Source organism: Struthio camelus, chromosome 1 (genome assembly GCF_040807025.1).
Source record: "Struthio camelus isolate bStrCam1 chromosome 1, bStrCam1.hap1, whole genome shotgun sequence".
Lineage (NCBI taxonomy): Eukaryota > Metazoa > Chordata > Aves > Struthioniformes > Struthionidae > Struthio > Struthio camelus.
Genome location: NC_090942.1, coordinates 34889694 through 35178051, shown reverse-complemented (window position 1 = coordinate 35178051; position 288358 = coordinate 34889694). Strand labels below are relative to the sequence as shown.

Below are 288358 nucleotides of genomic sequence, written 5' to 3'. Positions count from 1 at the left end.
CAGTCAGGCTGGAGGAATCATCCACTGGGAAGATCAGTGCTGTTTCCAGACTAGCTTTGAGTAGCTCTTGGAGCCTTGAAGGGCAGGAACAGGATGTTCTTCTGGCCCTGCAGGGAGCTATAGTGGGCCATAGAAACATCCCTGGAAGCACCAAGGAAGCATCAAGGCCAGTCATTAGCTGAGTGTGAGCATTACTTTCTTCTTAGATTCTAGGATTTCTTGCCTGTACAGTAGCTTGGGCTTCCTTGATGAAAGCCACCTCCAATGCTATTTGCAAAGCTTCTTCATAGCTTCCACAGTTGAGGAAAATCTTCCTTTCCTGTGAGGTCAAAGGACCAGCATCCAGGGACCATCCTTTTGACTGAATTGGTCAAAGTTTAAAGAGACTCCATACACCACGTTGTATGAAAAAAGGAAATGGTAGTTGTTGCAGGAGGCCTTCAGGGGTTTGTGCAGGCAAAATGAATCACTAATGGAAATTATCTATTAAAGCAAAAGTAGGTGGGAAGCTCAAGCCTGGAAGCATAGACCAGGAGCTCCTGTGAAGTTTGTTTGTGCATTTGTTAGCCTGATCCTTGTGGGACTAGTTAGTTCTTCAGTTAATTTCCATTTCCTAGAGCTCTTTGAAACTTTCTGTAGTTGCATTCATCCCTGAAAATCCAGGCTAGACTTAGTATTTAAAATGTGTTTATCATTTTTGAAGTACAGAATACAAGAAGAGGGTGCTGACGTCAACAGGGTACAGATAGAAAACAAAGCAAAATGATAATTTTCTAAATATATGCTTTCATTAAGAATGAATTGTCAGATGGTTTTTAGTTGTTTTAGTTATGGATAATGGTACAATGCACTCAGAAATTCAAAGGAGAACCACTACCTCTTGTGAACAGAAGAATAACAGCTTAGGAGAAGAAATATTCTCAGAATAAATACAACCACTATAAAATTAAAAAAAAGGCTCCCTATTAGCTCCTAGCAACACTAGAAAATAGGTGACTGTTTTAAAAACAATACAGAGCAGCCCTTGAAATTTGGCTGCTCCTATTTACAACTTGAAATAGGTATTGCCATATAAATGTTATTGAGTTTGAATATCTGAGCATCTCCTCATTCAACAGAGCTTTCTATCAAGCAGTCCCGACTGGGTCGGGGTCTTTGTGGCTTTTGGAAGGGGCACAAGAAGGCAGAGCAGTTCACACAGGCAAACAGTGCCTTTCTACTGCTTTGGGGAGCTCAGGACCCTTCAGCCCTGACTGTCAGCATGCGTTAACAACACACAGTCGTTTCCACTTTTTGCCACCACGTTGGCCCCCCTCAGGGATGGTTTCAGTGTTCAGTGAAGGATCCAATTCTTGAACAGAGTTGGAATTAGCTTACCTGGTATTATGTATATTTGGGTATTTAAAGGGTCTAGATGGATCACATTGCTAACATTGCTAGTCAGCGCTGTCAGTTAGCCACTTCTCCCTTTCTGCAGCCAGAACATACTTGCGCATGGCTTTTCGTGGAATCATAGGTAATTTATTATCTAATTGTCATTAAAATCTATGAAATGGTATTTGTAATAATGGCATGGAAATAATATGTGTAAAAATGTCATTTGGTATATGTAAACTGCTTCATGTTTGTAGTGTCATTCATGATAGTTTGAAGCAAGCTGTTTCCAGATAGTCTAAGCAGATGCTATTTTAATCTCAGGGGATGGAAAGCCATTATATATTTACGCTGGAGGGAAAGGCCATTATGCTCCAAGAATCCTTTCCAGTTCCAGAGAGATTTATAATTCCTCACAATTATTTAGTTGATTTTGATCTACAGATTGCAAGGCACTGACAGACTAAGTAACTCTCTCAAAATCACAGGAAAAGTGATTGACAGACCAAGGAACTGCCACAAAAAGAATCCAAACTCTTAGATCAGTAAAACAGTGGTATGCTTTATTTACAGAGTGCTTATGTGTATCTATAATATTGGATCTTTATGGAAAAAGTCAGCTGCATAGTCTGGGACTGGATATTTAGATTCTCTGTAAATCAAATAAGAGAAAAAAGAAAACTCCTCATTAGCTTTGGATAAAAACTTCTTTTTTGGCGTATAAAATTTTCCACAAATATTATTAAATGAATTATCAGAGACTGATGTGAGGACAGCATGTAATTGCAGTACCAGCACTTTTCAGCAGAGAAATTCCCAGAATCACAGAACAGTCGAGGTTGGAAGGGACCTTTAGAGATCATCTAATCCAAAGCCCCTGCTCAAGCAGGTTTGCCTAAAGCAGGTTGCCCAGGACCCTGTCCAATGGCTTTTGAATATCTCCAAGAATGGAGACTCCACAGCCTCTCTGGGCAACCTGTGCTCAACCACCCTCACAGTAAAGAAGCGTTTCTTATGTTCAGATGGAACTGCCTGTGTTTCGTGCCTGTTGCCTCTTGTCTTGTCTCTGGGCACCACTGAGAAGAGTCTAGTCCCATCTTCTTTACACTCTCCTTTCAGATATTTAAGCATATTGATAAGATCCCCCTGACCCTTCTCTCCTCCAGGCTGAAAAGTCCTAGCTCTGCTGAAATGAGAGATGCTCCAGTCCCTTAATCACCTTAGTAGTCCTTCACTGGACTCGCTCCAGTAGCTCCATGTCTCTCTTGTTCTTGGGAGCCTAGAAATGGAGCTATCACTCCAGATGTGTCCTGCCCAAGGCTGAGTAGAGGGGCAGGATCACCTCCCTTGACCTGCTGGCAACACTCTGCCTCATGCACCCCAGGAGACCATGGGCCTTCTTGGCCACAAGGGCACACTGCTGCCTCATGCTTCACTTGTTGTCCACCAGCACTCCCAGGTCCTTCTCTGCAGAGCTACTTTCCAGCAGGTCAGCCCCCAGATGATCTGCTAAATTCTTAGGGAAAGATCCTCAGCTGATATATATGGAGATAGCTCCAATGACTTCAGTTGTGTTAGGAGACTTACACCTGCTCAGTATGTGCGAATATATCTGCAATCTAGATACAAATTTAAATTGCTACTGAAAGTAACCAAAAAGCATCCTAATACAAATACAATCTTTTTTAATGAATATGGTTAATAATACCAAATTCATAATGACATATTTCTTATAATGTCAGAATGACATTATAAGAAAGACCACACAGTTATTTCATCTGGGCACTTCTTGGTTCCCTGATTCTGTTTTGAAAGAGTCACTGTTAATAGGGAATGATTACTTTTCATGGCTGTATTTAACAGTACCTGGCAGCCATGTTAGTGCAATTAAACACACATTCACTCATGTGTGCCCAGTGTAGACATTAGTAGTCACTTAACTAAGGTCACTTCTAGCTATAATTTATACGCAGCCCTAGGATAGCTCATTTGTTCTTTCTCATTGCTATTTATATGCCACTGGCTTTGTCAAAGATTTGGAAACTGTTTATAGATACCTTTGAAGCAGAAGTCAAGCCACTGCAGTGAAACACAGAGCAAACCATTCAACCTCCTGGTGGCAGCATGGCCTCATTTACCATCTCAACCAACAGCTGTAACAGAGTTCCCTTGCCGTCCTCAGCAACTAGCAGAGAAGTGGCAGCAGTTATCTAAACAGAAAAACAGCAACAACAACAACAACAATGACTCTTGTTAAACTAGTTGGTCACGTTTTGGAAATGTTATGAAACACAGCAGGTTAGGCGACCTCCCTCTAGAAAAATATATACTTAATTACTATTTTAAGGCTCTGGAGGCTTTTAAATAATGAAAAAATATTAGATATTTATTGACATTTTGATGTAAATTTTGCTATACAATGTGAGGAGGAAAACATTTTGTGTGGTTTATAACCCCATGTATGCTGTATTTGAATGTACTGATTTCTTTTCTTTGTGTGTAAGTTGCCTTAGCAAACAGAATTTAACTCATAAATTACATTGTATGAGGATGCTGTGATATTTATTCCCCTTCAGAGGATTAATGCATAAGAAAATACGCAAGTGCTGGTCAGATTTTGGCCCCCAGTTACTCATTTCAGTGCCTGGTACATAATTCTTGGAAGGAAAGAAAAGCCTTCACTTGCACAAATGAACCTGGACTACTGACAATCCAGCTAGTAGGATGTGACGTAGAACAACAGCACTGCTCACCTCGGGAGAATCTGAGGAACAGGTTTCTGGAAATCTGTGACAATAGAAGTTGTTGGTTGTAGGGAGGCCCTTCCTGATAACTGTGTACTGGAAGTCACCTTGCAACACAGGAGAAGCTGTCTTGGTGCAGTGTATTCATGGAGTTTCCAGTCATTCCTCCTGGAAGGGAACTGAGTTATGACCATAAATCCAGTGTCCCAGACAACATGCCTTTCATGTTGAGAGTGGCATTTAGAGGCTGTGTGTTCACTAATGTTTTCAGTTTAACATATTTCCCTTTGTCTCTGTCTGAAACAAGGAACTATTTGCTTGCCAGAAAATAATAATCCAAAAATGGAGGTTATCCTTATCCAGCATTCCCTTCTTTGCCAGACACTTAAGCAGTTACCTTAATTAACAGAAGATATGGGGTCCATGTGTGTGAATACATAAGCCTTGATAATAATCTCCCAAAGTTCTGTGTGCTGAAGCAGAGTAACTGGATTCAAACTGTATTTCTATATTTTACAGTCTTCCCTCCTCTACTCCTAGTCACTCAAAAAAGTGTGATATCTGTTTTCACTGTGACAAACTGGTACTTAATCTGGCTCACTAGACTGTGCAAATCCATTTGTAAATAAATGGAATTCAGACAGGATGCAACCACTACGCAAGACTAATTTAGATGTTTGATTTTGCCTAGAAGGGAAATTATGTCTCAAGGGCTACAAAAAAAGGGAAGTGGTGTCACATGTCCTAACATCACCACTCTGAATCCTAGCGAAGCTCCCCTCTAACACAATACAAAACAAAGATAATATATTGGCATGACTCTACTTGGAGTGTTGAAATAAGAGACCCTTCTATATATAACCAGATGGGAAAATATTGATTGTTATGTATTTTGCACCTTCCCACTAGGAATGGGAGATCCATTATTCTGATTATTCTGGTGAACAGTTTTGAGAATTTGCTTAGGATTGAGACTTGGAGTGTTTATTCTTAGCTTTTTATTGGTCTTGTTTTAATTCAGTCTAAACAAACAGTTGTTAGCTTACAATTACTGGAGAGACAATCTAAGTCTAGGACCCTGTGACTGTTGAACAGGCAGAGATTTCCCACAAGTTACCTCTACCTTTGGAAACTTTTGTGGGCAGAGCTCGTTACCACTGTTATATTGAAAAATGCTGTTAGCAGAGATACCAGTGTACCGTTGTAGTGAGATCACACCTTTTCCAGTAATAAAACAACCTATGACAGGAAAAGGGTGGTATTGCCAATGTCATTGTTTACACTATAATCTTCAGCAGATGGAAACCTTTCAGTTTGGGGTCACACACCTGTATCCCTCACCATTATCAGTTGAGCTAAAAGAAATCGAGTTAGCCTTACAGTAGCCATTCTTCTGCCATTGGCAGCTACAACGCCGGATTTCAGTGGCAGCTGGGTGAGAAATTGGACCACAACCCTGAATGGTTATTTGCCAACTCCCTTGTCTGTTGGCATTTGTGCGCTGCCTTGTGTGAAGGCTATTACTGGAAATGCGTTTGCTGAGCCCTGTCATTGCAAAGGAATGTAGCAGGATAATAGGCTACTGCTACATTTTTCTTCTCTCGTCTTTCTCAGGTGGAAGACTGTACTTCGTTGGCTGTCAGACTACTGTAAAATGGCATATGTTCTTAATCCAAGTAATTAACATGAGAACATATATTAGACACTACATCATTTCTGAGGAAGGCTTCCTATAAAGCTAGAATTTTGCATGCTTCTAGCTTTGGCATCCCTTTTCTGTTCTTTACATCACCAGAAGTAAGATATACCATCTTGGATAAGAGCAGTTCTGGACTCTGCGAGAATAGTTATAATAATTCTTTGACTGACTGCTGGAATAGTTTAGTTTGAATTTGAATTGATTTTGAATTGCGGGCTTCATAATTTGCCATAAAAAGCAGAGTTGTTGTTGTTTTCTCTCAAGGTTGCCACATATGTTCACCAACTGTGGTTGATATGAAGTTGCCTCAGATGATGAATTTGAAAGTTGCTTTGTTCTCCTTCTGATCTGATAGTATCTGGGCACTTTGCTCACACTGCAGTAGGAAATAACTACTTACTGTCCAGGTTCTCCGGGCATTAATCTCATAGGTGGATGAAGGAAGTTGGTTTTTTAAGTGCTGAGTCTATTTGGAAAATGGAATAGCCTCCCAGGTCAGGGAAGCAGTTTTGAAAATGTGACTTTAATTCCACTCAGTATTGATAAAATTTAACCTCCTAAGTTGTGCAGACATTCCAAAAAATTTTATTCCTTGTGTACTAGAACTGCATTTCCATTCAGCATGGTGGACTAGCAGAGGCAGTCCTTTTTGGCCATAACTTTGGTGGAATTGCTCCTAATGTAACTCGCCACGAGTGCTGGTAGTGGGAAGTACCAGGTTCATTCACCTATGGCTTCTCCACCTAAAGCTTTGCGCAATACCAGCTTAAGCTTTTACCTGGAAGTCTGGGAAACTAAACTAGATGGCATGAGTTTAGTGAGCTTTCCTCACCCACTCATGAACGCTGAGCTCAAGGTTTTAAAACACAGAGAGCCAAATTTTCTTTCAATAATACAGGAATAATGACTGATGTAAAATGAAATATTAAATCACAAACTTTCAAAAATGGAGCATGGGCACAGAATACTTCTATGAGAGCCAGCAAACAGTAAGGTCAACAATGATGCTGGCAAATGTCAGGTCAGTGATGCCAAGCATCTAAACAGGGGGAATTTTCTTTCTTTCTGCAGTCAAAAGAATATTTTATTTTTGTCAAATTAAATATTATTACTAATTTTACCAATATTTGATTTGCTTAATTTTTCCATTTCCTGTTTCAAACCCCATACGCCTGTGTGGGCCTTATTTCAAAAGGATGGTACACGCTCCTCACAGAGTAGCTTGTCCTTAAAGTATATTGTTGGAAGAGTTTTGCTCTCACAGTCAGTCATTAAAAAGGGAAAATAACCCCTGCCCAGCCAAAAATGTCCTTTTTGCCCCCTTCAGAAGGCTTATCAAACCACTACTTACACCTACATTTTAATTTTTCTAACAAGATAAAGTGGAAACAATAATAAAAGCTCCTTATCTACAAATAAAGTTAAATATAGGGCTATTTCAAACATAGTGTTAAGCTGTTCTGGCCTTACTAAAGTTTGACTATGGAAATAATTATTTAAATAAGCATTGAATTGCTGATCCTGATGTTCCTATATATTTGTATTTATCCCTTTGCTTGCATTAGCATATACTACTATATTATTTCATATTAAAATGAATGTTACAGTCAAGAAGGCATAGGTCCCACATGGGTTCATAATTTGGCATGAGTTATCATTTCACTTCATTAATCACATGCAACATTACTTTCACCAATAAGCATTTCAGGGCTAGATCAAAAATGAGAAATCTCATTCACTTTCCAACAAAATTGTTGTCATGAACTGATCTGCCACTACTGGAATCTCAGCCACAGAATGAATAAATTATTTGCTTCTCATACGCAAATATTCTCTTACTGTGATCTAATAGAGAGATTAGATTTTTGGAGGTCCAAGATTAGCAAGAAATTCAAATGAATATTATTGGCTAGATATGACATTTAACACACATTAATTTAATTAATGATTTAGGGCATGCAGGTAATTGTGGCGATTATAATACAAGGATGCATGGCAAAGTTATTTCATACATGGGAGATTTTCAAAGTCTCGCATGATGACATTGATATAGTGCTACTACTCTGTTATAATCTTTGTATATTATTTAAATGTAACAAATACTTCATTCATTGCCTGCCCTAAACTTTGCATTTGGTGACATTCTTGCTGCTGTGTTAATATCGGGTCTATTAAGCTGGACCTCATGGTCCATTACCCTTTCTTTAGGTCTGACCCCATGAAGTTTAAGGGTCTTGAGCACAGTGTGAAAAAGCAAAGGGTTTCACTCTCACCCAAGGAGCTCATTAGGACTTTATAGAAACACAAAAAATACTCACACAGTACCAACATTTGCACTGAGGGATACTCACCAGACAAACAGCCTGGTGTCAGGAGGTGCTCATTGTTCTCTTTTTCCAGGCCTGCACACCAATTTAGCAGGCTAACTAAAGGGATCGCTCATTTGTAATCCAGCATTCAGCCTTTGTAGGAGAGATTCATTTACCAGCATCTTTTAACACTGCTTCCTGAAATTCCAGTTTCACTTAGGACAGTATATTTGAAATGAATTGACATAGCTGGGTAAGAGTACACTTTCCAATTGCTATAACACGATTTAGAGGCTGTCTTTGTTTGCTGCTTCAAGGCAAGTAAACAGTCATTCACAGCACGTTTTTAAAAGGCCTTTCTGCAAATCGCTTATCGACCAAGGGCCAGGTTGTGGCTTGTTTACCTACCTTGAATAATACTGCTTTTCCCCTGGATTTCAGTTGAGTTACTAAAGGAGTAAAACACAACTAAAGCTGCCTAAGACTGTCAGAGTCTGATCCTAACAAAGAGAGGAGCAGAGAATTCCTCTTCTGCCATTAACAAAATAAGTTTGTGCATCTTGGCCATAGTCCACCTGCCTACCTGCCTCTACAAAATGTCAGCATCTTTGGTAAAGTTCCTGTGCATGCCTATTGGACAATAACACTCTTCATTCCGGGTTTGGGTTCAGCATAAAACATCTTCCTACACAAGACACTGGCTTGCGAAGGCCTTTGAAATATTCGGCCTCAGTGCATGACAATGCAGGTAGTGTCCTGACTGTTTTTCCCTCTGTGCTTTGGTATTTAAGACTCTGAGGTGAAAACTCAAAAGTATTGATTTTTAAATCATTAGGTTTTCTTTGAAAGCTTGCTCTCAGTGCCTTGGGGAATAGAAGGCAGCTTGTTGGGTAGCAGCCTTTAGTATCATTTTCAGAATTCCCTCTCTTTCTTTGCAAACCAAAGGGACCCACTTTACATCAAACTTTAAGGGCTTTTTATTTTTCAAGGGAACAAGAAAGTTGTGCAGATAAATTTGTCTGGCAAGGATGCCTTTTAATATTTCACCACAAAATATCTTTCCCTGAGGAGAACCTACACTGATAGATTCATAGTGATTTCTCGCATTTATAGAACAAGTTTTTGATCTAAGAAAGGGCAACTGACATTGAAATAACTACAGCTTTGTTTTTTGCCAGGTGTGGGAAGTTGAAGAAAGGAAATTATGGTTTGGATATAAATAAAATCTAGATGAGATATTCATCCCATTGCCTTATGTTGATGTACATTATGGTATTAAATCAATGGATGAACATATGGCACATTTTTTTTTCTGTTTTAATATATCTGCAACAGGAAAGCAGCCCTGCGTTACACCTGTATATCTTCAATGTCAGCAAAACTAGCTTCATTAGTCAAAGTGGAATTTTTCTACTTTAACGGTGCTATGACATGAGATAATCTGGCCCAGTCAGTGGATGCAAAGTAAGATAAATAAATAGAAACAAAATAGTATGCTAAGGAAATGTCATCTGCCCACATCAAAACAGATTTGGGTCACTGACACAGTTCAGGAATGTTGTACATTTGCCGAAGTTTGTAGGTATCTCTTGGTCAATGAACTCTGGCTGGCTAACCAGGTCTGATTTGTTCATGCTCATTGTATAACATAGAAAAACCTGTGCACTGTTCATTTGAGAGCCATCACAAGCCCAAAGCCTGGGATTTACGTAGCCACTCTTTGGTTGGTCTTAGTCACCCACCTTTTTTGTCTCAGCTTACATTTGCTAAGCCAAAATAGTTAATATAATTTTGCAAGGAATTACAGTGGGGAGAAAGAAGCAAGAAAAAATTCTGTGTCTTCTTCAAGGGCAATTAGAAGAGTGAAGAGAGATGCTGAGAAGGGCACCATTAGGGGAGGTGGTAAAAAAGGGAAGAAATTACTGGTCATCTGGGTCACATTCAGTGTGAAGAGGGAATTGTTCAAAAAAACCCAGCCAACTGCGCCTTCAAAGTAGCTGAGACAGGCAGGAGGGCCACAGCGACCCATTAACAGCCATTTCAACACACCCAGAACAGTGGTGCTCAGAATGGCTTGTCTGACGATTCCTACCATCTTCGTGGCAAAGTCACCCAGTATATCCTAAGCAGCTTTCCACAGCAGATGAAATTAATCTGATGTTGCTGATATTTGGATTAAGGAAGATGCAGAGCACTCACACAATCTATTTTGGCACCTCCGCTTTGGGGATGCAGAGAAAGGAGGCATGGAGGAGGGCGAAGGAGCATTTTAAACAAACCCTGTCATTTCTGCAGCACATGTCTGATTGTGGCCTGGGACTTCGGCCTTTGGCCTCCAAATATAGCTAATCTGAGATGTGACCAAAATACTGTAAACAGGAAGGACCCTCAAGCCATCACATCAATAATGTAGGATTTTCACTTTGTTCTCTCAGAAGCAGTGTAAACAAACAAATTCGGAAACTGTGCTTCCAGCTGCCGTTTCTTTTAATTACAATACAGAGAAAAAGTTAAGTCAGCAGTTAATTGAACTGAATCCGCTAAAAGTCATTTCTCTTTAACAGCAAAACTATATGGCTTGAAGGCTTGTTAGATAAAATGTAGCATAAAAATCACCAGTAGGTCATTCACTATTTTAATGCTTCCTGTATGAATTTATTGGCATTCTTAAATTGGCAGAGGTTGTGCATTATTCTTTCAACATTCTTCAGGGTAATATTTTTATATAAGACAAAATCATTACTCGGAATAAGCTACATCTTTACCCTGGCTTCTATTGTGCTCATTAGAATTTCACTGCCGTATATCCAGGGCAGACCTTGGTGAACCTGGAGAAACTATAAACAAGTGATATCTGCACATTACCATGGGTACAAATAAAGTAGTAATGTATTAAAACCTTACAAATAGGATGGGACCTCCACTGCTGTGTTTCAAGGGTCCATGCTCTACATGATAGTGCTGCTTTGGACTTAATTACTTGAAATAGAAATCAAGGTTTTTAAAGGCTATCATTATAATAGTCACAATGCACTTATGGCTAAAAAAAAAGAATGCTAATGTTTACATCTACAGGTACAGCTCCTTGCACAGTGGACCATGACCTCGCTGATCTCTAGACTTTCCAATTATATTAACACTAATAATGCTAGCAATAATAATGTAATATAATAGTATATAAGCTAGGAGCAATAATAATAGGACAACTAGAATAAGTGTAAAATAAATTGAAGCTTTCCAGGGTTACTCTAGGAAAAATAAACTATATGCATAGAAGCGAGAAAGGATCATATAAGAAATTGGACAGACTCCAGAGCAGTGCTAGAAAAACATCAAGTAACCAAAGGCATGAGATGGACACAGAAAGCATAATACTATAAGAGTAATAGGCTTTGTGAAGTGGTATCAAATGACAAGGAATCATAAAGGAAAATTTAACTAAGACCGAAGTAAAGGATCATTACATGAGATCTGAAAAGAAAGAGATTTGTTGTATCAGGTGCAAGAGGTCGGGCTGAGACTCTAATAAGGGCAGAAGGTGCTGGGATATTAAGAACATATCTTCAAGCACAGTTGTGAAAATATATCAATGCACAGGTGTGGTTTCAGTAGCTAAGAAGAAAATAAAAAGGTAACTGGACCTCAGATCATCAGAATAACATTTTTGTAAGTTAGACACAGCAGTAAGAAAAAACCCACATTGACAGCAGCTGATGAGGTATTGTCTGGAATTGTCAAAGAGAAGATCCTGTAACGGTTGGTGATCAGCAACATATTTCAAGCAGCTTGAGAAAATGGAAAATGGTGCTCCTGTTGAGGTTGACACGAGGACAGCCAGAAAACCACGTGCCCATAAACCCTGCAAGTAATCTATTCTGTGAACAGTTCTGACCTTTCAAAATTGCATTCCCAATTGGAATAATAAATTGTGTTATCATCATTTCCTACAAAGGGAAATTTCAGAAAATGTTGGCCCTGAAACATGGAAATGATTTTACTGGAGCGTTACCTTTTGATAGGATTGACTATATTATATATTTTATCATCAAAACTGAGTGCCCATACTAGCAAAACATAAGTTTTCAGTTTTGTTAATGAATTTTAAGACAAAGTGATTTTGAAATTTTCAAGTTAGTGTTTTCTAAAACATTTCATCAGAAATGTTTGACCTGCTCTAATGATTTTAACAACAGAAAGGGAACGGTTCTTATACTATGTCGTTGATATGTTGGGCATTCTTCCGCAGAACAAAAAATAAGACATCTTACATGAGTGTGTGAGGAAGAAAGAGAAGAAGTAATGGCACACAAAGGACTGGGCGCTATGCAAACACCTGAGTAGATTGCAATCTAAGACCTAATCGAGTCATTGAGCACATCCTTTTGACTTCTATTACAATGAGCTGGGAAGGAGGGTTAAAAAGGGTTTACTGAGTGCAGTAATGTGCTCATACATGGCTAATGCAGAATCAGAGTTTGTGTATTTAGGATGGACTGACAAACACTAACAGGTTAAATAACACATGACAAACATGTCAGAGGCTCATTGTCTGGTGTTTACATCTCTTGTTAACATTGAGATGTAATGCTGAATAATTTCTCTCTGCTGGCCCAATGTTTCAGTTAACTGATTTTCTCCTTAAAACGTGCTACCTCGGTATGATTTGTTATATTAAAAAACCACACACAAATGATTTCTGTGATTAATTAGAACCATAACTGGGAAACGTATGAACAGATACACGCTAGTCAGCATGGATATATAAAGGGAAAATTGTGTTTAACTAATGTGATTAACATCTTCTTGGGAAAGACAATGAAAACTGACAGGTGTGAAGTAGGAGACATCCTAAGTTGACTACAAAGAGGCTTTTTGATTTAGTATCACATAAAAGATTGATATGTACCATCATCAAATACAGTATTAATGGTGACATTTTACACTGGGGAAAAATGGCTTAAATGAAATAAGAGAGCACTAGTAAGTGGGTATAAATTGAGAGAAGTCAAAAGAATTGCAATTAGGTATAGTATTTTTTCCAGTAATATATAAATACTGCATAACATATTCGCATTTGTGCAATGCAGAAGAAAATTGTAAGGCTGGATTTTGGTTCAGTGAAAGAAAATGAATAGTTGAAAGTATTAGGAAAGAGAGCAAATATTTTTAAAGTGGTGAATCTTAGGTGACATTTATTGTCAAAATTTATTTTTCCATTTCTGTGAAAATGATTAGAAAAGGGATTTCACTGTAACAGCAGAAATTCAATTACATTGTTTGATATTTGTAAACACTTGCGAAAGGAAATAGCTTGGTTGTTTGCTATTTGTTTGCTTGGAGAGCAAAATGTAAATGAATATCTACAGCTTTGTAAGCTAATTGGGCATCACATTAAAAACAGGCAATTGAAGAAAGAGAAAGGCATGGAGAGTAGCTAATAATAACAGCGTGTATCTCACATCTGAGGAGCTTCTAATCTACAAAAACAGCAACTCATTTCCTGCCAACCTGCAAGACATGAAAAGAAGAAAACCAAGATTCCTTATATCCTGTCCTGTGTTTTTATCACAGCACAGTTTTAATCATACAGCCTTGCATGCCATGACTATATGAATCCCGTCGATCCTAAAATAGTTAAGGTATAACCTTAACCTTAAGTGAAACCTTAACAGTATTAACACCTGTTGGAAATAAAGTTGCATGTCAGGAAATGGCCGTCAGTACCCTAAGGCAACAGACACTATTCAGGTTTAAAAGAAGTATTCACAAGATAGACGATGATCCCTAATTTTGACTAATTAATTTTCTAAATCAAGGGCCAAAATTGGCTAAGATAAAATGGTAAACCAGGCAGGACTTTCATTTTTATATTTGACTTCGTCAAACCTGTGTAACTATGTGGTTAGATGAAAAACATTAATGTTCTTTCATATTGGTTATAAAATAGTTGTTCCTAAAGACATGAGCGTTCTCATGCTGACTATAATCATGCTACTATGATTAATTCCAACAGACACTCTCTTCAATTTTAACCGCATGCTTTCAACCAGATTCTCATCAGATATAACCTTTTAAGTATGGATGCAGGCACCTGTGTCCAAGGAAGCAGCCCACAAGACTTCATGTAAGCTTTTGGGCAACCACAAAACCTGCGTTTCCAGCAGTTGAGCCCCCTCCCCAGTCCGAGCCCCTCTTCGGCCCATGCTACCAGCTCCAGCTGCTGTGCCTCCATGCCAACCCTGAGCCTAAGCCTTCTCTGCAACCCACAAATAAGTTTTCTTTTCACCTACATCCCTAGAAGGATCTGTTTTGTTTAGTGGAATCTGTGCGCATCTAACAGATGGAAAAGCTTACGATTAAACACAATAGCTAGGGCTAAACACAGTTTAGTGGCAAAGATGATACCTATTTTTATGTATTAGCCAGGAATATAGCTCCACAGCCTCAGGCTGGCTGATGCAAAATCTAGCAGCAGTCCGGCAGCAGAGCATGAGGACTCATCAGCGAGGTACAGAGCAAGTTTTTTTCTAACGCCTGCTCTCCTGTACCCTAGACCTCATATTCTTGGCTGTGCTCAGCTTCAGTGCCACGGCCTGTGATATACTAAAACAAAAAGTAGGATTTTGCTCTAACAAAGGCTATCTGCAAAAATAGGAGCCTATCATCTTAACCAGAGGATACTTAAATAGAGAAAGACTTGAGGCTTTGTGGGTCCTGTCTTATCCTAGTATAAGGAGCCCTAACTCAGGGCTGCAGAGGTTTTCCAGGAAGATCTAGGAATATTCTTTCTTCAGCACATTTGCTTTTCTCCAGTTGTTAGGGACCTCTGCTGGCCTCTATGCCCTTTCAGAGATGACAGAGAGATAACAGAGAGTCATGTTTTAGATATAAGGGCACAGTTAAAAACTGTTCAGTCCTATTTGCGTTACAGAAAAAAAAATGTTTTGACAATATTAGAGAGACACCATTTTGTACAGAGACCTCAAACACAGAGGGGGAACTCTTGGCTCCCTGGAAGCCTGTGGCAAAGCTCTCTCTGTGTCTAGAGGGAAGGTAGTGGCATTTATAGCTTAGGACTTCAGATTTCATTGCTCTGAGCTGCGTCAGTAAGATGAATCTACACTTTTCAGAGAATGCAAAAGCAACTTTTATTTTTTGAAATTTACTTTTCTTCACTCTAAGCATGACTCAAAGTCTTGACATTAACGTGAAGAGTGTAATTTTTTAGTGCACATTAGATCATTTGTTTAATATGCAAATTTATGTAATTAATTAACCCCATTAATTGAGGGAAAAATCAATAATCTGCAGGGAGCTTCTACTTGCCGTGCCAAGTCAGGTGGGTTAGTACTGCTGTACTCTCTGCTCTACATCTCTCTATTTTGTACTATTGTTTAATTGCAAGACAGAGGAAATTTTCAGAAGTGAATAACTTCAAATTGAAGCAACTAGTCAATTATTCTCATTAATCTTAACAAACTATGCAGATTTTATTGCTTGGGCTAAGTGTATTTGTTTTGCCTTTCTTAAACCCAAAAGTTACTTTAATTTGAAATTGTCTTTCTACCTGACAATCAAAGAAATCCTGGGTTCCTATAGGGATTAAGTCAGGAAGCAGTTTTTAACAACAACAAATTGAAACGTTTACACAAGGAAGTGTTGCTTTTATAAGTGATGGGAAACTTCAAATTTGATTACAAGCAACCTTTGGCTTCCTATCTGTTCAACAATAGGCCATGTTGTTAAGGGCAATTTCCATGCACAGCATGTGGGTCCCATTTTTTCATCCTTAGACATGGTTGTTTACTGTTCAGAACTGTTTATGCATTTTAATCAGGCTTATTCAGCAGTCCTTAATAAATCACTACTGAGTGAATGTACCAAAACAAGAACTATTATACAGGATTTGTTCCCCTCATGCAGTATTTGCTGCCCTCAGGTTCCACTGGATATAAAAATAAAGAGTAAATGGGCAATTGAGTCAAAAGAATAATTATTAGACATATGATTTTAACGCCTTTTGCTGAACAGTTGCCTCCAGCAACTTCCGTTCGCTCCAGGAGCCTGACTTTAAATTCAGCCCAGGCAAGAATGACTTAACAATTGGAACCTGCCTTCAGCTCATGGCACTGAAAGTCTTTTTGATGGGATGAAGCTGACAGCCCAGTTCCTGCCTGGCAGACGTTCACATGAGACAAGACTGTATTCGGATAGATAAGTGCTTAAACATTCAGGTGTCTCAGGCTTTGGAAACAACTGAGAAGAACACTATTAGTAAGAAGTTGGTACACAGAAGTAAACGTGTCTTTTCTGTCATTCGTATCAGTAACAACCAGGAAAATACATTTCTTCTACAGTCTGGCAAATAAAAAATTTCCAGAGAAAGTTTAATAAATGCTAATGGTTTTCTGTGATAGCTCTAGTTCATTAAATATAAAGAATTTCCAGGAAAAAAAGATCTATTTGATTTTAAATAAACTATGAAAGAGTAATTAGTCTTGAAATATTTTTCCAATCCTGCTCTTACTAGTTTTTATTGGATCACTAGCTCTTCCTGTGAAAAACAGGGGCATTTTACAGACCTATAGATCATGTGCAGGAAAGATGTGATGCAAATGGCATAGTGCCCTATGCACGTCAAACAGCAATGGCGAAGAGAAACAAAGTAAAACACAACAACAAAAAAGGTTTGTAACACATAGAGCAGACTTTCCCAGAAAGTAACAACTTAAATGCAAAATATCAATTTGGAGATTACTTAGCAGGACCAAATTTTCCTTGCCTTAGTCTGTCAGTTAGCCCCAGTGAAGTCAGTAGGATAAATTAGGGTAAGTAGATTTGGGTGTTGTTATCTGTGTTTGCAGAAATGCTGTTTTTCTTTGGGTCATGGTACTTGGTCAGCCTGCTGGTCCCTGCGTTGCTTTTTGCAATAAAAGCTTCGTCAGCTGCTAAGCAGAAATCCCAACCTGCTCTCCTGCATACTATAACCCTCACTGCAGCTTCGCAGTCCTTCCCCTCCGCCAAATTGTTTGTGAAGCGTTTGTGCCTGTTTCCTAAGTAGTTGGGTGTATGGGAGTTTTACTTCAATCTGTTATTGGTTACCATGAAAATGAAAAGTTCCTTTGTAAGCAGAAAAATAGCAAAACAATTCTGACTGCTAAGCAGTGAGTTTTCCTTTGGAAAATTTTAAGGTCCGGTTTTCCAAAAGCCTAACTCTTCTGAATGGCCATCTTGACTTTAGTGGTGCTCAGCTGCCATGGTCAGCATGGCATGTAACCTTTCAACTAGCTGGATGGGGTGGGCTCGAACCTTTCAAGAGTACCAGACTGAAATATTGCTATTTTCTTCAGTGACATCTTGACTAGACTTGCACAAAAGATGGTCCCTGAATTGTGCAGGCAAAGTGCTCCATTACTAATATCAAACTGGCAATTGCACCAGTCTTCCTTTGAAAATGGGTTGCAGTTATTCTACTTGTAGACAGAGAAAAGATGTTGACTTTGGATAAATGAATGGCTGTGTTCAACAACTGATGCTTATTTACTTAACTACTTGTCTTTCAGCAAAATTTTGGCAAATCTCTATTTTCTTGTATGCCACATGAAAAGCACATCTAGCTCGGATCCTATTGTCCTCTTTGCTCTGAATTTCAGTATCCTTTCTTTTGGTATTGTGGTAATAGACTTCCCTCAGGGGGGAAAAAAAATCCTTGATGTTATGATGGTGTGTGGTAAAGGCAAACTGCCACAGGGAACCAGTCCAGTACTTTTTATGCAATGTTACTGGAGTGGGAGTTTTGCTTTACTAATGGACCACAGAAGTGGATTGTAAATGCTGGGTTGAGACCTTGCTTTCAAGATTTTACTCCTTTCACAACTGCAGAAACTATTTGTGTTTTTCTTTGCCTTGAAATTTCATTATACTGTCTAACACTTCAGTTAGGAAGTACTGACGTCATCCAAGCCAGCCATTTGGGACCTAACCAAATTGTGAACCTTCACCTCTGAGGGTAAAAGACTTCTGAATGCAGTAACCCACCTCCACATGCTCCCCTGAATTATGTTGCTAAATTTGAAACAAATCAATGAAGTCAGTGAGAATATATGGGCAAATGTTCTTTTTTTCATGCACACACATTTTTATTCTGTGCTGTTTTGGGGAAATACTTATTTGTAATGTTTAAGGAACTTACTTAAAAAAGTAACTGGATTGATTCTGCTTCGAAGGAGGCACATGTAGCAAAATGGCACATATTATTCTTAACAGCCTTATCATGGTAAGACAAAACATGGAGGAGCAAAGAAACATGCACCTACTTAATATGCAAGCTGTAACCACAGCATGTTTTCTCAGCAAAGTTAAAAGCTTATAGAGAACTGCCTCCCTACTACAGTCCTAGGGATTATTGGTGGAGTTCTTCATATCTCAGTTTATACTGCAGACTCCAAAGATTTCAATCATGGAAAGGAAAACTCTCAGGAAAACTCAGGCTTGGGGGGGAACTCTCAGCTTGGGGGAATTTTACCTGATAATATGAAGGTATCTGATTTCTCTTTCAGTAATATTATCTGTGTGTATGTTATTGTAGGGCTCTTTTAGTACAGTAAAAAAAAAAAAAAAGTATATTAATTAAAACATACATCGGGAATAGAAAAAACCCCATCCATCTGTCCATCTGTATTTGGAGACAGACCCACCTGCGCTGGAGTAGTTCAGCAGTGTGCTGTCCCCTTGTCCATCCTGAAGATGCTAAAGCCTTGGAAACTGTAGCAGCAGCAGAAAATAGGAAATAGGGGGAAGATGGACGATGGGAGAGAACTGGCAGAAGAAACCTCCTGGCAAGGGAGGGGGGCAGAAGGAAATGGTGATTCTCACACCTTCTTTAAACTACTTCAAGCTATAAATTGCTAGAAGGACATTTAATAACTTAGTCTTTTGGTAAAAAAAACAGCTGGACACTACGATCTGTGAGAGGATCACAGTGCTCTGACCACCTGGTACTTCTGAGCACTACATGGATTTCAACAGATTAATCCAATATCAAAACACATTCCCCGAAACAATTACACAAGTCTTTAACACCACCACTTTCCCAGGACTGCAAAGGTACACAGTACAAATTGTGTGAAATACCCTAGACACTCAGAAAGGACCTTGCTCTGTTTTTTATTTCACCAGATCCCTAAAGTAACAGCACTGCTGTGCGGACAGTAAATCATACCAAGGTACATAAGGCAATGCTATACAGACTATTGGATAAGCTCTGTATTACACATTAGCAGAGTTGGAAATAAGATTTATTCTTAGGAACATAAGTCATCTTCTAAGAGCTCATTGTATTTTTCATATGCTGCCTTCTGAATCCTTTGTATCTGAGCAGGAACAGTAGATCCTGCTACTACTTAATTAAATGTAAATTATAAGTTGCATCATATAAGCTCTCTTTCACATGTTTCACTTTATTCCTGATATGTCACATTAGTGAAAAAATCCCAACTATGAAAATGAAATTCATCAAATAAAATCCATGAGGACAGAAGTTTTCCATGTGTGGTTTCTACAGGGAGAAGCATGGTTTTAAATGTTCCAGTCACATTCATATAGCCAGATTTCAACACGTGTTAAAATCATGCTTGGAAGCCAGGGTGCACGTTGTGGTAGGAATTTCTGCACATCTGCAACATAACTGACAGGGAATCGATTTCTTTTCACACTTCCAACATTTCACTTCTGTGTATTTTTTTGCAACTTGCTGAGATCTACTGCCAAGCCAGATTTGACGGAAATGATTTTAGTCACTTGAAATTGAAAAGTTTTTTTAAGGACCTGGATTGAAAGAATGCTAATTCCATCTGTATTTGTTGAGGATGATGGTGATTCCTCAGCACAGCAGAGTTTCCTGGTGAACACTTACATTCAGCCAGGAGTGCTGTGAAATGCTTGAGTTAAACCTAAACTTCTCAAAGGCTTGACTAACCTGGCAAAGTTAATATCGCTTTCAAGATGTCAGGGCTGTATAAAAACAGTGGGAGGTAGGAAGAGAAGTAAGTGTCAGAAATTAAACAGAAGGAAAGCAGGACAGAAAAGCCTGGGCTGCATGTGGGACATCTAACGATAAAGTGGTGCGGGTAAGTGACACTCATCTAGCAAAAGTCTGTCCAGTGAAAGTTACTCCAACATTTTTTGGTGTAAACTATGCTTAAGAAGTCAGCTCACACCAGCTTAGTGCTTTACTTAGTGCTTAGTGCTTTAGTGCATCATGCAGGTGCCATGCTTTCTATTTAAACTGTGCCCTAAGCTTCATGGTAGCCAAAGCAGCAGTTTTAAGCCAGAATAGTCTGGGGATGGTACAAGAACTTAGAACTAAACTCATGACCAAAACTTAAACTCCTCCTGCAGATACCAGCTTTGCTCCTAGCTTGCTGAATACCTAGGCTGTTGCTGCTGCTGCTGTCGTTCTGGGGTGCCTCCCGCACGGAGTTCCAGGTGTGACCCTCAGCCTCCCCATATATGCTTATCACTAAAATGTCAGGTGAGGCATTTTTCAGCAGGGAGGGGAAATTTGGAGCAATACCTGGCTAAAAGCCTATAGTAGTTCTGCAGCGATGACACCCGGCCTTTGCTTGGCAAGCTTGGTATTATTTTGAAGATTGTACTTTTGCGGACTGCTACCTATCGCACTTAGGACAGACAAAACAATATGAGGCACTTCTCCAAGAAGTGCAGAAAAATGCATCTCACTCACAAAATGGCAGATGACTATGTTATTAGAAGTGCATTAAGGTGCCTAAGTCCAGGGCATTTGGTGACAGAGAACTTCAGGGTAAATCCCAGGAAGTGTGCGTACACTACGGATTCATGCATTATTCCTTTGACCGGAATATGTCACTCCAAAGCCTACAAGCAGACAAGGAGAGAGGGTATGGCATTATTTTTGCTGGAAAAGCAAAGTTGGAAGTCATCAGTAAGTGAGTTAAAATAGATGTCACTAAAATGTCATGCACAGAATCCACTGAAATTACGACTGGGTAGAGCCGCCTTTAGCACGCCTAAGCAAAGAGAGCATTAGAAAAGACCTGTATTCAATTACCTCATCTCTGTCTCCTGTGAGCGTGTGTCTGTTTCTATATTGAGGTCCCTGTTCTTGGCTATACTGAATAAAATGGCAGTAATACTGTTTGAGTATCTCAGCTGCCAAAGAACATGGTTTGGAAGTGTGGAGGCAGACGGTTCACACCATGCGAGGTCTTCACAGGTAGAAATGGCAGCTGTGCTAAAGCTTCTGTGTATCTGAATTTAATAGAATGTAAAGAGCATTGAAATGACTTAGATCTGTTTTAAAACCAGTTTTGAACATTTTACCCATGCTGATTGGAGATGCCGTTTGGAAAACTCTTATAGTCAGAAACAGCAGGTGTGAATTTGCCCTGGACTAGGTAGGACTTTTACAAGCTTCTTTTGAAGTACAAGGCTTTTTAACTTGCTGCTAGCACAAGGTCCTGGACAATGTATCTTCCCCCAAGATACTTCTGCTGCCAGCTTCCAATATAGCCTATGCAGTAAAATAAAAGAGCGCCCCCCATTACCCTGTGGATACCTTGGAGCAATTTACCAGAGCGTAGACCTAACCCTTAAGCAGCTTTCTTCACCAGAGTGGCTCTGGTTGTTAAAATGGGTGGCAGGAAAATTAAATGTATATTAATTTGGCAAATAACGTAGATGTTGATTGAATCTGGTAGAGTGAGAAATAAGGAAATGATTAAAGAATAAAGAATTAGTTCTGTTGTTTGGGTTTTGTTGTTGACCGCTGCAGCTTAATGACTAGCCATATATTGGAAGTTTTAAAAAAGTAAGTCAAATACGTCAACAAGTAAGTGAGAGGTTATTGGAAAGAAAGTCAGAAGGAGCGTCTGACAGCTAACATGCATGCCTCCTGTTAAGCAATGGAAAGCTTTGTAAGAAAAAGCGTGAACTAGAGGCAGGATTCAGCTTAATATGAATTACTACAAGGAAGGAGCTGCAAGAGAGAAACCCCACAATTCAAGGAAGGAAAAGCAATTGAGAAAGAGCAGAGCTGATGTAGAAAGGGGAGACTTTGATTTGACTACGCTTGACATGTTAAATAAACCGTCTTTCTTGGCAGTAAGACTGCACCCTGGACTCCCCATGAGGAGGCATAACAGGGAGTGCTGGGCATTTCATGAATGTTCATATAACCCTTTTCAAACACTGAAATCTGAGAAATATGCGTGTTAATATCCTCTGTTCCCCCAAAACAAGCCAGATATCCATCTAGTTAAGGAAAACTTTTGTTCCGGTTAAGGTGAAAGTAAATTAGTAAATTGGCAATATCCAAATATGAACTAAATACTTTCAAAGTCTGCAGAATCAGATGAAAACAAATGAGATATTCATCATGTGAATATCGTCTCTGCTCACTCTATATATCCAGCTAACATACATGCAGTGACTTTCCAGGTCCCTGGCTAAGGATCCATTTGTCACACATTTCCAGGTGGCATTCATGGAAAAGGATCTGAGTTTAGGGATGCCACTTGCTTTTACACTCAGGCCAGTTCATACCCCAAATAAGGATGAGGAACCTATACTTTTCTGCTAAATCACTATTCTCTGCAGCTTTAGAAAGGTAACATTTCCCAGACCTGACTGTACCTGATTATCACATGGCCAGAGGATAAACAGAATTTGCTAACTGCTGTTTGGCATGGCTAGCGAGATGTTTTCCCCTGAAACGAAGCACTTAGAGGCTGTCCTGCTTTAATGAGTTCATTCTGCTATTCTCCAGTGCCACCCTGGCCTAAGCTCACACAACTGATTTGTGTGATGGGAATTCCTTGAAAAATAACCTTTGTTGATTGTCTTAATTAAAACTCGGATTAAGTTTGCTGATCCTGTTTGCAGTGTTTTGATGGTACAGCTAAGGAAGTGGAGCCAGAGTATGAGTGAGAGGTCATTGATGGATTAAAAGAGGAGAGAGGTAGTAAACTCCTGAAACAGTCATCATCATGAATGAGTTGTACCTGGGAACTGCAGACTAAACCTGACATGAATTGTTAACCCATTGTGTCATAGATGGCACTCATCAACGGAACAGAGCAGTTGTCAAGTGCTGCACCTGGAAGCCTTGTGTTTCACAGAAACTTGCTCATCATACTTTATTGAACTACGCAGCTGAGACTAACAGATATAGCACATTTATGACAGTCACCACACAATAGCAGACACTTTGGGATGAGAAACAGCTTTGAAGGAAACCAAACTCCAAGCCTCTCTTTGAAAGCTGCTGTCTTTGACAACTATCTTTTGCATGGTGAATACCTTTTATTCACACAGCACAGCTGGATGGACCAACTGCACTTTCCCAAGCATTGAATTATGGTTTTCAGTGTCTCAGGCCCTTGGGAACTCTGTGAGAATCTGACCAGTGAAAGAAAAGACAGAATAAATCCTTAAGTGTGAATAAATTTATGAGGGGTAATTAGAAAGGCAGCGACTTGCAATGAAAAAGCAGGTGCTCTCCTGGGGAGACCTGTGTCTTTCTTCTAGAAACGTAATATATATTTCTTCTTCTTCATATTACAGTGATACCTACTACCTTCAAATACACTCCATGCTGCAGTGAGCTAAATTTTATGCCTCCCTATCACACAGGAGTCTCAAAATGCTTATAGGTAAAATACTTATGTTAGTATCTTGAGTTTACAGAGATGAAGGCCTTCAGATCTTGAGTGCAGGAAATCCCTTGAGCTGAGATGAGCTGGAGAATGGGAGTATATCGGGGGAAAGTATCGGATAGGTTTGTCCTCTTCTTATTCTTCTGTATACGTACAGCCACTGCTGAGGACTGGAGAGTGGACTACCCGGGCCCCTAGGGCAAAAGCAAGAGCTGCCAGTCTTGTCTTCCCAGGGAAGCACCGACCTCAGATAACCATGTAAGTGCCCACATGGTGGTGCCACCCTAGGACATGAAGGAAAGCCTGGGACATCTGAGTGATTAAATCACTTCTCCTGAACTATTACCTAGTAGCTCAGCAGTAAAAACATCGTTCCCACCTGGAGTTTGAAAACACTTCCACTTCTCCAGTTGGCTGCAGTTAGCGACTGCCCTGCGATAGCATCCCAGGCCACAATTTGGGATCATGCCCCTACTGCTATGCACCAGTAGCGGACACGCCTGGTCCAGAGGATTTTGCAGAAGAGCCTGGTTAGCAGCTGCTTGAAGTCAGAGGATTTGTGTGCAAATTAACTTCACTGTTCCCAAAGACACTTTCATGTGTTTGGGAACGGCATTCAACTTAACTTTCCGCGTGTGTGTTTTAACAGGCAAATTACGATAGGTCTCTGCCACGTTAGGCGGTTTGTAAGGAAACAAGCAAGTGACCTGCACACAAACAAGTAGAAACAGGCAGCACCACTCCTGCCAAAAGATGTTTAAGCCGAAAGCGCCGTCCGCACATCTCGGGGAAAACATGATTAAGAGCACGGTGCTGATCTCAGCGAGATTTATGGGGACGAATGTTAAAAATCCAGGGGAAGAGAAGAGCGGATAGAAATGCCCAGAGGGAGTGAGCTCATGCCGATCTTCTTATTACCTCATGAGATCACGGGGTCGAAATGATGCCGCCGCCGCCGCGGCCCGGAGCCCCCCGCCGCCTCCCCGCGCGCAGGTGCGACCCCGCGGGCCCGCTGCGCTGCGCGGGGCCCCGCGGGCGGGCGGGGGACGGAGGGAGGGACGAGGGGAGGGAGAGAGGGGGCGGCCACCCCGCCGGGGGCTGCCGGGCCCGGCGGCTTTGTTGGCCGCGTCCGTCACCGCGCGGCCCGGCTGACATAATAATGAATGAGCTCGGACACACCTTCCGGCCCGCCAGAGCCGCCCGCCCGCCCGCCCGCCGCGCCGCTCCGCGCCCGGCCGCGCCGCTCCGCGCCGCGCCGCCCGCCCGCCCGGCAGCCAGGCGCCCCGCAGCCCGCCGCCCCGTCCCAGCGCGCTGAGGGGCCGCGGCGGCCGGGCCGGGCCGGGCCGGGCCGGGCCGGGCGGGCCGGGCCGCCCTCGCTATGCTGCCCAGCGCGCTGTATTGGGACCTGGTGGGTTCCTCGGCTCTGCTCAACCTGCCGGCGGCGCCGGGTTTCGGCAGCCTGGGCAAAAGTTTCCTCATCGAGAACTTGCTGCGGGTCGGGGCGCCGCAGAGCCCTGCCCAGCTCCGTCCCCTCCCCGCCAGCCCCGTCCCCCTCAAGCTGTGCCCCGCGGCGGAACAAATCAGCCCGTCGGGCGGTCCCTTCCCGACCAGATGGGCCTTTCAAGTGCTCAACCCCTCGGCGGCGGACGGCGGCCGCCTGCCAGCGCGGGCTCCGGCGGCGGACAGAGGCGGCGTCTTCCCGCCGGCGGCCACAGGTGAGCGTGTCCCCCGCCTGCCGCTCCGCGCCCGGCCCCCGCGGGGAGCGCCCCCTTCGCGCCCCGGCTCCTTGGAGGAGCCCCGGCCCCGGCCTGGCGGGGAGGCGGCGGCGGCGGCGGCGGCGGCGGCGGGCGGAGCTGAGGAGCGGGCTGGGGAAACGGTGCCCGCGAGGGCGGCGGGGGCGCGGCTCAGCCCGCTGCCGCGGAGGGCGGCCGTTAGCGCCGCGCGCACCTGTGGAGCGCGTCAGCGACCGGTGCTTTTAACGGCTCTGAACGGCCGCGCCTTCCCGGTGCCGCGGCGGAAGAGGGCCGGCAGGGACAGGCGCAGGGCGAGGGTCTGAAGTCGGCAGGTTTCGGGGTCCTCCGGCCCTCGGCGGGGGGGGGGGTGACGGCCGCCGCCGAGGTGGCCTGCGCCCCGGGGATGGCCGCGGGCGGCAGAGCGGGCTCTTCCCGCCGCCGCCGGGAACGTCCGTTGGGGCGAAGCGGCCGATGTGCTGGCAGTTTGGACAAAACCAGGAGGGACGATATTCGCCACAAAAAAAAAAAAAACAAACCAAATCCCCCCCCCCCCCCCAACTTCACAACTGTGTAAAAGATCCCTAATCAGCGATCCGATTCGGTGTGAAAAGCAAAGCCCGTGCTTTACCGGGGTGATGAATCTCCATGAGACTTTTGCCGCGGGTACCGGGTTAACGCAATGCGCCGGCAACCCGAGCTGCCCACGGTTTCGGGGCATCACGCGGTGGCTATGGCTTTATCTAGCGGGCCCACACTTAGCTGAGTATTACTGATTTCGACATATGCGTTTTTACAAAAAAAAAAGAAAAAAGAAAAAAGAAATTTCTGTAGTGTGCTAATTTTCATGTAAATGTATTTGGTCTGAACAAAAATAATTTAAATCCAGTTGTAGGAGTGTGTATTTCTGTCCGTGGTGGAAGCTTTGAATTCAATTTAAAATTTAATTCATAAAATTCAGTGTTAGACTCACCATCTGTATTGTATATTGCCGTTTCGTTATGATATATCGATTTATTTCAGCCTCCTGTGGTATTTTCAGCGCTTAAATGAAAATAAGACAAGCAGAAGCATGTTTATTGAATGAGGATGTTAAGGCATAACCCCCAAAGTCTCATTTTAGACCCAGAATTAGTAACAGTCATTTTCTTTTCAAATATAATTTATTTTACTCTGATTAAACCCTACAAACTGTTCTGCAAAATCCAAAACATTTTGTGTTCCTTTTGCCTGACATACTGTTAGGGTAAGCAGGACTGAGTCAAAGAAATGTACTTTAACTTTTCCGAATATTCCAGATCTCAGTTATTTAAGCATATCTTTCTGTGTATAAGTTGACAGTGTAGACTAGCTCAGGAAACAGGGTAAGTACACCTTTACAGAAATAGGTACACACATTCTTTTTCTCAAAAACTTCTAAAGATAATGCTGTGTTTCTCTTTACAAAGCACCGGGGGAGACAGGAGATTTCCTGCCGCTCATGATTATAGGTAAACTTCTTCTAGGTATTACAGACACTACTGAATGTCCAGTTTTCCGAACGCTTACTTCCAGGATTAGTTCCTTTGTCCAGTGGGACAAAAGTGGCAGTTGTGAATTTAGCAATGCATTGCAAGGTCAGATCTTCTTAGTGGCTTACAGTCTGATCGCACAACTCCCAGGGATTTCAGAGGGAGTTTTCATCTGAAGAACCAGGACCTCACGTTTGAGCGGAGAGAAAAATCTAGGTTTCCTCATGCATTATGCACTCAGAAAAAAGTCTCTCACTAACGTATGAGACATGCAACAAATACACATAGAACCTGAGCTGACTTACGTGGCCTAAAGTGATGAGTACTGTAAGATTATGAACTTTCATAAATATAAATTGGGTCAGAAATGCCTTCTCGAGCCAGCTTTTGTGGTTTCAAAGGAGTTTCTTCTCTCTAGAGCAGGCACACTCTGGTGGAACTGTTCACACACTGGACACTTAAACTTGTGAGTAAGGCTTGCGTAATTAAGCAATGTGTCTGTCATGTTTCTTGTTTATGTAGTAACGGGGCAAAAGAGTGTTTTGTTAGAATAAGAATTTTTAGGCTTTAGGGAGTAATGAAACATATTTTAACTAAGGAATTAAGACTAGGTAAGGTTTTCGATTCACTTTTTTTTTTTTTTTTTGAGTTATAAGAGGAACAAACATTCTGCTGTTTGGACCCCCCAAACCACATGACACTTTGGAATATTTTGTCCTGAGTCCTTAGGAAGACTACTGACCATGATAAAGTAAATTGTTTTTTTTTATCTTTCTGAACTAGCAAGTGCCTTATATGTCATGCAGGGACTAAAAATGCTCTAACAAAATATCTTGGCAATATCCAGGATATTTAAAAGAAAAAAAATACAGCTGCTGTAGAAAGTAGAACTGAAAAAATCAAAATTATTCAGTTCAGTAATCTGTATTGCTGATACAGCCCAAAATACCAGTGAGGCCACCAAAAGTTTTCAGAAAGCAAAGAATATAAAATCACACTGGGGACTGAACTGAATAAGCTAAACCTTTTTGCAGTGCCAAAAATAACATGTATCTAAAGCTTCTACCAAGGAAAAACATGAACAAATCACTCCAGTTTAAGATACCTTTTAACACTCTATAAAAGTGCTAAAGAATGAAAATCCTGTATTATTTTTTGTAAACTCTCATCCATGGCTGCAAAGAAGGCCGGGCGGGATGGCACTCTTGATCTGTGACATCTGGTCAGGGCAGCCTTTTCCTTTGTAAGTAACCTTCACAGCAGAGTTCTGTCAGCAAGTTTCCATTCCCATAATTTACAAGTTTTGAGGGATTTAGTTTGATAATTTCAGGTGTTTATCTGTATATGTATGCATGTATATGTATATTGAGCACTTCTCCAAAATTATCCTTTATTATTATAAAGGAAAAAACTGAACTGAACAAGATATCACACCATAAGATACCTCATATAATGAGCGCTCTTGAAAGAAATATCTTTATGCTGTCTGTAAAAGATTAAAATCATGACTTTCCATTGCTACATTGATTTTTAAAAATTAAATACAATGAAAGTATAGTCTTTTAAAATTAATTGAAATTATTCTGACTTCGGAGCATGAACAAGCAGCATGTTACAGGAAAGTTAAGAAGGAAAAGCAGAAGGAGTATTGCCAGGTGATAAACTCACTTGCCTTCTGCAGTGGTATGACAGTTTATGTCAATTTAGGATTCCTGCGTTAGGATTTCTTGCCTCGTGCTCTGAAGCACCATTACTAACCAGTGCTGGCGACAGAATGGTGAACTATGGTCCCACCAGCCGCCTCGGATATGTCAAGCTCTATGTTTCTGTCTCACTGAGCTGGATTTCTTCTAACCTTTATGCCATGGGTCTGATTCTTCTCTTTCAAAACCTTTTACATGGATAAATAGATGTAAAATCCTGCCTTCTGCTTTGTTAGAATTTTGCATACAGTGTGTATTGGCAGACATGACTGAGTAAAGCTGTGCAGAAACTGGTTCTGCCTTTAGACACTGGACCCCTGGAGTGTGTTCTCAATGTGCAGAAACATTTAAAAATTACACTGTTGTGAAGCAGTATTTCCCAGTGAAACATATTATAGCTATATAGTTCATACTTCCTGTTCAAGGGTGAGGAAAGCTTATGACAAAACTTCTGACCAAACTAACAAACCTGACTTTAAGTGGGGAGGAGGTCCTCAGTTTCTGCTCACTAATCTGGGATTTGATCCCTCTCCTTGTACTCCACTGGCTAGATATCATTACCTTCTGGATAAATTATAAGACTTGGCAGTTTTCCTCGGCATAGCGAAATCATCCAGAGGATGATGGGATGCAGTCTGCTGTAGCATAGGAGAGGCTTTGAAGAGGTCCATTCCACATCCTTCCTTGTGACCTGGTTTCCAGAAGTATTGGCTGACACTGGGTCAGAGTGACCTCAGTGAGAAGTACACAGTTACTCAGATACCTGAAATCACTTTCTGAGAATCTCTGCTCTTCTCAAGTAATTTGCCCTGGAGGAAAATGACAGTAAGTGCTTTATAGCCTGAACATGTTCACTGGTACATACGTGTCAGGAATCTGTCTTTCTGCTTTTATCTTGGTATTTTGATAGAGTAATAGAGAAACAAGACTGAAAAGCACAATGAAACAAATAATACAAACATAACAGATATTGTCTTGCAAAATTTGCTGAAAAATTGAGCTTACTGGATTTTTGCCTACAGCAACAGAATGAAATAGAATAGAATGCAGTATAGTACAGCACATATAACACACAAAGACAATTAGAACAAGTACAACTTAAAAATAAATTGGTCTCATAATGTTCAGCATCCATTCTACGGTATGGATGTGGCCTCTGTTTCGCTAACATTTGTGTACTTCACATTTTAATGCATTTATCATCACAATGTGCTGGGGACACTTCCTCTCTCTGTTGCACAGAGGAGGAAAAAGGGGAAAAAAAAATGAAGTGACTTGTCTAAGGTAGCAGAGAAAATGAGTAGCAATGCAGGGAAAGAAAACCAAGTTTTCCTCTGCAGGCTAACTCTCTGGACCAGCATCACTTTTTCCCTCGATGTGATAATGACATTAATTATGCCTTCCAACACTCTTATTTTAGTCAAAATACTTTATTTCTCACTTTTAGTAAAACCTCTGTGTTTCATTCCTTATAACAACCAGGACACATTTGAGTTACTGGAATTAAGTGATTTTCTTCTTCATCTGGGACCCCCCTTTAGTGAATCTTATTCCAATAAAGGCTCATTAATTATTGATTACAAACTGACTGGCAGCCAGACTGTGTCCTCAAGTGACATGTAACACTGTGACTTTCACTAAAACTATAGGCAGAAAAGAGCTGAGTGCTTTTAACTCTCAGCTCTCTTTAGATTTTCATTAGCCTCTGGAAGTTGTTTCCTTCACTCAACAAGTTGCAGACTAACAAGCCTCAAGATTCTCCTGTTTTGCAGGTGTTTTCTGGGGAAAAGAAGGTTTCTTGTGGGGTGGGGTGGGGTGGGGGGAAGAGATCTCTATTCGGCATCTTTTCTTTTGCCCTGTTTTCCAGGAGTGTTGACTTCTTCATTGTTTTAAACGTTCATCTTTGAAACAGAGGAGTTCCTATGACCATCAGAAATCACAAGAAGTTAATTTCTCCATGATGTAGGATCTTTTCCTGCTTCCAATTACCTTTATGCGCCATTTATTAGAATCAGTTTGAGGTACTCAGCATAACCGAAAAGTAGCTGCAGAATGCTTTTAAAGCTATCTTTGTCCTTGTTGTAAGGTTGCCAGAGCCAGACTGGTGCCAGTTACACTCTGCGACCTGGCCACCAGTCCGTCAATCAAGGCTCAGAGGGAATATAAGCTTTGGCCGGACGGTGCTCTTGCCTCTGGCCACACTTGCTGCAGCATCTCTGAGAAAGGAAGAGACTTCTGAGTTTGATCTTTAGTCAGGTTTAAGCACTGCTAGAAGATCTCAAGGCAGCACTAAGGCAACCAGTGGTCAGGGTTTGTAGGAACAGAAAGCAGTTCACAGAGGGGAAGCTGTGGAATTATTGATGCCCACAGTAAGGGAATTAATTTCTGTAAAATGCTTTTTATACTGCAGAATGAGCTGATCTTCTGAAATCTCAAAGCATATTTTTCATGTTTTTTAGAAAACAGATGAAAGACAATGATGAATCTTATCAGACAAGTTCTTTAGTTCTTGAATGCAGATTTCGGGTTTCATTGTGTTGTGATTTTTTAACGTTAACAAACTCCCCTAAATTTTGGAAGGCAGGTTCTGTGCCTCCACTTGCCTACCAAAAGTGGTCCACAAAAATATCATTCTTGCACAATTCAGCTTTGCAAACTAATTCTTACTCTAACTTTTCTAAGTGGTACTTTTGTGGTCGATCATAACTCTTAGCAGAATTGAGAGATAATCCTTTCAAAATGAAAACAGGTGCAAGTATGCAAAACAGTAGGAGGCATTTACAAATATCAGATATATAGACCCAGATCATTTTACAGTTAGGCACAAAAATATTTTCAGTCACCAAGGCTGTGGGTCATCAGACTGGAGAATAAGTGGCCTTTGTTTTATGCTGAAGACCTCATGAAAATTTCCCTTGAGAGGCTGCCTTTTCCTGATATTCTAGCATGCAATTCTGCTGAGTTATTTTCTTGTCTGTGGAGGACTTTACACGCTTCTCATGAATCTTGGACAATTTAGTGTTCTTTGCTAAAGTCCCAGCACCTGGAATCATGTACTATGTGAAGCATCCCAGATTTCACCTTGAAAAAATATGTTTCATCCGCTTAATGAGTATCGTTACTTACACACGTAAAAAGATTAAAACCCCTACAGGCTAAAAAAAAAAGAAAAGAAAAAAAAGAAAAGAAAAGAAAAAGACTCTACTCTGTTATTTTTTCATTTTAATGATGTTTAACCAACCTTGACACTTTGGGCTGGATGGAGCTAGCAATACTGCAGCTAGTAAATTGTGGTTGAGCTAGGAATGTTTAGCTAAGCAATGCTTAATGCTGGGATAAATGGTGCATTTTGGCCTATGGTAAGATTTTGAATTAGGGTGGCAGCAATGAGAAACCAGTAAACTGCCCTCTTGCAGTATGTGACCCTAATTTCAGCTTGTTTCAGGAAATTATTTCTAAACAAATTGTAATGTGTTGAAAATCAAAGAAAATAGTTTTAGTACCTTTATGGCTGAATTTTATCATTACTGTTTTTACAGTGTCCTTAATGGCAATACAGATTGCATTAGCTGCTTAAAAAAAGTAGGTGTCTTGTCTAATCCAGATGTCTAAATACCTTGTCTAAGCTAGAGTCAATACAGAGAGAGGCACCTCCAGAGGATGACGGAATTTATCTTCTTAGACGTCTATTTTGAGGTGATGTATCATTACATAGAGCTACTTACTTCTTCTCATTGACTGCAGGAGGCCCAGGCAAGTAGCTTAGACAACACACTGAACTTTTAGACAGAGAAGTGACAGTAATGCCCCTAAAGGTATTTAAGTGAGAGAGAGAAAGATGTTTAACAAGAACTGGTAAGCAGAAGGTGCTGTGGGCACACTAGCACATGCGCAACTCGAAGGAGGGGGATGGAGCCAGTAAGTCCCCAGCTTTCCAGATCCCCATCTTTCTTCTCAATAGCAAGGCTTTGTAGAAGGCATGGAGAGAAGATTCTGCCACAGGGTGGAAGTGGCCTTTATTGCTGACACCAGGAAACCCACGGAGTCTTTTGCAAATGGTGTGGGCTTTTAGGTGTTGCTTTTTGTTGTTGCAGAGGTGCGCGGTCTCACCAGAGCCTGCCTGTGCATTGTCACCAGTCTGAGACACCCTGTTGCCCATGTTTCTTCAGGCAAAGAAAACAAACAAGTCGTACACATACATCAAATCATGCCTTACTAATAAGGCATGAGGATGATGCCTCTGAAAACAGACAGTGATTCATGTGGCCTCAGCTAGTCCGCCACGTGACTCTATCATCTACTATACTGCTGTAGATGTGAGGAAAAGATGATCATGCCATTAACACTTTTCAAGTACTTTTTGGTGACATGTCTTTTCTGGAGTGACTAATCTGCTAATTTTCAAAAGCCCCATTGAGACTCAACATAAGAATGCAAGCCGACTTCTCTCATCCACCTTTTGTGCAGGATTTCGAAATACACTTTAGGACTTTACATAGGACTGTAAAACCCTATGAACGTTTGCCAGCCTTTTACAACTAATCTGCAACTGCCTCTCTCATCTGCCATTTTGACTTGACTTCCTTTGAGCATTCATGCCGTCATGTAATGGAAAGCGAGCAGCCAGTGACTTTGAGGCATGCGGGAAACCCCAGCTCTGAGGGATGCCATACCACAAGTTCTTGCAGAAAGTGTGGCCAAGTCCATGTGGTGGTGACTCCCTCTCGTGGGAGATGGCAATGGCCTGCACCTGTCCCCTTCTCTGCCAAGGGTTTCCCTATGGCTGTCTGAAAAGCTTTAGGGTGTGCGACTGCTGCTGAAGTCCTGCGCTTTGAACAGAGACACTGCAAGGGACGTGGCTGTGGTTCATCACCAGACCAATGGCTCGCGGTTCAGGAGCAGAAGCAAGAGTCATGAGGCTCAGCTGAACCACTAATGCCACAGCTGCTGCTGGACTATTTGCAGGGAGCTGTTCATGAGATGAAACTTTCCTGCAGCTTTGCAAAAGTCTGCTTTAGTCATTGCCAAGAGCAGAAAAATGTGGGAAATGGCAATTTTCTAGTGCTCACTTCATGAACAGAAACCATCTAAGTTTCTCAGATGAAATGTGATACTTGCAGTGATAATATTTTTAATTTGCCTATCAGGGCTGGAGCCTGGGCATCACTGTAGAGAGCTGTTCGTATGGGCTTAGCTTAAGGCCTGTTTTCACACAGCCTGAGCTCTGTCTGTGTATAAATCCATTTAAACTGAATTGTACTTAGGAACTTACTCTCAAAATGGTGGAGGGTTGGAAGGAAAGCTTCTAATCCCTCTGTTAGTATGACTTTTTACTATGGAAGGATTTTTGAATTTAGACTTAAGGCTTACAGTATATTTTAAAATGTCAGTGTCTGAACTACTCTCTGAGTTTTAGCACTGGATGAGCTTGAGTTTGACTTTCATGTTTAATATCCTTTCATTGTGAGTTTGTAAAATGTTGTGAATTCACAAAGTTGAACGTAAATGAACATTATTACTAAAACCTTGTAAGCAGCCGCAGTGTCAAGGAATTTATCTTGCGCTAAATTGTGAAAATAAATTATTGATTTCATTTTAGATATTTCATCCTCCTGTATTTATGACACAATAAATTTTATTTTAAAGCATAGAATACTTACTTTATAGTGTATATAGTATAATTTTTGGAGTGCCAAAAGGCATTTATATCATACTCCAGTATTTCATTTTCATGCATCTCTGAGGCTAAACCTGCAAAGTCTCACTCTTTTGTGAAATGCTTAGTACCACACAGTGTTTACGAAATGGGAACGCTAAGCAGAAAAAGGAGTAGGTATCTTGAATATGAATTTTTAGGGTTTGGCCCATGGTTAATGTTTAATCCGCATGGCTTGGAATAAAAGCTACTTTTTGGTTACTGTGTACTTCATTCCAGCCAATAAATACAGAACTAATATTCTGACATTTCAGAAATTTTCAGCTTTATGTGAATAGCAAACAATGTTTTCTTTAGATTGCTCGAGCAACAAATATTGGTAGAGTGGCCATGATGTATGTGACCAGAAAATTAAAACATAGCCAATGTTTTCCCTGTCTTGTCTTCAACACTCGTACGTATCATGTCATTCCTACAGATATAATCACACTGAGTATAATTCTGAAATAGATATACTTTAAATATATCATTTTTCCCCAGCAATTTTCATTCTGTTAAGGCGGTTTCGCAGAGATACTGGAAGCCAGTTAATACAATGAAAGTTCCTTACTGTCAGGGACAAAAAAATGTACTTGTGTACACTAGGGTGAAGCATTAACACTTTTCTCTACATAGGACTCCCAAGGTAGAGCTGAATATCCCTATGTGATGCCAGATTTTTTGTTGATGTAACTGTGCAACTCCTACACATCAGCTTCAGTGCAACTGCTTCAACAGATAGCACCTGGGGACATGGTTTGATATACCTAACACAGAATTCACTTGTGCATCACTGTAGTTGGAGCACATTAAAGAAGTTTATAAACTAGATATTAGGCTATAGGTTTAGGGTGACATAATGCCATTGTTTATTCCACAGGATCTAGAATAAATCAATCTTGAGAAACTGTCTCAGGAACTACCTGGTTCAGACCTTATGAGGATATCCTCTACATCTTATTTCTTCAACAAGTGTTCTCCCCTGGAGGCATATGCACCATGCAGGCAGAAAACAGCAGTTGAGGGAATTAAGCAAAAAGCCCAAGGAAGACAAAAGCAAAATTCCCATCAACTTACCAGGCCTTAGAGATCTCTGCTGTTTCATCATGGTGCTGTACTAGTGTGCTAAATCATTCCCAGCAGCATCCATGGAAATGTGTGCCCCCGTTTAGGTTTTTCTCAAGGAAAATGCATGTCTTCAGTTTTAATACTGATCCATCTTCTCGCCTTTATGCTTGCAGCTCTTGTATATAAGCTGAGAGATTTAGTGAATAGAGAAATCCTATCCTATCCTATCCTATCCTATCCTATCCTATCCTATCCTATCCTATCCTATCCTATCCTATCCTGCTTCTCTGTCTTTACATGCAGGAGTGTGCTGTCTCTCTGACACAACAGCTTATTCAATTCTTATTTATTTAGATATCTCTCTGGGCTATGTCACATACCATTATGTGCATCACATTGTCAAAAAAGAGCTGGAAACTAGAAAGAGTTAAGGAACTGTACCAGGGAGCATCAAGGACGGGTAGGCATGTATTGCAAAGATCAGATGACCTGAACAAGGTGGTAAAGCAATGATTAAGGGGAGCAGGGCATTATAGCAGTCAAGGGCTATTTGAGAGATGTGAACAAAAGGGAAACAAAGAAATTGAGGATGGTGCCTTGTGTATACTGAGCTGTAATTTTAGAAGTGGAAAATTTTACCTGCCTATTAAGGAAACTTGCTAATAGCATGAGGAATCTGGCTCCCAAGGAATGCAGGAAAAGCTCTTCACTCGGGAGCTGGTAAAGCTGGAGCAGACAAAACATTAGCAAGTGTATTGCCAAGAAAAAGCCCTCATGTTCAGGAGGACGGCTGAGATTATCTAGTAAGTCTCTTCCTTCTCTATCTCCCGTACTGCTTCAATTACAGGCTAATCCTTCTGAACTTATTTACCCTACCAGTTGCATTGAAGCCCCTTGAATACCTAAGATAGGTAAAATTTGGCTGCGAGTTCTTGATGCTTTTAAGTTCCTCGTGACACAGTTCCACATTGATGGTCTCATGTGAAACAGAAGCTTTAGAAATCTATGCCTAATATAAATGATTCCTCTTTGTAAATGTTTTGCAAGCATACAAGCTCAAATGTAGACAGTTAGTTCTCTTGAAGTATATTAATATTTAATTAGAAACAGCAAAGTGTTAATGAAAAGCTGTAGTAAAAAATGCTCATTAATTTGCAATTAGAGTAGAAGAAATTTTCACTGAAGCTGGTGTGAATTCAGATAAAAAATAGGGGTAAATATTTTTTAAATGTTCTGTATCAGGTTTCTAGAGCAGTATTTTATTGCTTTGGGAGATCAGCAGATCCGAACATCAGAAAGCTTATTAAGATGCCCAAATATGTACTTAGGAACATAATTTTGGGTGATCTTTGTTTTTAATTCCAGCTGAAAAACCTTTGCAAATGAAGAACATAGCTTAAATGCATTTATATATCTTCCTTCCCAGTTACTGATGATTTCTTAATTTTTTTAAATCTATGTATGCAGTTACATTTTTTGAAATAATCAGGTTATTTATAGAGACTTAGACAGATTACAGTACAAAGTCTAGAGCAGTTTATTTTTTGCCTAAAGTAAGACAGGAAAGTGACACAGGTGTTTTGATGCTGATCACATTTTACAAGGCCACAGTTTTAGCAAGTATGATATTTCTATTTTCAAAAGAAAAAAAATATTCCATATTTCATAGTCAATTAATACCAGCAGAAATCAAAAGGTAATTAAGATTAGCAAAAAAAAACCCATGAGGTTTATGGAAAAATCTAAGGAATTATTAGAAAATGAGCCTTTTCTAAGACTTGGAAGCACTTCTTAGAAATAACAGAGACTTCTAATTCATTGGTTCAAAAAAATCTGTGGAAATGTTACTAAGTATTACCTAATTAAATGAGATGATTTTGCAGTTTTTTCATTGTACTAAGTAGAGCCTTCTTCAGCAAGTGGTTTCTTTAAATGCATGAGAACACTTGCCCAGCAAGACAGAGTTCAATATCAGGATGGCAGAATATCAGGCCCTGCAGTTTGTGGAAAAGTTTCCATAGAGGTCAGCAATGATCATCTCATTGCATTTTATATTTTTTCCTTAAAGGTTCCTTATTTATTTAAGTCCTCATTTGTTTGAGTACTAATAACAGCAGTAGAGTACAAGCAAAAGAGGCAGGATTCACTTGTAGATTTTGGTTCTCATTTTTAATTTTAAGGGACCTTTTCCAGGATATTAGGCCTACTATAGTTGTTTAAAATAACTTTCTCAGATGCATTAAACTCGTTATTTAAACATGTCCAAACCTAATATTTAGAAAAAAACATAATTATAGCAATTACAGAGGTAAATTTTGAATCTGCAGGGTTTCATTCTCATGATAAATGTATTGTGAAAGTTTTGCATGTTAACGCTTAAGCTATACATATAAACTAACCTTGTAAAAATTTAAAGAACAATTACTTGGATTATCATTGTTTGCCTTAAAAATATCACCATCTTGAAAGAAGGAAAAAGAACTTGTGGGGCAGGACTTTACACACTGACTTTTTGGAAGGCTGTTGTTATGAATATCACCTAAGCTCAATGGATAATCAATTAGATCTATGCTTTCTTTGCAGCTCTTTCCAAACACTTTTTTCTCCGAGCCCCGCCATTCTACTCAGCATGCTGCGGTGGGTCCTGTCAGCACCCTGCATCCCCCACTGCTTTTCCAAGTAAGTTTTTATGCTTCATCAGTAATGCTTGAGTTACTCTGTAAACCGAAGCAGCAGGATTTAATGTGTTCTGGAAAACTAATTGGTGATGCAATGGCAGCAGCTAATTCCTTAGTAAAATCACAGCAATCCTATTCAGAAGGTTTCCAAAGATTTATCAAACTTAAGTACACTGAGCAATTGTGAGAGATTTCCAATGGCATTGAGACACCCAGACGGAGCTAGCCTAGGAAAGCTCCTTGTTTTCAGTTTGCTAGAAAAGATTGTTTAAAAATCAGTAACTCTTTTTAAAATCTGTGTCAATAAACATTTGCAAATAGGAGAAGAAAAGAGCTGAAAGATCATAAAATGGATGCTGCATTTTATTGTCTGCTTGGCATACATTAGGATTCAAGAAGCAGTAGCATTATTTAGATAGAACAGTCATTCTGGTCTTAGCAGTCAAACGCATGCACTTTTTTTTTAATTATAATATAGAAATTTGAAGACATAAATTGAAGAGAATTTTGGCTAGTATTATTTATTCAAGGTTAAGATCTAGAATATATTTTCATCTGATCCACATCTAGATTTAACCCTGATTGTGAAGTTTATGTGCCACAGTGTAAGAGTGTTGTTAGTGATTTGAGATGTTTATGGCTCAGAAATACAAAGAGAGGAGGCATTTCCTAGTCCTTCAAAATGGAGTAAAAAGACCAAACCAGAATGGGAGCTAATGCGTGCTCTAGCATATACTTTCTTATCGCAGTTGCATTCAAACCCTTTCTGACTATGTGCATGTGTTTTATGAATGTTTCAGAAGGGCAGTTGCTAAGTTGAATGATTCTTGACAAGTGAGGCAGCAAATGCTGGCAGTTTAATGAGCTGCAAGTTTCTGAGCACCTCTTTAGGGGGCTGACACTTTCCCACAGAGCGTTTTACATGGCCCTGGCTCTCCCACAATGGCTGACAGCACCATGACCAATCACCACTTTCACTTTACTCATCCACACGCGACCTCACCACAATTTTTCACTGTGCAGATGAACTTTAGGAACCATTTCACATTGAAAAGACCTGGGCAAGGGTCAGTTGCCCTTTTGTATGGCCATAAAGCAATACTCTATGTGCCAGTCTTTTCTCCTGTCTCACATTCCAAGAGATTTTCTGGACACCATTTAAAGCACTTGACTGAAAAATAAAGCAGTGAATGAAACTGACTTTTATAGACTCATTCTAGCTCATCTTCCCATATAACCCTGTCTACCTGAAAAGGGATTTAGTGGATGAGCTGAGTGTATACAGGGACTTGCTGAATACATAGGCCCATTATCAACTGTGGGGATTGTTTATTAACCAGGACTGATACACTACTATTTTGGAAGTGACCTATTAATTGTCCATTTAACTAGAATGTATTGAATTCAAATGAAAAAATGGAAACCATGACTAAAGCTTTTACTTGCTCCTTCAAGGTGGTCTCTGCCATGAAGGCAAATGAAGATTGTTCCACAGATTAAGAAGACATTTATCACTATATATTAGGATACGAAGGAAAGACTTTTAACAAAACAAAGCAAAACAAAAACCAAACCAGTAACATAGGAAATAGTTGGTAACAGATTCACATTTCTGTCAGCAGACCACTAAACCTTTTGTTGCATGTTCAGAGCAAACTCACTTACTTCATTTTGATAGAACTGTTGCAATGTGTGAACTACTGTCTGTCCCTGACATACTGAAAAATCCTTTAATTCACAGATTGAAACTTATTTTTTGTGTGCAGAGTCAGAACGTATTTTGGAACATGAGCTACTCTTTAAAACATCTGTGGTATTAATTTGGGAGGAATACTCATTATCCCAGACAAAAGTTTCAAAATTTTTGACCCAGTGTTGACCCAGTAGTTGGTTGCTATTGCTTGTCTGTGTTCTGCCCGTGATTAAATTTTGTTTAGTTACATTGATTGTTTTACACTGTGTAGATTCTTCACTATTACACCGGTATTACACAGGTGTTAAGCTGTAACCTACCTACTGCGTGTATAGGAATTAATTGGAGCTTCAGTGCTCCAGCAGGAGGTTGTTTCTTAGCTGATTGACTGTTAACAACCAGCCAGGCAAGACAAATTTTAAGGGGTCTCATAATCTGGCATTCTCTGTCCTTGGCTGACAACTCCATTGTGGAACTCAGCCCAGGAGTCAAGGACCAGCCCTGTTAAGCCTTTCTTCTCCCTGGTGTCAGTGGTGGGGATGAAAGGAAGTTCCAATTTGAACCTTTTTCACTCTCAGACTTTACCTTCCAAGAAACTTTAAAAAGTCCTAATGATTCATCAGGAACCACCTGGAGGCTATTTGGAAAAATGTACCTAAATTGTATGAGCTGCAGCAGGAAGGACAGAGAACATGCTTGAGGAAGAAAGGCTAGTGTTTGCCCAAGCTTCCTGGGCAGGAGCAGGGCTTTGGGGGGTGGCAGAAACTTCAGGGAAATAGGAACCCAGCTTGTCCTTCGTAGAAATGTCTAATGTGACATTTTGACTTGTATTCTGCAGATAGTTTATTTTAGCTTTGACAGAGTCTGTGTCTTGCTGTGTGATAAATACCAGGACAGTAACCAGTAGGTTATGATTTTTGTATATGTTTTCAAATATTATTTTTTAAGTTGAAATATGTCTATACAAATTTAAACTTCTTTATGTTGTAACACTTAAATTTTAAATAATTATTTATTGCCAGAGGCTGTTATGGGGGCCAAATATAAAGATGGATTCTTAAGGTTTAGGAAAATTCAAGAAAGCTGTATCTAGCAGAAGCTACTAAATGCACTGGTCTCTAAATCAGAAGTGTTGGGCGCCAGAGTGTATTTTAGGGAAAGATCATTCTGTACTTGCTCAGCTTCTAATACTCTTCCTCTGCTGACCACAGCTGGAGAGGATACATATGGGAGTAATGTTTCAAGAGCATGATATTTACTGAACAACTGTGTTCAATTTCCCCCCGCTACCACTACAGCTGACTGGAACAGATAGACTTTTTTATGAAAAAATGTGTAATCTTATAGAAAATCTGCTTTGGATAGGAATTTTGCCATTGGCTTTGATGCAGAAATGATCAGACCCTTGACAGAAATTGAACAGCAGTACACCTTTATTAGGATACGAAGGAAGTATCTTGAAGGCAGCCTTGAGGCAGGTATGTGGGAAGGTGCCATCAATAGGACAGATTGCACCTTTAGAGTCTAAACTGCACATGACACAAACCAAAACTGCCCTCTCGCAGAAGGATCCTACGTGTCTTTGGCTCTACAGCCGTGGCGTGGGTGTCTGAATGAAAGGGTAGCTCTTTCCTGGACTGCTTGTAACAACGTCCCGTGCAATTATCACATCTAATATTGGGTGTTGGGCCTATTCAGCTGGCCTCTAGTTCTGCTGCCTGGGACTGCTGGAGGCACACCAGTCCTTGCCAGGGACACCAAATCCTTCTATGAAAGGGGGAGCATGGGACTATGGCTTTAGGCTTTATTGAGTGTGAGGAAGGTGAGAGATTTATCTGGATTTGGTTTTTCCATGCTGTGTGTGAGGCTGATGAACAGACAGTGTGGATACTCTCAACTCCTCCGCTGCAGTTCTGTTCCCCAACTTTGAGATTATTTACCAGGGCAGGGGATCTCTAGGAGGTCCCTCTCCAGACATGGATCAAGGGGATATGACTGAATTCACTGCAAACTGCCCTCCCAGGGCTGGCTATAGGATCTATAGGATTAGAGACCAGGCTGACAGGAATAAGTTCAAGTACTCCCCAAATCCTGTAATAAAGAAATTGCTGCAGTTTCCAGAATAAATAAGTGAATGGCCAGTGATTTTTCTGAGAGAGCAGACAGCCTTTTCTTATAAAACTAAACTATATAGAGCCTATTTAGCTCCTTTAAATCTGTGCTACAGAACACTTTTATCTGGTACTATATTTCATACAGGGAGAAAATAAACTTCTGTGAAAACTTCCTGCAGTTTACACAGTGATAATAATGTGCAAAGGAAAGTGGAGAAGCTTTTCTCTGACCATATTTGGATTTTACAGTGGAGCGGGCCCTATGTTAACGTTGCTCTATGAACTCATCTGATTCACTTTTTATCACGTCAAGGGGAGGCTCTTGACCACTGACAACACCTCTAGATCCAAGTGAGGATTTAGTCCTTAATGAACGTGACTGAAGCATTACCACACGCTTACAACACCAAGAAATCAGAAGTGGGACACCAGCCTGCTAGCACTCTAATAGACAGCACTTAATATTTCTCTGATATGTGTTAGATATTATGTGAAACTCTAATCCATTTCCACTAGGAGAGGAAAGTGTCCTGCCTCTTCTAACCCAGGAGTCTAACTCCAAAGCCCGGAGAGGTATATTAAGAAGAGCAGTCTTTTCCGAAGATCAGAGAAAAGCTTTGGAGAAAATGTTTCAGAAACAGAAGTATATCAGTAAAACAGACAGGAAGAAACTGGCCATTAACCTGGGCCTAAAGGAATCACAGGTAAGGAGGAATGACAGAACATCCATGACTTTCTGTCTTTTTGAAGCAAAAATCTTGTAAATGGCTTTACAGAAGGAAAACTGAACAGCCTAGGGGCAGCCCTGCGCCTCAGACCTCAGTAAATCAATGGCAGTTTTAACCAAGGAATGCTTGAACAAGTGTCTGTCCCTAGTTCATTCCCTGAAGATGTACATTCAGAAGTTGATCACTCCAGTTCAACACAAAATGGGAGTAAAATGACCTTTGAATTTCATTTCCAACTCCCATTTTGCTGTCTGACACAGCCCCCCTCAGGGGCTTTGGGGAACTGAATTGTGCTCCCTTCCACTGCCACATAGGCAGCAATCCAGGCAGAAGGCAACACACAGAGCCCTCCTGCGTTCCTCTGAGCACCCTTTGCACCCACTGCTGAGCAGCTAATGACGTTGCAATCAGCCACACTCACTCTGAAGTCATTATGCCCCAAGAGAAAGGGCAGCCATCCCTACAAAAACAAACATGGCTCCACAAGGAAAAAGATCCTCAGAGTTGAGAGAAGCCCTAGAAGGAAAATTTTGCAGGGTGACCTTCCAAAAGGCTCCCACTTTCCTTACTAATTTGCATTTCATAGGATTTTTCACATGATTCTGATTTGGCCTACTGCAGAACTTCAGAATTTAGCTGAGGGTTTAATACCTCTGGCAAGTTGTTCTGACTGAAAGAATGTGTTAATGATGATGCCTAGAGGCAGTAGCCAAATCTGGAATCTCAGAGGCCTGACCAAGCTGCAAATACAGGCAAAGGAAAATTGCCTGGCTTGAAGGCCACAAATTCTAAAAACCCTGGAAAAGAAGCTTGGGAGGGTATGCAACAGCAGAAAATGAGCGTGGTCGCAACTGGCAGGTGGGATTCTGAAGGCGCTGGAGGAGATGCAGGTCTGCGGAGTATAGCTGAAACAGGGTGAGAGAGTGGCAGTACAGTCGTATTTCTATGCATGTGGCAGGATTGAAAGTGCCTAAGAAAATTAGAGCTGAAGCTATCTAGCTTCTGGTAACTTTGCCATGAGCTCTGCACTGCGTAAGAGGTTGGATCTTGTGGACTGCAGCAGTTCCTTGCAACCTGAATGCGTCTTTGACTCTGTCTCAAGCACTGCAACTATAAAGAACAAAGAATGTGGAGCTGTGGCCCTTTTCAGGATGATGAGCAGAGCTGTAATCTCTGCAGGATAAACGATTTCTTTTCAATGAAAATATGCAATTGCGCTCTCCACTGAGCTGCCTAAAAATTTCTCAGTATATAGTCAAATTCTTAATATTATGGCTATATCTTTGAGCTTTTTTTCTCTGTTCTCAATATTCAGGAGAGCCTAGGGGAATAAGAAATAATGAAGTGAGACAGAGAGAACAACTAACACTACAGGAAAATTGTTTCATGATAACGATAGACTAGATCATGCCCTCCAGAGATTTTTCTCATAAAGGGAAGAATAGTTCTCATGAGGGTCAGTTCTTAGTTTTCTGACTGGTTGTGCTTGAGGAGCAGAATCTGCCATCTCAGACTATGATTCTCAAACCTTTTGAAATTATAACCCCTCTGTCTTCCTACCAAGTATCTGAATACTAGAACTTCATGTAAATGTTTCAGGAAAAAAAAAAGTAATCCGAATAAATCTGATTGATTCATCCCCCCCAACACACTTCTTCCCTTTATGTAAAAAATACCTTGAAACCCACAAGATCAAGCTTTGCAATTCAGAGTTTTTGGAAAATGGTTTTTATCTCAAAAGCACATGGATTCTAGGCAATTCCTGAGCACCTGTATTCAGAAAGACAAAACGTCAAATGTCTTTAAATCCTCACTTCTGTCTCATAACACACATTTTGTAGCTATATGGCCAAGCTATCTTTAGCTATGCTTGTGAGTGGGACAGTCATAGTTCTCACAGCCTCTTCAAATAGAAACCTTCACATTGCCAATATTATCACTTAGTTTTGTTAATGTTACTCTGAGAATCCTTATCTGTCTACAAAAAGGATGCTACAGGAGGTTGCTCTCCCTAGCCACTGGTGCGTCCTCTTTCCAGTCTAAGCCAAATAATCACCTCTTGGAAAAGGGGAAAGTCAAGGAGAGCATTTGGCCCAGCTGACGGAAATAGTCATGGGAAAATGCTCAGCCAGTGTAAATGAGATAGCCTCACTGAATCTGCTATGACATTGGGGAGGGAACGTAAAACAGGGTATGGCAAGAAAAAAAAACTGTTAAGACAAAGTTGTTCTGAGAAAACAATGACGATAAACTCTCATTAACTTGCAAACAGGTGAAAATTTGGTTTCAGAACCGAAGGATGAAATGGCGAAACTCCAAAGAAAAAGAAGTGCTTTCAAACAGGTGCCTCCAAGAAGAGAGTCTTCAGGAGAACTACCTCTCAAGATCCACCATGAATTTTACCTCCCCATGCCCTTCTGTTTGGGAAGTGTCTCAGGAGCAGGCAAGTACAAGGTGGAGGGAGAATTCTCCAGGAACTTCTGAAAGACTGGCTAGTACACAACCACTTCCAAGAGCAAATTCATCACAGAGCCCACTGTATTTGTATCCTGATCAAGACACTGCAAATAAGGCAGTTACGTCATCAGCCTAAGGAAATAAGAGGCAGTTTGTAAATTGAGTGAAGAGCACAGGCTTCAAATGGGTGGTCTTCTAAGACTAACAATATTTGGACACTGTAAAGCTAACTAGTTTATGTCTCATCAATTTTCTAAAGTCTAACACCATTAAAATGACAAACAACTAATGATTTAAGAAATATTCTTGAATACTCAGTCTTTTCTTCTGTCTTTTCCAGTCTTGTACTGACCTTAAAAGTGAAATAGGAACTGATGGTAAGTAAAAGGAAGTGAAGAGCATGGAGCTGAAATTTTGCTCTGATTTATAAATCTGTGCTGTATATAGATGTTCATTAAAAGCACACTGATAGAGACTCACTTTTATTCTCATTGCAGTCAGCCAATTAATTTCTTTTGTGCACAAGAATAACTCTGTGTCCCCCAAGACAGTAAGCTGCTTTGGATGTTTTTTTGAAATTGATAAGATGACACAATAGGTTCATATTAGATGAACATAAAAATTTTTAGTATGTTTCTCCATCTGTCCTCACCTAACATGATTATCCAGTTAGTTCTAAATAGCGTGGCCACAAGTCAGCTGATTACCCTAGTTAAGTTGCAATATTAGAAGACAACCAACCAACCCTATTAAAATACCCTGCATTTAAATCACTTTGATTTGAATTCATACTGAGAAATGCAATTCACCAACTCCTTTCTTTTCTCCTGTGGATGAAACTTAGAGCATTCTTAACTCTGAATTTCAGTGGCTTCTGTCAGATTGTTAGTGCAATCTCTTGTATGCTGTTCTGTATTTTAAAATTGTGATGGCAATATGCAGAATTATAGCCCAAATGGAATAAGCAACAGAACTATAATTGGACACCTTGGGACCCTAGCCCTCTCAGAGAAGAACTTAAAGAGATGGCATGCTGTAGTAGTCTTATTCTTGACTTACTCCTATTTAAACTGGTGCCAATAAGTGCACATTAGTATATTTCTGTATCAAAGACAGGACAGTATTCTATGTAATACAAGTAGCCTGAAATAATATTATTTAAAATTGCTTTACTTGAAATGATTTGTTTGCTTCACCCACTCATTCCCATCTCCAAATGGGAATAGAAAGTGTTTTTTTCCCTCATACTTTTGTGAATGCATTCGTTGAGGAGAAAGACTGGAGGTATTTTATGTTACAGGCAAAACCTTTTGAAGAACATTTAGGTTTTATAAGGACTATTTCATTTCTGTCAGATTCCTGTATTTTATAGCCAGAAGAAATGATTATGATAATCTCGTCTGGCTTCTCTCATCATGCATCCCATGTTTCTAATTATTCTTGCCTTGAGCTCCATAGCTTTTTGAACTATATCATGGTCTTTCACAAAGCCATACAATTGTTACTTAAAATATTACCTTTGGAAGATGATCTACTACCTCCCAAATAATACAACGTATCAAGGGGAATAAAGTTTAGAAACATTTGCAGTACTGGACTTGAAATTGCAGTGACAGAGTTTGTATCACAACAATATGCATGATCAGGCAAGTTTTGTATCCCAGCCTGTGCATGTCCTGCCTTTAAGTGCTCAGCTGTGCAGTCCTAATCTTGCACTAATGTCATTCTTTGCATGTAAATTCTTAGGCTTGCTTTAAATCAAAAAGACATTTCAGAAAAATTAAGAAATAATCTCCTCATCAAGTTAGAAACCCCGGTTAGCACAAGCTACCTAGATACCTACCTACCCTCAGAGGGCTATTGAACACATTTAGAAAGCCATGTTTTACATGCTATTTACTCATGTGAGAAGAAATTTATTCCTATCCTGCAGTAGAAACTCCAGAACCTACCCCTATTCTGCACAGGAGCTTTTATGGAGAGATGGATGGACAGACTGCTTATCACACACAGGGACGAATTTACCTTCTAATTGACCTGTTGAAATCATAGGGACTAGTCCAACAGGGCAGGACTATCTGAAGGATTAGCAAGAGTTATTGGCCCAGATTCATCCGCAACAGCATCTGTTAGCAGCTGCCTACAATGAAAGGCATGCAGGGATTTCCAAATTATCACCAAATTACTAAGTAGAGGGATGTGGGGGCTGGGGAGGAGGGGTATTCATCAATGCTTCCTATTTTGGAGAGAATCAGTGCATGCTTGGGGCAATTTGGGGTTTTACAGTCTCACTTTCCAGGTGTAGGTGTGAAGCCCTGGAAGGGAGAGCTTTCACAGCCACTTCTATTCTTTTACTAAGCCTCCCGCGCCACAACTCAATCAAGTGGCAGTGTTAGAAACAGTGACAGATGGGATTCAGGATGCTTACTGTGAAATTCTTTCAGTTGATGATGCTGTTGCAAGCACTGAATGTGAGCTATTATAAAAACTCTGCACTGATGTGCTAAACATCACATTTGAAGAACCTCTCAGTGAGGCAAAGATCAAGCGAGGCTCATGCAGAATTGGTTTCACAGTTATAATGTTACACATGTTTTAAATTGAGCAAGTTCTAGTTTCACGGTAGCCTATTTAAAGCTACACCACTTCATGGCCCTCCAAACCTCTAACACTTCCTATTAGAATTCTTATTTCATAGCTAGAATAAAGTTTCAATATGCCAGGTTAAACCTCTCTTTACTTGAAAATGCTGATCTAGTTTTCTTCAAAACCTTAGAAATGTGTGCATTTTGAATTATACCTAAAATAGTATGATTCAATTACTCAGAATCTACTTAGGCCTGTAACACATAACGAGCCTGATTCCCCTCATTTTAAGCTTTTTAAAGGGGAAATTTCTTCTGTGCCAACATACTGTGAAATCTTGGTAAATGAGAAGCAGCACTCAGTATGCACACAGAAAATACGAGAGACTTACAGTGCCAGTCTTTTCTGAGTGTGATGGATCAAGAACTATTAGTTTTCTTCAAATATGGTATGAACACTAGTTATAAAAGAACAAAGAGAACATAAATGATACACAAAATCCCCAGCAGGTGTTTGAAGTATTTTGACATGCCCATTGCAGGGCTGTAAGGCATATAATGCACCTGGTTTGGTATTACGGAATGACATAATATATACTGATGGCATCTCACTGTTAAAACTGGGTGCATACTATTTTGACTTCAAAGATATGAATTGATGGATGATCATGCTGCATGGGTACAGGGCATCTGAGCTATTTTTTTTAATATACGGCATTTTGAGACAATATAGTTCCAGCCTGTAGAATATTATGAAGGACATTTGTTGGGATCCTGGGATTTGGCAGAATTTAGGTGCCTTATATTCAGAACTGCAACAAAAAGCTGACTGTTCAGTGTGCCATTAACAATGCAGATACTTATACTTGCTGGGCACCTCTCTGTTTAGTCTGGCAACTTATCAATGCTAATGTAATATAAAATACAACAGGGAAAGGAAGAAAGGACTGAGACTCAGTACTCCCTTTGTTATCCAAGTTGCAGACTCCTGTTCCCTTAGGCTGTCCTGCTGACACACTACAGATCTTGCTGCACAGTGGAGCAGCGTCAGGAACAGGAGGAGATTCGAGACTGCCCAGACTAGTTTGAATGTAGATTTCCAGAATCTACTTTTGGGGTTAGGGACTCCAAGTAGGTTCTCTGATACTTAACACAGAGGTGCCAAAGTCCATTTCTAGATCAGGCTCTTGGTCTTTTAAACAGAATCACAAATGAGTGGCAGATTATCAGGCACTGCCACAGTCATGTTTCATTGCACGTAAACAACTCTGAGATCATGAACATGAAAAGAGGCAAGCTAGCTTCTCCATGGACTTCATATAACATTGTTAAAAGCTGGACATAATGACTACACCTGTGTCAGCACTTAAACTTTGGTTGTACAGATTTATAGTATAAAATACTTTTCTAAAAGTTCTCTTGATTCTCTGCCAAACAGGAATTAATTGTGAGGATCTGTTTAGCAAACAGGACTGCTTTGAGGCACAAAACTGCATTACTAACTTCAATGTCAGAACAATAACACAGCAGCCAAATGTCACTCCTTAGCTGCAGTAACACATCAGATTAGTTTTATCCGCTAGTTTTTATGTGGTTTTAAATAACAGTTGCCATCACCTTAGCCACACGATTCCTCTGACGAACATAATCTGTTCCACATTCAAAAGACCGACATGAATTACATTCACTTGCTTCTGTACCTTCTATGAACAGTAACGTTGTTGATCTTCACAAGCTAGAAAAACAAACAAGTTCAAAGCAAGTTAGCTATAAATGTAGTGCCCTAAGAAAGGTCCAGAGAGAGATTAGGGCCCAGTTAACTTTAAATTTAGTTTAGGACCATAGGGAGACCAAAAGGCCACTGCAGAAGGAGGTTCACATTCTAAATAGACTGAACTGCCATTGACTGTAGAGGTCTACAACAACTGTGCTTCTAGTTACGTGCCTGACAACTGCTGCTATAGGAGAGAAACCTAGATTTATAAACCTGGATCTAAGATGCTCCCCATGTAGACTTGCTGGCCAACAACCTGGTTTCCCACTCCCTGGTTTCTTACAGAGACTGGCTGTACTTCTAAACAATGAAGCTGGGCATGATGGACAGGGACATCTCAAGGCAACATGTTGACAGTGATCCCCCAGTATTCACCCAAACATTCATGCAAACATCTAACCTTTTATAAACATTCAGTGCCTCAGGAATTCTTAAGGTTTTCCAAGTCAATTTTTCTTTGCATGTCAACATTAGAATGTGATGTCAGGTATTTAAAAATTTATGTATACCAGTCAAAGATGTCTGTTTCCATTTTTTTCTGCTTTGCTATGATATGGTTTAAGATAAGAGTTAAACTATAACACAATTCTGTCTTGTAACTTATCTTTCACTTACTCCATCATGCCAAACATCAGCACACAACAGATTCGATCTAAACCTATGATGCCTTATCAAAGCCATTACAGAAGTAATGTTCGGTAAGCAAGAGTGTCTCTCTACCATGTCCTTCATCATCCTTAAAAAATACAACTAGGAAATCTGCCTCTAACATATAAATTCTAATAACTGAAAATACGAATTGCACAATACAAAAAATATCTTTATTCTGGGGATATCCTGCAACATTTAATGTAATAAAGTTTGGAGAACAAAGGAAATATTTGTAATTTTTAAATTTGCTTGGCTGATGAGGAAAGTTAATAGGAACATTTTGTTGCAGAATCCGAAATTACGTCATGACTATGACATACATTGCTATATATTGCTGTATATGAGCTAAACAATTAATTAGAAGCAAATATATTCATTCTGATTTTCCATTATTTTGTAGACAAAGTTGTGTCTCCTAAAGTTAACATTAGCATTCTCAGATGAAAATGAGATCTTACATTTCAAAGCATTTGATTTTAGTGCACTTTTTCACATTTTCAAATATTCCTAACCAGTTTCACTGCTGCCTTGAAGAAAAATCATACAGATGATGAAGTATTCCCCTGTGTAAAAAGCAACCATCAGTGATATTTCTATTTGACGCATCAGTCACTAAGGAGAAAAACATGCCCTTTTCAACCAACTCTTCAACTGTTTTCTCAATAAAAGAGGACGTAATACGTTGCTGGCAATATAGAAAAGCCTTTGTTACCAACATGCCTCATTTCAGCCATAGGCAAATCATGGAATGTAACACTAATTTGTGACGGCAAATTAACATGAATGACTATGGATAATATTTTGGTAGACTGTTGTTCCTTCTGCAGCACCCACTTTATCATTTTCTGTATTTTCATATTTCTCTACAAGAAAATATTTCCACAGTTTTGCTCTTAAAGTACAGCAGAATTATTTTTATGATCTGCTCCATTTATAAAATGTTTTCCATCTAACAGTAAGCTACAACCACTGGAGGATCTTCCCAAGATCCTCGTAGCAGTTACTGTTCACTTTCCTGATCCACGCCAAGTCACCTTGCAGCGCATTCGGACAAGGAAGAAGCCTTATGTTGTCAAAGGCTGTGCTGGGGTGACATGGTGTCTCCTGAACCTGGGTGTCATGTCAATCACTGTCATGGCCACGCTCCACTTTAGGTCACAGTCATTCCCTTCTGAGGAAAAAAAACCCAGATGCTGTGCATCATACTGCCAGAATGTAATTCATGGCCAATACATAGCATCAAGTCATCCCCAGACACCAAAAGTTTGAATTTACTGGAGACTGTGAGCTGCAGTTACCTTCAACAGCCTAAATCTATTCTGGAAATACATTTTAAACACACATTTATACATCTCGGTGATGGCTGAAACCACTTTCGTACACAGCTTGTTAAAATACCCTTTTGTTTTAAGGGAGATGCAGGGCTCAGCCTCGGATTAAGAACAGGGACGCGACGCCAGGGCAGCAGCACTGACCGAAGGCCCCAGGGCCATCGGGCAGGCCAGGGCCAGCTGCCACCGCACTCTGCCTTCAGCCGCAGCCCCTTCTCCCACCGCCGTGCGTGGCTCCTCTGAGCCCCCCGGCACGTGGCGCCTGCCCCGGCGGCTGCAGTGGGCTCCCCTGCACTCTGACCCCAGCGGGGCTCGGATCCGCCTCGCCAGGTCTCCCCAGCGCCAGGACGCCCCGTAACGCGCTTGTCTCTCTTCCCACGTAAGGAAACGCCCTTGCAGCCTCATTCAGCATCTTAGCACCAGCACCTCTCCTGGCGCTATCTGAGCCCGAGCTGGGAGAAGCAGGAAGGGGCAGATGGTCCAGGGCCGGGTGCAGAGAGCAGTGTGGGCGCCACGGGACTCCCTCGCCTCGCACGCCTTCCCCTGTCCCTGCGCTCGGCCCTGCAGCCCCGAAGGAAACCCGGGCTCAGCTGCTCCCACTTTCCCTGAAAGCCCTTGCCCTCTCCCTTCCCTCATCCTCAACCTCACCCTCGCCTTCTCGCTCGCTCTCTGCATTGCCTCATCCTCACCCTCGCTCCCTCCATTGCCCTCTCCCTCACCTTCATCCTCACCCCATCCTTTTCCCTCACCTTCACTCCCCTATCTCGCTCTCCCCGCCCTTCGCCGCCGCCATTTCCCGCCCCCCGCCGCCATTTCCCGCCCCCCGCCGCCGCCGCCCGCCCCGGGCTGCCCCGTGGCGCCCCCCCGTGGCAGCGCGCGGCGCAGCAGGGCCGGCGGGCGCGGGGGCGCTCGGCCCGGCCCGGCTCGGCCCGGCCCGGCCCGCGGAGGGCGAGGGGGCCGCCGGCGGGGGCGGAGGCCGCTCGGGGGAGGCCGGCTGCGGCCGCACGTCTGCCCCTCTGCTGCTGGGGCCCGGCAGCGGGGCCCGGCCGGGAGCGGGCCGGGACAGTCGCGCCGCCAGAGGGAGCCCGGGGCCAGCAGCCGCCTCCACGCCGGGGCCGGTGTCCTGGGCATCGCCTCGGGCGAGAGGAAAGGTCGAGGGCCGCGGCTGGGAGTGTAGCATCCCTCTCCTCTCCTCTTCCCCTCCTCCCCCATATCCCCAACCCGCACCTGGGCCTGCCTTGGCCGGGGCGCGATTGCCTCCCTCTTGCCCGTCCCCTCCTTTCGTTTGACTCTTTGGGCTGTGTCGTTTAGTAGAAGCAGTCTTGTGACATGTCAGACAGCGCGCATACTCTCTGCAAAAGACTCAGTCGGAGCAAAGTAGCAGAAACAGTTCCTTTCCTAGCTGACACGCTGGTACCAAGCCCTTCCTCTCCGAGACCTGTTCCCCATGCTCCTCTTCCAGCGGTTTCCTTTTGCGTGAATACCCTTCCCCTATCTGTTAGCTTTTGTTTGGGATGCAGGTTGCCTGTTACCGACCTTTCCCGAGCAACACCGCCTTTGCTGGAAAGTGTAGGGACGATATCCTAGCGCTTTTTCCTGCTTAGGTAATGTGCATTTTCCCAGTTCCAGCCTTTCAGAGACAGGAATAATCCCATACCGAGACGGGATACACACGCCGGACACAGCGCATTACAGTGCCGACGTACTGTGGGATGAGATGGCGGTATAAATGGTCTGTACTTACCCGTGGATACAATATTTTTAATGACCAGTTTTCCTACCTGCCTGAGGTAAAGCAGAACATAGATGTGATACCTGTGAATTGTGTTCAGAATCAGATTATGTGGCTGACAGAAATGAATACTGTGAATAATCACTACTTATTATTAAATCATCTGTGATTGCGGACATATATAGACAGAGTAGACAACCCTCTCTGGTTCTGTCTGACCATTTGCCCAGAGGAGACCTTCCTTTATTTGAATCATTTGGATATGCGTTTAGTTTCCAGAATTTCTTCAAAATTTGCATATTAATGCTGATATTTTCTTACTTGTATGTTGTATCTTACTGTCTAAGAAATTACAGTTGGTAACCTCTTTAGGGCAGGTACCATCTAGTCCACCTCTAGTCTAGTGCATCTCTACCGTACCTGGAACAAGAGGGACCAGATATGAACTGTGAACAGTCACAGCTTCTGGCTGGAAAAATATGTCTCTTAGACAGGATGATGGAAATGGAGAAGTGAGTGAAAATGTTCCTTTGTTCTTCCTCTGTTCTCCATAAAGGTTTCTTTGAAATATTTTCCTGCTCTCTCAGTTTGTCAAGCCCAAATCCAGTGTCAATATTAAGTAATCATCAGCAATTTTACCCTCCGTTCTTGGCAGCCTGAGCTCCAGCTCAGGTCAACAACCATTAAGACGATTAGAGGAGGCCAGAAAAGAGCATTACTAGACCAAACTTGCATGTACTACCCCATCAACTACACAATGCAGAACAAGGAAAGACAAGAGGCAGATGAAGGTGAGGGTACAGGAAGTCAAATGGCTGCTGTGGGCCCTGCGAGAAGAAGAAAATTAAACCACACGGCCAGATAAACTGCACACTAGTACTGCAGCTTACTTCCTCTTATTTTAAGCACTGGTGCGCCTACATTGCCTGAACATGCCCCTCTCCTAATTTTGGAATGAACATTTAGCAAATAGCATGATTTACATTTATGCTACTGGAAATAAGAACTTTTCTACTTATCTGAAAGTTCAGGTGTGGAGAAAATGCTGGCTGAACTGTTAAGCGTTTGCAGTTCTAACTGGACAAAGTAACTGTCTATGCTATGGATGAGATTTTGGGAGCTAACACATAATTCAGAAAGTTGTTGTTCTGTTCTGAGTCATCTCTTTGAGTTTCTTAAGTTTCCCCACAGTAAATGTGTAGCTGCATTCCTAGCATGGCCTCAGACTTGCAAATGTAAATGAAAACACCATGGGGAAAATCTTGGGTAGTCTAGCACTTGCAAGACTGTCAGGGATCAAATAATCAAGAGTATTAAAAATAAATCAATGAAGTCGATTCTAAATGTTCATTTAGAATCTGGATGCAAAGATGTTGTCAGATGATACTGCACTGGGAGGAGTGGCTGATACACCAGAGGGCTGTGCTGCCATTCAGAGGGACCTTGACGGGCTGGAAAGGTGGACAGAGGGAAGTGCAAAATCATCCAACTGAGGAGGAATAACCGTATGCAGCAGTAAATGCTGGTGGCCAACCAGCTGGAGAACAGCTTTGCAGAGATGGCCCTGGAGGTCCTGGTGGGCAATTTGAATGTGGGCCAGCAATGTGTCCTCTTGGCAAAGAAGACCAATGGTATCCTGGGCTGCATTAGGAAGAGCATTGCCAGATGGTTGAGGGAGGTGATTCTTCCCCTCTCCTCAGCCCTGGTGAGGCCACCACATCTGAAGGGCTGGGTCCAGTTCTGAACTTCCCAGTACAAGACATAGCACTACTGGAGAGAGTCCAGCAGGGGGCTACTAAGGTGATTAAGGGACTGGAGCATCTCTCATATGAGGAAAGGCTGAGAGAGCTGGGCCTGTTCAGCCTGGAGAAGAGAAGGCTCAGGGGGATCTTGTCAATGTGCTTAAGTATGTGAAGGGGGGGGTGTCAAGAGGATGGGGCCAGACTCTTCTCAGCAGTGCCCAGTGACAGGACAAGAGGCAACGGGCACAAACTGAAACACAGGAAATTCCACCTGAACATAAGGAAACACTTTTTCACTGTGAGAGTGGTTGAGCGCTGGCCCAGATTGCCCAGAGAGTTTATGGACTCTCCATCCTTGGAGATATTCAGAAGCCATCTGGACACAGGCTAGGGCGAGCTATTCTAGGTGACCCTGCTTGAGCAGGGTAACCTCCAGAGGTCCCTGCCAACCCAAACTGTTCTGCAATTCTGTGTTGTTTTGTCCTGTAGTCCTAAAGACAGCAGTAAGCACCACCCGACTGTGATTGTTAAAAAAAATCCCTGACATTTCAGATTTTTTTTTGCTATGGAGTTCATGTCGTCATTACTGTAAAGCCCAAGCCCTGTGTCAGGGTGTGCTATGGGAAACAGAGACTTATTGCTGCATCAGCCATACTCAACCCTCAAACTGAAGTACTTAGACCAGAATTCTGATTTACCTTTCATAAAGAAACTTTTCCTTTTAAGAGTTTCCAGTGAAATCAGTGATGCTATTACAGGTATAAAAGAACCTCCAACACAAATAGAAGTGCTAAAATCTAGAGCTTATAGGACGCATGTGAAAGCATGTAGAAATTAATAAAAAGTGTCACATGAACATAAAGAAAGTCTACCATAAGGCCTTCAGTTACTTCAGAACTGATCAACAGCAGTACCACTTTTCAGTGTTAGGCAATATTCTGTAGGCAATAAATTGGGGGAAAAAGTAACATAAATATACTTTATTTATAATTTAGAGATGTATTTTACCAAGATTTAACAAACTGAATTTCACTTTCAACTCTGTGCATATCTAAACTGTGTGAACCAGCCATAATGTACTTTGTCGTAGTGTAATAAGCAAGGACATTCATTTATCTACTGCTAGAGTACTCTGTTTTATCTGGTGTGTTAAGCCACATGCACACATTATGCTTTATTTAATATTTCAACTGCATAGGTTAACAGTGTCAAGTAGCTGCCAAAGCATTTCACAACCACTTTCCTATTAATTTATAATTACTGTAAATGTGATAATTTATAAATTATATTTTTCCCTTTTTACAAACAACATCTAATTCTGCTCCTGAAAACTCTCTGTCAAGAGACTAAAGCTCAGCAACTATTTTCTGGCATAATTCTACATTTAAGAATTTTTAAGTAGCTTCGTACTTTATTGGAGTCTCTCCTGAAACAATGAATAAAGTCAGAGTCACTCATCAGGTTTGCTTCATTACTAATGGATAAACCAGCTGCTTCAGATGATGCCATTCCATGTAATGAATTGCTGATGATCCCCATTGACTGCATCTGTATTGAAAACAGGAGAACTGTACATGGTGTTTTATGAGGGTAAACCAGTTTGACAAATAACTATACATAGAAGAAAAAAATCTTTAAAATACTAGTGCTGAAATCAACTGATTCATCCTTATGTTAGGCTGTTCTATTCTGGACTATTCACGTACCTACTGAAGGTGTGTAAAGCTCCTTGCAGAGAGATAACATGGCATTTTCTTTGAGCAGTTGCCTACGCAATCTGAAGATTAGCCTGAAATGATCTGATATGCTAGTAATGCAAGAATATTGGCCTTATGTTCACAAATATAAAACCATTTGAATTTAAGTAGGAATTACTGTTTGATAATAGTTATTACCTTTCAAAGTATTACAGCAAATCAGTCTCTAGACTTGCAGCCATGTATTTTAATGAGTTTTGTCAAGGGAAGCTTCTAACTTGAGCATTCCCCAGTACTGTTTAACTTGGTGAAATGTGAAGACTATTTCCACCTCTCAGGCGTGCTGGTTTCAAAACAGAATCAAGCTTAGAATTAGTGCCTTACGGCAAAATACAGCTGCAAAATACGGGAATTCAAATTGCTCCCGTTTGATTTTTTTTTTTCAATTACATTCCTACTGTTTGGCATGTCCATAGTACATACAGGTCAAAATGGACATACCTGCCATACTTTGGAGAGCTTTCCTTTTTAGTAATGCCTGAAATGGTATTTGGGGCGAGGGGGGATAGACAGGATAAATATACCATAACTGTCTAGTTAGTTTAGAATTTTATGGCTGACTTGGGCTATAGAATGGAGCAAACGAAGGTCAACCTCATCCGGTGCCATCGTTGTCTTGTGTCTTGAAGAACTTATCCATAAAATTGTTACTTTAGGAAAGAGCTCTTTGCAGCAGACAGTGATACTTGAATTAGTTGGAATTGAATCAGAAAAATTGAAAACAGTATTTGTCATGGTCTACCCACATCTCCTTTACTGTCCTAGAAATTTAAGTCCATACTGGCTCATATATGAAACTGTAAATGGTCCTACTCTTGGTACTTATATATCTCTTTCATATATTTCATATCAATAAAATATTAAAATGATCTACATCTCTGTCACTCCATAAACTAAGTCACATCCTGTGGCTGAAAAAATTGGATCTATAACAGAGTCCACTATATTTTGTTAGCATGACTTTTTGCCATGGACTCCAGGAACATGAAAGAATGGAAGAATATTGTTATTTTACTAAAAAACTTTTCAAATGGATTGGAGGTGTTGAGCAATTTGAATAAGAGCTGCCAGGCTTAAGTCCATTGCTGAATCAGAGCCTCATTTCATATTCGGGTTATAGCCTAAGTGAGAGCAGACATTAGCCCCCAGAAGTCACTGATGCCACAATATCATGACTGATATGAATAGGAGCTACACTGAAAAATCTTGCCTTTTCTGTTACTTTCTCAACTCCCGTCTTCAGCTCATGTACCATATTGCTGATTTGCTTAGCTTTGCTAAGGCTGTCATCAGATAACTCTTGATGGTGCTCAAAATGCTGGTTAAAGTGAGAAAGTGGTTCCTTCCAGGCTTGCAAGAGTTTCAGTATCAAGTGTGTCAGCTCTTCTCTCTTATAAATTAAAAACAAAAAAGATTTTTCTGTTAGTGTGCAGATCATATGAATGCTGTTGGACAGTCTCACTGAAATCTGGGCAGGCTAAAGATTTGTCTGTGCAATTCAGTAGTTTTCAAATATTCAGAACTTGAGGGGCACTCCAGGTCTGGTTATTTGCCTAGATATAAGAAAGGGAAAAACCAAATGTTTTTATGTGGCTTCCTTTCAACTCTCTTAGACTCCTAGACTCTATAATACCTAAGACTGTGGAATACATTAGCGTTAGCAAAGTGGTGGCACTCCTGTTAAAGTTATTTTCTACTGAAGAAGTTATCAGTAATTCCTGGGTATCTCCTGAACCCAAGAACCCTCATCCAGACTTCGAAGTTTATTGGTATGGAAATACAGATATTTCCTCACGCCTGCAGTGGTTATAGCTACGTCAGTTAAACACTCATTGCAGACGCTTCTAAAAGTGTCTGGTGGTCAGGATAGCTTCTTCTCTAAGAGAAACTATATGGCCATAAGAGTTCTCTTGCAGGTTAAGTTCAGAAACAAGGTTGAAAGATTAAACCTTTCTAAAGCAGGTAAGGCTACGTTTTCCATTACGCTGCAAGGTGAGTTTCTAAACGCCTCGGGCAAAATTGTTTGTAGCATCACAACGGAAGAGCAAGGTGACTAAATAGTAACATTTGTCCAAGTTTGTCCCCTGCTAGAGGCAAAGGTTTCTGTCGCTGAATCCTTGGCTTTGCAATCTCCGATTTTCCTCTGTCTGTTAGATAAGTAGATAAGAAACTGTTACTGCTTTTCTCAAAGCTGATTTGGGATTTCCCCTTTGCCATGGCATGTCTAAAACAATTTGCTGTTTTTTCCCCTTACCTAATTACAGATTCAAAGAGATAATGACTGTTGTGTTTTTCTACTGATTGTTTTTTATAGCTTGCAGTGGAACTGATTCATCAAGCTTACCTGTCACATTCGCAGTTTGCTAAGTTTGTGTTTCATGCGGACTGCTACAACAAAATCAAGGGGGTGCCTGTCTGTCATTTGGATGAAATACTAGGGCAACTATCATAGTAAATTTGAACTGAGGACTTTTAACCATTTTCATCTGTTTGAACAGAACAAAATGGTGATTTCTTATGCAGCATCCCAGATCTGCAGCTGCTTGGGGGTCAATACTTACAGCTACTTCACCCCAAACCTGTTGGGAGGCACCAGAGACATAAGACCAACTGTGCCCACCTTTTCGGGCGAGCAGTTTAGGGGTCAGCCGGTGGGGGGGGAAGGGGAGGGCAGGGGCAACTTTTTCGCCTTTGCTTGGCTACGGACAGGGCGGGGGCACCCGAGACCCCGCCAGCCCTCCAAGGAGACCCCAGCCTGACCTCTCCGCCCGGCCTTACCGGGAGATTTTGGGCGAACTCCTTGCCTTTGGGGGTCGGCATCCCGGACGTGTGGCACCTCCGCGCGGGCTTCCCCAGCTGGTTTCCGCGGGGAGGAAAGGATTTTTCCTACGGGGAAAGAAAACCTAGAGAAACCCCGGGAGCAGCCCTCCCCCCCAACCCCACTGACGGCGGCGCTCGCTCCCCCCCCCCACCGGCGGCGGCGGAGAGGGGCCGTCGGGGCACTCACCAGCTCGGCGTGGATCCTGCCCGAGTGCCGGATCACCCGGTCGAAGAGGTCGGACACGCTGAGGAGGCGGCAGCCGGCGTCCCCCGGCGGGCAGGCGGCCCGCGGCGCCGCCGCCCTCGCCAGCAGCCACAGCAGCGCCAGCGCCGCGACGGCACCTGCCGGAGCGCGGGGGCGTCGAGGGGCCGCCGCGGCGCCGAGCGGAGCCCCCCCCGGCCCCCGCCCGGTCCGGTCTCCCCCCGCCCGGTCCGGTCCGGTCCGGCCCGGCCCGGCCCGTCCCGGCCACCCGCCGCCCGGTCCGGCCTCACCTGCGCGCCGCGCTGCCCGAGCGCGGGCCATGGCACCGCGGAGCGGCTGCGGGACGGAGCGGCTGGGCCAGCGCCGCGCATCCCCCGCGCCCCGGCCTATATAAACCCGCGGTGGGGACGGGAGCGGCGGGGTCCCGCCCCGATGTGCGCAGCCCGCCGCTGCCCTGGGCAAAACCGCGCGGAGCCGGCTCCGCCGGCGCGGCCGGGGGGGGGACCCGGCGGCAGTGGCCTCCCTCCCCCCCCCTCACTGACAGCTGCCCCCCAGCCTCCCCCCGCACCCACAGCCTCCAGACCTTTCCTCGCACCGACCGTCCCTAACCCGTCTCGCGCTAGCTGCCCCCCAACCTTTCCTCGAACCATCCCCAGCTTCCCCCCACACCGACCGTCCCTGACCCGCACCGTGCACCGACGGCCTCCAACCTCCCCTCCCCTCATCCTGCCTCCCCTGATATGCTCCCTGATAGCATACAATGAATGGTCCCCTGTAATTGGATGGTTAAGATCAGATCTGCTTTCCCTGCTCCCTTGCTGCTAGTCAAGAGGTAACCAGGACCACTAAAGGCCCGATAGCTTGCGACTGCATGTTTCGTAGTGTAAATGTGCCTGATGACAGGTGACAGTTCAGTCCATTGGGCTAAAAAGTAAAGGGACTAATGTGACAAAGCAGTTAGAGCAGGAACTGCAAAGCAATGCGAGTCCTGCGGTCTCAGTGGCTGTCCTTAATTTCTGTGTGAGCTACTGCGCAGCCCTGCAAGGAGGGTTGGGATGTTTGTCCTGAGGCTCACAGTTGCTGTTGAGTCAAACTAGGAGCAGCTTCAAGCTGACCAAAGGAGACATGGAGCAGAACCACTTACTGCTCTGTTTTCTGGGGTTTGGCACCTTACCCCTTCGAAATCCAGTGGGTACAGCTCAGGGTCTACGAGCGCTGAAATCAGTCACCATCTCTGTGGGTAGTCAGGCTGAGGCTGGCCACGAGACAGCCATAACTGCTGGCCCTTATGACATGGGGAAAGGGTCCACTTTGCCCTTCTTATTGAAGGTGTTTCACTGCAAAGAGAGTAGTCTGCTTAGAAATGAGGATATGTTTCATATAAAATTGTCACTGAGGACAGTTTATGTCCTCATATGACTACAACAGCCACATTAGAGTCATGTATCTGTTTTCTAGCCCCAAATCCTGATTTCTGTTATGGAAAATGGAATAACCATACCTCCACCAGAAGGATGAAGAATGTCCCTCTGCCCTACATTGTAAGGATAACATGATGATTAGGACACCCCCTTTGGAGGTGGGAGATGTGAGCTTGACTAGCTTTCAGCCAAGAAAGAATTGACCTTGGTCACTTATATTCTGTGTAGGTGCTAAACAATTGGTAGAAAATGAGTCGATCCAGCCAAATCTTAAAAGTAGTTGTCATCTGCTACTGCATTCTGCATGGAGTGCCCAAGAACTGTTTATTTTGAAGATAAGAACTTCTCCAAGGAGACAGGTATCAGTTTCTGGACTCTGGATGGGTGTATGTATGACTATTAACTGAGCTCCAAGTCCTGTCAAAGCTGACACATTTGGGGACTTGCACAGACACCAGACTTTGAGAGGTGAAGACCTTTAGTGCTGAGAACTAGAATACCAGGAGAAGTCACTGCCTGTAGGGGCCACCATTCGGCTGGTTATGCTCTCTGCCTTGGTTCTGTTTCTCAGGTTTGCATCCATTTAGGGATTTCGCTCTTTGTTATCCAGATCGATTTTCAGATTGAGTAGAAGGAGATTTAGATTTCTTTTTGCCTAAAGGAAGGTTGAAAAGATAGTGCATGAGTGCATTTCTTAACCAATGATATATCCATGTTTTAAAAAATACATATTTTTTTCCTGGCTTTTCACTGATTCCGTATGAAGTTTGTAGATGACACCAAACTGGAAGAAGTCACTTGCATTTTAGAATTCAACACGATCTTGACAAATTAGAGAAATGGTCTGGAAAAAGTAGGATACAGTTCTGTAGAGAAAAATGCAAATTACTGTACTTAGACAGGAGCAAGCAACTGCCCAAATACAGAGCTAGGCAGCAGTTGTGCAGAAGGGGATCAGCTTGTAAGATATAACATGCTGAACATAAATCAGTGATATCTTACTGTTGTTTTGCTTTGTTTATTTATCCATTTGTTTTGCAAACTGGGGTGCGTACTTCGAAATGTTGTCTGTAAGACATGTAAAATAGGTCTTCTGCCATACCTTGCACTGGTAAGGCCTCAGCTAGAATAGTGTTCAGTGTTGGGCATCACATTTCAAGAAAGATGTAAGCCGGTGGAAAGAGCCCTAAGGAGAACAACAAGAATGATCAAAGGTTAAAAAAAAACCAAACATGAGCTACAAGGAAAGGCTGAAGGAAGTAGGGTTGTTTACTCTCTATCAGGGAAAGATGGGGCGAGATACAGTTTTCAAACATGCAGAAGGTAGCAGCAAAGAGGAAGGGAATCAATTATTCACCACATTCATTACAGATACAAGTTGTAACAGGATTAAACTGCAATAAGGGAGATTTAAATTAGACATTAGAAGAAAGTTCTTAGTGGTTAGGAGAGCTAAGGACTGGAACAGATTGCTCAGGGACACTGTGAAATCTCCATCATTATCTAACCTTTCTTTAAAAACTTTCAGACAGTTTTCAGACTGCCAGCAATAGGGGTCATCCTGCTGCGGGCCGGAGGGCGAGCAGGAACATCTGACCTCCCCTCTTCCAGCCTCCTGCGGTTCTCTAATGCAAAGCCAGCTGGAGTTCATTATACATTTAAAATCCTTCCTAAAGTTACAGCACGAAGGAGTAAAAGGTGAAATGAAAAGATTTGTATCAACCAAATACTGTCTGCTATTGCTTTGCCCTTTTCCTGTAACATAGCAACATGCACATTTTACAGCTGAGGAAGGGGCAAGTCATACTCTTTTGCTCTGAGAGTTTATAATACAAGTTCTTGAATAAAATAATATGGAAATTATGAAGCCTGGATCTGAGAAGTGACATGAAAAAAGAGCTGTCTACCCACTGGAAGGAGCCAGCCATTTTCTGAAGGCTGGAATGCAGGTCTGTGTTTATTCCTACTTCTTCTCCTAGCCTTTTCCTAATGAAGAAAGAGACACTTCTGCTACGTGTATAAATAGAGTCATAGGAATGGTTTCTAAACACATCTGCTTAAACCTTAGACTTTCCAGAAAATCTGCAGTTTGCCTGGGTAGGTTACTAAAAACTTATTCCTCTGTTGGGCTGGGTGTTCTGCCAAGGTCTTTTGCCTGGGAATCACGCTCAGCTGGCTGAGCACACAAGTGCACATACGCCTGCATACTGTTTACAAGCTGGATGAGGCCAGCTGCTTTCCTCAAAGTCCTTAAATACTTTGCTTAAAGAAAGTCCATAAAGATTTTCGTATATATTCTGCTACAGCTCTCTTCAAACTATTCTGGAATAGAAAAACAGAAACATGAAATCAATGCCATTGCTTTTGTGATTAGTGTCTGAAGGTCAAACGATCTTACTGCAAAAATGAATAGTTTGTTGTGATACTGATATTTGTCTTTTGCAGAACACAGTCAACTTGATAGTCAGTTTTCCTCATACTATATGTTTTAACCGATATCTGTTTAATGTAGCAATATCTGTTTTTTTTTTCTTCTCACTCAGAACTCTGCTCTTCTTTCTGTCCTGTCTTGAATAGAGCTGTGTCCACTTCAGTATCAATTACTAAACTCACCAGTTTTGTCTTTGGAATCCTTTTTTTTCTTTTCCTCTTAGCCCTTGGCACTCATCCTCAGTGATTTCACCACTGAGGTGACCAATCTGCCTTTTGTTTTGGCAATATTGTTGCAGCCTTGAAAATCCAAAGTCATAGGCAATACAAGGTAGGTGAGAACAGGTGATAGCTTTCACTGGATCAATTGATATCACTGGGAAAATAACGGAAACAAGCTTTCAGGCAAATGTGACCTTTTTCGGTGTGGATCTGAAAACTTTGGTTTTGGTCCCTCCCATCTTAAAAAAGTAATCCTTGACTCCATTTGTCTCTCTAGGCAAAATCCTTCTTCCTTCTCCATCTCTTTTAATAACTCTTCACTCACTGAACAGTTTACATTCATCACCTGGAATCCTCTCCTTTTTATATCCTTTTCAGTCATGTTTCTCTATCTTGATCTTCACTGAATCTGCTTTTGCTAAAATCTGTAACAACTGCTTCATGATCAAAACTCAGAATCAGCTCTCCGTTGTCATCTCCCTTAAGCTGTCAGCCTCCTGTAGAAAGATTGGTAATGCCTTTCTTGTTCTCCCCTCATTTTTGTAACTATATCCTCTACTGCTTCTCTTGCTACTTCTCTAATTTCTTATTTAGAGAATCCTCATCTCTTCTCCAGTTTTATGCTGAGGTTTTAAAGGACCCTGTCTTGCATCTTACAATCTCATCAGCAAAAAAACAAAAAACAAAAACAATTCAGCTACTGCTCATTACTGCCACTTGGAGGCATGCTTTTCTGTTGCATGTTGATCTCCGTATGTCCAAGCGGAAACACCAGCTTGTCTCCCCAGCATGTCCTTTTGGGTGTTTAACTCCCAGCTCAAATGTAAAAGAGCTAAAAGGAACAACAAAATTTTTTTTAATATATAAAGCATTTCATTTTGATTCCCTGAGCGCCTCGGAGACCTTGAACTGGAGATGTGTGTGTGTTTTGTGTTAATAACAGTTATCTTTAGCAGGCAGGAAAGAATCCTCCATACCATTTTCTGCAGTGATGATAGCACACAGGTGAGGAGAAATGTGCTATTATCTTCTCTGTTCCAGCTCTTTGGAGAGGGCTAATTCCTTAACTGATCAGCAGATCAAAATGAAATGCTTTATATATTAAAAAAAATTGCCCATCAGGATGAACTGCTCTGCTACTTTATGGGAAGAACTATGTGCACATAAAGATTAAGTGAAACTGAAGATAAAAAGCCAGTTACAAATTACGGTTCTTGGAGCTCTGGAACCTTTCACTGCACTTCCTGCTAGGGGCATGGAGTCAACTGTGCAAGAAGGGGTTTGGGAGTATGTGGAATGTCTGAGCAAAAAATTGCCGTGCTAAAGAGATATCACTCTAAATCAATGATTTCCATCATAACAAACATCACACAAGCCAAGTGGGATAATCAGAGTCTCAATATTCCACTTCTGAAGTGATGCTTCCTTTGGATTTTATTTTAATTTGCTTTTTTTTGCTGTTCTCATCTCTGTCGACTTCAGTGGGATTGCATGTGAAACGTGAACATCATTCTACCTAATTGTCATTTTACGTAATGATTTGGAGGGACTGATCCAATCATAGGGAAAGGTGGGTTCTATGAGAACTGTGACCTTCACTACAATTTGAAGGAGTAGTATGCGGTAGGAGGCCCTGACCTTGCAATTGAACTTTGGCTCTTATTCTACACAGTTTTGGGGGGTGAAATTTAATTATTTCAATTTTATTTTTGTATATTCTATATATTTTTTAGAATGTCTGTATTTCAACTTTGCAATTTTGTTTAGCCTGGACAAGAGAAGACGGAGTGGGGATTTTTCTGATATGTTTAAATGTCTGAAGCGAGGGTGAAAAGAAGACAGAGCCAGACTCTTTTCAGTGATGCCCAGTGACAGAACGAGAGGCAACAGGCACAAACTGAAACACAGGAAGTTCTGTCTGAATCCAAGGAAAATCTTCTTTACTGTGAGGGTGACAGAGAACTGGCATAGGTTGCCCAGAATTGTAGAGCCTCTGTCCTTGGAGATATTCAAAAGTTGTCCGGACAGGGTCCTGGGCAACCTGCTCTGGGTGACTGTTCTTGAGCAGGGGGGTTGGACTAGACGATCTCCAGAGGTCCCTTCCAACCATGGCCGTTCTGTGATTCTGTAATATTTGAATGTGGTCTAGATAACCTAAATTGACCTTTTGCTGAACACAAAAGGTAGAACCTATAATTAAAGTATAAAATATTATTTGGACAATGAAGTCATTAGGATTTGCTCTGCACTCTGAGGTGTACAATCTCATTGAAGAACTCACTTACAGATATAAAATATTTCCCAAATATAAAAATAAAAAGCTATAAAAATAGATGTAAAAGGGAGAAAGCCCTAAAAAAGAGTGTGAGATTAGATGTCATATTTTACCAGCTACAGATATTGTGAAATGCTGCAATGGAACTTCCTTTTCCTCTAAGCAAAAGAAGCTAGGCTTAACAAAAGTTGCATCCTAACGATAAAACGGCATCACAGCACTTTCTGGTCCTTACAATGCCCATATAGAACAGTCCGTATAGTACCTCTGATGTGCTCTAATAGCATTAAGCATGTCCAGCTCAGCCATATATCTCCTCATATCAAAAGTTTCACTGCTCTTTCAGAACTGGCTGTGTCATACTAAAGGGATATGTTAAATTTTAAAGGAGATAGATAGGTTTGTACTTGAAACAACCTTTTTTGAATATAAAGGTAAAATGATACACTTAATGTGTGGAAGTGCATGAAGCAAAAACGCTTTCTTTAGCTTGTTACCACAAATTATTTAGAGATAAATTGCCGGCAAAGTAGTTACTCAGGTCTGAGAATTCTAAGGAAATAAAGATAACTCCGTCATGCGTTGCAGGGAATCTCCAGGGGATGCCTTAGTGCTCACTGAAATCTATAGCAGGCTTTGGTTGACATTAGTAATTTTGGGTTAAATCATTATATTGGTATAGTTCCACTAACTTTGATGAATTTACTGCTGCTTCTTACTGGTGCATGACCGGATTCAGGCGCTGAGTCTGTATTAATAGGCACGCACAATTCAAAACTGCCAGGGTTAGTTCTGTAATGGCCATTGGAAGATATATGCTATATCCTCTGTTTAAGAAATTAAATTATTTAGAGAGCTTCTTGAAGTAGGGAGGAAGACCACTGAATTATTCTATGCACAATTTTTATGTTTTTTTTTTCCTTCCAAGCCTGTCCACTGATTTGAACTGATGCTTCATTTAAATTGTGACTTCCCATCTGCCACCACATTGGAATCATCATTGTAGAAGAGAAGTACGTCCGGGTACCAAAGCTCCAAGCTTTTAATAACTGTAATATGGACATACGTTAACAGCAGTTCATTTAACATCTGGCTAGTGACAGATGTTGCCAGGCTGTGTCTTTCCCACTGGCATAATAATATTTTACAGCATAAAGTACTTGGTGAGAGCTCAGGCTGTGCAAGGCTCGTGAGGAAAATAACGTAAATGCACGTGTTCTGAATTTTGTCAAATTCTTTGTAATTTCTGCTACATTCTTTTCACAGCCTCATATATTATAAAGAAATTTGTTACTATAAAATGTTCCTTGCTTCACTTGAAAATAGTAAGTATGTGATGGAATCTTCCTTTGTATTCCTTGTGCATGCATGTGTAATAGCCTTTAATTACATGACCGAATGTATTTTTTCGACTGGGTTTCTGCTTGGTTCAGTATACTGTATTCAGCTGAATAAGCAGCTATTCAGTTTTGTTTTTCTCTTGTGGTTCCCCGTGTGCTCCCATGCCTTATTTACTGCACGCTATTCGATCCATTCTGAACACATTATCATTTTCCTCCTGGATTCTCTCTATTGCTCTTGAATACCTGGCTATTCACAAGCATTAATGAATGGATTATCACATCATATTCCTGAGGTGAGGGGATGCTATCACACCCATGTTACAGGTAAATAAAGAGGCACAGTGAAATTATTAATCTATTTGGATGGTCAGTTTGACATACAAAGGACATGATGTGTACTTGAGGAACTGAGGAATGGAAAACGTTATATTCCAGTAATACCCTTAATGATTCAGATATAAAAATCTTTTGTTCAGGTCCCTGCTCTGCTGATACGCATTTCTCCTAGCATGAGGAAAATTATCTAGCTGGAATCAGCTATCTGCTTGGAACCCTGAGATCTATTTTCAGACCTTTGCCTTTCAAGCAAAGAAATTGATAGCAGTGGTAAGTCATCACCCCTTTGTAGGGAAAGGGTACAGATATTTGCTGACAGCAATGGCTTCGTGCGACCTGGGAACGTTTTGTTCTGTCTCAAGTTGTAAAGGGAGCTGTGCTGTAGTCGAATTTAACTGATCTCCTTTTCAGTCTTGCCTCTGAAACAAGGAAACACAGAAGGTACTCTCCTCACCAAATATGCCTAATATCTAGATATTTCTGGATATTTCCCTCAGCTCTCCCTTGCCTTCTTGTTTTGATTACCTTGTTCAGCCAATTGCATCCTTTCTTCCTACCTTTTCTAGTAGTCTTTCTCCTCAGACTTAGCTTCCAGTTGTCCTCTCTGCCTCTATAACCTAACACGAAGAAGGTTATATTGCATGTTTGCCTTCTCCAAACTGTTTGCCTTTTTCCAAAGGGTTACACCTTGGCCACATGAGGGTAGATTTACAGACGGATAAAAGGTTCGTATCCCAGATATGAAATCATCTGCTGATGCCATTTGTCAAATAGCTACCTCAAAAGAGGAAAGTGACTGGAGAGTACTGGAATTTCTAGTGAAAGTTTATTGTTTTTTGAACAACTTTTATTTCCCCCACATTTTAGGGAACCATTTAGGCTGGTTTTCAGAAAAACAATAAACCTTCACTAGATCCCAAACACTGACAATTTCAACCTAAAATGTAAGGCTTGAGAAACTATAAGGAACTGGGAACCAGGAAAGTAGTGAGAAGCCTTTATGATAAGCATTGTTATCTGCCTAGATTACAATAAAACAATCACAGAAAAAGATGACGAGTCATTTTTAATATGCGCTTCCCTAATCATCTTTGAAGGCTGCGTATCCAAGATGCTCTTCAATCATGATACTTTCCCTGCTTTTCCTTTGTTGAAGGGGAAGCAGCTGAGGAGTTTTTGACTTCCTTCCATGAGAACTATTTTCTCGTTTATTCCCCCCATGATGCCAGCACGCTGGCCAGTGAGCACGGGAGGAGTGGGAACAAGGGGCAGAAACAATATCCTCTCCCCAGCTTTCCAGTTCTTTCATTCAAAGGGGAAATGCAAGCAAGCTGTTGGGACACCTGGCCCCATTATACCTGCAAAACTGAAATCTAGTAGAAAATTGCGCTGAAATTCTGTGCTCTCTCTCTCTCTTTTTTTCCCTATTTCTTTCCTTTTTTTTCCTTAACCTTTCCTAACTTGGGTAGACTACCCAGGATTTGATACCTGCCATGTTCCAGGCTGCTTATGTGACAGGGACACTTCCTTATTTTCCCTGAAATATGTCTTTCCTGGACTAGCAATACACCTAGTATTCCCTGTCCTGAAGCTTACAGGAAACCTGCATAGGGCAGCTTGTAGCTGTCCTGTACAATCTCTCTGCTGGAGAAATTCTGCTCCTATAGCTCAAAGGCTTTTCTAGTCCCTGCTCATCGCATCAGCAGCATTCAGGGGCCCAGGTGAGGCCTGTTTCAGATCTGTTTCTAATAGGAAGTAATAACAGAATGCAATAACCCACTTAGGTTAGGAGGTGTTTTTCAATCATTTACAGATGGAAGAAAAACTGAGTGGAAAAGTGACTTATCCAAGGTGGTACAAGGATTTTTCCTGGCTAGGAATAAAATCCCTGCCTTTTGCTTCCTGTGCTCTAACCTCAGGAATCCTTCTCCTGAACAGACTGGGTACTCCTTGCTGAAGCAGGACTGTTGCATGTACTTTTGACATTTATGTTCTGTGGTTTATATATAGTTCCAAATTATACTCCTGTAGCTTTTAAATATATATCATAGAAAGAGGCAAATTACTCTTATTCAGAATAAAAAAAAAAAAGTCACTCCCTCTTGTTTTTTTAATGCTGTTTTCCTAGAGTTTTTTTTTCTTTTCCAAATCACTGATGTGTATTTCCATTTATAGTCACATGCTTATGGGCTTTATCCTTCCATCATTCCCTGACTGCAGCCATGTGACAGCATAACGATAGTGAGAAAGCCTGCAGGTTTTCTTACCAAACTGCTGCAAACCATTTAATAGATTGGAATAAGTGGCTAACTTTCCACTTTCTTATGTAAGATGATGAACATAGATTATTTATAGAGGCTGCTCTCTCTAAATTTGTTTACTGTCACATGGAATATGTGTCTCTCTTTCACGTGTCTCTGTGAAAACTCCTTGGAAAAAATCAACCTACCACCAAATGCTGAGAATTCGCTGGTCCTGTTGTGTGTTTTATTTCACAAGGATGAAAAATGATATATTTAAAATAAAACAAATTGGAATGAGTAATTGCATTTACATATGTATATATATAAATATTATCATGCTCATATGTTTACATTTAACTCATGGCAAAGGAAAATCATTAAATACCAAATTAATGTAATGTAAGTTAAAGCTTCAGTTCAGTGTTTCCTGGTAACCCTTTGCATTCCCAGAACAGGAATTACTTAAAATAGGTAGTCGGAATATCCTTCCAAAATGAGGAAGCAGTCATACAAGGTAAAACTTGTTTTGCACTGTGTATCTGATGTAGCTAACAGCGATGCGGTACTCTCCTTGCTCCATCAGAACTATGGCCCGGTGCCTATGAGTGTACTTGGTCCAGACTTGGACTTCTAGGCAAGTCAAGAGCCTGTACTATTTGAATAGATGTCAATGTTTAAATCATATTCTAAAGAAGGCTGTGATTGATGGGAAAAGTTCTTCCCTAGGAAATGCTCTTCCCTGGAAAATACCTACTGCTGCTCCTGATTTATATAGCACACACCCTATCTTAATCCATATCTACTGCCAAGGAGGAGTTGCTCCAGCTGCAAGTAGATACCATGAGGATTGTCAGAAGAACAGGGAATCAGAGCTCCCAGGGGTCCACCGCCAAATGCAATAGGAGCCCAGCGGAGACTCTTCCCCTCTTGACTTCTGTTTCTGTTCAGGCTGATATCCCTGACTCCAAAACAAAATAGGAGGAGAAACAAAGTGAATAGAGACAATATGACTAAGGAAAAGCCTACTTCTGATTAATTCCATGTTGTTACAAGACTCCAAGCCTAACCAGTTATGTGTCATTTTGTATCATGGGGTCTGACCATCCCATTCGGTCACATCCCTTTTGGAGGGATTCAGAAGCCTGTAAAGGCCCAGCTTGGCTGTTCTGCAGCGTCCAGGCATAGCTGAGCAACACCCAACTCTTCTACTATTGAGTATCCCATATGGTAAAGAATATGGTGATGAAAGCAGGAAATGAGTTAAAAAATGGTCTAGAATGACTGGAATAAATTGGCTTGGGCCAATTAAAATGTGAAAATGTGAGGAAAAAACAAGTAAAGAGCTAGTGTTACAAAAGCCCTAAGTTAAGCCCAACTGGAATGAGCTAATAGACTTTCCTGCAAAAACGGCTTGAATTGCTTTTCCTCGCCATCACAAAGAAAAATGGGAAGCCTGAAAGGAATGGGACAAATAGGAAGGAAAACTGAGGGGCTGGCTACCCTGCTGAAAGGAGGAGGATCCCAAGGGGCAAAAATTCTCAGCATTTCAAGCTCACCATGCAGACTGGTCTGTCACTCACCATGTGGGAAGAGTGAGCAAAGTTTTCCTGAGCTCTGAGGTGGACTGGAGGAAGCTTTGTGTTCCCAACCCTTATGATTTACATTTCCCATTTACTTGACAAGCAGACTATAAAGATTGTTGATTATTTTTTTTAATGTAATCTGAAAATATTTTTATAGGAGGAAAAAAGAGAAGATTTTTTTTTTTCTCAGAGCTGTCCAATGGATATGTTGTTGGAGTTGTTTAGTCGTTCTTAGGTGTGCAGGTATTTTGGTTCGTGTGCAAAAACGAATACTCCATCACATGATCACATGGAAAACTATACGTGGCATTATAGAAATAAGCAATAATTGTGTTTCACCAGCTATCAATGGTCTTTAAGAACTGACAATTTCTATCAGCAAAAAATTGTCCAAGATTTTGTAGTGGAACATGTGAACCCTGAAGGAACCATTAGAGGCAGACTCATTAGCAAATGCTCATTTCTTTAAACTACAGACTGAATATGTTGACAGTGAAACTTAATTGCCAAGAATGTATTTAGTTTAGAATTACTGAACCAAATACAGGGAGACTTCTACAGGGAGTCACATCATCTTTCTTATTTAAGTGGGGCCATTAATCATCATGCTACAAATCCAAAGCTTAGCAAGAACTGTTCTGATATTTTGACTGTACATATATATTGAACTATAGCTATTTCATTATTCTTCGCTCCTTATGTGATGTTAATATTTTCCTCTCTTGTCGCCCACTGTTAGGTCTATCCTGTAAGTAAGTATTATCAATGTACAAGGCAATAAATGTGAGATTAAAGAGCTGGACTGAGTTGTAGTAACTATTTGCTTAAGTAGCAGTAAAGGTATGCCTGAAATAAGGTAACTAAAATGACATGGTTGCCTATTTTTTTGCAGATGTATGAGTGCAGAGTACGTCTTCAGAGGGAAAAAGATGTCAAAGAAAATGAATATAAGGACATCAGCTCTGCAGAATATGAAAGCAAATGTATGCTAGTTGCACTGATCAGTCTGACATCTGTGGGATTACTTGAAGTTACACTTGAATACCATTTTGAATTGAAGCCTGAAATCTTAAGGGTAGACCCCATTAAGACCTCTGCAGCTGTGGAGAACTGAACACGGTTGTGTGAAGGAACAAGAACCATCTCTGATATTTTAGGAAGCAGCAGATAAAATTAAATACTTACAGTTGAGATTTTCCTTTGTACTTGAGATTCTTGTTCACATGCAGGACTGATAGAGAACTAATAACTCCTGGCCAGAGTTTTAAAAAGAGCTCTTCATTTCAGGTTATGACTGCTTATAATACCAGAGAAGTAACACAGAGTATCAACTGGAGTGAGTACTGGTAAAGTTGACACTGTCAGTGAATATGTTGATTTGCCGTTTTCTCCCTGCTGTGCGTTGCATACCCTTTAATGGGAGAGGTCTGTGTTTTGGGTTCACATTGTTCAGCACAAGCAATCTACCATTTATGGAATGATTTTTCAAAGGCACAGAACAGAAAAGAGATAGGAAAGTCAGTAGGAGCTGGTGTCAGGGACTCTTGTCTTTTGAAATATTTCTTCTTGTTGTTTTTTTGGCAATGGATAAATACTGTTCGAGAAGTTCAGCCTATTGTTTAACAAGTTAATATCTTCTCTTTGCCCGTTAGCAAATATTTGACTCATGCAGCTCAAATCATTAAAAGCGTGCTTCAAGCATGAACATGTGTGGAACTAATTTTTGACTAGTGTCCTTACCATGTGAAAGGTTTTAATGATTAGGAGGCGTAGCATGAGTCACTTCATAATGCAAGGTTAAATAAGGATGACCTTTACTAGGGTTTGTGTTCTCTTGGAGAGAAGGAGGTCATAACATGGGGTTTTCTCTGCTGCTCTGTAAGCTGACCTTAATTTTGACCCGCAGCAGTAGCCTCTGGTTAGGCAATAGGGAATTTCAGCTTTACACTTAATTAATTTCTAGTCATCCTTTGACCAGGGTGCTGGCCTTACTACTTTTGTAGTAATTTGCGATAGTCAGTTGCATGACAAAGTGAAGTTAATTTGACTTAAAGGCTACCAGAAGCCACTAAGCTCATGTCAATTATAAACAATAAATCTGTGAATAGTACAGAATTTGTGGTTTATCTTGCAGTAACTAAAAAGTTAACTATAAAGGTTTCTAAAATCAAATGTGCTTTCCATTGCATATCATATGTGCTGCCTTTACTGTTAGTTCAGCTTTTTAATTATAGTTATTTGATACACTGTGTTCTGTATAACATGCTGGTTCTCCATTAAGAAATGACTGTTAGCAAAAGCAGAGAGAGTGGTTGCATTCAGTAGTTTCAAATGTGATTCTGAGCAATATCATTGTTCTGAGTGCAAAATAATTCTCTGATGAAAATTCTGCTTTCAACACTACTGTCCCTAGGTAGAATGTGCCTCATATGCTCACAAAGCAACCGTGTCAGCACAAGTCTGAAAAGATGTATTTTTTTTTTCCCTTCAAAGCTGGTACAGGCTGCAGCTGGAACTGGTTGCAACTAGCGTTGCTGACTTCTGTAGGGCTGTATTTGCTTATATCAGCTGATCTCCCAACTCAGACAGGAGAGTTTCATCCTTTTACCTTGCAGATCAGAGTTCTTTTCTCTCTTCTGCAGATAACTGCTTCATAACACCTCTGGAAGGAGAAAACAAAGAAGGAGATCAGTGAATTGAGTGGAGGTAGGTGTTGGACAGAGAGATCAGTTAAGGCGCAGTCTCCTCTCATCCACGCTCCAGTCAGGTCTTGTCTCGGAAGTCAGAAAACTGTGGCACGGCATTTTGCACTCAATTTAAAGAGCTTTAGGAGGATTAAGGCCCATGATGGCAAGGCTGAGAGTGATGGCAACGTGTTACTCTTGAATCTGGCCCTAGCACTGAGCGTCTTAATGGGAACGGGTGACGCTAAAGCTGATTAAAGGCAGTATCAGGGAGAACGGTAACAATAAGATGCAGGGAATTATGGTGGCAAATGAGAAGAAAGGCCAACAAAATCTGGTCTCTAGCACCGTTTATTCTTGATGGACGGAGACTTCAGGCTGAAGAGGGCTGCCATGGCAGGGGTCAGCCACCCTCCTCCGTGGACCCTCCGGAAATCGGAAGGAGGGGACCTGACTCACTGGAAACCCAAGGTGGGAAGAGGGAATCTTCCAACAGCTTGTAACAACATTTGTGGGCCAGGTTGGAGAGAGAAGCGCTATCAAAAGACAGCAAAGGGTGAAGAAAGTGCAGGGCTCCCTCGTGAGCAGAGTGGGCCACTGAAAGTGGCGAAGCTGCAAGGGGCTTGCAGGAGTTGGGAGGCCACCTGCTTTGATGAAAGCTGTATGAGAGATTAATGCAAGGGTAAAGCCAACTGAAATTACATGGAATTCAGCAGCTGAAAACAAAATAGCATTTTTTTCCTTCTTCTGGGAAGAAGAAATGAAATGCAAATAAATGTGGCAGTTTCCTGATACAAAGGAAAGACTAAATCAGAATGATTTCTAAACAGGAAACCTAAAGATTAATCTGGCCAAATTAAAAAGCTATTCAAACACTGGGCCCTTAACTGAATATAAACATGACAAACCTTCATTCTGGCTACGAAAAAGAGGTTGTAGTTTAATGTGTGCATATGTTCTCTTTTTTCCATAGAAATTTAAAAGGTACATAGGTGAAGAGTTACGTCAAAATAAAACTTATTGTCAGAAGAGTTTAGCATTTGTTTAATTTGGAAAAATATTTAAATTATATTTCCATTCATAAAGCAATTACTGAGGAAAATATCAGTCAAAAAGTTCTATACATTCCTGCCATATCCCTTCAATAATTGGGTTTTTCACTGTAGAATGGCAGGTTTTGGGAACTATCAGATAGCAATCTGTGTATTAGGGAAAGTAACCTGAAATACGTTATGATATTTGCAGAGAGTTTGTATTCTTTTAAGCTATAAATTGTGTGAAATGTTTTTAGAGGAAAAAAGTATTAGATAGTTCAGTGCTTATAATTCACTTCAGCGAAATGGCAAAAATAACAGTATTTTGATATCTCACTGCTTTGTGGTCACAGACAACGCTTGGGTTTGCAATCAAGTTGCTGAATGTCAGCACTGTGCTTTTTCATTCAGATAAGAAGACAGAGGTCCTGTTGAGAGCTCTTTGGAAATATGACCTACATGCCTAGAATGTTAGTGATAATGCATTTTTAAAGACAGAAAGGTAAAGGAGAAATTGAGATTCAAACTGAGCTACCACAGTTAAAACAAAACGGCAGCTGGGAGAAGGGTCATGGTTTAATGAGTTTCCTTGCTGCAAATTTATTTCTCCAGCTTGTAAATACATAGGTAGATAGTTAATGGAGAATTGGTAAAAATACAATGTATCCCAGAGTTAAAAAAAAACAAAGCAAACCAAAACAAAAACAAAAAATCCCACCCAAATCTTCAATTCTGAGGATTTTTTCTTTGCAGAGGTAAACACTGAAAAATGCTGGATTTCATTCCTGTTTTATTTATCTTTCCTAATTCTTCTTAAAAAAAAAAAAAAAAAAAAAGGAGAGAGATGAGCCGGGGTATTTTTTCATGTGGAAAAAAATTCAGAAAATTTAAACCAGAACTTTTTTCCCTAAAAACCATATTTCAGTTAAGACAATTAGTTATATTACTTTGGCCTGATAGTTGTCTATGTGAATTATGCAGAGCATTAGGGATGTATGTAAGTATTTGAAGGGCTGGAACTTTACTCATTGTCTTTGATTTCTTTGGGAGCAACTGGATATCAGAGCATTAGTCTTTAGGCCGCTGAATGTTTTTATGAGCAAATTTATACACAATGATAACCCAAAGAAAGCTTTCCTCAGAGTCTTTCAACTTTGTTATTACCTTGTTCATCCACCTGTTCTTTCCCCAAACTTCAGTTCTATTCTTTTTTTTTTTCTAGCCTTGTTTTATCATTAGTAGGCTTTCTGCGATGCTGATCTTCTAGTTCTGACCTGCTAAAGCCCACCACATTTCTACCTATCTTTTCTTTCTTTTCTTTTTCCCTTTATCCCTTTCATTACTTGGTTCTGCAATTATCTCTGCCTCTAGCACATATTTAACCATCACCATCACACAGGTTGTGCTCTCTTGCTAAGTACCTGTGAAAGGAATTAAAATTGCTCTAAACAGCTAACATTGTGTGATGCATTTTATCTGCTTGTGAGCATGCTGGCATTAGATCTTGTGGCAATTAAGTGTTCTCAAATTACTGCGTGTATCAGTTGCACCTAGTCAGCTTCACATGCTTTGTCTCTGCCTTTAGAAATTGTTACAGATTGTGATTGCCTGGGCAGTTCTCAAAGCAGGGGTCCAGGCTCAAGCTACCTGAATGTTTACAGAAAATTTATGATCCTTTAAAATAAAGATTTCAACAATTTGCTTGAATGATTTTTCTGCTTTATGCCACAGAACTAATAGTGTAGCAGAACTTAGTCTGCTAGACTAGTCCAGACCACCGGACTGCTAATTAGTCTTAGCAGAACTAACAGTGAGCACAAATGGTTGAGTTTTATCATCCCTTTCTCTAGTAAGGACTTACCCTTGTTGGGAATATCTCCAGTATCATGACTGATGTGGCACACCAGTATGTATGAGATTTTCTAGCCCACAGCGATTAGGCATGGGAACACCTGCTAGAGGAGCTCAGCAGGGCTTTCCAGAGATCTGTCTGGCAGTCTGAATCTCTTTGTGAGAGAGGTGGGAGGGCCTCTAAGCGGGGCAGTTGCACAGAAAAGTCTCCAGAGTTCTTCCTGATGCCAGGTGTCTCGTGTGACTTATAGCCTCGACTGGGAATTGCCCTACCGCAGTAGTAGCTGCTCTGGCAGAATCTCTTAAATGGAAGAAAAGCTTACTCAAACAAAACAAAAAAACCCTTACTACGAGGAAAACTCTCAATACAACTACAATATAATAGTCCAATTTTTGTCACATCTCGCATGACATTCTGCGCAAGCAAGTGTGTGAGATCTACCTGGTTAGAAATTTGCAAGTGGAAATTAAGCATGTCATCAACATACCCTACCCAAAGTAGTGCACGCGTCTGCGTCTGTGCGGGAAGAAGAGGCAGGGAGATGCCGCAGGCAAGGAGGGAAGACAGCTAGTGACAGGGTCAGTGTGCAGAAGAGGAAGCTGAGGAGCATCTGGGCTACATCAGTGGCAGCTTGTGCCTGGCAGGCACCCGAGTGCTTGCTTGTGGCACTGAGAGAGCAGCCAAGCTTTTGGTGGGTACCTCTTCTTAGAAAGCCTCCACTGTAGGACAGTTATTCCTCAAGTCAGCTCATATGTTTAATTTTTAAGAGATTCTATTTTTATTTCATTGTCTTAATAGCCACAAATGATAGCCTACTGGCAATTTTAAATGGCTTTTCTTCCACAAGATGGCACTACTATCCTTTCAATAATCACAAGGGACAGTGGAGAACATCTCGTTTTCTTTTTCTTGATACAAACTTTCACAGCACCTGCACAAAACAGCTCTTTGAAGAGATTGTTTCCAATAGCTTTTAGAGTCTAACAAAAAAAGGCATGATAGGTGCTTTAACTGCTATTATTGGCTGTTATAGTCAAAATAATTACCCCTACACCTGAACATGACCAATTGTATTTAATCACTGAGCACATAAAACCAATTCAGTTAAACAGATTCACAGAGTAAATGAGGGATTTTGTGGTGATACACTTTGTACGCAGCACAGAATGTTGCAATATACAGAAGGCCTAATACAGTGAATGCCTCTTGCATGTGCCTAACTGCAGTTTCCCACTGCCCAGAAGAGGGTTGGGTTTTTGAATGAGCCTACATGCTTTGCTGAAGCAAGATCTTAGACCACTCTAGCTTAAAGTCTGGGACTTTTAGCTTCTCCAGCAGCCCCTGCTGTAAAATTAACTTTGAAAGTGATGTTAGGTTTTGTTGTTTTTTTCCCTCAGTGGCCCGGAAATTTCCATATAGTTGCCAACAGGGATAAATTCTGTGAAGAAATGAAGAATCCCAGGTCAGAGAAAGATTCAAAGATGGCAAGGTAAGAAAATAAGATGTGCCAAGGACCATAGTTCACTCCTCAAAGTGCTTCCTTTGCAACTTTGTGGTAAACTCTGTAAATTGGAAAGTTCCACAGAGAATTTCTTTTTACACATACATTCAAAGGCACTCACAGATTGTTTGAAAAGGTTAACTTAAAAACGCTTTATTGTTACAAATTTCAGATACAATGTCTGCCATTAGTATATAATCAGCATGCAATAAAGGCTATTAAGATACAATTTTCTTTAATTAAGAAGAAAAAGATATGTCAAAATCTCTCTCTCTCTCTCTTTTTTTTTTTTTTAGCATTGACTTCCAACAGCTGCTTCAGGTATGAGAAGGTTAAGGCCTGTGCTTGGCACTCGAAAGGAGCTGAGGGCAGTTCTGCTCAGTCTGTGCTTATGCGTGGCCTTGGCATCGAGGAGATGCAGAGCAGAACAAGAAGAGTAGTTTCTCCCTTAGTGTCTCAATCCTCATCTCTGAAAGCAGAATCACAATTCATCCCCACTTTTTCATCTAGATATCCCACCTATCTTGAACATGAGTGCTTTAGATGAGGGACTGCTTCTGATTCTGCACATTTACAGCATTTACTCCACTAAGTCTCATCTTCCAGCTACTACTGTAATACTGTTAACACCTTAATTAAATGGTGTAAGAAATTAACTGGGCTATGAGTTCCTTGTCGGTCTTGTGTTAGATAAGAGACTGTCTCACATATTTGTTGTATTAGTTCAGTGTTACATGCTGTTCTTGTCTAGGTGCTCTCTAATTTGGGGAAAGTCTTTTCTCCTCAGAATACTTCATCTTACCATTTTACTATAACAACAGCAACACATTTCTTCAGCAATTGAAAGTGTTATAAACAGATTTCTTATTTAGTCGAATTGCTGTCAACAGTAAGAATAGGAATAAATGAGGTTAATAGGAGCTACTCTGACACGTACGTCAGTGATTACAGTCAACTACGTGCTCTGTAATAGATTAAAAAAAAGTTCAATGTTTAGGTAATTGCTTTCATGAAGTTTATCTTTGGTCATTAAAATCACGCACTGTTAATGCGTATAAGCCACAATACTTTCTAGCGTAAACCTTTCCAGGCAAGCAGGCCATGAAGCTTCCTCTAGTGGCACTTGTGGGCAAGGGGCCACTGTGGTGTGCCTACATCTCCATGATGTGCCATCCAGCCACTCTGGGCGCCATTCGCTATTTCGAGATTCACCACGTGTATGTGCAGGTAACAGTAACAGTAGCTAAAACAGTAACTAACAGTAACTAACTGCAACAGTAGCTAAAAATTCTCAGGCTTATAAGTAACAAATGACCTTTTTTACCACTCCTCTTGTCTCCCTGTTTTGCACTGGATGAGGAAGAGGCTGACATACATTAGACCCAGCGGGAAAGAGCTGAGGTAGTATCAAAACACCTACTTGTTAATGAAGCATGAAATAAAACTGAATGTTGTAGCAAGCGAAAATTAGTATTTGACCATGAAACTTTCTGTTGTATAAAATGGAGTAAGTTAAGTTATAGTGTATCCAGTACAGTGCACTGCTTTCAGTAGATTTCATTGCTTCAGTAATCTTAGAGAACTGAATTTTCTGTGTATCTGATATCATAGACAGGGCCTATGGCACTGTGCCTATACATACCACTAAGCCTTCCTGATTATAAAAGGCCATTTTCACTGATTTTTATGACCTAGCTAAAGCCTGTATTGTTTGAAATTCTCCATAATAGCCTCTCAGTGAAAGTATTTTAACGGTTTCATCTAAAGCAGTTCAACCACTCATTGAGAAAGAATGCCCTATAGTCTAGGGAAGAAAGCCAGAAACTGGGGAGGAAGCTGGAAATCACTGGGCAAGGACGTCGTGAAAATCTTAGATGGCTCTAAAGTGAAGATTGAGACTTGATACTACTTGGCAGGAAGAGACAAGACTGAGGACAAATTGAAGGGAAGAAAAGACTTTTCCGGAAAGAGAATTACAACTGAGATAAGAAACTTGAGATGTGGATATAGGGACTTTCTATAAAAGAAAATATGATTGCACTGAATAGAGAGGAAAGAGACTAACAAAGAATCCTGAGAGCAGATTAGAAAGAGCTATGGAAATAGTAAAAACACTTGCGCTTGTTAGTGAAGGACTGGGGAAGAAACAGGATGAAGAAAGTGATAGGAAGGCAACAGCTCAGAAGGCAGGTTTGGAGGAAATGGTCAGTGAAGGTCCCACATCCTTTCTCATTAATTTCTCTCTTTACGTTAATTTCATATTAATTTCTTTTTAAAAAAAAAAAAAACATAAAAATCAGATTCCAAAGGAGAGGTGCCTCAGGTTAGGGAAGGAATCCTTAGTCAGGGAGGGAGAAATACACACAGATGAGGTCTAAGGCCTGATTATCTGCACACTCTAGACCTTTCTTAGGCAAATATTAATTTCCTCTATAGCTTTTATTATTATACCAGAATATTCCATACCTGTTGGCTGATCAGAAAATTCCAGTAAGATGTGTGTAATATGATCTTCATTTTACAGATGAAGATATTAAGCATAAAAGATTAAAGACAAAAGTATTCTCTCTTTCTGAGCTATTTAGGAACTACTTTTCAGAGGACCAGCTCTTTCAGTCACACTCTGCTTGGCTAGTCTTCACTCCATAATCTGCCCTATATTTTGTTTGGGACATCACAAAGTCCCTCATGGCCTCCTTTTTCAGCCAGCTCCCCTACTAGAAATGGATACCTTGCTTTTTAGTAAGCCCACATGTCCTCATATCTGATAGAAAAGGGAAAATTTGTATCCAAGCTCTAGGAGTCTGACTCAAAGATACAAGGTTGCTCATGTGCTTTCCTTCCATCAGGTTCATAGCTATCTCTGCTGTTTCCTAATGCTCTGCAAATTCGCCATCTGCTCTGCTTCTGAAGTTATTGGCTACCCAGCACTTCAAGGCAGTGTTACCTGTGCTTTCTGAGACTCATCCTCCCCTTCCAAACACTTCCTTCTGCAGGATTTGTGGGAGCATAGAGTGGAGCACGCTTGGTAGGAACAGCTTACATGTGCTTGGCAGGACCTCATGCTCCCCTTCCAACCCCAGGTTCCTTGTCAGGCATTTAAGAAGATATGCAGGCCCCATAAAACACACCTCTCCTTAGATTACTCAGTGATTTTTTCCCCCAAATCCTCTGTGCATATACATTATATGCAGAGGATTGAGTCTAAGCAGGGATAATGACCCATCATATTCAGAAAATGCATTGAGCTTTGGAAATGTTTAATGTGCATGAAGAGAAAATACCCACATAGAAGAACATTGGATTTAAATAACATGCATTTGTTTTACTAATGACTTTTTTCCCCCTTATGCTCCTAATAAATATCTACCAAGCAATAATGACAAGTTCACCAGGGCTCAGACCATTCCCGTGCATGTAAAATCATTAGGTTTATTAATCATTAGACTTTTGTATTCTCCTCTTTCACCAGACCAAGCTGCAGGCTGTTATGTCACCCATCAAACCTTGTCCTCTTTAAACATGGCTCTGTGTCACCAGAGCCACACAGATTAAGAGTGCCTGAAAAGCCCTTGTTCCATTTTATTTCTTGTCAATCTCTACTTTAAAAATGATAGCTTCTACAGCCCTAATCCTACATTAAACAAAGTTGTTATGACTGGAGGCTGAAAATTCACACTCGGTGACCTGAGTCAGGTTGTTATTGCTTCTCTCATTTGTGAAGGCCTTCTATGCTAGCAGAAGAACCTTTTACCAGAAGCTCCTGAGGTTCTGGTACTACAATATATATGCAGAGACAGTGGGTAAATGTTTCTAAAATTACAGAGCCTTTTATTGTGTGTCCAATCATAAAACAGCTTCAGGAATTAATGGCTGTGTTTGCATCACTTAGATAGATTTTGCAGGAAATGGATAATTATTGCTTTAATTTTTCTTTGCATTGTTTTGATTAGGTCCAGGAAGGTCATTAATTCAGCTTAGCCAATTAAGTTCTGAGGAACTGCATCTTTTCTCCTTGAACCAGGGTACTTGCATTGCTGCACCACCGGTTGTGCAGGTTGTCACCTGCCAATAGAAATCTGGAAAATACAGTCACAAAATACTTGTTGAACATAAAATACTTGGGAATCCAGCAATCTATACACACAGCCTTCTTAAAGAAGGGGGAGTTGTAAGGAGGAAGGCATTCATCAGCATGAAGTTAATGTAAAAGCACATATTGGTGCTTGCTTTGCTTTTCCTGCTCTATTAAAAAAAATCTACAAACCTTCCCCCTGCATCAAGGCAGCAGGAACAAAACTAGGCTCAGGGTTAACCGTCAGAATGAGTTACAGCCAAAGTGGAAAGCCTGAGGAAACACATCTGAGCACTTCACTTTTTCTTTTCTGACCACTTCATTTTTTCTTTTCTTCAACTATTCTCTTCCCCTTATCTTCATTTGGGATAAACTGGGTAATCTACAAAAAATAAAATATAGAAAAAAAAGGCAGCTGCACTCATCCGTGACAAGCTGCAAGAATACAAACTAGTCAATGAAACCATACCAGAAGGAAAAGAATTAAAAGAGTATATTAGAAATTATGACATTAATTCAGCTGAAAATGTGACTATCATTTGGGATATTCACCCACAGTGGCTGAGAGTCCTTCACTGAATGAATTATAAGTGTTTGGAGTTTTTTATAGTACAGTATCTGTTAACATTTCTATGGGATCTGTGAATGGGCATAATTCACAGCTGGTATTTTCAGTGGAATCAAAAATAGCCAGTGTGGGGGAAGGGAGCATCGAGGGTGGCAGAACAGGGTTCCTTTAGCTCACCTTGAAAGTTTTGGAGCTTTCATGGTAAGAAAGATGGAGAGAATGGTTTTACAAAGACAACTGAGCTGCAGAAGTGACTGTCCGGATCATAGGGAGCTTGTTTTGTATTCAAAACTGAAGAGAAATAAGCTCTCACACAGGAGCTTTGTGAACTATCACTTGGTACCAAAACTCCACAGAGAGAAGAGAAGTTGATACTAGGAAATGAAGCTCAGCACTATATTGTTTTCTGATCTCAGTGTAAGGAAATAATGGTTCTTGAAATAATTCTGTTGCATGATAAAGGCTCCAGTCAAACCCTTGAAGACGACTACATTTTTGAGAACAGTGCCATACATCTCTGGCAAATACAGATGACTCATTGCATAAGGCAAAGCTGCTGGTGGATCTTGGATCAATTTTCTAACTTATTTTACACTAGAAATAAACTAGCTCTTCCTTATGATCCACTGAAGAGAGGTAAGCATCTACATCCGAGCTGGTCATCTAGACTTTCTTTATAGAGAGAAACAGGGTCTTCTTGGATGTTATTAATCTCACCCTCAAGCTTTCTCAAGAGGAATTGCATCTCTACTTTATGTCTAATTCTATACTCTATTGGACTGCGTTTCCTGGGCTCTGTCTTTGAGATCATTGGTTGGCAAAGCAATAAGAACTCAATTCTCTAGAATGTTCAAATCTCAGATTTTCTTGAATTATTTTCTGTAAGAAACACAAAACAGCTTATTTTGAACAATACCTTTTTGTTGACTTGTTAGTGATGGTCCATACTAACGAAAATCTATTCAGATGATCAATTCTTTTCTGGTGAGAGAAGAACTGAAAATAATTACATGCTTTCGTCTACAGGAAGATAAAGCTAAAATGCAATCAAGTGCAGGCAGTGGAGTTGTGTTATCTCACAAGATCTTATGCCCTGGGACCAAGGACTTGGGTGCTATAGTAAGTCATGCTCATAGCAAAGGAGGGTGGTTACAGCCCCTCTGAACTTTCCCCTCTATCCATCCACTAAATCCACACCTGCCTTAATCTTATCAATGGAAAGTCAAGCTATGTGAGAACTGAAACAAAAAAATATTATGTTATTCAGCAGTTGCAGTGGGGGAAAAATTCCTTCCTTCTGGGAAGGAATTTTGTATGTCACCCACTCGTCTTGCTATGCAACCTGTTCATCCCATACTCACACAAACAAAGTGCCAGTATATCTGAGTTCCATGATGTGCCACTGTGGCACCCTGTACATATCAGCCCACTCCAAACAATGATTGTAATCTCATATGAAACATTATAAACTTACACATTATAAGCTTACACAAGAATATCGACATGACTCCTAGATTTTTAATCAGTTCTGCCTTACTTTCTAAGGCACAGAAATATTTACTTTCTTTTCTCACATGCAACATTTATAGGACTTAGAAATCTAAGCAGGTAGAAAACAGACAGTGGATAACTGTATAGACACTTAGCTGTCAGATAGAAGATCTAAGATGCAAAAATCTGGACATCCAGGAGATGCTGTGATGTAGTTTTCTTAATATTTTTTAGAAACAAGTGTACAGCATGTAGAATATATACTAGAAGATGAAAGAAAGCTTCTCCTTCCTGAAGAAAATAGAAGTTGCACAGAATGTTAACTGAATTTTTCTTGTTTTCTTTTTTTCTCTTGTGCGAAGGAAAAAGCATTTTTTTTCCGGCTCTGCTAAAAATAAAAGATTGATGAAAATGATGCATGACATGCACATCAGGAAAATGCACCCTGACATTTTTGCACAGAATATGCGTTGCATGCTGACAGATATTTGCTATAAAACTGACAGTTTTGGTGCAAGCTGTTCCTGCCACGACTATAGGGAATAGATAGCAAAAGGGAAAAGTATAGTTTACACTATGCACACTTGAAATGAACCTGACAGGCTACAAGGTGGCTCAGTTGTTCCATGTGAAGGTACCATAAGGTATCTAAAACTAGCTCCCTTTGCCCTTTATGGCACAACATTATACTTGTAATGTGGTGAATTGGTTACAACAAAAACACAGTCTCATTTACTGATCTTCACATGTATTTTGTTAAGGCGTGGGTCAGTGAATGGAATAGTCTCTCTGTGATTCCATGTCTTCCTTCAAAAATTTGTAGTGCAAGATCACATCTCCTTAAAAAACCTACATGAAACAAGACTGCTTATTTATGAAAGGATTAATAAAGGTGACCATGCTGTGTCTGCTTAGTTCTGGCGACTTTCTACAGGAAATAAAAATGGTAGTAGTTCTTGTAGCAAATTAAACATTTGGCTGCACAGAATGTATATCTATTAATTTTAAATGAGAGTACATCCAAAAAAATCTTTCTTGTTGTATAAAGGTTATCATCAAAGCTGTAATGTATTCAAATTCAATACAAAATGTCATTTTACTAATAAATTCCTTATGCTTTGAAATTTCAAAGAAGTGGAAAGATCTTTAAAAAGCAATGATTAAATATGCAAATGCAATCCTTACAGCCTTTTTTTTAGAAAAATGTACCTTATAGAAACCTATCTGCAGAGAAATCTTACTTTTTTTCTCATCCTATTTTTCTTCTCCACCTCTTCTATTTTTAATGATGGATTGCTGTACAGTAGGCTGAACATTACGCAGCTTCAGTCTTCCCTATTTAGATTAATCTAGGGAGAACATTAGATTTCTAATCTTGGGCAGTCTCACTTCCATTCTCCCATTGCTTGAGGGCTTACCTCCTGTCACCTCAAGCTAAATCCTTCTCGTTTATTCACATGAACCATCGACTTTCATGAGACTGCCAAAATAAATAAGATCAGCAGGATATGGCCCCATATTTATTTCAGTAACACCTTTTTCATTGTGTTACGCAGAATGACACTAGGGTTCTGCTCTTCACACTCACTAGTTTCTAGGGGAACAACTTGATTTTTGTTTTCTTATTGCTTCAGATACTTAGTAAAATTGCAAGAAATGGGTAAATGAAAAAATATCCTCCAAACCCAATTCAGTTCTGAGGTATCTTTGTTTTCCTTGGCATTATGTTCTGCCCCCATTCTGCTCAGTAATCCCTGAGGTCACTTTCTTTTTTCGACTTTCACATGTCAGGTTTGGCTATTCTCTGGAGGTCTCTCAGAGGGCCATATTTGGAAAGACACACATCTGATGGAGGTAAGTAGAGCTAGTCTGATGAGGTAATGGGGGTCAAGGCTAAAATTTTGAAGCCCACCCTGAAGCTGAATGAATGTGATTCTTCGGGTGAGAAGCAGACACTGGTAAGCATCAGATGTCTGTAAAAGGGCTGGAGCTCAGCTGCATCCTTTGCTGCTCATCCCTCCTGAGTACAGGGAATGAGTCCTGCAATTACATAGCAGAAAGTTGGGATTAGTGTCATAAAACAAATTAAATGTTCATGGAACAACTTGTGATCCTGAAGACCTCACCTTTTGAGGTCTCTTTATTTGAAATTAACATTTCTCTGGACTCTGAACTATGCATGTACCCTATTAACCCAGGAGTCCTCCTGCACTTAGATGGGCCAGAAGCTACTGCGGTCCAGATGTGCTACTTACTGGAGCCTGCAGCACAGATAGATGTGAGGAGGCTGGCATTACGTCTGACCATCTTTCTCTTTCCATCTTTAAAAATCCTAAGTCCAAATAGTAAAGGCAGCTACTGCCCAGGGCATGAGGGGAGGCAGAAATGGGTTGGGAAGATATTCCAGGCCAAAGACTAGCCTGAAGTCCTGATGTCTGACCAGGTTGCTTTGTTTATTACTACAGCAGTGGTTCCCCGGCTTCTTTAAACAGTCCATATGGCGTCTGCCACCTTCTGCGTGGTAAAAGGGACTCGGGGCACAATTAGTCTTATCACACTCTCTCCCTCCCCTTCTCCCCTTACTGGAGCTGCAGTGCTAAGTGTCCTAGCACTGACGCTGCCTCTCTGCGCCTCCCTTGCAACGAGGAGCAGAGTGCTGGGACCAGGGCTGGGAGGCAGTGTCGCAGAGCTGAGGAGAGATAGCACAGCTGGGAGAGACAGCACAGCTGGTCCACAGTGTGCATGGAGACACTTAGAGCATAATGCACCCCTGACTTTTGCCTTTTCCTTATGCAGCTGGTCAACTTGTAGTGCTGTGTCTTGTTAAAGAGGCAGAAGCCGTGCTGGAAAAGGGCAGTGGTGCTGCTGCCGCCTACCTCCATCTCTAAACTCTGTGTCAGGATGTCTCCCTGGAAGGAAGCCCCTCTGCTAAGGAGGCTGCTGCTAGCTTCATGCAAGCAACAGCAGTGAGAATGCAAATCCTCTCCCGGTCTACCCCGCTCCCACAGGAGATGACACAATTTGGGGGCAGCTGAATCTTCAGATCTGCCATCTGCTTCCCACGGAGCTGTGAGAAACATATGAAAGAGACTACTGCTGGTCAAAAACACAGATGACAGATGAGTACAAGGAAGAAAATCTGCTGAGCAACCCAAGAGAAGACAAGTTTCTCTCCTAACAACAGAATGCAATAATGATCCTGAAGAAATTGAGGCCATGTAGTAAGACGTTCAAGAATGCTATTCCGAATGATATTGAATTATGGGATAATTCTGAGTCTGAGAGCTAGAAGATGCACATAGAAGATCATTCTGCACTTTTCTGAGCTCTTTCACTACAGCGGTTTCATCTTGGTTACGTTCTCCAAGAGGATTAGAGACCCTGCCTGGTTGCTTTCCCTCCCCCACCCAGACAGCAGAGTATTCCTGTCTTATGGGCTAATACCCAAGAACATCTTTAACATGCTACTGATTTGTTGCAGAGCAATCTATCACGAATATGAGCCAGGAGGAGGTAGGAAGAAGTGGGAGCGGAGGGGAAAGGAAGGAGTGACGCTTGTTGTTATGGCAACATTTCCCCACCGTATTGCTGGCCGGCACGTTATAGATGCGGCTTTCAAAGCAGCGGGACAGACCCAAAGCATCCATCAGCAGTGTTACGTGTGCCTCAGTGGACGCTGGACAGGGTATTTGCAGCTTAGCTACCTTTGCAAAGCGACTTGTGCATTGCAATCAATAAACTACTTCAGTGAAGTACTTCAAGCCAGCTGCAGTAACCTGGAAACTACGTTACTGATGAAGACAAATGTAGGGTATCTGCAGACAGCAAAATCTGTTATGGGGCTGTTCTGCATTCTAATGCTTGATTCCAAGTAATGTATTTTCTGACCTTGAGCTCTGCATTTATTTTTGAAGCCTGAGAATCAGTTTCAAATTATTAGAGGGATAGTTGTAATCTCCATTTTCTTCCAAGTGCATTGCATTCAATTCCCATCTGTCCTCTCAGACACCTCCTCTATTAAATGGTCACAGAAGATGAATAACAGTCGTGCAAATTCTTCAGAATTGCATTACATGTTATTCTGCTCCTTATTAATGTTCTATGTTGTTTTATTTACGATAACCTTGTGAACAGTAAGATGAAATGGCATCCACATGGTCTCTACAGCTAGCTGAAAAACTACATAAGTGTATTATTAACATCCAAGGAAGGGGAAAAAAGGAACAAAGGAGAGAAAGTACTTTTTGAAAATTAGGTTAGAAACTAAAGGAAGAATGTTATTGCTATATATTTGGATAAGCTCTTTCTTAGTTGCCAACGTTTTAAAGATCTCTGTAATTCATTTAATTGTCAGAAGCTCACATTTCTCTCTTACAACACCTACTGTATGCTAATATGTCTTTTTCTAACAGCTTTTATTCAGACTTATTTAATATACAGAAAAATGAACCCTGTAAATTTTGTTGCACCTTTATCATCTCCAAATACAGTGTACCACAGAGAGCTTTGAGATCAAAGACAGGTTTTTCTTCTACTATATATTCGCTTTGTAAGTTGGACTATTGTAGCATTTTCACTTTTAAGATGGCATGTTCCATATACTGTATTCTGAGTACCTTAACATTATAGTAAACATTACCTACATACATAGGAGCATATAGTAGGTGATCAAACAATTTTTATTTTAATAATGTATTCTTAAAAGTCTGCTATAGGTGAAACTATGTTCTGTACCACTCTTCCAAGTACTTGAGAAGAAGACATTCAGACTGTGAAACCTGTGATCCCATAGTTCCTGGTGGCAATGATAGAAGGATATTTGCAATTTTAATACAGGAATTGTGATTCTGCAAGTCTCATGCGTGTATGGGCTCCTCCTTTCCTTTTCTACAGTGCACACTGACATCAAGCTGGGTCAAGGTACAGTTCTCTCTCCCTCCATTTATCACAAAGTTGCTACATAGCCCAATGCTCAGAAACCATGGCTCAGACTCCAAAAATCTTGAGATTGCTTACACCTGAATTTTTAATAAATGAACTTCAGGTATCTTCTCATTTTCTTTTTAGCTTCAGAGTGTTTAGGTGCATCTGAGTCATATTTTCATGCTTTTATCTACAAATATGAGTGATGAACACCTTTTTTTTTTCTTTAATGAAAGCTGATAGTCTCCTGCTGCTACTAGCTGCTAACTGAGGCCTCCAGAAAAATAGCACACATCTCAAGAAATCAAAGTAAAATGTGTGAAAAAAAAGTGCTGCTGAGATGACCATCAAATTTCTTTGCTCTTTAGGCTTTTTGTAAGGGAGCTGCATAATCATGAAGGGTAAGAAAACGCATTGGTAAGTTGACCAGAGATTTATGGTGGGAATAAGAGGTACAGGAACAGAAGCTTTCTGATGAACAGAAGGCACAAAGTAGAAAATATGTTTGTATCAGAGCCATCTGCCGTGGATCTCCCCAGGCCCAGTTGTGCATATAGGTGGAGATCTCTGTAAGATGATGGAAGAAATACGTATTGGTGGGAGATTATGGGAGTTTTTAACTTGCACATAGAGATTAGAAAGTTATCTACCAGTAAGTTTAAGGTCCAAGTATTCTTGGATGTAAAGGTCTGCATATGCTTCTGCTATAGAGTTGCTATACCAACAAGAGATGACACTGCTTCAAATCCTTACAGAGGAGCTGGCGCTAGAAAATAATCTTTGATCCAGTAATTATAAGTCAATTACAATAGGTCTGAAACTAAGGTTTTGGATTCAGAAGGACAATTTTTTATGTATGAAATAAGGCTCAATGGAGTGAGGAGCTCAAGAATTTTAATGTGAAGGAGGCAGGTAGTTAATTTAAGTCAGAAGTGCTTATTATTTAATAGCTTGACTACGTATTCCAAGAGCAAGGGGAAAATAGTAGGAACGGAATACTGATTGGCCTGGCAAGCAAAAACCCCACAGAAAGTGTTTAGGAGTAAGGAGAACTATTAATGGAAAAGGAACTGACAGTAAAGAAAGCTATGTCTCAAAGGTTATAAAACGCAGAGATAAATTAAGAATGTTCAAAAGCCCAGCCACTGAGCCTGGGCCTGGTGAAGAAAATTAAAATAAATAGCAGGAGATACTAGAGCCACTGAAAGAAAAAGAGAACTAGAAGAGAAGAAGTGGGGGAACTGCTTACTGACGGATGGAAATGAAAGGTTAATCTAGGTATGGCCAAACACTAAATGAATCCTGCTCCTAGGATCTGGGAAGTGGATAGCGCAAGGATATGACTGAGAACGGCAGTGTGATGGAAGTCATCCCTTCCTGAGGCAAAAGCAAAACAGAGGGCATGTTTGCGCAGCATTATTGCAGTCAGGCATGAAGAAGCTCTGCCACTGCAGTGACCCGACCAGGTGCGAGCGAGCTGTGAAGCAGGCACTACAGAGCTGCATTCGCACAAGGCTGGCACTGAGCTAATGTGCCCTGCTGAGAAGGCTTATGACTGCAGAAGGGCAAACATAGCTCTTAAACAACCCTTCCACTAAGCACTGTCCGGCAGCCCAAAAGGCCTCATCCAGTTTCTAGTGGTCTTTAATAACATCCTGAAGTAACACTGTCTTCCTTGTCCACTCAGTAACCCGAGAAACTCAGTTCCAGTCTGGGCAACCAGTGAGTGACACTTCCCCACCACCAAACTGTGCATTAGGCAATAACCCCGACCACATCTTCTTCATAGCTGTGTGGGGCAAGGTGAGCACTGTCCATCCAGCACTCAGCATGAACAGCTCGGGGTCCAGGCTTGGAGACCTGCCCCGGCCACAAGCCTGACACTTAAAATGGGATAGTGAGGTTCCCAGAGAGCTGATGCTTCCCTGCTTTATAGAAGCCAAGACAGCTGTACATATATATACATGTATATATACATATATACACACACACATATATATATAGTAGTAACCTCCACAAATCCTGGGCTGTCGGAGCACTGCATGTGTGCAACAGGGTTGTGCGTGCGCATGAAAGGCAACCTGGCAGACTCCTGCGTCTGTCTGACAAGCTGGTGGCAGCACCAGGCCAGGCAGCTGGACACAGCTGGGAGCAGTGCACGTGTTGGGTGCACATGAGCAGAGCTGTTGTTGACCCTGTCTACCCTAATAGCAGGGCTCATCGTTCCTACTGCTGTCTCCATGTGCACTGATGCTGTCCTACGCACTGTTTTCACTGCCAATGGGTGCAAGAGATGGTGGCTGTGAGCTGGTCCTGCTAACTCTTTTGGTTGATGATATCTGTTCTCAGCACTCGTTACTCTTGCCCTATCTGCTCTCTAAGTCCATCTTCCGGCTGCAGTTTTGCCCTGCTTCTGGCACAGCCTGGCCTTCAGTCCTACCTTTCTCAAGAACCTTCCTCTCCACTCCCTTGCATTTGTTTATTTTGGAAAAGCTGCAAGGACATCCAGGAGCTATATGGAGTCCTTGCCAGTATTGTGAGATTTTCTGAACGCTCTTTCCCTTCACTAAAAGTCCCTCAGGGCTCTTTGACAGAAATGTCCCCCAATATCATTGAACAGGCATACTTGTTAAACCTATTTTAATGAAATTAAATTTTAATGAAAAAAGAAGTAAGACTGGGACCAATAGTGATGCCCTGAACATTACTTCTCTCTAGCCTGACACCACACAAGTTCATTGACTCCTTTTCTCCCCAGCAGACAGTGAGACAACATTTGTCCCCTGCTGGCATCTCTCTTCCTGTCATCCCCAGGGAGAAACGTGCTGCTTCAGGGAACAAGCAAATGAAAAAATAAAAAAGTAGAGATGAAAGCTGTAGATAATTACAGATCCCATGATCTGTATTTTGCATTGTCTAAGACCCCAAAAAAGATTTTAGGGAGGAAATAAAGATGTGAAAGCAAATAAAAAGTGGGATTGAATCTATCTAGACTTAAGGAAAGTGTCGAGACAGGACATGCCTCACAGGAACTAATATTTGAGTTAAAGATGATAGGAGATTCATTTTTAAATTGTCAAAGGAGCTTGTGGGATGACAGGAGTACAGAGTAATAATTATGTTCCGTGGGAGGGCAGTCTTGGGCCCAGGCCAGTTTGATGTTTTCCTTAGTGACCTTGGTCCAGGAATGAGATGCGTGCTTACAAAATCTGCAAATGATACAAAGCTGATACATATTGCTAATTCAGACCGGAGGAAGACTTGATTATCATGCAGGAAAAATTAGATGACCTTGTGGAATAGCAGAATAGATCAGCATGAAATTTAATAATCCAAAGTGCAAAATCATGCCTTTGAAGACTAATCACCAGAACTTTTGCTATAGGAAAGGGGTTCATGAACCAGAGGAAGGAGGGATAAATTAACTGGCTGACCGCAGGATGGCCATGACCCCCCTGTGCAAAACGGCTGTGGGAACAGCTACTGACGTTCCAGAATGGCTACGGCAAAGAATTCTCTGTGGAGACAGGAAGGAATTAGTAGCAGGGGAAAAAGTACGGGGTTCAGAATATCGTATACATCTTTGCTCACCTGTGTTCGAAAGATACTTTAAACCATAGCAAATGCAGAGCAGGGCACGTATGTGTAAGCGGGAAACGTCGGACTGGGTAGCAGTGATTAGCATTTCTGTGCCATGTGCCCTTTATTTCCTCCCCCTCAGGCTTTCATGCACTTAACAATATTTGCTGCTCTGTGTTTATAGTGTCCTGATTGAGTTAATCCCATCCCCAGGAGATATCCTAGTCACCTGAAGAGGTGAAGAAGTGAATTCCCCTTTCCACTGGTGCATAACTAGGCTATGGGGGAAGGGAGGTTTCCCTTCCTCTGCTTCACCAGAGGTTGTACGAGCATCAAGAGGGTACTGGGGCAGGCACACAGGGTCTCCCTGTAATCCTGAGAAACCAGCCTGCCCCTGTCAGCTGTATCTTTCCAAACTGGCCCCTCAAGGGGGGCTGACCCATGGGGCTGAGCAGGTAGGACGGATGCCAGCAGCACCCGCGCTGTGGGGCTGGGTACTTGCAACACCAGCAAGGGACTGAGGTGCTGGCCCAGCCGCAGGCCGCCGTCTCACACCCTGGCGGCTGGGGTGTCTGAGCTATTCCACATTTACATCAGTGTGTGGAAAGAAACACTGCGCACACTGTAAGATTTTCAGTTCACCTCAGGGACACTTACGCACCAGGCCTGCTTCAGAGACTTCCCTCCTCTTCCTCCCTCATTTCATGCCTTCTGGTCCCATCTGGGGTCAGAGGAAGGAGAGAAAACGCTTCAGGGGGTTGGCCAACGTGAACTTTCAATGAAAACTCTCCTGTCAGGACTGTAATCTGTGAAAAATATCTTGCAATAAAGGCAGGCTGTTCATTTTCCTCTGCGCACAGTAAGCAGAGGCTATCTTTAACGTGTCATCAGTCTTTTTTATGAAGAAATATAAAAGCTCCCACAGCAGGAGTCCTCTGGCTCTGAGGCTGGGTGAAGGAAGGCGGCTCTGACAGACTGCTTAGCAGGCCGCACTGCTCAGAGCCAACCGCTTGCCAAGATTTTGCTCAGATAATAAGAAAGAGGCAGACACTGTCCTTTGCAGCGGTGCTACATCACCATGTGAACTGAGCACTACTAAGAGATTCGGAAATATTCTGACAAAATGAGACTCAAACATTTGAAATAGATAAACAGAAGACACTTTCTACTATTTGCTGTTTTAAAATTATTCACTTAGTTGTAAGTAAGCAACAAAATGTAGCGATTCTCCTCTCATAAATGCAAACTAGCCAGGTTCTCCCGTAACTGGTTCAGGACCCATTAATGAGCATTTGCAGCTTTTTTTAGAGCTGTATCTTTGCAGTCGCTCACGCCGAACACCATATCCTGTCCTGTTGCTAGTTTTGCAACAAGTCCCAAGAGTTATTTACAAATCTCTTAGTTTTATCTAATTTAACAGCTTTGTGTTGTCAGCAGTTTTGCCACCTCATTGTACTTCCTCTCCTCCTGGTCATTAATAAATAGATGGGGATGGAGAAAGAGTGAAATTAATCCTAGCAGTGATCCTCCAGTATGGTCCCTCTGGCATCACACTACTACCATCTTTCCATCCCAATGCTCTACCATTTATCCCCATCCTTTTCTCTCCCTTTCCTTTAATCCATAACAAAAACTTTATCTCCTACCCGAGGGTTACTGAGTTTCCTTAAAAGCCTCACGTGAATGATATTATCAAACATCTCTGCAAATGCGTATCCACTTCTTCTCTTTCATTCAATACTTTGCTAACTCTTTTTATAACATTTGAACAAGCTAGGAAAGCACAGTTTATCCTCATCGATAGAGATATCAATTTATCTGTGCTGACTTGCAATTTATTCTTCCTGATTTTTTTCTCTCTCTCCTACACAGGTGTTTTATAACCATCTTAAATGATTTTCTCAACTATTTTCCCCATTACTGAAGTAAGGTTTTCCAGTTTTTAGTTCTCAGAGTGAGCCATAAGAGCTTTTTTATAGATTACCACAATGTTGGCCATTTTCCAGTTATCCAGTGGAGTGGCTGTTTTAATGATAAATTACATATCTTTAATGATAAATTATAGGCTGGAATTGTGTTTCATTCTTAGGATTCCTTCAGAATCTCCAGTGAATTTCATTTGGTCCCATGAATTATTGGAACTTTTATTTCTTGAGTTGTTACACCACCATTTTAATACCTTTTATCCAACAGGGCTTCAATATCATTACATGTAACTTCAGACTAAAGATTCACCTCCACCCCCTCTTTTACGACTCCCAAATAAATCATTTAGCTTCACTGCAATTTTTTCTCATTCTGTGCTTTCTTCCTTTACACTCAGCAGTCTAGCAGGCCTATGTGTAATAATCAACTTCCCACATGTGATTACTTGCATCACTTCTTGTTATTTGTCATCATGTGTTTGACTGTTTTTGTGTACCTTCTGAGCTTCTGCTTACTGTATCAGTTATACCTTGCCTGCCAAATATTCCATTTCACTAACATTGCTTTAACTGGGTATCCATTTCTGAAAGATGCTTTAGGGACCAAAATTAATTCTTGAACTTTACCATTTAATTATCCCATGCTCTCCTTTCTTTCTTCATTCTGAAATGAGGAGATCTCCTTAAGCACAGGTCATAAATAACTCCCATTTACAGTTATACATCATGATTTTTAACTTTACTTTTCTTTCAATAGTTATTTCACCGGAATAAACATCTTGCTGTGAATCCTGATATTTTACGTATTGCTCGATTTACGAAGCCAGAATGTGATTCCATTTACCCACACTTGTCATTCTATCAGCTTGAAGGGATATATTCATGTAAATAAGTTTATCATAATTAGTCTTATCCTAATTATCGTGTTTGGGACCATACTTTCTGAACCAACTCTTGTTGTTACTAAGCTAATGAAATCCGTTACACATGCTCCTTTTTCATGCTTAATTTTGATCCATGGGTCTGTGGAGTGTTTACAGTACTGGATTTATTTTTCCAGGATCTAGAATTTGTGTACTAACAGGGTTGTTCTACTTAGTTCCTACTAAACACACTAATACACCTGAGTTCCTGTCAACGGTTTAGGTGGTGCACTGTAACTCCTACCTTTAACCTTCTGTAGAAAAAATTGTTACCACAGAACATCTCTTGAGGTTTCCTTCTAAGAAGGGTTACTTATTCACAGTACCTTCATTTCTTGCCAACATGGTAGTGCTTTCTCAATCATCAGTAGACCTGTACTCCTGTATCTCTGCGCCTTTCTGCTGCTTACACATCGGTAATTTAGCAGCCTGGCTCCCCTTCCTCATCAAAGAATAAAATACTGATGTTATTTTAGGTGTTTAATTTATTTCTTAAAGTTATATTGCTGTTAGTACTCAAAATCAATAATGTAAAGAATTCCCAGCTTCTAATTTTGTTCTCCTCTCTGTGGTTAGACGCTGAAGTTACTGACAGTCATCTATCCCCATTAACAGTTTAACTCCTGTAGTTAATCAGGTACATTAAAACAGGAGATTTCTGTCTTCACATGTGTTTGAGTAATGAATAAAACTACAAGTGATGTTCATGAGAAATGTCTAGGGCTCAGACTTTTGAAAAACAGATCACTTAGATTAGGACTAATCAAGCATTTTATAGTGAAATAATCTTCTGCTAGAAACACATCAAGAGTTGAGTACTCACTAGCAATAGAGATAGCCCAGAATGAAGCATCTGCTGTAATCAGATGAACCCAGCCCTCCTGACCCTAAATGCATTTTTGCCATTAGGGGGATGAGGAGTGGTATCTAAAATACGTGTTAGAATTTTTCTATAGATGCTATATTTTAAGAAAATATGGGTTCAAATCTTTCTCTTCCTTTGTTTGTTCAAAAGAGGGAATAATGGGATGTTTACTGTCATGTCTAGTAATGAATTAGCTCTAATAGTTAATGGAGACTTTTTTAATTTTGCGGCCATAAAAGCCATGTTAAAATCATACAATTTTTAAAATGCGTAATGTACATTAACACTCTGGAACTGCTGATCAAAGTTTTGAACTGTAGACTGTTGAGATCTAGCTACTTGGAATTGAATATTTTCTATTACATCTGCAAGACTTACCCAGTGAAGCCTGGTCCAAGGCGGAGTGTGCATTTCTTTTTTATGATGATCCGAATAAAGAGATTTCCCTTCAGCTGAAGGAAGATTTGGTGAGGCTGGCACTGGGCATGATTATACTGTATGCTGAAGCAAGGTTCAGAAATCCTCAGACTTTGCCATGCTGGTGTACAGCGGCTGTTCAGACTTTCTTTCCTGGATCCAGAAGCCATCCCGCATGTCCTAACAACATGGCACCTTTGTTAACAAGACTTTATTACAAAGCTCTCAGCAGTGGAGGCAGATACAGCTTTGGTGTCCACCCCAGAGTCTAGACAGGCCCTTTAGCACTTGCGTTGTTCCCTTTCTTCTACATTTTTCACTCCAGGCAATAGAAACCCAAGGTCATTTAAGAATTAGAGTTTGATGATATAGTAATGCTACAAAACGCGGTGCTACTTGAAGTACTTCTTAATTACCTGATGGACTGATAGACTCATTGAAGCTATTCCAGTTTGCCCAATAAATATGCCTTTGAGTCTGAAAACTGCACAGATCACATTTGAATAGCCTATTATTTGTCAGGCAGTGTAAGAGATACTGTGATACTTTCTCTTCCAATACTGCAGAAGTAATTAGACTACACTAGAGACTGTTAAATTTGTACTTTTGAGGTCAGAAGCACACTTTAAACCTTTTTTCTCTCTATGTACAATGCAAAACCCAAAATCTGGATTTGTTCAACTGAAAACTAAATGGTTGGATGACAGGTATTAAGGTTTTGTTCCACTGCAGTCCCACTCACGACACACTGGACAGATTATTTTTGTTTGAAATTGTCTATGTTGGATTTGGGGAACTTGTGGCAATAGTAGTTTGTACATAGGAATAAAAAAGCAGACCCTTTTACCACGAAGTGTCCGCCACTCTTTCCGTGCAAGCAGGGCCTGGGAATGGGCTCTGGAAGGGCGCCTCGATCCAAAGTTGCTGGAAATCTTTCCACAGACTGCAGCGGCTTTTACCAGTCATCCTTCGAGGCACTCTGACTGCCACAGCAAGCTGCAAACCTCATCCCTTAATGTCTATGTCAAAAGTGTAAGCATATCATGTTCCCTAAAATGGTGTCTGCTTTTGATGAAAACAAAGGGTGGAAAAATCATCAATTAATGACAAATTCGTGGTCATTAACTAGTTGTGACATCAAGTATGGATTTCTTTATGTTTTATTCTCAGTTACTGGATTTTCTCTTGCCTTTATCTTCCACAGTAGAGAGTCTTCTACTACTAGAAGTCATCTCTCCACTTTGTGGATGGAATCACCTTATTATGTTAGATTGCAAAAGAAGAAAAAAGTTGCACCCACTCTCTTTTACTGACTTTTACTCCAGCCAGTGTCTGGCTCCAATGAGGACTGTGCAGATTTTTTTCTTTATTATAGAAGTAAAACATACCGAAGTAAAGTCTTCCCATGCCAACTTTGTTATCGTAAATATTTATGATGGATATGCTGATCCCTTTTTAATAGGGGGTAATATTTCAGACAGCAAAATGATCAAATCGCAGAGCGCGCTTGAGTCAAGATAATTTAACTATAATCTTGTACACTTGTCATTGTGGCCTGGTTTGACAGAACTGAAATAATTAAATCCTGATCGTGAACCATCCTTTCCTTACTCCGTATGGTTCCACACATCAAATACAAGGCCAAAACTTCTAGCAGACATTTTCTATGAAAAGACATTTTAAGGCATTATAATGTGTGAAGGCTGTCAGCAGGGCAGTCTATCGCTCCTACCTTACATCAAAGGGATGTGCACCCTGTTGGAGGAAGAAAACAAAGCTAGTATAAAAAACAAGACTCTAGCAAGGAAGGTTAATATGGGCACCTTGTAACTCTGAAGATCAAGGTTCAAATTTGGGAAAAGCAGAGTGAAGCCTGCACCTCCATCCTTTCTTCCTTGCCCCTACATCAAACAAGAATCTTGGGGAAAACTTCTGAAAAATGCCTTCATCTCTACCTCTCATTAATGTAACTGCTTCCATTTCTCTTTCTGCTCTCAGAAGAACGCACCTGTAATTCTAACCTTGTAATTCCCATCACTCTTCCTATGTGCTGCTTTTCCACTTCTGGCTGCACCACTCAACTTACCAAAGCTGAGATGTAAGCCGTAAGTTGTGAAGTATCCCCAAGTGAAGATGGTATAAAATGAGGAAGACATGAAACTTAGAGAGACATAAAGTGTTTCCCTTTGATAGCTATATCGTTTGTTTCACAACTCTATTTTTACGATGGTAAGTAATTTTTGAAATTACAAGTGTGGCAATAGCAGATTTGTATGAAACATTTCATAACTTTGTAACTGAAATCAGTGATGTGTCTTCAACGGATGTGTGTTAGACAGGAACGCCTTTGATGCTGCGGCTCTTTAACTGGGCTGGTATTGTCATGGTAGGTGTGCGTCTTAGTCAGTTTGACAGTCTCTGCTGGGCCTTAGCCAAGTGCTAAATTTAAATCTTAAGGTCTCTGAGGCTTTCCTGGTGAGAGACACATAGTGTACATTTTGGAGACGGGAAACCTGCAACATGCGGGGTTTTAATACAGATACCAGTTCTGACCCAGCAGAAATTGCAAGACTCACAAATTGCAAAGAGGAGATTAGCAAAGGAGTGTGTGTGCACACACACTTGTGTGTGGGAGAGGGAGAGGGAGAGGGAGAGGGAGAGGGAGAGGGAGAGGGAGCTGCTGAAGGTCAGAAAGTGCTTGGAGAGTCAGGAAGAAAAGACTATATAAGAGGGGGAACTATAAAGAGGCTAATGAAGTTGCAAAAGTAAATCAGCTGATTTATATAAATAAATTGATGTAAGTGTTGGAGGGAGAGAGTGCCACAGGTCAACTTCACGTAGCTGGTCAGGAAGCTGGTAAGCAAAAAAATCTAATAAACCCCTGAGGTTTATTCAAGAACAGGAGAGCACCTGAGATTTTTCTCTTTCTGTTGAAACTCTCCTTTAGAAAATGTGAAAATGAGTTTTGTGATCTCACCTTAGTCCCATATGGCATTCTATACATCACACAATGACTGCATGGGTTTTACACAGGGTACTTTTCATATAAGGAAAATCTGAATTGCAATGATGAAATAGTGCAGATAGGAGTCCACAATGAAGGGTGTTAACAGAAACTTCTGCAGCACAGTTTGCCTGCATTTTCCCTGACTGTAACTAGTAAGAGCCCTCATCCTCAGCGGTACCAAATTTACTCACATTAAAAAGCTGCTTTTTAATAACAGACTATTCTCCTTATTCCACTTCAAAAAGTATTAATTATGGAACATCATGTTTTACAAATGCTTTTCTGTACAAATGCTGCATTAAAGCACTATAATGTTGAGTAAACATCTACCTGTCTTTTGCAATATAAGGAAGATTGTTTTCTATACTCTTAAGAAAAAAGTTGCATCAGTGTTTTATAAGTAGGTCAGTGACAATTCTTCATGTATTTCTTAAATTCACATGGACTCTCCAGGTTCTGGGGTAGAAATACATGGCTAAAGCTACTGTGAATAAAATATTTATGTTTTTCTTTAAAAATAAATAGACTCAGTTAAGCTGCAGTAGAAGAGGTAATGCTTTCCCAGTGCAGGACTGTCATCTGCATGTTTTAAGAGCTTTACTCAGTTCAGTTTATTAGCATATAATTAATATGAGCATAATTAATATGAGAGTCCCCTTGCACCAAAACCATTCGTGAATTTGGAGCTTGTAAGACATTCCTTAACTTTTCATTTGTCATGACAATTGTTGTGAATATTACTCATTATTTGGAAGACCTAATTATTTCTTAGAATCTAGTAGGGGGGTCTTGGGGTCAATATCATGACATTTATTTCGTCCAAAAATCTTATTGAAATAGAAACATTTACCACCTGAAGACTGTTCATAAGTCAGTTGTACTACAGCACATCAATCTGATTTGCTCCTGTTTGTCTGCCTATTAGTCCTGCAGGCTCACCTGCCTGGCGGGCAGGAGCAGCTGGGGCAGGAACATCATCACCAGGGCCCTGAGCACGTTTTGCTGCCTGAGTCCAGGGTCAGTGCCTTGGAAAGCCTTTTCACTTATATCTGTGTAGCACTGTTGACACGTTCATTGCTGTGGAATTACAGGATGTCATGTCGTCCTAGATGTTTGTAAAGAGGATTGTTTTCATTTCACTCCAAGCGTGGAAATATCTCTGACCAGCTGTTATTCAGAAGAGTCCCACGAAAAGTCAGTGCAAAAGATTAGCCTTGTTAGCTGCAGCTCTTTCTTTGAGTAACGCTTGCTCTAGTGTTTCTACGGACCAGAACTAGCTTAATTCACACAAAAAAAGAAGATACCTCTAAGATATCTAGGCTCTGGAGAGCCTTGAAACCTGCCGAGAGCCTTACAAGTTAATATCTCAAATGGGCTACTTTAAGCAGGGACCTTGTTTAATAAAGAAAGCACTGGAAAATTGTGCTTTCATCAATTTGTGGTTCTTACCGGATATGGATATGCTGTACTGCTTTCTTCGGGCTGCCACCCTTTGCTAAGCGTAGAGAAGATCACAGTGAGCCTTGATGTGATGCACGTAAAACTGGCTAAAATACATTGTTTCCATTAAAGGGAAGAGCATCCTGGCCAACTGAAGATGTAAAGAGTATTTAGTACTTAGTGCAAAGAGTATCTTTTTAGTATTTCCCTAATAATCAGACTTAGAAAGTGATATGTCCAACAAGACTGTGAAACTGTGTTTCCAGGGAGATCAGAAAGCAATTGCCCCAGGTAGAAATACGTATTAGTTTTAAGCAAATCTTTGAAAGGTTCCTCTCTATTCGCCAACAATATATTCCTACTACTGGTATAAATGCTCATCTGGCTGTTCACTTGCCTCTTAGTTAGCTGAATTATGTCACTATGCACACCTCACATAATGGAAATGAAGCTCTATGTAATGGATATAATGTGGCTCCATAATGCTAACAGGGAATAAAGTAGGCTGGATGGAGCTGGGTGAGTGACTTCTCGTGTACATGACATGAAGATGAGTGGCTGCTCCCCGGAGATCTACTGCTAGAGAAAGGGGAGATGGCAGAGGAGGGCTCCAGCTACTTCCCAAGCTTACTCCACCCAGGCAGCAGCCACTGACGGAAATTGCCCGTGGCTGCTGGCAGAGTCAAAGAACTAAATGCAGATGCTTGCCTATTTTTTTCTGTTCATTTGCATGCTCGGCTCAACTGGTGGTGGGGTTCATTATGCACTGTTATCACTCTGAATTATGAACCTATTTCTTCCCAAATTAATTGCTTCTGGTTCAGTTATGTGTAACCAATGTGATTGAAAGAGCATGAAAGAAGCCACCAATGTGTGGCTTTTGTCCATTAACTCCCACAACGAAACACATCTTCCATCAGCCTGCTCTGACAGCTGGTGGATTTCCTGAGTTTGGAAGCGCAGCTCCACTTCCCTAGTGGGCTAGAGACAAAGTTTTCACGCAGAAGAGGGGCTGGTCTGTTTCGGATGGGGCTGTAATGTCACTATCTCCTATGCCTGTTTAGGATAGAAACCCAGGTATATTGTGGGACTAGGTACATGCAGCTGGTACCGGCAGTGTTCCCGCTTTGGTTTTTGGGTCAGCTGGAACAGGAAGTGGTTTTCGAAGCATCTCTCATGTGACTGTACTGACCCCACTACCTAGAAGAGACATCTGCATCTCTTCTAAGATTACGTGGGCTGTCGGAGCTGCATGCGGAACCTGTGACGTGTATTTGGGTTGACAGATGGATTTCCTGTTCCCACTCTCATTTTTAGACACTCTTCCCTCCCCTTTCCTCATAGAGAAGAAGGTGACTTTCATATTCGCAGCTGATAGCTCTTTATGCTGCTTAGGATCTGGGTCGGTTGACCTAGCCCAGAAAGGACATTTGCTGCTGACCCCCATGGTCTACTTCAAGGGAAAGAAAAGAGAAAAAACCCTTCTTCCTTTCAGTCTTCAACATGGTTTTACTATTTGTAAAGATCATAGAGAATAAATTAAGGGTGGTCAATAAACACTACAGGAAATCACAGCCTGACATCAAGGCGTTACTGCCATGCACGGGAAATTGGCAAAAACTTGAAAAAAACCCAATTTCTCCACAGAATCTGACAAACTGGCAAACAAGGCGCTTCTGCCTTGCGCGCCAGAGCCCTTACAACAGAGAAGGTAAGAATAAGGCTATTCTTAGCCCCCTTTATAAGCACAAAAAGTAAGCCACGGCAACGTCACTTGCGGGGGAACCGCCGGGGGGCCGGGAACCGCACTGCTGCGCGACTGCCAGAGCGCCCTGCGCCGCGGGGCCGGGGCGGGGGGGGGCCGCCGCCCCGCGCCCTCCCACCTCCCTCCATCACCGGCACCGTTCCGTGCCCTCCCGCCCCAAAACTGCGCTTATTTCCCCGCAGAGATCAGGCCGAGAAAATGTTATCTCGGGACGGGAATTAACGCCGTTCCTTCAACATGCGCAGGCGGCAACAAGGCGGAGGGAGGCCGCCTACCTGCCGCCGCCGAGCAGCGGGCCCTCCCAGCGCCTAACGGCCGCCCAGCCGTTGAGCGGAGCTGCCTAACGGTCTCCTTCAAACTTCGAGGCACCTGCCCGCCCCCGCCGCGCGCCTCAGGCGAGGGCGCCCCCCGCCGCCCCGGCGGCCGCGCCGCCCCCCGCCCGGCTCCTTCCCCCCACATGAGGGCGGTGGCCGCCCGCCCTCAGCGCCTCGCCTGAGGGCCCGGAGCGGCGGCGCCGCCTCCTCCCACCTTCCCGGCCCGACCCAGCCCAGCCCAGCCCGGCCCGGCCCGGCCCGGCGGAGGCGGTGGGCGTCTCCCGCGGGCCGCGGCATAAACCGGCGCCCCCTCCCGCCGCCCCCGGGTGTCCCCGCCGGACGGCGGGAGGAGACTGGCGCTCCCGCGGGAGCCGGCGGCAGGTTGCAGCTGCTTCGCGGCGAAGGGGCCGCGCCCGGTGGCGAGGCGGGGAGCGGCTGCGCTCGGCTCGGCTCGGCTCGGCGGCCGCCCCCTTTGTCTGCCCGCGGGCGGAGGGCAGCGCCGCCCGCCCGCCCGCCGCGGCCCCGCGCTTTGTGTGCTCCGGCCCGGCGGTGGCGGCCGCCGTGATGCGCGCTGCGGGGCGGCGGGGGGTCCGCTCCTCCCGGTGAGAGACGGGGCGGGACCCAGCCGCTGCCCGGAGGTTTTCCGCGCCCTCAACAGCTGGAGAAGGAGGACTATGGAGTGAGCGCCGCGCTGTGCCATGGAGTCGGGCATCGGCGTGAGCACGCTCTGCTTCCTCCTCTGCCTCCCAGCAGGTAGGCGGCCGCCGGGGCGGGGGGCAGCGGGGCGGCGGCGCTGCCGCCGCCGCCCTCGCCCCGCGGGTTGGCCCCGGCGGAAAGTTGCGAGGGGGTAACGCGGAGTTTGTGGGTCAGTTGCAGGTTTCGGCGTGGACCCCTCGCTGCAGATCGACGTGCTGTCCGAGCTGCAGCTGGGCGGCGCCGCGGCCGGCGTGCGCCAGGTGCCGGGGCTGCACAACGGGAGCAAAGCCTTCCTCTTCCCAGGTACGGCCGGCCCGCCGGCCGCGGCTCCTTCCCTCCCGCCCGCCTGCATGCCTGCCTGCCTTCCCTCCCTTTCTTCCCTCCCTGCCCTTTTCTTTCCTTTTTTTCTTTATTTGACTGATAGACACTTAATTAAAGTACAGCGGGAACGGGGATGGCAGATGGCTTGTTTTGTGAGTCGTGGGGCGCAGCGATGATTAATAGCACCACCCACTCCCCTGGCTGGCTGGGGCAGCGCTGAGCGGGCTCCGGCTCCGGCCGCGGCTCCGGCTCCGGCCGCGGCTCCGCTGGCTGGAAGTTCCGTGAGAGCCGAGCGAGCCGCTGAGATGAAGCGCTCCCGAGGAGCCAGGCAGACGGCTGGGAACGAGTACTGCCCCTTGCCGAGGGAGAGTGACCCTTGGTGAACCGCAATGTCGTAGTCGCTGTGAGAGGCGAGGAATGAATTTTAGCCTGCCTTTAGTACTTTTTTTTTTTTTTAAATATATGCTAGGAAAGAAAAGAACGTAGCGGTCTTGTTCCACCTCTCAAAAATGTATTTAGGAGGATTATTCCAAAATAAGAAAACATTCCTGATAGCGGAAACTGATATGGGTCAGTAAAATAACTGTCAATTGATAGTTGAACTTGTTGGGATAGGCTGCTCATTCTATTTGCTCATTTCGGTGTATTTTTTAAAACTGAACTGTAACGCTGTATTCACATCTTACAGGAAGCTGGAGTCAGGAATATGTTTTCAGGAAAAATCTCTGTCCTCACTTAAAAAAAAAAAAAAAAAGCCTAAAAATAACCTTTAACAGCAGGTCTCTTATCTGAAAGATAATGAAGTGATTTTCAGAAACTTGATTGAATAAGACTAAGAAACGTGGCTCAACATCTGGTGGAGTGAGAACAAATTTCTGCATCAGTTTATAGCTTTAAAAGAAGGGCACAATGATTATTGGTTTCTTGTGTCATGCTAGGACTTTCGACTCTGATCTGGAAGAATTTCTGGTGCAACAGGCAAGAGGCTGTGTTTCCCATACAGAGGAGTTATAATTTCAGGGAGATAAGAGCTGGAGAGAGAATTTCTTTCATGTTTGCGTTAATGAGATAATTTATCAGAAGCTAATAGTTGCCAAAGGCTTTTTTTTTTTTAAGGTGATCTTTGTAGTGGTGTTCTTCCCTGGAACAGCCAGGGTGTGTCAGTGCGGACGCTGATGTGGAGATGTGTGGGCATATGTGTTCAGAAACGCTCACACATGCTGTTCTTAACTGGACTTGCTGCTTCAGAACAGAGACCTCTGTGAAGAGGACAACCGCTTAGAGCGGCAGCACAGTTGTATGGCTGTGCGGTTCATATTGTAAAATAGCTATAGTGTATAAGGTATGGCATTCTAATGTGAGGCCCCTATTGTGTTTAAATAGGAAAAGGAAAATACCAAAACTCTGTCTGACTTGAGTAGTAATAGAGGTTGGCAATAATAAGTCTTTTTATTGTGTATTTTCCCAGCGCTGGGACAAAAAGATTCCTAGGTTACTAAAGATTTTTTCTTTTTTTTCTTTTTATTTCTTGTTGTCTCTCTTGCTTTGTAAAAACAAGTGTATAGTTCTTAAATGGTTCACCAATTGAGTCATAACAAAAGAAGATAAGACTTTAAATTTTCACACAAATCTTTTCTTTTGTTCAGAGGAATTGTATGTGTGTGTGAGGGGGAATAACAAGGACAAAAGCATTTTGGTCTAAAATGGTGGTTGAAGTTGCTGGGTATCCCTTGGGAAGCACCCTCCAGGATTGGATACACTTTTCCTGTTACTGCATAATTGGACAGCTGACTTCTGTAGAGTAAATTGAGTCCTCACTGAGCAGACAGATTTTCATTTTCTAACTTGTATTTAGGAATATAAAAATTTCTGTAGTCATTCAGACCACCGGTCCACTTAGTTATTTTTCTTCCACTCTTAGAGCTAACACCTTGGGAACAGTGCTGCAGTGTATGCTTTTTAGTGTATGTACTTGCAATGTGTAAATTTGAAATGTATGAACTGCTGACTTCCAACTTATTTTTACTTTTTTTTTAACCTAAGTCAAAGCCTTACTTGTTAGATGCAAATTGCTTGTCCAAAAAGACACAAATGGCTTAAATTGGTCCATGAACTTACTCTCAAAGCTTTAACTAGTGTTCCTTTTTTTTTTATTTTCTTCAGCAATTGGAATATTTTCTTGTACGACATACATTTTTGTGTCACTTTATTTTGCCCTTAGACCTTTTTCGTAGACCATGTTCTCAGCTGGTGTAATCCTTCATTTGTAAATCCCCCTTCGGGTGATTTGTTGTTGTTGTGCTTGCTACTGGACAGAAGTTCATCCTGGTACTGTCAGCCTGAGAAAGGTTGAAACTCAGATTCCTGATACATAAAGGAAGATTTTTGTGAAGAGCAATGTATACTTAACATACAAAAGGACTAAATGGAGGTCTTTATTTTAGAAAGTAATCATAAGAGTGGCAGGTTGAGCTGTCAACAGTTATCAGACAATTAAAAATGTACCTACAGTTAAAGCAGAATAGTCTCCTTCAGTTTCTAGGTGAAAACGCAGTTTTGACTGGGTAGAAATTACTTAATTGGATGCAGGATCAATTTTCTGTATGAGAAATTGTTAGTGTCTAACTGGCTACTCTTGATACTTTTTTTTCAATAATTGATTTTCAAAGGAACTTCCGTTTCTAGACCGTAAACGCTTCCTCAGTGAAGATATTTTTGTTCTATTATTGTCCATTCAAGAATCCTTAGGGTGCTCCTTACAGTTTCTGATTTAGAACTAAATCTAGCTATTTGAAATCTGCAGTCAAATTTGCATACAAAGTATAAGACTTGTGAAACAAGTCTTTGCCTTTGACTTCCGCAGGATTAGATGCTGTGGTCTTGAATTTAAATCTCTTTAGATTCCTGATGTTCCTCGATTGTAGTGGATGATAGCACCTGAATGCCACTGTAATCTGGCCCTATTTAGCTACAGGGATTTCTTTTGCTGTAGAATTGTGATTTGCAGAGTAATTGTAAAATGTTCCAGTGTAGCTTGTGGGAAGATCTAATTATGAATAAAAAATAGGAGGAAGTCTTCCAAAATGTTAGTGTTGCTGTATATGAGCATCTGCCAGCGCTTCTTAGCCAACAGATTATTATGTTAAAATATGTTGAGAAGAAAATTATTCCTCTTCTGGCCAGAGTATCAGAACAGAAGTCGGAAGATCTATGGCATAAACTCATCTTTGCTGGTGACTCTTCTCAGAAGTTATTGAAATTTTCAATGCCTTGATATTTTTTTTCCCTTTGCAAAATAGGAATAATATTTAAAGTAATGCCTAAATCAGATGAGTGGATTGAAGTATAATTAATGTGTTTGAGGAAGGCTTTGAATTACTGTTGACGATATGCCGATTATTGCCATTCTTATACTTTCTTTGTAAATAACCACAATAATACAATTTGAGCAGGTAAGTAGAGATGAAAGTAAATGTAGGCATTTTCCTATGAAAATATAAAAATCTGATTGCTGCAAGAGCACTTATTGCACATGTAACTGTCTTGAATTGTCATAAACACAAACAATGGGCTGGAGAGTGTTAGGGTTTTAGATTTAAATCTGAGCATGTACTTATTAAGCATATGCAAACTCCCACAGAAGCCAGGTGTTTCAACTTGTAATAGGAAACTGCTCTGAAATATGTGAATCTAAGTAAGGGCTGTAATAATAACTTTGTCTCTTTCTGACTGTCCTCTAGGCAGTAACTTTTTCTCACCCTTCTTCCAGACTTCAGACTCATTTCACTTTTTTTTTTTTTTCCTTTTTTTAACATAGTGTTTCTGGGTTCCACTTGGAATCACCCTATTGCTCTTGCAAATGAATGCCATGAATCAAACTAGCCTTGCCCAAAGAACTTGAGCAATAATGGACACATCTTTCAACCACCTCCAGCAGCTGTGGAGAGTGGAAGGTTCCCTCTAAATCAAGTGAAGAGAGGCACAAAAAGTAAACATGAAAGCAAGGCGATGTGTAAGGAAAATGTATATTCCTCAAAGGAGAGAGCATAAAGGGAGGATAGAGTAATACAGTCAGACACTTACAAATGCAGGAACCTTTTATTTAAGGCAAATGTGAAGAGGGCCTGACAATCATGAAAATGAGGGAGCTTGTTTATCTTTAGAATGAGTTCCAAATATTGTATTCAGATGAGTTTTTTTGCCAGTTAGGCAAAATGTAAATTTTAACAGGGTTATAAACAATGCTTACGTAATCTTGATGAGGAGGGGCAGCACTGGAGGCAGTGTATGGTAGATTATGATAGGGAGCAAGAAGTGCTATAAAACACAAAAGAGCTGAAGTAGTCTGTCAGTATGATGCATGAAAGGGCTTAACAGTACTGTTTTTTTTTTTTTTTTTTTTTGAATTGGGTCTCACTGGTACGAACTACTGGCCGAAAATAAAACTGAAGTAGGCCACTTCATATAAATGGTTTGTTACATGTTGCTGCATGACTGGGTGATTAGCCTAGTACTTAATATTGTCTTGCTTGCTTTTTCTTTTTTTTTTTCCTCGCCTGCTAATATATCCAGTATCCCTTAGAAGGATCGCTGCTTTCTGACCCATGGTACTATCTCTTAGTATTGCTAAAGGAGCTAGAAGAGAAGCTTTAGAACTAGATGCGAGTAAACCCTGTTATTACAGAAATAGTATTTAGGTTGGCTATGCATTTCACGTGCTTTTTTCCTTGCCACCTGTCACTAAAACTATGCACAGATGCTCTATTCTGGTTCCAGCTGAGCCTGCTGAAAATGTTACTTTTCCCAGCTGCTCGTCGCTGCCCAGTAGCTAGAGGTTACTGTCCCCACAACTCTTCTAAAGCAAGAGATCATATGAGCACTGCCTAACCCACTGATGGCAAAGCCAGCCAGCTTCTGGAGCTAACCTGGCTGCCTGCCTGCAGCGATGCACATTAGCGAGTCCCAGAAGATCCCCTTTCTCCAGCTGTACTAGACACTGGAGTTCTCTCCCAGAGGGAGCCATAACAGACAGCTGGGGGAGAGGATGCTCCTGCTACCAACTGGCATAGCTGACTGTAGAGTGAATGTCTGTCTGCAGCTTTTTTGTTTTGCAAGCAGTCTGATTTCTCTCTCAGAATCAATGAATCCTCAAAATGTGGGACCTCCAGCATAGAGGCCACCTGTTGATATTGAATATTTCCAGAACCCTTTGAAGGGACAAAGGAAAACTCCTGTCCCATAATTTTGGGAAAGACTTAAATAACTCTAGTACTTACTAAAATGAAACTTTTTTTCAGTGCTAGAGGTGCCTGGTGTAACCAGTTACTCTATAACAATTCAGTAGCCAGAGAGATCCAGATTTCGAAATACCTGGAGCATCAGCTTATGCATCCCACTGCTGCCCTCCTTGCCCTTCCACCTTTTGCACCTTCTAAAGGAGATGCCTGCGCTTCTGTGTTTGCTGCCAATAGTAGCTATTGGGATAGAGCCCAACTTGGGTTGAGATTACTGCTGGGGTGGATGCTAGAGGGGAGAATGCTGTAGAGCTGGGCAACTCCTGCTTCTGCTGGAGTCTGCAAAGTGGGGATGGCTGCTGCGAGACAGCCTCTCACTACACAAGTAAGAGCTGAATGCTCTGCATCCGCCTTTTCTTGGTGGCGGTAGCAGTAGCAGGAGGAGGTGTTTGGGCTGCATTTGCTGCTTTGAACAGTCTGCCCAACATGTAGGCAGTGATATGTGAGAATCCTGTGAGCAGTTCCCATCCTGAGCCATGCTGAATTGACATGCACAAAGAGCTGTCGTGTATAGTTATGCTGTAGATAAGTACACATTCTCTACTGCTGAATAAAGATAAATATACCTAATATTGGAGATTATATTGTGCTGCATGCTAAATACTGCCATGCTGGCTTTTTTATAAATGATGAGAAAGCTATTGAAAGAAGAACAATATTGTTGACTTGTGAATAAGAAGGAAAGAGTGTAGGGCAGAACTGAGAAGTAGAGTGTAAATATGGACCTAATATATTGCAGATGCCAAAGAAACAGATCGCTAGAGAAGAGAAGCTTGTAATCCCTATATGTAGTCATTAATACCTTGTTAATGCAGAATAGTGTTAAGGAATGACAGAAAAGTTGGCCTGTAGCATTTAGAGATTGTAACTGTCTAATGCTGAAAGTTGCAAGTAATGTTTCTGAGAATGTGCATTAGTCATATAAAGCATTGTGAAGGCTTAAGTGTAGAGCAATAATATTGTTTTAAGGATGGCTCTAAAAATGGTGTCACTGTTCACTGCAAGAGAAGAGATTTTTACATAAAATTTTTTGTTTTGCTCTATATTTATTTTTCTATAGCGGGCTTCTGGGGCAGGTGGAGAGAAGAAATAAACAAAAGCTAAATATTCCCTCTGAAATCCTTGGGTTTTTTAGCAGGTATTCTCATTTCTTGCCGTGTGTCTCACTATGGGTACTTGGCACCTTCTGGTGTATTCAACAGCACAGACTCCACAGGAAGACCAAGCATGGGGAGAGAAGATACATGCTTGCTGATACAGTCACCATAACTTACCTGCCACGATTTGGGGGGGGGGGGGAGGGGGAATAATGCCAAACAACATGCTTTCCACAGCTTTGGCTCAGCTTAAAGGGCCAGCTGAAACCTCCTGCCTCTGCCACTTTGCCCTCCCCAATAAATTCATACCTGCATTTATTAATCAGCTAGGGTTTGAGCCTTCTTGTTAGGCGCAATGTCATATTTTGCAAGTAGTCGCATTGACTTTAATAGTTCTGTTGACCTGGTGTTCCTCGTAGCCAGGTTGCTTCAAATATCTGCAACAAATAGAAGTCCCTGGGGCGCTCTTTTATTGGGACAACATGGTTTGTCTAAAATGTTTTTCCTATGACAGTTTTTTTGTTTTGGTTGACTCAAATGGCCATGCCCATGTATACGCTCAGTATTGCCAAAAACAATTCATACTGATTAACAACAGCCAGAATTGCAGTTTCTTGGAACTAGATTTGAAATCAGGCCTCTTCTAAAATATCTTAAATACAAAACCCAAACTAGGATACTATTTTCCCAGGGCTCAACTTGGCACATTTATTTGGAAGCTGAAGACAGGCCTGAGGTACAGCCCCAGGGCATATGTAGAAGGAAAATATAGCAGCACACTGACAAGAGTTTTCCTGTGGGGGAGAGCCCATGCTTGTGCCTGGAGAAGGGGAGCCAACCTCTCCTGCTGGTGTAGCAGAGTGCAGTGGTCTCAGCTGAGGTTAAATGTTACACTGGCAGTGAGACCACGTCTGTTTTGGGTACTGGAGAGAACCTGGCACCTTGCTGCAAGTGTGTCACGAGAGGGAGGGGACAGTGACTGTTCTGGGCAGCTGGGTAGCTGTCAAGCATGTCTTTCCATATTGCAGGGGGAGGATTTAATTAGCAAAGGGTAGTGATGTGGGAAGGCGAGGTCTTGCTACCCTTATATAACTGTTTTATTATGACATAGTTCTGTGGTTGTGTAGAGTGGATGAGACTGGCTGGGCAAGGGTTTCTATTGTATTTATTTATTTATTTTTATTGCATCAATGTTTGCTCTCCAGTGACGTTTCAGAGAGGACAGCAGCATTTCCGATATGTTCCTTCATTTTTTAGATTAGCCTTAATGTCTGTTTCCTCCCTTCATCTTCACACAACGCTAACGTTTGCTTGTAAGCCCTGGCAAATAGGTTTCCTACGCTCCCCTTACCGCTTGAATTCTTCTAGTCTGTATTCACCAGGGCACAGGGATGCTAGCTTGGAAAAGTAAGAATGGTTAATTTTGCTGCTTCTGCTGCGTCTTAAGGGAGGTACAAAACTGAGCTCATAAGATATTTAAAACCAGTGGATAAGAGCTGGGGATTACATATAGCTGTCACGGGAAACTCTGCTTTCATGCAGCTACTCTTCAGTTCCCTATATGTTGTCATGTTTGGTTGTATGCCAAGGTACAAATTCACCAAGCAGTAATATTTTCTTACCTTAATTTTTAAGGTAGAGCTGGGTATGGGGTGAAGCATTAGAAAAAACTTGAGGAAAAAGTAAGTGGAAAAATTACTTTTCACTGAATATTTCTGTCCATCTGTTTTTTTCTAAATCTCTCAATATTTTTGTCTCAAAGTTTAAAACATACTGGTTTGTCCATCTCAGTGTTATTCAACAACTTTTCACTGGAAAATCTGAGAAGAAATATGATAAGGGTGCTTAATTTTTTGCCTGGTCATTTATTGTTTTCCATGATGAGTAGCCATTATGAATGCTCATTTGGATATTTCAGGTAGCTGTCACTGGACTTTAAAAATTTAAGACAAATTTGTTGTGAAGATGTTATTTAAGTCATGATCCCGTTCAGTGAGTAAACTATTTTTTTTCTTTTGCCATTAAAAATGGCTACAGCAATTTTTTTCAAAGTATTTTGAAGTGCAAGAGTTTTGCAGCAGAAGTTCAATATTCTAAAGATAGTGTTCAGAAAGGTTTTAGCAGATTAACATACTTGCAGCAGTAACAACATTGTTATGATGGACCGTGATGTTTCCAAAGAAGCTGTTATGATCAATATTGCTAGTCATCCATAACTGAGAACTCTTTTAGTGCAATTTGAGTGGCAATTTCCCCTGTAAAAACGGAGACCTCCGGTTTTAGAGTTGTTCTCTGTTAGACTGGGTGATGTTTGTACTGTTTTCCCAATATAAATGCTTCTATAAGTATAACTTGACAATGGTAATGTCCTTACTGTTTATCTGATTGAAAAAAGTCACTGTAAAGAAGGCACGTGCCAGCCTTGACTCCATGGTTGGAATCTGAGTCTCTAAATACAACTGCGTAATGAACTGGAAAGGTTCCAGAGGAACTGCTGTGGTTTTGAGGTCAATAATCTGTGTTTTAATAACTCCCTAAACATGTATTTGTGTAATGGGCCGTGGCTGTTCCAAAGGCGCTCTAAGATTTCCTGTAACACTAACTAGTATCTCTAGAACTTGAAACAGTCCCCAAGTTTGCTCAGCACCCGTTCAGGGAGTAGGATAAACCTGAGGAAAATTGTGTACTCTGCTCAGTAATGCTCTTAAGAATCTCCACATACAACGCTAGCATTTGAAGTATAAGGAAAGCATGTTGTAGTAAGAGATCTGGAATTTTTTTTTAATAATTGTCTGTGTTATTGCATTCACTTCTGGGTTTCTCCACTTCAGAAAAATATCGAAAAGAAAAATGACAAGCCTGATACAGTAAAAAGGCTTAGCTTACTAAGACAGATTATGAAAGAACTAAATATGTACAGCTTGTCCAAGCAAAGACAGAAGTGTCACATAAGTGTCTCAAGTTAGAGTCTCAGAGGTTTAGAATGAAGGAATTATTTAGTATTCAAAGAGCTAGAACTAAAAGTAACATAATGATATTATAAGTGGAGAGGGTTTAAGATAAAAGGATACTTTTATAGTGAGCTAGTTTATATTGTGGAATAACTACTGAAAGGAAGTGGTGGAAATATCCATAGTTTTGATTTAGTACAAGAAAGCATGAAAAAAAAACTTAAGAAGCATTAGCTGTGTTGCCATTGTGAGACATTCAGTTAATAAGCTGAAGATATAGTAGATGACCCTGTAAGTCTTACTATGCTCTGGAAATCTGGATTGTCCCAATATCGAGAGAGATTTTCAGAAGCATGGAGTATCAAATACATAATACTCATTAAAATCAAATTAGTGCCTTTGAATACTAAAATACTAAAACTGTTCTTAGGTGCTCTTGAGTTTATTTTAATGGTTCTCGGGTAAAAACAAGCCTACAAGAGCAAGGAAATTGAGGGTTGGACACGTTTCTAATTTTAACTTATCCAAGTTTATAAATTGTGCATATGTTTAAAACCCGTGACTAATTCACTGGGGCTAGCAGGCACATTCATATAAAGCATGCATTCTATTAATTTCTGATTTAAAAAGAAATTTCTTGCAGGAGATTCTGAACTCAGCTTCCCTGGAACATCTAGGAATTATAGCTTGCGTCCCGGTGTGTATCACAAAGCATGGAATCCCTTCACTTTGATGTTCCCGATCCAAAATTTTTCTAATCTTTTTCTTTTCCTGGCATCCAAACAACTACCAGATTAGCATGGATTTTTCCGAGAGTCCTAGTAAGATATTTTGGTGGCCTGGGTGCTGTTTCCCTCCCTCTAGTCATGACCAGTGTGCCCACTGGCACTGTTCCCCGTCATTTCTTCCAGTACCTGATTTCTCTTTATGGTTCCATCTCCTACCTTCTCTTTCCATCTGCTTCTGTTTGCTCAGCCCACTGCCAGAGACCTGTGGCTAGCAACAGAATTGTTGGATGTATCTGGCATGGTTCAGACATAATCTTTTTTCCAATGGTGGCCTTGCTGTGCTGTTTCTGTTGTTGGGATGGAGGTTTGGATTTTCGTAGGTTTTTTTTTTTTTTTTGAGTTGGTAACTGACCCTTTTCTTCAGTCAGAACTTAACATTTCAAACAGATTGCATCATTCTGGTTATCTGGGAAATAAAGATCTATTTCATATTAATGCTTTTTTTAAGCTTACTGTTGTATACATAGACTGAAAATAATTCAATTTTAACACTTAGTTTGAGCCAAAGGCTTTTGCATCCCTGATGTGGGTACAAAAAATTATCTAGCAAAAGCTAGAATGAGAACGTCCAACAATAATCCCATAGCAGTGGGAGAGACCATTAGGTTCCTAATAGGAGGGAAAAAGCTAAACCCTCCAGGGCATCCGCAAATGCAGGCCTCAGGTGGTAGCTCCTCTGGACTAGCCTTACAGGTCCCAGGAAGAGGAACTATTGAGAGAAAATAACTGATCAGAGGTCTCTGAGAGTCTTACTTGGACAGTGAGAACCAAGTGAGAGAGATGTGGCGCGTTCCTTGGAGGATATAGGAGTGTCTGCAACCCAGCAGCAACCTCATCCAGAGGTGCCCTGCTGGTTGCTAGTCTCCTATCATCGGTCATCCTATGACCCAGTGTGCCATCCTGGCTGTGACCAAAATCAAACCAACCAACAAGTGTTGGAACATGATATACTTGAGGAGCCTGAATTGTGCAGTATCTCCTGGGAGGAGGGTAGTTCATGTAATCCAGCTTGATCTACATCCAGCATAATCTGCTTCTGTGGTTTGTTATTTCTTCTAGTGTGCACTTTATTTGTTTTTAATTGATTCCACTTTTACCTTTGATAGCCGTTTCCAAATGAAAAAGCAGGCTAACAGCATTGCTTTGTCCTGCAGCCTTCTCCCAATGGTGTGACTTGCATAACTTCTTAAATCCTGGTCGTGCTGTATGACTAGGGACTGGAAATAAATTACGTCTCTTAGTTCTGGTGTGTCATGCCTATAATGCAGCAGCAGTAGGGATGGAAGACAATATGCTATTTTTCTTGTGCTCTTCAGTCTGTGTCTCAGTGTTTAACAGCGTTGCTCGGTGTGATATTTTTGTTTGTTGGGTCAGTTTGACACAATGTGCTCATATGGCAGTATGCAGTCAAGCATAACTAGGTGCATATACCACAGATGGCAACAGCGAGGAAAACAAGACAGGCTTGATTTTTCTCTGCAGGTTTCAAGGTATTCTCAAAGCAGCATCTAGAAAACTGTTTTGTTCCTAAAGGGATGCATGTGAATGTGTGTATATACATGTATATTCATAAAGCTATATTAGCTCCAGCCTTTTAAATGTAACTGGAAGCTAATTTAAAATGAAGAGGCAAACAAACTCGCTCTTCACTAGTTCTGTACAATTGTTCAAACATAATTGGTTTTATATTGGTGTTGGCCCCAAACAACTTCATTGCAAGTAGCAGCACTTGGTATTACCTACTGGGGAGCGAATAAAAGGTCTTCAGAATTTGAAGAGGGATTGATAATAGTGTTGGAATACGGACTGGGGAGAACTAGTAATCAAAATGCTATTGCATCTTGTAATTGATAACCCAGAAACTATAAATCACCAGAAAACATTACAATAATAAATATCTGATGCAGAGCTTTACAGCACACTTTAATTTTCGAAGAGTTGAATTTCTATAGCAAGAACAGAAGTTGTCTTTTATCTTTGTCACTTTGTTATCATGTAATATGTCCCCATTGAATAGTACCCTCTCTCCTGGTGATAGTATCTTGCATGATGACATATTTACAGTGAAAGAATATTTCTTGTAGGCAGGGAACAATGGTTTTCTGTTTCACATACACACGTAGAAGTGCCTGATAGTACTTCCGTAGGGCGCTTCTGCTGCATTGGTGCACGCATTACTTTTCCTTTCAGAAATAAATGCTCAGTAGTGCTGGTAGGTTGTTACTGATTCACTGCTTGTAGATTTCAGTGTGAATAAACCTAGTGTTCATTTTCTTTGACAGTTTGGGAGTTAGTTGTTTAGTAACAGACTAGAGCAGTAGGATCTATACTGTTAAGCAAATCAGCTGTTTCAGCCTCCAGTGCTAAGAATACAGACTTCTAATCTGGAGCTTGAGAAATGTAAAGTTCAGGCTCTCTCAAAATGAGATTTGTCATCCTTTTATTTGCAAAAGCTTGAAAAACTACCTATAGAAATATGCTATTTTAGGTATTGCAGTTAGAACTTTTACTGCTGAGTCCAAAAGTCATGAACCCTCAGATTGTGTGTCCTTCATATTTCTGAATGAGTGCTCATGACTTGTTGCTGTGCAGCCAGGCTGCTTCTAGCCCTGGTGGTAATTCCTTCCTTGCCGAAGGGACTGCAGCCTGATGCTCAAATGTGTTTTTTGTTTTTTTTTTTTTTTTATAGTGATGTAGACCTAGCCACTTGATCTCTCTGAATTTATTTCCCTGTATTGTAAGTCTCTACTTACCAAGCAGAGGTACTCTAGCTGTTTGTACCATGCTGAAGACAAACTGAGGCTCACTGTTACTGAAATAGTGTTTCCCTGATCTGTAATCTGGAAAGGGAATCGCCCTTAGCAGCAGTATTAATTTGAGAACTTCACAGGAACAGCTGGATTCTGCTTGTGCAGTAGGTGATTAGGGGGTGGAAGAAAGGTTCCACCTTCCCCATTCCCCATAATATAATCTAGGTAAATGCTTATGCCACAAATAATTGTTTCATACTGCAAGTCCCAAGATTATCTCAGGGATTTGGTGATGTTTGAAAGAGCGTGATTATGTTTTAGTGGGTGATACCTGACCAATTGTTTTGTAGATGCACAAGGATGAAAAGGAGGCCCTTTTAGTAGGGGAAATCAGTAGTCAGACTGTGGGAAGGTAGGCTTAGCATTACAAAAACATTCAGCTTGATATGACTTTCTCTAATTTCCATAAGTGACCAGTGCATAAACTCAGAGGGCTGATCTAGCCACTAGTATAACAACCCTTAAACCAGCATTGAATCATCTTTTTTGCAGAATGCTCCTAGACAGAAACAGATTTTCAGTGTAGTTGTTGTTTTACAGTGACTGCATAATATATTACAGCTGTAGTTTGCCCTGGACAGTCTTGAGTTTGCAAATTCTGTCCTAAAGTCATCCAGGTCAGTGCCAGGAGCTGGCAGAAGCGATTGAGCGCTTGTTGCCAGTCAGTAATCCGATTCTACTATATCGGGTAGAGGGTTTCCCCTTGCCCTCTATTAACTATCTTCTGTTTTTGTTTAATTTTATGTAGTTGGCAATTTTGAATATCCCTGTAGCTTTTTTAAAAAGAAAAAAAAAACAACTAAAAACCCTTAACAAACCAGGCAAAAATTGCCTGGGGACTTTGACTATGGAGAACAAGATATTACTAACGAAGTACTTTGAATAAAATCATGATTACTTAAGCGAATAACACAAGTTACTCCAGATCAGACAAATGAGTTAAATGCTTAGTAATGGTTTAGTTATTTCAGATTAGAAATGTTGCAGTTGTATTCAAGCATGTGTGTCCAGGCACAAAGTACCTTTTTTCCCTTTTATCCCACTCTGGATTTGTCTTCTCAAGCTAAGCCAAAATGACTTTAATATTTATTTTACACTATATTTAACATACAAGTATATAGCTTGTAGGTAAGCCAGAATTTTGGCTGGAAGAAATATGATTAATATTTTTGAGGATATCTGTATGAACAGCCAATATAATTGAGGGAAAAAGCACAAGTTGTCAGAGATGGATCCTTCTATAGTCTCCTATGTCAGTATGGTGTGACTCTGTAACATGCTCTTTTGAGGCTTTACAGGTATAGCCCAGGTCTACCTGTTTTAAGCTGAATGATAGCCCTTGCTGGATGACACATCCACTGTGTAATTGATGTTCAGAATAAAGAAAACTATGGGGGGGGGGGGAAAGGTGATTGGAACCTCCTGCAAGAACAAACTGACACTTTTTGCCATTGCTTTTATTTGATGCAATGATTTGACTTCAAGTCAGTTTTGTTTTGATTGCTTAGTTTACTTTAAGTGCATTTTGCCCTCCTCCTTCCTTCCCTTGTGTCCATTGCAGCTCTTTCTGCCTGCATCTTTGTTTAGCCACTTCTACAATGGGGAGAAGGCTGGAGGTGCACAGAAGTGGTGCAGGCAGTGTCCTGCAAGGGCAGGTGCAGCCTGTGGGGTATCCCAAGGCCCTGGTCACTCAAACTGGGAGACTTACTGGAGTCCTTCCCTGCATTCACAGGCTCTTGTTCTGTGGAAACTAGGTTGTAGCCAGTTCAAGGAGCACCCAGGTGCAAATAGGTCTAGGAATACAGCAGCTAGATGCAGGCATACGATTAGATCACAGTGGTCACCCGGACTTGAACTGGGCGGTACTCCTGGGCCCTTCAGGTTGCACACAGCCTTTTGCAAGGGAGTGAAACTCTGGGCCCAGTGGGACCCTTATAGGGCCAGTGTTTACTCTGTACGTTTTAGTCTTTTACGGTAGAACTGCAAAATGCCTCTTCCCAAACTCCTACCGTTTGATCTCCTAGCGCTTTAGAGAAAATAAATCAGGTTAGTTTTGAAAAATTATAGCTGCTCCTGTTTTGCTCTTCACACTGAAATGTTTGGGAACATATTGGGAAGGAATGAACAAACGTGTAGGACAAATAGCTCAAAATGTATTATCAACTAATGTCTATCAGTTCAAATAGTCAGGTATATAAAGGAGCTAAACAAATGAGCTGTCCCACTGAGGTATCTAACGCATATCATAATATTGCAGGGTTTTAGTCTAATAAAGGTTTTTTTACTACTTTTCTATTTTCAGCTTTCATTAGTCATTATTACAGGAGTGCAGCTCAGGAGTTTGGATGCTCTGTGCTCTACTCAAAAACTGGTTGTACCTTTTCAACCTTGTAAAGAGTCCACGCTTGGATTGGCTTCCCATTCTGCCTCTTGAGCTAGGAGAAGCCATGCTTGCTTCAGCTACTTAGATAAAAGCACAATGTAAACAGTCTCAGATATTGCTACCCTTTGTAGGCTGTGTGAAATTCCTAGTTAAAACATTAGCCAAAAATTTTAATAAGAAGTGACACTGTGAATTGTGTATGACACTGATTCTAAATAGTGTAGGAAAATGAAACAAAACTGAGCTAGCCTTTTTATGTTCTTGAGACTGTGTTTACCCTGCAGTCCTTCTCCTTTGCTCACAAACCACTAGAATTAAATTTGGGCAGTGCAGCAAACTTAGTCAAATACAGAACTGGTTTATAGATGTTGCTATTAAAAGCTGATTGTGTGCACAGGAAACTGGAAATGTGGAGCCCAGTTAATTAGAATACCCCCTTCAGAAGTTCTTCTGCAGAAGTTTGAAGTTTTTATAGTTCCGTTCATACTATATGCTTAGCTTTAGACGCGCTTAAGAGCATACCCTTTCTTAGTACCCATTCCATTTAATAACTGCTTGTTTTTATTATGAACTGGAAAACATCTATAATGAATGACTTGTCCTTAAGCACTTTTGCATGTTGTCTTTTCATTTTGTAATTTAACATGCTTGTGGTGCCCCATTCCTGCTTGCCTCCAGGAATATGTTCCTGGTTACTTCCAAGTGCTTTTGGACACAAAAAGGATTAGTTACAGCTGGCCCAGTTCCCTGCTATGGTTTCTCCTATGTTTGCATGAGTTCTTGTGCTATGATAAGTAAGAGGAGAAGGAATGAAAGGTTGATGGAAGAGGAAGAAGGGTAGGACTGCCTCTTTCTGCAGCACGAGCTGCAACTGCCTTTGGACCTCTGGAGTGAGTCCTACTCAGAGAGACTTAACTACTGCATTATAGCCAGGACAGTATCTCATAAGCCTGACTGAAATGGCTGTGTCTACAGCTTAGGTGTATAACACCTCCAGGAAACACTTAGATGGCTCTGGTGTTTGCTGCAAAGCTGAGTGCAGGTTGTCTCAGAGATGAATTGTATACTGGGTGCTAAGTCCAAGAGCATCCTACTATTTAGGCCTGCAGTTGCAGCGCAGAGCAGCCACTAAGCACACCCTCTGAAGGGCCAAGAATCTCTAAGTCTTATGGTAACTAGTGTGTGTGTGTGTGTTTTTGTTTTTTTTTTTTTTTCCTCCCCTCCACTGAGTGTTCAGGCTGCTCTCGAATGTTTTATCTTAACCAGCTTGGCTTTCTGTATCTGCAGCTGGCTGATCGTCTCGTAACTGGCTGTGGCAGCTTAAGATTGACCACCTTGCACTGTTTATCAGCATCCTTTCTGGAATTGTATCATGTAGACTCTCCTCAATTACTGTGTGCAAACTTACCTGAATTAGTTAGCAGAGGATAATTAGAATTACGGCAGCTGGCTTGGACTGCAACAAAGAAATAATCAGATGATCACTTTTGCTGAACTTGAAATGGGGGAGTTATTCTAGAAGAAAGGCAGAAACAAACAGCTGGGGAAAGAGATGAGGAGAGATGAGGCATCACAAACTGCCCCTTCTAGGGGGATATGACTGCAGCCTAGTGTTTAATTTCAACTTCATACTAAATGCTCTGACACTTGGTAAATACCTATCATTAATGACCGCTTAACCATTATTCTCATGGTATGAGACTGTTGCATATTAATTCTGCCTGCCCGTAGCCCCCCTACTCCCAGTCTATTGCATTGTTTTAAGTACTTCTGCTAACTTGCATGTCTCAGACCTAACTGTATGTCTTACTCCTTGAGTATTATAATTCCTTCTAGAGAGTATTTGCATTCTATAATCTTTAAATTGAACAAGGAGCAGAGGTATTATAGCTTCAAACTGGGTTTTTGTTTCTTTCATTGTCACTTTATACTTCATTCTTGTGTAAATTGAAAACTGGGTGTTAACACTAATGGTTTGTGGGTTTTTGTGGTAGGTTAGAAGTCAGGCATATGTAACGTTCTAGGAAAGTAAATTCATTATGGAGGTATCATGGCTAGAGATGAATTTATCATTCATACTGCTAGAACTTTCCATACTTTCATACATAAACACCAACAGATTTAGGCCTTCAATTTTGTGTATCATCTTCACAGTAACCGTTTGTTTTCATGCAACTATTGAGCAATCATAAATTTTTATCATATATACCAGTTTGGTGTGTGTTCCCTCCACAGCTGTTATGGAAGTGGTCCAATTCCTGCAAGGTATTTTCCTTCAGTTTTAAAATGATTGCTGGAAGTCAGATGTCAAAAACAAGCTTGCCTCAGTATTTATTGAGCATAGTTGGTGATCTATCAGGCAGCTACATTAGTGTTCAGTGGCAATTGGAATGAGGAATTTGCGCGGTTGTGCTAGTGTAAAAACATTGGATCTAGTGGATCAAGGACCTTTCAGTGATCTCTTTTAGAAATCCACCTGGTACTGGCTCTGAGCAAAGGGTGCTGTGCTTCATCAATCTAGCAGTAACTTCAAAGGGCTTTGTAGGTTGTTTGGTACAGTAAGTATGAACTGACTGATTTGCCATAGCAACTCTGTGTTTTGGCAGTTTAACATTCTGACAGGTAGTGTGACAACACCCTAGTGTCTTCCAAGAAGCACAGCTGTGCAGAGATGGTCTTCTAGGTTCTTAGTGATCCTTGGAAAACGTTCCACAGTTCTGATCTTCCCTCTTACTGCCACTGCACTGTGGTGAGGGAAACCTGAAAGGAACCAGTCAGACTCGGACAATGGAAGCAGAACAAGAACAATTAGAGAATTTTCTGCAGTTCTGCTATTTCCTGACGTTCTGATGCAACTTTCTCTTCTCTCTTTGGCTTTTTTCTCCTCCTCCAACTTTCTTCCTTTCCCTTCTTCTCATCTCCTATTTTCCTATTAAGTTCACATTTGATCTTTCCCTCCTATCATCTTCTGTTGCCATATTAAACACTAAACATTTTTTGTCCAACTCAGTGTACATCTATAGACAGCAATAGTGTGTATTCAGTACCTTCAGTGATTCAATAGATTCCTGCATGCTCACTCTCTAACTTAGAGTAAGACTTATGGGACCAAACACAGAAGCTGTTAAATGAAGGACTTGTGCAGCTTTTCTGCTATCACATTAGTGTAGATATGTGCTTTATCAGCTCCGTATAAGTGGTAGGGGGAGAGAGATGATATGGAAGTCAACTAACAATTGTCATAGCCCTTCTCCACCCTTCAGCAAGGGAGTGAAACAGTTCAGGGTGTTCATGGTGTATACTTCATTGCTTTGGTTTCTACTTCTATTGAAGTCAAAGCAAAATATTTCTATCAAGATAATACAAAAGAAACTCTTGTTTTGTTCTGACATCTTCATTTAGTTTGATTTGCACTACTCATCCTGACTGAGACTTCTGAGATTGCAAGCCCTTCAGGGAGAGGAGCTCCGCTCATCAGGGCGGAGACTGTTTTGACTATGCATGCAAACGTAAACAAAGTTTGATTACACCTCATCAGATCTTCAGTCATCAATCAAAATGAGATTGTTTTAGTTTCGGTGGAAACATGTAATGGGATTGTGGGCCCCAAACCGGAATGTGTTAAGGACTCTAATGATGATGAACCTACAATAGAAAAGGATGTTGGCCAGCCTTTCTAAGCTGAGAAGTCAACCTGCAGACAGGGTTGGAGGATATGCTTTGCGTTTAAAAATTGGTCTCTCTGTGCTTTTAAGTGAGTTTTGTATTTGCATTTTCCTCTGTTCTTTGCCTTGATAAGGAAGCTGCTGCTAAGAGCTTGAGTGCCTAAGAACCTGTGTTAGTGCTTGGAGAATGTTCCATGTGTGTCCTTCCACTGTCTGGTGGGAATGGACTGTTTATATTGCTGAAATTGTTAATGCAGTTAAACTATCTTCCAGCATGCAAACCGATGTCATTCCACTCTGTTAGTGTCCCTTGGCTAAAAATGAGCGCTTTGATGTAATTGTACTTGAGTTGCCTTATAATTTATTTAAAAATTCCATTAAAATACTATGGATGTCTGCTACAGTGAGGGAGTTGCGCAATCCACAGTAGAAAAGACTTGAAGCTTCACAAAAACACTTTAAAGCATGTGGGTTTTTTGTTGTTTTGCCCGTTTTGTTTTGTTTTTCCCTTCACTTTTGGATTTCCTTAAGGAAAATGGATCCAAGTCAGCCTCATGTGACACTATAGGGGCTTGGTGAGGGCTTCTGGAGCGTAGAAATTATTGCCTTTCTTAAACATGTAATACAAAATATTCATGTTCAGTAAACCACAGTAAACTGCTAGCTGTTAATACAGAGTAGTATTATAGATATGGCTTAAAGTACAAATGTGTTTTCAGAACAGTGTTGTAAGCTTACTGAGAGCTCAGCTCCAGTGCTGCCAACAGAAAATCAATGCTTCTATTGCAGGTAGCTCTCTGCTTGTTCCTGTCCCCAAATGAGCGTCTCTGAGTTAGAGCCGGATGGTCAAATTGCAGTGATAAGAAGCTTATGAGTTGATTTAGTTTCTACACAGTTGATTACACATTCTAATGAATTGATTTTTATGCATTAAAAACTTTTTTCTAGTATAATGTGTTGTGGAAAACTTGGAAATTTATTTTTCCAGCACTTGACATCTTATTTAGTAAATTACCTCTCCAGAGGGCTTAAGGTTGGGCCTTTTGCATTCTTATCTTCTATGTGAATTCGGCAGAAGCATTGTTTCAGTCTTGGTTGTGTGTGGGCTCCTAAAAGCGAAATCTTTTGTGTGTGCAATTACTCTGACAAATGTCCATGCTATCCTGTGCAAGCAGCAGCAGCATTATTGCACAACCGGAGTATATAATGATTAATTTTTGACAATATATTTTGAGAGATGGTGAATTTCAAAGTTCATTTATAACTTTTACTTAAAGCTGAGGTAAGTTGTTCCTCAAGAGCAGCTGCTTTTTGTTTTTTAAAATTAATTCTGTATAGATATTAAGCATAGCATTTTTGTAGATGTTTCAAAATAGTTGCTGAGGTCCCTTTTCACAGTGTAGGTTCATATCCAGTTTTGTCACTGCAATAAAGTGCAAAGGAGCTATACTACTCGTCCATCTGTATTTTGGATGAGATGTTAAAGGTACCACATGGTCATCCGTGGAGATAGGGTCATAACTATTTTACTATCTTAAAAAAAATAAGTCTTAGAAAATATATATTTTTTTAATTGTAATTGCTCTCATTTGATGTAAGATGTGGTATTTAAAATACTTTGGTCCCTGCTTTTGCCTGTCTGTGCATTGTGCTAATGAGATGTAGCTCTTTATTTTCTTGGCTCTTTCAGTTGAGGGTGTAAAGTAAAATAAGATTTTATTCTGAGTGTCTTTTCTGTATGTATTTTTTTTTAGATACTTCAAGAAGTGTAAAGGCATCTCCAGAAACAGCTGAAATCTTTTTTCAGAAGTTAAGAAATAAATATGAATTCACAGTCTTGGTGACCTTAAAGCAAGCCCACTTAAATTCAGGGGTTATTCTTTCTATTCATCATTTAGATCACAGGTAAGTACTATGTGCTGCTAAATGAAAGTATATGTGCTTGTACAGTCAAAAGCTGAACATAAATTAAGGGGAAAAACTGTTGTGTAGCAAATCACTTGCAAATACTTAGTGTGTGTGTAAGTATATTATACAGATTCATAAAAATTCACAAATCCAAATCTGCCAAGTGAAAGTGGAACAGCTGTCACTCTTTAAATGTCTCTTGCCCCTAAGGGCATGAAAAGCGAGCTCCCTTCAATTATAACTGTAAGGACCACGTTCTGAGCTGGTGTAAAACTGTCACATCAGTATAGCTACACTGATTTGCAAAGCCTGTGGCCCTGGCCCTTAAAAACTAACTGGAAGAGAAGTGTACTTAAACACTGCAGATCACTGGTGGTGGGGGGGAGGCAGGAAGGGTCTTTTCTAATTCTGCCAGGTTGTGGGCGTATACCTACATTGAATGGCAGAATACTTAACTGGAAATGCTGTCTGGCTTTAAAAGGTGAAAGCAAGTGACACTGAGCATTTGAGGATTAATCCTTTAACGATAGGATAACAACTGCTAGAGATATGAGTTATCATTTATATTTCCATCTGAGTAATGGCTGTTAAAGATAACCACTCCGTGATTCTGCGACAGAGTAAAAAGGCGTTTAAAAATGTGTACTTTATAAGCAGTTACTGGCACAAGCAGCAGATGATCTCTGCTTTTGGTTCATGGTCCTATTATATTTCTCTGTACAGTCCTATGATACTTTTTCTTGACACTCTTACTGCAAAATAAAAGAAAAAATAAGGCAAAGACAGATGTCTGAGCAAAGCAAAATAGCTGCTGCTCTTATGAGTGTACAAGTTCTCATTAACAGGCATGGCCTCAGTTTTGTGCTGGAAGATGGTACGCTAGTAGCTTTGTACTGTTTCCCAGAGGCTCAGTCTTCTGCAAAACCGTTTAAAAAATGTTCCCAAGGATCATTATGCCAAGTGTATAAAAGCATCTTTAAACAGTGCAGGGAGGTGCTTAAATGCCTCCTAGATGATGTTTATTGATCTTCTTATACCTTAGAAAAGTCAAGTTGCTCCTCTGTTAATTGTTACCCGCTCCTCATCTCCAAGAGCGAGCAGTGTGTAATGGACAGAATTGGGCAGCTGTGACTGAGTTTCTAATTCAGGCTGCACTGCCATGTGCAGAAATGTCCCAGATGAAGAAGTCAGACTGTCACTTGTGACAGAATAATCTGCAGGGCCACCTGTGCCCTATAAGAGCTTGTTTTTACATTTGTGAGAAGAACATGGCTTGGTGAGAGTTGGTTGTGCTACAGATGTGACTGACACAACTGTATACTGAAATTTGAAAATGCAAGATGAAGTCTTTGTGTGCCCAAATAGCTGCAGAGGTGGGGAAAGAGGTCACCAATGTGAAACTGAATTTGGAGAAGAGAGTAAACATAGTCTTTTTGAGGAGCACATGACTTTTAGCTGTGGCTAAAAGTCACAACCAAAGTTCTCACCATTTTTAGTAAGTTCTGAACTCAGATTGTCACCCAGAAGGTATGTGCTGTCATAAGGAAGGTTCTTGCCAGGTATTTTTTCCTCTTTTATGAACTGAAACAGGTAATTGGTGGCTCTTTGAACAGGGACAGTAGAGAATTCACATGTTCAGCTGCACATGCAGACATGTTCAGCTTTCCTTGTGTTATGTCGACAAAAGGGGCCTTTTCTGTCATCCTTCTTCCATCTCTATCACATTAACATGTCAGGTTTGCCAAAGTAGCTGTGGAAGTGGTGAAAGAGATCATGACTATGAAACTCTGAAAGAATGTAGAAAAGAGTAACCATAGCCTTTCTAAAAGGAGGCAAGGCTTGCTATAATACCTTCATGCCGATCCTGAGGCCAGGAAAGAAGGAGACATGCCAGAGTAGAGCAAAAAATGTGTAGTGTAGTGAGCAAAACTTGGCAAACATGAGCTTGGACAGTGACCAACTGGAAGGAAAAAGTGCTAGTCAGTAGAAAAGAGTGATAGTAAAGTACAAAAAATGTGTTCAATGAAATTTCATTAAAAATTTACGGAAGAATTTGGGGTATCCCTTGGGAAAACAACCAGTCCTTGCAGTAAGACTAGACAAATAGACCTGCCATTGGCCTTATGGGATCAAGAATATACTAGATTGGTTTTGTCAGCTGTGATAGAGAAAAGGAGAGGTTAAAGCGGTTTTGGTTTCCAGGTCATGTGGCCCTACAAACATAGTACTTAGTTGAACCACATTCCAGTCACTGTATCATCTGCTTATTAAACATGGTTGTGAAAAAAGATGATGAATAGGACTCTGAAAATCTAATTAATGTATATTTGCATATTCTTAGGAATGGGTGATTAGGCTTATCACAATATAGGAACAGCATCCTTTATACTTTTTCAAGAAAACTCAGTCAAGACTTAAATACTTTCAGGTTTTGCAGAAGTTTTCATCTCTTCCTCCTGTTTATCTGCATCTGTGAATTTCTAGTATCTGACTGCAATGGAAAGCTAGAAGCCTACATTTTTTCCAAGATTCCTAACTGAAAGCAGCAGGTTTGCATTATCTAAGTAGATATTTTAACTATGGATGAATAACTTAATGGCATCACTGAGTATTTTTGAGGTCTCTTTGCTCTTAAACGTGGAAACTTTGTACCCTGATTCTAAGTTAAAATGTATGAAAACTGAAGATAATGCCTAGTTTAGGCCTTGTTGGAGGAAAAACTCCTAGCACTATTTTAGCCAGCACAGCCTCTTTATCTTGTTATATACTATTAAGTGATGTCTAGTATTTGTTTGCAATTTTTCTTTAGAGATGTGCCCTTTATTGTTAGGGCTCCTTACAAGCCTTTGGATGATCAAACAAAAAAGGAAGAAAAGGGCCTGCTAGATTATTTATGCCTATAAGGATTCATTCATCAGGGCAGATTTGGATGGAGTAATTAAAGAACAATCTATTTTTGAATATTTCCTTGCTTTCTCTAGGAGAATATTATGTAATCTGGAAAAGATACTTGGAACTGATTTTAAAAATGATAGGCCTAATCTGATTTTATATCTACTAAATATAACAGAGGTCATCTATCTGTAATGGGGTCAATCTCAACAAGAATATGGCTAGACAGAATTTGTGACTATAAAATTAGATGTCCTTTAAGCTTTTAACAAACAGTTTCTGCTCTGCAACACTAGGATGTACAGAATATTGTCTGTGTGCCATAATGGTATTTGTCTAATTTATTGTGCTAAACTGAGGGCTGACTTAGTTCAGTGCTGGTGATACTGTAATTAGGCTAGCATTTATAACTCGTTTAACGTCTTTTATTGCTTCCATTTTCCTTTATGAATGACAATAAAGGTATCTGTATTTAGGAGTTAAAAGGAAACATAAGGGTTACATTAAGTAACTGCTGCTTCAGAATCAGATTTCCATCTCTTCTTCATCCATTTCCATCTCTCTTTGAGCTTGCCCCTTTCTGTCCAGGGGCTTGTGTGTAGCAGGCCTTAGTTCTTAAACAATTTCCCGGGAGCTCTCTCTGTCGTAAGTCCTCGCAGTTGGAAGGAGAAGCAGCGATGCAAGACCTGATTCTCTACTCTATTGCACCAGCTTTAGCCTGGTACAACTCCTTTGGAGTTAAAAAAAAAAAAAAAAAAGTTGCGATAGTATTGAACTGTTATGTTGTGGGATAGAATCAGTCCTGGCTGTGTTCTTGGTTTACAAAGCTCAGTAGTAGCTCTTGCTTTTCTGCAATGAGAAAATAGGATGGTGGCAAGGAAGTCTGGAGTTAGTGATAATTAAAGGATATAATCAATGATTACACAAGTAGCTTTTCCTTCATTTTACTTAACAGTGGTTTCATAACACCTAAAAGGTCTAATACCTAAGGTAAAAGAAAATCAAAATATTTGTCTGAAAACTGGAAAAAGGTATGTTCATTGATCCAGTGTCTTGGAAGATACTTTATGCTTTCTGGAAAATGAATTGAAGTTAAAAACTCATCCTCTGTTTGCATAGCCCTAGGGACTTCTGTGGAAATATGCTAATTTACTGCAACTGAGCACATCTCCTAAATTAGTTACCTCCTAATTTTGTAATTTTCCTTAAAATGATATATTTGAGATTGAGAGTAGCCTGTGTTGTATAGTCCTCGGGGCTTTTTTGTTCCTCTCTGCTGATTTTTCTTTCAAAGATAACCAAAAACAAATGCTTCCACTGGGATAGTCATGCAGCAACTTAAGACTTTGAATCTTAAGAACTTGCCAGGATCACTCTTAGAATATTTTCCCCTCTCTCTTCATGTGGTGAATGCTGTCCCTGGGGTATCAGATGCAGAAATTGTCCGTGCAGATCTGAGACTTAAGTGTTTGGTGAGACCGGACTGTTACTATCACCATGAAAAGTAGTTTTATAAAGGATTTACTGGGGATGTAGTCATCTTATGCTATTCCACTAAATGCTCTTATTTTTATTTTACTAATTGAGTATCAAAGCTGTCCGTCTTCCTTCTCCTTTTATGATCGTTATGCTTTTCTTTAACATTTTCAAGTCTTTTCAAACTGATTTTAAAGTGGGAGAATCTGAAATTGTTTGTAATGATTCCTTTCTACTTTGCCTGTATTCTTCAACGGAGACTGTTTTCCCCCACTGACTAGAGCACCCAGAGTTTTCAGGTGGTCGTAGTCTTGGGTACAGCTTGGAAGAGGTACTTCCAAGAAAATACTGCACAGCAGTAACTGTTCAGATGGGTTTCAGGCAGCTAAATACTTAAATGCCATACACAAATGTACCTGGAAATATCTGAAACCAGGAAGTTATGAATGTTTACTTGACTTGAGAGGATCACCTTGATGACATAAAGCGCAGTGTCTAAAATCCATTGTACTTTACAATAACGGTAAATATTTTGAACGATGTTAATGGTGATGCCTTCAGTCTGAGTACAGACACTGTTAAACACTTATTGCTGTTTGCTTGCTCTCAGCGTTCAGTTTAAGTTGCATTTTCTTCGCTTTGTTTCTCAATTCATTTCAGCTTCTTCTTGATGAAAGAATCAATGGAGAGATAACTTTAATCTATGAAAAGTTTTTAATATGTTAGGCCTTGCTGTTCCATCATACGTTTTCATTTAAGTGGCAACAGTGGAGTGAGGTAATAAAGCTTTTTCCTCCCTCCATGATTAGATGGTTTTATGCACCTAATCTCTTGGAGATGCTGCCTTTTAGGGACCTTAAAGGGTGAAATCATCGGATTGTAATTCAATCATTCTTTCAGGATAAAAAAAAACATTAGCTAAAGGAAACAAAGCACTAAAATCAGAATATTGTGGAGAGGCATTCCCTAGACTTAATTGTGTATGTTTGCTAACTTATTCAATTACTGCCTTACACAGCATTTGTTTTCACAGCACCTTGTGATTATCTGTTGTCAAATGTGCAGTACTATACAGTGGTTTGAGACCTCTTTCAATGTATAGGAGGAAATTATCTGAAACTATTATTTCTTATGGATACAAGGAGATAAATTGCCAGAGGTGACCTCTTGTGATGCATAAATTTCATTGTATCATTTGAAAATTGTATTAAAATAGTCCTGGAACTGTATGTTCCCTCCTTTTGATATGTGAGTGTCTGTATTTCTGGATTGCCGTATTAAGTCTCTCTTTATCCACAAATTTGCTGTGGATACATTACACTGAGTAAAAAAGCTAAGGAATTAACTCTACAGTCATGGTGTAATTGTTATGTTGGTTTTGTCTGGGGGGTACTCCCCCCCCCCCAGTAACTTGCAGAGTTTACATCAGGTGGGAATAACATTCAGAAATTAATCCCATGCTAAGCTGTATGTGGCTATTTTCCATGCTAAAAAAAAAAAAAAAGTATTAGCCTATTTCAGCTTTCTAAACCACTATATATGGATGTATTTGTGTTTCTTGAGAGAGTGGAGGGTTGTAGTGCTCTGTGCTCTTTTTGTAGTAAGTCTTACTGCAGTAGTAAGAAACAGTAACTAATACTTAAAAACCTTCTAAAATGTCTTTAAAATGTAATCAATTGCTTTTGAATTGACTTGCTGTAGCATTCTAGAATGCTCCTGGGGTCAACCGTGTTTCCTTCTGATAAAGTTTTCATGTGTCATCACAGGTATCCAGAAAAAAGTGTTTTCTTTTCATTCATTCTGATGCTTTTTTTTTTTTTTGTTTTAGTGCTAAAGATTGTGTGAGACAAAAGATTCTTTATGTAGCCACTGATGGTTTGATTGGGCTCTTTCCCTTACCCGCAAAGCTTCCTTGTTTCTATTTGGGAGAGTATCTTGTATCCTTGAGTATGTGGTTGAATGGAAATGTTTGTGAGGCAGTTGAAAGGTTTTGTGTTATATTCAGTTTAACCTCTTTAACATTGGGAATGACTTATTTCTTAAAGTGTTGTTTATAAATGAGGTTATTAAATTGATTGATGCTCTGTCACTCTAGCCTGTTTTCTTTGCTTCTGTTAAGTTTATGCTTCCTGCCAATATGAAAATAAGATGTAAATTGTTCGAAGTAGTGAACGCACCCCTGTTAGAAGTACCTTACTGTAAATTTCACTAAGTCAAGTTAGGTCAGCCTGTCTGCTGATGTAAATCATTCCAGTACCAACTAATCCAGTGTAATTTGGTTGAGAGTTTGTCCCAAAATGCTTCTGTGAGACCAGACCCTGTCGTTTGAATTCAGTCTTTAAGACTAGTGACAGATTTACTTGAATAAGGGATGAAAGATTTGTCCCTGCCTATGACACTAGAAAGTACAGATGAAATAGATAGTTGGAATGTGAGTCTTGACAGCTCTCATTATTCTTCTACTGTTGTTTGAAAGGGTTTCTCTTAACAAATAAATAACAAACAAATCTTTATTGTGTCAGGGCAAGAAAGAGGAAGAGTTGAGGTGAAATTGTTTTTTTGCTTCTACTACTGTGCATTGGACAGCTATTCACTGGATTTGCAGTCATTTTGCTCTCCGTGGAGAAACTCTGTCAAGAAATGGAGTCACAGAGGGCAGAATATTTTCTCCTGTTTCTTACTGTACTTGATCTGAGAAACTCTCTTCGCTCCTTGATTTTGGTAGAAAAGGAAGCCTTGAAGGTGAGATTAACGTTAATATGACTGTGATAGAACAGAAGGAGAAGAAACTTTGATAAATGGGGTCAGTGAGATAGATGGGAGGTATGAGAACAATTGCTGAAAGGCAAGGATTCTGTTTCAGACAGTATTTCCTGGTTTTGGAATTTGATTTGATTTCATATTTGCAGCTCAAACTGGGACAGTGTGGACAATGCACCATAACACCAGATTTGAATTCCTGCAACCCCGAAGCAGCACTTTTCAGGAGACTGGCTCCACTTGACCTGCTGCGGGGAGCTCAGCAGGACCTCGGCTCCTGCTTCTAGCTCCTGCTGCATTCCTGCAAGTGCTGGGAGAAGGCTGGCTTGTTGTCAGCTGGGAGATTAGAGGGTCTGTGATATCTTGCTTCTGTGACAGCCGGGGGCTTTTGGATTATAGCACTAAGCTCAGCAGAAGCTGTGAAACTCTGCAGGTGGGAAAGGCAGGATTTTTGCCTCCCTGATTTAGGTGCATAGCTGAATTGAGAGTTTAGGAGATGGGTAGAAAGATCCCCCAAATGAAGGAAGCAAGTTATAGCCTTCAAAGCTAGCCAAGGCTTCTGGATCACAGCAGCCCCACTGAAACCAGGTAGCAGGCTACAAGATCTTGATAGAAACAAGATCTTATCACACATTTTTCTCCTGGGTGCTTTATTAGCTTGAATCAGGTACAGATGTTGAGGAAGAGAAGACCAAAGACTTGAGCAACCTGGAGTGTGATTGTTTCCCAGATTCCTGTGCAGCATGGATTGCAACTCTTGCTCCCCCAGCCGCTGCCTTGTGCGGGGGATTCTTTCTGACCAGAGAGAAAGCGCAGTGCTGTGTGATAGCCAGGAGGATTTGCGCAGGTGAATATGTACGAATCTCTTACGTGAACAACCAGATGTGGACAATGTTCCCAGATGCATGCCCCAGCATCAGGCTCGGTCTCGTTCACATCAGGAACGCACCTTCCTGCTCTCCAGCTGTATGTCCTTCGTAGCCATCCAGTGTGAGAAAAAGGATGTTCAAAAACTGAAATGATGGCTTTGCTGCTCACCGTGCACTTAGCATTAAGTGCTACAAAGTTATCCAGGAAAGTGAAGACCAGTGCTTTATTTATCACTCTGGCTAAACTGTCAGTCATCACTTGACTAGGTAGAGCTGTAGGGTAGTCAGGGAAAAGGGCAAAGCCAATAAAGCCAGACAGTGTAGTGAGAGATGAGGACTAGGTTTTTACAGCTATAATGCAGGTACTGCTTGACATTTAGAATTCATCTGAGGATAATTTGATGCCGTATTGTTTCAAGGGATGCAACGTTGAGTAAAAACTCATGCTTAATATTTAAGAACATTAAAAATTCTAACTCCCAATTAGGAAAAAAAAGGCTTAGTCTCCCAAATGCCTGGTTATCACACCATGGAATATAAGAGTGCATTACTGAACATGATGGCCATGCAATGTGGATTGCTTTGACAGCTTCATCCATGTCCAATTGAGCAGAATTTGCTTGCTGCTGTTCTAACCATAGTTTACAATGAATAGGGTCTACTGAGCAGGATTTTTTTTGTTATATTTCATATCGTTATACCTAAGTAAAAAGCAAGAACCTTTGAATTAAAAATCTTTATGTGAGGATCTTTATAAGTAATGGAGATGAGAATTTACTTATTTTGTTCTTTAGCTATTCCTCAAATTTCTTTGGCTTTCTTTTCTTCTTAGTATAGATCAAATAGCTATGGAAAACTATTTTAACCCTGCACCTATAAACATGAGTAGTTAAAACTAAAGAGAAAAAATCATAAACAGCAGATATGGCAGTTTGCCTTTAGTTTCTGAAATATTTGCCTACATACTGAGTTGAAGTAGATTTTTATTAGCTATTCTGGAGTAACAGTGGGCAGCTAGTGTGCCTTTTCTCTCTGAGCAGGGATGTCAAACGAGTGAGTGAGGCACTGAAGACCTGAAGTTACCCAAATAGCCAGTGTTGGAGGTTAGCTGGAAGGGTTGTAGCTCCCTCTTCCCTAAGAGTCCTACTGTTGCTTCACCTCCCCAAACTAGCTTTTTGCTGTGTATCCTGACTTGAGCTCCAGAGCCGTGCTCTGTGCTGCTGTGTCCCAGCTTGGAGCGTGGGTTGTGTGGAGGTTTGTGCAATGTGGAGAGGACAGCCTGTGTGGCCCTAAATGGGACATGCAGTAGCACAGTGGCATTCCTCAGCTGTGCTCTTGGGGTCTGCATGCAGCAGTTCCCATGGATCAGTGTGGGGCAGCAGCAAAAGCATTGCTGTTGTCTGTCTCTGTTTCCTCCGTGGCAGCTGAGACAAAAACCTCCTCTGATAAGAGTAGGGCTCAGCATTACAGCATAAGGGATTGCTGTCTGGCTGGTTTCCAAGCAGATTGCCTGATCTTACTTTGTCCTTGGCAGTTGCCTTTGGAACGACTGTGTGTGAACAAAGTGATCTGCAGAGATGTTACAACCCTTTGTTCGGGTTGGCATTTTCTTCGTTGTGTGTCAAACATAGCCACCCAAAGCACGTATCATTTCCCTACAAAGTTAATTCCTTTGACCAAAGGATATGTGGTTTTCAGGGTGGAAAATGGGCAGACTGGTATTGATTAAACAGTAAGCCTACATGCCATTAGTGAAGGTAGAAGCAGATTCTCCTGTTGCACAGTGTTTATCATTGAGGTTTATTTTTACTTAAAGCTGTTTATCTTTCCCAGCATAACAGGATGTCTTGGAGCTGTTGGGAGAAGCAGTAAGGACGTTAGTATTGTGAATCTTCTGGCTGCTCTCTGAGATGAGTGGTGCAGGTTGGGGTGGCACAGATATGAAACCAGGGACTTGGTTGATGGGGTTCCCCAGCAGCTTCTCAACAGTGAGGCTTTTGGGAAAAGACTGCAGTACAATGTAGTGATGACTTCCTTTGGAAGCAAATCCCTTAGGAAACAAGGTCACCCTCTTTTCTCTCAAAGATTGATCATCCCAAGCATATAGAGAGACTTAAAACACTTTTGTCACTTTTAAAATTTGATTGAGTTCATTAAGTCACGTGAAAAGCAGTGTTATCAAGGTGGTTGCTAACATGTAATCCTGCCTGCATTTAAACGGAAGGCACATTCTCTCTAACAGTCACCAAGCCGTTAGAAGGTAGATGCATTTGTTTGCAATTTACCAAACGGAAAACCAGAAAAGGTTACCTGTAGATCTCAAAACAGTGAGTTAATCGTAGCTGGAGCAGAACACCACATGTCCTGAATTTTTGCACAGCTTCGTGTAGGAAGTTTGCCTTGGTTATTGCAGCATCATTAAATGTCAGCATCATCTCTCAACAGTTCTTGTTTAATTTCTGAAATCTTGCAGGCATGTTTTATGTTTATTTGGAGATTCATATTTCATTCTGAGATCTCATTATCTCATCTGTATGAGGGGAAGAAATGAGTGTTTGTTTTATACCTCCTATACTGACTGTATGTTTCCCGCATGCCTGCTTGCATAGCTGTTCGGATAAGTTTTGCCATAGACTTTGAAGAGAGTGGGAACTAGCCCTTGGCTGTAGCAGGAGATGATATTTAAACATATCTATGCCTTTTTTCTTCTGGATTATATCTGCAACTGCATGGAGAAAGGTTCCTGGAGGGCTCCAGTTCTGTAATGTTCCCCTTCTTGTTAGGTTGAAAGTGACTTTTTTTTTAAATCCTTGAAGCTGGAGTTATGAAGGAGGTTATTAAGTTGACTGCTGTCCTGCCACTGTTGCCCAATTCCACCCCCTCTCTTCCCCCCCCCCCCGCAAGCCAGGCCTTCAATTTGTTTACACTCCTTGCCAATGCAGAAATTGTTTTTGGAGATGAAGTGATAAATTATCAGATTGTAAAATTTATTACTGAATTTAAGTGCTTTATTAATCTTGGGGAGGAAAAAGAAATTGCCCTTTGGCAGTTTTGCAGAAAGGTGGTAGTTTTTATGCTGTTGCTAGGCATGCTGCACTGTAAAAGACCCAGAAGGAAAGACAGATGCTGTCAGCCCAACTTCCTCCTACAGATAATGACTGATTAATGAGGAGACTACATCAAAACTCTTACACAAGATAGCTCTTCATCTTCAACTGTCTCACACAAGACACTTTTGATGGGGTGTCCTCATCTTCACTCTTGAAAACTGCAATAATTGTCTTGTCTCTTCTTTAATAAAATGCATCATCCTAAAACACGTGTGCACACAAATTAACAAACCACCACCATGCTTGACTGCAGATGTAGTAGCAAAAATAGACAACTCATTTTTGTACATTTACCCAATTTTTGTGAGTTTCAGAACATACTGTGTTTTCCGAACTTTTGTAGAAGTGCAGAATGTTGTAGAATGCATATGATTAGTTGAGATTTTTCACTTCTGTGTGTGTTTATTTTTCTTATTTTAAAAACATTGGGGAGAGGGGACTTAAAAGGAGAAACTCGAGTATTTACAATTTAGAAATATTTTTGCCATCAGAGCTTGCATTCATTGTCTGCAAATCTGGTGTATATGGTGTACCCATCTTGGTATACCTACAATATGCTTTTTTAACCATGTGTAAGTACCACAAATACCATATATGTATTAAAATGGCTAAATGTGTGTGTATATCTATATGCATATATAAATTGTTCTGAAGAGTCTAGCACTTTTTGATTTTTGAATTTCTTTGGAGAAATTTGGAGAAATTTCATTATGAAAAGAGGTGATACAGTGTATCCAAAAGTAAACAAGTGTTCAGCCTCTGTTCTTGCTTGCTTCCTCAGTAATGGCTAATGATGTCCTTATCACAGTACTTAGTGTTGTCTTCTGTGTGCATTAATGCATTTTGAGTATTCATACTATACTTTCAGGATATAATGAAATTATTTATAACAGGATAACTGTATTTCTAGTGAGACCATGTTATAGAAAATACTGTTAAAGGAAAAAAAAAAAGATAATTAGTTTGGGATTTTGTGTGCTTAAATGATAGTTGGATGCTGCTGCTACATGTTATTCAGGAGGAGGATACAGTACAAACCTGCAGAGTGTCAACTTCTGTCTTTGTATCTCCTTTCCTGTTTTTATTTCCTCTTTTAATTATTTCCTATATGGTAATGGGAAGTGATGTAATGTAAAATGTTGTTGTGCTGATAAGAATGGTTCATGACATGATGCATTTTGGTGTAGGTACCTAGAGCTGGAAAGCAGTGGTCATCGAAATGAAATCAGGTTGCATTATCGTTCGGGCAGTCATCGCTCCCACACAGAAGTATTCCCATATATTTTGGCAGATGATAAGTGGCACAGACTTTCCTTAGCAATCAGTGCTTCTCACTTGATTTTACATGTGGACTGCAATAAGTAAGTAAACGGTGTTGATTCATAAGAAGTCACATTTGGATCATCATAGCTCTGAGTAAATGAAATAATAGCAACCTTTTTTTTCTTACCTTTCAACAGGATTTATGAAAGAGTTGTGGAGAAGCCCTTCATGGACTTACCTATAGGTACAACCTTTTGGCTGGGACAGAGGAATAATGCACATGGTTATTTTAAGGTATGTATTCCCTGAAAGGAAGAGAGTGAATTTGGATTAAAAAATGGCTTCAGCTTGTTCTTCCCTGAGGCAAATACCCTGTGATATAAAGGATCTGTCAACCAAGGCTGGTTTTGTGTCAGCAGTGTTGAGGTTAGTCTTATTGACACAAAGGCATGTAGATGGGATACAAGATGGTGTCTGTCATGTTACTTCTCCAGCAGGCACTTAGGTGGAGCAAAACAGTATACCTTGCACAGCAGAGATGGATAAGAGTCATGTATATGGAGGATCACCTGTTGGAAGGACTCAGCAGAAATAAAGCTGCATTGATCAGGAAGAAATTATCAACAGGATTGTCAATTTGTTAGAGTAGGTTGAAAACAAGTTATTGTTAATCATCATGCGGTTCTTGATGCCGTGGTGTGTTATATAGCATATCAGATGCAGTGAACTTCTTGTCAGTCACTCATTGAGTTGTTCCCATCAAACTGGAGTTCCCTGACTAGATAAAGCTGTATAAGGCTCAGTGTTGCCAAATGTCATGGCCAGCAACAGTTTAAGCCTGCAAAAAGTCAATGGCCAAGTGAAATAGAATCCTAGGAAATAGTCAGGTTATTGTCTGTTTCACAGCTAGATGTGTTTTCCCTCCCCCTGGCCCCCCCCCCCCCCCCCCCGCCAATATTTCATCAGGGTATGGATATGTAGTACAGTCTAGGGAACTCTGTTTCTTTATCTCTGTAGGGTTTAATTTTCTTATAACCCACCAATCACGATGGTATCACAGCATCTTCTGGGGTTAGACGTTAATGAGATGACTAGCATCAATTAAGAGAATGCTTCTTCCCCTAGAGGGAAAAAGTTTGATCATGCTTTTTGCTTACTGTTTCAGCTTTAATGTATATATAGCAGCAACCTTGTGTGTCGCAAGATTGAAGTGAATTGTGTGTTTGTACTGGAGTGTAAATTTTATGACTCCTTGGAGTCCATTAGGTAGCATTCATTGGTCACAGCCGCTATCTGTGGTTTGGCTTCAGATCTCTCTGGAGCCATTTTGACAAATGATAGCATTCCTGTGGATGCCTTGCAGTGCTGTAGTCCCATTTACCTCCCTATCGGCATCTTTTCACTTGAGCTGCAAACTGTAACTGGTGTCTGTCACAGGCCCAATCACCTTGTTAAATATGACCTCCTAATCTTTTCTGAGATAAAACACTTCGACTATGATTCTCACTGCAAATTCTGTGCTTCTGTGTTAAAAATCAGTTTTTGGATGTTGAATTCTGTGCTCTATGCTTGAATGCTAGTTTATATTCTCAATATGTATAAGGTATGGAAGCTGAGTGAGGCACTCAGATTTGAAAACTGAAGCATGAATTTGTTCTTATTTTTTCACTTTGTGTTTCCTTTTCCTGCAAAAGACTGAGAGGATGCCTGGTAAACGAGCTGCAAAAGTGTCTTTCTGGCTTAAATAAACAATTGAATGTAAGAATAAAATCAGCAAATATTACTGCATTTGGGTAAACTGATTTCAGACACTTCATTTATTCTGTGTGTAATTATTTTGGTATTATTATTTGTGTCTTCCCAATTCTTGGCTTAATTAAAATCTCTTTGCCGAATCATGGTCACTGAAGGAGCTCATTTGGTGTAGAAAAAATACTCCAGTTATGGATGGTATTTGTTTCTTTCCTTTTTTGGGAAAGAAGAAATGAACTGGAATACAATGAGAACTGTACCTCAATTGCAAATATAAGCCAATTTAACAGAGATACAGTAGGGAATTGATAGTTGTTAAAATAACATCAATATATCCAAAATACAATGTTCTAATTGATTTCTCCAGTATAACGTGGTGCAAATGGTCTGACCACATCTGAAAACATGGCACTGTTGTGAAGAAAATGCATCAGTGTAGAAGACAAAGGCTTTCAATCTATCTTACTCTTTTGGAGTGTCCGTATTTTTAGACACCCAGTATGGGACCTCTACTGATCTGGTTTTCAGAGATCCAAGTTCTCAGTTCCTTCTGAAAATTGGACTGCTTTGAGTGTATCCTAAGTGAATTGTCTGTATATTAAGGTACTCAAAAATCATTAGTCACTCTGGAAGACTCTTTATTTGGCTATATTTAATTTTTGGACCTAATCTTGCTTCACTAAAACAGTATGCCAAGATTTTGATCATATTCACACTAGGATATATTCGTATCTGTGTCATTTTAAGTGCTTAAATCTGAAAGGGCAATTCTGGCTGTCTACTTTCTGGTACTTTGTAACATCTGTAGGTACATGACAACTGGAGAGGAGCAAAGTGGCTGCTAATTATATCTTAATGACTAAGGATGCATGTAAATTCTGCCTGTAAGCATGTGATCTGTTCTTCTGGGTGAAACAGGGCATTTCCAGAGGGCAAACTTAAATTTCATGCTAAACTTCCTGTTCTCTTAAATTCTTACCAACATGCAGCTCTGCAGCTATGTAACAGATATGTAGTTTCCCAGCATTCTGCATGCTTTATGAAGAGATCCACATCAAAATCAAAGGGTTTACATGAATGTTTTTCCTGAGTCAAATTTATTTAATCTTCACCTCTATCTGACAGTTGTAGTTTAGTGAAAAATTTACATTTTATTTAAGAGCTTTTCAAAGTCACTGAAACTGGAACTGTTTTTTAAATTACTTTTAAAGGTCATTTTCAAGCTTTTATGCAGTGGCTAACTAAAAATAACAATGAATTCAAAACAACCAAACTCTAGCCACATAATTACATCTTGACATTTAATCTTAAGTCTTTAAAAATGATCCTGTATGTCTGTATGTGTACATCTATCTATTTTACTTTCTCTTTATTCTTCTATCACTGCATCGAGTCCAGACAAGAGGCTATATGTTCATAAATATTGTTTTTATCAGGCAGTTTTTCTGTGTGGGCTTTAATATTTTACATGGTGAACGGAAAACATAATTTTGACAGGTAAAAATAATGCATCCTTTCTTTTTTTTCTCTCAACTTACAGGGAATAATGCAAGATGTGCAATTACTTGTCATGCCTCAAGGATTTATTTCTCAATGCCCAGATCTTAATCGCAGTGAGTCTAATTCTTATACCATGAAATGAAAGGTGTACTTCTTGCCTAATTTCTGTCCTGCAAGCTTTCTGAAAACTTTGAATTTCAGTGTATTGATTGTCAGCAAGATTGAACTTATTGTGAATACATGTTGATGGATGTGTATTTGTAATTCTAGCATGCCCAACTTGTAATGACTTCCATGGACTCGTGCAGAAAATTATGGAGCTGCAAGACATTTTAGCCAAAACATCAGCTAAGGTAATGGTTACTAGGAGGCATGGCACAGAAGAACTGAGGACTTTAAGGCTTTAAGGCTTAATTGCTGTCTTTTTAGATTATTTGTGCGTATGTGCATGTGAGTGTGTGCAAAATATGCCTATATGTAAGTGTATGTTTATATATGCTTATATTTAACTATGCCTAGTATCCAGTTCAGAGAACTTCCTTGTATTGTAATTTCTTTTAAAATTTTTTATCATATATTTTAATAGTAAACAGAATCCAAATCTCTGAACAAGGAAAGGGCCCATAAATGTTCAAGGCCTATCTATCAGGCTAACAATTCAATAAAACTGGACTGAAACAAGTTACTATGTGTACAGTGCTTGTTGCAGCAAGGTTTATTGGTCCAAGATTTTCCTGAATTGAGCTGCCAAGGGAACTTACAGACAAAGTATGTGCAAGGCAGCCAACTGAGCAGCTGTTTTTCTTTCAGGTGATCATGCTGAAAACGTTTGTGACTACCAGTAAACATATACTAGTTTAAAGCATTTCTTAAAACGTCCCTTCTGTAGATATCTTCAGGAATGCTATTGCCTGACTAAATTGATACACAAACCAAAAGTTGGTTCAACTGGACAAATGATTGCTAGCATGTTAGTTTTAATTTTACCTCCAGTTTTGACTCCATGCTCAGATTCAGGTCTCTTGTGCATAACCTATTACCTGCAAGTAGTTTAGAGCAAGATTCTTGGTCAGTTCATATATACAAAGATGACAAATCAGGGGCCATATCCACCTTAACCTACTCTCTTTATCCCATGTTATTTCTGATGTTATTGGTGAAAGACGGAATGCATTATATCTTGCGACTTAATTTTTTTTCTCCGAATGACTGATTATTTAATCATTTCATATTTGACAATAACTTTTATTATTTTTGATTGCGTATCATAAATACATTCTCTTGTCTACATGCTTGATGATAGGGGGGACAATTCCAAATATGTTTACAATAACATGGAAACCACTTACAAATCTAAAACCTACTTTTTGTGAACTGTGTATACAGCTGTCTCAAGCTGAGCAGAGGATGAATAAACTGGATCAGTGCTACTGTGAAAGGACCTGCATAATGAAAGGCACGACTTACAGAGAATTTGAATCCTGGACAGATGGTTGTAAGAACTGCACTTGCATGGTATGGCTACAGTTTGAATGGAGACTCAGGATCCCTAGTGTTTGCTTTAATTACAGTTTTATTGAGGCCAAATAATCAGAAGACTTCCAGTGTGTACTCTAGATAGTAACAACAAAGTGCTAGAAAATCTGTTCTAAATCTAGAGTACTATTAATTGATTATATTTTCCTATTATTTCAGCAGTGCCAGCATGTGTGGCTGTCCGAGATTTTATGCCTACATAGGCAGATGCTATGCAATATATTTTTCTATCATGTTATTCCTATGTACTGAATTGCAAACAGTTTCTCTGGATAAGTAATTCCCTGGTTCTTTTATACAGCTACAAACAGCTTTGTTCTTAGCAAATGATTTAATGTATCCTTTTTGTCTGATTCCATTTAGTTTCCTTTGGTTATATCTCAGGAAGTAATAAAGAATAAAATGTTAGGGTTGTATGCATGTTCTGTTGTATCACAAATAAAAAAATACGTGAAGTGGATGGAGGGCTTCCTAAGATATCGGAACTCTAGAACACGTTGCAAGTATCCTTTCAAATCCTGAACCGTGGTATCTTGCTTAATGTTTGTTTATTTAAAACTCATTAATACCATTTGAACTCATTAAGTGCCTAATCCAGAAGACATCAGAAACTGCTGGAAAGGCTGCTGTTGCTTGTACTGCACTTTAGATTAGTTTGTTGCTATCTGTGCTTTGCTAAGCTGTTCTCCTTAAGCATAATATGATTTGGGTATGTTTCTGGAGGGATATTAGTTTTGTTTTTAGCGGTTATAGTTAGGTAGAAGATGATTTAGTGCATGGTATCAGACCTGACCGATTGCTGCCTAACAAATGCATTCAAAGCATTTTAAATGCATTATGTATTTAGTCTCAGACTTGCAGCTATGCTATTATTATCTTTTAAAAATATATTCTCTTATGTAAAAATCAGAACGTAGAGTATAGCTTACAAGACTTTTATATTTCACACTAATCTGTCAGTTTGCTGGTGACTGGCAGAAAATATTTTTTTACTTCCAAATAGATGTGCCTCTTAAACAAAAACACCAAACACTTAAATCATTGTCTCAAACACATTGTGCATATCTAAAACATTGTGAACGATATTTTAATGGTATAGTCTCTATTCTTGTAACTATTGAACAAGCCATGTTAAAATGTTTTTTTGGATATTGTAAGAGTTTACTGTATCTAAAAATAGCTTGTATGCTCACACATTTGAGGAAAATCTCTCCTCTTGCTAAATGTAACTATCAATTAAGCACTCTTTATTCTTCTAGAATGGTACTGTGCAGTGTGAAGCTTTGATTTGCCCCTTCTCTGATTGTCCACTTAATTCTGCCCTGGCATACGTGGATGGCAAGTGCTGCAAAGAATGTCAATGTAAGTTTTATTGTGGTGCCTCCTTCTAATGAATGCCTTGAATTCTGTAAAGAAAACGAACCTTTTAGTAAACATATCCCTCACAGAACTAGCCAAGGAATTTCATATTTGGGTTTGAGAAACAGTGGAATTCTGTGAAATATTTTGGAAAATTGATAACAAAAATGCTTTCATTTTTCAGGTGAGGCTATTTTACTGTAGTTCAGTTATTACTATTTCTGAAAGTGGATTTCCTATGAATGTTTAGCAAAAATGTTAGTATTTAAAATTAAAAAAAAAAAAAAAAACCTCTGCGGACGTTACCTAATTTATCTGCTAGTGAAATCTGACCTAACAGCTAGAGACTTGGGAGTTAAGAGCCTTGCGTTTGTTTTGACCAGTGTTTCTAAAACCTTTAACTCGAATGTACTTTCCATTGTACGTTAAAGCACTGGAAATAGAGATTCCGATGCATGATTTTTGTTCTATAATTAAGGGAAGAGCAAACTTTTATTAGGCCCAAGAGACCAGCAAAAACCAGTCACCTAGAAATGTTCTTTCACAAAAGGTTAAATAGAATTATACAGGAAATTGAACAGGGGTAATTTCGTATTGTCACTTAAGATAGGTGATTACCTTTCTGATTTCAAAGGATTTTGCATTTGTTGCAACTAGGGTCAGAGAAGAGGAATTTGAGGTTAATCAGTATCTAGATGGACCATATATAATATAATATTTCAGCTTGATTATGGATGAGTATTATATGCAATGGATATTTATTTTAAGCTAGGGTGGAAGCCATTCTTGAAATTCATCTTAAGAAATGCATACGCTTAATTCTGTAATTGTTGAGGCTTTTCTGTGTGGCTTCATCATCCTTCAGCTGCTATATCAAACTTATTACAGAGTATAGAGAAATACATAACTGGTTGAAATGACATGTTGTAAGATAAAATTCAGGAAGATATTTTGTACTCCATTGATCTTGCTCCCACAGGAGTTCATTAATATTTAGTTGTGTTGGAAGTTACACAAGCCACTCTGTTTTAGGAAGCCTTAAGTTACTCAAGTAGATTAATTCAAAGGAAACTAGAATTCAAGTGCCCCAGCTACAGAGATTTTTTCCATGCGTATTAGATGGCTAAGGGAACTGGTAACTCAGGGATGCAAGATACACGAGATGTAAGATGCACAGAGTTCAGGCCTCTATTTGAATCTTTGAGCATTCCAGCACAGTTTGAAGATTTGATCCTGTAAAGTATTTTTCTGTAATGTAGTGCATGTGAATTGAGTTGGAAAACCTGCATCCAGATACTAGTGGGCAAGTGCTCATGTCATAAAAGACTCCATATGATGTTATTTTCATTGGGAGTCTTGACAAAGGTCAAGTGATGAATGTGCTTATGGACACTGACCTCGTCATACAGCGCTAGTACTTTTCCTTGTGTTTAAGATACAGCTGTGCTACAGCACAGTATGATGGTTACTTTGATAGTCCCTTTTTGATGTTCTTAATATTAGCAAAAGCTTTTTAATTTCTAGTGCTATTAATCTGTTGCCAGTACATAATTCAATTTATAACTAACATGCACTCATAAAACTTTCTGGCAAACTACCAGAAAATTGACTGGATCATAAAATAAAAATTTCTTTCAAAAGAATTATCTCTAATTTCATCTGGAATATGTAAAATGTTTTGGTTTAGTATGTATTTTTCCTTATGTTTCAAGAGGCTGACTTTCTGCAACCAGAAAACAGAGTGCAAACTGACAAGATGATCACTTTCCAGTCAAAGAGTGTGAAGAGTGGAAAGTTAGAGGCATTGCAGACTGTGGGACCCTCACTTATTTTCCAGGCACATTTGGTGGAAATGCTGAGTTGTCACAAGTTCATATATGTGTGCCAGCTGTATTCTGCCTTCATGGCATCTTCAGTTCATATCCTGAGTTAGTTGCGGTCAGTGACCAGTTCTTGCTCAAGGGGTCAGATCTGAGTTCTTCCATTTGGGTAGTTTCTCAAAACAGCTTTTCTTATTCTTGTGTCTTAGAACAGGGTCAGGGAACATAGCATCTGACTGGGTCATGTATACTGAACACAGATGGCTTATAATTGAGAAAGAAGCTAATAGGGGAGTGTTGCCTAAGGAGCTGCTGTCATTAGCACTGGATATTCATAAAGGGTGAGGAAAAAATAATATGCCTAATACATGGTTCTTTTGAGTTTAATGTTTGTTGCAAGACAGAACTTATATGGTTATCTCTGCTTCCTTCCTGTTAGTTGTGTACCTTGTACTAGATGGTGGGCTGTTTCTGCCAAATTGTTGCCTGAGTAAAACTGTCTAGGCTGTGGTAGCCTTGTTCTGTTGCACCCAGGGCTAAATTCTTCACTTTCCTTTCTTCTGCTGGTGTGTTAACAGAGCCACCAAACTGAGAAGAACAGGGTCTGATTTAATGACGGGTGGCATAGGAGTAGAAATGTACTGTAGTGAAGACACAGTGACCAGCAAGCAGGATTCACAGGTGGATGTGTTGTGTGGATCATGGGTTTTGGGTGGAGGGTGTGTATGTGGTTTTTAAGCTTAAGGATAGATTCGTTTCACATAGCTTTAGCCGTGTAGAATTTAGGAGTGAAGTCTGAACTCTTCTCTCTTACTGCTAAATAAAACAGGGCAGGTACAGTCCTGTGACCTTGGGGCTACATGGTGCTTTGTGGCTCACATCTATATGGATACACTCTCTCCCATCCCCTTCCCCAGCAGAATATCTGCACCCAGATGGCCATTTGGGAGACAGTCTTTAGCTAGTGCTGTTCCCCAAACCGTGCCTAGCCTCATCTCAAAATGGGCTAGTTGATCCAAACTCTTCCATGAAGCATGCTAACACTGAAAATGTGTGGATGATCACAGACCAGGGTTTAAGCCTGTGCCTTGCTCTGTTTCATTTACAGGTATGGCTATCACCAGTTCACCTTCTAGACTTTCTCAGCAGCCCGTTGGAGATTAGCACCTCCGGAAGGCCCTTACTCAAAGGGGTGGCTGGAATAGTTGGACTGAATTGCCTTCTGTGGGTGCACGTTTCTAGTTCCAGTTACTACACAGGGAGCCCAGACAATTCAGTTGGGTACTACACTTTTAGAGAGTTAAAGTTAAGTGAAGTTAATCTTTCCATCAGTTACTGATGGATGTCAGTATACCAGGTGTGTTGCATATAGGAATGGGAAGTGCTGGATATTTAAGGTTGACTCTGACATTAAGCAGTTGTGCTAAGAGACTTGTGAGAACCTACCACACTGCCAAGCCCTGAGAAATTAATTTCAGCCTAGTATTTAAATGATTAGGCAATGCAGGTTGTCATGTTTCCCTGGGTGACATTTCCAGAGCTTTAGAGCATGAACTTTAGCACAACTAACTCTTTTAGTTTTTTTTCTGAAGTATTTACTTAACGGATAAACATTTAGTATGGCATCCTGCATAAAAAATTTCTGATACTGCATTGACTTTAATTTTTTGTGTATGCTGAAAGAGAGCAAAATCGACAACAAATGCTCACCTTCTCCCCACACTCCACACCTTTGAGGGCATTCAGAAAATTTGGTCCATTTTGTCTTCTATGAAGACAGATGCTGCTGTCAATGGGAATGACAACACATGCAAACTATCATGCTGTTTCCTGTTAGCCAGAGTAGGTTAAAAGGAGCTACAATCTTCTGACGCACATACATCGGACGAGGTATTGAATGTATGTTTCGGCTTTGGGCAAGCTATTCAACGCAAAGCTTAGTCAAGCTACCAAAACGTACGTCTTAGATCAGTGGGAGCCTCCCATAGAGATTTGTTTGGAGCCAGAAAGCAGGGAACTTTCTTTCCTATTCCCAATGTAATTTTAAGCCTAACTGAGAAGGTACATGCAGGAGACCATTAACTTTTCCTCTGCAAAGGCAAATGAATTGTATGGTGATAGGCACTGAGACAAAACAGGGAGAGATTAAGCTCATACTGACCCTATAAAATATAACTTTACACCTTGGACTTGGCTTAAAAAGTGCAAGGACAAGTTCATTTATTTTAAGTGAATTGTGAAAGGGCTGCCAATGTCTTAGTAGCTGAGACAATTGGTACTTGGTCAGCAAATCTTTTTATGGTAACTTTCTTATTAGTCAGGTTATTAACACTATGGCATCACTTAAATAGCCATGTGATGTATGTATTTTTTAAATGGAGCCAGTGCATTTTTTTACAACCCAGCTGATTTGTTTTTTAATACCAGCAGTGATCGTTGTACCAATATCTGACACAGTAATAATTCCCAGCCCCAAAGACTGATTTCCAGGAAGAAGTTGTTCTATTTTCATCGCTATCCTCCTTCCACTGACATTGCAGGCACTTGCAGATGTAATCCCCAACTATTTAAATATGTCCCAGCCAATTTCATTGGAGTCGAAAGTCTGGGCTGTCATGTCCAAATATGCAGCCTGTGATTTTACCATGCACTGTTTTTTCTTAAACAAACATTTCATGTTTTTCTGGTACATTGCAGCCTCATCTGCACTCTAACATAAGTATCTTAAGCAACTGTTAGAAGCACAGGACTGTATTGGATCAGCTCATACTTCCATTGCTAACAAGTATGGTGAGAGAGAGCATATAAAGGGTTATATGATTTGGAAAGGGTTTTGGAGTAAAATGGTTGAAAACATACATATGGACACGGTACCTCTGACATGGATTTCTGATTTGGTGATTTATCTTGCTAGCTTGCAGGAAGGTTTAATTTTGTACTTGGAAGTTAAGAGGATTTTTCCTTTCCTCTTTGTAATGCTTCAGTTTTTCCCCAAAGCTACACACACTTCTCCAGGCTCCCAGCTCTTTTAGCCTACTGACACAGAGAAGGAGCTGTAAAAGCCCATCTGCTTCTCACTTGCACAGCAGTTGACCGTCAGCAATGGTACAAAATATTTATCTAGAAACATAAGGAATATTGATGAAGCTTTGCAGCAAATCCCATTAATGTTTGTCCAGGTGGACTTAAGCATTACAGACTTAAGCTTGTACTGCTCACTAAATTTCATCTTTTCCCCAAATGGTACCTATCTTCTGGGCTGAAGAAGTGGTACCATCTTGCATCTGTGGCAGCGTAGCACGCTAGCCTCAGCCTCTCTCTTCCATGTGCCAGGGGAGCCTCTGTTGCATTTAATGTGGCACAGAGAAGAGGCTGCAGTTCAGAGAGATCCGTTTGAATGGTAGGATTAGTTTACACTGAATTACATCTGTGCCTGCTGAACAGGCTATCTTACCTATACTAGCTAAGTCAGAGGAACTATCAGCCTGGAAACCAAAGACCGGCTTCAGTAGGCATGGCAGACATGCAGTAGGCAGGGACAAGGACAGCATGTCCATGCTGGACTCTGTTCATTCAGGATGAGGGAGTTGTGGTTTGTAGTAGAGAAATAAGAGTTTTTGTGGTTTGTGGGGAAAACTGCATATGTAGGGCAGAAAACTGAGTGTAATCAATGTTGAACTGGAAGTTATGATCAAGGGAAACAGGATAGGGAGAAGGTATGGAATCAAAGACAGGAGCAAATGACAAAAGTATGTTGAAGCAGCTCATACAAAGCAGAGGATTATGAAGCTCACAACAAGAACATCAACACTAAAACTAATAATAACTAGCCAACAAGATCTGTTGGAGGAAGGGTACCATTAGCAGTACTTATACATGACAGTGGAGCTCACCTCTCTGAAAGTGGCGGAAGCAGTAGAAGCCATGTGAAGAGAACTCTTTAAAAATGATGTTGGGGTGGGACATGGTTCATGTTATGACTTGTGCATTTTTGCTCCCTGCAATTTAGTATAGAGTTAATATGGGACCTGAAATATATTATTTGAATCAGCACATGTAGGATTTGAAGATGAAAGCAGTTGCAGAGTGCTGATAACTGGACCTTGACAGACCACTTACAGTAGAAAAGCCTGTAGTGGCTGGACTAGTCTGCACTTTTGGATACCATTGGTCACAAAGCGGTGGCAGCTTTTGTACGGTATCCAAGGAGAATTGATGGTTTTAGCTGGTTGTTGTGCTTCCTAAGGTAGGTCCTAGAAAGTAAATCATAGTATATGTTCTTACTTCTCCCTATATGTGTAGCATTATGCCAGATTGCAATATCCTTCAAAGAGGATGTAAACTACTAAGGAATACTGTCAGATACTTTACTGCCAACTTATGACTGCATTTACATAGTTTTACTATTTTCTGTTCCAACTATAAATTCATACATCTAAAGTCCTAGCTCCTGACTCAACGCATTAGTCTTCTAATAACACTGCACTGTAGGTTTTTGTAGCATAATCTTGTGGGGGAGAAGTGTCAAACATCTCTAACTCTTCACATGGTCAGGATTAAGTTAAAGGAGGGCCAAAGTTTGTTGAAACTGGGGCTTCGCTACAGTAATTTTAGGCTAAGCTGTTGGACTACTTAGTAGATGAAAACTATGAAGAAGCTGCATTGAGCCCTAGCTTTTTCTTTAGCAGTGAAGTAAGCTCATTCATTTGTTAAAGCTTTTTTTTTTTTTTAAAGGACATTTTAGAATATAGAAGGCAAGCAGCATTCTGTCTAGTGCAAAGGACTGGTTGCTTTTTGATCATAAATATTACTATTTAGCTTTCTTAAAATATTGGTGCAAACAGAGCATAAATCCTTTTATTTTGAGGTAAAATTTTGAAAAATCAGATAAATTAGCCTTCTTCCAGCGAACTACTAAAACAGGTCTGGAATATAGCTGACATTGGGTTATTCCCTAGAACTGTGCCATTTATTATATCCTCTTGCATTCAGCATGCAGAATTTCTGAATGCTAGTTAGCTTTTTAGCAGAGCAGCGTCCCTTTAACCTCTGCTTTCTAGATTTTCTGTGCCAAAGTGATTCGCATCAACTCTATTCCTCAGGCCTTTGAATCACATACAATAATAGTATTACATTGTAATGACAGATGAAGAGCATTATATACAAGCTTGTACTGCAGAGATGAATGACACTGTATTTTACTGCTTGTTTACACAGGTTTATTACTTCAGCAGCTACATGTCTTCAAATGAAAGGCAGTGTTTTTATTAATCTAGGAATAGCATGAATTTTTCTGCAGATATTTTTGTAGAGAAGAAAAATCTTTGAACTCATGCAGATTTGCAAAATCAGTGGAGTAATTTTAGATTTACAAAGGCATAGTGGAAAAGCGTAACTGGTACATATATCATCTCTGTGACTCTAGCACAGCCCATGCGATCTCAGGGAGCTTACCACTGAGATACTCAAAGAATGTCTTGGGTGCCTTTTTTGTGTCAAATTCAAAGGCAGCTGGAGGCAGTAGAAAGACTCCATTTGGTTTCTGTAGGCAGGGCCAGTCACCAAAGGGAAATGAAGGTGTGAAAAGACCCTTGACCCAAACTGTTCTCTGCCACGTTTTCCCTTCTAAAGCAGCAGAAGTTGTCAAACTATTCTTATACCATATACTTAGTTTACGACTGCCATATTTCCAATGCCAGGATCAATAGGGGCTCTTTGGTGCCGAGCTTGTAGTCTCCAATGACCTTTGTTTTTTTGTAAACTGGGCAATATGCTTATGTTGGGGGGGGGGGGGGGATGGGACGGGACCCGAGTGTCTACACGTGTACGTAGTTGTAGTTCCCCCCCCAAGCCAGAAACCTGCTCCTTGAATGTCTGTTATATTATATAAATTAAAATACAGCCTACAGTAAGTGGAGTTCTCCAGAATATCTTCTATGTTTCTTTTCTTCCTTCCTCATTTCCTTTGAGTTTTATAGTTCTGAGTAAGCACAGGAGAACCGATGCAGTCAGTGCACTGTGCCTAAATTGAACTTTTCATGCATCAAAGTGTGTGGCTCCCTCCTAGGCTACTTGCCTTTTTAACTATTCTGGACTTTGTGCGTCCTGGAACTCAACTGGAAGGCTGAAGATCTAGAGGCAATGTGTCAATATATTAGAATACCAGTTAATGGTAAATAACCAAGTTTTAGTGTTATTGTGTGCCTGAGGAATGAATTATAAGATGTTTTAAAATACCCGTATTTATTAAAATATATTAGACTGTGTATAGTTTTCTGCACTAAAGAAATGAAACATAATATTGGTAATTTTATTTTATTGGTAGAGAATTAAAAATATTTCTGCACTGAAATCTTGCTGTAGGGCCTACTTCTCTTCTTTTCTCCCCCACCCCAACCTGTTTTGTCTAGGCAGTCTGGGAAAAGAACCTCTTTCCCTTTTCATCACATTCTTACCAGGGAGCTCACAAAATATTAAATCCTTGTAGCAGCATATTATTTTATTTCCAGTGCAAATACAACCTTAACATATGTTGATATGAATATTTTGGCTTTCAGACAACTGGGAATGGACAGATTGGCAGTGTTCCAGTTTTTAATGTCACTACCCCAGCTTTAGTAATGCTAATTTCATCAGAATTTACCTAGTGAGGTGGTTAGGAAATAGTTAGAAATTGAACCAGAATATTCTTATTACAAAAGTCACATAGGATATTGGGGTGTTCATGTGCCTGTATTGATTTCAAAATGTGCTCGCCAGTAATGGACTAATGTCACCCTGCACCTGTGTCATTGGAATTTTTTTTTTGTCCCCTAACAAGGAGCACATTGCCAGATAAGCAGCTTGTACTGGATGTTTGAGTTTCTGCCTGGAGGTGTTGCTTTGTGGAGTTTGCGTATTTTGGTGGTACCAATAACAATGGTCTGTAATGGGCATGTGTTCTTAAAAGGGCAGAATTTGGTGTTAGGTGAAAACACCAAAACTGCAACATTGGGAAAAGGCCACAGCACATCATTGAGCTGGATGGATCAGGCTATAAATAAGCAAAAAAGCTCATTAAGACTTCTACAGTTTTACAAAGAAGGCTTTGTGCTGCACTGACTCCTGTTAACAGCACATTTACCATATTGACAAGGGTCATCTATGTGGAAAGTTGGCCAAGAGAAGATAGTGTTAGGAGCCATGGGAGTGTAAAAGAAGCCATAGATACAGTTGTTCAACATTGCATAAGTAATGTGGGAGGAATAAATGGGAAGGATGAGGAGACTGAAACTCTTTTTTAAACAAAATACTGTAGTACAACAAAACAAAAACCCTTAAGAACCCTAAGGATTGTGATCTATATTTCCGTGAGAGTATAAGGAAAGGATGGTAAAATATATGTTAAATTAATTTCGTGGGATTAGCATAAAATGATGTATAATACTATCCTTTATTTATCATTACAAAAATAATGATTTAAACCAGTGGTTTGCAGTTTTTTTTGACTGCAAAGGTTTCCAAATGTTGCAGGGGATTTAATCACCTACTGCTTGGTTTACTTTTCTTCGCCACTGCTTGTAGGTATCTAATAGTGTACAGACCCTCAAGTCTGTTATTGATCGCTACTTCTACATCCATCGACTCATAAAATGCATTCTGCCTCAAACTATGGCAATTTTTGCACATGTGAGACATAACTTCAAAATTGAAATCTAGGCAGATATGGTGTAAACAGTCCTTTCTTTTATACTTTCCTCATCTGTTCCCTTAAAAATAGTCTTTGCAGTCCTCTTCAGGGGACTTGGAAGTCAGGGGAATTAGAAGAACTTCAGCTATTTTATTTTCTTTCTTCACTGTAGTGAGACACAGGACTGTAATTGTAATGATTCCCATAATTTAAATCACTGTTCTAAATCTCTGCCAATTTAGAGAGTGTTTTTACTTTTTTTTTTTTTTTTTTTTTTGCCTCTTTGGTACCAATTTCCATTAAAAAGAAAGCCCTGTCCACTAATTTAGGAGGGTAGTTGACCAACCTAAGGCTTTCTATATGGAATAGCTGACTAATTTTTTGTCCTACTCCTTGTTGAAATTATATAAATAACTTTTACTTTTAAATGAAAATTCTGATACTGTCCTGGTTGTTCTTGGTAAAAATGCACCTAGATCTTTTTCAAACACAATTTTGACTGGTTTCACAGGTTTCATTTTATTTTTGTTTACCTGGTAACACTTGGTTAAAAATCCCCTAAAATTATTTTACGTCAAGAGCTTGATGCACTCTAGAGAATTTAGCTATGACAAAGCAAAGTCTATGAGCATCTGGTCCAGCTACTTTTACATTTTTAAATATTTTAAATCCTGAACTGACTCGAGGCATGAAGTACTATATTGTTTGGGAATGCACAGTAGATAATAACAGCTTGTAACTTTTGGCAGCCTTGAGGAAAAAGGGGCATGGCATTAGGCATGCGTAGGTTTTCATTGAAAATTTTTTTTTTAATTCCAATTCTACTGGTAGCACCTGCTTTTTTAAATTAGTTTTTGATTAAACACTATTTGATAATGAATGTTGAGAGAGTATATATCGAATTTGGAAAGCCAATTTGCATAACTGACTTTAATCAAGATTTCCAAAATGCGTTTACCTTGCTGTCTGTTTTAAAAAGCTTTTGCTAAACTACTGCTGAGGACTTAGCTCAGGTATATTCAGTGCAGTTCTCGAGGGTGTTTGGTTATGCCCAACTAATCCTGTCACTTCAGTTCAATTGAGGAAAATGGTATATCTCAGAAGAGGGAAAGGAGGATGGGCAGGTTTCTCATATGGAAATAAAAATAGGGAGAGGAAGAGATAGTGTAAAATTCTGCTCAATTCTTCTGTAGACCTAGATGCAGAAGTACAGGTGCTTTGAAAGAGCTGTGATCTAACAGCAGCTATAGAAATGGTGCTCCATCTGTGCGCTAATTCACTCCTGGGAACTTCGCTACACTCTAAGGCTGGCCTGTGCCGTTATGCAAATAAGGCATATGTGATTGTTAGTGTAATATCCCAATAAACAAGGAGGTGCCATTTAGAGGGGAAGAGAAAACACTTAGATTTAGGTGGAAAATAAAAATAGTAAAAAGGGCAAAGGTGGAACTATATAGAACTATATGATATCATGTGACAGGATGCTCTACCTTTGGCTGAGAGGCATGTTTGTCAAAGTTGCAGTGCAGGATTCCTCTGTAAAGCATAATGGAAATTGTCCAGGGCAAAGGAGAATCTGATTGAGCATGGGAGCTGCTGTAGGGTGCCTAATAGCTGTTCGGATATGAGTGTAGTCTATGGATGCTTAAATAGCACTGGAGCAGATTTTTGGTCAAAAATAAAATGTTGGCAGTAGCTGTAAATTTTTTGGAGCAGAAGCAAGTCTCTTTGGAGCCTGTCTGGTTTGGGTGCATGGAACTGTCACTTTCAAATTCTTTTTACCCAAATTAGTCAGATTACTCTTTTTGGATAAACTGAATAGCTACACTATTTGTGTAACTTTTTTTTAGAGCTATCAAATGAACCAAAACGTAAAAATCTCTGAAGGTGCTGTCCTTCAGGGAGACTCACCCTGTATTTGCTAACATGATGGCCTGTTTCCTCAAAGGCTACAGAAAACAGCCATCTTACTGGTAACACACAATAGGTTTTTGTGTCTTAAAGTTACGCATAGTTGATGCGCTCTATTTTTTGATGGTAAATCTGGATAAAAATATAGGTAGGATCCAAATAAAATGCTTTTTTTTTTTTTTCCCCTACTTAACTGAAGAATCTGTGGAACAGGGTAAGAGTTACCCTGTATAAGGGCTGTTTCAGGAGTAGCCTCATCATGCCAATGGGTGGTCTTAACTTATGACATGACAATGGAATATGCAGCCTGCTTTTTGTATAGTAAATTAATGCTGTTGAGTGATGACTATATCTCTGTCATAGATTTAAAATAGTGATTAAAAAGTATGTAAGCTTCATTACCTTCTTAACACTCAGTCTAAATTACTTCATCAGATTTTATCTGGCTGCCTTATGGATCCCTGTCACTTGAAACTTTTCGATGGGGGTATGAGGTGTTTTTAAGATGTCTGTTTGCTGCTCTACGTTACATCATTTTCCTATAAACAAAGTTCCTCAGAAGAGCACCTTTTACAGTTAGCTTCTAGCACACCAGCTCAGAGAAGGTGGAACTGGAGTAGAAACTTTGCTGCTATTAGTAGCTGCCAGTGTTTGGCACAATATTTATTTGCACCTCTGGTAAGAAAAAATTGTCGCTGCTTTTGAGAACAGCTGACATAAGGGGCCCATCAAAAAATGTCTGATCCTGCTTTTATCAGCAGGCATGTGTGTTGGAGTTTGGCCTTATAGACTGTTGTGCTATTTATAGACCTTAATTTAACTGTTAATACAATAGTCATAAAAGAATATTAACCTTAATTGCCTTTTTTCTCTGGATACCCTCCTGTACTTTTGTCTTAGCAATTGATTTTATTGTTTGATATTTTGCTGAGAAAGTGTTTGGGTACTGGATAGCCAACATAGTTTGGCAAATGGGTGGACATGTTGACTGCGTTAGTCATGCCCAAGTTTTCAAAATCCTATGTTTAGAGTCCAAAATATCCCAGTTCTGTTTAGCAAGCAGAATATGATCCATTGCTCTAAAGCAAAAGTTGTTCATGTCTATCAGTATCAATATTTTGGTTGATGTATTTAACCAAGTTTAAGTTGCTATGTGAAGTTAACATATAATGATGTTTTTAAGAGAACTTGACACCAAATGCATTGTCCAGATGTCCTACGTATAGATACACTCTCTAAAGCATTTTTGCTTTTTCTGCAGAGGCAGACAGAATATCTAATTTTGTCTTAATTAGTTTGCCAAAATGTTAATAGCATTGAGCGTGCTGAACAGAGCAAAGAGGAAAGCAAAACTGAAGTCAGTAATATGAGGACACTGCAGTTAGCCTCTCTGAACGTGAGGCTGTGATGCGTGATTATAATGTACTTTCCGAAGTATTTTGATCCTACAACTTCATAGACTCACAAAATGGTTGAGGTTGGAAGGGACCTTCCAGCTGTCTCCCATCACATCCTCGTAGGTGAACTCAGGAAGTGTGGGTTAGATGAGTGGACAGTGAGGTGGATTGAGAACTGACTAGATACGGCAGAGTTCAGAGGGTTGTGGTCAGTGGCACAGAGTCAAGATGGAGGCCTGTAGTTAGCGGTGTCCCCCAGGGGTCAGTCCTGGGTCCCGTCTTGTTGAACTTATTCATCAATGACCTGGAGGAAGGGACAGAGTGCACCCTCAGCAAGTTTGCTGATGATACTAAACTGGGAGGAGAGTCTGACACACCAGAAGGCTGTGCTGCCATCCAGAGGGACCTGGACAGGCTGGAGAGCTGGGCGGAGAGGAACCTCCTGAAGTTCCACAAAGGCAAGCGCAAGGTCCTGCACCTAGGGAGGAATAACCCCATGCGGCAGTACAAGCTGGGGGCTGACCTGCTGGAAAGCAGCTCTGCCGAGAAGGCCCTGGGAGTGCTGGTGGGCAACAAGTGAAGCATGAGGCAGCAATGTGCTGTTGTGGCCAAGAAGGCCCATGGTCTCCTGGGGTGCATGAGGCAGAGTGTTGCCAGCAGGTGGAGGGAGGTGATCCTGCCCCTCTGCTCAGCCCTGGGGAGGCCTCAGCTGGAGTACTGTGTCCAGTTCTGGGCTCCCCAGTACAAGAGAGACATGGCGCTGCTGGAGAGAGTCCAGCGGAGGGCTACAGAGATGATGAGGGGACTGGAGCCTCTCTGCTTATGAAGAAAGGCTGCGAGAGCTGGGCCTGTTCAGCCTGGAGAAGAGAAGACTGAGAGGGGATCTGATCAACGTGTACAAGTATCTGAAGGGAGGGTGTTGAGAGGATGAGGCCAGTCTCTTCTCCGTGGTGCCTAGCGACAGGACGAGAGGCAACGGGCACAAACTGAAACACAGGCAGCTCCGTCTGAACATGAAGAAAAACTTCTTCACTGTGAGGGTGACAGAGCACTGGCACAGGTTGCCCCGAGAGGTAGTGGAGTCTCCTTCCCTGGAGATATTCAAAACCTGCCTGGATGCAATCCCGGGCAACGCGCTATAGAGGACCCTGCTTGAGCAGGGGGGTTGGACTAGATGATCTGCCGAGGTCCCTTCCAACTATGGCCATTCTGTGCTTCTGTGACCTCTGGAGATTATCTAGTCCAACTGCCCTGCTCCATCAGGGTTACCTGGAGCACACTGCCCAGGACTGTATTCAGAGGGCTTTTGAATATCTCCAGGGAAGGAGACTCCACACCCTCTCTGGGCAGCCTGTGCCAGTGCTCTGTCACCCTCACAGTAGAAAAGTGTTTTTCCTAGATTCAGGTGACATTTCCTCTGTTTCAGTTTGGGTTTGCTATCCCTGGGCACTACTGGGAGGAGTCTGGCTCCATCTTCTCTGCACCCTCCCTTCAGCTATTTATGTAGATTGATCAGATCCCTCCTCAGTCTTCTCTTTTCCAGGCTGAAAAATCCCAGCTCTCTCAGCCTTTCCTCATATGAGAGTCCCTTAATCATTTTTGGCTATTCATTGAACTCACTCCAGTAGCTCCATGTCTCTCTTGTATTGGGAAGCCCAGAACTGGACACACTACTCCAGAGGCGGCCTCACCAGAGGACCCCTAGGGCCTTTTCTGCAGGGCTACTCTCCAGGTCTTTGGCCCCCAGTGTGTCCTGGTACATGAGGCTATTCCTTGCCAGGTGCAGGACCGTGAACTTCCCTTTATTGAACTTCATGAGGTTCCTCTCTGCCTGTCAAGGTCCCTGTAAAAGGCAGCACAGCCTTCTGATGTATCAGCCACTCTGTTTTGCATTATCAGCACACTTGCTAAGAGTTCACTCTGTTCCATTATCCAGATCATTAATGAAGATGTTAAATAGGATTGGACCCAGTATTGATCCCTGGGGACACTGCTAGTTACTGGACTCCAACTAGACTTTGCGCCATTAATCTTAACCCTCCAAGTTCTACCATGCAGCCAGTTTTCCATCCACCTTAAAAGAAGCTTAATTGAAGAGTATTGCTCTTAGTAGCCAATGCATATATACTTTCAGTAGTAAGTAAATCTTCCCTACTGGTCAAAAGCCGTTCTCTGTAAAAGTAGTGTTCTTCTTTTCAAAGTATTTCTCCTACTTCATGCATATCACATGATTAGTAAAATCATATATATGTGAGGGAAAAATTAGAATCCTTTTCAATCTACCATGAATTACAACATTAAATCCCTATACAAGGAAATCTTGGATCTCTGACTTGTCTAAAAATTTTCCAACTGGGAATATAAATGTTTGCATATTTCTTATTTGCAGTTTGTTTAAAGCGGTGTCACCTTATTTCAGTAGGGGATTATCTGTTGATATAAAAAAACTGTTGACAGTCTCCAGTTTCATCTGTTGTTGATTGAATACTTGGTTATGTAGTCTGTAGTGGTTAAATATTAAAGCTAGTATATAGTACGAAATCTACAGTGGAATGTACACACTCATTGAAATGTGAACAAGTTCTATTTCTTGTTAGCTTCTTTCATGCTGTTCCAGAATGATTCCCAGAAAATTGTATCCATTGATCTTCTGATACTGGTACCTTAGGTCTGGGCTTCATTAGGGGCATCTGCATGCTCAGTGCCATGGGATGTCTGTTAGCTTTGATAAGTTGCAAACTGTTTCCCAAACCCTTTGTCCTGCAGCCTACTTTAAAAACTTTACTTCATCTGTCAGCTGCGTTTGCCTCAGCAGAACTGGCTCCAACAGAATTTCCAGTGCAGTTAGCATTTTGATGGGCTTTCTCCATGTTCAGATTGCTTTTTTTGCCTTTAACGATACCTCAAAGAATCCTCGTTATAGGGCTTAGATGAATTCTCCAGAAGACTGCCTAGCAAGAATACATGGACAGGATGAATTGTGTAATTTCTCTCTAACAGGTGATAGAAATATAAGAAACAGAGGAAGTACGTAGAAGAATTTATTATTTTAGATTGACTCCTTGCCAATAGGACTAAGCAGCCCATTAGCATTTTTAGATGTGGTTGATATTGCACATACTTTTAACTGATCATAAAAGTGCTTTAAAACAACCACTTTGTGTTTTCAAAGTAATAGAGGCATTTAGTATTTCCAGCTAGTAAGAAATAAGATGCAAATGATAATTGATTCCTAATCATTAGGAAATTTCAAACCTTTTTTTTTTTTTTAAAAACTGATGAAGCTGAAGCAGATACATGCAATTTTTCAACAGTGATTGACTGGAAAAATTAGCAATGTATTTTCCAGCTTGAAATCTGGAATCATTTTGAATTGTTGAGGGAGATGGCACGAAATGAAGCAAGTCTGAAATCTCACAAACTGCAGTAACAGAGGAGCTCGTGCTATTCAGGAAAAGAACAAAGGAAAAAAATACTGCCTGAATCCCTGGAAAGATAAATGAGAGAGGGGTGAGAGCATGCCTAATAGTGTCATGGCAGGCAAGAGAGAGAAATTCATGAAAGGTGACTCTTATCTCTACGTGAATTTCCAAGGATAAATACTCAGTTTTTGCACTATGTAAGCTTGCAAAATAGGATTAATGGGACTTGCATAATACCTACGCCTCCATTCTGAGCAATGGAGAATGTAATCAAAGGAGATTCCAAGGAGGAGGTTGAAAAATTAAAAGAACTAGACAGGTTTTTTTTTTGTACGTTAGTTTTGTTTTTTGTGAACCAGCATATGGGGCCAAAGATGCAACAACCTAGAAATAATTGCAAAATTTAAAGTATACATTCATAATTACTCACAAATTTCACAAAACTTCAAGTCATTTTTGCTATTCACTCAGCAATTATGAATACAAGAAAACAGAGCAGTTTGAGGAGTTCATCAACATCCTAAGCTTCCTGGCTTTAACTTGGTGATAAGGCTGAATCAGAATCGGCTTAGACAGCACAGGGAAACATACATGCAATCCTCATAGGAATGCATAAACAATCTAGATAGCAAAGGTGATAAATACAGAAGTGAGAAAATGTACTAGTTGACCTCCTAAAAACTCAATAAACAGAAGGGAAGAGTATGCTGCATCATGGATTTTTTATGGATCATAGACATTTTAAGAAACGCAGAAGGAAAGTGTCATTTAGAGGCCGATGGAGGAAGAAAGGGGCTGTAAAAGAGAAGAGATGATCTGACAAACTACTGATAATTCACTGAGCAAATACAACAACCAGTGGGCTCCTGAAAGATTCTTTTTGCTGGATGAATATGGAAAAATGCCATATCATTATAGCATATTAAACGATACTACAAAGAATATTTGTATTATCACTACACCTGCCTAAATTAGCAATGGAGATATAGGTGTACCTTGCTAATAGTTATTAGGACACTGTATTAATGCCTGTCATGTAATATTTGATCACTTTCTTTTTACGAATAGATCACCATTAGTCAGACTCCCTAGCAGGTTTCATAGACTTCCTGTCTCATCATCTTAGAAAACTGTGCTTTGAATAATATACTTTGTTTTAGGTACTGGGGGCATGTGGAAGTTTGAAGGCAAGAGGAAATGGTTGATGTAATTCAGCTGTAGATGAAACGCTACATAGCCAATAGCTATCAAATTCTGCAGCAACCAATCATCAGGTAATTTCTTGAGTGTGACTCAGTCTGTAGAATCAAAGGATGAAACATCACAAACTAATCACGAGGTCCTGGGAAGCACCTAGCTAAGCAGAAATTAAATCTTCACTGAACATTCCAATTACAAAAATCTAGTCCGGATGTTCCTATTGTTGAAATATCTTTATTTTTGAAGGAAAATAAAGATATGAAATACCACTCTTGTGAGATGTCTACTGGCTGTGACAGCTGCTGGCAGGAGGTAGGGAAAACATTCATTTCTACCGTACGTAGGATATAGGTCCTGCCTTTTTTTTTTAAGAGATTGTCTGATTACTCTGTATAGGCAGGCCCCTGATACTTGGAGGCTTTATAACCTTACTGACAAAGTGATGGCAAAATCCAATAGCTGGAAGTGTTTATGTAGGGCAATAAAGTTAATTAGATGTAATTTTCTAGCTGCAGTGGTGGTCAAGTGTTGTGGTGGTTCTGTATGTATGGACTTAGGTGTTTGTGTTCCACACAAACTTGTCTCTTGAAATATGTATTCTCATACAACGTTTGTGCCTTTGAAAAATGATCCTCATCTAGCGTATGAGGAGACCCGGGAGAGCGGCAAGGGCTGTATGGGCAGAGCAATCCCTCGCAGGATCCCTCTCTAGAATTTGAGAGTACCTCTGTTCATATTTTTTCAAGGGTATATGGAAAAGAGTTGATTTTCTTGCTTTTGGTATATGCTTACGATAATGCAGCACTGCATAACGATAATTTCAAATGTCAGGGCTTCAGAGGGCTATTGGTAGGATCAAGAAATAATTTCCCTCCTGATTTCACTGTAGGCTTGATGTGTTCTTTTGATGATTTTTTTTTCCGAAGTTTCTCTGAAGAATCAAAGATTTATTGGTGATGGTGAGACTGTATCCAATGGACTATGCTCTGGGGTAGTATGGATACTTTAGTTTTAGATGCCTGTGTGGTCTATTGATATGCTAAGAGTATTTTGGCTTCAGGAGAAAGTTTTATTCCAGGACAGAATGACAGTGCCCTTCGTGGCTTTTGCCTTTACTGTGAACAGCAGAGTTTGCCTGCTGGAAACATATCAAGGTGTGCTACCTTATCAGTCCCTTGTCATTGTGTTGTCCTCAGGCATTGCTATATCTTGTTTTTCCTGTTACATGCAGTAGTTCTTTGAAGCTTAATATATTTTAGTTTAGTGTCCTGGCCTGTAACATATAGGAGGTGATATATGTGACTGGATGATCAAAGGATTACAGAACGGTTGAGGTTGGAAAGTTAGAAGGGACCTCTGGAGATCATCTAGTCCAACCCCCCTGCTCAAGCAGGATCACCTAGAGATGATGTCCAGGACTGCGTCCAGGTGGCTTTTGAATATCTCCAAGAATGGAAACTCCACTATCTTTCTGGGCAACCTGTGCTAGTTCTCAGTCACCCTCACAGGAAAGAAATTTTTCCTCGTGTTCAGACGGAGCTGCCTGTGTTTCAGTTTGTGCCCGTTGCCTCTTGTCCTGTTGCTGGGCACCCCTGAAAGGAGTCTGGCTCCATCTTCTTTACACCCTCCCTTCAGATACTTATGTACAGTGATCAGACCCCCCCTCAGTCTTCTCTTTTCCAGGCTGAAAAGTCCCAGCTCTCTCAGCCTTTCCTCATATGAGAGTCCCTTAATCATCTTTGGCCATTCATTGAACTCGCTCCAGTAGCTCCATATCTCTCTTGTATTGGGAAGCCCAGAACTGGACACACTACTCTAGCTGAGGCCTCACCAGGGCTGAGTAGAGGGGGAAGATCACCTCCCTCAGCCTGCTGGCAATGCTTTTCCTAATACAGCCCAAGAGACTGTTGGCTGCCTTTGCCACCAGAGCATATTGCTGGTGCTTGGTCACCCTATTGTCTATCAGGGCCCCCAGGACCTTTTCTGCAGGGCTACTCTCCAGGTCTTTGGCCCCCAGCGTGTCCTGGTGCATGAGGTTATTCTTCCTCTGTACTTCCTTTTACTGAACGTCATGAGGTTCTCTGCCCAGCTCTCCAGCCTGCCGAGGTCCCTCGTAATGGCAGCACAGCCTTCTGGTGTATCAGCAAACTTGCTGAGGGTGCACCCTGTGCCTTCCTCCAGGTCACTGATGAATAAGTTCAACAAGACGGGACCCAGGACTGACCCCTGGGGGACACCGCTAACTACAGGCCTCCAACTAGACTCTGCGCCACTAATCATGACCCTCTGAGCTCTGCCATCCAGCCAGTTCTCAATCCACCTCTCCGTCCACTCTGACCCACACTTCCTGAGATTCCCTATGAGGATGTGATGGGAGACAGTGTCAAAAGCCTCGCTGAAGTCCAGGGAGACAACATCCACTGCTCTGCCCTCATCTACCCAACCAGTCATTCCATCGAGAAGGCTCTCAGGTTGGTCAAGCATGATTCCCCTTTGGTGAATGCATGCTGACTACTCCTGATCACCTTCTTGTCCTCCAGATGCTTAGTGAGGACCTCCAGGATGAGCTGTTCCCTCACCTTTCCAGGGATGGAGGGGAGGCTGACAGGCCTGGAGTTCCCTGGCTCCTCCTTGTGGCCCTTTTGGAAGACTGGAGTGACATTGGCTTTCTTCCAGTCCTCAGGCACCTCTCCTGATTGCCAGGACCTTTCCAAGATGATGGAGAGTGGCCTAGCAATAACATCCGCCAGCTCCCTCAGCACTCGTGGGTGCATCCCATCGAGGCCCATGGATTTGTGGGTGTCAGGTTTGCCTAAATGATCTCTAACCTGATCCTCCTCGACCAAGGGAGAGTCTTCCTTTCCCCAGACTTCCTCTCTTGTCCCCAGGGTCTGGGAGTCCTGAGGGCTGGCCTTAGCAATGAAGACTGAAGCAAAGGCAGCATTCAGCAACTCTGCCTCCTCTGTATCCTTTGTTAGCAGCGCCCTTGCCCCATTCAGCAGCGGGCCCACGTTCTCCCTAGGCTTCCTTTTGTTGCTGATGTATTTAAAAAAGCCTTTCTCATTGCCCTTGATCTCCCTTGCCAGATTAAACTCCAAATAGGCCTTAGCCATCCTAGTCCCATGGCTCCATACTCAGACAATTGCCTTGTTTTGTCCAGCTTCAGGGTCTGCTACTGCCTGATAAAGGCAGTATAGACTTTTTCCACATACTTCCTTCTGGAGAAGTTTGACGGGTGTCCTTCCTTTTTCTGGGAGAGGAAAGAGACACTGTAGTGAGCTCTTTTTACTCTTTGTGACCTGTCTTTGTGGATGTTATACAGACTTTCTCCTTTGGTTAGCCCTAGTCTTATCTCCTGGACTTGCTTCTGTGGCTCTTGAATTTCCATACTTCTTTTATCAAGTCTGACTGCAAACTCTGCCATTTATGAGATTTGTGGTGTTCTGGCTCACTGTGGTATTACTACCTGAAAGGGTTGTGCAGGTTTATATTATGCAAGATACTTTTATGCCCTTCACTTCTTTTTCAAGACCCATTCCAGGAGTTGGCTTTTCACATGTTGGCAGTGTATTAGAAAGTTGGAAAAATCAAAGAGCTGCAGGTGAAAAGAAATAAAGGAGAAATGAAGGTAACAGCAGTAATGGTAATTAATATAATTCATGCGATAAAAACTTTTAGATATTTTTAAAATGTCTACAAATTGTAGTCTGTTTAAATAGAATAGATAAATCTACTTGTGTATGAATTGTTGTGCAATTGATTTACATCTCCAAATCAATTATTAACAGTTAGGCCTATAACATGTAATCCAGAACTTTAAAATGGTACCCTGCTGCTGTTATTTCATGATTATCCTTACTTGATGAACCTTGACTGTGTCCTAAGCAACAGCGAGAGATGTCAGAATGTCCACACTAGCATTTATACTACTTAGCCGTTATACTTTGCATAATGTAATTGCAGTAAGAGACCCATTTAGAAAAAGGAAGACAGTTTGTGTAACCCTTAAATCTCAAAAGAGAACTTTAGTGAGCAACCTAGTATGAGCTTTTCAGCACACTGCTGTAAAACTTGGTACTTCCAGGTTACAGGAGTGGCACTTGGTGAGGTGGCAGTGTAACATCAGTTCCTGCACAATACAATTCAAAGGTTTTAATATATTTTAACAATAATGGTAAATAACTTGGAATTGAGATACAAATATAGAATTCTTGAATACCTGTGTGAGGTGGTGAAACCATTGACAACCATATGACAACCATTAATAAACATGTGGCTTCAGTGATTACCTTTTATCGTACAACATTGTTCATCAAGAACCTGATTATCTATTATCTATTAATCTGTCGTTTGAACTGCTCTTGCATCTCTGTTTTTCTCTTCACCTCTGAGCTTTTCATTCAAGGCTGCTTGGAGTAGCTTCCCTCCATGAAATCCCTTCTAGTCTGAGCCGTGTTTCTGTGCTTCGTCCTTAACAAGACCGGCAGTTGTATCTTGCTAGTCATAACATGAAACATATCTGTTCTGTCCTCTCAGTAGCTACCAGTGCTCCGTATTGCTGCACCATCCTTCACCTTTCATTTACATATGTTTTTGTAGTTCTTTCATCTTTTATTTCTTCTCTGAATTTTTTTCCTGTGATATCTGGACTCCTGCAGCTGGGTTTGGAATATTCTTGCAGCTGAATTGATCTTTTTATAAGTTTTATTAACAGAGTGCCAGCACTTTCTGACAAAATCATAGTGATATTCTTTATTTTCTCCTGAAGCGGTGTGCATATTTGAAGGCAGAACCTACTTTGAAGGACAAAGAGAAACTGTGTATTCAAACTCAGGGGACTGCGTTCTGTTTGAGTGCAAGGTAAGAACACTGCGACTGCAAACATTTTTTCTTGCATGTTAGAAATATCAAAGTCTCACTGAATGAAACTTGAAATGCAGGGAGGTGTGCCTTGGGGAGTGGTAGCAGAGACGGTATCTGAGGGTCCTGTGTTTGTTTTGTCTTGCTGAGTTCCACAAGTTTTGCAAATAAGTTTTATTTTCATAGTTGCAAGCCTTGATTATGCAACCTGACAATCAAGCTGCATTCTCTCCTCCTTACATATTGTGACTGTCATCGGTAATGAAAAACACCCAGGCTGCATTATGTTTCTGTTTGCACATGTGCAGTGTTGTTCACGATTATGTACTCAGTTACAAGGGATGCGCAAATGTAATGGGAGCATAGTTTGGAATAATTGTTACTGGCAGTGATATATGAAAAGGAAGGAAAAAAGCTGGCATGTCAGGTGCCTGGTTATGTTTCTAGTGTTGGAAATTGGGTGGGGTTGCTGATTTGCGAGCAGAAGACAGCTGATGCGGAGGCAGCCTTACCCTGGCGCACTAGCAGCGTTACCCTTCAGCAAACAAACACAGGTTAAGGAGGAGGCAGCGCACGGCGCAGCCGCAGGCCGGGCACGACGCAGAGCGCTGCCGCGAGCTCTGCCTCCCCTTGGCGGGCAGCGACCGTCGCTTCCCCATGGGGCTGTGTGCCTGGTGTGGAGCCGAGCAACTGCATGTTTCTAGGGCAGAGAAAGAGAGAGGGGAACGATCCCAAACCCGTTCTGTAGCTGCAGCGTCCCCGGAGGAGCGTAGCTGCCATACTCAACAGCGTACACGCTCCCCTGGGCCCAGGCTGTAGGAAATCCGGACTGGCAGGCCCAGCGTAAGTGGATTAAAATCCTCTCTGGCTATGAAGGCCAGACAGCTGTGGCAGATTTTGGCCTTGACTTCAGGGCCAGGGATCCTCTTTCAGGCCTCCTAAAAGATCTTTCTCTTCTGTAGTGTAAAGTATATTGTGCCTTTCCTGGCCGATCCTGGGGCAAAGTGGGTCAGAGCTACCTACCAGACCGTTTTTCTGGAGATTGACAAACTTTATTTATACAGTTTAGAAAAAAGGTATTTTACGAAGTAAACTGGTGACCGTTGCCTTACTGTTGTTGATATTTTTTTAAATCTTTTTGAGCTTAATTCTCTGAGTAGGTACTTTGAAATCCTTTTGGAAAAGGAAAGAAGCAGCTGCCCTGAAATAATTTTAGAAACACTGTTGATTCAGTTGTACAGTTTTCAGGCCAATGAACTTGCATTTTCAACATGACACTTGGGACATGAGTTCTGTGATTAGTGAAGAAAAAAATATATATTTATTTATATAAAATTAAGGACCATCAAAAGTTATGTGGTGTTGCCTTGTGTTTCTTACAGCTGGCAGGTATGGTGTTGTATGAACGCAAGCCTTTGACTGTGCTGGCGTGTGTTTTGCTGATTGTGCTTGTTTGCGATTGGGCTGCCTGACTGTAGCGGCTGAAATATTAAACAGCAATTTTGGCTGATTCAAATTCTACTTTTCAAGGACTTAAATACATATGGCTTCTAATGAGCAGCCTTGTGAATAATATTAGTGTCAGAGGAGAAAGTCTGTGTACTGTGAACTGTGCGGGTCAGATAGGAAACTCTTTGCGGGCACTGTGTTATTACCACCACAGTCTTCATAAAAGGATATAATTAATGACCCCTGCTCGAGAGAGACTTGATGGGAATGGCACACGTACTGATTTTAAGCTTAAAGGCTCCTGGCAATGTCAGCAAGGCAACATAACAAGTTTCTTCTTTTGCTTTCAGGTACGTGTAGTCCTAAACATTGCTTTCCTTTTTTCTTGTTTGACTGTTGCAGTTGCACCCTTCATAGGCATGCACTTATCTGTTTAAATATTAAGAAAAAGATCTGTCAAATTAGTCTGTAAAATAATTAAATGCATTCTTGAGTACACTAATTGATATAGAAGGGTTTTTTGTCTTTGACTTGAGAGGATGCTGGATTTTGTCTGTTCTGGTGCACAAACAAGCATCAGTGTAGCCATTGCTACACAGCTTTTCTGCGTGTTCAGGTTAGGATCGGTTTGGGTTCTGTTTCAAGTTTGTTTAAGATAAAGCCTGAGCAGTAATTTTGACATTGGCCATTGTGTTTATGATGCTTCATCTTTATATTTTATGCTTTAAAATAGTTTAAAATTAAATGCTAAACATGCAGTAATAATACCTGCAGTGGCATACTCATGATTTTGGGCACTTTTTATGTATGTGGAAATAACAAGGTCCTGAATTCAGTAAGCTCATGTTTCAACGAAATTGCTGATTTTAAGACATACGCCAGCTAGGAAGATATTTGCCTTGACTTCTGTCTCTGTCGTATCGTGACTAGAGCACTGCGGGACACATCACTTAGAGTCCTAGGAAACCTAAATGCCATGCATCTGTGGTAATCTGATTGCTAAGGCTGGCATTTCAGTGTGGTCTTATTGCAATGACTGTGTGTGTGACCCGCACTGAGTGCCTGAAGATACTCAGATACGATCTTGGCCGTGGCCTTTTCCAGAGTCCTGATGTAGGCTTACTGAGAAACCCTCTTTTTCTTAATGGGGAATCAGTGCCTGTTTAATCTAACTACTGCAGTTGAGATCAGAAATGTTCAGGCTTGATTTTATTTGATTTGTGTGAGGACCCTTGAGTCTAGGACTCTCTGCCTCAGTTTCTGAGAACTAATTGTTACCCTTCCGGGCATTACTTCAGGAGAAAATGTTGAGGCAAGTTGCTTGAGAATTAAGGTATGGGGAGAGTGAGAACTGTTTCTGCATTTAAAGCATTGCTTGCTTTAAAAGGTTCAAGTATGGGGAAGTTCCTGATGACTTTATTGTGCTGAGTTTTCCTTTCAAAAGGTTCTCAAAGACACCTGGATTCTGGTAGAGGCAACTTTTTGTTTGTACGTTGTAAAGCTAAAAACCAAATAAAATTAAAGCATCATTCAACTTTTTTCTTCTCCCACAATATTAATGAATTACCTCAATTTAACAGGACCACAAAATGCAGCGTATTCCTAAAGACAGTTGTCCAACTTTGAACTGCCCGGAATCGCAACAGATCCCCTTATCTCACAGTTGCTGCAAAATCTGTAAAGGTAAGATAATAGCAGGATCCATTTAAGCTCAGTGTAATTTTCAGCTCTTGCAGGTCATATAGACTTTTTTCCTGAACACTTGGAATAGGACACTCCTAAACATTATAACCACTGTAGACCTTGTAAAGTTGAATACGTGATGTCTGCATCATGACATCTGAAAATTGTTTATGAAATATGAAATAGTGTAAATTCTGTGGGACATATTCGTTGGCATTTGTATGTTTCATTCTAGCCAAAAGAGGAGTGGAAATCCAAAGAAGCCTGATACATAATGAGCGATTTTTCTACCCTTCCTCCATTCCAGTGCACAAACAAAATGAGACTGGAGAAACATTTGTGTTCCCCAGCATCTTTGATGTCTCTTTCTGAGAACGCTTTGTGCTGTGCCATTGTTCGTAGAGTGCAATAAACAGATCTTGTTTACATGTTTGCACTTCTACTTTGTATCTAGAAGCAGAAGATTTGGGGAATGTTTTTGTATGCTATGTACCTCTGTTACAGCCAGACTGATCCTTACCAAAGAGAAGAGATGCAGCAAATGCTCTGTCTTGAGCATGCTCTCCTAATCTGGACTAATACTATTACCTTCAGAGCTATGAGCAATTGCACGTTCAAGAGGCTATGTCTGTTTCTCCTGTAGTTAGATCATGATAAATTGATGCCTGGCATGAAATAAGATGTCAGGCTCTTGGGCTGGCTTTGGATATACTTCAGTGAAGAGTGGTTTCTGTGCTGCTCAGTGTAAATACAAAGATTAATGACATCAAGCAAAGAGATAAGAGAAAAACAGAAGAAAAGAACTCAACAAAATTTGATAGATCAGGTCTTGAAATCTATCACAGTCGGAAGGGATTTTTTTGGTGATAATTTTCCATAACGTCTGCAGTTACTGTAAGAAAGTAGTTCTGTGTATATTGTGCCTGGTGTAGCTTGAAAGTTTTAATATATGTCAGATTAGTGCATTCTGAACACTTTCAATGCTTTCTGAACCATGCCTGCTTTGAGTCTCATGAGCTATAGGATTTAGCTGCCTGACCAATTCTTATGTTTCAGTTAAAGAAGAAAACTTTATTTAAAGTCACTGAGAAAACAGTGAAGGAGACTGGCTTCACACGCTTCATTAGACAGATGTGGAAGTTGTGGAAGCTTCAGATCAGTTAGCGTAGCTATCTTGAATTCATCATAATGAAGGAGGAGTTGTATGTCTTCAGCAATATGGCAGCATTAGATTGCATGAGAAATGGGGAATTAAGGAATTAAAAACATCTATTGTGTTGAAAAAAATTCACTTGAAATCTTCTAGTCTGGAAAAGGAGTTCAGAATCTCAAAAATCTGTAATTAAGGTGCAATGGAAAACAGTCGTGTGTGGGTGGGAGGTGGGGAGGAAAAAAGCTGAATGCAAGAAAGAGGGCTGGCTAAAAGGTGAAGTTTTAAAAATAAATTTCTTGGAAGTGGAAAGGAAGAGGCAATCAAAGAAGAGTATTCAATCTGTGGAGTATGTATGTGTGTTAAGACTCTGAAGGGAAAAGATAAAGAGAAAAGCAAAATAAGGCAATGTTAACCAAAGACTTTCAATGAAGTGTGGAAGGAAAAAAAGGTAATCCCATTAGTAAATGAGCTACTGAGTATCTAAGCTATTCAGCTCTTTTTATAAAAAGTCCAACCAAAAAAAAAAACAAAATGGAGAAAAATGTATAATTAAGAAATATCGCGTAAAAGTACTCAACAGTGGGAAGGACACAGTAAGGGGATTTAAGCAAGCCACCTCTCTGGCTGCCATCAGATCAATGGCATAAGCTGAGATTGAATTGAAGACCTTGAGATAGTCTGTTCTTGTGGCCTTTCATCTGCTGCATGCTTGGTACAATTTATTTTTCTATATCTCATGAGCAATAGAAAGGTATTCTTTGACCTAACTGAAAAAAGATAGGACTGTCTTTGACAGGGATGTTTTATAATCCTTAGATTCATTTTAACCCTCAATCATATCTGTTTCTGTACAGGCCATGACTTTTGTACTGAAGGACGTAACTGTATGGAGCATTCTGTCTGCCGAAACCTAGACGACAGAGCTGTCTGTAGCTGCCGAGATGGTTTCAGAGCCCTTCGAGAGGACAATGCTTACTGTGAAGGTAATACCTTGTAAAGGTGGTTAGCTCCACTGTATAAATTACTGTGTGAAGAATGTATTAATTCATGAGTTGTCAAAGTGATGGGTCCATTGAATGCAGTGAATTAAATTTGCAGCATAGGAATCAGATAAAATAATTCTCTCTCCAATTAAGTTTTTTAAAAATATGATTGGTGTTGAAGTTACTAGTTAAAATGACTGAATTCTTGAATTAGAAGTACGCTTCCAGGGGAAAATCTTTGTCATGGTTTTCAGATACTCAGGCAACCTAAAAGTCACGTGTTTGAATAACATTTTAGTTTTACTTTTAGTTTGCCTTTTTGCCACTGTGACTCTTTTGGCTTCAGTGAGCACCAAGCTACTTAATTGGAAGGGATTCTTCCGTAATTCATCTTTTTAGAAGCTCACATAATCTTGTGAAACAAAAACATCCCTGCTGCAGCAAAACAAGCCAAAGCTCACAACACAAACTCTTCACTTTTGTGCCATCTCCTGCTGCCATGTTTGTGTCTTTCTCGCGGAAACCCTGATTCTACAAACAAATGGTACAACTGGTGTGCTGTTGAGCTGTTCTTACAGTAAAGCTCAAGTGTTGGCACCAGCGTGGCCTTTTACCAATAAGAAGTTCAGTTCAGATTTAGCCTGCTAAATTGAAAGCTAAGCATCTGTGACTAGAGTCTACGGTACTCTGTAGTCCCATCTAATAACTGGATTGCTCTCTGGTGATGCACAATTATATGGTATGATTAAAGGGCCTGTTAAGACAGTTCCTTTGACTGAACTCTGCAAAATGTGATGCCTGCAGCTCACTTGAATGAGTGGTTGCATTAACTTCAATGGGAGTGCTTATATGTAAGTTTACATGTGAGAATTTATGATTGTTTTCAGGAATGGAGTGTACAACTAATTCATCCTCACATGCATCTCTGTTTAATGTTTACCGTAAGCTTTTTGGTGGAAGCCTGTTGTCAGGAGTAGAACTAAAAACCATGCAAGAACAAATCCCTTGCCCTTCCTCGTGTCCAAGCAGACATGCTGGGATTTGCTGTACAGGTTATTTTGTGTTGCAGCATCAGCCACTCTTTATCATGTAGTCTTTGGAGATGAAGCAGAGGTTTAGGCCTGGATCTGAATTTCTGGGAACTCATCAGCTGTTTCCTTTTTGAAAGGGTCACTAAAGCAATGGAATTACAGTGAAATCAGGCTCTTCAAGAATGTTTTTTCCACAGCTGTATTGTTACTCTGCTGACTACAAAGGAGGCAAACAAGTCATGTTCTTAGTGATCTTCACATCACTCAAACCACTTAGAGCCTGTTGCTACGTGTGGAACTCACCAGACATGTAATAACCAAAAAATAGGGAGCTGCTTGATCATCTTGTGGTGAAATGTTTTAGATGAGGATACAGTAGAGTATCATATGTGAGATTGATGCATCTGTACTGTAAGTGGATTTACCGGTTTGTGCAATACTTGAATCGTTATGATGATTTTTTGGGAAGTTTTCCTAGCCTGAGTGCTTCTGTATAGGTATATGACATTGTTTCTTTGTGGTAGTTATTAATTTACCTAAGTACTTTCAAAAAAATTGCTAAAGAGGATAATAGGTTGGAGCATATTTACTTAAAGAAGTGATCTTTGTGATTACTTTATCTGGATGCAGAGAATTCTCTCCTAATGTGTAGGATTTAGGGCCTGATGCAAAAACACGTACTAGGATTGAAGTCAGTGAGAGTAAGTCCCACTAGGAAGTTATAGCCATGTGAGCAAAGCTCGAGAAATTGGGTCCTGCCACATGGAACCTGGAACAAATATGCATTATTTCTGGGGTGTTTAGCAATTTCAACAGGTATGAATTTTCTACGAGATTTTTAGTTGTGTGTGTTTTTTTTTTAAGGTATAGTGTTTAATAAGAACATTACATGTTTCCCAGTGTTTTCCAGGTTTAGTCTCTTTTTATAGAAACATATAAAACTGATTAACATTAAAAGTATCTGGCACATCTCCAAATGTACGTATCTTTGTCTTAAAAGTTTCCACTAAATTCTACTATTTCGTTTTTCTGTTGCTCCTCATTCATTAGTTCCTTATTCTGTATTATGTTGTCCAAGCTCATTACAGAAAGAAGTGTGAATCTTGTAGCATTCCCTCACACTTTTCAGTGTAAAAAGACAAATGCTGGAAAAGATCTGTCACTTCTAGGGTTTATAAGAGGGCCTATGAAATACGGTCTTTATTAGAGAAGTTCGTATTATTAGGAATTCTTGAGGCAAGAAGAAAGAATACAACAAAGAGCGAATATAAAGATAAATTTATTTGGTAATATTCAAGAAGCAGTAATGTTTTAGGAACATCAGCTTTTGAGTTCAGTTCTTTACTTCCATAATTTTATAAAGTTAAAACTGTTAAGATGAAGCAATACAAGGGATTTTGTTATGTTTTTGTTAATCAATGTATAGACTAGCTTTATATATTTCTGTGTGTATGTACATATATGTATATATGTATCTATGTATATGCATATATACATACATTTTCTGTGTGTATGTATGTGTATGACAGGTAAATAGTGAATGGTGGGTAAGAAGTACCCCTTCCCTTGTGAGATTGTGGTAGATCATTGCAGTGTTGGCAGTCACTGTTCTTTTGCTGAAGTTTTTTGTAATAGCCTCATTATCTCCATCCCTGGAGTTATCACATCCTCTTCAACACCTGCCCAAGTTTCTTAAAAGCCAAAAAGAAAGAAAAAGCCTACCCCTCTGCCCCAAAACCCAACCCTCCAAACCACCACCAACAAAAATCTGAAACCCAGAACTCTCCAAAAACCCAAGAAAAACACCAGAGTTTCTTGAACCCCTTCTTTCCTTCTCAAGAGCTCATGTTGTTTCTCTCCAACCTTCATAATCTCCCTTTTGCTTTTCTTCTTTGCTAAGATAAAGTTGAAGTTTCTCATGTTTCTTCAAGTTCTGTGTAATTCTGCCCTTTCATGTTTTCCTGTCATTATTTCAGACACGTTGCCTGGCCGGAGATAACAACTTTGATAGCAAATTCTCTCCTAACTTTCTCTTTTTTATTCTTTTAGTCCTATTTGTTTAAAAAAAATAATCAAAAAACCCAATGCATACACAAGAACAAAGGAGGTTGGGGGGAACTGCTGGAAATTCATTCATTTGACAGTGAATTTCATTTCACAATTCATCTGAGATGCTCTTGATGAACGCTGCTTTTTGGCAAAACTGTATACACTCCAGTGAGTAAGTCATTCACTTCCCTCATTTGATTATTGGCAAAGGGATAATTCCCATCTAGCAAGTGATCAACCTTGCTGATCCTGTGAGCCTTACGCTCTATCATCTTATGCATGAGAACCTGGAGGCATGTACTGCTTCTCCAGGGAACCAAAGCCGCTTCAGTAATTCACTGCGAGGAGCTGACAGTGAGTCTCCTCAGTTGCGTGACTGCAGGATGACCCTGGCAGCCCCAGCTTTCTCGCTCCCTCTCACCGTCAAGGACGAAGGTAGCTCTGCAGGCTGAAAAACGTAGCTTTGCTGCCAGTTGTGTGCCGTAGCCACAGTGTAGGAATCACGCTTGAGCTATGCACACTTTGTACATAGCTCAAGAACCACAGGCTGGTCATCCCTGACTGAACGTAGTGGTTGCATGCTGGGAAAATGGGAAATAAGTTCACAGATTTGAACCTGAGGATTGTTTTTTTGGAAGGGAGGAGCATGGGAACAAGGAGACGGAAATACCCGTGTCTCTTCAGGCGTGGGCTTTTAGTACTGTACCCCTTTTCCCAGCCCAAATGTCTCTTAAAAGGGGATCGAATCTTTTTGATTTCTAGAAAGTGACTCAGTATTAAACAATGTAATAGCAAAGGCTGCAGTAGTAATACTATAATGCCTCGTCCTTTTCAAAGCCTGAAATGGTTCCAGTCTCCCTCTCTCAACACATACCCTTTCTTCAGAATGCCATGATTGTAGCTTTAGTTACTAGTAATGCGAAGTGTAGAACTGTTAACACAAGGCCTTTCAGACGAGACATTTTGTAATGGCTGGGACCCGTGGGCGTGATAACTGCTTTTATGTTTGTGCTTCACAAACTAAACATATACTACAAAATTTGATGTTATTGATTCTATGTTAGAGCCAAACTTTGCCGAATACATTTCTCATTCATGCCCGAGCACTGTCAAAATTAAAAGAGTAAATACTACTAATAATGCTGCCATTGGAAGAACTTCTTAAAGTAGAAGAACAAAAAAAAATATTCAAAGCTGGTTTCAGTATACATGTGGGAGAGCTGCAGGAATTTCATCTGAATGGTAGAAGAGTTTGGCTTCTGTCCTAGAAAGAATTGATGCTTTTCCAAAGCTGTGTGATGTCTCTAGATACTGCTATGGTGGATACCTTTCTGATTTATAATAATAATATTTGTTAATATTTATGTCACGTTTAGTGTTCCCTTGGAGGACTGTTAAAAGTCGTACTTTAAGGAGCTGGGATTTCTTCATTTACATGCTTTTACAGCAGCGTTTTGCTGTAGTTAATATTGAGAATAAGTTCTGCTTAAAAGAAACCTTATTCTAAGTATTCTGAAATCAATTTTCTACCTCAGATTGATATGAAGTTACCTTATGGACAGGTTGGATATGGAGTATGCTGTGCTGTGCAGATATAGGTGCTTTTGAATACAGCATCCTTCATATATAGCCTACCTAACATCAACATTTCACAAACCCGGATCTTCTGATGGTGCGTAATTTATTTGGCCCAAATCTGTACCTGCAGTCCTTTCAAACTGACCCTGGCCCACTGGGCGTTATCTGAAATAGTGTTCATTGCCCACTTTATGATGGTGGAGTTATGTGGATGTTTTTAATCATAAAGTGTAGGACTTTCAGCTACAACAGGATAAACTGATGCATCTAGGAGAATGAAATATAGCTAGGTAGCAAGTCTAGGCATCTACTGAAACAGGGTGGTTAACAAATAGTCTACTGCTGGCAACTTTAGGTGTTCTCAGATTCTTGAATCGAAGCTGTTTTTGTGCACCGTGGCAGGCACCTCTGGCTGTCCTCAGATGATGTGTGTTTAGGTAGGAGGTGTTGCTTGTATCCTTTGGAAATTGGGCTTGGAGGGAGTGCTTGAAACCAGAGTTTCTAATTTAATAATAGTGCTCAGCTATCTGTGTGCAAAATCTGATTTCCCTTCAGAGCATTGCCAGTCATCACTGATTACACAGAGAGGAGGGTAGGCTCAAGTAAGACAGGAGAATGCAGTAATCTTTTGTAAGCTGGGACCGAGTGTGATCAGAGAAAAACAAATTATTTGGCTATTTATCAAGAGAATTCTGCCTGATGCCTAGGCCCTCTGACATTTGCAACTCACAAATTTACGTTCTGGTTGTGTGAACCATACATATTTTCTGATCTTTAGGAGTTTTGTTGTACTAGTTGCACAGCATGTGTGCAACCTAGCTAATTTGTGCTAACAATGTTTGGGAGTATTTCACATTACTTTTAGTATTATTACATACACTTCAGTGAAACCATATTCCATTTTTCCCTCTAATTTACTCCTTTTCCTCAGTAACTCTCCTAGTCACTCTTCTGTTACCATGGTTGTCCTAGTGTCAGACTCAGCAGCTAAAATAAGACCACAGACTGAGTGACTTTGTCTACATTTCAGAATTGCCTCAGCTTCATTGAGCAAAGATTTGTCTCGCCTAATTTAAGGTGAGATGGTGTTCAGTGTAGAGGTCTGCATTTGAACTAGCTGTCTTGATTTCAGTTATCGTCAGTTGAGGGAAGCGGGAAGTTTTTAGGGTATGATTTTTCTCTCAAAAATGAATATCCAAAGTAGGTCAGAAGAATCACTTTGCTGGGCTTCGTCAGGATTCCCTTAGTTCAGTGTTTGTGTTCTCATTCTGGCTGGAAAGATTTAACTAATGGGAGTTGCGTTTATCCATGTGTTTGGGTAAAAATACTAGTAGGCAAGCTTTGCATTTCATCATTAATGTAATATATAGAGTCTATTGTTAAGCTTACTTCTTCTGTTTTTAACTACTGGCTAATCAGATTACAAAAACGAAGTAAATTTTCAGAATGAGTCTGTTTTCTACAGAGTGCAGTGAAGAGAAGTAATCATACAGAAAATAAAAAGAAACAGAGTTGGTTACATTCTACGTTATACAATAATCAACAATATCTCTTTAGAGAAGTGTAATATTGAGAAGAGCATAAGTAAATCAGAGACATGGAGAAAATGAAGATAAAATGAAATGGAGATAAAACCCAGAATATTTAAATATATTACATTAAATCCTGCAAGTCTATATTAAAGAATACTGGGCTGCTTGGTAGCCTTGTGATTTTCCGGGTATGCGCCATACCCTTTGGATGCGAGTCCTCTCTGGGTGTGAGCTCTGCACTGTTGTCAGTTTTTTACAGCTGGGAAGGTTAGTTGAGCTTCTGTCCTCTTAAATAAATTCTGCTTTGCAAGTGGGATGTGGCAATAGTATCACATGTAACTACGAAATTAAGGTTTCCATCTCTATCAGCTGGCAGTGTTTGATTACTTTGTCGGTCTGGGTTGAAAATTAACCAAGTAGAAAGGAAAGCATTTGTTCCAGGAGGGCAGAATGCTATTTCAAAATCTCTATTAAAAAGTAATTAAACATAAAAATTATATTTATTTTTTCTGAATATAGGGAGTAGTTGCCAGCTTATTTAGATTTCTCAGTGACATAACGATGAAAATATGAGTAATTATTGGGCCAGTCTTAATGTGCCAGTGTGGATTATAAAGGGTGGGCCAAGTCCTTGTTTGTCATGACTCTCATTCAGGAAGATAATGAAGCGTTTCCCTACTTCCAGTGTACAAGTAGCATCCCTGACAGCAGTACGTAAAGCATAGTCCTGAATATTGTGCTTCCTGGCAGTAGTCTCACTATCTGTAACAGTGGAGTAGCTTGTACGCATACATATTGCAGAATGTGATTTGGTGTTACTTGATTTTAATTAGTTCTACAGGAAGAATGTTCAGCCTGATTCTACCATCCACTCATGGCCAGGACTGACAGTGATGTTAATAGGATGGAAAAAAAAATTGAAACTAATCGTATAAAGGGAACTTCTCGGAAAATCTTTTAAAATGTTATGTGCTCCTAGTGCCTTGTTAAAAAAAAAAAAAAGTTTTATTTTACTAGGGAGAATCGTTTTCCCCAAGCAATAAAAACATATGTTGCATTTTGCTTTTGAATTAGAAATTTAGGTGAAATTTCTCATGGAAATCACCTAAATCTTCACTCTTAAAGCAAAAGAAAAAAGCACCTTAATTTTGTTCTTGTTTACCTTTAATTCCAGTTTTCATTAGTAGCTGGGAGGTGACTACTGAATGAATTAGATGCTCTCGTTCTGCTGAAAATCACCCAAAGCTGGCTACTTGGTTTCCTTAGATGACTTTTAAAACCTCAGTCTTAAGTGTGCCATGCATGTCTTACCATACACAGTGGCTTGATCCCGAGAACTGCAATGAGCACACAAATGCTAGATGTTAAACCAAATTGGATTTAAAGTAAAGGTCCTTTCATAAAGTATGCAGAGCAATAGTAACCACAGTGATTATATCTATTATGATACTCACTCAAACTTAGTGTGACACCGCTTGAGAAGCTACATGAGTTGGTCCATTTATTTCTGTAGAACAGGCCTATTCTATTTGATAGCTTCCAGAAATATGCTGTATGCTTTAGACACTATCCGGTCCTCAAATACAGTCTAACCCACCCACCTTGGCCCTTACCACGGCTTAGAGATGCTATCATATTACATGGGTACCTTCTAATGATGGATTTTGAAATACATGTGTACAATACAGCCACTGTTAGATTGTCTCTTCCTGAGAAGAATCAGAGATATATTTGTAGTTTCAGTATAAAAATAGTCTCTCCTTATTCTTAGTTGCAAATTTTTCTGGGTTTTTGAAAATCATAATTGAAAAATGCTGAGAAAAGTTGTCATATTAAAAAAAGTTTGTTTTGTCAATTCAAATTTAAGCATTTATTCCTAACCCAGTGCAGTGCTGAAGCAGGGGAGAGGTCATGAACTGGAATTTCAGTAAGTTATTCTCGACTTTGGAATTCACTAATTAATCGTATACAGCATCCTTTTGATTCTTGATATGCAGCTACATCAGGCTGCGTATTTGGTGCCTAAGGAAAGCCCCCCTGGGATTTTTTCATGTCTGACAGATAACTATATATAATTACTTGTTTTATCATGTATGCAGTACTGTATGAATTAATTATAAGAAATTAAATAGTAAGAAGATGCAGTTTGCCAAGTAAAACATTACATGATGGCAGACAATATTTGTTTTCAAAGATTTCCTGTGTAATTTTTTTTTTTAACAGTGTAATGTCTGTGGGGTCCAGTGATGTTTTTATAACACTGTGATGAAGATTTCAATTTCTTTAAAGTGTCTCGCTTGAACTGGTAACTGTTGAACAATATCCCTTAGTTGCATACTTTAATAAAGACAATTTTATTTCAAGTCTGTCTACCCATCCTTTCCCAAAATTGGGTCTGTTTGAGATGAAAACAAGCCAACTTTTTTTTAAAATCATTGTTAAAAATTACATTTGTGAAATACCATAATGTAATTGTGCCCTTTAACAACTATATGGAGCTTGTGTCAAGGAATGTAGAACTTGAGTGTCTTTGCCTTTATTTTAATAGTATTTTTTGTCCTGATAGTCTGTTCTCATTCTGCATGAGATGAACAGAGAAAACATGAACATAAGCAAAAGTCAGAAATGTAATGATCTCTGAAGGGAAAAGCACCAAGATACGTGCCCGTGCATGGATGTGTATGTGTAGTGTGCGGCTTCATTATGGGCAAAAAAGGGAACACACCTTATATGAGGATCCAATAATTAAAATTTATTTTTAGTCTAATTAATGCTTTAGCCTTCTAGTGAAGCTCTAACAACCTCTTATTAGTCCAATTACATCAATGCTAATGCTTCTAATCCAGCTCACTCAGTTTCTCTTAGGGACCATTAATGATTCCGTAAAATCAATAGGCACGAGTAACTGCCCCTTGCCTCTGGTGCTAAGTTCTTCCCCTTCCTTTATGTTGTTACAGTGAGTTGTGTCCCAGTTTCTTTGCTGGGAGCAAGATGATGTTCTTTGTGGAAGGCTTTTTCTCTCCTTGGTTTTATGTACACTTAATGTTATTTTTTGGTTTTAACCTAATACAGGGGGGTACATTCTTGTAGCGGATTACCCTCTCCCCTCTTCTGTTGATCCACGAGGTTAGTTATATTGTGATTAGTTAGGTTTTAGTCCTTCTACGCGTGTGGTATGTTTTCTTTTAGGGAAGCAGAATTGCACAACTGCACAAAGACAAGACAAAAAAAAAGGCTGAAATAAATTATGTGATAACATAATTAAAACAAGCAGAGGGATAGACAACATACCCCCTGGCTATTGGGTAATTTTGCTGTTACAGCTGCGCCTGTTACTGGCTGTTGAAAACACCGAATTAGTTGAGCACAGGGCTACTTAGAGAAGGAAAATTTCAAAAGAGTCAAAGGAGGGTGCGAGCAGTGGCAACGATGGTGCAATCAGCTGGGATAAATAATGTGGGAAACTGTGAGTAAAATGTACAATTTTGATTTAAGTTGACGTTAACATCCTCTGTGGAATGTCAGGTGGAAAAATTGCTGTACTGGATTTGGTAGAGCAAAGCAAAACAGAAGTACAGTGACTCACAGGAATAAAAGTGATATTGAAACTGTAGGTTTGCCTGGTGATGAAGAGCCTAGAAAGAGTAGTGAAAGAGGGAGCGGGAAGGTCTGTGCCAGAGTCCTCAGAAATTTTGACCTCTCAAACAGGACTTTGTCCCCTTAGATGAGAAGGGCACACACCAGAAGAGACACGCAGAAACACACTGTTGTGAAACCCAAAGCACACAAGATATAGCAACAAAGTTGTAGCTGAAATTGAGGGGAGTGCAAAGAGAATAGGAGCTCTGACATATTGTTGGGGGAAGTGAGAGAGACCCTACTAAGAGCATTTTCATTGGAGCAATGAATTGGGGCGTTTTAATGCACTAGATACTTGAGGGAGTTGAAAGTATTTGAGGTTGAGTCAGTGTGTTTGGTGAAAAGAAAAAAAACTTTTTTCACAGGTGAGTGAGCTGGTAGGAGCTTACTTCAAAGCTATGGAAGAAGAGTCTATCCTTGTTCTTTTAAGGAGAGGGAGCTGGGGAGGGGGGAGACTAGGGGAAGAATGTGATGAGTAAGATCTGGAGACAGGAGTGAAGTAAGTCAGGTAGAAAGTGGAGGGGGGGAACAGCAGAGAAGGCTTAGTGTCAGAGATAGGTGGGTAAAGGACTGCTGTAGGTGAAGGAAAGGCAGAGAAAGAAAACGGACAGCTTTTTTAATTTGCAACCCTGTCCAGGGTGCAGGAGCTTGATAACTTTAAACTTTTTTCTATAAACTTGCAGTAAACACCTAGGCTTTAAATAACTACAGAGAAGATGGCAAAACAGTGCTTTGTGGAAAGAAGTAAGGCTGGTGGGATGGCGAAGAAAAGCAATCTGAAGCAAAAACTGCATGACTGTGAGGCTTTCTTTAAAGATGAGCAAGAGACGTTGTTGAGCCGCAGTGCAGTGTGCTGCTTGGTTGTGGTCCATCACAAATGGGTGGCTACATCTTGTACTGGGTTACGTATAAGAGATGAGCATCAATCTTAAGTGAAGAGCTGAGATGTAGTCCAGTCCTAAGACAGTTACAAATGAATTCAAAATAATTTTTCTGCCTGTATAGCCTTAAAAAGACTTATATTATTTTAAATGCCATGTTTACCCTTTTCCCTGGTTTTAGTTGCTATGATCAGTCACTTTTCCTTTCCCTGCTTTTATAATTGCTTAGTGGGTGAGTAGCATCTGCTGATTTTATGATGCTTTTTTTCTGGGTCAGGCTCTAGATGAGGAAGTCTCAGCTTTTCCCAGCTTGTCTGTTTCTATATGAATCAGGTCAGTAGTGATAAAAATCTGGATCTGAAAGGTCTTTGTATATGTTGAATGTTGTTACTGGCATCCGTCTTTGGGAATCTCAGGAGAGAGGCTCAAGAGAGCACAGGAAAGGTGAGCAAACAGCCCCCTTGCAATGAGCAGCAGAGCCTTCGGGTGGGGATGGAGGTGTGCCGATGGGGCTGGGTGAGAGGGCTGGCCTGCTCCGCAGGTAAACCTGCAGCTTTATGCACATTGGCTGTCAAGGGAGAACCTTTCATTAACACAAAAAAGGTGTCTTTTTAGTTGTAAGTCTAATCTATTCTGCTCTTGGGTTCAAGGTACTTTCTGGCACGCTTCCCAAAGAAATTTTTGAAAATACAGCTTTCAGTGCTTCTGTTTCTCTCCTCAAGGAGGTAATTGAAGATATCTGTTACTAAAATCCTGCAAAAGCATCTCCCTGCTCATCATGTGGCTCTCTGAGTGTGACCACTGAGATCACTTATGCTAGACACCACTGAGTTTTAGAGGAAATAGCTGGAGGCAGGGCATTATTCTGGAAGTGGCCTTCCCTTTATTCTACAGCCCGGATTTACTGATATAGTACCAGACTCATTTGTTTTGGCAGGCTTTTGTGGTGGATGAAGGCAGTGATGGATAGTGAGGCCCGGGGAGAGGCTTCGTTTGTTAACATCTGTGTTATGAGGCTTTGGTCACTAGTGATTTATAGATTACGGGTCAAGTTTTCTTCTTATTGACGGGGTTATAAAACACAAATGGGAATTTCACTCTGAGGAAGCAGATTCATTAGGCGTACAGAAGAAGGGAAACTCTTCTCGAGTTATATATTTTGTATAAAATTTGTTTAGGTGTTTGGGGGGCGTGAAGGCAGACTTTTTGTTGTTTTTGCAAGTATAAATGAACCAGTGCCAAATCCTTCTGTACCAACCAGTCTTCCAGAAATTCCTCTTACATCTGTTCCACTGGGAATAGAACAGGATGATCTCCATGACTGCATTGTGTCAGTACATCACAGCTTGTGGCTCAGTATCACATCACAAACTTAAAGCAAACAAGTTTTTATTGTTGCATGTGCAGAACCATTGGAGTGATGCATTCATCCTATTGAACTGACTGACTGCAGGATCTTATTGGCTAAACAGTAAGATGTTAATGTTCATTAATTTGTCAGCAAGGGTTTTTGGCAGGGTAAAATTAAGATAAATACTGTAGACTTTTTTAGATTTTGAAAAGCATCAGGTTCTCTATTTTATTGAGTGCATTTGTTTCTAAAGGTGGAGAAAAAGCTAAACCAGTGTTTCAACCAATAAGCAGGGTAAAAAGATTTTTGTTCTGGTAGCTTTTAAAGAGAACAAATGTTGGGTGCCTGCCCTGCCCCAGTTCAGTCCTCCTTGATTTGTAATGCCTAAACCTAATGTATAGGAAACTTGCATATGGGGTACTAAAGAGGAGCAGAATCACTGGGTTTTCGGTGTGGTCACTCACTGTGTCTAGTTGCGCAACTGCAAGTTGACATTTGACTGCTTATCCTTTCTCTCTTAATACTTTTATGTCTGGCAGCAACGTGTCATTTCATGCTAAGGTTGCAAACTCTTTGTGGATGTGGTGTAGGACAATGTTACTTTGACACCTGGTTAGAGTATAACAACATACAGGTTATAACAGGTGTAATAGCATATGATAATAATAGCCATAATAATCATTTCCTTTGCACTTCTTATAGGCATTTTAGAGAGCTATATGGGAAAGAGTTTTATTATCTGATGAGAATGTAGAAAAGCAGACAAATCTTTGCAAATTAACGGTTTAAAACAAATCACATTCATTCAAATGAAACGTTTCAATGCAAAGTTAACCTGTTCAGTTTTTTGTAGCAATTGAACAAGAAGAGTTTTGAAATAAAAGTAACTTTAAATAAAATATTCTGCAAAACCTCAAGATGGTGTATATTGACAAAAAGAAAGCTTTTTCTTTGTAAAATGTTTAACAAACATTAAAATTTTGGTTCTCCTGTGGCTTTTTACTTGCCAAAAGAATCATTAGTATAATTTTTAGAAATTCAATATTTTTGAAGCTTTGGAACTTTAAATAGAATTGTCTGAGGATGCCAAAGCCTGCTCACAGGCAGCCTGACTCCAAGAGTATAAGACTAAGTAATTATGCAAAGGCTGGTGATGTTAAATGTAAGTTTACATCACTGATTTAGCATGAAGCTGTGAACTGGAATTGGGAAAGACATGAGTTGCATCGTTTGTGGTAGTGGCTGTGGTGTATGTTATAAATGTGCAGGTCACAAAACTAGTCAGTATTTGTTTCTGCAGAACTTTGGTACTTCAGGAGGGGTTGTGCTATTTTCAACTTTCCATGCAAAACAGCTGCCTCTGTTGGCCTCTTAGGATAGCTTTATTTTTGTTACCTTTCTTCACTGGTTTTCAGAAAATGTATTTATTTCCTTAAAATGCTCATTGTAAATAAGTGTTTGATGTTTGCGTATGTATGTACATGAAAGCTGCAGCTACTTTTCTAAACCAGCACCCTCCTATTCATATGATTTTTTTCCCCCCACACATGTAGAGCGTACAAGAAAAGGAAGGGAAGAAAAATAGCTCAACTGTGTTGGCTATGAGCCTTTAGGTCTCTGAATTTGTACAATATGCTCTGGGCCCCCAACACTGAGCACTCAGTCAACACCTTTATATCTTCTAAAAAGCAAAACCTGCCCCTAGATTCTTTAGCAGAATCCATGGAACAGTGCACTGTGCAGAACTGGAGAAATTAGGGTCAGATAAACTGGGCTGGAAAATAGAAGGGTTTTGTCAAAACTGAAATCACAAATATTCAATGATGTGCTGCATTATTTCATACTGATAAGGCAAATTTTCATGTGGTTAAAGGGAAAAGCAGGCAACGAGTGCAGCTGGAAAGTGGTTGTTGCATTAAGGCAGCTGGGAAGAGGAGGAGGAGTTGGGAAATGAGCATATGACGTAAATGGGAGTAAAATACAGCACTTAACATTGTTGACATTTAGCATCACAGCGTTAAGAAATCGATCCTGATACGAGTTTATAATTCCAGTCTATTTTTTTAACTATCAGCAATCTCTGGAACACAACACTGTTCTCCATCTGGAGGTTTTCCTTTCAACTCTGAAAGCTATAAATATCATTGAAAACAGGGAGCAAATCAAAATTGATGAGCAGGAAAAAAACAAACCCAGCAAAACAAACCCAGCAAACCGAACAAACTCTTTGATTTTTAACCCATTTCTGTAGCAAGGTTCAGTGACACATTGCATGATAATACAACTAGTTGTAATGAGCCTTTCGGTGATACTCGCTTTATCATTAGTATTACAGGAGCAGCATGCTATTAATCACTTCCAAATTAGTAGAGCTCTTCTTCTCTGCAGGGTGATAATAGTGTGCAGAAGTTGCTGTGTTGTTTGTGGTGCTTTCTCTGTCTTTTCATTTAAGTATAGCCTGCTACAAGAAGTAGGCCTAATTTTCAACCAAAGTGAGTACTGAAACCAGTCAGGTTTTGAAGTCCATGCCTGCAGTCTGGAGTTTGCTCTGCAACTCTTACTACCACAGCACGTATTCCATCCCAACAAATACCTCAAGTTGCATTTTTTTCTATCAGAGCAGATCTTTATATAAATCAAATTCTTTCACATTCCTTTCAGATATGGCTATCTACATATATATGAAAGAAATTACCAATTGGTTACTTTATAGTTATAAGAGAAACTTCTAATAAGGTCCAGTGTCTTTTCAGAACTTACCATGCGCACTATAGTTCCTTCTCAAACAGCAATATATGTTAGATCAAAGGCATATGGTATGCATATAGTACTGTGTTTATGTATTGATGACTGCAATGACCATACAGCTATACTGACTGATAACATTGCAGTCCTGAGGCAGTTGGTGTGCTGTTTTGGCCCCTAGTTGCGTTCTGATCCTATTTAAATCATAAGAATAACAGCGTAGGCACGTCAAAAAGACTTAGGAAAGATCTAAGCCAGTGGAATCTTTGTAACTCCACTTACAGCTGTTCACAAAAGGCTTATGCTGCTCCTAATGTATGAACACTTCAAACAGTTGTTTTAAAGTGGAGCACCAAAAAACTTTCCAAAATGCTTGGCTGTTCAAGTAATTTCTTAGTCTAACTTAATATTGATGGAAGTAAGTAGTGCAATGTATTGAGAGACACTGAAGAGCATAACTGAGTTTGACTCATCTTCCTTTTGCTTCGCTCACAGATATTGACGAGTGTGCCGAAGGACGACACTACTGTCGTGAGAATACCATGTGTGTGAATACCCCAGGATCCTTTATGTGCATCTGCAAAACAGGATATATACGCATTGATGATTATTCGTGTACAGGTAAGAGGTGTATATTCGTGAAAGGAAATAACAGGATGGTAGTATTCGGGAGCATTGATGTAATTCGGATATGGTTAATCAGATAAAGCTAATCTTTGCTAGATTTATAACTGCATGTAGATATTTTGTGAAACAGAATAAACACTAAAATAGTTACAAGGGTACAGTGCAGAAAAGCTAATACATTTTGCAGATTATATATATATTGTAGCATTTGCCTGAAACTGTAAAGCAGCTTGGATTGTCTCATAGGTGCATGGTTTGGGGTGCTGATAGAGAAGGTGAAGGCAAGAGACTGAAAGAAAAAAGAAGAGAACAAAGACAGTGCTGTAGGGTACTCAGTTTCCATATGATATCCTAGTACATCTTCACTTGGAATATAGTGTCACCTCTGCAAACTTACGGAGTTAAATTTTTCTGTATCCTAGGTATAGTTATTTCCTTATTTTGAATTCCCCTACATCAGGGAGATCCCCTGGCTGAATTCTCCATGAGTTCAGAGGGCAGGAACTCTATCTACTTTGTACCACTGGAGTACACGGTCTGTCTTGTCTCTGTATCTTCCCTTCTGCTCTGCTGCCACTGGATGCTCTAGAGGAAGCATTGGGTTCACACGGACTTTCTGTGTTCTAGTCTTCTGTTACGGCAAAGAATTTTAGGTTTATGAAATGAAAATTGAGCATTTAAAACTCTTATATATCAGAGCCAGGATGACTGTAAGTGTTCCCTGGAGAAATGTGTTTTTTCACACTTGACAGATAAAGCAAATATGATTCAAAGATGTGGCACATTCTCCCAATGAAGAAAAAAGTATGTGAACAAAATAGTACCACTATTTTATTTGCACAGGGGAATGCATTAGCTCTTTATATAAAAGGATATGTGTATTCAGTAAAACTTTCTTGGAGTTCATGTTATCCACTAATACAGGCTAGAAATGGATGAGAATATTCAGAAGGATGGAGATATCACTGTAAAAATCATTTTTAATTTATTTAATTCTGTCTATTCTGATTTGATGTTACTGGGCATCAGTAGTATGTCTTGATATATAAACAGCTTCTGTATAAACTAGCCTAATTTCTTTGCCCAAACATGCACAACACTCAGGGGCATGGTTTTAAAAACACATATGTGTGATTTATGTGTGTGTACTTGACATTCCTCTCACACTGGTAAGCATTATTTTACTTCAGTGAGCTCTGTTTTTGAAGAAGCAAGTTATAGGCTGCTTGCAGCAGATCTCTTCCAAAGCAACCATTATGTTTCTGATCACTGTCTCATGTTTTCCACAATCTCAGTTGAGCAAAACAGTTGTTTCACTACCTGCTGAGTATGAATGTTGGGATTATTTTAGGACTGACCTTATCTAAATCATTGTGATGACTCTGTGTGACTCTGCTTTGTTTCCCTCAATTTGCCATTCTGATTGAACTCCAGAAACAGTAAACCATCATAAACAAAGGGGCGTTTGATATTTCTGTAAAAATAATAAAGGTATTTCTCAATACTCCACACACAGCAACCCCCATTTTTGCTGAAATCTGCTGTTACGAAATTCAATGAACTTTAAAAGCTCTTGACATGCTCTATCAAACCCATGTAAAACTTGCTAGAAATCCATTACAGACCTTACAATCCAAAACGAGTTTGGCTCCACACTTGTAAATAATAGCTTCCAGTGGAATCAGCCTGATAGATGACAAGATGATTTCTTTCTACCTCTTCAAACAGGGAAAAGCTAAAATAAAAGAAAGTGAAATCTTAAGACATCTTCAGGCGAGGGGAACTTCTAAGTGGGGTTATGTCTTTCCATATGTCTGAGTGATGCTGCTTGCTGTGCTTTGGAGCATATTTTCTTGGCACATTTATGCTGCTTGGAGTTTTTCTGGAGTTAAAGTATAGTGAATTTTGAATATTATGAATATTATGACATTTCCACTGAATGACAAGTGATGGAAAAATTAATTGTATTTTAATGACTGAGAGAAACACAGGATACTTAAAGTTATTTGCTTTGATCAGGAAATGGCAGTTTGCTTGTTTTGGTCTATATGACTGGCACTGAGAGCATTTAAATTATACCAGTGTATTTGAGCAGGTGGCAAGTATATATAATTGCACAAGACTGCTATAGGTTTTTTCACCTCTGGTTGAGCATGCGCTTGTCACTGGCTTTGCCATGTATTAAAGCTCCCAATTTGAGTCTTTCATGTGCACTCATTTGTCCAGATATAAATCTGAGAGGCAAGATGAACATAAACAGTGAAGGTATATTGCTGTGGCTTTAACATGGAGTTTGTAAAAGTTTCACACACTACCTAATTGCTTAACATTGTCTATCCTGAAGAAACTTGCTATGTTCTGAAAAAGAGCAACTAATCTGTGTAGTAAAAACACTGACTTGGTTTCCATTACATTCCTGAAATATGTATATTTTAATTAATTAGTGCTAAATAATAACGAGAAAGAGCTAATGATGATGATAAGAGTTCTGTGCTGTCCTCACAGAGAGTCCAATAGGTTTAGTGTAGGCAGTTACGTTTATCTATAGCAGACTTTTCATAAGTGCTGATTTCTCTTAGAGAATCACAGAATAGTTGAGGTTGGAAGGGACCTCAGCAGATCATCTAGTCCAACCCCCCTGCTCAAGCAGGGTCCTCTAGAGCGCGTTGCCCGGGATTGCATCCAGGCGGGTTTGGAATATCTCCAAGAAAGGAGACTCCACTACCTCTCCGGGCAATCTGTGCTAGTGCTCTGTCACCCTCCCAGGAAAGAAGTTTTTTCTCATGTTCAGACGGAGCTGCCTGTGTTTCAGTTTGTGCCCGTTGCCTCTTGTCCTGTCGCTGGGCACCACGGAGAAGAGTCTGGCCTCATCCTCTCAACACACCCCCTTCAGATACTTGTACACGTTGATCAGATCCCCTCTCAGTCTTCTCTTCTCCAGGCTGAACAGGCCCAGCTCTCGCAGCCTTTCCTCATAGCAGAGAGGCTCCAGTCCCCTCATCATCTCTGTAGCCCTCCGCTGGACTCTCTCCAGCAGTGCCATGTCTCTCTTGTACTGGGGAGCCCAGAACTGGACACAGTACTCCAGGTGAGGCCTCCCCAGGGCTGAGGAGAGGGGCAGGATCACCTCCCTCTACCTGCTGGCAACACTCTGCCTCATGCACCCCAGGAGACCATGGGCCTTCTTGGCCACAACGGCACATTGCTGCCTCATGCTTCACTTGTTGCCCACCAGCACTCCCAGGGCCTTCTCGGCAGAGCTGCTTTCCAGCAGGTCAGCCCCCAGCGTGTCCTGGTGCCTGGGGTTATTCCTCCCTAGGTGCAGGACCCTGAGCTTGCCTTTGTGGAACTTCAGGAGGTTCCTCTCCGCCCAGCTCTCCAGCCTGTCCAGGTCCCTCTGGATGGCAGCACAGCCTTCTGGTGTGTCAGACACTCCTCCCAGTTTCGCATCATCAGCAAACTTGCTGAGGGTGCACTCTGTGCCTTCCTCCAGGTCATTGATGAATAAGTTCAACAAGACGGGACCCAGGACTGACCCCTGGGGGACACCACTAACTACAGGCCTCCATCTTGACTCTGCACCACTGACCACAACCCTCTGAGCTCGACCATCCAGCCACTTCTCAATCCACCTCTCCGTCCACTCATCCAACCCACACTTCCTGAGTTTCCCTAGGAGGACGTGATGGGAGACAGTGTCAAAAGCCTCGCTGAAGTCCAGAGAGACAACATGCACTGCTCTGCCCTCATGTACCCAGCCAGTCATTCCATCAGAGAAGGCTCTCAGGTTGGTCAAGCATGATTTCCCTTTGGTGAATGCATGCTGACTACTCCTGATCACCTTCTTGTCGTCCAGATGCTTAGTGAGGACCTCCAGGATGAGCTGTTCCCTCACCTTTCCAGGGATGGAGGTGAGGCTGACAGGCCTGGAGTTCCCTGGCTCCTCCTTGTGGCCCTTTTGGAAGACTGGAGTGACATTGGCTTTCTTCCAGTCCTCAGGCACCTCTCCTGATTGCCATGACCTTTCCAAGGTGATGGAGAGTGGCCTAGCAATAACATCCGCCAGCTCCCTCAGCACTCGTGAGTGCATCCCATCGAGGCCCATGGATTTGTGGGTGTCAGGTTTGCCTAAATGATCTCTAACCCGATCCTCCTCGACCAAGGGAGAGTCTTCCTTTCCCCAGACTTCCTCTCTTGTCCCCAGGGTCTGGGAGTCCTGAGGGCTGGCCTTAGCAATGAAGACTGAAGCAAAGGCAGCATTCAGTAACTCTGCCTCCTCTGTATCCTTCGTTGCCAGGGCACCCACCCCATTCAGCAGCGGGCCCACGTTCTCCCTAGTCTTCCTTTTGCTATTGATGTATTTGAAGAAGCCCTTCTGGTTGTCCTTGCTATGCCTTGCCAGATTCAATTCCAACTGGGCCTTAGCCTTCCTTGTCGCATCCCTGCACGCTCTGACAACGTCCCTGTATTCCCCCCAAGCGGCCTGTCCCCTTTCCCACATTCTGTAGGCTTCCTTGTTCTGTTGGAGTTTTGACGGGAGTTCCTTGCTCATCCATGCAGGTCTCCTGCCCGCTTTGCTGGACTTCTTGCTCAGAGGACCGCACCCATCTTGAGCCTGGAGGAGGTGATGCTTGAATATTGACCAGCTTTCTTGGACCCCTCTTCCCTCGAGGGCCCTACCCCATGGGATTCCTCCAAGTAGGTCCCTGAAGAGGCCCAAGTTAGCTCTCCTGAAGTCCAGGGTTACGATCCTCCTCGTTGCCCTGCTCCCTCCTCATAGGATCCTGAACTCCACCATCTGATGGTCACTGCAGCCAAGGCTGCCCCCAACCTTCACGTCTCCAACTAGACCTTCTTTGTTTGTTAGTACAAGGTCTAGCAATGCACCTCTCCTGTCAGAGGGTCTGTCTGGGTTGAAGCTTCAGACACAGGTGATGCAGCAACTCCAGTAGCCACCGGGGAATGTGCTCTGTGATGTGCTGTGACCATACCTGGGGAAGCACACACTGCTACGAGAAATGAAGGTGCCTTCTTTGCCTTTTGGCATCCTTCTACGTGAACTGCTGTGCAAACTGCTGTGTCTGTTCACTGCCTCTGGGTGCTGCGCTCTAGGTCTGGCTCTTACTATAGGCCTCTGCCTAGCAGTCACTCACAGGGAAGCATACTGCACTATGATAAAGGAAACAGTTTATGAGAAAAATTCATTGTATTTCATTGTGGTTTTTATTTGTTTGTTTTTTAAAATTTAATTGGAGCCTTAATGGCATTCAGCCGAACAAAATGATATCTAGGACGAGAGAAAAAAAAGCATTTTCCAAACAGTTTTTGATTAGAGGACCAAGGCACTGAAGTGGGTGTTAGGGATCTTAAATCTTCAGCATCTCCTTCCCTCCCAAAAAAACAAGAAAAAAAATCTCAAATATGCCTTTGCTCCATGTAGACCCATCACTTTCATCTGTTCCTTACGATTTGTAGAGAGCAGTAACTAACAGTCTTTGCACTTTGAGGATCCAGATAACTTCCAGCTTGGCCAGCACACGTCACTGTGCATCCTGAGCTTTTGGACTGTTCACTGCCTCTGGAAATTACTTTAGTTAGCCTTCATTTTTTATCATGCTAGGGCTAGCTGTGGGGGTTAAGAGAATGAACCAAACGTTTTTATCCGGCAGAAAAAGAAGCTTTTTTGAAAGGTTCTGTGAAGAACCTGTTTAACTTGGCATATCTATGAGAGTAAGGCTGTGCACTGTCCTCAAGAAAATTTTCAGTTTTTTTTTTTTTTTAATTCTAATAGTCAGGTTTATTGTAGAAGCTGCACATGGTAGCTGGTGTATTCCATTCTGAATACAAAAACCTGATGTTTATGTTTTTAAAAAAATGAGAAGTGGGAAAGATGTCTGTAAAAGGAATGTTAATTTAAGAAACAATTCTAGCACTGATAAATGAAATATCTTTAAAATTCTGTTTTCCCCAAGATAGCTGATGCTATGAAAGCTATCAGCTACCTTGAAAGGGTATTATAAATTATAAAGGTGCCTGTTGCCAACATCTGGCAAGAACCATGGTACAAGTGTCTCAGACATCTCCCTCTTGTGTGCGGAGAGGATCCTGAGCTGTCCTAGGGGCAGCTTGGTACTAGAATTATGCTACAAAAGGGACCTCAGACCCAGGATTCAAGTTGATGTGATTGTGTAGTATGCAGTCCTGTCCCAATCTCTCAGTGCTTATGCACAGAGTCCAGTGCACTTTTGGTTTCGCCGATGTCTGCAACTAAATGTAGTTATTCAGCCTTCCTCTATCTTTTACAGAATTTAAAGTTTTTAGGCAAGTCATCGTTCACCTTACAAGCAATTTGAGTTTAACTTACTGGCTGAAATATCTATGAAACCGAAGAGCAGGCAGATTTCTAATACAGTTCAGGAACAGGGCAAATAAGCAACAGTTGGCTATGTGTGTTCCTAAATGTTAAAATTACTGAGTATATCTCGAGTCACACTGTTCCTTGTAAAGCTGTGTAATTAAATCCTGTTGTGGAACAGTAGCTGTGCATGAAATAGCAGATTTATTGTAAGCTGGACCAAAAACTTAGGTAGCTCATCCTTTGAAGTGTTACTAAGTAGGAAGAAAGCGTTTTGTAGCTCAGCATTAATATGTCATTGTTTGCACAGGGTAGCTGAAGCATGGGAAGGAGATGTTGAAAAATTATAGGCAAACCTTGGTTAGACAGGTATTATGTGAGTTATGTCCAGGCAGTTTGCTGGCAGACTAATGTAAAATGCCTTATTGTTCCATTCTAATACGTATATACATGCATATATAATTTAGTAGTCATTGATCAAAATAGAAAAGAGGCATAAAATCAGTGACATTGAGGGTCTTACATGAGGCATTTGAAAAGAAATTTGTGTTATTTCTCTCTGTTAGAGTCCTGTGCACAAAAGACTGATTTAGACCACATATAGACTATTTTGGAAGCAGCTAGGACTTTTTCTTCATGGCATGTTTATTGTGAGTGTTACAATAGATCTGAATTACGTTTTGATTTTCACAACAAAGGATGTAATGAAGACATCAATTTAAGATTTTGTTATTTGTATTCATATTGGAAGCAAGTGTCACAGTGTTAGACCGAGTTAGTCACAACCATATTTACACAGAAATCTATTATTTGTGACTGATTTCATGTTCAAAAATCAATCGTAGCTGTGGAAAGGGAGATGAGTGCTAAGCTACACTCATATGCCAAATAGGTGCACGAACTGCAAATTAAAGGCATAAAAATATGCCCTAGGCTACCATACTTTATATTCATATTGTCTTGTTCCTCTTCTGCTTTGTCTTGCAAAACCTAAAGCATTATGGTGTTGCACTGGGAGAAGGAAGGCAGAACATGACATGATTGTCTACTGGGGTAGTTTTAGAAGTTAGCACCATGCTCTGCCATCACTGATTATATCTGAGTGCCCTTGTATTTTTCTGGAATAGTAATACTTACACCCTTAACTCTGTCTAGGTTTTAAAAAATGTGCAGGCCATTTTCTTAGCTGAAGAAAAAGTTTTCCTTCTAGAAGTAAGGATTCAGCCAGTGTCACCACCAGGTCTTTCAGGTTGCTGGGTAATCCACAGCTAGCAGAACATTGCTCTCAACAGCACAGTACGTCTTCCTTCCTGCACCATTTAAAAAAATGGAAAAAGAGGAAGACAAGAAACGAGAGCTTTCTTTTCGCAGTTTGTTCTAACAGTGAGTTCTTCTCCATATCCTTAGTGGATCGTTAATCAAGTCTGCTCTGAACGTGTCTTTTGTTTCCTGCCTTGGGACCACTCCCCTATCTAAATAACCCGTCAAAAAGAGAATGGAAGAAAGAAAACCCTGTGAGATTCTTATTGTCGTTTCCTCCTTAGATCATATTCAGGTAGAGAAAGATACATGCAGTGGTGCAGAGAAAGCGTGGATCTTCCCAGGCCCAGACAATTTGTTTAAAGCTGTTTCTGTACTGTCTCATGGGCCACCTACTCTGTTTTTCACTTTCCAGCCCACTTGAAAAGGGGACCCATTCTGCCAGAAGGCGCCTTCTGAGATGATTCTCCCAAAGGCAGTTTTGTGCTTCACACTTAGTGATGCTGGAGCATGGCACCAGGGCTCCCCATTGATTTCAGGGCAGACACCCCCAATATCCTAGAACCACATCTTCAGCTGACTCTCTCTGGGCACGTGGTCTTGCTAAGATAATGAACAACCCAATGCAAAGCAGACATTCGGTATAGACTATGTTAGCATCTAAACCAGGCTCTGTAAATACCTCCCTTGGTAATTAAGGTTTGTATATGCCATAATCTCTGGTGTTTGGTAGATTCTTTTCTATACTTTTCTTTCCATCCTTCTTTCCGTCCTTTCCTCCTTCCCTCCCTCCCTGACATCAGCAAGGTTTTGAAATTGCACTGTACTTTGTACTTGTGAAGTCTTGACTGATTAATTTTTAAAATACTTCAGGCGTGTTGCAAATTGTGGCCTAGTTCTTCAAAACGTGGCCAAGCCACATGACTAACCTTACCCATCTCAGCAGTTACTCCGAACTGTACGGGACTACTTCCATGTGCAGTTAGTCACTTACATAAATGTTTTAAATGCTTGCAGACTTCGTAACTCTCTTCATAACCGTTTTGCTAAATCCATTCCACATGATTTTGTCTTTCTCTTTTGCTTTCATTTGAGCCAAGTGACGCTGAATTCTTGCTGCTACTTTCTTTTGGAAAAAAACAGCTTTGAAGTCAAAGGAAAGGGCAAAATAAGTGGAGATGCTAAGTCTGTGAGGCTGCTATTATGCATTACAGCTAAGTACTGTCATGCTTTTGCTTCTGGATATTTTTTCTAGACTTCCAAAGAAGATTGTGAAGGGTTTTTATGTACAATTTCATGACTGTGATGGGAGTAGTTACAGAGTACATTGTTCTTCAGCGAGGCATAGTTGCAGAGTCTAAACAAGCAGAAGGGATGAAGTACTTCCGCAGAAATAAAAGGAATGGATGGAGTAGATTGATAGCTTTGGTCTTTTTTTTTCTTTCCTTTCTCCCTGACTTGGCCATAGAGAAGGCCTATTGAAGACAAAGGAAAATGTATGTCAGACTCATTGGGCTTTAGCTGGTTGTATCCAGCTGGACTTCACTCTTAACATCCCCTGCCCTCAGCATATCTAAGTCATTTACATGTCTCAGAAATTATTCTAACAACCTTTTTTTTCCTGAGTGTTGTCAGTAGATTCAGTAGCATTTAATATTTTTTTGGAATGGCCTCTCATAGTAGACTGAAGTCTAATAATTATTTCCACATAAATTGCCAGGAAGCATGGCAGTAGCAAACTGAGTGACACCTGAAATGTTAATTCTTTGGAATACTGGCAACTCTGCGTATTTTTCAGATCAAATTAAATCACAAATCTGTTGCAAATTGGAAGGAATTCCAAGAACAGTGTTAAAATAATTGAGGGTCTGGGGAGATTTAATTGACATGTGGGAAAGATTTAAAGAGAAAACTACACATTTACCTACATAATGATGACAAATGTGCAAAAAGTAGGGAATATGACAAACAATAATACTGATATTTACTTGAAGGATGTCAGTAATTTATGGGAAAGTGTAGAGGAAAGGCCTACATGATTGCAGGTCTATGGGCTGTACTTTTAAATCAAAATTTATTACGTCTGACACAGTACTGCTCTTTAATGATATTGTGGATTGACTTTGAAACAAAGGAACTTGGTCACAGTAGAATGTTATGTATAGAAAAAGAATTGTCATATTTAGCCTGTTTAGTACTTGAATATATGATGCTATCTCATCTATTTTTGTGCCTTTCTTCCCATGCAGACATTACTTTGTCTTCATTCAGGTTTTCTGACGTGCCAGATCATTATGATTTATTTATATTCGCTTTGCTCACAGTAATCAAACCTGTGGCCTTCCTAAGTCTTCCTATTTAGTCCATTCTTACAGCCAGCTGTGGCTTATAAACTTACAGTATGCTTAGATTTCAGCTAATGTCAGTGGGTAGTGTTCTGAAGATCTGGGGCAGGTGGTATCTCTCCTATGGAGAGAGACAGATTATCCCCCCTAACTGGGGTCATCCCCAGAGCTGCACTGGGGCTCTGGGGATGTCCCCAATTAGGAAGATATCTGTTAGCATTGGTATCTTGCTAAGTACTGATACATGACTTTTTTTGTTTTTATGTCAAAAAGGAATAGGAATACTATCTGCATGTTAGCATTGAGTCTGGAGATGATTGGCTTATCATGTTATCTAGAGAGTGGAAGACGATGTGTTTTTTATCAGAACTACCAAACTTCCATCACTGCTTTTGAACATGAAATGTTAAAGGTGTCCTTATAGTCCTCAGCAGAAATAAGAGTTACCTTTAGAGGCTTCTCTCCTTCCTGTCTTTGGAAGTCTCAGCATTAGTTTTGAACGCGTGATATAAAATCTACTTTATGTGAGTGCCCAGTTTTCACTATCTTTCCAGCCAGGAAATAAAAGTATCAGCTTTGTAATGTGATGTATAGCTAAAAGTTGGGTCTTACCTCCTTTTCCTGCGTTTACGCTTTATCTACAATGCAAGCCTTCCAAGGACGTCCATGAGAAAACAGAGGTTGCGCCATTATGATGGTTTTGATGCCCATTGCTATTCCTCAAGCTCAGACGCCGAAGCCCTAGGAACAACCAGTCTGGTATCTGGAGAACCTTGAAATGTAAACAGGCACTGTTGGTGATATGTTTGTGATTCAGATCTCTAGACTAGAGGTTTTGCCCGCTCGCTACTTGCTACCCTGTGCTTCCTGCAAGACAAAGCCATTTTTGAGGGGACAGTATAGTCCTTGTCACATAGCTTTCCAGTTTGATTTTCATGTTTTTGTTACCTTGGTATTCCAGCACACTTTAGAGGAATGATTCCTCTCAGCATCTAGAAACCAAAGTTCATAAAAGAGCATCTGATCTTGGTCTTCCATGCAGATTTCATTAATTTATTTTTGACTTGGAAATCCATCAATTATTTGGGACACTAACAATTTGAAAAATCACCTGTTTTTCTATATTATACAACAGAAATGATGTTTAATGGCAAAGATACTCAAGAAAAAGTTTTGTTGATTTGCTTGTGAGGAATCACAGAATCACAGAATCGTTTAGGTTGGAAGGGACCTCTGGAGATCATCTAGTCCAACCTCCCTGCTCAAGCAGGGTCACCTAGAGCATATTGCCCAGGATCACATCCAGACGGGTTTGGAAAATCTCCAGGGAAGGAGACTCCACTACCTCTTGGGGCAACCTGTTCCAATGCTCTGTCACCCTCACAGTGAAGAAGTTTTTTCTCAGGTTCAGATGGAACTTCCTGTGTTTCAGTTTGTGCCCGTTGCCTCTTGTCCTGTCGCTGGGCACCACGGAGAAGAGACTGGCCTCATCCTCTTGACACTCCCCCTTCAGATACTTGTACACGTTTATGAGATCGCCTCTCAATCTTCTCTTCTCCAGGCTGAACAGGCCCAGCTCTTGCAGTCTTTCTTCATAGGAGAGGTGCTCCAGCCCTCTAATCAAAAGTAGGAAGCTGAAAGTAAAATGAACATCGTCTGTCCATAGGGCATAGGACAATTAAAATTCCAGATGTCTAAAACTTTTCTCCCAGGTATTCAGAAAAAGTGCTACTAAGAGTTCTAACATGTGACTGGAAGTGGATTTGTTCCAGTATACATTGGTAGGAAATGGATTCCAGTTAACTGTGAAGATACTGAATGCTGCTTTGTCTTCACTGCTAAGGCCAACCCTCAGGAATCACTGACCCAAGAGACCAAGGAGAAAGTCTGGGGAAAGGAATGCTTTCCCTTCGTCGAGGAGGATTTAGAGATCATTTAGGCAAACCTGACACGCACAAATCCATGGGCCTCGATGGGATGCACCCACGAGTGCTGAGGGAGCTGGCGGATGTTATTGCTAGGCCACTCTCCATCACCTTGGAAAGGTCCTGGCAATCAGGAGAGGTGCCTGAGGACTGGAAGAAAGCCAATGTCACTCCAGTCTTCCAAAAGGGCCACAAGGAGGAGCCAGGGAACTCCAGGCCTGTCAGCCTCCCCTCCATCCCTGGAAAGGTGAGGGAACAGCTCATCCTGGAGGTCCTCACTAAGCATCTGGACGACAAGAAGGTGATCAGGAGTAGTCAGCATGCATTCACCAAAGGGGAATCATGCTTGACCAACCTGAGAGCCTTCTCTGATGGGACAACTGGCTGGGTAGATGAGGGCAGAGCAGTGCATGTTGTCTCCCTGGACTTCAGCGAGGCTTTTGACACTGTCTCCCATCACGTCCTCCTAGGGAAACTCAGGAAGTGTGGGTAGGATGAGTGGACGGAGAGGTGGATTGAGAACTGGCTGGATGGCCGAGCTCAGAGGGTTGTGGTGAATGGCGCAGAGTCTAATTGGAGGCCTGTAGTTAGTGGTGTCCCCCAGGGGTCAGTCCTGGGTCCCGTCTTGTTGAACTTATTCATCAATGACCTGGAGGAAGGCACAGGGTGCACCCTCAGCAAGTTTGCTGATGATACTAAACTGGGAGGAGAGTCTGACACACCAGAAGGCTGTGCTGCCATCCAGAGGGACCTGGACAGGCTGGAGAGCTGGGCGGAGAGGAACCTCCTGAAGTTCCACAAAGGCAAGCTCAGGGTCCTGCACCTAGGGAGGAATAACCCCATGCAGCAGTACAAGCTGGGGGCTGACCTGCTGGAAAGCAGCTCTGCCGAGAAGGCCCTGGGAGTGCTGGTGGGCAACAAGTGAAGCATGAGGCAGCAATGTGCCGTTGTGGCCAAGAAGGCCCATGGTCTCCTGGGGTGCATGAGGCAGAGTGTTGCCAGCAGGTGGAGGGAGGTGATCCTGCCCCTCTGCTCAGCCCTGGGGAGGCCTCACCTGGAGTACTGTGTCCAGTTCTGGGCTCCCCAGTACAAGAGAGACATGGCGCTGCTGGAGAGAGTCCAGCGGAGGGCTACAGAGATGATGAGGGGACTGGAGCCTCTCTGCTATGAGGAAAGGCTGCGAGAGCTGGGCCTGTTCAGCCTGGAGAAGAGAAGACTGAGGGGGAATCTGATCAATGTACATAAGTATCTGAAGGGAGGGTGCAAGGAAGATGGAGCCAGACTTCTTTCAGTGGTGCCCAGCGACAGGACGAGAGGCAACGGGCACAAACTGAAACACAGGCAGCTCCGTCTGAACATGAGGAAAAACTTCTTCACTGTGAGGGTGACAGAGCACTAGCACAGATTGCCCGGAGAGGTAGTGGAGTCTCCATTCTTGGAGATATTCCAAACCCGCCTGGATGCAATCCCGGGCAACGCGCTCTAGAGGACCCCGCTTGAGCAGGGGGGTTGGACTAGATGATCTGCCGAGGTCCCTTCCAACCTTGACCATTCTGTGATTGTGTGAAGTGTGAGTATTTTAAAATATTGTAATTTATTAGTTATTTTTGCTCTATATGTATGTTTCAGTTCCTACAGATGAGTTCTGGGGAGATGAAAGGGAATGCCTCTCCTTATTTAAAATCAAGAATAAAGTTTACCTGTTAGAAATGTGGGCTATATTTTAGCATCTACATGACACTCTTAGATTGGTGTAATTGCCCAAGTTTCCATGGAGGAAAGCTTCTATAAGAGTGATGGAATCCAGAGTTGAGTGAAGTCATCCAAATTCTGTGCTTAAAGTTGCTTGCTCATCCTTATGTAATTAACAGTATAAAATTGCCTGCTTTTTCAGACATACAAGGGCATCCACAAGTCGTCATGAGGATAATAGGAATTGATAGTACTCACCAGACTGGTAAACGAGGCCACATTTGAATAAGTATCTAAATTTAGCTACGAGATGCAACTTTATTCACAACTGCTGTATACCATTCACTGCTGCAAGGAAACTTAAAAAAGAAAAACAACCATCATGACTTCAGATTACTGTCATATGATTGTAGTGTAGCAGCCTTTGTTATTTTCAAATGTAGTAATATGAAACATGGTAATAGTAAGAAAAAAGTGGCTAATTTCTTCCTGTTTTTCCTTTGATATTTTTATGAAACCAGCATTTCAAGTTATCCTCAAGTTCTGCAGCTTGTACAACAGCTGAGCTCATTTACTCTGTTTAAATAAAGACTAATAATGATTGTAGAGGATGGTGCAAGGGACAGAGCAATAAATAAGCATACTGAGAGTGGCTTGTTGTAACATCAGTGTAGTGAAATACTATGGCTTGAATATGAAAATGGTTTAGTCAGCAAATCACTAGAGAAAACAGGATCAGCAATTCCGGATTTGTAATGATGTGGGCAAGATGAACCATCTATCTTTTCCATCTCTGATATTGGTGATTTCTTCCACCCCCGCCCCACCAATGATGTTAGCAGCAGTATGAATACACATGCCTTATAAAACAGTATAAAACTCTGTGTAATCTAAAACTCACTAAGGTAATGGTTTCTGCTATACGTTCAGCATTGCCATTAGCAGTAAACACTCTAGAAGTTGGCTTGTATGCACAGAACATTTTCAACTCAAGACCCATTTGATTCTAATTTACCTCACTGGGCACAGTCTCCTTTTACTTTGCAGAATTTCAGCTCACATGAAGTACTCAAGCCTATTTCAGGAGAAATTCTGTCCTATGTTCTGCAATGTTGACTTCCTAAGCTATAGGATAATTCACAGAACTAATAGAGGGTTGATCATTCAGACAGAGCTTGTGCTATGCTACTGCATTACTAAAATAATGACGAAAATCATTATTGTATGTCTGCTATATACATTTATGCATTTGTACATTTATGCTTTATTCGGATTGAATCAGGTTGCCATTGACATCTTAGTTCAGAGTCTGTTTTAACTTGGAATCACACTTTTTTTCTTTTTAGTGCATATGTTTTAGGTTCCATTTCATTCTCAGTTACTGACCCAGTAACTGTTTCTCTGTCTATTCAATTATAGCAGAATTACTTTCTCAACTGGTTAAAACCCAACACGTTTCAAGGGTTTTTGATAGAATGTGATCTGGGTTGATAAACAGAACAGGTATTCATTTGACAAATCCATATATGAATGTATGATCTTGCATATTGGGTGTTTAATTCTTTTACAGAGATGATTCATTTATAAAATATGTAAGAGCCTGTTACTGACCAGTTCAGTGACACTGTATAATTGCATAGTAGAGCAAGATTCCCTATTGATGTTAGGAATAGTCTGTCCAGAGCATGGTAAGAGTTATTTTATCAGGTGCAGGTCTCTAACTACTTTGCATTTCTATATCTTCTGTATGCTATTCAAACTCTATATTTATGCAGAGGCAGACATCAGAATTGATTATTTTGTTTTACACAGAGTGTATTTCATGTTCATTTATAAAAGAAGCTGCAGATATCTACTTGAGAATATACTCAATTTGAAACAGTAGCTCAGAAAGGAGTGAAGTCTTTCATTCATCTAAAAATTCTGAAACTTAACATTTTCAAACATTAACATTGCTTAATATTTCTGTCATAGTGTTGCTACAGACATCCAGTGTGCATCCTATTTCTCGGTGTGCTGAACCCCTCCCCAGCTCTCAAGCATTCACTACCCCTTGACAGCTTCTACAATGCAGTTATGTGCTCTGTCAGTACAATACAATTGAAAATTAAAAATGTAGTGAAATTAGTGAAATTAACAGAGTATATTATGAAATGAGGCAATCTAACAATACAGCACTGAATGAATTATTAATTTTCATTATTGATTACATTGAATCCTCGTGTTAGAATTTTCCTGAGGTAAACTCAGGAGGTGACAATCAGTCTGGGAGTTTAAGACACCTAAATGTAGATGTTTTCATCTAAGCTCACATAATAAACAGAGATCAAAGACACGATTCAGTTGGGCACAACTCAGTTGTCCACTCACAGGTTCCTCGTGCTATTTGAGATGATGCAGGGTACCTGGGTTGTCGTCATGGGATTACTAGATCTGATGCAAGACCTACAGTGCTGGTCTTGTGCCTTTCTAGAGTGACAGCTGGATGTAACCAAAATAAGTTCAGTCTCTCAGGGGACTCGAGACTCCTGTGTGTGGGCAACTCAATCTAATCCTGCTTATGTATTTTACATTGGCTGAGTTGTTCTCTAGGCTGCAGTAACTGAAGTGGCAACTTAGATTTCTATAGCTAGATTTGGTTTCTCAGTCAGAGATCTAGTATCATTTTAGCTGCTGTGGTGTATCCTACCTGATCTCCAGCTGCTGTTACAGCCTTTCTGTAGAATCTTCTCATTCTTCCAGCCTGTGTTGATGGTGTGGATACCGTAGGGTGCCAGGTTAGGTGTTACTCATTAGATAAGAGTGTGTTTAGGTGGTGGACTCCTGCCCATAACAAACAAGCAGATATCTGTATTTAGGCATCTTAATCTGGAGCTTAATAGCACCCAGAATTTCTTGCAACCAAACAGCTGCAGCAGGTTCAGGTAAGGGTTGATTTTCTTTTAAGTCCAACAGACCAAAGAGTACATGTAGTGTATTGTCTGTACCAGACTACTTCATCTGTTCATCCCAACTACTGGGATGGTAGTTATGACTGTGGGAATTAGTATGGTGGTAGTGAGAGAGGATGGCCAGTACTAAAGGAAACTTCCTGTAGTTCCTGAACATGGTTCTTGCTTTTGTCAGTATTGTATCTATTGGTAAGGGAATGTGAGAATCTTTGAGAAAAAAAATCCAAACTGTAATTTCTGGAGTCAGTTAACTATTTGTAGCCTTTCCATTAAGTATTTTAGGGCTTTATAGTTGAAGTTTTAAATGATGAAGTAGTTACAGTTCTTTGTTTATCCAGACATTATTGCCTTGGCTTGGTGACTGGATTAGTACATTAACCTGGACCTATTCTGACTTATGCTACCTGAAAACTAATGGAATAAAGCTTTTTCTCCTTTCAACATACCCGTTCTGTCTGTTAGTCTGTTTATTTTACTGGAATTGTAACTGATCTGGGCAAAGAGGATTGGATTTGGGCTGCCAGTTGTCTCCTGTAGTACCTTTTTCCATTGAGCGTATTGGAGCCAGCAGTTAGCTAGTCTGGATAGCAAGCAATCCGAAATAGTTTTGGTTACTGTAGCGTTCAAGATCAAGAGAATATTGATTAAGAGAGTATTGATTCAGAATACCAATAGCAGTGGGCCTCAAAGAGGTACCATTGTTTAAATTACCTGTGCCACCTAAGCCATACTTTGATACCAGAGAAGTGGATGTTTGTCTTTGTAATTAGTTACCTGATAAAACTGTATCCTATTACTATCTCAATAATGCATAAAAATAAGTGATGATCAACAGTACTAACTACAAATAAATTTTTATGGAGTTCAGCTTTATAGCTTTGTAGCTAAATTATTTATAGTGAATGATACACTGAATACTGATGGAAGCAATAATAACTTGCAATTTATTAGGACTTGGCATTAGTTATCAATTTATTGCTTACTTGTCTTAGTTGTTTTTGGTTTTTTGCAGTCTTTATCCTAAGTTGCAAATGCCCAGAAATTTTTTGATCAGGGGCAGCTTTGACTAAATTCACCTCCTAACCGTGGCTGCTTCTGTTGTTATTGCCCAGGGCAAATGCCTACCAAATGTCACAAGTTTATGTGGAGGGAGGTTGTGGCAGTCAAACACAAATGCAATTCTGTCTCAGTCCATTATTTGGAAATGGTCACAGAATCACAGAGTGGTTGAAGTTGAACGGGGCCTCTGGAGATCATCTAGTCCAACCCCCCTGCTCAAGCAAGGTTACCTAGAACACATTGCACAGGACCTTAGCCAGAGGGCTGTTGAATACCTCCAAGAATGGAGACTCCACAACCTCTCTGGACAATCTATTCCAGTGCTCAGTCCCCCTCACTGCAGAGAAGTTTTTCCTCATGTTCAGACGGAACTGCCTGTGTTTCAGTTTGTGCCTGTTGCCTCTTGTCCTATTGTTGGGCACCACTGAGAAGAATTTGGCCGAATCTTCTTTGCACCCTCCCTTCAGATACTTATGTACATTGATCAGATCTCCCCCCTCAGTCTTCTCTTCTCCAGGCTGAAAACGCCCAGCTCTTGCAGCCTTTTTTCATAGGAGAGATGCTCCAGGCCCTTAATCTTCCTAATAGCTCTTGTTCATCCGTGTAGGTCTCCTGCCGCCTTTGGACATTGATGCCTGAAGAATGTAGGGCTTTGAGTTAGAATGAGTGTAGGAAAAGAGAATTCACTGATTTGCTACACCCGCAGGCTCATTTTTATGGAGCCCAACCACAACATGACATCCTATCATAGATGAACCTCTCCTCATTCATCCTTCTACGAATGATCACAGACTGCAAAAGATAGACTGCAAAGATTGAGAAACATTACAGTAGCCTTGAGGACAGTTTCTTTGAAGTTATAAGGATCTTTTTGGATCAGGAGATGGGAATCTGTTGCTGTCCTGTTGAGCCAGCCAGAAGGGAATGCAGTTTAATACAGGGAAGTTGGATAGCTCACAGCTACTCTGTCTGAGCCAGATGGTGATCCTCTCCTGCCGGCAGAGCTTAGCTTGTCCTCAAAGTGCTCCAGCCAAGGGCAGTGAGAGACTAGATCTCACTCTAGAGCTCATGAAAAGAGACAGTTTTTAAATAGGAACAGTGGCGTTATTTAAGGTTATGTGGTTATGCTGTATTCAATTCAGCAGTTTTCTGTGCATTCACAATAAAAATCAAGGTCACTATAGCTGTGGCAGAAATTAGCACAGGTTTTGAGGGTAGTAGATACAGTTGGCAGTATACGATCATCATATTTTAGTCTTTTGGCACTCTTGCTTTTGAAAAATATTTTCAATCATAAAGTAACGCAGTCCTGAGAAAAGGCTGAGGATGAGAAAGAGAACTGCCTGTCTGCCAAGACTCGTAACAGGAGACATGAAATTTTTTAGTTTTGTCCAGGGCTTCAGAGGCCTTTTCTTTTAATATTATAGCCAATGGGCTTTTCTTTTAAATTTATGTAGAATTTTCTTGTTTGGACATATAGGAATCTCTTAATCGTTTGTGTTCAGACAATTTGAGAGTATGGAAACTTTTAATTTTTTGTAATTTGATTTCCACTGCATGCAACATGGCAAGTCCGGTAAGGAGTGGCTCCTGAAACAATTTGTAACTGTCCTTTGTTTTTTGTGAAGTCTTTGGAAGAGTAACCCTGCTCTACGCTAAGTGGCAAATCAGATTGTTTCTTTGACTCTTGTTTTGTACTGGCAGTCAACACTGAAAGTCATTGTAGTTTAGTATTTGTTATCTTTTGGAAATTCTGTGTAGGCTTGTCTCTGGGACAAATCTTATAAATAATACTTGCTTTTGTTAGTCGTTTGGACTGATGATTTTTGACTTACTAAAACAAATAAACTTTACATCAAAATGTTTTTTTTTACAAACTGGAAGCTCATTGCTGCAGCTGAAAGAATTCAGAATTAGCCTTTAGGGCTACAAACCTGTCTTCCAAACAAACTTGTCCTGGAGTAGTGGCCGTACTTAGCCATGCTGTAAAACCTGTTAACCACAGCAGGAGCAGCGTACTTGCTAGTCCGTCTTTGCAAATAAATTGTGCTGAAATCTACCCTGAAATGTCTTGGCGCACAAAGTAAACATATTGGGCTTATCCACTTCACTGACTCACTCGTTGTCTGTGTTCCTACATGTAATCCCAAAGAAAGGCTTATGTTTGTTGTTCTGCGTGTTAATTCTGATTCGTCCTGAAATTTGCCGATGATCCTGCAGCCAGACTATGGCTGGTCCTGCACAAATGCGTAGCACCGATAATTTAGAGAAGGTAAATTGATGCTTTTTCTGTCTTTCTATTCCTGTCTAAAGGTAGTTCTAGCTCCAGAACTTGCCCTGTCCGAGTTTGTCAGTTCACCTACATGAACAAAGATGCCCAAGTGACAGCAGGGCTTCTCTGTGACAGTCGGGAGATGCAGGCTGACAAGGAGGCACAAATACTGCCATACTGAGAAAATGCATCAGAACCCATCCTCAGGGGGTGGTTGTTGTGAGGAAGTCTTCCTCTTCTGTGAGGAAGACTGGCCAAATCATCATCTTTAATTTGAAAAGTCAGGTCGATGTGAAAGGAAGCATCACTTTACGCCGTACAACATAACAGGTACAACTGCTCCTGTGCAACATAATCCCAAGGTTCTCGGTGACATTTCACTTTTTTTTTAGTTAAGATGCATATAGCGATGCAGTGTTTCTGAAAACATTGTATCTATGAAAGATGCTTGATTTTTTAAGGCAATTCTCAATATAGATTAGTATTCTATCTTGTATTTTTTTAGAAAACAGTAGTGGTTTTGGGGCATCTTCAGATCTGAACTAGAAAACTGAAAACAGAAATCAATTCAATTTACTATTCTGAAATCAGTCCTCTTTACGATTTACGTAGTTGGATGTGCAAAAATGGAGGCTCTCCCCACCAAATCACTCAAAACTGTGTGAAGATCTTAATATTTCTCTTGCACTGAGAGCTGTGTCAACAAGATTAGCAAAAAAAGATGAGGCTGTTCTACCTAAAGGTTTATAGAAGTTTTCCTTTTTTTCTGATAAGCTTCTAAGTCCTCTCAGAAAGATTACAGAGGTTCCTGCAGTCCCTTTATGTTGCAGTCTTTGTACATTGCCATACATATTTCATAGGAGAAATGTAGCAAGGCACTGTACCTATTTTATATTTTAAAAGTGAAATGTATTCCAGAGAAGTACTTGCAGTCAGCTAGCTTGATTAGCCTGTAACTCATGCTGCTATATTCAAAGTCACTATTGTTTTCTGTAGGTATTCTTTAAAATTGTCATGAGAAAGCATATCTTAATATATTTATCACTTAATTATTACCTTATTTACTTATTTATTTGCATTTTATTCCTTCATTTTATTTACCTGTTTCAGTAAGTGTATTTTCCGATATATTAATAAAACAAATGACCAGTTAATGTAAATGAAAAACAGATTTTTATTATAAATACTTATTTTCTAATGCAAAACAACATTCAAGCAGAGGACTATGGTGGACTGTTTAGCCATGCAATAGAAGATGAATTTTTGCTATCCTCACCATCCCAAATATCTGTCTTGGCAGATATTGGAACTAATTTTTGAATACTTACTAAGTTAATGTCAGAGTCACGTGCAAATGGAGATTTGGATTGGACTGACAAAGATAAGCAGCTCTGAATCACATAAACCAATCACCAGGGAGAATATGTTGTCAGCAACAGTAATTACAGCAGGTAATTGTGTCATTTACCCTGTTACAGACCACTAAATGTGACGAGTTTGGAACATAGCAGCTGTCACACAGTGTTAACTTTGATGTTCAGGGATTTGGAAAACTGTAGAATCTTTTAGTGACAGTGCATTACAAAAAAAAAAATAAGGAAGGTAAAGATTTCACAAGGTTCAGAATGGGCATGAATAGTCGATTCTTGATTTCTGGAAAGGTGGTTCTGTCAAGAGAATCCCTTTTAATTGTTTTCTTATGTTTTTAGTAAGTGTGGAGTGTGTACATGTATGTCTGTACAGAATTCATTACTTTCCTTCTAGTCTTTTAGAAGGGGGAGATGGATGTAGTAGAATTCAATGTAACTTATAGCTGATGTAGCTAGAACTTACATCATTTTAACATTTGGGAAGTAAAAACAGAATGCGGTCAGTTGTAGCCTGGACAGGTATTCCATTATGTTATGAACACTCTATGATTATTCACTTAGTACCCACCCTAAAGTTAGTGGGCTGCAAAGTTGTCTGCCACATCTGAACATACCCTTTCCAAAGGGCAGACATGTAAAACAGGTGGGAATACAAAGGCAAATTTATCCTGGGGTGACAATAGTATTACAAAAATGGAATATATGATTAAAGTTTGCTTTGTTTCTTAACTCTGTGGTTTAATTCTAAACTTGTAATTTGTGTTTCATACCTGAACAATACTGAGGACTTAATGTCATCCTTGTCTCTGTTTATTAGGGTAATTCATGGTGCCCTTCCATAGGACAGCAGATTTGATGGCAGAATTTTTCGAATATGTAGTTTGTTAACATGCAGTTATGCAAATATTTAGTTATCAATATAAAACACAAATATACATATTCATATATGTAAATACAGAAATCATTATTTGTCAGCTTGCTTGGCAGCAGCAGTTAAACTTTGGCAATAAAAGTACAGTGTGGGCTGCAAAATCTACCTGTGAAACAAGTGAGATAGCCTGTGTTGCGGGGTGGGGGGAGGAATGGGAAAACTAATTTCATTGCCTGTCTGTTACTATGCTGTGCTGTGTTTTGCTAAAAGCAGCACAGATGTATCCTGTGGCAGCCAAGCCCGCTTCTGCAGCGCTGCTGCCAGCTCTTGGCATTGAGGGCTGTGTCTAAACTGCAGAAGCCAGGGTGCTTGCGGCTTCCAAGGGTGGGTACGTGTGCTAGAGCTTCCCTGACACTGTGATGTGCTGAGAACTGGCTGTACCGTTATTCCTTGGGCGCTTTCATTCCCAGGAAGGACAGCTTGGGTGCAGAGGTTGTGCAGCAGCCACAGTGTGCACTTACTATGCTATTTCAGTGTGCTTTTACAGTCTACCATGGAGGATAAGCTCTAGAGAAAGTGAGAAGCATCACTAGAGACGGTATCAGGGCAGAGATGAGGACAAAATGCCAGTATCATTCTGCTTTACCTTCACTGAAGCTTTACTGAACCTTCACTGTGGACATCTCTGTCCCCATTTTCAAGTAGAGACCCCTCTCCTAAGTTAGGTGAGCAACACTTGAGGAAGACCTCTCCCCACTGAGCTCAGCCACTTACAGTTGCCCTTCTTGATAACCACTGAGTCATCTGTAGTCATCTGTATTCCTGTGGCCCGCTACCACTGGGGAGCTAAGGCAAACCGTCTCCTGTATCAATAAATTGCTCTGCTGCATAAGAAGACAGATTTTGTTCCCTAATATTTATGATTAGATAAGTTGCATCAGAATCCTGAGGACAACAAGAGCAGGATCAAAGCAACATCTACTGCAGTAGTGTCTCTCATTTTCTTCACCTGTCCTCCAGTCAAGCACTATCCTCCATCATGGCAGTGGTCCTGCCAAGTTCCTTGGCAGCCCTCTGTAATAATGAGCTGGCAAACTCTGGTCATGATGGTATCCCAAAAGAGTAGAAAAGTGGCACCAACTGTCTCCAGAGAGCTCTGAGTACTTCTATGGTTTATCAAACCAACTTTAGACAGTACTTGATTTCTGAGACATGTTTTTCTTGTCCCGTTATGTATGCATCCTTCTGTGATCTTAGTGCTGAAAAACTGCTGTTGCTCAGAGGAGCTTTTGTGGAGCCATCTGGTTATGTAGATGATCTCTAAGTTGTTAATAGTGAAATATGAGAACAGGCAGGAAGTTATGAGCCTTAGGAGCAGTCTGAGAGTTGCTTTCCTGGTTCCACTATATAAGAAAGATGTGCAAGATGGAGACCGAGTATCCAATACATATATCTCTTGCTGGTAGCAGACTTGTATAACATGGAGTCTTTTAGTAAGGAAACAGTAAATTAAAAGAGCTGGCATTAGGAGAAGTAGTAAAATAAACAGTTTTCAGCTGGCTAAGGAAATTGGAGTAGGATATTTACAGTTCTAGGCTGGCTATTTTTCTGTTAGAGAGGAAGTAGGAATCTCTAGATGCAGAATTCACGCTCATTGTCACTTTTGACAACATAATGGAAGATTTTGAAAGCATCAGTTTATCATAAATACCTGGGAGGTTTCACAGTACAGGCTGGAATTGAAAAAGATTTACCTAGGAAGAGATAATGTATCTATCTAGATAAAAAAAAAGAAAGTAAAAGGAATATATGGAGCAACACAGGCTAAATGATGAAATACCTTTTAAAGGATAGAAACATTGTTTAAAAAATGCTGGTGATAAAAGAGACAAGATATTAAGAGATCGGTTTGCATTAAGGCAAGAAAGAAGTGGGTGACAAGGTCGCAGACCTAATGTCTAGGCTGAAGTCTCTTAAGGTCGGATTTTCAAAATCATTTTGGATTTGCATTACAGTCCTGCCATTGAAATCAGTGGGAGTTAGTCTTTGCTTTAGGGGAAACAGTTAGGCCTCTGCTATGTGCCTTAGAAAACACTTCCCGTGAACCTTTCCCTTCAGGAAGGAATATAGAAAATGGTAGAAATGAAGGAAATTAAAGCTTATTTTATTTTGACTGTTATGTTAAATATTCTTCAATAGATTTTCTCTGGTTAAATGGTTGAAAAGTGTAAAAATTCATAGGATGTTATATGAAGTAGTAATGATTAATATTAAAGTAGAACCCTCCATGAGGGCAATGTGAATATTTGGTAAAATTACATCTTGCTCCCATGAAATGGGAAATCACAATTATAATGCAAATTTTGAAGAGGAGGAAACTTAAGTGGGTTTAAGTAGGTTTAAGTGATTTGCTCAAGAGCTGTGGAGGAAGGTGGAAGGGAGCAGTGGTAGACCTGACTTGAGATACGTATTTTAGACATCACCTTGTCCATTGTAGCTGAGCTGGAGAATCTTTTTTGTCTTCCCTGAGTTCCAGGAGATCTTGACACTGATTTCTTGTTGAAGAGATACCACAGGAAGGATGGAGTGCTCCCCATTCAGCTTATGCGTTGGGCTTTTCAGGTTGAGATCTGGGTAGGTGTATATATGGCAAAGCTCAGAGAGTCGTAGTCAGTGGTGCAGAGTCTAGTTGGACGCCTCTAGGTAGCGGGGTCCCCCAGGGGTCAGTCCTGGGTATTCATCAATGACCTGGAGGAAGGCACAGGGTGCACCCTCAGCAAGTTTGCTGATGATACTAAACTGGGAGGAGAGTCTGACACACCAGAAGGCTGTGCTGCCATCCAGAGGGACCTGGACAGGCCGGAGAGCTGGGCGGAGAGGAACCTCCTGAAGTTCCACAAAGGCAAGCTCAGGGTCCTGCACCTAGGGAGGAATAACCCCATGCGGCAGTACAAGCTGGGGGCTGACCTGCTGGAAAGCAGCTCTGCCGAGAAGGCCCTGGGAGTGCTGGTGGGCAACAAGTGAAGCATGAGGCAGCAATGTGCTGTTGTGGCCAGGAAGGCCCATGGTCTCCTGGGGTGCATGAGGCAGAGTGTTGCCAGCAGGTGGAGGGAGGTGATCCTGCCCCTCTGCTCAGCCCTGGGGAGGCCTCAGCTGGGGTACTGTGTCCAGTTCTGGGCTCCCCAGTACAAGAGAGACATGGCGCTGCTGGAGAGAGTCCAGCGGAGGGCTACAGAGATGATGAGGGGACTGGAGCCTCTCTGCTATGAGGAAAGGCTGCGAGAGCTGGGCCTGTTCAGCCTGGAGAAGAGAAGACTGAGGGGGAATCTGATCAATGTACATAAGTATCTGAAGGGAGGGTGCAAGGAAGATGGAGCCAGACTTCTTTCAGTGGTGCCCAGCGACAGGACAAGAGGCAACGGGCACAAACTGAAACACAGGCAGTTCCGTCTGAACATGAGGAAAAACTTCTTCACTGTGAGGGTGACAGAGCACTAGCACAGATTGCCCGGAGAGGTAGTGGAGTCTCCATTCTTGGAGATATTCCAAACCCGCCTGGATGCAATCCCGGGCAACGCGCTCTAGAGGACCCTGCTTGAGCAGGGGGGTTGGACTAGATGATCTGCCGAGGTCCCTTCCAACCTTGACCATTCTGTGATTCTGTGATACACTGCTGAGAGCCATAAAATCCATGATTAGAGTTATGTAGTTTAAAATTGCTAGTGGACAATTTAGAAAGACTTATGGGTAGCAATTATATTTTTCTTCAGTCTAGGAAGAAAATCCAGAATTCCAGTTTTGGAATAACCCAAAAAAATATATGAAAATCACTTGCATAATGTGCAAAAAAGTCTTAAAGTATAATTAAGGGTGTAGAAAAAAATGTTTGTCTCTTGCAGACTTTAGTGTGTGAAATAATACTTGTGTTTTCTTTAGATGAAAGTTTGTTGTGAAATAATTCTTAAAGATGAAAATCTTAGAACATTTTCAAAAAACTCTTCTTTGCTAAGATTAGAATATCCTATTCCTTATTTTAAAAATATGTATTTGCATATCAACATGTAGCATTTCTCTTGGTCTATGAGTCTTTCTCATATTCTCATGTTGGTAAAGAACAAGGCACAAATTAAAAGTTTTGTTTCTCCTAGTGAGAAAATAACATAGTTAGAAGGGGGAGATGTTTTAGGGGTGAATTTCACCATCTCACTCAAAGTGTAAGGATTTCTGTTTATGAAACAAAATTATATCCGTTAAGACCCATAAAGATACTACCAAATATCAAGGTAGCTAAAGTTATAATTAAACACATAGTGTTAATTATAACACGGAGTGTGCAAGACCCAAACTCGGCCTCACAGTGTAGTTTAGCTAACCCCTTATGCTGAGATAAGTCTCCAGAAGAAGTGGCTCTGCTGATGTTTGTCTGTCCAGCTGGTCTGTCCTTACCCACTTGCTCTTCAGAGCAGTTACTAAAGGCTTATGGGCAAGGGCTATGCAGACATGTGAAAGTAGATTCTTTTTGGTAAGCCAGCAAAATATCCTCATTTGTGAATACTTCTGATCTGCTCTTTTATAGGTGTCAGCCACAGAACCCCTGTCCTGGATTAAAGCCCATCAGTCAGATAATTTTGGGGGTTTTGTTGCAGCACTGCTTTGAGATAAATCCGTGTCCCACAGCTCCAGTTTAATTCACATGATGTGTCTGACTTTGCTTAATTTTAAACTGAAATAGATCAAGCTGCCCATGCGCAGCTCCCAGATTCCAGCTCGATCTTGTCTGTCTCTAGTGTCAAGTTGCAGCCATCTCAGAGCTTTCTCCAAAGCGCTTCTGACCTCAAAAGCAGACTCAAGCTTTCTCATAATGAGTATGAAAAGGGATACTGGGTTTTGGCTATACCCCCAACTGGATTTTTTCCTAAGATTTAGTTACAGTTTCTTGTTTTTCTTTTTTATCGTATTAACAGCAAGTACAGAATAAGTAAATAAGCTAATAAATAAAAGAGAGAAGTAGACATCTGGATGAGATGATGGCAGCTGTTCTCCCTGAAGAACAACAATGGTCTAAGTAATTACAGTCAGAAACAGCATTTCAGAAAGCAGGATGATCTCTAAACAGCCCTTGAGAAAAGAACATGCGTGTGCCAGAGCTATTTTTATTATCAACATAATTAAGAGAAGAAAGTAGGAAACATTCTGGACGTAAGTTCAAAAAAGAGTTGTTTATGACTGCAGTGAAGAAAGAAGTAGAAAACGAGGACCAAGAGCAGCATGGATAACGGATGTATAGTAGTGGATGAAAGTGAAAATCAATCAAGAAACAAGATTAGCAGACTGTTGTAGGGAGACCTTGCTTTTCATATCCCCAGCCTTGAACTGAGGACAGCTGTTGGTGGCTGTTGATGCTAGAGTCATGAATCATTAATTAAGTAAGGGTAAACTGTGTGATGGTAACTCTGAGTAATTAAAGGATGGGTTCCATTTTGCATTTAAATTGGGGATATCTGTAGAAAAATGTAACTTAAGTATATGGAAGAACAAACCATATATCATCAATAAATTTGTTCTCTTTGAAAATAGAGTGAATATACTGAGACTTTAAGTAACCCTGCTAATTAGAGTTTAAACAAGTTAATGTGAAGTCTTTAAAGAAATTAACCATCTGTCACTTCCCAAATGATCTTAATTGAACAAGTCTTCCGAACTGTCCATATAATTAATACAAATTTTTATCTTGTACAGGAACAATATGAGGACAAAAGCTTGTAATTTAGATAAACTATGAGTGGGTATGTAAGCGTGTAGGATAGTGACAATTAAAATAACTCTTACCTGTTTTCACTGCCGTGTCAGATTGCCAGCAGGTCACCACACTTCTATTGATTATTCTAAATCAATCAGAAGGAAACAGGAGACAAAAAGTAATTGCAATTCAGGAATTCAGAGACATCTTAAGGAGAAAAAAATATCTAAAATATTCTTTTTTAAAAAAACTTTTTAATTTAATAGTAGTCCACAGATTTCTCAGTCAAAAATGAATGTCTTTTGGATGGCATTACAAGATTACAATTGGAGGAATATGTTTTATTTATATATTTGGGTACTTTTATGCATTTCTGTGTTTTCAGTGTGGTCTTAGCTCTTAATCTCCCATATTGGTAATGAATGGTTTGGGAAAACTGTCAGCATAATATTCTTTACCATTAGAAACTGATGCAACTCGGGTATAATCCTTTTTGCTGTTGGATTGGATTCTGTTTGTTGGTTTCTTTTTTTTCCTTGGATGTTTACAAAATTTGGATGTGTGAGATAAATATCGGCAGTTGGCAAAAGCTTACAGTACACAATTAGAATAGTGCATAGCAAATACTATGCAGGTTTTCTGTTTATTTTTAATCATGAAGAACACACTACGAAGGACAGGGGGCTGAGTGCCGCGTAGCACTAGGAAAATAAATGAGAAGATAGGTGATATACCTCTTGGACAGCGTATTACTTGGTTCTGCAGGAATCTCCAGATGTAAAATTGGTGAGAGGCCCAGCTGATGGGCATTGTCATACAGCGTAGGAATTAGTGGGTCTACATCAGTTTATACCAGCAGAGTCTCTCCTTAGGATGCAGTGCTTCACTGTGAATGTCATCTTGTTAACCTTAATTGTCATGAGAATCCGCATGCTTAATTTATGTTCCAGACCTTAAAGAATGTCCTTGTCTCTTTTTTGGTATAAACTAACAACTTTTTTGTCAGACAAACCATGTGAAATATTCTGGAGGAATATTTCATAATGAATCAAAGTAAAATAAAGCACATCTGTGTGTGTATGTGTGTAGTTATATATATCTTTTTTATGTGTGTGTGTATGTGATCTGTTTGCTGCACACGCAAACACATAGGCAAGTAATTGTGTGAGCATATGCTTCTTGCATTTCTTTAAGTTGTCTGTGTCTTGAAAGCTATTTAGTGAAACATTCATATGTTCTTACTGTGGAGTAATAACAAATTATTTAGAGTTGAAAAATTTTTTGCGTCTAGCAAGACCTTATTCAACAGATAGTTTAGCGACTGTGAATACTGTGTTTAAGACTTCAGTCAATTCCTAGACCAGAGATTTTATGAATTTTAATTCTGTTGAGCATAGAGTCCTGGGTAGTGCAAAATGGATCTTGGATATATTAGATAATAAAGCTTTAGAAGTAATCGTTGAAACCCATACCTATGGTCTTTCTGGAATATGTGTTTATGCAGATTCAGGTGTGTAAATCATTAAAATCTCTCTGCGAAAGTAATTTTTATTTCTTTGACTCTGTAACATACTGTTGTACCTGGCCTGTCCCCATCATCATTATGGTGTGTAGTGAAATGAGCATAAGGCTTTTGTTAAATCTGTGTCACATTATTTCTAAAGATGCTTGAAATAAATAGCTTCAGTATTGCTTCTTGGAGCATCAGCAATATATTTGAGCAGTATTTATATTTCTAAACAATGCAAATAATGTTTCTGTACTATTTTTTTGAACTTAAAGTAGAAGACACCATATTCATGGTACTCTTTAGATAATTCTTTTATAAATTGCTTTTTTACTTCTTTGTAATATGTTCTCATACCTGCTTATGCAGTTCCTGGTTTGCTATTTAAGATTGCTGAGCTTAGTTTCTATAATGTCCTCTTTATTTAAAGTGACTCTTCAAATGTTTGATTAGAAAGGGAAACCAAAGTAATAGATATGAAGTAAAGAGTTATCAACAGACGCACCCTTTTTATCACAAATAAATCCTATCGTTAATAAAACTGGACAGACATACCTTGTAACAGAGTTATGGAAAAAGCAGTTTCTGATGGTCTCTTCAAAATTGCTGTGGCTAGTGTGGCATATACGTTTTTTAGCTGAACGTAGTAAGATGCTTTGTGTACAGGATTTTTTCGATGTAGTTTAACCATTTGTAATCTGTCCACAGCAAAGCTAGTCTTGAGAAGTAGACTCTTTGCTCTGTTAGCTGCCACTGAAACAAGGAGTAGGAAGAGGCAATACATTTAAATGTTTTTAATTGTGTTATTAATTCAAATGATGTAAAACTACTGGATGGGATGTAAAATATCATTGCTGATTCTTCTGCATTCCCATTGTTTTAAAGTGTCTATTTCTTTAAATGAATCACAAATTTTCCTTTTGCTCAGAGACATTTTCCTCCAATTTAATGACATGTAAACTTCAATCCAAGAATTGTCTTTCAGAACCGTGAATTTTTCATGAGTCACTAATACTTGATTTAAAAGAAAAATAGACCTGAAGTTTGAGCAGATAGCCACAGTTGTAGAAATGCTGGCTATTTTGATTATACTGCAGTTTTGATTTTGTGCTGGACCCCGTTGCTGAAATGTTGGCAGACATCCTCCATGAGCTGTCTTACAGGAGGATATGAGATACTGAAGTTTCTTACTGCCAGAGCAGGGAACAAGGCATATTGTCTTTGAATTCAAGCTCCATTACCTAACTGCTAAAAGGTTAATTTATTTTATCTATACCATCCACTTGAAGAAAAATTCATCTCGAAAGGCTTACTAGTTTGTCTCTGCTCAGAGACTAAATATTATGAAAGCACAACCAGGCGTAACAATCTTTTTTTTTTCCCAAAGGACAATGCAAATAATCTTTGAGGCCACAGTTCTGCAAGGTAGAGTTATGCATAGTTTTAATACCTTGTTGTATTAGAAACCCAAGAGTAAGTTTGTTGGCATAAAGGCCACACCAGTTCCCCTGCCTTTGGATGCCTTCACAGGCTTTCAGAGCTGTTCCAGACATGTGCTTAGAGTCATTCCTTTTAATATGACAGTCTATGATTAGCTGCTTTTCTCTCATACGCTCTTATCCCCAGTAAAGAGGTGTTGTGCGTGCCAGGGATGCTGCTGCATCCTCAAGGAATGCAGTGGTGGTTACACTTGCTTGTTCAGCATGATGCTTAATTTGCCAAATTCGGTGTTTTGAATTGAGTCTACTGGTGTAACATATTGCTGTATATACCCTACCTTCTGAAATACTGCCTTCACAAGATATTTTGGCATAACGTTTCTCACATTCCCTTAGTTAATTTCCTGTTGTATGTTATGTAGAACTTTTAAAAATGAGAAAATAATATATATTTATTATTTAAATAGCATGCCGTAAATAACATCATGATAAAAACACAAACTAAGAAATCCAGAGTATCATTACAGCACAGATGGCATTTGTAGCTAATTTAAGTAATCATGACTTTTTTGTTGTTTTATGGACTGATTTAACAAAAATACTGTTTCAGCCAACATAAGAGATTTCACTGTGGCAAGAGGTCAGAGTCAGATATTTTCACTGGAGTCTAAAAGGGCCAGATCATTTGGTTGACATTAACAATTTTAGTTATCCATGCTGAGAGTAAAGTAATTAAATCTCATGCTTCAGGACTGAGGTCTGCTGCGCATGCTCTGCTGCATTCAGTAAGGGACTTGCTCGGAAGGGATGAGGGCTGATAACAGCATTATTGGTAATACAAGAGACACTTAAGTTCTTGTTTGTAAGTGCGGTATCAGGTAAGTGTTATTAAAAAAAAAAAAACCCAACAAAAAAAAAATCCCTTGTGCAGTATTTGAAATTAGTTAGCTATATTTTGGTGATTTTTCTTCCTTTTAAAAAACGGGTATTTGCCATTAGCAGAGGTCAATTTAGAGGTGTTGATGGATTAGAGATGTAGGTCCCTTTTGCCAGTTTTACACTCCCATCATTTATGACCACTATTGAAATAGCAAGCTGAACATTTACATAGTGATTTGCAAATGTTAACAAATTAATTTTCACAACCACTCTGTGGGGTATGTGTAGGATTCAGCTCTTATTTGTAAAGTGGAAGTTTCAAAGCAATGTGACATACCTAAAGTCAGAGAAGAAAGAACATCCAATTCCAGATTTAAGACTTGGGTCAGATAGACAGAACAAGTATAAGCTACACTAATAAAATTTACTAAACCGTGCCAGCACGATTGCTATGGAAACCTTACTTGCAGATTAGTCTGCTGATTGAAAATGGACAACTTTTATTTTCCCCCAAATGATCAGTTTTCCTGAAATTAAAGATTGCAGAGAGTCTGGAATTATTTACAGTTAGATGAATTAAAGAAAGCACAAGGAAGATTTCTGGAAGGCCGAAACATTTCTTTTCTGATGCTTTCAGACTAACGTATTTCGTTTCGAAAATGCTGGATCACTTCATGTGACATTTTGAAATGATACTTTAGAACATCTTATTTCGAAATTTTTTCTCTTTTTTTTTTTTTAATTATAAGCTAAAAAATCAAAATGTTGAGTAACCTAAATACTTATAGAATATTTTTGTGTTTCAAATTAAGCAGTACTCTTCGAGTTAACACAAAATCTTATTGTCTTTATTGTTCATTTAATCTGAAAGTGGTATTTCCCCAGTATGTTGAAGTTTAGTCACCAGACTGAAGAGTCAAATCCATTGAGCTCTGGTGCTAGAACACCCCATGATGAAAGTCCTATACTCTGAGCAGGAGGTAGACCTTTGTTTTCAGTTTACATTGTTCATCTGAATAAAGACGAGAGCTGTGTACACAATGAAGTGAAGGAAAGCGTGGGCTACATTTTGAAGTCCTGCCTTCTGCTAATCACATTTTTTGCAGTTTGGAATGTGTGACTTGCGCTATTAGTCAGCTTTTCGAAGGAAACCCTGTGAATCCCACTTAAGATAAATCAGCATGAATAAGTTGAACGGTAGATCTAGCATATGGATTTGTAGTTTGCTATCCATTTTTTTGGCAAATGTTTATTAGTACCCTGTAGCCCATGATGGTAGCTCCCTATTAATGAAGTGGAGTTGTGCTACAACACATATATCATATACAAGTATGTGCTAAAAATGTATACCCTTGTTTATTCCATAGTTGCATGTTCACCTTGCCCTGTCTTCAGTAACTACTACTGTTCGTCTCTTTTTTACATTGAAACCTATGTAAAGCTTTTGTTTTGTTGTAAGTAAAAATTTGTCCAATATTCAAGAACATCCGATTATTATTTCACTTTTCAGAGCATGATGAATGTATCACAAACCAGCACAACTGTGATGAAAACGCACTCTGTTTCAACACTGTGGGTGGGCACAACTGCGTTTGTAAGCCAGGTTACACAGGAAATGGGACCATATGTAAAGGTAAGCTGTTGAGGACCCTGGGGTTCAGCAGTCTTTGAATTGGATGAGTTAATGTCAGTCTTTTCACAGACCTTGAAGAAGACAGTCGAAATGCTAGATATTTAGGTTCTGCACCTATAAAAAAGTCTTGATGAGCGGATAGACAAACTTTACAATGTACAGTGTTCATAGTAATTTAAGGATGATGCATATATAAGTAGTATGTTCTAAAATTTGGAGTAACTACTTTTCATTTCTGTCCCAACTTAAGTTTGTATAAATGCTACTCCATTCAAGAAAACTCAGCATTACCAACAAAGTTACAGTTATGAAAATATTATCAAATCTACATTTTCCACTATCAGTCACTTGCTATTTTGCTTGGATGAACTGAAAATTGTTTGGTATGTTGTGTCCCTCCATTGTAAATAAGAAAAGCAGTAGACATTCATGCACAAAAGTTTTGCTACCCAGGAGCTGGTGCCCTGTTTTCTAAGACTGCCATTCACTGGTGAACATTCAAAATTATACTAATAGTCTCAGACGCTTTTCTAGAGATACAATGCTACTTTTATAATTCCTGTCGTATTTCACATCAGAGGAATTAATAGTTGGAACTTGGGCCCAAATTCTCAGAAGTCCTCAGACTCCTAGGATAGGATTTAGGGGATATCTGACCATACAGGTAGTACAGCTGTAAGTGAGTTGGCTCAGACATGAGAAGTATTGCTGCAGCAATGGCATACCCAGGGTTCTCTGAAACTGCACCTCAATCCCCCAATCTGTTAGGTGTGAGAATCTAATGGACCTGAATTAACACCGATAATATTTCATAGATGCATTCTGCTGCTGTGTATTATCAAGGCTAAGCAATCCAGTACTTCTTTAATTGCTAAACATGATTAAGGTCTTCACACTAACTGTTCCTTCACCGTAGTCCCAGTATGTCTTTTCTCTGTATTCCTAATATATATGAGCTCTTTGTAAAACACAGTAGCTGTGCCTACTTCCAGTCAAACACATGGCTAGAGGCAGAGATGTCAGCCAATACCCCTATTTATGCCGTTATCCCTCTTCTGGGGTGTGAGAAAAACCACCTGAGGCTGACATACACGCAGTCACTCTGATGAGAAGAGCGCCCAGTCTGTGTACGACTGAGTCCTTTGCTGTGCTTGGAAGTATTCCCCAGTCCTTCTGTTGAAGGTGTGTTACTTCACAAGCTCAATGCCTCAAAACTGAGTTGGAAAGGTCAGCTTCGTAACACTTACGTTCTCTCTTAGATCCACCTTCAGACCTCAGCAGTGATGCTGACTTATGGAGCAGCTGCACACCAAACTTCATATCTCTTGTCACCGTTTACAAACGTAGGGGTAGCCCCAGTGCCCTGGGGCAGAATTCCACTCTTTGCGTTGGTGATAACTTTCGTCCACCTAGTTTCGCCTGCAGTTTTCCTCTGTAGTTTCTTGTGAACGCAGCATGGCTTACTCTATAGTACAGATACAATCAAAGCAATTAAACAGCTGCCATATTTTATGTCAGAGCTGGTTGCATTTCTGTGTCAGCAGAAGAGATTCTTACAGGCACACACTTATTGACAGCTGTATCTGGATAATGCTGCACTTAAATAGATTCTACTGTGAGTCAAAGAACAAATCCAAGGCTGGACTTCAAACTGTAAATGGTAAAAGTTTTAAAGCTCTTTAAAATCCCATGGGCAAAACTTACTATTTTTATTATTTTGATCTAGTTGCTGAATTTAGGAGTCAGGTAGCCAGTTAATTTAGTGCTTAATTGTGCCTATTAGGTTCGGGCCTTTATTTGGGAAGCAGTGAAGAACAGCCGTGCCCTAAGCAGGCTCTGTTGCTGTGGAAGAGGTTCCCTTTCACAGAGGTTCTCTGTTTTCCAGTGTATGGGAAGGAGCACGTAAGTGGGTTGTTTTCTTCAGATGATTTACTCCAACCTCCCTCTCCCTCTTGTCAGTCCATCTGGTTGATGAGGCAGGGCAGCTATTAACCATCTCTTAGTGACCTCTATCCTTAGGTGAAAACAGCCTTTGCGTTCAGCACTACAGGACTGTGTTTTGTGTCACTCTACTCTATAGAGGCCCATGAACACCTGCAAAGTTTTTGAGTGTAATTTTGCTAGTTCTTTCTTAACCATATATTGTGCTTTTGTTATTTCAGCATTTTGCAAAGATGGGTGTAGAAATGGAGGAGCCTGCATTGCTTCCAATGTGTGTGCCTGCCCACAAGGCTTCACTGGGCCCAGCTGCGAAGCTGGTAAGATTGTAGTTGAATTTATGATGAAGGTAATCCAGAAAAGATGCTTGAGGTAATCCAAGAATAAAGGGATGTTTTAAGTGTGTGCCCTAAAAAGGGAGCTGCCACCAAGTTACTCACTTTTCTTATATGCCTCCCAAAGGAATATATTACAACAGTTCTCATTAGAAGCATATTGACCACAGAAATTGGAACATGAGTTACGACATCTTGAGTTCTTGATATTCCATAATTAAGAAGATTGTTAGACATTAGCTTTTCATCTCAAATGGCCTTTGGTATCTCCTACAAATGGCAGGTAATCTGGCATCTAGAATTAAATCCAAATAACTGATTACTTCTGTGCTGTAAACTTGTGACTGGTTCACTAGCCCATCTTCCCTTCCATCCTTATTTAAAGACTTCTTTGATTAACTCAGCAGTCTTTACTTACTGCAAGACAGGTTTCAATGCTCCTATTATTCTTACTTTCTCTCACAGGCATTCCTTTCTCATTATCCTTGAGAGTGGCCTTGTTTTAAAGTTTTATTTTAAATCTTAGTTCTGTGCAAATTACAGTAGCAGGCACTTTGCTCAGCAGACTGTGTAGAATGTTAATATTGAGCATCTCAAGTACCTGTAAATAATTTCTCAAAGTTCAAATGAGTAGTTCCGGCACCTTTATTTATTGCCGTAGAATTTTCAAATGCGTTCTAACAGTACATGCCTTCAGGAGGTGAAGGGAGAAAAGCTCTCTTCGATTAATTGGCTTCACTATGCCTAATAAAAGGGCAGTCTGTCACCTATGATTGACTATTGTTGTCATTCTATATTGCCTTCAATAAATCTTACAAACAGAGGAAAGGAGGTCATTTCAGCAAGTATTGCTTTCATCTTACTTGTAAACATGTCCAGTTTAATGAAAAACACAAACTGATTTGAGTTCTGTATTCTCTGGTCCATTTGAGAGGTGAGAAATGTGATTGTTTTCATTCTTCTGTATTTGAATGGATATTAGTTCAGTGCACAAGAGGGGTATTATGTGAAAAGCAGCATCCTGATTGGTGATCTATTTCTAGAAGACCGTCAAAATAGCAAGTTTTCAAGTATTCCTCACTATTTCACAGACTGGAATTGATGTGGTGCAGAATACCAGGTCTTTTCACAGTAGTGTTATGTTTTTACTTGGAAAAATTTTTGTGCTAAGGTAATGCTCAGGTGTAAAAATAGCTACCTTGTTTTAGTGGTTTGTCTTCTATGCTTCTTGCAACATTCTGCTGTTATCAGCCAAACAAACTGAACACACAGTTTCAAGGCTGAGATTCATCTTCCCTAGGTTTACATGCTTGTCTGACTTGTGTGGATTAGAAACATACTTGCTTTGTTCTCGTTGCACAGTCAATAAATAGCCACTATCAGAGGTAGGTCTTACTAGCTTGTCTGAATTGCTCCCTAGAAGTCCTGTCTCTGCTCCGTTGTTTAGAAAGGAACCCATGGCCCCTCTGTTCCCAATATAGCAAGTTCAGATACAGGCCTAAAGTCAGGTTGAGTGGATTCAGGCCCAAATACCTTTCTAAAGCACTTCTCAGTGGTCTAACTGCCCTTCTCCTCTACCCTTCATGAAGTGGTATAGGAGGTATAGGAGACGGCAGAGTTCCCTGGGTCTCAATGCCTTTGAAAACTTTATACTACATTTTCTGAATATCTGATTTCAATATTTAGCATAAGGTTAACATCATAGTTTTGACTCAGAGCTATACCGTTGTGATTTGGGGCCAGTGTGACAGCCCCAAACCAATTTTGTAGGTCAATTTTGCAAGAGGGGCCCATCTGTTGTCCAGTGGACCTCCACAAAGATATAGTAGTTTTTTCTGCTGGTAAAAATAATAATGTTGGAGGTCAGTCAAAAGGATGTAGATCTGGTCAGCTGGTTTGGATATTAATGTGCAGGAGTGGGATTCTGAGTGACTTGCACGTGGCTCTGAAACACATGCTCTGAAATACCCTCGGAGTGGCAAATGGAGGAGCTATCCTGTTCATAAAAAAACAAAAGCTGATTAATTCCAAAACTGAATTTTCATAAACATGGTGCCCTATACACACACTAAGGAAATTCTAACCTTCAGACAGTGCACTCCTTGTGAATATGACAGTGTGCAGTAAGTGCTTCTCATTGGGATCAAGTGATCAAGCCATTTATATTAAAAATAAGTCACGGTGGAAGCTTCGCTTTATGAGCAGTCACTTTATCTCCAAAGAAGATATTACCCTTTCTAGGTAGACGTCTTTAGTTGTCATCACATAGAAGGAGGGAGGAGGATTGATTTAAAGACATCAAGTCTATTTTTAAATTGTATGTTACTTACTTCTGTTTATGACGCATTATATTTAAGAACTGCTTATTGAAGATGCTTGGCGTTCTTAACTTAAGATAAAATGTTTTTACTTACATTTAAATGGAATTTCCTGTATTTCAGTTTGTACCCATTAACTCTTGTCCTGTAACTGGGCACCGCTGAGCAGAGTCTGGGTCCATCTCCTTTACCCTCTCCCACAATCATGTATTTATACACATTGATAGGATCCCCCCTGAGCCTTCTCTTCTTCAGGCTAAACATGCCAGCCCTCTCAGCCTCTTCTCATAGGTCAGGTGCTCTGGTTCCTTAACTATCTTCATGGTTTTTTGCTGGACTTGCTCCAGAAGGGCCTCACTTGTACTGGAGAGCCCAGGACTGGAGCCAGCACTCCAGATGTGGTCTCACCAGTGCTGAGCAGAGGGCAAGGATCACCTCCCTTGAGCTGTTAGTAGTGGTCTTCCTGATGCAGCCCAGGAGGCTGTTGGCCTTCTTTGCAACAAGGGCTCACGGCTGGCTCATGTCCAACTTGTCCTTCAGGACCCCCAGGGCCTTTTCTGCAAAGCTGCTTTCCAGCTGGTCGGTCTCTAGCCTATCCTGGTGTATGGGGCTATTCCTTCCCAGGTGCAGGACTTTGCACTTCCTTTTGTTCAACTTCATGACGTTCCTCTCTGCCCATCTCTCCAGCCTGCCCATGTCCCTCTGAATGGCGGCACAGCTCTGTGATGTGTCAACTGCTCTTCCCAATGTGGTATCATCTCCAAAGTTGCTGAGCGTGCACTCTGCACCATAGTCCACATCATTTATGAAGATGATAAACAATATCGACCCCCATATCAGCCTCTGGGGACACCACGGGGGACTGGCCTCCAGCTGAACTTTGTGCTGCTGATCACAACTCTCAGCCTGGCAATTTAGCCAGTCCACCTTACTGTCTATTAGGTAGCCCACACTTCATCAGCGTGCCTGTGAGGATGTTATGGGAGACAATGTCAAAAGCCTTACTAAAGTCAAGGTAAGCAACATCCATTTCTCTCCCCTCGTGAATGAGCCAGCCTTCTCATCATAGAAGGCAAGTAAGCAGGTCAAGAGTGATTTCCCCTTCCTAAATCCTTGCTTACTACTCCCAGTCACCTTTTTGTCCTTGGTATGTTTGGATATGGTTTCCAGGAGAATTTACTCCATCACGTTCCCAGGGATTGAGATGAGGCTGGGTGGCCTGTAGTTCCCGGATGTTCCTTCTTGCCCTTCTTGAAGATATCAGTGACATTTGTTTTCCTCCAGTCCTCAGAAACCTCTCCCTCTCAAGAACTGGCAGATGTCATTGCAAGGACAATCCCTTAGCACTTGCAGGTGCATCCCATCAGATTCCATGAACTTGTGTCTTTCCAGTTTGTTGAAATGTTCCCTAACCTGACTTCCTACAGTCAGGGTATGTTTTCTGTGCTCCAGCTTTCCCACTGGTCTCAGGGACCTGGGACTGCTGAAGGCTGGTCTTATCAGTAAAGACTGAGGCAAAGACGACTTTGAGTATCTTGGCCTTTTGCAAGTCCTTTGTCACCAGGTCCCGTGCCCCTGTCAGCAGTGCGCCCACATTCTTCCTAGTCTTTTTGCTGCCAGAGGACCCATGGAAGCCCTTCTTGTTGCCCTTCACATCGCCCACCAGATTCAACTGCAGATGGGCTTTGGATTGCTTAGCTCTGTCCCTGCATGCTTGAACGGTGTCTCTGTATCCCTCTCTGGGCGTGGGAGGGATGATGCTGTCCCCGCTGATGCCCTGCTGGTGGGACCAGTGCCCAGGCTCCTGTTGTAGAGCCAGGCCATTGACTTAGAACAGGAAGAAACCAGAACAGGAAAAGCTGGGATTGCTGGTGTCCAGAGCACCCCCTGAAATTTTGGTGAGGCTGAGACCAGCAGAGACCTGGCCTATTTCCTTGGCACTGTGTGAGTTGGGAAGATAAGCTATTCCACCATTCATCTGTGAAAGCTGCATATGGCAGTGGCTGGTGATGATAGACCAGTCCTTTTGGCACCATTTCAGGTGAATAGTTGATAAACTGGTTACAGCTGTTGGCTTAGAAGCTAAAAGATACAGCCTGGAAATTAGATTGGGCTGGAGGTGGTCAGACTAGCAGCCCCTCTGAGCTTTCGAGTGGACTGGAGAGGAGTGGAGTTGGTGACAGATGGGGCACAGCTGAGTGGGAAGTGGGCAGCCTGCTTCTGATGGGGAGGTCTGAAATCTTACAAGAAATTGTCCTGAGATTGAACATGATTTCAGGGCACGCCTATTCAACCATGACTCAAAGCAGCTTCCTCGTTCTGGTGGATTAGCACTGGAAGTCTGTTTGTGTTTATGGGCATAGCTGTAACTCTTCACCTTACTGATATGTCAGCTGCCACAGAAAGGGTATGTCAGATTCCTAATGCGGTGCAGTTTTTTGAAGAGAAAAGAAGCCTTGTGTAACTAAGGAGTGTGATGGGCATTGCACTTTGTAAATTTTTTTGATTCCCAGTGGATGCTTCTGGAGTATCAGTAGGAACCACTACTATCTCAGTAACATACGGGTGAGAATCAGCTAGTACTGTATGTTAGTCAGATATTATTTCTGTGAGAAGAGGTATTCTCTGCGGAATGCCTTGCAGTTAATGGAGCTGTTGCAAAGCTTTAGGATTATTTATCTGTTGGAAGGATTTTAGATTAATTGTGGCCCGTGCCCTGTCGAAATGGATCAATGGAATGAGGAAGCAGATGCAAGAGTCACGTGCAGGTATTTCAGCCTCCAGCACTTTTTGTTTTTATTGGTAATAGAACATAAAAATGAGACATGGGAGAATTCCTGTTTCTTTTCCCGAAGGAGAAGGCTGAGGCAATGTTTATGCTGGAGATGCAGTCTCCAGCTTTAGGCGAGGGGGCGGAATATGTGTGAAAAGATTTTCAAGACTTACAAGTCACAGTAGGAGCTAACGTGGTAGAGCACAGTCTTCTGCTGTATAGAAAGCTGAGATTACCAAGGGAATCTGAAAATATTTGTGTCTGAGACACATTTTCAAAATACACTACTTACTACTGCCTTTGTGTTATTACCTTGAATTCTTCAATAGACATTTTAAAATGCTATCTTAAATTGTATTTGGAAAGTGTTTTATATGAGAATCCAGCATAAGATGGCTTTGTTAGAGCTGCTTGACACTGCTGTAACTCCCCTTTAATTGGATGACAGAGCTTTAACAGTGGATTTTTCTCCTACTATATATGTATATATGCTAATGCATATATGCAAGACTACTGAATTTTTCTTTTTGCCAGCTTCTTTTTGAGTTCCCACACTCATTTTTTGCTTTGAGTATTCCCTGAACCATTTTTTAATTATGATGTAAGAGCAAATAGCAAAGTCTGACTACTCATGTTTTGATCAAGTTTTTGTAACAAGTTGGATGGAAATACATATCCTTTTTGCAGATAATTGGTTGTACCTTGCATTTCCTGATAGTGAACTTTCCTTGGATATCGTAAGAATATTGTCCATTTACTACATAACAATTTGTGGCAAGCTACCGAAAATAAACTGGCACAAAAAACTACTATATTTGAAAGTAGCTGTTGAGAACCATCTTAACTTACAGACTCTACATTCATTCAGCCATAAATTACTAGTAACAGTTTGCTTAATGAAATGGACAACTGAATTTGAGATCACCCTCTTGCCAAAAATTAGCCAAATTTAAGAAAAATACATTATTTGGCTCTTCTCTATATTTTTCATTTTTTTCATGGATGGAAAGCTCAAACAAAAATAAGTAAGCTTTGTGAAAACTTCATGGAAAATGAAAAAATTTAATATAGCTAAAACAAATTTTTGTAACTTATGCTTAACATTTGTCATTCGAAATATTAAAATACAGAATATTACAATATTAAATATTAAAATACAAAATATTAGATAAGTGATTTGGCTAGCTATTTGCTACACATCAGATCTGTAATGTTTTGTGCCACTTTCTGTAGAAGCTAAATGTTTACATGTGTTACTGTTGCTCTTCTCAGCGAATTCAAATTAATTTATTCTTGTGCATTGACCATGGTAATAGCAGGCTTCAGATTATTACTGTTCCAAATGAAGCTTGTGAAAATCTTTTAATTCTGATACCCTAGTTGTTAGGAAAATAGTTTTATTGATATTAGAACAGAAGTCATTGTCAAAGCAAGCAGAAAGCTTGTTAACTTTGCTGATACTGCTAAAACTTGGTTAAGTATTTTAGTACTTTTAACATCACAAGAGAATTGCTTCTGTTTAAACCCTCGGTTGCTAGTGTTCAACAAAAACAACCACGATCAACTTGTGGCCAGGTAGTCTCTGAAAGCTAAAACTGTGAGACAAATGGTGTTTAAAGCCATTGAACCCCTTGTAAAAGAACTGGAATTACTTCTGTCAGAACTCTTAAAAATACTTGGCCCCTAATCTAATGAAAACTGTCTTTGAGTTGGGAAAATCTTATGGCAGGAACTTTCTCAGCAGCTCCGGAGCCTGCCATTTGCTCAGCTCTACTTTTTAAAATGAAGACTTAAATTGCTGATAGTGGGATTTTACTACAATATTGCTACAATACAATATTTACTACAATAGTGCTAAGAGGCTCAATTTCATGGACCCACTGTACAAGGTGCTGCACAAATAGAGTAATAGGAGTGCCCTTAAAGAACTGATAGACTAGCCAGACCAAGCAGGCTGCTTGCTGGGATAAATAAGTATAACATACTTATAAATAAGTATAGCATACAAGCTGCTTGAGCAGAAGGCATATTGAGATGAATCATTTATGAAATCCTCAAGGGGTTGCTCGGCTTTTTAATGAAGGAGGAAACAAAAGAGGGGAGCGGGAGGAAGGTGGTGAAGCGAATAGTAAGGGGTGGGCTATCCAGAGCAATAGCTGTAGGAAGAAGTGCGACGATCATGTCTTTGTCCCGCTGCCTGTTTGAATGTCCGCTGCAGCTCGCTGGTTTTCACATCTTGCCTGGCTTGCTCCCTCTGGGATTTTTTGTTTAGTTGACGGTATTTATAGTGCATGTGCTGGAGGTGGTGGTGTGTGTTTGTTTGTTTTCCAGTGCCACAGGCCTGAAGTGAGAAGAAGTGAAACTGTGGCCCTGGTGCCCTGAGAAGTCAGATTCCCAGTTTTGGGGAGGCTCCCAAGTTTGAGGCTTAGGACTTAGAGAATACTTTCATCCAGCGATGCCTTAGTGGCATTAAAAGCTTGACTTGAATTTACAGTAGTAAGAAAATATTACATTTATTTACAGATCCTGGATAAAATTTTAAAAAGCGAATAGTACTTGAGCCTCATCTTCAGTGTACAGCATTTTAATAGATACTAATGTGCAGTGAATGGGGTTCATCACATTCTGAAAATCAGACTCTTCAGAGTAACTCAAGGCTGGCATTTCGACTTACGACAAGTCACTTCCAAAGTCTGTAGGCTGCTTGAAACTTTTGCCCTTGGTTGAAGTGAAGAACAAAACAACCCCCTTCCTCCCTCCCGTAAAGAAAAACCAAACCACTCAATGACCTTGAACAAAATCCACAACCCCATGCTGTAATCAACCGTGCCCAAAATTGTGGCTTGCAGGCAGCTGAGATCTGTCTCGCTTGCTGGACTGCATCCTTGATGGGCACTACAGCAGTGCTGAGGTTATGCCATCAGGTCACTGTGTAACCCAGGTCCTCAGCTGTGTTAATGTAGAGCGACGCTGGAGCTGACATGGCCAGGTTGTCATGGGACCTAGCTGCATGCCCAGCCTAGCCCTGGGGAGCCACAGTCATTTCTCATCCAGGAATTATTCCCAGAGCACTCCTCACTTCCTTGATATGTCTTCTGGTCCCTGCCTTATGGAGATTTGGGTATGTTGCATGTTGGTTCAGGAAATTTGGCCTTTTCTGCCATAGTTCAAGTGTAGGTGCCAATCAAAGATACATAGTTCTCAGTTTCTTATTTAAGCTGGTTTAGCTAAAACTTGTAACAGTAAATATCAGATCATACTTTCTGTTCTCAGGGGCTGAATCTCTGAAATAAAAGCACTTCTAAATTACTGTGTGCACCTACATTTAATTAATATTTTCTGTAGTTTCCCTTTCAGCAAAAAGAGACAGGACCCAGCTGCTAAGAATAATGAAATGATTTTACTGAGCATGCTGAAACATCTTTTTTTATAACTTACGACTGAAGAATACATTTCCTCAGCTTTGTTACATGAAATCACTACCCAGCTGTACAGATTGGGCCGAAAAACAGGACTGTATCAGAGCCTTGGCCTTCTCAAAGTTGGTAATTTTGTATGTCAGTTACTGATTTCAGAGGCAGGAGCAGTGTTCTTCGAGCTATCCTTGGTTTATCAAGGCAGTGTATACCACAAGTCTGTTCAGTGATGTCCCCTCTTGTCTCTATTATTGTATTTAAAAGCTCTCTCACTATAGGAAAATCAGATAGTAAAAATACAGGCAAACTCATAGGAAGAATCCTATGCCATCAGCTTCTTTGTCTTTTTTAAACATAGTAGTTAATTCTACTTCAAAAGAATAATATTATGTCACTGATAATTTTTCGATACCTTGGTACAGATCCATGTTACTGAGTTTTGAAATAAATACTTTGTTTGGCCCTCCTATCACTGAGCTACAATTATGTAATAAGAAACAAACCTCTGTACATATAATTTTTGGTGGCTTGAGAAGAAGTTAGCAGGAAATGATTGTATGAGTTGTTTCCTTACAAAGCCATTCCGGCATCTTAGTTATCTGATTCATAACATTTCTACTCTTCTTGCAGTTGCAAAATTTGTAAATGCTTTCAAAGTAAATCGTGACTCTTGTGATTTGAACAAGCACTAGTAGAGTGTGGGCTAAAATCCCCATGTTAATTTGCATGGTTAACTTAATGTAGTTTTCGTGTTGCCATGAGTGAAAGCCATTAAGGTTTACCTCCTGAGCAACTGTGGGCAAGTAGTGCCTGGGAGCAATGATTCAGATCCTGAACTGTGCCCCCATGAACCATCCAGTCATCTAATCCAATATCTTGGTCATATCCTCAAGTTTTTTCAGGACTTGGAGAGAGCTTTCATTCAGTTTTTTCTTCTTTTGACTTGCCTCAAATTCAGATAAATAGTTTGAGGACAATATTCTATGAATTTGAACCTCCATGATGCTTACTTACTTGCCATGCATTGTTTGGTTGGGTTAGTATAGTTTTCTGATGTACTCATTGGGGCATAGTATATGTTAACTACTATCTTAATTGTATGTATTCCTGACTGGTGATTAATACACTAAGATTTTTTGGCATATATGTGCAGAAATGTCCTCAGTAATACCGGGCTGACTGACTGTTCCAGCCAGATGGGCCTAGTTTGTACTATGTCAAATATGAAATTCCTAGAAAGTCTTCCAAAAATCTTGTTTGACTGATATGGAGCAGTGGGTGCAAGGCAGCTTTTGGTTCCTTTTTCCTTCTGCACTTTTATGATATACTTTACATAAAATCATGAGATCTGAAGCTACAGTCCTCACAACTTCCATGCTAGTTAGAAGCTTTGTTCATATGATGCTTCTGGTGGAACAGATGAGACAAAGAAGAAAGGTACAATATGACCTTGATTTCTGTGCGTTTTCAGCTCCCTGAGACTGAGCATGGGGTCATTTTTCTGTACCTCACAGGTTGAAGCTCTATAGGTATTACTGAAAAGCTGGTACTGAGTCAAGTAGAGTTCTGCTAATGATCGGTTTGTTTTCCTTACTTGTGATCTTTAGTAGCCAAAGGTATTTTATTAAAAGCATAGAGTAATTTAGAATTAATGACTGTTTTGTCCTCATTTTTTGCTGGATTCCTCATCTGTTTTGGTTTCTTGACAAACCTCACAAAACTAATTGTTCTCCTAACCAGCCTCCCTTCTCATGTTTTCATCTCACCAAAACTAGCTCTGGTATTCTACTGATACAAATTGATAAAAGTTCTCACATGTCTGGCCTTTTATCTTTGCACATGATCCAGTTTATCTTACTTGTCTCTGTCAAGAAACAATAATAACAAGCTGTAATGAGTCATTTTAAAATGTCCATTTAGACTGATGCAGAAATGACACTTTGCAATTGATGGTTAAGATCATTCTGGTGTCTCTGACCACCTCTAAGAAAAACATGGACAGTGAAGTATGTTGTAGTGCTCGCTCTTTAATATAGTTCTATAAGTGAGACGTTGGGTGAGCTGCAGTCCTATTAAGCTAGAATCTGGCTAAAGGAACTAAAACATGCAATATGTTCTTAGCTTTGTTCCTAAGTCATTTTCCTCCCCCACAACTAATTAGTATTCTAGGTGAATAGCTGCCCGGTCCGATATGTGTAAAAATAAAACAAGTTGCTACTAATGTTCCTACCTTTACAAAGTAGGAAACGTATCAGAGTTTAATAAAAGACATGCTAGGGTTGGTTTTCAAGGGAGGCTTTACCACATGAGGATCTCAAGTCTGGTACCTTTTTCTAAGCTAATTAAAAAGTGCTCATGAAAAATATCTTGAATTTGCCTAACTCTAAAGTCACTGCAAAGCGTTTAGTATATTACATCTTAAGGAACACTGAGCACTAAAGAGGCAATTGCTGCAATCTCTGCTTTTTTAATTGGGCACCAGTTGCTCATATGAACATAGGCAGAGAGACTAGAGCGCACACTGGCAGAAGCTAAGTAGAGGCAAAGGTTTTAACTCTCTGCTGGCTGTACTTCTCTTTTAACTGACATCTCCTTTAGCGCTGAAGTCTAGCAGAGGCAGGGGACAGGACAGCTTGTGGAATGCGTGACAGAGCAGCAACCTTACCCTCAAGAGTTGTAGGTGGCAAAGGGCATGTCCCTCACACTGTCTAAAACATACATGCTTGAACAGACAAGTGAAGGTGGAAGGAAAGGTTGAAGAAGTCGTCCCAACACAAGATGAAAGCTGATGAATAATTACATTTTGCAGGAGGAACATCCCAGATTTGTTGGGGATTCTAACCAGTTGGGAAGTCAGTAAACTACAAATGCTCTGTAGAACTCGATTAGTAATCTGGCAGGAAGTAGGTTGCAAAAGCAAGTTGTCTAGACTGCCGTCGCACCCCTGTCCTGTATGACTTGTCTGAGATTTCTCCATTGATTCGTATAAAGGGTGTAAACTGGCTCTGGTTTCTTTGTGTTCTTCCCTCAGCCTAAATGAGTTCAGAAGAGCCTTTTCAGAGAGCAAAGAACAAGAGGCTCTTGGACAGAGTTTCTGCTGAGACTCTTCTCCAGGAATCTCCAGATGAGTTTTTTCTCAAGAAAAGAATAATGGGATTTGAAGGATTTCGTTCATAAGATGGCTTACAACTCTTTGGCATTTGATGGTCATAGTCTAAGAGTAACTTTAGCTTCAAAAAGAATTGTCACTTTGAAGAAAAAAAATACTGCATATTCCACAGATAAAATAGAGCCAACTGTACCTGTTGGTTGAACTGGCATTATAACTGATAATTCCCTCACACTTCAGCTAACTACCAGCTAGTAAAAGCAGAGCCTTCTTATTTGTTGGGAAATTCAAAACAAAAACAAACAAAAAAAAAAAAGAAAAGAAAGAAGAAAACATGATTGGCAATCTCAGAAATTGTAGCAGGGAAGAGTTCAGCTAACACCTGGAGAATGAGACTTTCCTGCAAGGAATACTCTATTTTAACAATTTTCCGAGTGCTAATTAAGGCTGCAGAAATAAAGATATATGCAGCCAGTAGATGCTTTAGAAGCATGGCACATACCATACAGGTATGCCACATACAAGTGAAATTATAAAATTCAGTGTGCTGGTGTAAGAAGTAGTTTCCTGCACCTCCTTCTCTCCACAAATATTTTCCCTGAACATGCATAGTAATATAAAGTTAGTTACACATGCTGGTGCTGTATTCAGTCACTATTTCAAATATACATAAAGTTAAATATCCTCAGAGACTGGTAGAATTGTACAGGGGACTTTTATATTTTTACAGGAAATAAAACTTGTGGTCTGTGTTCAGAGTTCTGCTTTAAAAAAAAGGCAAGACAAATTAGTATCAGTGAGTATCCTTGTGACTTGTACGATATGTCTGTGCTGCTGAACAAAGCAGGCAAGGGAGTAAGGGCAGGAGGTGCAGCTTTCATCTGTACAGCTAAACCCTGCTCCTCTCCCCAAAACACATCTTTGTCCTGTCCGTAGTTCCTATTCCCTGGGCTGTTGCTTTTCCCGAAAACATGCCTGAGCAATGTCATGTGTGATATGTACGAGGTTGGTACCATTCGTAAAATTTCTTCCCCTAGAGCTCTTTGTAGGCAAAACAAAACAAAAAAGGAAAAATGGCTGATATGAGCACTTTCTCCCTGTTTTACAGATATGGAAATCAAGACACACAGCCAAGTTGAGTAGATGACAAAGTTTGCATAAGAACAAGTCAGTGGCAAAAGTCCAGATAAGATATAGGTCCTCTCATTTCTGCCCCTCTTGCTCTTCTGTTCAAATAAGTCAGCATCCGAGGGAAGATATGCTCTTTTTTATATCATAGTACTCCAAAGGGAAAGCTCAGCCCATTCATGAAACGTGAGAAAATATTTTTCCTTTGACTTTTAGAAAGGACATTTGCTAAAATTGTTAACTCATTAAATTGCAGAAAAAGCTGTAAAGTTGTCTATGCTAGTAAACAGATGAGATCTGCAGCAAGCCAAGGGAAAAGCTAGGGTTCTGTGAATGAGATGCTTTTTGCCTGGCTGCAGTGTCTGGCGGGGAGTTCACGCTAATCCCAGTTGTCACTAGCATTTTTCTGAGACAGGAGAAATGAGCTCAAAATAAGCAGAGAGACAATGGCTGATGACTTCAGAAGTTTGGAAAGTTTTACTTTGCTTCACATTTTTTACTTCTGTTTATTCATAAAATTCTGACAACGATTAAGCAAAAGTGCCCATATGAATTTGGTGAACTTTCTGGATTGAGGCATGAACCTTACTTCATCATCCTTTCTGTTTTGTAACTTTTTTTTCCATTTTCCTTGCCTGACACACTTTCTTAATTGTATATTATTTCTTTTTTCCCTCAGAGTATTTGTCAGTTTAAATAACAAAAGACATTTTTTCTCTGCTGAAGAGCCAAATACTAACACTTATGTTTTTGTATCACTTTAGCTTGTTGCAACACTGCATTCCTATCTGTAACAACTTTTTAAAAAGCATTTGAGAAAACAGAAAAAAGAGAGTGCTAAAAGAGAAGTTTGAGGAGACAGGTTTTTTTGTTTTTTATTACAAAAATCAAAATACATCTTTGGAGGATTTTAATGCATCCACAACTTAGCTATTATTTTACTATGGGAAAGAATCTCCAAACTAAAATTTCAGTTAGGTTCTTAAAATACTGTGGGCTATAAATAGAACATGAATAGTGCAGCTGGCGATATTATAATAAAATTCCCTTCTGTTATAGAAGGAAAATGAGGATGACCTTCATAACTCACTATAAGTACTCCCTTTTATGAATTATGACCCATTCAACTATTAGTGGGATTAAAATCTATAACACCGCCAATCATTGCACCATATCCCTGTGGAGCCCTTTCTCTTGCTGTCAACATGAGGGAGTCTGCAATCTCTGCAGATATATGCCAATGATATGTTTATGGCCCAAGCAAAGAAATAGCGTGTTTACTCCATTTGTGTGGTTCAGTGGTTTTGTACATGATTTTACGCTTGAAGAACAGCAATGTAGATTAATGGTCACTGGCATGTGGGCTGGGAGTCACAGTAATAATTAGGTCACCAGTAAGAAAATGTAGGTAAGACTCTTTTAACAATATGAATGCGCACATACTGTGATACTCTGACCAGCAACAGAAGACCAAGCTCAAATAAAGATGTCAAATTAAATCCAAGCCAAAACCTTGTTTGAATTGTTGTGTTGGGGGGTTGGTTTGTTTGTTCAATTGTTTTCCTTCAATATTCTCTGAACTTGAGTCATTGGCAGTTTTGTTTAAATCATACCAGAACTGAACTGTACTAAGTTTTTGCAAAGTTTAACCCAGACTAAACTAAGAATATGCTAGCTGAATCCCTGGCTCAAATATATAGAAGTTGTTCTTGCAACTCCCAATTATCAGTGACTTAATTCCTCACCTGACAAAATTCAAAGTCTTCATTCAGTACACTGTCCAAGTAAAGCCTTCCTTCTCACCCTTTACAAAAGGGAGCAGCTTCCAAAACTAATTTTTCTCTTTTCAAAGAGATTAATCTAGCTATTTTCTTTAGAACTCAGCTATTGTTGTCCAGTAACTGACAACATTTTTAGTGAGTAGCACTAGTGCATTACTCTTATTTCTAATGTGAGCAAATGGAGCTACATAGCTTCCAAAAACTAGTCTGTAACTAAAATAAATTTGTCTGTGTATTTCAAGGTATGCAAGTGGTTTTGGTATCTTGAGGAAAATAATTATTTTTGGTTTTCGAGTTAGGGCTAACAAGGAAACATAAGGATGTACTGTTTTTAAGATGAGCTGCTGTACTGAGAATTATGGCCACAGTGAAAGCAAACATGCATCTTAGTCAACATCTAAAAACAGAGACCCGATACTGTCTCAATTAGTCTAACTCTCTAATGGGGATTGGCATAACCAGTTTCACAGGATCTCATGGAAATACATATTCCTAAATTTTTTTTTAACTATTCAAGCATGTACCTATTTCATCATGGCTAATTAGATGTTCTGAATTATCATCTTCATTTGTTACAAATGTCATATCCTTTGATGGTTTTGGCTGCATAATGAGAAGCTGTCATAGTTTCAGTTATCTGTAGGGTCTGTGATTGATCAATTTTTGACAACAAAGAATTGTTAACAGGGCTGCATGGTGAAGCAGTCAGTGGAAAATTCCCTTTCATAGTGTTTCTGTCTAATTTTGGAGTGCTGCCACTGCCACACATGAAATAACAACACGATTGAATTTCCTTTTGCTGGCATTTAGCAGGACCTATGGGGGTGTACAGAAATCAATGGGGGATCAGGAGTCTGGAAAATTACATACTTGAAGAATTAATGAACTATAATTCCATATTACATCCTCAATCACATTTTGCTTCCTTTTCATTAATGGAACTTAATTAGTTTTCCATGGACAGGGTACTCTAAAAAATGCAATCATTCTCTTGCCAGGATTAAAAAAAATACTTGTTTTAATGATAGGTTTATTTTTTCATGCAACATGACAGTTGTAAACTTACAGTGAAGAGCATATCTGCAGCATTGATTCAACCTGTTGAAGTAGTTTTAAAAATTACTTTTATAGCTCTTGCTCTAGGGTTCCTGCCCTTTGAGCCAGATTATGGTTTTATGCTGACTCAGCCAGAGTTTCTGCTGGAAATCGTGGAAGTGTAGAGATGAGAGCAGCACCTCCAAAGGCAAGATGCGTTTCTTCCTGCACTGGCCTCTTCCATTTTCCAGGGGAGCAGGGGAAGGAAAGGCCATGGTCTTCATTGTTCTCTGAAGGCTTTATCTGAGATAGCCAATGTTTCTCATGCAGTACTGAGAAAATCCTTTTACTCATGAAATTATGCTGCACTTGGATTAAATAACAGGTGGTTCTTCTCTTTCCGGTACCCCACAGGCCAGGTGTAGTCTGGTGCTTCGTAATTTAAACTTAGAATTGAATGAAATGTGGAATACAAATACAGTGAAACTCAAGAACATTCTGTAGTTCAGTGGGAAATTCAGTGAGAGCCCATGCAGTGAAAAGCATGTTACAGTACTCAGGATCTGTTATCATATCTTTAAAGAGTTGTTGAAAGCTGAACAAATCAGAGTGAGATTCTAAAGAAAATCAGGTTCTAGAGCTTCTATTAATCACGGAAGAAAGTTCCTTTGGGAATCAGCATCAGCAGCAGTGTTGGAAGAAAGGAGCTCATCAGTCTTTATAAAACAGATTTAAAATGCATTCTAAACAACTTTCATTTTCTGGCATAACTGATATCTCCATGGATTGTTTCAGTGGTCTCAGCTTCTGTATCCTTGTTTTTTATCCTGCTGTATGATGTCTATGTGCATGCAAGCCATAGGAATGTAGTGAGATGGAAATCCCAAAGGCTGATACTTTGTTTCAACAGCTAGATAGCTGTAGTATATTCAAGCAGTTTCAGGCTATTATGTTTCTCCAGTAGGACCTGATTTTTACAGAAGATCTCCAATCAAAGGCCTAATTGAACAGCAAGGTCTTCTCAAGTATCATCATGTTAGAAATCTGCTGTCACATGAAAACCAGCCAGAACACTTTTCTCTTTTTAAATGTAAAGAGATGGGACTCTAGAACTTCCAGCAGAAATAATCAACCCTTTTCACAGCTACTCCAGGAAATTGAGTTGTGACAGCAGATACATTATACAGTATAGTGAACTCTGATTTTGTCCTAGTGAATAAGGCTGAAGCCTTTTCCCTGTTGTGTGCATACTTACTAAAATCCTATAATGCAGGCATCCTCTTAGTCCTAGCAGGCATTCTGTTACATGAACATAAGTCTGAATAGTTGGGATGTAGTCTTTTATGCCCAAGCTGGACATAGCATCCTTGGAAGTAAATTGACATATGCAAAAACTTATTACAGTCTGAGTGTTCCAAATGTACCAATGAAAAAACATTGAAGGCTCATCTTTTTAAACAGCTTCATAGTTAGTATGTCCCCAAACCACTTACTTCTTCAGTGATCTGTTTTAAATGATACTTTTTTCAGCACATGCACTTTGTTTATACTGGGCTGGGATCTAGGGCTGGGATATGGGTGGCTCTGGAGGTTGGCCTTGGACTGGAAAGGCTGTTGCCTTTGAAATGAGATTTCAAACTTAATCTAATTCAGTAGTGACTGAAAGTTACGGAATTTGCTGGCTGCTTGTTAGTCTTTTTAAACCTCTCTGGTGATGATAACCTTCTTAGCACTGGAGCAGATTACTGCAACTGGAAGTCTCGATTACTTGGTAATCTTAGCTGACTGCTAGATACTATACTATCCCAGAAAAACTTCCAGAATGGAAATAACTAAATTCTAAATATTCACAACTTTGAATCTGTGGATGTTTTCTTCTTGAATGGAAAGGGCTTTTTGGGCTTTAGTTTGTATTGAACTGGTAAAGAGGTGTATGAAAGAAAGGATTTTAAAACTGAATTGTGCTCTCTGTAACTTTGTGCTTGATGGTGGCATACAGGCTTTTCTGAGAGCAGGATTTGGTGATTAATATTTCATTCTTGAAGTGAGAGTAATGTAAAATGGTATAACTCCCCCTCCTCTTCCCCCACACCATGGTTCTTTGTTGAGTGCAGCTTGGCCACATTAGAGAGCTTGGGCCTATCGCTGGATGAAAGAGCATAGCTATCTTTCAAATGGGCAATTTTATACCACTTTCGATCTTCAAAAACTCTTATTATACAGAAATTCTGTAATAATATTCATCAGACTGCTGGCCTTTCTTTTTTCATACTGTACCAGTGGATAATTTGCTAATGATCTTATTTGACTCTTCAGGGAGCAGAGTTTTCTCAGTCTCCCCGAGAGCAAGGGATATAATAGCTATAACTGTTACCACAGTTCAGGAAATGAGTGATTCAGAGGTGCAAAGAAGGTGATTAGGAAGAGCAAGTCTTTTTTTCATCTCAACTGGAGCAAGTTGTATACCGTCCTTACTTTCGATAAGCCAGGCATTGTGACTATTTTTTTGGAGTGGGGCTTCAAGGAACAAAACTTTGAGGGTTTTTTCCAGTTGAAAATGGGTAGCGTAATATGGAAATAACCAGTTTGGCTGATTTTACTTCAAGAAAAACATACAGGAGAAAAACTGAATATTTTAAAAGTAAACTGTATACAACATAAATGTTTAGTAATAAATTACCCTATTTTGTGGCAATAGGGTATGTATGCCTATTGCTATGAGTGCATTCACAAATTCCATAGTGTAGACGGAGTCCTCGTGTCCGGCTTGGTGGGGAAGGTTACTTCCAGGAACTGCCTCAGTATTGCTTTTTGTTCCAAAGCTGGCTACTCACACCGGTGGGGTGGGAGATTTGATATGTGCAATTGTGCTGTTTATTTACCAAGGAAAAAAAAAATGGAGAAGATGATACTTCTTCCATGATAGTCAATGGGAGTTCTGCCATAAATTTCAGTGGGACCAAGATTAAACTTATAGACCGTATGCTTTGGATCTTCACACAGATGAGACTCTATTTTACTTCCTAGATGGGATGCTTTCATTTTTTTTTCTCCTTTGCCACGGCTAGTAGAAGAGAAGAGCTTGCATATTCGGAATGAAAAGTCCCTTTTGTGTGTCTGCTTACAAATATCACCACTTGCTATTGAAAAAGGAACATCACTTCTTTACTTATACTTAGAAACTTTGTTTAATTTCTTTCAAAAGTGAAAATATAATATCTTTTCAGTAACCTCCTTCTATAGAGTAGTATTTCGTTTTTTGTGCCTTTCTAGTACAGCATCAAAAAAGACTTCATTAGTGCTGTTAATGTTCCATATAGTCCACTGATATACCATAGCCACTGGCCAAGCAAAACTTCAATCAGTTTTTCTTCTCCTGTCAGCTCACACCTCTGACTGAGCAGCTGCAGGATGATTCATCGAAGAATGTTCACCATAGGACATAGAAAAATTATTTCTGGCTGCTTTGCCCGTACTAATAAGAGCCTTTCAGTTGTAGATGCTTTCACAGCACTTCCTGAGCCATGCTATGCCCATTTGAAAATAGAAATCCTTTTATCCAAATGTCAAGAAAACTTTCCATGAAATCAGTACTTTAGCTCTGCAAAACTCGTTTCTGCTGCATTTTCTTATTTAACAGAGTTCCAACAGTTATTTTGTCCCGTTACAGCACAAGTCTCTATGAGAGTTAACAATCAACAATGTTTGGAAGAGTTAGAACAAAATTTTGTACGTAACGTTTATTTTCTGAAACCCACCAGCACGTGCTGTAAAATCTTTTGCAGACAAAGTTAGTGGTGAGAAGTTGTTTCCTGGATTTCTTGTTTGCTGCAAAATCATTTAAAGAACAGTGAACTATTCAACACCAATGCAGCAGTGGTTCCAATGGAGTGGTTTACAGGTAAACAATCTGTCAAGAATATGACATTTCTTGAAGACCAACAGTATGCTGCCATCAGCACCTTATGGTAGGCACTTACATAACTCCACTCAAGAACTTTGCCTGCAGCCATAATGAAGCTAAAGGAATGTATTTCTTTGTTTATTGGCATCGGATAAAGCATTTCATCCCAAGTAATATTTCTTGTGATATAGGTTTGTCAGGTAGTTTGCAAATAAATACAGAAGAGCTACTTTGTTTGTCACTTTACCAATACTGACATGTCATTCAAGGTTTGTTTTCCTGAATAATCAGTGAGTTCATCAGAATGCATTCAGCCTGTGCCTGGAGCACCTGATCATAATTACAAAGCTTACAGATTCACGAATAAATTGTTCTGAGGAGAGGAACACAGGCTTTCTTTAATTCATATCTGTTACTTTGACCTAAATAAGACTTTTTCCTCCACTTCATCACTAATAAATAAATTCCACTTTCCAGGAGGACAAAATATATGCTATCTAGTGTCTTAATACATGTTACTAGGTAGTGAGTATAAAGGTCTGAACCAACAGCTTTCTGCTTTTTCAGCCTCAGACTGAGCGCTTCATTGATTCTGTGGGGCTTGTAGCTTTGGCCAACCCCAGCAAGTTATCCTCTGTTGAACAGATGATCTCAAGCCTTTAGCACAGTAACTTAGATCATGCACCACCAAGCAAGCGATCTCACTGCATATTCCCTAATGTTATGCTAATACCGTTCTTCTTTTCATTTCCTTTTTTTTTTTTTTTTTAAAACAATCTATGGGTACAGAATTGAAAGCCAGCAGATAAGGCATAGACTGCAAACCATCCTTTTCTCACTGCAGCAACATTATTTTCATTGATCCCCCTCTGATCTCTCAAACAGTTCTGAAGTCCCCCTGGCTCCTGCCTGCTCACAAGAAAAAGGCCAGTGTTTATACTGAGTTAGAGACGCACACACTGAACAGCTGAAGGTTGTAAAGGTGTGGCATTTCTTTGTCCTGCAGCAGGACTTATTGTATGATTATACTGGAATTCACTGTGGAGTTGAAAATTCTGTGTTTTAAACCAATCGATACCTATTAATTAATTCCTGATACACAAAGAGGCAAAAATATATTTGCTTGGTGCAGTATTCTAAAAAGAGCACTGCTAACTTCCATCGTGATAAATGCTGATAACGTGAACCAGGAACACCTAGCCGAAGAGACTGTCAATAGAAAATTTGGCTGAGACTTAGTAATGAAAATTCCTAATGAATTTTCCTCAATTAACTACAAAGTTTTTAAAACCCAATACAGTGATGAGATGACTGGTCATTCTAAGATGGTTATACCAGCCTCATAATACAAAAGTGTAGTGTCAGAGGCCAACTGGCTTGTAAATAAAATACTTAGAAACAGATTACCTCCCACCCCCACAGGGTGTATTAGAAAAACAGAACTTGAAAACGAATGCAGATGACTGAGGAAACACCTTACAGTATATGCAGGTGTCCCCCAAATACTCAATAACTTTCTTTCCTGCAAACATGAGATGTAGCATTTTGGATGGGTGGAGAAGCCACATTTTCTTTTTTAAAAAAGTTTATTTTTGAACAAATTTCATAGGAGACTTGAGTGAGTATATCTTTATGCACTGACTGCTATGCTTTATCTACACACTAATATTCTCAGAAGAGAGAAAACGGTTCCCTTATTGTGATTCGCAATTGATTTTTGCAGCCAGTGTACACTTTCTCCTATGAAAATAACAGATGACATAAATGAGAGCTAACAGGGACTATGAGCAGAATATTGATGCGTTTATATATATAATTTTAATGGTCGTGTCACGTCTCTTTTTTGTACCTGCCTCTCCGAGGATACTAGATCAATGGCTGACGTACTTTTAACGGTTTGAGACTTGTCTCAAATTGTTATTTTAATACTTAATTCTAAAGATTCCTAGTTGAGTCCTTGCTTGGCCAGAAAAGGGTTATGAGAGCATGAAGATTCATCCCAGAAACAGGCTTGGTTTATCAGGCAGCCCGCACTCATCAAAGGGTTAACTTCTGGAAACACAATCTAACTCCTTTTTCATACTGTGGGCAGATAAGAGATAAAATACAGCTACACAGATGGCAGATTATCAGTTACACAGTTGACAGATAATCTATCATGTGTTGTGGCAAAATGAATTGCTAATATGTAAACAATAAATGGGATTAACAGAACCTCCACAATTGGCAGGGCCAACACAGTTAGCCAAGACCTTCTGTGGAAAAGATTGAAAAATTTATAACAAATAATTCTGGAAATTCAAGCGTTAGTAATTAAAATAGTTCTGTGAAACTCTGGAATGCTGCAGACATGGTTCTTCCGTCAGGTGAATGTAATACTTTCCTCTATGTGAATTTTCTTTTTTTTTTTTCCCTGCTTTTGTTCTTACTAAACAGACATTGATGAATGCTCAGATGGCTTTGTTCAGTGTGACAGCCGTGCTAACTGCATTAATCTGCCTGGTTGGTACCACTGTGAGTGCAGAGATGGCTACCATGACAATGGGATGTTTTCACCAAGCGGAGAATCCTGTGAAGGTCAGTATCTGAAAAAGGTGACACAGTGTTATGACACAGTGTTATGACTTGTGTTACAGTGATATCTACCATTTTTAACTGGTAGTGGGCATTGTATCAATGAAAGTTAAACCTTCACCTAAAGAAATGATAGTCTAAATAAGCATGATAAATAGAAGACAAAAAAAGAAAATATAAGTATTCTTAATTTATAGGTGGAGCAGTGACCCACTGAAAGATTCGGTGACTCGCTAAAGATAACACGTAAAGTCAGGAGCAGTGCTTAAAACAGAATCTCTCTGGCACTACCTCTGCTTCTGTGCATGGCCCTCGCATAAGGAGCTGGGAAAAGGAGATCGTAATCACTGACCAGTCTCCTCCCATCCTCTTTGCGCAGCTGAAGTCCTAAAATAGAAAAGCTGAGGAATTTTTTTTCCCTCTCTTTCCCTAAAAGAGGAGCAAAGGTTGTTTAATTTTCTCTGAAGGCTGGCTTTTCTCTGCTAGATGGCTGCAAAGGAAAGCCTAGATACAAGATCAAATTACAGCATGATAGGAGGTAGTCATTTGATCTTCAGTTTGTGCTGAAGGCTAAACTAATGCAGGTGACCTCCCATTTACCATGGGCTGATAGCATGCACTGTAATCTGTTACTCCACAGGAACCTGGTCATATGTCAGATTCTTTACATGTGGAAATGGACCTCAGTCCAGATCCCAGTTCCTCCACTTCATTTCTTTCGTGCTGAAATAGGCTATGTTGAACATCTTTCCCATTGCAAAGAGTGATTATGCAGCTCTCGCACCCCTACCCACACTCAGGTTATTACTGCAGTGCTTTTCCTGTGCATAGACCAACTGCTTTTAGAAAGCTGCGGTTTGAAGAGCAAGCTTACAAGCTGGGAAGCTCCATGGACTGGGGGCAGGGGTCCAGGGGATGGGAGGGTAACAAGGTGGGAGGTGGGAAGGTTTTCTTTGTTTTACAAATGACATTAGAGGGAACAGCAGCTTTGTGAGTGCACAGTTATTTTCAGATGCAGATTTTTTCTGCTTTCAAGGTTTTACACACTGCTACTCTAAAAAAAGAGAACAAGCCTATCTATTTTGTCATGGAGTACTTAGGATTAAATTAGTAGTCTTTCTTCCTTCTTTCTCTGAATACTTATATGTTCAGTGCTCACACTGAGTGAGCCTCCCCACTCTTTATCTCTTGCTTTTTAAAGTCACGTGAGTGGGCAGTATCAATCCCAAATGGAAAGCATTGCATTAATTTTAGTAAGGCAGACACACAGACTGTTCCCCACTGAGAGCAAGAATGACCTTTGCAGGATCCCCATCACCAGTGCTTTATTTCAGCACTTTTTCACCACAGCTGAAAGTCTGTATTCCCAGGAGGAACCAGCATCTTAAATCAGTGCCTGCTTTCGTAAGTCCAGCTTTCTTTGTCAAGAATGAACTAAATGTCAGTGTTAGCTGGCCAGGTGTTAGATTGGGAAGGTGCAAAGACTTCTGAAGAAGTTGTGATGGCGTGATTGTAAGGTCACCCTTCTGTCACTCTCTAGGCACAGGTAGTACTGTAGCCAGGCTTTGGTGGAAATACTTCTCAATACCTACCCCAAGATTTATCTTCGACTTCAATATCCCATTGGTCTTGTGAGTTTAAGATAGTGGTTTGGCATGTGCCACCCTCAGAGATACATGCTTCCTCACCCAAAGTGAAACTTCTAGCAGTGCGTCTGTGGCTAAGATGTGTGCAAAGAAGCAAAAATTAAGCAACAATTTCTAAGCAAATAAAAAGCCAAGGAAAAAAGATGGTTATATGTATGCAGAAGTGGCAATTAATAGTATGTCTTGGCCTTTTCCACAAGGCGCCAGCAGCTGTTTAAAAAATACACACAGAGGCTAACAAGAGATTAGAATTAGTTCATAGGTACCAGGAAATTATCTTCAAGTTGTTGCTAATTCTAGTCACTAACGATGGAACGTTTTCAGTCTGATTGATTGCAGCTCTAAATTTTGGGATATATAACAGCTTGAGATAGGAAGGAAGGTTAGATATTTTATTGGCATCTTACTATATCATTTTCTGTTGCATTGAAGCCTGAGACGTTGTGTCTCGAGCAGAAAATAAAATCTGAAAAAAGGTATGAAGAGACAGCCTAAAATCTCTTGCAGCTGAACTTTCAGTGGCAGATCACAGTGGTGCAAAAGCAATCATTTTCTCCACTGGCTGAGCTTTCCACTGTGAGAGATTCCCCTACTGAGTTTAAAGACAATTTGGCCATTTCTTAAGTCATTTCTTCGGTATCCCCTAGGTTGGGGGTGATTAGATGGAGACATTGGTGGGTGGCCTTTCAGGCAGTCACTGTAACGGGGTAGCAGCTTCGAGGCTATGCTAATCTCAAATCTCAGTTTTCCATATTCAGTTGGATGAACTCCCTCCTGCGGCCAGGACTAGTCTGTGCTGAGGCATCTCTGGCTTGTACCAGCCCTACAACTTGCAGAGTTGTGGAAGGAATAGTGCGGAACTGCACAGAAGAGAAACGGGCCCTACGTTGGTTTCTTTCTTGGTGGAACAAGGAAGTAAGGCTTCATGAAATTTTCTTAGGAAAAGGCTTAGGAAATTTTCTTCAAGGGCTTGCCCTTTTTTCTTTCTAAGACTAGTTCAGTACAGTGTTTATATTTATATATAGAGTGCATAATTAGCTTATTGCCTTTGGCTTCTCTTCTTTTATAAGCATTTGTTGCTTTGCAGAAAGTTCCCTCTTTCTCTGGAGAAACGTTTTAAAAGCCAAGGAAGTTTGGATGTTTCCTTTCTTGATTACTCTATTAAGTCTGCCTCAGATCTGGGTCTGTCAGTGTCCCTGGGACATCTGCTTGTAGTACTGCAGAGAGCACTTCTGAGATCAGTGTCCGTCAGCTCCTTGTCTCCTTCAGCAAAGCCTCCGTTTTTAAAACATGCAGATGGAAAACAGCCCTATTAAGATTACACAGGCACAGGAGCATTTCTTTAAAAACCTTCTTTTAACAGAAGACCAAAACTGTCCCTTACCCACTTTGCAGGAAATGGTCCCATTAGGACCTCTTGCTAGAAATTCCTAGCTAGAGGTGGACTGCTTGGTAGCATCAGACTTTGTCAATGCTTGACAATGAAATAAGTTGCTGAATTGCCTGCTTTGCACATATATTGACCTTGGTTACTGCTGCTTCTTTGGCACAACCGAGGATATTGAGCATTTAGACTAATGCTGAACTTGAATGTAAAAATTTGTAATCGCATTTCACTTGCGATTGATCGAAGACCTAGAGATTCCTTTGCTATTAGTTTTGCTTCACATTATACTCCTGGGCAGACCTGTAGTCTCAATAACAATGACCAGGAGAAATGAAGTGAAATGCAGCTGCAGGGCTTTAACCCCTTACCCTAGTGCTTGGTAGTTCTCCCTTGGAAATAGAATTGTGTTATGCATCATCTTATTTCCAGAAAAGATCTGCTGCTTTGTCTCTGTGAATTGTATGGGTTTTGGGAGTCTCACATTTTGTAGAGATGTAAGTATAGCATTCAGCATGGTATATTACCTTCCTCTTCAGCCCCGTATGGCTTTTCTTAACACAGTCATATTGGTGCTCTTAAGCTTGTCTCTCGCATACTATTTCATAGAAGAGAGCTAAGCTGAGATAATAGGTATTGCAGCCTCAAGCCTCATTGTATTCAAAAACTGGAACCTCTGACGGCAAAATCCTAAAATAGGAACATTCAGGCCCAGTTACCACTTACTCTTCAGGTCTGTATAAGATCCTAATTCCTTTGAATCTGTCCCCTGCAATGTCTAAAAAGCTTCTGAGATCAGGTGAAGAGAGAGGCCATATTGGTTCATACCAGAAATAGCGCAGGATGTACCTTATCCGTTGCTGGACATTTTGCACACTTCTGTGTCAGAAGAATAGCTCACCTAATTAATGAAGCCTCTTTGGACTTACCAGAATTGTCTGACAGGTACCAGCTGTTGTTGATATATAACGTAGGAGCAGAATATCTTCACTCTCAGCAGGTATCAAATTCTTTAGATGAGACAGCTGCAAATGAAAGGATTGGAAAGCATCAATCCAAAATGCCCTAGCTAATTCAAAAAGAAGAGCACTTAGATCTTTCTTGTTGCAGAGGTTTATTTGTATGTGAACTTACAGTTTACAATTTCTGTGCTGAAATGTCCTGTTATGTTCTTGGTGCATCTGCCATACTACTTCCAAAAGCAGAATCGCTCTCCTTTGTATGTGATAGAACAGGCTACCTGATCAGACAGAGGGGGAGGGCTCTCCTTGAACAATTTTTTCACAACCCACAAAGATGAGTGATGGAGGCTGATTACAGACACGGGCATGCTTCCCAACCTTATTGAATGAACAAAGTCCAAAATGGTCACTTCAGCATTCATGTCTCTGGATCTAGAAGGCAGTGGAATTACTTACCATCAGATTGTCTGAATTTATATCACAGTGCATCCAGTATGCTAACATGTTCATGAGATTTCCTTTGCCTCAGCACCACGATCAATTCGTAGCTCTACACTTAGGTCTTCCTACAGTCCATCTTCCACATCTGCTGAGCTCTGACAGGTGACTTTTATGAAGTCACAAAAAAATTATTCACAATTCACTTGCTATTTGAAGAATGATTATGTCAGTCAATAAATTGCTCTGGCATAGACAAGAACAGAAACCAAACTTTCTATCTAGAAGAACTTGGGCTCCCTAACAAATACACTCCTTACTGTTTTGCCTTAAGGAAAAAATACTCCAGGTATCCTCTTAGTTGCCACCTTGCTGAAGTAACGCTACTCCCCAGAGCTGAGATAACTGAGTTACTTCAGTAGTTTCAGGGTAAAGGAAGCATCCGCCGTCCCAGACCATCTTCCAACAGCATATTTCTCTTTGATAGAGGTGCACAGCCCTCTGACTGTTACCAAAACAATTCTGTTAGGAAACCCTGTCTGGGGGAGATGCTTTCTGGCTTTATGAGAACATCATGAGAGTAAGTGTGAATGGCTTATAAGAGGAGGGAAAGTAGAAACTTTCAGTCACTTATATCAGAATGCATCTCTTAGCTCTTTGTCACCGCCTATGAAGGTGTAAACATTTTTTTCTTATTGTGCTTTGTCTACATCCCGTGCAAATTTATTGAGAGTTTTCTCTTCTATAGTAATCAATATTGCATTTGGGTTTTGTGTCCAATAGAGTATTGAACTGCCCTTTTTTTTAGATCTATCCACAGTATAGCTCCAAGATCTCTTTCCAGAACAGATCTAAAAGATTGATTTGATTTTTGAATTAATATTGCCCAATGTGGCTTGTACTTGAATCTCATCTGCCATTTGATTGCCTGCTCAGTCAATATCACACAATATTTCTGTATCTTCACAGACAGTATTTTGTCCTTAGTACTTTATTATCAACAGCCTTTTTTTGTCTCACTGTTCATCCATTCCTTTTAAGCATATTGAACAGCACACGTTCTAACGCAGGCTTTTGTGGAACTCCGCTGGGGCAGCTTTCCATTGTGACAACTTGACCATTTATTGCTGCCTTTTATTACTTACTAATTAACCAGTTATTAATCTGTGAGCTGACCTCCTCTTTTATTCCATGGCAGATTAGTTTCTTTAAGAACATGTACTATGCAAGGGAGCTCATGAAAAGTTTCTGAAAAGAAAAGTACATTGTATCATCTGGATACCCTTTTTAAAGTATTTCTTAATTAGTGATGTGCTTTTACTCTGAATCTATGTTACAGTGTCTTTAAACAGTCTTCTTTCTCTCTGAAAACATTTTATGCTTTTGGCTGCTAGTCTAATTCATTTTTTAAAGCTTCACCATTTTAACATAATTCCCCTTTTGAAACTAAGCATTATCACAGTTAGTTTTTGCAGCCTTTCTAATATCTTAAAGAATATCGAACTTGCATACGCTGTGGTCATTACTAGTCACCAAAACAGAGTAGTTGTTCAGTAGTGACAGTTTGTATCACAGCCTGCACACTGCTCAGGGCCAAGTCAAATGGTGCTTTCTCCCTTTCAGATTCTTTGACTATCTGCTCCAAGAAACAGTCATTAAATCTGTTAAATATAGGTGTAGCACTAGTGTAGTACTAACCTCGTCTATGTGGGGCAATTGAAAATTCCATTTTTGATGGAGTTATCTGCCCTTTCAGATTCTCAGATCTTACAAATGGAGTTTAGTCATTCCAGTTACTGTCACCATTTTGTATACCTCTAGTCTTGCATTTTTCCTGTTGAGGCATGAAATTACTTGTGATGCAATTAGCTCCTACCTTTCTTTAATATATAGCGCTGCTTCTCCATCCATGGGTCTCTTTTGTCATTGCAATGACAAAATGGGATGATAATGCTAAAAGGAAAATCCTTTAAAATGTGCTAGATAAAAGCCGTTGCAATTTTTAATATGGATTAGATAAATAAGAATTGGTCCTTAGTTTAGCACTAGATAACTAGTGACATTTTGGTTGTTTTGCTGAAGCAAACCTTCAAGTCTTTTGAGACTCAATGTTCTAACGTCAAAACACTCAAGCTGCTTGATTCCTAGGCAGTGTGTTGTAAATAGCCTGAAGTGAATTGCTATGTTTTAAAAAAAGTGGTATGGGAGTGATAATAATATACCTCTGTGACTTGGTGTGCTGAAAATAGGCAACCTGTAATCCTCCACCATCCCCAGTTACATTCAGCAGCAACAGGTGCAGGCGCCACTGTACACAGTCCATGTAGGTACGGAGTTTGGAGAGCTGGTTATACCTGTAAAGAAGATGTCAGTAGCATAATTCACCATCTCGTGGAAATCCAAAGGAAAAGAGCTGAGCAAAGTTTTGCTTGGGATGGAGGACTTGCACATAAGTTCTTTGCAGATGATGACGGCAGTTTGTTGTGCATGAATGAGGCAGATGAGAACTTCATGCATGTAAGTTTGTGTTTCTCTTGCTGCATGATAAACGCATTGCTGTTTCTGATTAGATTAGATCTGAATAGCTTCTGCTCTGACTTAGGATATTTAAATCACCCTATCCAGAACATTCATTTTCATCAATCAAACAACTAAAAAACTGAGGCTGGGATTTTTCAGCAGTGCTTGAATAAGCTCACAGTCAATGATAAATCCTTGATTATTTTCAGTAACAGTGCACTCACATTACTGAATTCCTCTGAAAAACATACCCCAGAAACGTTTTCCCTGTGGACAAGATGCAAAATGTAGTTGTACATAAGCACCAAACGCAGACTTGTTTATAGGTTCACTCTTTGCTGTTTAAAGGAAACTGTTCTTATTTACATGACAGCTGAATTTTGCCCAAAGATCTCATTAAATATGGCTGCTTTGAGTTGAGTGGCTAGTTTGCTGAGAAGTGATATTACTTATTTGTAGCACTAGCTATGTGAAAGCTTTGTAAAAAAGAGTATTTTAAGCAAATAAACACAAATGTCTAAAAGCCACTTATTAAAAATGGCTTGAATAGTAAAGAGAATCCTGCTGTTAACCTTAATCATTATACTTAAATTGGGGGCGGGGGAGGAATTGTTGTTCTCTTCACTGTGTAACTTAAAACCAAATAGATAGTCAAATTGCGAAATTGTATTACTTTCAGTGTAGAGTTGGAGAAAATAGAAAAAAAAGGAGAGTAGTTCTTCCATCCCTCTGCTCTGCCCAGACCAGCATTGCTCAAACCATTCCCATTAGATGTTTGTCCAAACATCTGGAAGGCTGAAGATTCTTCAGCCCCCTCCAGCCATCTATTCCCCTAATTATTTTTCCTTACCATAAGGAAGAGTATTCCTGTCTAATGCCCATGACGTTTCAGCTGTGAACAGCCACACTAAATTAGGTTCGTGATCCCAATTGTCCTCTGCCCTCTTACAACAATGGCCAACTCCAGATGCTTCAGAGGATAATGAGGTAGGAGGTGTGGAGATATGAGAGGATCTGCCCATTTTGGATTATCTCATTGGTAAACAAGGCCACTGTAAACCCTAGCGCAAGCAGTGTCATCCTCGAAAATATGTTAGCATTACAAGTCTGGATATTCTTACTAGCTTTATACGTATTTGGATGTGTGATTTCTTTTCTTCTCTCTAAACAACATCGTGTAGTTGTGAGTGTAGTTGAGATTGTTTATGCAATGTATGAACAAATATTTCTTTGTGTCAGGCTTGAATTTGTTGTCTTTCAATTTTGTTTACTGTCTCCTTTTTTGTATGTATGTTAGGGAATATGGAGAACAAAAGCTCTCACCTGGACTTTCGTTTTGTTTTTGGTTTTTTTGGTTATATCCCTTTTGGTTGATGCCTTTTAGAGATGAACAATCAATTTCTTTGAAAATCTCAAATGAGATTTTACTAATCCTTCCCAGAAGCCCTGGTAATTTTCCAATACTTCTTTTTAAGATGGTTCCACCATTATTGTACAAAGTATTTGAAGTAAACCCACAATGCTGATTATTTATATAGGGAATTCTAATAATTTCCATGCTGTTTTTCATCCCAATTCATATTCATGTCAGCAACTTGTTTACTTTTTTTTTTTTTGACTGCAGCCACATGGAATTGAAATAATTGAGTTATTTTGCTTTAAACTTGAATTGAATTGGAGAAGGTTTCGTTTCCATTGTTGAAACCAAAACTGAATGTTATGTTTTTTTGCTGATTGTGAAAGATACATGCATGACTGTACTGCATATTTCGTCCTGTATTGATCTGTTGGACAGTTAAATATCGCAATGTTACTTTGTGATGAATTCCAATTAAAGAGCTTGGGCCAGACTATCATGAAATTGAATTTATAATTGAACTCAGTGGAGCTCTTGCTATTTACACGTGCCGCAGATCTAGCCTCTACTTACTTTTCTAGGGTTTTCCACTTTTTATTTACATCAAACATAGTTGTTTCCTCGTGCCCTTTCAAAGTTGACTTTTTTCCCAGCTAACTTTTCTCCTGACAGACACCTGGAAAAGCTAAATGAAGACTATTAAATATATGCAATGCATGCTGCTGGTTTGTCCTTGCAAAATAATTATGTGCAGACTGATAAAGTAGGCCTTTAAAGGTACTCTTGAATTGTTTGAGATATGACGGTTTCAAAATTTTTTACCTTTTTTCACTGGAGACATTGATTTTGTTTTTTATTTTCTATGCTGCAGACAAAGGCTATAGATAACACTGCAACTTGACAAGTTAAAATATTCTAGTCTGTACACCCTAATAAATGATGCAATTCTTACTTAAATGAGCTTACAGGCCAGACATCACCTTTCATGTTAACCCCTCAGCAGGTAAACTCTAATGTGCTAGAGAGAACCAGCAAAAGGTTTTGAAAACAAGTTTCTGCAGCTTTCTTGTTAAATTGAACATCTCTCATGAATGTAGGTTGCCACAAACTAATGGGCTTTGTGCGCTAAGTATTATTTTTCTCCTTATATTTCTTGTGATTTCCTCATTCTGTCTAGCTTACCCAGTAGCATTTGTGTGGACAAATATATAGGAAAACTCAAAATATAGTATTTTTCTTTTTAAAGTTGATGTGGCTTGAAAAATGTTTTTATCATCTTGGAAGCTATTTCTCCCTGTGGTGGTGAAGTGCAAATTAATTTTCAGCTGAAGTTTTTAATGGCCAAGAATCATTTATGTGGGCTACAACAAGAACATGTTTGTTAATTGAATATGGTCTAAAAGCATTACATGGCCTGTTTTTGCAGACATTGATGAATGTGGAACTGGAAGGCATAGCTGTGCCAATGACACCGTTTGCTTTAACTTGGATGGTGGGTATGATTGTCGATGTCCCCATGGGAAGAACTGCACTGGAGACTGTATCCATGAAGACAAAATCAAGCACAATGGTCAGATTTGGGTGTTGGAGAACGACAGATGCTCCGTCTGCTCGTGCCAGGTCAGTAGAGATGAAAATTAGCTGTTTCCACAAGCTGCTGGTAGGGGTGAGGGGAAGAGCATCATGATTCCAGTGAACTTTCTGTTTTAGCCGCCCTTTCTGCTGTGCCTATAGTGCTACATAAAAGAGGAATTTTAGAGGGTGTTTTGGGAAGAGCCTCCTCTCTCCAGCCTGCACAAATGCGGCTGCCTTGGAAAGTTTATTACACAGTACTGGGAGAAGGATGTAGTACTATTTTGTTAGCAGAGATGACAACCTATCTTTTCTTGGTGGGAGTAAAGACATTGTCACTCAAAGATACTGTCTGTCTAGACCCATATTGGCGCTGGTGACTGAACCATTACCTCTAGCAGATGGCTATAAATATAGATGGATTCTATATCTGAAGGGTAATTCAGTTTAGCATTTTCAAATGTCTGTTGTGGGATGCTGATCCCAAGCTAAATGCAGAGGAAGTTCATGCAGAAAGAAGGGCTATTACACGCTGCTGACAAAGTACTGAGCGTTTCAGAGACTTAGGTTTCATTAGTATGAATTTAATTTTAGACTACACATCATCTTCCTTGTGTGAATAATTACACAAGAGAGGACTGATCTAGCAGTTTAAAAGAAGACTCAACTAGCACCCCTATGAGAATAGTGTAAAGTTAATGGAATCCATTCAAATTTGACCCTTGAGAGAAGAACCCTTGTGTTTTATCACCTTAGTTGAGAGCTGTCCGAAGATTGGTTGTATGAAGGATTTACACAAGACACCGAAAATATGTAGCAATCTATTAAGTCTGCAGGTGAACTTATGGTTCTTACTCAGTGTGTACTGTGGTTTCTGCCTTTGTTTAAACTGTAATTTTGAAGAAGTTAAATAGTGGACAATTTCTTGAGCTGCCGGTGGTTTAGAATTGTGCCAACGAATCAAGTTTTTGTACAACTACTGTTGGAGTTATGCATCTATCTTGCGAAAATAGAGTGGATATGTGATGTGTCGGCGAATGGTCTGTGACTGTGAGAATCCCACCGTTGACCTATTTTGCTGCCCTGAATGTGACCCACGGCTCAGCAGTCAGTGCTTGCATCAAAGTGGGGAGCTTTCCTATAACAGCGGTGACACCTGGATACAGAACTGTCAGCAGTGTCGCTGCCTGGTAAGTCTTCTGATTACAGCAGACTAGACAGAAATTAAAAAAGGATGTGAGATATTTTGATGTGTGTATTTTGGTGCATTAGCATCCATTTAGTTCCCTCTGGAATATGTGTATAATCAAAATCTGGTTTTCATGGATATTTGTCAGTATTATCAAGTTCCAGTCAAAAATGCATTTAGACACAATAGACATAGTAGAAATTATTTAATCATGAAGATTGTTTTAGCAGAGTGAAGGTCATTTGGATATGGAGTGTACACATGAATTCAGAGACCCCTGAAGCTTCAAAAGGAAATTCTAAATATATATGAAGTTACTATCACAACTGATCATTTCTTAAGGTGTTGATAGACTAAAATTTATTCATTCAGACATGTCCAGTAACAGAAAAATTAATCAGATTTGATGCATTCTTCCAAATAGTGAAATTAGATTTGGGAAAAAGATATTTTAAAAGCTTGTGATCTTTTTCCTAGGCATATATTTCAGAATCTGGGCAAAACCTCTTCTGCATAATGTAGCTCAGGAAGTTACTGTGACAGAAACAATCCCAAGATAAAAACGAATAGTTTTTACCTCGCGTTAATCTCCAAAGGTAAAGCCTAGTCCATCTAGCAGCTTTCACTTGTCTGAACATCACGAATAACAGCCAGAAACCAATTCCTGTGGACAAACTTAGCTTTCAGTGTTACCACTGCTAAAATCTGATGAAATACATTCCCAAGTGCTTCATTAAATGTCTTCAAAACAAAACAAAAGACAACCTGCAGCTTGGGACCTCAATAGGATGTCTCTTCTTTATTCAGGATGCTACTTCTGAAACTAAAGCCTACTTTCCTTTAACTCTCACAGGGATATTTAATTTGGTAACTTTTTGTTTACTTTTTATAGTGTCCTTCAGTACAGGAAATAAATTGAAAGTTCAAGATCAGTGGCGAGTTTTAAGATTGCTTTCGTTCTTAGCATCATGTGATTCAAAAAAAGAGGAAAATTGACTCAGATGAGAATTTTATAAAAGAGCAACTTCACAATACTTTCTGCAGCAAGAAGAGTAAAGTCAGAGCTATGACAAATTCCACGGGATCTTTTTCAGCTTTTGCTCTGAAGACATTTAACTCACCATTGCTCAGAGCATCAGATACAGTTTTTGTGGATGAATTTCTTTCCTAGGTCAAATGCTACTTTTTTCTTTCCCGCCTCCTTCATAAATCCTGACTACTCATTCTGTGCTCAAATGACCTGAATACATTTTTAGATCAGAGATAGACCTGTTCCAAAACAAATGTGAATTTAAGACTTCTGTGAAATCTTTTCTTTGACCGATAGATGTGAAACTTTGGCCCTTGTTCAGAATTGAATGGAAGTTGGCCCTAACTTCCAGGAACTGAAGTGAATAATTAAACATCTTAAGATTTGTGTACAGGAGTACAGTAACTTCCCCAAAGAATATTCTGGCTCACTGCAAGTCTCTCATTTGACCTTCTCATACTCTGACTGCACTGAACCCATCATGTAAAGCGCAGAAAGTGGGATTAAGATGGGAAATCAGGTAATTTGGTCATAATTTTGAAAATGGATGGTAAGTGGGCAGAGGTCCTTTCAGTGTCATTTCCTGCTAAATTGTGTTGCTGGTAGCTTGGCATCCTTAGTAGAGCCAATGGGTTTGTAACTGTAGCAAAAAAAAAAAAAAAAAAAAGTAGCCCGCCCAGAGATGAACAGTTGAGGGCTTTTTATGGCAAATCAGCAATCTGAATAGAAGTCAGAGCTAGAGGAAACAAACATCAAAGCACTTTTGCAATGTAGTCCTGTTATGGCTTCTGCCACTCACAAAAGTAGGTCTTAACAAGAAAAGATCCATATGCTGTATTTCATGAAGTTTAGGGAGAATTTTCAGTTGCAGTTTGATGCAGGATGCATTCAAATAAGTTAAATCTAATGCACTTCCTGAATAGCATGCAGCAAAAAGTACCCAGCTTACTGTTTCCCACAGGCAATGAATATTAGTGTTCTCTGCACTGGCTTCTGAATAGGACCAGCTGGAAAAAATGGTCAACTGCGGAACGTAATACTGAGTCAGAGAAACAGGTAATGAAACAAGTAACAAATCAGAACAATAGCTAATAATCTTCTCTTGTTCTTGTAACATTTTTAAACAGCAAGGAGAAGTTGATTGTTGGCCCTTGTCATGTCCAGAGGTGGACTGTGAATTCAGTGTTCTCCCTGAGAATGAGTGTTGCCCACGCTGCGTCACTGACCCCTGCCAAGCAGACACCATTCGTAATGACATCACTAAAACCTGTCTGGATGAAACCAATGTCATTCGCTTCACTGGATCTTCTTGGATTAAGCATGGTACAGAGTGCACCCTCTGCCAGTGCAAGGTAAAGAGCATAAAAGTCAAGCTGAAATGCCTCTTTCCTAGCTGGTTCTGTGCCATATAAATATTAATGCATTGAGTCCGGTCAATGGATAGTCAGTGTCTACACTTGCTTTCAAACCAGGGGAGATTGCACTAAAAATGGTCAGTTTTGTTAACTTCACTCTTGCATGCACTGGAATGATGGCTTTAATGCACTAACAGGTCAGAAGTAGGACAACAGCTTGTGCTGCAGTGTGCTTTGAACAAGTTAACAAGGCTTGTTTTTTTCCATCAGAATAGCTCATTTCAAATTTGATTGCAGTTCTTGCTGTACAGCTCCATGCTATCTTGCAAATGTATACAGTACTAAACAGGTATGTAAGATCGGAGCCCAAAAAAAAGTGTTCTGTGTGGTACTGTAAAGTTATCAGAACTGATTGATTTCCTTCTTGAGGACTGTGATGATCAAATACTTTACATTCTATAATGGGACTAGTTACATAGGTATATAGTTTTCTTGCTTTAAAATTAATAGTAGAATCAGCATAATATTTAGAACATCTAATAGTTTTTATAGTCAAAAGAACTCATTATCTCAGGAGAAAAAATTTACGACTATAGACTTACATGAAATCGCAGCTGATTTTGGTCTTTGTGCTATGTCCTCCCCAAGGAGGAAACGTCCCAAACTCTCATACGTGCTAACATAAACTACTTTGAAAAGGTGCACATAAAAAATAGCATAAGTTTGCTACCTCTGCCTGGGAGAGAGGGGGAGTAACTGATCATGTAGCAGAAGCTGTTAAGCTGTTAACCTTCTTTCTCTGGATTGCCTGACATAATACCGTGCACAAGAGCAGTTGTCACTGCTGCTGAGAATGTAGTCCTTTTACTAGGCAAGCGGTATGTGCCAAATCAAGTGTGGGCATTTGTCTTGATGTCAGAGTGGGTCTATGGTTAGGAGAAAATGCTCTGATCTGACATGGTGGCCAGTGGTTGCACAAAGCCAGCTATTGCACAAAGGATGTTGAGACAGGCTTATGAGCACAAACCTGTATTAGTGAGGTCCATAGCTGGTGCCATACACCAATTATAACGGTGAAAGTTACTTCTGGGGGAAAAAATTAAACAAATGAAAGCTGCAGCCAAGGGATGGGGAAGGGACGATTCTCACGCTGGCCCAGTTGTTTCCCACAAGGCCCTCTGAAAACGCTGCTACTGGGATTTCTAGATGCCAGGGCATGAAAAAACAGCCCAGTAACAACGTGGGGCTCTGGGAGTCACTGCCACGGCAGCCCGGGAGGTGGGTACAGCACTGTGGGGGGAAGGCCCTAGGCACAGCACCAGATAGGGCACTTAAAGCACTATCTGGGCTTGGGCGAGTTGCTGAGGTTTCTGTGCCTTCGTTTAATAGATTACTTGTCACGGATAAGTGGGGAGGTGTGATGCACTTCACTCATTAGAGAGAAGCAGCAATATGTTTTTTGAGGTAAGATAGTGGTTTAACAGAGTACAATCGTAAATAAGACAGTGATTTAACAAGGGTCGAATGGTGAGGTTCGCCTGGGTTATTTCCTGCGTGGAGGACAGGGTCAGGCGATAGTGTCAAGGAGACCCTCCTGTTGAGTCATGAGTTTCAGAATGGACCCAATGGATCCAATCCTAGTCCCAGACCTGGTCAACAGTTTATATCTAAGGATTATATGCACAGTCAGTGAGCGAGGAGACCCTCCCATTGAGTCACAAGGTTCAGAATGGACCCTCTGGCTAGATGCAATCTTAGTCCCAGAGCTGGTCAATGGTTTGTGTCTAGTGATTATGCACACAATCAGTCAGAGAGGTAACTTAACAAAGTTACAAAGTTTTAGCATGCTACCAGTGTCACTTACCAAGGATCTGTCGCAGGTAAGGAATCTCTCGACCTTGAGGAGTAACCTTGAGAAGCGTCCCTGCTCAAGAGGAGGTTTGGCAGTGCACCGTCATGTTATTAAAATCTGTTGCTATCAGATTTTCAGTATGTAGCTGTGTTTTGCACATTATGGATTCTTGAATATCACAGTGCAAAACATACAACAGAGCAGTGATGCTTAACAGTGAAGATGTACCACTTTGTCCCTCCGCAAGCAAAATCTTACTCAGTTCTCTTTACAGAGCAGTATTCTTTTTGAAATGCAATATCTGTTCACGTTTGTGGCATTTTAATATTTTAGTTCTACATGCAAGCAGCCTGCTCCCTCCAGATCAGGTTAATGCTATGCTCAGTTTGTATAGTTCTGTCTCATTCATCCTGTGTCACCCGACTCTTTTCTTGCAGAGCATCACATGGAAGGTCAAAGCTCTGGGATAAGCCTCTCTAACCTAGGCTGTAGCAAAATAGGTTTACACCAATCCTTTAAGAATTCAGAAAGCCAGGCATCAGCTAAAGCTGACTTAGCCACAAAACCATTTCAAATCACAAGAAGGTGAACAGTAGGATTGTCTAACCTCCTGTTACAGAAAGAGTGAAAGAGAACATTTGAATGATTCAGACCTTGGTCTTTAATCAGTCCTGGCAGTTCAGTCATCTAAATATATTTGGAGTAATTTAAAAATAATGCACACTTTTTATTTGCATTGTAAGAATCAGACTGAGGAAAAGAAGTAGTGGAAATGTAGAAAACGTGTTTTCTCCAGTACTCTAATCATGTCATAGGCAGTCTGTTCCCTTAATTGCTAATATTCTCAAAAAAAAGTGTAGACTGTCAGGGAAAACCTTACGGATTAACCTTTGCCGGTATTATAGCCTGGATGTATTAACTTGAAGCACTTAGTGCTAAATAAAACTCATAGTCCCTTCTGTCTAATCTAAATAAAACGCCAAGTGCCCCGTGTTGTTCAGCAGCCTAATGTGTACTGTGGGCAAATACCTGATACCTTTACAGCAGCTGAATGACTTTCACCGATCTCAGCTTCTTTGAGTTTGATTGTTGCAGCTTTGTGGTACAACAGCAAACTGTGCAATTAGAAGAATCACATACATTCCCTGGGGTGAGGGAAGGACATGATGACAATTTCATGAATCAGATCAAAATCGGTACACTTCTCAGATTTTACAAATCTGTCTATTAAAGCCTGATGGGTGTTTGCAAATGACTGATCTTAAATTGACTGTATTTGTATAAATTTGTATTAATTACTTCAATTCTTTTTGTTGTTTCTTCCCTTAGAATGGCCACGTTTGTTGCTCAGTGGATCCACAGTGCCTTCAGGAACTGTGATGCTAACGACCATCTCTCACAAGCAGTTTCTGGTTAAAGAATTTCCTTCATAAAAAAGACCTTTAGACCAAAAATTGTACAAAATCATAACTGAAATTAGATTGGTTTTATCCATCTAAAGTGCAGGAACGTGATGAACTCATTTACCTGAATCAGAGTGAAATTTATGGGACTCAGAAAGTCTCAGATGTGTAAACCTTTGTGTGAGGTCAGGCCCAACTTCTGGCTATTTGTCTGTCTGACATCATTATGCAGAATATTAGGTTAGTATAAAATGACACATTGTAATGATGTACATAACGATGTCAAGATCAAAAATCATGTAGGAGTGCTTACGGGGTCTTCCGAAGCTTGAGAGTCCAACACTTGACGAGGTGCAGAGATTTTGACCTAATCATATTTGGATCTGCATAAATGTGTTTTAGTGCTCACTGCAGAATTTAGCAGACGTCTGAGTAAAAGGATGAGGCCTGCAGGAATAAAGAACATAGCAGCTAAGATGTGTTATGTACAGTATGTGCTCTGAAAAAAAAAGATACAAGTTATTGTAAAAAAAAACCACAAAAACCGTGATGCACAGGCATGGCTTCTTAATGTTTTCTGATGGGAAAAGTCATCAATATTTCCTTGTTTTACTGCACTTACTATTATTTCTTGATTGAATTTGTTCAGTATAAGCTTGTTATTGTGCAAATTTAAATAAATATTTCTCTTATCTTATGTTTCTTTGTGTCACCTTTCCTTTTCAGAGATGTCATTTTTGTATTGTTATTGTTCCTTCTTTGTCAACATAGCTAGACAGCTATACTTTACAGATAATGTTTATCTTCTGTCTAGCTCCTATACATGTGGGAGTTTCTGCCCGGCACACTATGCCCATCATTTCATATCTTTGCTGTTCTTCTGAGAGCACATGAGTAACTTCACACATGGGAGACATTACAGTGAATTGGAAAAAACAGTTTGTATGCCTAAAGATCAGACCCTACATGCCATCCAGATGTCACCCAGACTAGGTACACACCATTTGTGTGTGATTGCATCTGTTCTGGTTTACATGGGATGTTCTCTAGACTCCTGGTCTCTCCAGCTGCCGTAGGTTGGTTTGTCTTTCTGTAAGCTCCACAGCTTTGTTCTGGTTGTTTTTGTAAAGTCTCTCAATGCATGAGAATCACTTCCGTGTATTTATTTTTACTGATAAAGAGGCCATCATCCATTAGGAGGGATCACTTAAATGTGCAAACCCTATTTTCACAAGGGTACTGTTGTGACAATAAATAAAAGAGGCTACATAACCAAATCCATGTTATTCTGGGAAGGAAATAAAGAATAAAGCAGTAGTTGCAGAGCAAGGGATGCAAAGGCTGGATGTGTAGGGATGCATCACAAACAGTGCAGACAAAGCCTGAGAGGAGGAAACCACCCAGAATGGCAGCATCCTTTTAAATACTGTCTTTTCGAGGTGCCTCTTCTCTCTTCAGCATCTTTCTTACCAGTTTAATAGATCATCATGCAACCTGGACATGCAAAACTTCTGCTAATATCGCCTCTTGATGTTACTAGGTTGCAAGGGAAATCTGTGTATATATTTTTCACCACACAGAATATTTGCCCTCAAACAGATGCTACTTCGCAGTGTTTCATATATAGGAGAAGATCAAAGGAATGCCATGCAACCACACGAATCTGATTGATAAGTATTCTTTTGCACCCTAGTCCTACGGAATATTGGATGTTTTTGGAGCGGGAAATACAAAGCTGCCTGGTCAGTGAATGCAAATAATACAGATAACAAGAAACTAAAAATCTGAAAAAACTGAAAAAAAAAAAGGCCCAGACTGATATTCTACATTGGACCGTTAAAGCTATAAAGATTTTTCAGCCCAAATAAGCCTTTTTCCTCTTTGACACCTTGTCCATAAATAGCAGGTACTCAAGGGATTTACTGTTTTGTCTGGTTTCTGGCAAGCTGCAATCAATGTTCCTTAAGGAGAATGTGAGCTCCTTGAAAAAGAGGCCGCTTTCTGTACGGTGTTTCTCTGCCTCCTCCTAATTGTCTAGAGGTCATGCTTTGCCCTCAGACACAGAGGCTCAGCTCCAGTTGATGTCAGTGGCAGCTGCATACCTACTTCTGTGGAAAGGTTTAACAGAAGATACTACCATTTAGGTAGGAATTGCACTTCAATTTCGTTAAAGAATAGGTATAAGATAGCTATAGGTAATGCATGAAAACTAGCCCCCTTTTTTTTTGAAAGATAGATACACAAAAGGAGCAAACATTTTTCAAGGGCAAAATACTCAGTCTCTGTTAGAGACTGTAGACAGCCCTGAATGAAAGCAGTGGAGCTGGCACAGGGAAGGTCAGATATCCACAGCATAGCTGTAAGTATCTCCATTAATCCTGTTTTTATTCAAAACTAAAAAGATGGCTGGGTGGAAAAAAAGCATCGCTTTTCCTCTCCTATCCTCACATGAGTGTTGTAGAGTCTTTCTGCTATTGTGGTTTTAGCAGGGGCAGTGCAAAACACGAAGAACAGGCTAAAAAGAGTGAAGAGTTGAGACATAATAGTTAAACCTTGAATTAAATCCTTGGAGGGTTAGTCAATATTACATGTATGTAGAGGAGTTATTCTGCTGAACAAAGCTGAAATTATCTGCTGAATGAAAAACGAGAATGAGCTGAGTGAATATTATCTAATTTATCAATGTTCAAGGTTACTAATGAATTGGGAGTTCTTCTAAAGGTCAACAAACTCCAGTGAGACATCCTGCTGACCCTCACTTTCATCCTCTTCCCATATCCCTTCTGTTCAGTCAACCCAGTAATTAGTAGTTTATGTTTCTAATTTTCCTTAAAAAATAAATTTAAATATTATTTAAAATTGATGTCTGAGTTTCAGGCCTAAATTATCTATGGCAGCCAATAGCGTCCATAAAAAACAATTTACATTTCTATCTTTCTAAAATATGTACTTAGAGTGAAACAGGTATATTGTGTTCTCTTAGTAACCTTTCATTATTGATGCATTGTTTTCAGTACTGAAATTCAATAACTTCCATAAAGGAACTATCACCTCTCTGCAGAGTAATTGCCCTAAGTTAATAGACCTACAGATATAAAGGCAGAGTGTTTTCATTACGCTGAAATGAAGTCAATGATGAAACAAGTTGACAAAAACCAGCAGCATTGGAAACTGTTGAAAATTGAACTCTTCAGCTGCAAGTTTCTGGTACTCACAAATTTGCCAAATAGGACAAGAACAGGTTCTCACAGCTCAGTGTCGCAGTTCTCACAGCTGGCATGAAACGACTGAATCAAAGCACATTCATGAGTCCTCAAAGGAAACATCACTAGTTGCTCAGGAGGTTTATTTCACAGAAGCTGAATTTTGGTCACAGATATCACCAGCATGTCCATGGATGTGTGCAGAAATGCACTAGATAACTGGTGCAGAAGGACTCCACAAGTTTGCATGAGTTCAAAGGGAGACCAGACCGATTCATGTAAGTCCTGGTTTCACACATTACTAAATACGTAGGGACCGTACCCAGCTCAGGAACTACCCTGGTCTGAAAAGAGAGGTAGATTGGAGTGGTAGAGACATTATTTTCCTCTTAGGTGCTTTTTGAGGCAATCACTTAGGCCACTGTTGCCATACAGACTGGAATAGCTGGGCTGTTAGTTTAACCCACAGCAGCTGTACTAACAAACATCCACAAATTTCAGCTTGATGGGAAGATATAAAACTTAAGGGGAAGATCTAAAGCTTGAAAGATGTCAAAATTGACGTTATTCTTCATTATTGGAAAGATCTAGTTCAGAACTAGCTGGAGTGCTTTACGGTGAAGAACGTATCTTTGTCTTCCGTGAGAGCTCCACTTTATCCAGCCCAACCGCTGAAATATGGTTGTTGGGTTAGAGCTGAAGTAGTAGTCATTGTTTTTTTCTAGGATACCTAAAAGTGGGTGCTTGGCAGGAAGCACCATAGAACTGCCGTCCCTCAGTGCCAGCACAGAGCCTTTCCGTGAATGGCACTGGGTTTCTGGCAGATTCAGCCGAGGACACCTCAGAATAACTCAGCTTCATGAGCCCAGGTCTTGGCTCCCACTTTGGTATAGCAGCAACAGCTGCTGGCTCAATGCAGGATGCACATGAGGCGGCACCGACCCAGCTTTCTCCTCCTTCGTGGACACAGCAATTCTCACCGTGATGGTTTGCCTGTGTCCATGCTCTGGAAGAAAGGGTCAGCAGCAAGGTCAGGATGCACTGGGCAACCAGCATTGACAGCACTCACCTCGTGGCCTCATTAAACAGGCATAACAACAGGGACTCCCTTGATTTCACAGCTAAAATAGCCTTAAAATAGGACTCAGCTAATTTCTTTTAAAATGCTGTAATTTATTTCCAGACAAATACAGTTTTGTTTGCCCCCAAACCAGCTAATAAGTTAAAATCACCAAATAGCTTTTGCTAAATATATGATGAAAATGTTTTAGAGTAATACAAATAAGCAGAGTATCATGGTTGTGGCATTGTTGGAATGTGTGAGCAGCAGAGGAGTCTGTCCTAACAGTGCGGTGGTGAGCCTGCTGCGGCGATGTCTTCTGCCCCAGTTAGAGCAGCAGGTTTTCTTTTCCTTATTCTCCATATTCACAACTCTGGCAAGCTCTTCTGTTGCTATTTTAATTTTTAATTAAATATTTAAAACTTCTTGATACTTTAGCATGGTGGCCAAATCTTTGACCTGGAAAGGAGAAACACAGAGCACCACTGGATTTTTGAGTAAGAAGAACTGTTTTAGGAAGGGCTTGAAAAGGAAAAGACCATGTTGCAAACCCCGTTTCTGAGTTAAGCTCAGATCTCTGCACTCTGGCTGTTCATCAGCTACGTGAATGGCAGGTAGGCTGTCAGTTTCACCTTTTTGTTTTCTTCATGGTTCTGATGCAAGAAAAAAAATCAATTATTTAAAATCAATTATTCATAAAGTCCTGTACTAGAACTTATCGGGTAAGGCCATGCTGATTAGCATTTTCTTATTGCCAGAGTTTACACAGCAAAATGCCAGATAGAAATTGTTTAATGTAACTGGAGATTTGCACCCTATGTTCTACCAATATAGTTTTCATAGATCATTTCTATAATATAAAACTTCTAGAACTGTAACTTCTAGAAAGCACAATAATCTATTGATCACATTATATTTCATCCATAAAATAGCCAAACTCAATTACTATGTTTCATCTTAAAATCTATTTTTATAAGTAATATCATTTTACAGTTTTGGACTTCAGATGTAACTCCCAGGATGTCATTTCTTGGAACTGTAAAATAAAAGTCTTTAAGAACTTATTTTTAGGACTGAGTCATAGCTGAAAACCAAAATAACTAGAAGAACATCACCGCAGCTAGAGCATCGTGCTAAACAGAAGAGCAGAAACCAGGTACTGAATCAAGTGCAATCTCATGGCGGGGCAAAACAAAACAGAACAGGAAAAACAACCAACAATTCCACTGAGGCTAACATAGTCCTCTCCCTGCTTTTAATGACTGCTGATCTGAGTGAGAATAGGAATTTAAAATGCAGCCTTTTGCATGGTTACCTTATTTTTTATAAGCAGCTCTGCTGCTGATGCTGCCTCTGAATATTTCATCTGACTTAGTGGGCCACCGCCCTTTACTCTTTTTCTTAGTGACCTTGTCTGGTTAAAATATCAGAAAAGTTTAGGACCATCATAATGCAAACATTTTTTTCCCAAGATTGGGACTGGCCCAGTTTGAAGCGCGAAACTGCAAGGCAGACACTGCCTCCTGCCCTCAGCTGGCACTGGCACTGTGGGGAGCAGGTCGGGAGCAGTGTGCCAGCTCCAGGCAGCTTTGAGCACTTCTGCTATTTTTTTTGGGTACCTGCTGCTGGCTCCTCCACAAGCTGTGACCAGAATGACCCAGCTCAGACTGGCTCCTCTTGCAACCGCCCCAGGTAAAAACTCCCCTTTCTGCTCTGGGCTCCGGAAGTCAACTGGGGGATAGATTGGGAACCCGCTGCGAGCTCCAACCTCGCATCTTCAAATACATGAATAGCAAAAGGAAGACTAGGGAGAATGTGGGCCTGCTGCTAAATGGGGTGGGTGCCCTGGCAACGAAGGATACAGAGGAGGCAGAGTTGCTGAATGCTGCCTTTGCTTCAGTCTTCATTGCTAAGGCCAGCCCTCAGGACTCCCAGACCCTGGGGACAAGAGAGGAAGTCTGGGGAAAGGAAGACTCTCCCTTGGTCGAGGAGGATCGGGTTAGAGATCTGTTGTCCAAACTTGACATCCATAAATCCATGGGCCTCGATGGGATGCACTCACGAGTGCTGAGGGAGCTGGCGGATGTTATTGCTAGGCCACTCTCCATCATCTTGGAAAGGTCCTGGAGAACAGGAGAGGTGCCTGAGGACTGGAAGAAAGCCAATGTCACTCCAGTCTTCCAAAAGGGCCACAAGGAGGAGCCAGGGAACTCCAGGCCTGTCAGCCTCACCTCCATCCCTGGAAAGGTGAGGGAACAGCTCATCCTGGAGGTCCTCACTAAGCATCTGGAGGACAAGAAGGTGATCAGGAGTAGTCAGCATGCATTCACCAAAGGGGAATCACGCTTGACCAACCTGAGAGCCTTCTCTGATGGAATGACTGGCTGGGTAGATGAGGGCAGAGCAGTGCATGTTGTCTCCCTGGACTTCAGCGAGGCTTTTGACACTGTCTCCCATCACGTCCTCCTAGGGAATCTCAGGAAGTGTGGGTTGGATGAGTGGACGGAGAGGTGGATTGAGAAGTGGCTGGATGGTCGAGCTCAGAGGGTTGTGGTCAGTGGTGCAGAGTCAAGATGGAGGCCTGTAGCTAGTGGTGTCCCCCAGGGGTCAGTCCTGGGTCCCGTCTTGTTGAACTTATTCATCAATGACCTGGAGGAAGGCACAGAGTGTACCCTCAGCAAGTTTGCTGATGATGCGAAACTGGGAGGAGTGTCTGACACACCAGAAGGCTGTGCTGCCATCCAGAGGGACCTGGACAGGCTGGAGAGCTGGGCGGAGAGGAACCTCCTGAAGTTCCACAAAGGCAAGTGCAGGGTCCTGCACCTAGGGAGGAATAACCCCATGCGGCAGTACAAGCTGGGGGCTGACCTGCTGGAAAGCAGCTCTGCCGAGAAGGCCCTGGGAGTGCTGGTGGGCAACAAGTGAAGCATGAGGCAGCAATGTGCCCTTGTGGCCAAGAAGGCCCATGGTCTCCTGGGGTGCATGAGGCAGAGTGTTGCCAGCAGGACGAGGGAGGTGATCCTGTCCCTCTCCTCAGCCCTGGGGAGGCCTCACCTGGAGTACTGTGTCCAGTTCTGGGCTCCCCAGTACAAGAGAGACATGGCACTACTGGAGAGAGTCCAGCGGAGGGCTACAGAGATGATGAGGGGACTGGAGCACTTCTCCTATGAAGAGAGCTGGGCCTGTTCAGCCTGGAGAAGAGAAGATTGAGAGGGGAGCTCATCAACGTGTACAAGTATCTGAAGGGGGAGTGTCAAGAGGATGAGGCCAGTCTCTTCTCTGTGGTGCCCAGTGACAGAATAAGAGGCAACGGGCACAAACTGAACCACAGGAAGTTCCACCTAAACCTGAGAAAAAAACTTCTTTCCTGTGAGGGTGACAGAGCACTGGAACAGGTTGCCCCGAGAGGTAGTGGAGTCTCCTTCCCTGGAGATATTCAAAACCCGTCTGGATGTGATCCTGGGCAATATGCTCTAGAGGACCCCGCTTGAGCAGGGGGATTGGACTAGATGATCTGCTGAGGTCTCTTCCAATGTGAACCATTCTGTGATTCTGTGTGATTCTGTGACCCCACCATGCTGCCCAGGTGCCAGGAGATGCCTACTAACCTGGATGGGATCAGCAGAGCTCACTGTCACACGGCCACAAAGGCTTTGGGAGCAAAGGCCAGCCTCCATGTCAGGAATAAAGGGTCTCATGAACTGGAAAATATTTTCCCCCTGGGAAGAAGCAAGAAACCAGTCTCTCAGTTGTTTTTCCAAGGAAAAATCCCTTTGTTCACATCATTCACATTGACTGTGGAAAAAAATCAGGTTGTTCTGATCAAGCCTCGAAGGGCAGCCCCCCTATAGCACTGGTGCGGTCATTAGGCTCCATAGATGTTGTTCTGATGAATGAGAGCAAGGAGAGGGACCATGTCCTTGCTCACACTGTTGTTCTTCAGAGCTGAAGGGACCTAGGCCTAAGCTGCCCAAGTCTTGTGGCAAAGCTGCCTCCAAATAAAGGCAATCTCAAGAAAATAACCCTGGTCCTGAGGCCTTTGGGTGGGGCTCAGGGGCTGCCACATGCCAGGCTTTTGGTTAGAGGTTTGCGATGGAAAAGAGCAGCTTGGCTTTCTCCATTTGTCCAGCATGTGCATGCACCAGACCAAACACGAGTGGCCCTGAAAGGTAGCAGCATGGGGACGTTTTGGACTGGGATTCTCCAGGGGTGGCTGAGCTGTGGCTTTGGGAGGTGCAGGAAGATGGGGGGAAGAGGAGGGTGGCTGAGGGAGAGGTGGGACTGGAGAAGCTGTTTGGTTTCAGGAGCCCCATCTGTGCGCCTGCAGCCCCTGTGCCAGAGGTACTGCTGGGAGAGCTCACTGCTGACCCCCGCTCCCCACGGCCGGTTCGTTCACTGCACAGTCTTTAGTGGGGAGATTTCTTACATTTCTGTAAGGGGACAGTATAGACACAGCTTAAATGATGTTTTTAATTAGTCTGTTTTGCCATTCTACGTTTCCATTGGGTAATAACTGTGTTCGACGGGCCCTGATGCTCCTGCAAAAAAAACACAGCAAGCGAGGAAGAAATAATTCACTTTCTTCACTTGGGAAATTCGAGAGGCAGCTCAGCTGATGGTACCTTCAAAGGAGGGCGAGCTGCAGCCCCTGGCGCCTGCGATCCTGGCGAAGCCAGCCCAACTCAGCAGAAGCACAGGTGACGCCTGGCGCCGGCTCAGCGCTGGAGGCAGCAAGCGTCCTCGACCCTGGGAGCAGCAGGAGCTGCTTGCGACACCTCGGCACCACAGATTAACTCCTTCACCACAAAACTATTGCATTGCCTTCCCCTGGCTGGAAACACCTTGAAGAGATGGCAACGGGACTATTTTGTAACTCCTATAGAGAGCTGGCTATATTACCCCTGCTTCATAGTTTATTCAGAAAATTGTGTGTGGTTCCCTCCTATTTCTCCCTTATGAACATAAAGTTCAATACCTGGCAGATCACTTTCAGTCCCAGCCTGTCTCAACCCAGCACTGCTGTTTTCCATAACAGATCATGTTATCGTGCCAGGCCTTCAAGCATTCGTAAACTGAATTTATCACTTCTAGTGCTAGAAACCAATAGAGCTGCTACAGAGGTTTCAGTCAGTGTTAAACATCTCTTTACAAAAGCTAATATATATAGTCCCATTGTACATTTGTAAATCTTCATAAGGAGCTGTACAATTAGCATTGCCTGACGTTCACTAAATTTGGATAAGTTTGGAATTAAATTCTTACTTTAGTCCTAGTTTTCACAGTTTAGACTCATCTGTGCTTGCTATTGCTTTGGGACTTGAACGAGGCTGAGAAATTGGTTGCTGAAATCTTAATTATCTTCGTGTTTTCTCATGAATGAGGATTATAGCATATCAAGGTTCCCCCCACCTTTTTTTTAATAGAAAGAGCTTTCAAAATCTGCAGCCCAGAAGGCCAATTTGCACTGTACTCCCACAGGTCTAAATCCTTCAGTCATCTCTCACCAAAATGTAAAATGCTTCATCATTCCCAGGAAAGCTGTAGATATTCAGACTTTTATATAGGCCACTTAGGTGATCTTTTTATTTCTTATCCAGCAAGTTTTCCTCATTCATGCAGTTTTCAAATGATTTTTGCATGCTTCATGTATTTGAATTGCTTCTTATGGGTAATATCCATTTGCACATAAAGCCTCTCAGCTGTTGCACTTTTTTTTTAAGCTATTAGAATTTTAGGTTCACACATCCCACGCCCTGGCGAATGGCTGGTCAGCAATGCAAATCCTACAGAGAGCTGAATTTGGCGTGTGTGCATAAAAGCAAAGTCAAACTTTTGTTTGATTTAGTGTTTCAAATAGTTTCTGTGTTTTATTATGTTCTTCAGCTTTGTTCCAGCATTTTTGCACTAATCCAGTTTACAAATATAAACCTGGATTTCTGAGCAATCAATCAACACAAGGTCAACTGCGGCCATTTCTTGCATTGGGTGAGTCAAAACTTAGACAAGGGGACATTTGTAATACTATATAGAAGAATAGATTTCACTGTAACCAAAATGCTTTTCATGGACAAAAAGAAATACACAGAATGGTTTCAAGTGAATAAGGTAATAAATTTTTCTCTGGTTTAGTGAGAGCTTAAATGTGAATTTATAGTATATTTACTGAGTGATGTACTGCTCTAAACCAGAAAATCCTGAGACGGCACTAACCTCATAGCTCAAATATTGGTCATCTGTTAAAAAACTTTCTCAGGATGAAAAAGTGCTTGGACCAAAAGCTTCTGCTGCTGAGCTTCAACGGCTGATTGAACACACCTGAATGCATGGCATACATACGTGATGATGGGCAGCAATTTAGGGCTATAGCAGGATGCTGTCACCTCCTCTCTGCTGTGGTACAAATGAATCCTCTTTCCTCGCATTACTGTGAACAAGGAGTGTGCGCGTGACAGCTACTGAATTTTGACTGAAGTTCTTCAGAAAGTTATTGACCTGTATTATTGTCACGGCTTATGACCATCTACCCACACCCTTAGAATAGATACAGTTTAAATGCACCTAATTTTAAAGGAAAATATCTGTAACAGAAACCTCCCAGCATTAAGATGTGGCATAGCCTTCGTCTCCCTGTCACTGATGGGGCCACAACCCCTAAAATCTTCATACACTTGCTAAATGAGAGAGAGTTGATGACCTCAGTTAAGCCTGTGGTTTTTTGTAAGGCCTTTGAGCGTGCGCCCATCGCATCTGGCATGCTACAAAGGTGCTCTTCTTTCCTTTGCCTTCTGCTCAAGGATGAAGTTCAAAGACACTATAAATATATCAACCTGCAAATGATGACACTGGCTAGAAATAATGCTATTCTATTTTGATTGTCTGAGGCACAAAAACTAAAATGTCAAATCTCTTGTAAAGCTAGTTTGTTTTTTGAGAAGTAGCTTGGTGTTGGTAACATGAGGAAGGACCTGACCGTGTCCCTGTAAGTGCTGCAGATTTTCGGATCCATTCGATACAGGTCAAGATTTTCAAAGACTGCACAATTAGGGGCAGCGATGCAAAAAATTACACACACAAAGAGGGAGAATGACTTGCAGACACGCGGCTGAGACCCCACTCATTTGAAAAGAGGGGTCTAGTCTGGCTAACTGTGCGCCTTGGTGCCCCCAATTACACACGCAACCTGTTCGCATATCTTCAAAGGCTTAGCAGGAAGATTACTTTCACAGCGGCTCCCTGATAAATGTCTCCTTGCTCATTAACATACCTGACATTTCCTAACTCGGCTCTGATTTGTAGCCTGAGCTAATCCACATCCTATTTAGTTCATAGGCAAAAGTTCAAATGGAACAAATTTTGATGCTATTTGTACAACTACTACTCATCATTTCCCTCACTTCTTTTTGGTTCGGATAATAGCCTCTATCCCAGAAAAAAAAACCACACACACAAAAAAATCAGAACAGAAGCAGTGGAAAGCTCATTTATATTTATACTGAGACAAAACTGCTTTTTAACTCCAAACAGAATTTTTCCTGTTAATCGCCTTCAGTTCCACACAGTAACAGTTCTTCAGCTCTATATTTCTTTCGTACTTGGTCTATGATATAGTTTTGTCTATGTACCCCATTAAAGTAACAAACTTTTTTTTCCATACAATTGATGAAAATATATGTAGAAGATCAGTGGATAATGTGTATCATCAGAACTGAATTTTTAAGTGCGATGGTGCAATAATATGTCACTTCAGACTCTGTCTTTGAAGAATATTGTTTATCGTGGCCTGAATCTGTAAGTTATATACCAGAAAATGTTTAGCCTGAAGAAATAAATAGAACTTGAGAATTTTTTGCTGAAGCATTTCCTTCAAATTGTGAGTTTTCACAGAGAAGTAATGAATCAGGTGAGCGCTTTATTTCAAGGGCTCTTTAGGCCAAGTTAGAGTTACTCTCCTAAGTAAAACGCTATGCTCACATGCAACTCCATCCCAGCGGCACGTTTCGGTGCCCTTCTGGGCTGTGGGAGCCTTGAGTTTAGGTCCCTTCTCTGCTTCATTGGGCTTGGGACCTCTTCCTTTTGGGTTTGGGACCTGTTCCTTTTCCCCACCACAGTAATGTGAAGAACGTATAAGGCTCTCATCTTCATTTTGCTGAAATGACAGCAGCAACGACCAATGCTGGACGCACCCAGAGATGTGTGACACAACCTCCTTTGATGCTGCATAGAGCCTTGTCATGCTCCCTTTTGCTGGCTCTCGGTTTTGCCTGGGACGCTTGCATCCTCGATGCTCAGTTGCAGCCAGACATGCGGTGAAGGGAGAGCAAGCGCCCGCTGTGGGCGCACCCCCCCCAGCCCTGCACTTCAGGCCTTCACACGCCACTTAGTAAGTGCCCGTCGGAGATGGAAAGCTGAACGCTGCAGAGTGAGGGCCCAGTGCTCACAGCTTCTCAGCACTCACAGCCCACACAGATTTAGAGTTAATCAAATAACAGAGTGACAGCTGATCATGAAGCTGCCCGTTTCATTTATGCACTGCTAAATCTTTTCGAAAATATTGTCTTGCAGGAGAATAACAAGCATAAAATGAATGACTTTTAATAAAAAAACAACCCATGGGGGATATAATCTCAGTGTCATTTTTAACTTACTAGATACCTTTTATTCACTGGACTGCACAGTCTTTTGTTAACATCCATGGACTTCAAAAATGTTAAATTAGTCACTGGAGAGCTCCCATTCTATTCCCTGTCTACTCTAGAAGCAAATAGAGAATTACAAGGGAAGCATTAATAAAAAATCAACTGTAACGGCTGCAAGGATTGATACAAAGTGCATTTCGTAGCACTCATCAAGATCTAAAAGTATAAAAAATTCCATGTGATTCATGCTTAATATAGTGTGGTTTGACTTTTCAAAAAGAACAGCATATTTTACATTAGAGCTACAATTGTCTGCATAAATAATAAACCATTTGAAAGCATTGGGTCAGTGCAGAAGAGCAGAAACAATGGCATCTCATGGCATAGTAGAGTCCCTCTCAGATTTAAGTTATAACAGATGGGTAATGTACCCAGTTCTCCCGTTTTGATCACAACTGATTTGCACTAACATGGAAGAATTAAAGTCAGTGAATCCTTGTGGAAGGCATGAATTCACACAGGCAGCTTGACTGACCAAGAAGGAAGTTAATTTAAGTAAAAGAAACTTATCCCCTCACTTAAATAGTGGTGTTCAAACTGTGTATGAAGGACTTTTCTCTTTTCTTTGAGCATCACTAATGGGACAGAAGAAGAAGCCAATGGCCCAGCTTGGGCACTTTTCCTTCTCCCTTTTCCTTTCCTTTCTTTTGCTTTTCTGTATTACTGGGATTTGTCTGCAGAGGTTCCTGGCGATGTATGCACGATGATTTTATTCATCAGGCCTGCATTGCTTTCCTATTTAACTCTCTGACCACTAAAACAAAACAAGACACTGAGGAACATCCAACATCCCTGGAAGAGCCAACAGGGCTGCTAAAAAATGAACAGGCAGTTTAGAAGACCAACATCATGCCTTCATAAGCAAAAGTGGCTGGCTTCCCCATGCAGTGCCATATTGGTGAGCCTATCTTTTGTCTCCCAATTTTGTGATTGCCAAAGGTAGAGCCAGAAGGTCACAACCACTTTACTTTGCTCACATATAAATCAGCCAACCCAAACTACCACTTCAGTGCATTTGAGTTATTTATAACCCCAAATCTAGTTGAACAAATATGCTTATAGGCCTGAATCTGAAAGCTAAAAGAAGAGAAAACTAAGCATCGCAAATCAATAGAAGTGGGGAACGCCAGACTGGGGTATACAGGCTCCCTAAAGTTAACAGGGAGAAACCTCCCTGGTCTGCCTTCACTGGACTACAAGTCGTTGGGGGGAGAAGGTGTAGAACACAAGGCATTCTTCACATTATTTGAAGTGTGCAATTGAAACTATACAGTCCTGATCTTTTTTTAATATGCTGCTTAGATGTACAGCTCAGACATACAAACACATGCATGCATCCCAGACAAACAGACTGGATTTAACCTGTATGTGTAGTCTGACGACTATATGTACTAGATAGCTCAGCATCTGCTGAAAACTTGATAGGACCCAAAACTAAATATCTCATCACTTATGTCTGATCTGATCGATACAACCACAAAATGTCTTTGTCCAGCTTTTGGAAGCAAGGGCTGGAGGCAGCGCTCGCTACCATCACCTATCCAATGGCATGCTGGCAAGAATAGGAACTGGGTGAGGTTCAGGTGACTGCTGGCTTGAAGGGGTTTTCAGTGAGTTCTCACATGGTTATTGTGGGTACGTCCTGCAGGGAATCCTGGAACGACGAGCTCTCGTCAGATGCTGATTATAATAAACTACGCATCGGCAAAGAATGGAACTGAAAATCAGTCAGAAAAGTCATTCTCCTGCACCTTTCCTTGCTATAATGAATATTTAAAGCAAGGAGGAAATGCTTCAGTAGAATGAAGAGTGTTAAGCTCCCGGGAAGCTTTCCAGTTGAGAATGGACTGCTTTTTAATAGCTTTACTCTGCTGAATGACAAAGTATAATGGAAGGCATACGTGCAGATGTAGCAAGTGTTTTGGACACAGTATTTCAGGTAAAAAAATAGAGGAGCTCTATCATCATTTTCATGGGAAAGCCCTAATCCACCCTGGCTTTGACAGAAGGGCTTACCTCCGAAAAAGACAACAAAACTGTGAATTCCAGCTAAGAATAGGCATCTCAGGCCCTGAAAGACAGTAGTAAGCTGTTCCTCTTGCACTAACTAATCATTGGTTAGTTCCTACCTCCCTCCCCCTTGACACTCATTTGTATCCAGGTCAGCCTTTTCGTCTATCAGGAAGCTGTTTTGTGTGGATACCATCCTTGGGCACATAGCGTTTCCAAAGTCTTGTGCAAGGAGTATAAGCGCTTAGTGTGGCTGTGAGCTCCAGAAGGCAGCATGGCCTTAGGCACAAGTAGGCTCCCCAGCGCTGGTTGCCGTAACCCTTGCACCCTGCTTGTGAACACAGCACCAGGTGTGAACAGGTGTTGAGGATGGGTGGGATACTCACAGCGCCGGAAGGGAGTGATGAGCACAGATGTACGTGCATGGTGCATCGACCAAAACTGCAACTGCGGAGAGTGCCCAGCACAGAAGGGTGCAGGATTTGGAGGGGCAGTAGATTTTCTGAAGACACTGTAGGAGAGGGAAGGTCTTTTTATCATGTGCTCCAGAAGCATGCACAGACCCTTTTTAGACAGCGTAGATGGCAACATGAGAAAAGAAGCAGTGAATGAGAAACTTCAGAGGAAGGAAAGGCAACTTGCACAAGCTCTGTAGATTCAACTCAGTGCTAATTCATAGTTGGATCTGTCTTATAAATGTTCCTCACATTAAATACTGATATAGATGAGCAGGCTTGTTTCCTGACCCTTTACCATGAAGGTTAATTGCTGGGCTTGAATTTTCCTTGCTTTAGTTCCTCTCATTATTATTGTGGAGTCAAATTTAGTCTGTGTTTCTGCTGGCTTTTGGGGGGACTATCAAGGAATGTGGCATCAGTAACTGGCCTAGTCCTTTCCAATGAGAGAAGCCTCAACTCACAGACCTCCACTCATATTTTCGAGTGATAAGAGGCAAGACTGATCTGGAAGAGTGCTGAGTGGGTAGTTCCAGTTTCTGAATAGGCTCAATTTGAAAAAAAACCCAGAAAACCTCTTCTTGTCAGCAACAGCACCACTTTTCCTCTGTGCTGCTAAAAAATCAGTTGTCAGCCTGCAGCATTTAAGATGACCAAGCTATAGGGCTTTGGGTGTGCTGCTCCACCTGGGCTTATGTCATCCACTGTGGCCATCCAGCTGGTGTTTTGTCCATCTCACTGGCAACAAAGTTCTGAAATCAAAACAGGCCTATTTATCCACTTCCTGATTTAAATGCAGACAAACTGAGCAGCTATTTAAAGCAATGGCAGTCAGCAGAACAGATGCTTACGGCACAAGCGCTGGGCCATCATTAAAAGACCTCCTACGGAATAATCCAGACATCTGGGACTCTTTGGCTTATTAGGAAAGTTTCAAACTAGTATGTCTCTTTAGCAGTGATAAAATAACAGAAACTTGCTAATGATGTTAAATATTGTGTTTTAGCTACTGTAGACAAGTGCTTCCAATTTTGTGGAGTGATTCTGACACAGCTTATTCCTGACAAATGAATTTTTTTTAGTGAATAGGTTATCTATAACACGGGAAACTGCAGCACATAAGCCAGTTCCTAGCTCTATCAGCAGCAAATCTAGCAGGGTGTGTTCTATAGTTCCTTGGTTAATACTGTGACTTAAATTGCATTTGCTAAATAGAAAGATGTGTGTTTTAGCAAAAGTTTTCTAACATCTCACTTAGAATGTAATAAATTGTGTTGCTTGCTAGCTTTGTGGCTCCTCTAAGTTTCTGATCATATGCCGTAGGAAAAATCGATATCTCATTTCTTACATCAGCCAGATGGATAGGCCAGGCAAGGGCTTCAGCCGATGCTTTGTGCCGTTCTGACAGGGAGAAAACATGTTTTCCCTATTTCAAGCTCTACTGTTTACAAGCAGCTATTGACAGCTTTGCAGTACTTTCTCCAGGTAATATCTATCATGGCAAAGCTTTAAAGTCTTGCTGGCTCTGCTGTATTTCTTTACCCCCCTCAATCCCCAAGTATAGTTATAAATTTTTAAATTGGTTCTTACCTTTGAATGAGCTCCCTAAATGCTGAGGTTAGCCAAGGAATAAAAGAGGTGGTCTGAATTTACAGTCAGTCTGATTTGTGCTGATCCCCACAAAAAAGTTGTCATCAGAGTACGGCTAACAAAATCTGGCAATTACACTTTCATACCTCTTGATGAAATTGTTTTCATTGTATGGCTATATGGTGGGTGCAGCTCTTTAAATCTGTTGCAAAACGTGTTGGTGGAAAATCAACTGGCAACAGTAAAAACAGCGTTTTCCAGATCTGTGGATATCATGGAACATGTTAAAATAATATATAATTTTTAATATCAGGGTTAGGTAGAATATTAATATTCATATAAATAAAATATCTTAAAAGTTTGAAGAGAATTGGAGAAAGTTTCTTTTTGCCATGCTCTTGCTGATAAAATTAAAAACATTATTAGTGAAGTCGTTGATTGTCTACTTCTACGCACAATATATCATAATCACATGCAAAAAAGAGTATTAAAAGATAATTGAACCTTGTGATTGCCAAGTGAATCACTCATTGCATGGGAATGCCAAAGAAGAATTATCCCCTTAGCTCAGGTTGGCCATTTCACTCACAGTGCTTATCACACACTATTTTCCCACAGAAAATGGATGCTTGGCAAAGAGAATCTGAATTCCTTTGCCCAATTCATAATCTGCAGTAAAACCTTTCTATTAGCAAGCTGAGCTTAGGAAGAGTCCTCCACGACTCTGTTTCTTCATAGCTATGTCACTGGCTATAAGATGGTTGTAAACTTAGCTTCAAGAAAGCCAGTGCTAGCATTTAGTATATAAAGCACTTTGCTATCGGTAGGGCCTAATTCCCCAGTAATAAAAGAAATTTAAAATTCAGATGCAGGTACTCCATTTTCCCCCTGTCACCACTAGGAGAGCTACAGAGGCAGCTCAAGTCACTCAAATCACAAAGGGAATTTGTGTGCAAATGCAAGCCCTTCATATTCCGGTGGAAAGCAGCGGAATACAAATGAGATCCGTGGGACAGTTTGACATTCAATCCTCCTAAAGTGCAAAGCAGTCCAATCACCAACCCAAAAGCTCAGGCTGGGTCTTGCCTCTGCTTTGCCATAGTCGGCTCCTGCAGACCCGGAGGTCTACGGGAACTGTGCAGACCCCGAGGACCAATGGGCCCTTCTGGACTGAGCTCTGTCGTCCTGGACCCTCGCTGACACAATCTTGCACTGACATATGTTTTATCAAAGTGCAACGCTGCAAGCTCAAGGGCTTGGCCTTTCATTTCCCTTTGAGTTTTCAGGTTCAAAATTTTAAATATAAACCAAGCAGGAAGCTTAAATCTAAGGCAACGTTCACGTGAGTCTCAGAGAACTGAAACCATTGAATGTCACAGCAAACAATGACACAATCCCTCTTGATGCCTGGACAAACCTATGAAACATGATGAGACTGCATAAAACTTCTTAAATAAATGAGAAGGGTTTTGTTTTGCAAAATTAAATATTTCAAGGCATAGATCCGTGATCCTTTTATTTGTAACTTCTGAGGCACAGCAGATTCAGATGAAGGTTTCTTCTACTTTGGCCGATTTCGATTGAAAGCACAAAATCAATGTTACTACATATCAGCATAGGCAAAGATAGAATAAGATGCTCTTTACTGTATCTTTTAAAGTTTACTTTTGTTAAAAGTATACTATATGGTTCTTGTGGAAAGGGAATGTAAAGATCATCTTGTCAGGGAGGTTGCAAAGGAACAACATCTGCACAACTCATTTTAGCTAGTCTAACTTCAAGACAGCAATTGAAGTTAAGAGAAGAGAACAAACTGTGACTTAAAAGCAATGCTTCCTTCTTTCCCAACTGATTGCAGGCTCAAATTGCAGTTAAAATTCTCAGGAGAGGTACAGATTGAGATGAAATATTGGTTTGGTATACTGGTAGCACGGAGATCATAGCTATAAGCTATTTTTGTAAAGCATAAATCAGTGCCTGAATACCAAACCATGGGAGTTCAGTATTCAATTCATATATAATCAGTGATTATAATTTTTTACTTGACGATATATCATTACTCATGCAAGTAGCTATAAGCTATTTTTTCCACCCATAACCACGCAACTTGTGTGCAAGGCAGACTCCTGAAAACTGTCAAGTGTAAATAAGAAAAAGGATATTTTTTGTTATTGGTTATTCTGGGGCCAGTTGAGAAGCTGTTCCTGTTCCCTAAAAGCCAGGGTGCTGTACAGTTCCTTTCCCAGAGAGCTTATTTTTTAATAAAGTAAGACAAGCATAGGCTCACAGAAAGAAATGCAGCAGCCAAGAAGCGAGACTGAGTGACAGTTTGCAGTCAGCATGTTAATTCAATTCTCTTTTTTGCTTAAAAAAACCCAACATTGTAAGCAGGGATAAGGTACAGAGGCAGTGAAGTAGCATCCTGACAGAGCTGAGCAAGTGACTAATTAGTATGGAGGAGGAAGCGTCTGAAGTTCAAGGTGGTGTGACTTGTTTCCTAAACTGTTGGCCGTCTGGTTCAGTTAATTTTCAGCATTTCTCACCATGTGCCCACATCCTCCAGCTTGCAGCTGAGAACATTGTATCTTTAATCAGGTTCTGTGGAGCAGGTGCCAAGCTTTTACTCTGGGCTCTCAGCTCGTCAGTGGCTCACAGATGTCCGCTGGCATCAGTCACTTGTCTTTAGCCATGCTCACCAAGGGCTACTATGCTATAGCAAAATCTCGCCAGCCATCCTGCTTTGATGAACAAGAGCCCATTGACCCCAGCCGGAACTACAGGACCTTGCTGCCCAGAGGGATGGTGTCACGGCAGGTTGCCTAAGCTGCTACATTCAGATCTCTCTAGCATTTGCTGTAGTCTTCTGGCCACCCTTAATGCAGGCAGCATCAGCTGCATTTACTACCCAGCGCTAGTAGTTTGCTGCAGGCAAGTCTGCATGGCCCCCTCTTTGTAGCATGCCCGGAAAACAACAGCTGATCTGACAGCGAGGTGTGTGTATGCAGTGTGTGTGAACACAATACCCAGAACTGTGCCTTTGGAGACGGTGGTTGCTCAAAACAGGTAACACTAGGAGGAAAATAGCAATGGTGAAGTTTGCCTAAGATGACCATCAGCTGGGTTAAACAGTAGCCAGGGGTTTACCAGGAGACTTCTGAGAGAAGGAGTCAGCCTGGAAACAAATCCAAAAGGAGCATGAGAGCATGGTGGGAGGGGAGAGCTGGGAGTGAGAAGGGAGAAGGAACAAACAGCCACCAAAACCAGCGCTGGTGCTGCCAGAAGCTGCCAGCTGGCACTGGTGGACACCTTGAGCAGCCTGAATCCACTTAGTGCGCTGGCACTGATAGGGGGCAACACATAGGGACCCACACCTCAGGGTGTCACGTGGCTCATGGGGTGCGCTCTCACCAGCTAGTTTTGGGGTTTATCTGTTGCATTGGTTATATGGACCTGAATGCGTAGCTCACTGATTGCCCTTTAATTATGTGCTGGTAATGAACAGACAGGCTGCTTTGATAGTGACAGGCCACAGCCTAGCGGGCTGAGCCACCTCTGGTGGAGGCCCTTGTGCCCATTCTCAGTGCGGTGACCTCACAAACCCCGATGCTGCTGGGTCCCCGGGCCCCCGGGTACTGCCTGGCTCCTACTCATCCGTCATGTCAACAGTAAAATCAATTAAGCTGGTGCTGCCCGAGGACGAGGTGTACCTGGCAGGCTCCAGCATAGCTGGTCAACTGGTTCTGAAGCTTAGGAGCACCCTGGTGGACCCTGTGGTGAAGGTGGAGCTGGTGGGAAGAGGCTACCTGGAGTGGAATGAGGAGGAAAACCCCCACCTGGACTACAGCAGGAGCACTGTCTGCAGGAACCAGGCTATTTATGTCTCCAAAGCACAGAATTTCCATGTAGATGGTAAGACGCAGGTGCCAATTAACATAACAGCTCCTTAGCGCTGGACTAGTGAAGATGAGATCAGACCTTTTCCAGTGTGGAGGAAGTCTTTCTTGTGCCAATATCCATGTGCTCTGTTTCTGTCCTGTGGCACATTCCTTTTCACTGTGTCATACAACAGCAGTGTCCTCGGGATAAACTGCAGCGTTTTGGTACGGGAAGTAGTATTTTAGAGCGTGAGTGCTAGTCCCCCCCCAAGATCTGTGGCTGTGGCTGTGAAGTGAATGGTGGCTGCAGAGAAAGCTACCACAACCTTCCCAGCAGCAGGTAGAAAACCTTTAGTCACAAACACATCACTGAAGCATTCTTTGGTCATCTAAAATGCTTACCTGCCGTTTCCTGTTGACTTACACAGCACTGGCGATACAGGCTCTGTTATATTTGCAAATTTAGTCAAGGCATTATTGGGGTACTGCTGTATCTTTACTGAGAGACAAGAAAAATCCAAGACACGCACTAAAACTACCTGCAAAAGTATGACGTTTTCAGTGGTTACACACCCCAACATGCACACACATAAACGCAGAACTAGCCATTAAAACTTATAGGTGTATTCAAAAAAATAAAGTCAGTGGGATATAGTGATGACCTAAAATGTATTTATTTGCAGACCAGTGAATTATTCCAGGGGGTGCATTAGCAGTTGGAAATCTCCTAAGAGGTGCACTCCTCTTCCTCACCCTTCCTTTCTTAGGATCTATTGGGAATCCTGGAGAAAGTCACTGCCCTAGGTTAGTTCAGTGCTGAAGTTAGACCGTGTGCCAGTGCACAAAAACTGCATTTGAGCTACAACCTACAGCGGTCAGGCTTCATTTCTTCCTGGACTTGAAGGCTCTACCTCGTCCAAAGGTCATTTTCCCCTTTCGCATGCATTATTGCCTTAGCCTTGACCTACTGCAGCGTGCAAACTCTTCCTACAGGCAAATGGATGTTACAGCCCTGATGGGGAACAGGGAGAAATCATTTTGGAAAAAATCGTTTTTGCCATTATAAGAACAAATACCCATTAAGCATCTCTTTTCTGGATCTTCTAGGCTAAAGTTCAAATTAGTGGTGCTGAAAGACACCCTTGAATCCATGTTCTGTCACCTATACACGTGTCCTGTTTTTCGAAAGAGCTGAGCCCCCACACCTCTCAGGATTTGCCAGTGCAGGACAGGTTAATAATGGATTTTTACAATTTTTTGGATTTTATGCTCCTTTTTCCAGCATAGCACTCTACAGAACTGCTATAACAAGGTGCAAGAAAGCCATTTTAAACTATGAAAGATATAGACTTGACCCTTCTTACCCTGCATACTCTGTGCCCCACACTGAAGGTGGCATATGAGGAATGTATATTTGAATGGGTTGCTGCTTGTGTCAGCTTTTGACGCTCAGCTGCTATTATGCTCTTGATAGCACCTTACCGCCTGGTATTTGACCTTACCACATGCCTTGCCTTGGTCCCATCTTATGTCCACGTAAGAAATGAATATAACTGAATCTGGGTGCCTAACGAACATATTTGTTTTTAACCCTGGCAACTCACATCATGGCACAGGGAATTCAGTAATGTCTGTTTGTGAGGTAAAGACTATGCAAGGCACTGACTCCAGCCAGTTGTTGAATATGACCGGTAGCATCTCTAGGATTATTAGAGCCAGAAAACAAAAAGCCGAGTTTCACTGCTACCATGAGTAACCATCCTCATCAGCAGCAAAAAACCCGGGTCAGAGTGAACATTAGCCAGCAACTCCCCAACACTACAGACCACTTCAAACTCGTCACACACTGCCCTGCAAGGTCAGTCAAACCCCAGGAAACCTCTTGTGTCCTTCACAGAAAGGTCATCCCTCAAGTCGCTCCTACAGGCAGCCTATTCGCACTTTCTTACAGCCACAGCCATCATCTTCCTAGCCAAGAAACAAGAGATGGATCTCCTTTTGAGTTAGATAACAAAAATAACGTATCTAGAAGTGATTTAAATTTCCCAGTGTGACTGAAGTTCCCAGGCTTTGCTGAACAGTAGATGCACAGTGTCCCTAGGTACCTCCAGGGTGTTTACTCCTGGGAGCACCCTCCCACCTCTGCAGCTGCAGGGAAACTTTCTGCAGAGGAGCTAATTCTGTCACGTGGTTCAGGAGAATAAAGTTTTGGGAGGCCACAGATGGAGCAGGTGCTCCTATGCAATGGTACACATGTCCACCAGTAATCGGGAGGCAGGGCAGGTAAGTGCACGTTCAGTTCCAAAGTGAACTCAATGAAACTGATTAACGCTACTGTCATTCTTAGTCTGAGGACCTATACAGGAGGTTAAGCACAGTTTTCTGAGAGTCTCTTTGAAAGTGCTGCAACACAGGCTAAAGAAAACAGGCTTAAAGTAAGTTCTATACACACTGGAATAAGTACCCGCAAGCATTTTTGCACACAGCCAGGGTCTTAAGGCCATACCTGCAGCAGGGATGGATAAACTTGAACTTTTCGGTCAATCCACACATTGCAAAACCTGTGCTGCAACCTACACCCCTTTCAGCTGGGGCTACAAAATAGACTAGTTACCCCAGGATCCAGCTCCAGATCATTCCAGGAGGGAAACGCTGGTTTCTTTCACAGTTAAATTGTACATTTGCTCCCACCTTAAAGTCCTCCCTTCCACAAAAACAAGAGCATTGCCAAAATAACTCATAGAGCACTTGGTGTAAGTGAGATAAGGCCCTGAGAGTTTCAAGTTTCTACAAATGGTCAGAATAAAAAACATGACTTCTCTATATTGCAGTTATCCAAGAGGCTGATGAATTTTAGTTTCTTCCCTATCACATTGTTTTAGGTATTTCTTCAGAGTTACAATGCCAATTGATTGAAAACACTGTTATGCCAGCTGGCAAATCCCCCATGCTGTGAGGAAACAATATTCGGGCTCTCCTGCCAGCAGGAACATCCAGTTTAGATTATTAAAACTTGAGGCATTGTAGAATTTATCTGCAAAGGGATGAAGTTAGCAGGAAAGAAGTCTAAAAGCGTCACATTCCCTACTAATATTGTTCCAAAGAGAGTTTTGGCACAAGGTATTAGGAGCAAAGGAAACCTAAGTCTGGACAATAAAACTGCCAGCAGATAGGTGTGATTAAAACAAGTAGGTCTTGGGTGAAGAAGAGTCCAGAGTTGGTCTCACGTGGACAAAGGGGACCATATTTATCGCTGCATAGGAGGGATAGTCTTTCGTTACAGGCAGTGGAACTTCACCCACAGAAAACTGAATTTGATTAAGAGGAAGCAGGACAGAAGCAAAGACGCTGGAAGGAAGGGACCATGATTTTCCAGTCTCACAGTTGTGCAGAGGAAGGGTCAAATGTTATTTTTACTGTATACGAGCTCTTTTGCATAGGTGAAACAAAATGGTGGACAAAAGGCTCAGATCCTGCACACAGCTGTGGTTGACAATGAGAATGGAAGAGGGAGAGTTATTACGTTGTTTTACTCCCTAGGACCCTATTAATGTTTGTTTGCAAAGTTCAAAGTCTGTGGCACTCTCTGTCAACAAGTCAAGGCCTGGACCAGGTTGCGAGGAGCTGCAGTTTGCTGTCCTTGTGACAAGATGAGGCTGAATAGCACTTCTCAAGCCTAGCACCTAGTAGGAGCCTGTATATCCAGCAGCTGACCTGCAGAGGCGATTCGCAGTCCATCCCATACCATGCCTTTGTGGCACTTTCGGTTAAACATCAGATGCTAAGGACATACCGAATTCTGGGATAAATATCAAGGTTTCTGGAGGGTACAAACATCCTGCCTGTTTAAAAGGCTCCTGGTAACAGCATGTTGTCTGGCTTTCAGATGGCTGGCTGGATTCTGGGGTCCACACCTTTGACTTCCACTTCAGCTTTCCTCCGGGGCTTCCCTCGACATTCACTAGCAAAATTGGCCTCATCTCATACTTTATTCAAGGGACTTGCAGTGGCCGTGAAATTGTTTTAGCTAAAGAGAAGAGATATTTACTGTTGCAAGGAACCTTTGGCAACCAAGGAGAAGATGTGAAAGACATGGTAAGGAGAAACAAACCAGCTGAGGTGGGGACACACAGAGCTTCCCCCTGTTTCAATCCAGGGCCTCAATTTTCTGCTACTGAGTGTCCATGAACTTTTAGGTCTCAGCTGAACCTTCTTCTTCCTTTTAGTCTTCAAATGACACCTTCAATATGTTCTGCCATCTTTGTCCTAGTGCTCGCACCAAGACGTTTCTTTACTAGCACATAAGTTCATTGTAAAAGTTCAAAAGTAATATGCAGGGAGTACTTTAAGATCCAAAATGAGAGAAGAGAGATGTTATTCTTCTTTGAAGTCTAAGCCCTAGAGCAACCTTCACACCAAATAATAAGTGTCTTTTTTACTTAGGCACTTTTGTTCTACCTAAACTGTGACAGTCAGTCACCGACCATCAAGACAGCTAGAACACAGTGACTTTAACCATTTTGTGGCCTCCCTCTAAATTTGGGTGTGGGTAGTTACAGGTAATAACATTTACGTGTGCACACGTGTATCATTGCACAGGTGCTCAGGAAGATTGTGACAATTCAGCCACACCACATTCAATGCAGCAAGAAAGACTCTCCTGTAGGTGGACAGCAGGGCCCATGGGGAGGGTTGAGCAGCCTCAGCTGTGGTGCTGGGGATTTCTGCACACAGCACTAGGGAATACCCTGTATCCAGCACCAAGAACTCACCAAGAACTCATCATTGCCTTTCCTCTCCCCCCCTCTGTGCAGGCCTCACTGATGGTGGAAGCTAGGAAGGATGCAGTTTATCTCTGCTGCTTCAGTCATGGTTCTGTGATCCTTCGGATTTACCTAGAGAAAAACATATTTTCCCCTGGTGAAACCATTGTCTTCATGACAGATATTTCCAACAGGACATGCAAGTACATTAGAAAGCTAGTTTTTGCGGTGCACTGCATTGTCCTGTACAGGGGCTTCAACAGCAGGGGAGAACAACGCTCCTTGGAAGACCGAAGTGAAGTGGCGAGGCTCGAGTTCTGGACAGACACGGCCCCCTTCCAGGTCATGCGAGTCACCAGCAAGCTGGTTCTGCCAAAGCCGCTGCCTGTCACCAGCACACTCACGGAAAATGAAATGATGTCATTCAGGTATGAGCTGGTAGGGACTTCTAACCTTCCTTGTACCACATCCACCATGGTAGGCAGGATACCTGTCATCGTAGCAATACCTGAGAATATCTCTGAGGAGCAAAGCACCATGAATCCAAGTGAAAATGAAGGTGACAAATCAGAGGGGAATACCCTTGACAGAGACATTTCTGAGAAGGACCAAGAAACAATTGAAATCAAATCCAGTGAATAAAGAATTTTTCTGTGAAATTCATGCACACTAGCTGTCTGCTGTGACAAGAGGAGCCTGCATTTGCCGAGATGCTCCAGTGATTCCCAAAACAAGAGGGCTATAGCTTGCCAAAACTCAAGGTCAGGGAGAAATATAAAGGGAGTCTGTGATTCTATTAAAATCAGTCCTGATAACTGGATAAGGAAAATTAGGAGACTCAGCAGAGGCCTAGCCAGAGGACACACTGCATACCCAGAGAACGGCCAGTCTGCTATCCCTGGGAAGACAGCATGCCCCAGCCTAACCTACAGGTATGAGATAGACGTGCAGACCCTGGCGTGGGGTGCATG

General features: G+C 40.7%; 4 protein-coding genes across 6 annotated transcripts; 3 read left to right on the top strand and 1 right to left on the bottom strand.

Moving 5' to 3' along the window:
- Positions 1-25165: 25165 nt before the first annotated feature.
- On the top strand, positions 25166-50599 carry DBX2 (developing brain homeobox 2). Its single transcript, XM_068933842.1, has 4 exons — positions 25166-25536; positions 38112-38207; positions 42530-42717; positions 45014-50599. Exons 1-4 carry the CDS (start codon positions 25200-25202, stop codon positions 45332-45334), a joined length of 942 nt encoding a protein of 313 aa, XP_068789943.1. The 5' UTR covers positions 25166-25199; the 3' UTR covers positions 45335-50599.
- A 5367-nt stretch (positions 50600-55966) lies between these two features.
- Positions 55967-60113, bottom strand: LOC104153349 (prolactin). The gene is made up of 4 exons (XM_068931283.1): positions 59778-60113; positions 59549-59656; positions 57981-58160; positions 55967-56561 (listed from the first exon to the last, which is right to left on the bottom strand). Exons 1-4 carry the CDS (start codon positions 60111-60113, stop codon positions 56367-56369), a joined length of 819 nt encoding a protein of 272 aa, XP_068787384.1. The 3' UTR covers positions 55967-56366.
- A 44316-nt stretch (positions 60114-104429) lies between these two features.
- Positions 104430-262432, top strand: NELL2 (neural EGFL like 2). 3 transcript variants are annotated; one of them, XM_068933846.1, is made up of 20 exons: positions 104430-104761; positions 104879-105007; positions 125768-125918; positions 138216-138389; positions 138489-138585; positions 141584-141656; positions 141814-141896; positions 142930-143058; positions 144339-144441; positions 166626-166717; positions 169747-169849; positions 171857-171985; positions 187287-187412; positions 220594-220716; positions 222879-222974; positions 244890-245030; positions 254761-254954; positions 255920-256096; positions 258253-258477; positions 261662-262432. In XM_068933846.1, the coding sequence occupies exons 1-20, from the start codon at positions 104707-104709 to the stop codon at positions 261710-261712; spliced, it is 2451 nt and encodes an 816-aa protein (XP_068789947.1). In that variant the 5' UTR covers positions 104430-104706; the 3' UTR covers positions 261713-262432. The 3 variants fall into 3 exon arrangements, with proteins under 3 accessions (XP_068789947.1, XP_068789954.1, XP_068789952.1); XM_068933851.1 differs by having other exon boundaries at positions 104611-104761; positions 104885-105007; XM_068933853.1 differs by lacking the exons at positions 220594-220716; positions 222879-222974 and having other exon boundaries at positions 104605-104761.
- A 19973-nt stretch (positions 262433-282405) lies between these two features.
- On the top strand, positions 282406-288029 carry ARRDC5 (arrestin domain containing 5). Its single transcript, XM_009689225.1, has 3 exons — positions 282406-282658; positions 286511-286707; positions 287439-288029. The coding sequence occupies exons 1-3, from the start codon at positions 282406-282408 to the stop codon at positions 288027-288029; spliced, it is 1041 nt and encodes a 346-aa protein (XP_009687520.1).
- The last annotated feature ends 329 nt before the right edge of the window (positions 288030-288358 follow it).

What these genes read in the sequence shown, in the direction of transcription:
- DBX2 (XM_068933842.1), top strand. Translation starts at nt 25,200, where the DNA reads ATGCTGCCCAGCGCGCTGTATTGGGACCTGGTGGGTTCCTCGGCTCTG. An exon ending in CTTCCCGCCGGCGGCCACAG is followed by an intron (nt 25,537 to 38,111) that starts GTGAGCGTGTCC and finishes CTTTCTTTGCAG; the next exon opens with CTCTTTCCAAACACTTTTTT. An exon ending in TGGGCCTAAAGGAATCACAG is followed by an intron (nt 42,718 to 45,013) that starts GTAAGGAGGAAT and finishes ACTTGCAAACAG; the next exon opens with GTGAAAATTTGGTTTCAGAA.
- ARRDC5 (XM_009689225.1), top strand. Translation starts at nt 282,406, where the DNA reads ATGTCAACAGTAAAATCAATTAAGCTGGTGCTGCCCGAGGACGAGGTG. An exon ending in ACAGAATTTCCATGTAGATG is followed by an intron (nt 282,659 to 286,510) that starts GTAAGACGCAGG and finishes TCTGGCTTTCAG; the next exon opens with ATGGCTGGCTGGATTCTGGG. An exon ending in TTGGCAACCAAGGAGAAGAT is followed by an intron (nt 286,708 to 287,438) that starts GTGAAAGACATG and finishes CCCTCTGTGCAG; the next exon opens with GCCTCACTGATGGTGGAAGC.
- NELL2 (XM_068933846.1), top strand. Translation starts at nt 104,707, where the DNA reads ATGGAGTCGGGCATCGGCGTGAGCACGCTCTGCTTCCTCCTCTGCCTC. An exon ending in TTGCTGCAAAATCTGTAAAG is followed by an intron (nt 169,850 to 171,856) that starts GTAAGATAATAG and finishes GTTTCTGTACAG; the next exon opens with GCCATGACTTTTGTACTGAA. An exon ending in AAGCGGAGAATCCTGTGAAG is followed by an intron (nt 245,031 to 254,760) that starts GTCAGTATCTGA and finishes CTGTTTTTGCAG; the next exon opens with ACATTGATGAATGTGGAACT.
- LOC104153349 (XM_068931283.1), bottom strand. Translation starts at nt 60,113, where the DNA reads ATGGCCCGCGCTCGGGCAGCGCGGCGCGCAGGTGAGGCCGGACCGGGC. An exon ending in AGTTCGCCCAAAATCTCCCG is followed by an intron (nt 58,161 to 59,548) that starts GTAAGGCCGGGC and finishes TTAATTTATAAG; the next exon opens with AGAGAAGAGCTGACACACTT. An exon ending in TTGAGAAAGTAACAGAAAAG is followed by an intron (nt 56,562 to 57,980) that starts GCAAGATTTTTC and finishes TTTTCAATACAG; the next exon opens with ATGCAGTCAATGGGGATCAT.